Source organism: Helianthus annuus, chromosome 9 (assembly GCF_002127325.2).
Source record: "Helianthus annuus cultivar XRQ/B chromosome 9, HanXRQr2.0-SUNRISE, whole genome shotgun sequence".
Taxonomy (NCBI): domain Eukaryota; kingdom Viridiplantae; phylum Streptophyta; class Magnoliopsida; order Asterales; family Asteraceae; genus Helianthus; species Helianthus annuus.
The window spans coordinates 14,763,171-15,051,528 of NC_035441.2; the positions used below are offsets into that span (position 1 = coordinate 14,763,171).

General features: G+C 38.4%; 6 protein-coding genes and 6 long non-coding RNA genes across 13 annotated transcripts; all 12 read left to right on the forward strand.

Moving 5' to 3' along the window:
* Positions 1 to 18,257: 18,257 nt before the first annotated feature.
* On the forward strand, positions 18,258 to 23,131 carry LOC110877214 (troponin T, fast skeletal muscle isoforms). Its single transcript, XM_022125379.2, has 3 exons — positions 18,258 to 19,614; positions 21,329 to 21,575; positions 22,466 to 23,131. Exons 1-3 carry the CDS (start codon positions 19,303 to 19,305, stop codon positions 22,846 to 22,848), a joined length of 942 nt encoding a protein of 313 aa, XP_021981071.1. The 5' UTR covers positions 18,258 to 19,302; the 3' UTR covers positions 22,849 to 23,131.
* A 1,342-nt stretch (positions 23,132 to 24,473) lies between these two features.
* On the forward strand, positions 24,474 to 213,152 carry LOC110877199 (disease resistance protein RPV1-like). Its single transcript, XM_035977340.1, has 5 exons — positions 24,474 to 24,925; positions 115,321 to 115,409; positions 186,743 to 187,844; positions 212,240 to 212,530; positions 212,626 to 213,152. The coding sequence occupies exons 1-5, from the start codon at positions 24,497 to 24,499 to the stop codon at positions 213,118 to 213,120; spliced, it is 2,406 nt and encodes an 801-aa protein (XP_035833233.1). The 5' UTR covers positions 24,474 to 24,496; the 3' UTR covers positions 213,121 to 213,152.
* On the forward strand, positions 27,875 to 32,518 carry LOC110877215 (putative adenylate cyclase regulatory protein). The gene is made up of 4 exons (XM_022125380.2): positions 27,875 to 30,112; positions 31,797 to 32,092; positions 32,183 to 32,285; positions 32,402 to 32,518. The coding sequence occupies exon 1, from the start codon at positions 27,934 to 27,936 to the stop codon at positions 29,848 to 29,850; it is 1,917 nt and encodes a 638-aa protein (XP_021981072.1). The 5' UTR covers positions 27,875 to 27,933; the 3' UTR covers positions 29,851 to 30,112; positions 31,797 to 32,092; positions 32,183 to 32,285; positions 32,402 to 32,518.
* Positions 64,654 to 65,142, forward strand: LOC110875293. Its single transcript, XR_004866514.1, has 2 exons — positions 64,654 to 64,732; positions 64,774 to 65,142. It is a non-coding gene; the product is annotated as an uncharacterized LOC110875293 (long non-coding RNA).
* Positions 209,109 to 211,430, forward strand: LOC110877200 (disease resistance protein RPV1-like). The gene is made up of 3 exons (XM_022125362.2): positions 209,109 to 209,626; positions 209,708 to 209,796; positions 211,044 to 211,430. The coding sequence occupies exons 1-3, from the start codon at positions 209,198 to 209,200 to the stop codon at positions 211,252 to 211,254; spliced, it is 729 nt and encodes a 242-aa protein (XP_021981054.1). The 5' UTR covers positions 209,109 to 209,197; the 3' UTR covers positions 211,255 to 211,430.
* Positions 213,153 to 214,804: 1,652 nt separating the features above from the next.
* Positions 214,805 to 215,562, forward strand: LOC110874123. The gene is made up of 2 exons (XR_002555663.2): positions 214,805 to 215,245; positions 215,318 to 215,562. It is a non-coding gene; the product is annotated as an uncharacterized LOC110874123 (long non-coding RNA).
* An 8,239-nt stretch (positions 215,563 to 223,801) lies between these two features.
* Positions 223,802 to 229,508, forward strand: LOC110874121. 2 transcript variants are annotated; one of them, XR_002555660.2, is made up of 5 exons: positions 223,802 to 224,001; positions 227,533 to 227,656; positions 228,622 to 228,723; positions 229,142 to 229,228; positions 229,393 to 229,508. It is a non-coding gene; the product is annotated as an uncharacterized LOC110874121 (long non-coding RNA). The 2 variants fall into 2 exon arrangements; XR_002555662.2 differs by having other exon boundaries at positions 227,551 to 227,656.
* Positions 229,509 to 229,743: 235 nt separating this feature from the next.
* Positions 229,744 to 231,170, forward strand: LOC118481976. The gene is made up of 3 exons (XR_004866515.1): positions 229,744 to 230,085; positions 230,184 to 230,243; positions 231,121 to 231,170. It is a non-coding gene; the product is annotated as an uncharacterized LOC118481976 (long non-coding RNA).
* A 23,183-nt stretch (positions 231,171 to 254,353) lies between these two features.
* LOC118481977 lies at positions 254,354 to 256,251 on the forward strand. The gene is made up of 3 exons (XR_004866516.1): positions 254,354 to 254,681; positions 255,832 to 255,910; positions 256,008 to 256,251. It is a non-coding gene; the product is annotated as an uncharacterized LOC118481977 (long non-coding RNA).
* Positions 256,252 to 257,601: 1,350 nt separating this feature from the next.
* Positions 257,602 to 259,225, forward strand: LOC110874120. The gene is made up of 4 exons (XR_004866518.1): positions 257,602 to 257,715; positions 257,880 to 258,219; positions 258,322 to 258,541; positions 258,938 to 259,225. It is a non-coding gene; the product is annotated as an uncharacterized LOC110874120 (long non-coding RNA).
* Positions 259,226 to 271,933: 12,708 nt separating this feature from the next.
* On the forward strand, positions 271,934 to 276,849 carry LOC110877198 (TMV resistance protein N). The gene is made up of 5 exons (XM_022125360.2): positions 271,934 to 272,395; positions 272,478 to 272,566; positions 272,678 to 273,779; positions 273,864 to 274,154; positions 274,253 to 276,849. Exons 1-5 carry the CDS (start codon positions 271,967 to 271,969, stop codon positions 276,173 to 276,175), a joined length of 3,834 nt encoding a protein of 1,277 aa, XP_021981052.2. The 5' UTR covers positions 271,934 to 271,966; the 3' UTR covers positions 276,176 to 276,849.
* Positions 276,850 to 279,543: 2,694 nt separating this feature from the next.
* On the forward strand, positions 279,544 to 281,424 carry LOC110877197 (disease resistance protein RPV1). Its single transcript, XM_022125359.2, has 3 exons — positions 279,544 to 280,201; positions 280,284 to 280,372; positions 280,488 to 281,424. The coding sequence occupies exons 1-3, from the start codon at positions 279,773 to 279,775 to the stop codon at positions 280,975 to 280,977; spliced, it is 1,008 nt and encodes a 335-aa protein (XP_021981051.1). The 5' UTR covers positions 279,544 to 279,772; the 3' UTR covers positions 280,978 to 281,424.
* The last annotated feature ends 6,934 nt before the right edge of the window (positions 281,425 to 288,358 follow it).

A 288,358-nucleotide genomic window follows, 5' to 3' on the forward strand; every position in this document is an offset into this window, starting at 1 on the left:
AAGGACACTCGCGTTTGAAGACGACGAGAGTCAAACAAATTGTGGATATGATGATGGAACGGTCCGAAGTATAACAGGAGGAGCATGCTCATCAAGGACTAAATCGCGGAACGACCGCGAACAAGGTTATTGGCAAAGAGAGCCTATTAAAGCAAGCATTATCAGGTGCACACTTTTAAATTTAAATGCACAAGTAGTAATATGCAACAAACACGTAAGTAATGACGGTTGCATATATATACGATAGAACTTGGAAAACCTGATTTCCAAGAGAAATTTAATAGAAAATGTGTTGTTCACGGTGATGAATAACAAATGAGTAACAAGATTTGTTCATATGGAAACTTGGATTGGGGTAATTATCCAAATGGAAAACTCTCAATTCGATGCTATTGAGAAAAGTAGCAATCACGTTAATAAATGTGATTATATATTAGTTTGATAAAAAGGGGAAACATTGTATATGTTTAGGAATGAAACATGTAAATCTACTAATTGTTAAATAGTAACTGAATAAATGGTTGCCAATGAAAGTCAAGAATATAGAAAGATTAGAGGCGTCACTTACATGGGGTGTAGCGCGGAAATTATGAAAAGGTCATGTGTGTCATGTGTTGATCGCTTACTCTGGCCAAGTAAGTAGTGAACACATGATGTTATGAACTTTTTATGATGGACATACTTACATTCGATGTAGTAGGGACGGGGTGAATGGGACTAGCATAAAAAGTACCCAAATGAATCAGATAAGCAAAATATTTGATTATCATGTAAACGCACAGCTGAGTGACAGAAGCGTATTATATTAGAAAGATGAGCCCGAGAGAAGGGGGCAAAGAAACATGTAAAATGATTAAGGTACGCACAGGGAGGGGGTGTACTTACACTCGAACCCAGAGAATGTAAACATGTAAAACGACTAAGATATGCATTGGGAAGGAGTGTACTTACACTCGAACCCGGAAAATGCAAACATGTAGAATGATCAAGATATGCATTGGGAGGGAGTGTACTTACACTCGAACCCGGAAAATGCGAATACGTCTCTAAATGGGTCGTTTTTTTTGTAAAACGGCAAATTCGAGAACAAAGTAGGAATATAAAGGCGAAAGGAAGTCATAATGCATACCGTAAGGGTTGCAATAATAACGACTTCGGTAAAACACCCGGTTGGTGGGTAAGGATTTAAACACATGCGTGAACCGAGAAACGGGAACTCGGATGGAAAGTTAAAAGACTCGGGTTTTGAGTCTTAACTAAAAAATGACAAAATAATGTAAATAGAAATTTTGAATAAATTATGTTCAGCTATTTCAAAGCTGAACGGGTCAAACAAAGACTGAAGTTTGGCATTCGTAAGCGATGAATGTTCACACGAACAAGTCAAACAAATTTAATAAAGATGACACTTGCTAAATTAAGTAAGTGCGAATCGGATAAATAAAAGTGCGAAATATTAATAAACCTATGTAAAGGAGTTAAAGACGTTAAAAACACTGAAATAAAAGGACCCGGGTAATGGGACGTAAGGAAGTACAGGTAAGAACCGGGTAACGGTAAGTGTATGGAAAACCGACGTGTAATTGACGTTAGAAGTCGAGCAGTCGGAAAGATGATTCGAAAGAAAACAATGTAGCCTTAGACTACGGTCAAGGTCAAATGAAATCCAAAAAGTAAAAAGGTGAATAATATTATAAACATAAAAAGGGATGCCTTACCGCCATATACGTATATAAACGTATACACATTTGAACCAAGACTAGAATAAAAGATGATCTACGGGATCATCATAACCTACGGGATGTTAATTAGGGTAAAGGTCTACGGGGCCAAAAATGACCCACGGGACATGAATTCAAGCAAATGGATCATAAAGGCCTCGTCTTAAAAAGGTGAAAAATCTAAAGAAATAAGCCTACGAGGCTGAGTGAAAGAACCTACGGGTCAATAACGTGAAGCGAGGAAAATGGTTAAACTCCCCGCGTATAATAAATAACGGAAGGTAAAGGTAGTATAAAAGCGAGGGGTTTCGCTAACTTAACTGAGTGAGTTAAAAGCTAAGGGATCGAGAAAGGCCTGGTTGACAAAAGTGAGGGGTTTCACTAAAACATCTAAACGGACAGAAATATTACCGAAAAGACAACGGAAAGAAATGAATTTTCAGACGAAAGGTCCTGGAAATGAGTAAAAGATGTGAGACAAGAAGAAAAAGGGAAAGCTAAACTAAAATTTAGTTTTAGTAAGAAACAATATTTTAACAAATATGGATATTACGAGAGAGATTAGAAAATGGTTAACATCAAAGAGCATGGGTCTCGACATCGATAGGTGCGAGACAATACATTCGAAAAGGAGAAGTATGATGAAGAAACGTTGATATAAACTAAACCTGACGTGACACGGTCGCGGTCAAGAAATGTAATGTGAAGTAGAATCACATTATAGCCAAGCAAGCGGTAAAAAGTAACTGGACTAATAAGTCGAGTAAGCGAGACCGGTTAAGGTCATTTAAGTAATTTGGTTGCTTGTAAGCGGTGGATTCGGTATAACTGAACCGAATAAATGAGTTTGAAAATAAAAGAAATTGTTGCTAAAAGTGAAAGATTTCACTAAAGACCTTTAAACGGTTCAAAGTAACGGATTCATAAGGAATTCGATGGTATATGAAAGCGACGGATATCGCTAAGTTAGCTAAACTAGTGTAAATAACGAGATCACGTCAATTCGAAGTCACATTATGTCGTATCAGGTACGTAGAGGTTCTGTAACCAGAAAGACATTACCATAATTTTTCTGGTAATACTAACAATTGGTAAAAGTATGAGAAATGCTTAAGAAATTACTCAAGTCAAAATGCATTGAGTTTAGAACTCAATGAACTATGTAAGAAAAGGTTTCGAGGACGAAACCTCTTTAAGGGGGGTAGACTTGTAACACCCCGAAAACGGGTTTAGTAATTAACCCTCGTTAATACAAAAGAGTGGGTAAAATACTGTTAGTGGTGAAAGTAACCCGGTAAATATTAGGATTTAAGTAAATAAACCTAATATTTAATAAAACGTTAATAAATGTTTTCAAGTAAATAAGGTTTATGAGAAATCCGAATTGACGTGACTTAAATACATAACGGGTTATGACTTCCCGAACCCGCTAAAGTAACAATGAATAATTAACCTAGTTAGTAGCCTGTGATTAAGTGACTAATGGTGAGTTATAGTTCCATTTGATCAAAAGGAAACCTGAGGGACCAATGTTGCCAAGTGGGAAAGTTATTTTATTAAAACAAGGGTTAAAACACCAAAACACACACTTAAAGTGTGTGTTCTGGTCGTGAATCGCAGGAGAGCCAGGGGGTTCCATGCCCAAACCCTAGCCAGCAAAAATCAAGCAATTGAGAAGCCAAATCAAGCCCAAATCGAAATCCAAGCACAAATTAGTGATCACCTTAGTAAAGGGATCATAAGGTATGTAAAATTTTACTATTTGGTTCCATCTCAAATTCTGGATGAACACATAAGATTCGAAATTTGTGCTTGCATGATTGTTGTTTTGATGAAATTGGAATGAAATCATGTCTAGGAGGTAACCCTAGCCATTAGCTTGTTGAATGTTGCCCATCATGATGAAGTTCATAATCACCAATATGGGTGTTTAGTGGGTTTTGCAGAAATATGTTAAACACTAGGATTTCGATTGTCACTCTAGTGTATTTTGATCTCTATGAAGTAAGTCTAGGTATTGTTATGCATGCTAGACATAAGAACTTGTGAATGATGTTAAAACTTGGGTAAATAACTAGTCATGAAAAATGGATTGTTGATTTTATAGAATATGCCCACAAGGTGTTTGTTAAAATGCCTAAGTGAACGTTTATATGTTGAAAGTACGAATCAAGCGCGTAATTGCCTAAATTGACTAATTACGTGAAATATGGGTTAAAACGGGTTTTAATCATAATGTTGATTTGACTTAATTGTGTAAACCAAGTGATAGATAAGTAGTTAACTTTTGATAAGCTAAGTTAACTAATCATGAAGTCGAATAGTAGCTTCGGCATAGTAAATAAGCGAGGTGGAATACTCGTGATTTTTATGACTAATTTGACCGCCTTGTAAATGATTGAAAATAGTTTGACGCCTAACGAGCTAGGTGGAGGCTTGGGAAAGGAAGCGGGTCAAACGAATCAAGAATGAAGGGAAGAGCATAATTCGGATGCAAGGTAAGTATAGCTTACACTAGTCCTATATTTTAGAATATTACCTTATCGTTTTAGTTACGAATAAGATAAATACATAGTTGAGGTATGATGTTCCGGCGAGTAGACGTACGGAACAAGATAGTCGAACATGACAAGAAACCATGTTGATGGTTTAAAAGGAGTTAAATAGGTAATTCGATCATTTTATGACGAATGGAAAACGAACTTTTAAATGGTTACCTTATATGGTAAACCAAAACAAATAATAATGGTAAAACGGTAAATTGGTCACGCATTGACCATAACTATTGGTTTTAAAGGACACTTATGAAGGAAGCCTTAATAGGCCAAAAGGTGTTAAGAAATGAATTTTAGGTAAAATGACCGCACGATGTGAATCGGAGCGAGTCATATAGTCGAGATGAAAATACATGTCGTCTCGCTAATATAATCGGTCATTTAGACCAAACAGGTCAAAAGGTGAAATTATCACCCTTTGACAATATCGACTAACGGGTTGTCGAGTAGTATGATTTCAGGGAATAAATAGCACATGGATGTTTACGGCGCTATCTTTTAGCCGCCACTAAGGCAAGGTATTGAAACGGGTCAATATATTGATCCGAGCCAGGTATGTATAATAACACAACTCATCATGAAGAATTTGGTGTTCTATAAGAGTTAGACAAGGTTAAAATATAGATATTCGGTTATCTTTTAGGTAAACCGAATAAATTGAGTTAAGATTATAGTGTTTTAGAAGCACATGGGTTTACAAACAAGAATTATAGTTAAAAGGTCGGATTTTGAGTCAAACAAGTATTTAAAGGTCCTTGTAGTAAAAGAAGGGTGAAAATTGACCAAATTGCCCTTGTAAGCCAATTCGGACGAACGACCCTTAAAGGTGGTTCGGAAATAAGTTTTATGATTATACAAATACTTGGGATATGTTAGATAGTGAAAAACGTCAATTCTTGGGTCGAAGGGCTTTATATGAGTCTTTGCCGTAAAATGGTAATCCAAGGGGTAAAACTCGGAATATATATATAGGTATCCCCATTAAACCCAATACACATATAGTTGTAGTGGGAGGTTACTAGATAAGAAATGTAGAACTGCAATGCTAGAAGGGTATGAAAGCGATTTCTAGCTTTAAAGTGCTTAAAATACCCTTAACGGGTCAAAATAAGCATACGAGCGAAAACGGGTCTAAATTGTGTAATAAACCTATGATTGGAACCTAATATAGTAGGTAATATTAGTTAGAAGAAGTGTATGAGATATAGGAATCAAACAAATACATTTGTTTGACAAAATGCATAAACGGGTTAAAATTTGGTAAAAAGGTAACGGGTCGAAGGCTTAGAAGTCTCAAAATTTCTTATGTTGGATGTAGGATTTTAACTCCATAAGATGGAGGATTAAATTACGGACACGTAGGAAAAAGAATCGGGTAAAACGGATCAATAACGAAGAAGTTATGGCCGTTTCCGTAAAAACTGGCATAGCTGAATTTTAGCTGCAGACCTGCTGATGCAGGGGCCACCGTAAATTACGGTGTCACCATAATTTACGGTGGAGTTGAAAAATGTTATGGTGGATCCCTCCTGGTTTACGGTGGGACCTGTACTACCAGTGGCCACCGTAAATTACGGTGCCACCATAATTTACGGTGGAGGTCAGGTTGAAAACTTTGTTTTGTTATCAATTGTTTCTCGAACTCGTTTAGACGCGTTTTAAGTCCCGTATGACTAAAGCATTTCATGTTTATGAAATGTAGGTACATTTTGGATGCCGGAAGACGATCAAGCATCATCGAAGAACCGAACACTATAAAGATTCATGCTTCCGCAATTTGCCACGTTGTAAATTTTAAACAACGAATTTAATCACGTGATGTAGAATAACTTATAATTTGTAAAAGTTTTTGAAAACCCGTATTTTTATAATATGTGTAGTCTTAACTACACATCTAAATGTCGGTATTTACAAGTAAAACTGTTAATTAGTAACTAGGGTGTTACAATTGAGCACCCACACGTTACATTGAATTAACAAACAGAAAGGAAACCCTAAATACATAGTGATGAGCTTACGAAAGGGGCAGAAGGATCGTTGGGGCGAAGTTGGCTGAAGTTGTGGGGGTCGAAAGAAGGCCAATTACCAACATCCCACGACCCCATTCAGCCCCGATGATTATAATCGTAGCAGATCGGAAGATAAATCGGAGGAAGAGAAACGACGCGCTGGAGAAGATGGAGGTGGGGTCGACGGAGATGTGGGATGGCGGAGGCGGTGGAGGTGTATTTAGGGTTTTAAACTAAATACTAGTAGTAAGTTAAGATAAAAGACTAGGAAAGATAACCTAGTTAGTAAGAATCTTAACATAATATGACAAAGTATAATTAAATGCCCTTTTTCTATAGCTCATGTATAATTGAGGGACCAAACTTGTCAAATCTGGAACTTCAATTATTACTAGTAAAATAACACACCAAACACACACCTAAGTGTGTGTTTGATCGACCAGAACGCAGGAACAAGGGGATTTCCCCTCAAACCCTAATATTCACAAAATCCATCAATTGAAGGTTTGAATCAAGTTCAAATTGAAATCTGAACATAGATTTGTGATCACCTTGACTAAGAGATTGTAAGGTATGCAAAATTTCATGATTCGGTTCTACCTTAAATTTTAGATAAATTGATGAGATTCAAATCTGAGCATGCATGATGTTTGTTTTGATTGAAATAGTGTATAGGGAGGAACCCTAGTAGATTTCTTGTTGAAATTTTGGTCTAACTCTTGTAAAGTTCATATTCACCATTAGAGGTGATATGAGGGTTTTGTAGAATAGTATGGGAAACTAGGATTATGATGTTATCCTAGTGTAATTCAGGTTCAATGAAATAGGTCCAGAATTATTGATGTGAAAATCTTGTGAAATTGCTTAAATAAAAGTTTATCATGGCTAAATGGTAAATGTTAAACTTAGTTATGAATTGTAAGAAATCATACACATAAGATGCTTGATAAAATGCCTAAAAGACATTGATCGACACAAATGTGGTGTTGGTAAAGTAACAAGCTTAGTCATGAGCCAAATGGTTCTAATGGTAATTGGCTTGTATGTTTTAGGCAACACGAGTGAGGCGTCGGGAAGTCAAGCCGGTGCGGACGCTCGTTTAAAAGGAAAGCTTTGAGGTACGTGGTTAACGTTACTATTATATTAATGATTTAGTTTTCAATTTAATGGTTTACTAGTTTGAACAAATTAGAGTCGTGTTGGTTTGGTTGTCTAAAATGAGGGACTTCATAATGGCAACCCCAAACGAGTTAAAAAAAATGATGGGTACAAACCGGGTAACGGAAGTACCTCATCCGTAGACCATAAACCCGTATGTCGGGTAATGGGAAGAATATTGTTAACGCGCAAACCGGTAATGGGAGCGTGTGTGTTGAAGCAAGGGATCTAAATGGGTCGTGCTTGTTGCAAAGAAATACCCTGTACTGCGCTTTGATGACTTAAAAGTGCAGAGATTGGTATGAACGGGTCAAAACAGCAAACAGGAAAAATATGCAGGAGCCACCGTAAATTACGGTACCACCGTAATTTACGGTGGAGGGTAAATCTTTACGGTGATTCTTTACTGAATTACGGTAGAACCATAAGTGCCCAGTGTCCACCGTAAATTACGGTGACCACCGTAATTTACGGTGGAGCCCAGCCAAAATCGTCAAGCTTTGTATAATTTCATATTTCGAACCCGCTTTAAGCGTACACTTAATTATGTGAAATTTGAGGGTTCTAACATTATTATTTTGTTAAATTTCCAGCTTTCGAGTAAGTCAATCAAGCGGATGATGATCTACACAAGGCTAATGAACCGAACACATTCAAGAAGTAGTTCTTCACTTTTGTCTTAGATGTTCATTAGTGATAATTTTAAAATGAAAGGAATACTATGTATCCTTTAGTGTTGTGGTGGTTTTTGAAACACTTATGTACTAAACCAAGATTAATATTAGTGTTTGCGCTTTTAAATAATTATGATCTTTCTTAGTTAGTCGGTAAAAAAAATATAGTATATACATATATTGTGTATTATAATTAAGGGTGTTATAAGTTGGTATTCAGAGCTAAGGTTAAGGAGAATTGTGTTCGGTTCAAGGCTTGATCAACATCCGGTAAGAATTTATTTAAAGCAAAAGTCAATTTAAAAAGACTAAAAGAGTAACGATTTATTGTGTATGGGAGGAGTATAGTAATATACTCGAACCCGGGAAGTACACTTAGTATAAACGAGTAAGGCAAAGTTATACACTTGGCCGAATAATGAGTATGAAGTCTCATATAAAGGCATGAGAGTGATGGAACAAGATTATTTATCGAATTATTTCAATATTTCAGTAAGAAGATGTCGGGAGGTGCTAGTGATAACGTCCTATCCCTCACTACCTACGAGTTGAAAGAGAAGATTGCCGAGGAAGTCGGAAGGGCAATCGAAGTTAGCCTACCAAGATTTATAGAGAGGATGCAAAACACCCTACTTTCGACTATGGAGGAAAGGATTGGTGAACTAAGAGAAGACCTTACCAATGATAGAGGCAAGGCTAAGGAAAAGAAGGGTTGTTCTTACAATAAGTTTATGGCATGTAAACCTCCGATTTTCAATGGAGAGGTGGACCCAATTGCTTGTCAAAGATGGATAAGCGACATCGAGGGTGTTTTTGAACGAACGCATTGTGAAGAAGGTGATTTTGTGGCTTATGGAACTGGCCAACTTAGAGGCCAAGCCAAGGATTGGTGGGACAACCTCAGAAACGAAAGGGGTGTTGAAGCAATAAGGGCAATGACGTGGGAGGATTTCAAAGCACCATTCCTCAAACATCATAGCCCCAAGGTAGTGGTAAATAAGATAAAGGAGGAGTTCATGCAATTAAGACAAAAAGGTGAAACCGTCGATAAAATTACGGGGATGTTCATGGATAAGCTCAAGTTTTGTGATGACTTGGTCAAAACTGAAGAACAGAAAATTTATTATTATCACACCATGCTTAGGGCTGAATATAGGGAGTTCATGACTCCCTCACATTATGAAAGCCTCACCGATATAATTAATGCGGCGCGGGAACGCGAGATTGAACTAAAAAGGCAAATTGAAAGAGGTGAGAGGAGGGCCTTGGATGAAAACCCGAGTCCCACAAAGAAGCCAAAGGTAGCTGAATCTTCGAAGAAGGGAAGTGCAAAAGGAGGATCTCCGAGTTGCAAAACATGTGGACGCACTCATAAGGGTGAATGCTACTTCAAGAACAAACCTTGTGTGGCATGTGGCAAGATAGGGCATGGGATTGCAAATTGCCCACACAAAGTAACGGTGTGCTATAAATGTTACCAACCGGGTCATAAAAAATCAGAATGTCCGGAATTGGTGGGAAAGAAAGAGAGTGCTGACTCTAGGAATGAAACACCGAAGGCTAAGGCAAGGTCGTTCCAAATCACTGCTGCAGAAGCAAAGATGGAACCCGGCGTGGTTACAGGTATATTTACTGTAAATTCGATCCTTGCACGTGTTTTATTTGATACCGGTGCGAATAAGTCTTTTGTTTCACATAGATTTATTCAAAACCCCATGTTTACATTAACGAAATTACCTATGCCAATGGAAGTAGAAGTAGGTAATAATAAAAGTTTTCTTGTCTGTGATGTATGTTGGGAATGCAAATTGAATATCGATGGAGAGGAATACTCCATTGATTTAATACCCATGTCCATGGGTGAATTTCAAGTGGTCGTCGGAATGGATTGGCTATCCCGCTACCATGCTAAGGTGATATGCTTACGTAAGGAGATACACCTAACGTCTCCGAGCGGAAGGCGTGTCATCATCTATGGGGAGAAGGCTTGTAATCCCATGATATGTTCGATGGTAGAAGCCCGCAAGTTTATACTACACGGGTGTAAGGCATATTTAACTTACGTACGTGACGTCGAAAAAGAAACGCCAAGGATTGAAGACGTACCTGTGGTGCGTGAATATAAAGACGTCTTTCCCGAAGATCTTCCGGGAATGCCACCGGAGCGCGAAATAGAGTTCGGGATTGAACTGACCCCAGGTGCTAAACCGGTTGCTAAGGCACCGTATAGATTGGCACCGTCGGAACTGCAAGAGTTAATGTCTCAGTTACAAGAGTTACTTGAAAAAGGATTTATCCGGCCTAGCGTGTCTCCTTGGGGAGCTCCAGTGCTCTTTGTAAAGAAGAAGGACGGGAGCATGCGGATGTGTATTGATTACCGGGAGTTAAACAAACTCACGGTAAAGAATCGATACCCGCTCCCGAGAATCGATGACTTATTCGATCAATTACAAGGCGCTAGCTGGTTTTCAAAAATCGATTTGAGATCGGGTTACCACCAACTAAGGGTAAAGGAAAGTGATGTACCAAAAACGGCATTCCGAACACGATACGGACATTTTGAATTCCTCGTGATGTCTTTCGGATTAACGAATGCGCCCGCGGCTTTCATGGACCTCATGAACCGGGTTTGCAAACCGATGCTCGATAGATCGGTGATTGTTTTATAGACGATATCCTCGTTTATTCAAGAAACGAGGCGGAGCACACCAACCATTTACGAGAAGTATTGGAAGTGTTAAGGAGAGAGAGATTATATGCTAAATTTTCAAAATGCGCCTTCTGGTTACGAGAGGTGCAATTCCTAGGGCACGTCATAAGTGCCGAAGGAATATTGGTGGATCCGTCGAAAGTGGAAGCGGTGTCAAAGTGGAGCCCTCCAAAGAATCCATCCGAAATTAGGAGTTTCTTGGGGTTGGCGGGTTACTATCGGAGATTCATTCAGGATTTCTCCAAAATCGCAGCACCGTTGACCAAATTGACCCGCAAGAATGAGAAGTTCGTCTGGGGAAGCAATCAAGAAAAGGCATTTCAGACATTAAAGGAAAAGTTAACCTGTGCACCGGTATTGACTTTACCGGATGGTACGGAAAATATGGTGGTGTATTCGGATGCATCACACCTAGGCCTTGGGTGCGCGCTAATGCAAAGGGGAAGGGTGATCGCATATGCCTCTAGGCAACTTAAGCGGCATGAAACCAAGTACCCGATTCATGATCTTGAGTTGGCGGCCGTGGTCTTTGCCTTGAAGATCTGGAGGCATTACTTGTATGGTGTGAAAAGTACTATTTTCACTGACCATAAGAGTTTGAAGTACTTCTTCGATCAGAAGGAGTTAAACATGAGGCAGAGACGTTGGTTAGAAGTGGTGAAAGACTACGACTGCGAGATCCACTATCACCCCGGAAGGGCTAATGTGGTGGCGGATGCCCTTAGCCGAAAGGACGAATGCGCCCCAATTCGAGTACAGTCTATGCAGTTGGTAGTAACTTCAGGTTTGCTTGAGCGAATCCGAGAAGCCCAAACCGAAGCGGTAAAGGAAGAAAATTGGAAGAAAGAACGTATAAAAGGGATGATAAAAGACCTTACGGAAGGGAGTAATGGAATGAAATACCGGAATGATAGGATTTGGGTCCCAAACACATGTGGTGTTAAGAGTCTCTTGCTTGACGAGGCTCATAAGTCTCGCTATTCGATCCATCCTGGAGCGACTAAGATGTATAGAGATTTGAAGCAAAACTACTGGTGGCAGGGGATGAAAAGGGATGTGGCTAAATATGTAGAGAATTGTTTGACTTGTTTACAAGTCAAAGCGGAGCATCAGAAACCATACGGTAAGTTGCAACCATTAGACATTCCAGTTTGGAAGTGGGAACAAATTACAATGGACCTGCTAACTAAACTGCCCAGAACTAGCCGTGGTTTTGATGCCATTTGGGTAATTGTGGATAGACTAACCAAAAGTGCCCATTTCATCCCTATCCGAGAAACTTATACGTCAGAGAAGATGTCAGAAGTGTACACTAATGAGATAATAGCACGCCACGGAGTGCCGGTATCCATCGTGTCCGATAGGGATACCCGGTTCACTTCAAATTTTTGGTGCGATTTCCAAAAGCAAATGGGAACTAAATTGTTCATTAGCACCGCATACCATCCTCAAACGGATGGTCAAAGTGAAAGAACAATACAAACATTGGGAGATATGTTACGGGCGTGCATAATTGACTTCGGGGGTAGTTGGGATGTTCACCTGCCGTTGGTTGAATTTTCATATAATAACAGTTACCACGCAAGCATCGGTATGGCCCCGTATGAAATGCTATACGGTAGGAAGTGTCGAACTCCGGTATGTTGGGGTGAGGTTGGTCTGCGTGAACTTGCACATAAGGATATAGTTGGACTCACGAATCAAAAGATCGACATAGTCCGAGCTCACCTAAGGGCGGCTCAAAGTCGACAGAAGGCGTATGCAGACAAACGAAGCAGACCAGTTGAGTTTCAAGTTGGTGATAAGGTGATGTTGAAGGTATCGCCATGGAAAGGAATAATCCGGTTTAGAAAAAGGGGAAAGTTAAGCCCAAGGTTTATCGGGCCCTTCAGAATTATTGAGCGGGTCGGTAGGGTGGCATACCGTCTCGAACTGCCTGCAGAGTTGAGTGGGATACATAGCACGTTCCATGTACCACATCTCCGAAAATGTCTAGCTGACGAAACCGCGTATATTCACTATGACGACATCGAGGTGGATAATAGTCTCAACTACGCGGTGAGACCAATTGCAATTCTAGACCGTAAGGTGAAGAGCTTAAGGAACAAGATGATCTATCAAGTAAAGGTCAAATGGGAACACCGAAAAGGATCAGACACCACTTGGGAGTCTGAAGAGGAAATGAAACGACTACACCCTACACTTTTCGGTACGTGTATGAAATTTTTGTTTTATATATATACAGGTTTCGGGGACGAAACCCTCTTTAAGGAGGGTGGACTTGTAACACCACGAAAATATTAATGCTACATTTTAAACTAAATACTAGTAGTAAGTTAAGATAAAAGACTAGGAAAGATAACCTAGTTAGTAAGAATCTTAACATAATATGACAAAGTATAATTAAATGCCCTTTTTCTATAGCTCATGTATAATTGAGGGACCAAACTTGTCAAATCTGGAACTTCAATTATTACTAGTAAAATAACACACCAAACACACACCTAAGTGTGTGTTTGATCGACCAGAACGCAGGAACAAGGGGATTTCCCCTCAAACCCTAATATTCACAAAATCCATCAATTGAAGGTTTGAATCAAGTCCAAATTGAAATCTGAACATAGATTTGTGATCACCTTGACTAAGAGATTGTAAGGTATGCAAAATTTCATGATTCGGTTCTACCTTAAATTTTAGATAAATTGATGAGATTCAAATCTGAGCATGCATGATGTTTGTTTTGATTGAAATAGTGTATAGGGAGGAACCCTAGTAGATTTCTTGTTGAAATTTTGGTCTAACTCTTGTAAAGTTCATATTCACCATTAGAGGTGATATGAGGGTTTTGTAGAATAGTATGGGAAACTAGGATTATGATGTTATCCTAGTGTAATTCAGGTTCAATGAAATAGGTCCAGAATTATTGATGTGAAAATCTTGTGAAATTGCTTAAATAAAAGTTTATCATGGCTAAATGGTAAATGTTAAACTTAGTTATGAATTGTAAGAAATCATGCACATAAGATGCTTGATAAAATGCCTAAAAGACATTGATCGACACAAATGTGGTGTTGGTAAAGTAACAAGCTTAGTCATGAGCCAAATGGTTCTAATGGTAATTGGCTTGTATGTTTTAGGCAACACGAGTGAGGCGTCGGGAAGTCAAGCCGGTACGGATGCTCGTTTAAAAGGAAAGCTTTGAGGTACGTGGTTAACGTTACTATTATATTAATGATTTAGTTTTCAATTTAATGGTTTACTAGTTTGAACAAATTAGAGTCGTGTTGGTTTGGTTGTCTAAAATGAGGGACTTCATAATGGCAACCCCAAACGAGTTAAAAAAATGATGGGTACAAACCGGGTAACGGAAGTACCACATCCGTAGACCATAAACCTGTATGTCGGGTAATGGGAAGAATATTGTTAACGCGCAAACCGGTAATGGGAGCGTGTGTGTTGAAGCAAGGGATCTAAATGGGTCGTGCTTGTTGCAAAGAAATACCCCGTACTGCGCTTTGATGACTTAAAAGTGCAGAGATTGGTATGAACGGGTCAAAACAGCAAACAGGAAAAATATGCAGGAGCCACCGTAAATTACGGTACCACCGTAATTTACGGTGGAGGGTAAATCTTTACGGTGGTTCTTCACTGAATTACGGTAGAACCATAAGTGCCCAGTGCCCAGTGCCCACCGTAATTTACGGTGGAGCCCAGCCAAAATCGTCAAGCTTTGTATAATTTCATATTTCAAACCCGCTTTAAGCGTACACTTAATTATGTGAAATTTGAGGGTTCTAACATTATTATTTTGTTAAATTTCCAGCTTTCGAGTAAGTCAATCAAGCGGATGATGATCTACACAAGGCTAATGAACCGAACACATTCAAGAAGTAGTTCTTCACTTTTGTCTTAGATGTTCATTAGTGATAATTTTAAAATGAAAGGAATACTATGTATCCTTTAGTGTTGTGGTGGTTTTTGAAACACTTATGTACTAAACCAAGATTAATATTAGTGTTTGCGCTTTTAAATAATTATGATCTTTCTTAGTTAGTCGGTAAAAAAAAATATATAGTATATACATATATTGTGTATTATAATTAAGGGTGTTACATAAATATAATTTAAGGTTAAAATATTTATTATTTTAACTTGGAATTATAACGAAGACACTTTAAAACGTAACTCAAAGGCACTACGCAATACTAAAACAAGGCACGACCCGTCCGTCTAATAGACATCAGTACATTGTAGGTAGTTGTGATTGCCGAAGGGATTTGAGTTACAATTGTGAAGACGCAATACAGTGAGTTCGTGTCCCCCTTTTCTTTTAATTGTTTTCAGTGTTATACTTCGGGGGTGAAATACATGTTACGATTATTACAAACGTTTTATACATGGTATGGTTAGCTAAGGAGGGTTACTGCTAGATCATGTGAATGGGTATGGCGAATAAGGCCATCAATCCTCGTTGTAGGACCGATGGGCATGAGTGATAGATCTATTTGGGTGTAGCGAGCCCCACCCGTGAGTCCGTCGAGTGGACCATGTGGTGACTATGTCTTACAGCCGGAGGCCCGGTGCAAGTCTGCTAGGTTTGAGTCTTCCTGCATCACTTCACACATACCATTGGCTTTGCAACCCAGTGGTGATCTCTTTTTTCTTATTGCTACATACCAGGGACTTACATACATACTTACAACGTTTTCAATGGTTTATACGTACACACAAACGAACATATGAACTCGCTCAACTTTTGTTGATGTTTTTCACTCTACATGTATTTCAGGGAAATTGTAAAGTGGATCTGGCGGACGTTGGAAGTTTCTATGCTGCACTAAGAATAAAGATGTCATCCATGGTCTTTGAGTTTGGTCAGTGTGTCTCTTTCCTGGACGAGACACGCCTTCCAAACCTTGGTGCTATTTAATATCTTTTGATGAGTCCTTAGTGAACTCATAAACATTTTGTATGATTGTAGAAATTGAATTTGAAGTCTACATTTTTAAAACAATGTTGTTACGTTTTAAACTTATTTTATGGATGACAAATTTATGGTTTTATCATTTAGTTGATGTTATGATTGAATGCAATGATATTAAGAAAGTTACACCAAAATCACACTTCCGCAAAAGCCAGGGTGTGACACAATGGTCCATCGTCTCCGAAACCTCCTCACAGAACAGGCACATCAGAGAGTCCGAGAAGATGTTTCGATGAATGAGAGCATCTTTAGATTTACTTTTGACTATATTTTGTTTGTCATAAGACTTTTGAGCTATGATATATTTTATAAAACTCCGAGTATGTTGTTGCGGCATACATATATTTTTTTTATCATTGTTTGAATATAAACTTTAGTTAAAATGAGTTAATAATACTATAGAAGTGATCGAAGCACAAAAATACATTGACATCTAAGCTACCTCACAATATAATTTTTCTGATATAAAGTGACACCATTTACTTATTTTGTTATTTAAATAATATAATATAATGATTTATAAAAATTCAAATTTACTGTTGTGACCTGCTTATTTTTATCTACGTTTCCATAAAAGTTGATATTCTATGTTTTTTACCATGACAAACCAAATTGATACCGTTCGGTGTCGTGACAAATCTAACAGATTCCGGCTGAATAACATCAGTGCCAGTATCATCCAAACCAATATCAGTATTCATTTTTATGTTTTTCGATCAATGTAAAACACGTATCAATATACTATTACAACTATCTTTTTTGGTTATCATACATAATACTTGTGACATATTGGTACTGTAATAAACTAATACCAACCGAATACCCGTAATAACAGACGAGGAATCCCATTAGTTACATTTGTTCATGATCTAATTACTGTTAATGGCAGTTAAGACTCATCTTTATTTTTTATTATGATTATGATATATTATTTAAGTAATTAATTAACATTTAAAACTTAAGAGTAAATTGTTATTTTAGTGCATGAGGTTTGACAAAAATACCAGTTTAGTTCAAATAGTTTTTTTTCTTGCCATTTTAGTTTCTGATTTTGTCATTTTTTGTCATTTTCATACAACCCACTAACTCCATTCAAAAAATTTAGTTAACTTAGGTGAATTTTTTTTTTGGGTATTGGATTTTAATAATCCCAAGTTTCACCAATTGGCCGGTAATAATCCCAACTTCAAAAATTGCCTACAACAGTCCCAACTTGTAAGATTTTGGCCACCAATGATCCTTGTCTAACTGGGTTATAACCCAGTTAGTTTTTTGAAGTTTTGAGCGGCGGAGAAGGTCACTAGAGGTTGGAGATGACAAGTGGTGGTCTCCTTTGGTGGTTTCAGGGGTAAATAAGGTCGTCGGAATAAGTTGCAGGTCACCGGAGTTGCGTAGATGGTGGAAATTTTAAACTCCGGTGACCTGCAACTTATTCAAACGACCTTCTTTACCCCTGAAACCACCAAAGAAGACCACCACTTGTCATCTCCAACCTCTAGTGACCTTCTCCGCCGCTCAAAACTTCAAAAAACTAACTGGGTTATAACCCAGTTAGACAAGGATCATTGGTGGCCAAAATCTTACAAGTTGGGACTGTTGTAGGCAATTTTTGAAGTTGGGATTATTACCGGCCAATTAGTGAAACTTGGGATTATTAAAATCCAATACCCCCTTTTTTTTGCAGGTGTGATGATATGAGGATGGTGATGTGCCGGTTTACAGTGAAGATGATGACGATGGTCAATGAAAACTGACAAAAAATGACAAAAGTCAGAGACTAAAATAGCGAAAGAAAAATATTTAGACTAAAACAACATAAAAAAAGGCAAATTAGAAAATAATAATTCCACCATTGTGAAATTAGCCAATAATAATCCCAAGTTAGGAATTAGCCACCAATAATCCCACTTCGTTCATTTTTGGAAAATAATACTCCAAATGCTGACGTGGCACTTTTGTCGTTTAGTGACGGTGGATTGTTATTTTCCAAAAATGGACGAGGTGGGATTATTGGTGGCTAATTCCTGATTGGGATTATTATTGGCCAATTTCACAATGGTGGGATTATTATTTTCCAATTTGCCAAAAAAAAAAAAACTATTTGAATTTAAGTGACAATTTTAGTTTAACCTCTCAGACATTTACTTTAAACTCAATAATCTCAAGTCTCAACATCAGCTTGATCTTAGGGTATGTTTGGGTGAGCTTATTGAAATAACTTATTGACTTATTGGCTTCTTGGAAAAGTCAGGATTTTATGACTTATTAACTTATTGGCTTTTCCCCCTCACATACACCCTCTTTACCAAACATCATTTTAGAGCTTATTACTTTTTAAAAAGCCAATAAGTCAACAAGTTGTTTTAAAAAGCTTACACAAACATGTCCTTAATCGTTATCCCAAACCAACGGTCCAGATTCACACACACCAGAAAAACCAAACACACACAACACATGCCACAATAAAACCACCACCGTTTCATCACAGCAGCACCTCATCATCATCATCCAAACCCTAATTTCACCACAAACCATCTTCACAATAACCTCCAAAATCACCAAACTCTCACCAAAATTCACCACCAATTTGCACAATCCACCTATCACAGTACTCACCTGCACTCAATTTGCACAGCTAGAAGCAATCATCGATCTCAATTACCCAAATTACCGTTTTTAGGGTTAACCGAACCCTAATTTAAGTTTTTCCAATCAAAATCGCCAGACGAAACGTCATCGTTTTGTGTTAATCTTATCCGCAATTCGGTACCCTAGGGTTTGTTGTTCGATTTTGATTACATCGATACTTATAGCCAGACGAAACGTCATTGTTTTGTGTTTACTAGTTTCAGATAAATTGCTGAAACTGTAGACTTTCAGGTTCAGTTTTGTGTATGTATAACAGTATAAGTATTAAGTATACATACATAAATCGTTGAAAGTATACTTTCAGGTTCAATTTTGTAGCTGTCTGGTCAAAATCGCCCGATGAAACGTCGTCGTTTTGTGTTTAATTTTATCCACAAATCGGTACCCTAGGGTTTGTTGTTCGATTTCGATTATATCGATATTCAGGTTCAGTTTTGTGTATGTATAACAGTATAACTGTAAAAGTATACGTACATTCATAAATCGGTAAAAGTATACTCTCAGGTTCAATTTTGTTGTCTGGTCAAAATCGCCAGGCGAAACGTCGTCGTTTTGTGTTAATCTTATCCACAGATTGATACGCTAGAAGTTGTTCAGTTTCAATTTTATCGATTCTCGAAGAGTTATTTGTCATTAGAAGTAGATAAACCGTTGAAAGTATACTTTCAGCTTCGGTTTTTGCATATGTACAACAGTATAACTGTATAAGTATACATACATACTGCATACATATCTTAGGGTTTTGTTATTGAACTAGAAACCCTAGGTTTTTTGAAAGTGTGAAATTTTGATTTGTGTTGAGTTTAGAACTAGAAGCGTATTTGAGTGTTTTTGGATAAGAAATGGCTGGACGTGGAGGTAGGAAGGATGATTCGGTAGCAATTAGCAGTACGAATGTTTTTGCGGCTCTTGGGAGTTTGAAGAAGAAGAAGAAATCTGATAAGGGTGGTAGTTCGAGAAAGGGGCGAGATAAGGAGGGTGAAGGGGAGACGGAGCAGGTTTTTTGGGCTCCGGCACCGTTAACGGTGAAGTCGTGGGCGGATGTGGATGATGAAGATGATGATGATTACTTTGCGACTACGGCTCCGCCGCCTGTTTGGGGTGGTGGTGGTGATCAGGAAGATAAGGTGAAAGGAAGTGAGAGTCCTGTTGAGGTGAGGAAACCGTAAACGTGTCATTATTTTCAGTATTACTGCATTTGCATATATACAGGTTTCTATATTTTTAATGTGTTACAGTTTAGGGGGGCTGTTTTCGGATTGCTTGATTAAGCATTGGCAGATAATTAACTTGTTCTTAACTTGTCGGGTAAATTTGTAAATTTGAATACACCAACAAAATTTAGTTTAAGAACGTAATCTCAAACAATTTATCAAGACATTTTATTTCACTCAGAGGTGTCTTTCTTTTAAAAAAATAAGCAGATAAGCTGTTTAAATAAACAGTCCGAACACCCCCTTTTATGATGATTCGCACTAATGTAGTTATGGGATTTCGATTTCATAACTACATTAGATGCTAGTAGTGGGTCATTACTACTGGATATTGTGTGATAACTATATATCTGATTGCAATTAAGGGCGTGTGTGGTACGGCCGAAACACAATAAATCATGCTTTGTGTGTGCGTGTTTATGTGTGAACTAAACGGTATTGGTTGACTTCTATGCAAAGTTACTAGTGGCAATTAATATCTAGTTCAGTCAACATCTTTTCAACTTACTTTATTTGATTATTTTTTAAGTTTAAGACATTTTTGCATGGTAGTTTGTATCGTTTCAGACTTTCAGTTGATATTCGATGTATAAACTCATGTCAACTGTGTGGTACTTGGTAAGTGCATTTTTAAAAGCTAAAACGTTTTTCATAGGGTTTGTCTATTATTTCTTTTGAAACTTCAGGGCATCTCATTGATTTGAAAGTTAAAAATGTTATGGCATTTATTTGCTAATCTAGTATCTTGCATAAAACTAGTAGAATAAACAATTTTCAATTTCTTTTGTGTATTTAGTGGTTTATTATGGCTTAGGTAGGCTTATCATGTTGCATGATTTTAGTTTTAATGGATGTTAGTTGTGATGGCATTTATTTTTTTATGATCCTAACCAGTATAGAAGTTTATTGCATCTGGTGTTACTGTCATTTTTATTGAAATATGTGCTTTATGTACTGCATCTATGATACTAATATTTTTTTTTTGTAAGATTGCATGTGGGTGCACATATTATAATTTAATATGAAAAACTAGCTTTTAAGCAGACTTTCGATCAATATTTTTTAACTAGTTTTTGTGACAAATAATGTGTTGGTGCTTTATGAATTAAAAAAAAATGTTCATAAAAATATTGGATCATTATGTTCTTATTTTAGTGTTTGTAAAATATATTGTATCATTGTTATGTATGGACACGAGAATTTAAAGGGTTGGTGGAAAAAAATGGATACGTCTGTCTAGTGTTGTAAGAAACGGTAGGCGCTAGTCGGTTGGTGAGGTACCGACTAGTGATTAATCAGTATTAATATGGATTAATCGAATTGGGAGTCTTAGATGTAACTTTTGTTTTATATATACACACACATTTCTATATGTAATTTTTTGAGTAGACATGTTTTAACCCCTCGTTGAAATTTGGCCGGAATCTGGCCAAAATTTGGCCGGAATAAGACCACCGTTGACCGCCTGGTGACTAACTGCCCATGGTGATTAATTTGCCATTACTCGGCTCCGATTAGTGATTAATTGGCGATTAATCGGAGCCTAGGCGGGATTTTTACAGCGATGCATGTGTTGATGGTTTATTTCTTATGGTGTAGGTGTGTTTCTTGTAAATGTATTTATTAATCTTTTTTTTAATTAAATGTTTTTTAGGAAAGTGAAAGTGAAGAAGATGACCTTGATGAAGTGGATGATGACAATGATGATGAAAATGATCATGAACCAGAACCACCAGCAGAAAAGGAGCCCGCTGTTGAAAAGCCCTCTGAAGTTTTGCCGCCCAAAGAAGCCGACAGACAACTTTCGAAGAAGGAACTGAAGAAAAAGGAGCTTGCAGAACTTGAAGCTGTTCTTGCTGAATTGGGTTTAAACGGCAATAATACCCAAGAAGACACCCGTGGTAAGCTAGTGTCATTTTTCCAACTATGAATATGCATGATGGAGAAAAGGCTTTTAAATCGTTTGAAAAGACGAACTATTTTCATCTAAAAGTTTTAATGGCGTTCCGTCATCTAGAGGTGCACAAATTTGTTAATTTTCTTAATTGGTTCGGTTATTCACCTTAACCGGTTTGGTTAATAACCGGTTATTTTCATTTTTTGTTTTTTTCATAATTAAACGGTACATCGGTTAATAATTACCGGTTACTATACTAGAGATCTGTGACCGGTTACAAACCGTTGGTTTTTTTAAACTCCTAACCGCCGGTTATTAACCGGTTTTTTGCCCACCTTTTCCGTCTTCCGATATTTTCATTTAAAAACATGTTAATGCCTGTGGAATGTGGATGTTTTCGTTTATACCGATTATGACCAAAAAAATTGTATCCGTTCTTAAAAGACCGTTATGATCTGTCACATGTTGACGCTACATCTAAGTAACGTATATACGTGTTTTCAAGAAAAAAGAAGTTACGGCATTTGTCATTTAACATGTTTTTGGCCTGAATCGGTGTAGATGGAATCAGTTACATACATGAGTGGCATATAAAGTAGGATAATGAATCTGGAAATCACATAAGTGTGTATATGCTTTTACTAGTGTTTCTTGGTCATAACGACCATTTAAAGTTCTTAACCTATTTTGACATGGTGGCACTTCAACAAATGTAACTTTTATGTTTTGAACATTTGAAGTACAATGCCATTGTCAGTCGGATTTTGGCAGAAATTGGTATAAATGCATTATGCAATCATCAGTACGTAAATCACTTCATTGGTCCCCTGAATCAGAATAAAAAAAATGAATTTTTTTAATTTCCTTTTGGTTTCTATATATCTTCTTCTGCAGGTAGTGTTCAAGAGAAAGTCGAGAACCAAAACGGGGAGCAAGAGAAAAAAGACAATAACGTGCAAGGCGGCGAGAGCAAAAGTGCAAAAAAGAAAAAGAAGAAAGATAAATCTTCAAAGGAAACCAAAGAACAACAAGACCTCACAAATGAACCCGACCCCATGAATTCTGAATCTGCTGAATCCGAGAAGGCTGAAAATTTATCTGCAATCGACGTCAAAGAGAAAATGAAAAAGGTGGCTTCCATGAAAAAGAAGAAATCCAGCAAGGAAATGGACACCGCCGCCAAGGCTGCCGCTAGTGAGGCCGCGGCAAGAAATGCACGACTTGCTGCAGCTAAAAAGAAGGAGAAGAGCCACTATAACCAGCAGCCTGTTCGCTAAGTTTTGTCTTTACAGTTTATGATATATATGTCTATGCTGTAGATTGCATGCTTAATAAACCCTATGGTCGTCTTCGGTGACATTTTGAGAAGTGTTCACATAGCGAAATTTTACAGTTTTTTTTTTTTACATTATAGAATTTATAGACCTGTTTGTGCGGTTGGTAGAAAGTGAAAAAGATCCTTTCATGGATGAAACTGTTTTAGAATTCTAGTTTTTGTTTGTCTTTGGATGATGATTTGTTTCCTCCTCCTTCTATTTATGTGAATTGGGAAGTTTGTAATTGGGATGTTGTATGTTGTTTTGCAAATATAGCATTTGTATACAAATTAAAAATAGAAAAACAAAAAGTTACAAGCAATCAAAATGTTTTTTTTTCCTAAAATGATAAAATATGTAACTAGTAGATATCCAAGTATTAATCATAATGCCCCGCTTGCGGTGTGCACATTTAATATATATATGTGTGAGTGTTCGAGGGGCAAAAGTGATATGGTACTAACTTTAACGTTATTTTACTAATTTGGTGAAAATAACGTTAAAAGCGGCAGACGGTTAATCGTGCATCATGTGGTGACGTTGATAGCTTAAAGACACGGGGTACATGCACCAATCAGTCTCTTTCCCGACTGTTATGTTTCTTAGGTCTAAGGCTTGATAAAAAACTACAATCGAGCCGGGGTCTCACTGGAAGCAACCTCTCTATTTCTACGGGGTAGAGGTAAGATTGTCTACATCTACCCTCCTCAGACCCTATCTTAACATTGCTATTGGTGAGATTTACTGAGTATGATAATTAATCATACAATGTTTTGAAACTACTTATGTGAAGTTAAATCTTGATGGATGTAATGAATTTGTACAACTCCACTTGCCTGTTAAATGTCCTAACCTCAAAACCATAGATCTTAGAACTCCACCAGGTTTTAGCACTGTTCTCTTTTTTGAGCCCACTGAAAATCATGTTTAAAGATAATCCGCGAACTTGTAATAGTGTTAAACATGCTAAGACCACCCATAATGGGGTTTTTAGGGGTTTTTTTTCAAAAAAAAAAAAAAAAAAAACGCCCAAACACGCCTCGGAACCGCCCCGAGTGTGTTTTTTTTGAAAAAAAATGGTGGGACGTTTATTTTTAAACGACTTCACTTGTTTCTTTGGCCAATAGCATTTTTATGCCTTTTTATTTTTTATTTAATTCTATTAGAATATCTAATCATTACAAAATTTCAAGATCTGTTACACCCATTTTAACATAATGCTCCACAATACCCACATCCTGGACTGCCACAAAACACAAAATGCTCGAGGGTCTTCCCCTTGCCACTACACATGGTCTAATTGTTGAATATAATAGTTCCACCTTTTACTTTTTTTTATACATATAAACAAACACCTTTAACTGTTGGCACCCATAAAGTCAAAAAGAAAAACAATAAACATGTAAATGGTCATCACGCGTAATTAATCACTTTTATGGAGGGTCATGTATACTTTTATCTTTATGGTCTTTATCTTTTGTATAATGCAAACAAGAATACTTTGTCCCAACCCATCATAAATCATATTGATACCAAATTGTTGTCCTCTTAGTATTGATTATTAATCTCTAACGAGTTCACTTTGTTTGATCCATCAAACACTTGCATAATGGCATCTACTTCAGCTTCATCCATACAAAGGAGCTTCAAGTATGACGTCTTTTTGAGTTTTAGGGGTGAAGACACCCGCAAGAACTTTGTTGATCATCTATATCATGCTCTTGTCAATAAAGGCATTATAACCTACAAGGATGATGAAAAAATCAAGAAAGGGGAAAGAATCGGAGATCAGCTCATCGAGTCCATTGAAGACTCGAGATTTTACATCATTGTTTTCTCAAGGAACTATGCATCTTCATCATGGTGCTTAGACGAGCTCGTCAAGATTATGGAGTGCCAAAAGATGACCGAGCATACTGCTTACCCCATCTTCTATGATGTGGAACCCACTGAAGTCCGCAAACAAAGTGGATCAGTTGGGGAAGCCTTTGAACAGGTCACAAGGAAGAGGAAGAGGACGTTGGAAGATGTAAATCTGGTAACATCTTTATCACTTCATTTGTATTTGCTCACTGAAATAATTTGCTAATGCCTAATACTAAGAAAGTTTTGCACTTTGGCAAATAGGAAAAAGAAAATGATGTTGGAAGATGGAAAAATGCTCTAAAAGAAGCAGCCGACCTCGCTGGGATGGAGTTGAAGAACACTTTAAACGGGTATTCTTCACTCTCGTTTCTTTCTAATTTGTTTTTAACTAGTGGATTACCCGCGCTACGTTGCGGGATTTCGTTCGATATCTATCCTGGTTCAATATAACAACCAAACGAAAGAAATAAAATCAAAAGAATATTGACAAATTTTTTACATCGATCGAAAACCATCAAAATAAATTTAAATTGGACAAGTAGATGGGCTGATTTTTAAATTAATTGTAAATGAAAACTTAAACGTTAGCTTAAATATAACTTTAATAAAAAAGGAACATAAAACTAAAACACTAAACATAAAGAAAAGTATAGAAATAGAAATAATAAAGTCTAGAAAAAAATCAAGAAAGGAAAAAAGTACATAAAAATAAGCATAGAAACGTGTTATATTTGACTTGAGATGTGCACTAAAATAAGCACGTAAGAAAATAGTTACAGCGAGTTGTGGCGATGTCAAAACGCAAAGTGACTCGAATTTATACCGTCTAATGAAAACGTATTATATTTTCCTCTACTCGTTTCCAAACAAAATTTACGTCAAAACGTAGAGAAATTGAAAACTTAAATAAAAATAAGTGCAAAAGTGTATTATATTTGACCCTAAAAATTACGTTAAAATAAAGACTAACTGAAAACGTATATAATTATACGGATGAGAACATATTATACTTGACCCAAGTCATTTCCGCGAAAATTTACGTCTAAACGTAAAATAATGCAAATTAATTTTAATTTATACCAACACGTAAATAGAAATAAACACGTAAAACTTGATTACAAAGTTTTTATAATGTTAAAAGGTTGTAAGTGTTAACGCTAAAAGTTAAGACGTAAAAAATACAAAACTATAAATAAAAAGTAAAAGATAAAAGAAATCACAAAAGTATAAAAAAAATTCAAAACTAAAAAAAAAAACTCGAACACATAAAAAGGAAGGCAAATAAAAAAAGTTGAAGTAGGGAAAAAAATAAAAGCAATCAATAGCCCACATGCCATGCAGGTGACAACCACTATTCATGAAATAAAAATCAAAACTATAAAAATAAAAGAAGGAAAAGACAAAAGGGCAAAATAATCAAAAAGCTAAAAAAATAATAATTATAAAACACTGTTCATCCGTATTGTAAAATGTTACAGGGTTAATTAATAGGGACATCCATGTCATCTAAGGTTTCATGTGGGATTATAAGTAATTTAGTCGAATCTTTTTTAACACACAGGCATGAAGCAAAATTTATCCAACAAATCGTTCAAGACGTTTCACTAAAGCTACATCTCATTGACTTGAGCGTCGATACGAAGTTAGTAGGCATGGAGACTCGGGTAAAGGGCATAATTTCATCTTTGGAGCTTGATTTAAATGATGTTCGGATGATAGGGATCAAGGGGATTGGAGGTGGTGGGAAGACGACTTTGGCGAGAGCTATTTTTGATCATATATCCATCTGGTTTGAAGGTAAGAGCTTTATTGAAAATGTTAGAGAAGTTTCAAAAGGCTCTTTGTCTGGGTTGAAGGATTTGCAAAAGCAGATCCTTTCATCCGTGTTAAATGATCAAACCATTGTTGTAGCTGGTGTGTCTGATGGAAAAAGTATGATGAAAAGGATGATGCCTAATAGAAAGGTTCTTGTAGTTCTAGATGATGTTGATGATATAGACCAGCTTGAAGCATTAGCAGGTGAGCCTACCTGGTTTAAGCCGGGAAGTAGAATCATCATCACCACAAGAGATGAGCAAGTGTTAGTAGCACAGCGAGTGAATGTTATTCATGATGTCAATCTGTTATCAGATGAGGAAGCAATTTGCCTCTTTAGTAGGTATGCATTTGGGAGGGAGATTCCAGATCAAGGGTATGAAGTGCTATTAAGAAAAGTTGTACATTATGCTGCCGGTCTTCCCTTAACAATCAAAGTTTTGGGTTCACATCTTTGTGGTAGAACTGAGCATGAATGGGTGGACACCATAGAAAGACTAAAAACCATTCCCTTGGAGAAAACTTTGAAAAGATTGGAACTAAGCTATAATGGCCTGGAGAATGATGAGAAAGAAATATTCTTAGATGTTGTATGCATACTGAAAGGTGAAATGAAAGATGACTTAATAAGAATACTTGAAAGTTGTGGGTTTAATGCTCATATTGGTTTAAGAGTTCTTGAGCAGAAATCTTTGATAACTATTTCTGATTATCACGGTTTGCGTTTCCATGACCATATAGAAGAAATGGGCTGGAATATTGTCCGTGGTTTGCACCCTCTTGAGCCTAGCAAGCATAGCCGATTATGGATTAAAGAGGAAATTGAAGATATATTGGTTAATGAATTGGTAAAGTTCAAGTTTATATGAATGGAAACTAGAACATTTTTATTTGTTTTGACTAAAATTTCATGTTTTTTTACAGGGTACTGAAGCAACAAGAAGTATTATACTTAAATTCACAACTCTCCAACCAACAACTATTATGAGAGGTCTTAGGAAAATGAGGGAACTTAGATTTCTTGCCGTGCAATCTCTATATTCGAATAAAGGAGATAGCCAATACTTACGAGATGCTTTACAATCTCTATGTTGGCCTCGATACCCTTTTCGGTCTTTACCTCAAACGTTTCAAGCAAATAAGCTCATTAACCTTGAAATGTTTGACAGCAATATATCTGAACTTTGGGAAGGAGGAGAAAAAAAGGTAGAATAATGGTTGATCTGTTGTTTTGCATCTTGCATTATGATATTATATTTTATTTTGTCATTACACTAATATTTTTTTCTTTACTGATGATAGGTTCTAAATAAGATAAGATTCATTAACCTCAGCTATTCAAAGTTAGAAACCTTTGACCTTAGTATGACTCCAAATCTCGAAAGGTTAAATCTGGAAGGATGTTATCACTTTTTCAAACTACACATCCCCGTTGAATGTCCAAAGCTCAAATTCCTCGATCTCACTAGTTCTAAGGTGAGTAATCTTAACCTTAGGTTGATTCCACACCTTGAGGTATTATATATCGATGGATGTGAAAGAATAGTTGAACTCCACTTGCCCGTTGAGTGTTCGAGCCTCAAATTCCTCTACCTCAGGGATTCCAAGGTGAGTAAACTTAACCTTGGGATGACTCCACATCTCGAGAAGTTAAATCTTGAAGGATGTAATGATTTTGTAGAACTCCACATGCCTGTTGAATGTCCAAAGCTCAAATCTCTCAACCTTAAAGGTTCTAAGGTGAGCGACCTTAACCTTATGGCTCCAAATCTCGAGAAGTTAAATCTAGGACAATGTAATGAATTTGTAGAGCTGCACTCGCATGTTGAATGTCTAAACATCAAATCCCTCAATCTTAGTGGTTCTAAGGTGAGTAAACTTAACCTTGGGATGACTCCACATCTCGAGAAGTTAAATCTTGAAGGATGTAATGATTTTGTAGAACTCCACATGCCTGTTGAATGTCCAAAGCTCAAATCTCTCAACCTTAAAGGTTCTAAGGTGAGCGACCTTAACCTTATGGCTCCAAATCTCGAGAAGTTAAATCTTGAACAATGTAATGAATTTGTAGAGCTGCACTCGCATGTTGAATGTCTAAACATCAAATCCCTCAATCTTAGTGGTTCTAAGGTGAGTAAACTTAACCTTGGGATGACTCCACATCTCGAGAAGTTAAATCTTGAAGGATGTAATGATTTTGTAGAACTCCACATGCCTGTTGAATGTCCAAAGCTCAAATCTCTCAACCTTAAAGGTTCTAAGGTGAGCGACCTTAACCTTATGGCTCCAAATCTCGAGAAGTTAAATCTTGAACAATGTAATGAATTTGAAGAACTCCACTCGCATGTTAAATGTCTAAACATCAAATCCCTCGATCTTAGTGGTTCTAAGGTGCGTAACCTTAACCTCGGGATTACTCCAAATCTTGAAAGCTTAAATCTCAAAGGATGTTATGACTTTGTAGAACTCCACATGCCCGTTGAATGTCCAGAGCTCCAATCCCTCTGCCTTAGTGGTTCTAAGGTGAGTAACCTCAATCTCGAGATGACTCCACATCTCAAGGAGTTAGATCTTGAAGGATGTTATTACCTTCAAGAAATTCACGCTCCCGTAGGTTGTCTACAAAATCTTGTCTACTTTAACTTCAACGGTTGCTCAAGGTTTACAAATTTTGTTGTTAACTACTGGAATAAAGTACATGATCCTTATGATGTAGTTAGACTGAACCTAATTGCGGAGTCCCTAGACAGATGCCCACTGCATCCAGAAAGTAATTTGCCTAAGTTTCAGTTTAATTGTATATATTGGGAACCTCTACCCTCATCGAGTGGAAATATTGAGAAGCTTATCTCTTTTGGTCTATGTGCTTGCACAAACCTTGAGTCGTTTTCAACAAGCATTTGTGGTTTACAACATTTAAGAGAGCTCACTCTTATAGGCAGTATTCCGGAGGTGCCCAATGATCTGTACCAGTTACAAAGTCTAGAGAAGCTACGTTTGTCGATGAAAGAGATTAAGCATCTTCCGGAGAGCATTTGTATGTTGAAACGTTTGAAATCACTCGACTTATATGATTGTAGATCCTTACAAGATATCCCAGACAGTATCTGTAAGATGAAACGCTTGAATAGGTTAGATATAGAAGGTACGGGCATAATCCGTCTTCCTTACAGCATTTTTCAATTGAAACGTCTGTATATTATTGGGTCTAGGGGCCAGCTTGAGTCGTCTGGTTTTACTAATATAATCTCAGGATCCAGAGAGTGCTATGTACAGCTGTGAATAACAGGGACATTCTGCTGGTAAGTTGAGATTCAAGAAGAAGTATTCAAAGTCCAGTCTTTGAATATTTATGTTTCTGATTTATAGAATGCAACAGGGACATTCTCTTTTTTGCTTAACATGTTGTAAACCGATTACCGAACAAAAAATGATTACTTGTGGTTAACTGACTGACTGAACCAACCGGTTGAACAACCCGCAGCACATAACCTACACCTTTGATCGTGGTTCTGTTGGAGGATAAAATCAGCACTACACACTTGTAAGTCCCATAGCATGTTAATTATTGGTTGATGCTGTTACTTCCGAATAGGGTTGTTCGTGAGCCGAGCCGAATCAGTGCAAGCTCGGGCTCGGAGCCGAACTGGCTCGGCTTGGATTTGAAACTGGGCTGAAAATCTAAGCTCGGATTCAGCTTGGTTTTAAACCGAGTTGGCTCGGCCCGGCTTGGTTTAGCTCGATTTTATAAAGAAAAATTAATGCATAACTCTTAAAATTCAGTAGACTAAAATATTATTCAATAGCACAAAAGAACATTTCCAAATAAGTTCAATTAATACATTACAAGTCAAAATCAAGTTTAACAACACAAATAAGGTTGAAATTTCAATGGAATACAATATTAGTTTATTAGCATGATAATTAACCTTCAAATATGTCATAGATATCAAATTAAACTCCTAAATATATATAAATAATAATCAGTTTTTTTATAATATATTATAATGTTTATAATATTAAAATATATTACAAGTAAAATAAGCCGAGCGACCAACCGAGCCAATTCGGCTCGTTACGAGCCGAGCCGAGCTAGGCTTACTTTCTAACCGAGCCGAGCTGGCTTGGCTCCTTTTAAAACAGAGCCATATTGAGCGAGCTTTATCCGAGCTAAATCCAAGCGAGCTCTAAGCCGCAAGCTTTTTGGACTGCCCTACATCTGAATGTTACTTTATGAGATCAAAACAACATATAAGTGAGTGTGTCAAGCACCTTCTTTATGATTGATTTATTGTATATACCAATTTAGTTTCTTCCATGAATGTTAATATTCTTCCCCTTTTTAACTATTTATACCCTCCGCTAAAAATTCAGTTTAAAAGTTCTCGTCATTTTAAAATTCTTAATTTTATTTTAAAAACCAGTTTATTTGAAAATCCTCTAAATTCATTTACGTAACTATATTTTTACAATAAATATATATTAGAGTAAACCGTCAAAATGATCCCTGAGATTTGATCACTTTTGTCACTTTAGTCCAAAACTCTTTTGAATCTGGTTTCAATATTTTTTTTAACATTCTCATCCAAAAACAAAATCAGGGCACATTTTTCAGTTAAAATCAAGTTTTTTTTTTGTTTTTGTTTTTTTCTCCATTAATGAAGGGTAAAATGGTCAGATTTTTTAATTTATTATAATAAAACGTTAAAAGACTATTTTGCCCTTCCATATAAAGGAGGAAGAAGATTAAAAAAAAACTAGATGTTAACTGGAAAATCTGATCAGATTTTGATTTTGGATGAAAATGATAACAAAATTTAAAACCACGGGGACCTAGATTTAAAAGGTTTGCGTTTTAGACTAAAGTGACAAAAAATGACCAAATATTAGAGACCATTTTGGCAGTTTACTCTATATATTAATACTCAATTTACTTGTGTATTATGATTTCATCGTTGACAATTCTAAATAAAATAGATGCAAATTGACGTAAATTTATTTTTAAATAAATGAAATTAGTTGATCCATCTCTTATATTTCACACGTCAAAAAACAATTAATTATTAATTTCATCTGATATTGATGTACATGCCATAAATCTTGCTATGATATGATATGATATTCATGGATGAAAGTGTAAGTTTACCTCATTTTCTTCATAACCAAGTAGCTTACTACCTCATAATGCTTTACTTGATCTTTTTTAAGTTTTTTATTTTTTTTGTCAGGGCACTAAGATGCAAGCCTTTGTTACGGCAAAGACATGTTCAGTGTATGAAACTTTGTTGAAGGAAAACCAATGTTTGACAATTCGTAATCCATCATTGGATGAGAATCTTCATATGTTGAAAGTGTGTTGAAAATCAATCTGAACGGCAACACAATTGTCACTGCCTACAATGAATCTGTTGGATTTGAATGGAGCTTCTCTTTTTCCCCTTTGAGTATATAGAGCAGGACCCTAATTTTGAGTTTATAGAGCAGGACCCTAATGACGACGGAAAGGGTTTAAAAAGTCCTATCGGTATTTTTTTGTATAATCAGAATTCTAATTCTATTTGTCTTTAAATTAACATATATGTATTCAATTTTTTTGATATAAATCTTTTTTCAGACGTTATTGGTTTTGTCGTTAAGAGTTTCCCTTTTGAACCAAAAGAGGAAAGTAAACATGGGAAGGATGAGAAGAAAATCACATTCATGCTTCAGGATTTGCAGTAAATTAATAATCATCGTTTTTTATTAAATTTTTTTAATTTTTAATATATAACACTCTCATTATAATACATAAATTAAATTTATTTTATTAACCAAAACAATTTGTTTTCATCAGACATGCCCAAATTTTTGTGACCCTGTGGGATGGTTATGTTGATCAAATATTAGAGTTTCAGAGGATCAATCAAGAAGAAAAAAATGTGGTCGTTGTTGTCCAGTTTGGAAAATATAGGTTTTGGGGAGGTATATTATAAGTTTATTATCTATAACTTTGTAGTTAGTTATTTATAGTGTATTATAAAGTAACTATTCGTTTTAGCTTTATGTGATTTTCTTAATTCCACAGGATCTGCTGAAAGATCCTCTAGCTTATCTGGGCTGAGTTCGTCTGTTATAAAGTCTCCTTCAAAAGAATATCTGACTGACTTTGAATTCAGTACTATTGGTGGTTTAAATGGAATATCCGAGGTATTGCTAATATTATCGTTTGTTTTTGTAGAACGTTATTCATTATAAATGATATTTTTTGTAGGTAGACAAAGTCTGTTATCATTCTTGGTACGATAAAGAGTTTTGCTTCAAAGGAATCTTGGTTATATAATGCGTGCAAAAATTGCAATCATAAGGTTTCGACAAAGACCATTTTGAATGATAAACAAAATGGAAGTGAGGGGTTCGATGAGGTTGTAGTTTTGGAGTGTAATACTGATGCATGTAATACGAAAGCTGTTTCTTCATATCCAACGTTTTGATAACATATAACATAATTTACTTACCTCATTATCTTTTCCAGGATCAGGGTTCCTATCCGTGTTCAGGACTGTATGGTTATTGTCACACTTACCCGTTTGAGCGTGAGGTCGTTAAGTTGCTTAAGGTGTCCGCCAATCAGTTGCTCGACAAGAACATTGAGGTATTCTTCTGCGTTTGTAACTGTTGTAGGTCCCTCTCGGAGGATGACGAACCTAAACCTTGTTATACTAACCCACTAGCGAGTGCGGAATCCAAGCTAGCAAGCAAACCGGGATGAAGCAAGTATAAACACAAACACACAAGGATTCACCGATTAACACCACTTGTATTAATGCGTATGAAAGGTTCCGGTTACAAGCACAATGTTCACAAATCAGTTTTGCAAACTCTCTAGTGTGTGTGTGTGTTTCGGACAGAATGCTCTCAACTCTCTATCTCTCTATGTGCCTCTATATGTCTGTCTAACACACACTGCATGGGTATATATATACCCAGCCCAGGTTGTCTTGTCCGAAGGATTCGATAGATGGTCTCTATCGATCACAAAGCCATCGAAGGATTTGCAAGGACCTCGAAGGATGATCTTTCGAGGTCCATCAATCGAAGTATATCTTTCGTGGAGATCGAAGGAACCACATCATCCTTCGATCTCTTATCCTTCGAGACAGACAACCATATACAAAACATTTTCTAACTGTTTGGCCAAGTCAAACCAGAGGATGGTTGACTTGGTCAAACTTACAAGACTAAGGAACATCGTTTACATCGAGACCGAATACAGACAAAGTACAGACACAAGTGCACCAACAAACTCCCCCTTGGCTGTAGCTTTGTCTCGAACATCGATGGTCTTTGATCTTCGAGTCTTCAAAACTCTGATGTCCTTTCAAGTGTTCATTGTCGGAGGATCTTCAAAGTCTTCACGTCCTCAAAGCAGAAAGTGTATCAACAAACTACCCGTATCATGTAGGAAGTGTGTTGACAAACTCCCCCTTAACATAAGCTCCCCCTTGAGTTATGCTCGTGAGAAACTTGATCTTTATGAAGTGAGATCCTTGTGGTGTTGATGATGGCCAGCGGCAACTCGATCATCTTCATCACTTGAGTGCCTTCACGTCGTGTCTTCATTCCAAAGCTTTGTCACGACCATGTTCTCCTTGCCTTTAGAATCTGCACATGCAAGAAATCTAAACCCGTAATGAGAACAACTGCTTGGAATATAGTTAGAATAAACAAATGACACACAAATGACCATGTCACAATCAAACACCGTCCGACAGTTTGAAAGTTTAATAAGTTTGTCAATTTTAGTCTTTAACTTTCAAAACATGCAAATTTCGACCGTTTATGAAGATTTAGTCAATTCGGTTTTCGTTCAGGTTTCAGGCAACGAAGACTCGAGTTCCAACATCGTACGATTGAAAATAAAGTAGAAATAAAATCTTTTTGGAATTTTTGAGTTTTTCAAATGTAAAGACTGAAAGCAGTAAATAAATATATACAGACATTCTTTTTGCGAGTTTCGAGGGTAAGAGAATCATATCAATGTACGGTCATGCCAAAACGCTCTTGTTGTTTAGTTAGTTAACATTAAGATAAGCATCCTATAACAATTATCGGTATTGTTGTCCACTTAAGCTCAACTTATCAGATGTAATCATGTTTAGGAGATACGTTAAGGGATGATTTATACTTACCGACCGGTGTTCATCCACATCACGACACATTCCCGTATCAAGGTATGCACGAGGGTTCATCTTACCGGTGAGTATACCGATTATCATCTGTTTGACCGTATATGATGTGAGATTCTCACTTATTTTGATTTGAAAACAAGCCCTATGTGATATAATCACTTATTGATGAGGAACTTGATTTTCATATGCATGAGGGCACAGGAGCAAGTCCGTGAACAGGCCAGTACTTCCGTACAGCAGAGAGACGAACTTGACACCCGGATAAATGTGATATTTTATCACTTATATGATATGGACATGTGATTGTTTATCACTTATTGAGGTCGAATGCAATATGTATTATGTACACGTATGTATAGTATCATGGAAGATCTAGACTTGCGTCCCCGTTGTTTTTCGGTAAAAGATACAACCATGATACCCAGATGATAAGCAGCATAAAGACCGAATATCTCAGAACCTCGGCAATCTATCAAACGAAATTTCGGTACTAAGACCATATGCCAATGAATGGTTCCCACCTGGTCTTCAGTCGATTAAGATTTATATCCCCTGCACACTTTAAAATGATTGTGAGCCTACCAATACATCTTATATAGAGCTGCTTATCGTTTTGCATTTAAGGTTTAAAGAGGTTTGGATAGACCACTGATGTACTATCACTTTCTCTTTTGCTCGCCAGGAAACTCATTTTTGATTTTCTATTGTTTTTGTGTTTTTGAAATTTTTCGATGTTTTTGGATTTTTCAAATTTTGGATTTACTCCCCCTAAAATCAATAAACCAAGACAAATTTAAAACACAAAGATATTTACAAAAATGATTTTCCGATGTTGGTTTTACTCAGGCTTGACCTTAATGTCGTTTACCAATAATAAAAAGTCAAATCTTGATTTGTCAAATGCTTTGGTAAAAAGGTCGGCACGTTGGTCATGAGTGTGGACCTTAACAACATCGATTAATCTTTTCTCAAAGCAATCACGTATGAAGTGATATTTGATTTCGATGTGTTTGGTCTTTGAATGCTGCACAGGATTTCTAGTGATCTGTAATGCAGCAGAATTATCAACGTAAATAGGAGTAGTTAGGAATTCAAAACCGTAGTCCCGCAATTGTTGTTGGATCCACAGAACTTGAGAGCAACAACTTGAGGCAGCAATGTATTCAGCTTCACATGTTGATGTAGCAACACACGTCTGCTTCTTGCACTGCCATGTGACTAGGCGATTACCTAAAAACTGGCATCCAGCCGTTGTGGATTTACCGTCGATTTTGCATCCGCCAAAATCAGAATCACTGAATGCTACCAATTCAAAGTTATTATCCCTAGGGTACCATAGACCGGTGTCAGGGCAACCCTTCAAATAACGAAAAATCCTTTTGACAGCTGCAAGATGTGAGGCCTTCGGGTTCACTTGGTATCTGGCAAGCAGGCACGTTGGGTACATTATATCTGGTCTTGATGCTGTGAGGTACATAAGAGATCCGATCATAGCGCGATAGTATGAAGGACTGACAGCTTCACCCTTCAAGTCTGGAGTAATTCCGTGATTTGTCGGCAATGGGGTACCATTGGGCATTGCATCTGACATCTGAAACCGATTCAAGATGTCACCAACATATTTAGTCTGATGGATGAAAATCCCAGACTCCGTTTGTTGCACTTGTAGGCCCAAGAAGAAATTCATTTCCCCCATAGCACTCATCTCGAATTTATCCTGCATAATACGCTCGAAATTCCTACACAAGACATCATTAGTAGAACCAAAAATAATATCATCAACGTATACCTGTACCAGAAGAAGATCTCCATCTTGTTCTTTGATGAAGAGAGTACAATCGATAAGACCCCTTCGAAAACCATTCTCCAACAGATAGTTAGATAAGGTTGCATACCAAGCTCGCGGTGCTTGATGAAGACCATAGAGAGCTTTGTTAAGCAACCAAACCCGATCGGGATGGATAGGATCTTCAAAACCTGGAGGCTGTTCGACGTACACCTCTTCTTCTACCACACCATGTAAGAATGCACTTTTCACGTCCATCTGGTAAACCTTGAATCCTTTGAAGGACGCATAGGCTAGAAAGATTCGAATTGCTTCGAGACGTGCCACTGGTGCATATACTTCGTTGTAGTCGATCCCTTCAATCTGACGAAAACCTTGAACGACTAAACGCGCTTTGTTCCGGATAACAACTCCGCGGTCATCCTTTTTGCATTTGAAAACCCAACGGGTACCAATCTTCTTGTATCCAGCAGGTTTCTCTACAAGTTTCCAGACACCCAGCTTCTGGAATTGTTGCAATTCTTCCTGCATTGCTTCCACCCAAGAGTTATCTTTTAAGGCTTCTTTCCAAGTTCTTGGCTCTTCCTGTGAGACATAACACGCGAAAGACCAATCGTTTTGTTGCCCGGATTCTCTAATAGCCGCATACAGGCCTGCATTGTTGTTGTTCCGCAATATATTTCTTGTTTGAATGCCACTTCGCACATTTCCTATGATGTTTTCTTGAGGATGGGTATTATGAATCCTTGTCTCAGGATTATCTCTGACAGGAATATTTATACCCAGGTTGTTGAGATTAAGATCAACAATCAAATCAAGGCCCGGAATTGACGAAGAGGATGATGCAGTAGCTTCAGCTGTTCTGTGGGCATCCACTGGAGGAGTACCTTCTGAAGTACCATGAACTGCTGTTGTAGGAACTTCTTGATCTGCATCTAGAAATTCATCATCCTCTGAAGATTCGTTCAATTCGTTTGCATCATGAAAATCCTCATTGTTGAGAGTATTATTGTTCACCGAAGAAGATGGTTCTTGATTAACCAGAATTGGACGAACCACCGGTGAAACTATTGCATTATCACTCTCGAAAAACATCCTTGCCGCAGCATTTTCTTCAACAGCTTCAACATTGATCGAATTGAAAAAGTCATCGTACTCAAACATCCAAGGCTGACCAGGACATTTGACTGGCAAAGTGTGCCTTTGTACTCTGACTTCAGACCATTCTTCGACCCTTTTTGTCTCTAGATTCCAGACACGTAGGTTAGGGGTGGCATACCCAAGAAAGTATCCCTCAATTGCTTTTGCCCCAAACTTTCCATTAGGATCGATCATTGTGCATGGAGCTCCAAACGGTTCAAGATAAGACAAATCTGGTTTCCGTTTGTTGATAAGCTCAAAGCAGGTCTTGTTGTGTCTTTTGACTGTAAGGACTCGGTTCAATGTATAACATGCAGAGGCCACAGCTTCAGTCCAGAATGGAATGGGTAGCTGCGACTCTACCAACATTGTCCTAGCAGTCTCGATCAATGTGCGGTTCTTACGTTCAGCGACGCCATTTTGTTGAGGAGTGTAAGCTGCACTAAACTCATGAAGAATACCTTTTTCAGTGCAAAACTCCGCCATGGCATGATTCTTGAATTCAGTACCATTGTCGCTACGTATCCGCCTAACCTTTAACTTATACAAATTCTCAATCTGAACGATCAAGTTTTTGATAATTCCAAAGGTTTCACTCTTGTGTGCCATGAACGCCACCCAAGAAAATCTTGAATAATTATCAGTAATCACGAGACAGTATTGATCACCTCGAATACTTTTGTGCTTGACAGGACCGAACAAATCCATGTGCAAACGCTCAAGAGGAACTGCCACCGTGTTGATCTTCTTTGTAGGGTGCTTTTTCTTCGCTTGTTTACCATTTTGGCACGAAACACAGACGTCTTGAAGATGGAAATTTTTGAGAGGAACACCATTCACCAATTCATTTGAAACCAAATGATTCATTTTGCGTAAGTGAATGTGACCCATACGTCTGTGCCAAGAGATAGTGTCTTTTTCTGTGGCTTTGGAAACGAAACATGTTGCTTGTGCAGACGCAGTAATAGCCTGGCTCATATCAAGGACGTACAAATCATTAATCCTTGGAGCAGACAAGAGAATCCATTCTTTTGGAATTTTGAAGCCGGGTTTCAGCACATAACATCCATTAGCATCAAAGTGCACTGAGAATTGCTTGTCACAAATTTGAGAAACACTAAGAAGATTGTGATCAAGTTGTTGCACGAAATTGATCTTGTCAAAGCTGACAACCCCGTTGGATATCATTCCTTCACCCGTAATATATCCACCTTTATCTCCAGCAAAAGCAACATAACCTCCTCTAATAGATTTGACGTCGTAGAGAAGCTTCATGTCGCCCGTCATGTGCCTGGATGCCCCACTATCAACAATCCAGTGACTACTGATAGTTCCTCCTGGAACACCCTGCACATAAACTCAAGTGATTAGTTGGAGATGGGGACCCAAGCCATTGTGGTCTTGGGTCTTCCATTTTCATCAATAACAATAACCTCTTGTCTTTGATGATTGGTGAATTGTGATGTTTCCCCTGATTTAACAACCGTTTTTGGTTTCCAAGCCTGTTTTGTTTCACCAGTATTATTCTTTAAGATTTTAACTTCTTGATTACTTGAAGTTTTTGAAATGTCTGGTTTTACAGAAACAGATTGTTTTTGAACCACATCGGTTTTAATTGCCTTTTCAATTTTCTTGACCTGCTGGCGTTTCTGTTTCTTTTCCCTTTCTTTTACAAGGCGGGGATCTTGTTTTACAGAAACAGATCGCTTTCGGTCATTGTGGTCACGGGGAACATCAACCTTTTCTTTTTGCTTATGAAGATATGGGCAATTTCGAATTATATGCCCAATGGTTCCACACTCAAAACATGATCTTCGTTCAACAAACCCCGAAGAATCATGTGCTCGTCTAGCCGATGATGATGAACTTTGTGAACCCGAGGTACTAGGTTTTGAACTGCTTGGTTCATTTCTTTTCTGTACAATGGCTTTCTTAACAAAATCTAAGTTAGATTTGTTTTCAAAAGTCTCAATTTTGTCCGTTCCCTTCGATTTCACAAAGTTAACATTTTTCTTATTCTTTTGACTCGGCGTCTTTTGGGCTTGAGCCGTTGATTTTCCTTTGGGCTTGGTGTGATTTTGCTGTTTTGGCACTGTTGGTAATTTCTTGTTGCCAAATTGTTTTCGAATTTCAGCCTTTGGAATAGGAGGACACTGTGTAACTGTAACATGAGGTCCTGCCTTTCCCAAAAACTTACTCGTCGAGTTTTCAAAGACTTTACTGATTAAGGATTGATTAACGTTCTTAATAGGAAAATCTTTGTCTGAATAAATTTTCTCATCACCAACAAGAGTGTACAGCAAGTTCACACTCTCCGACTCCTTCTCAGCAGAGGACTCGACTGCAACAGTCTTAGCGGGCTTTGCAGGAGGATCACATAGAATGTAATTCTCAAGAGGTATGTCCTCATCTTTAACTGCCGCATCAGACTTTGCTGTGATGATATCATCAGATTCATCATCAGAAGAACCAGCATCCTCAATAGTGACATGAGGATCCTGATTCAGTTCAGTAGAAGACACACATGTATCTGCTGAAGTATCTGAATCTGGTGATACTTCTTTCTTGTATCCAAGTCCTGCAGCAAACTCCTTAACGTCTAAAGGAACAGATGGTTCAAAATGAGTTCTGTACTCCTCATCAGGCATAGCATCATAATTGTGTCTCACTGGTGGTGGACATTTCTTGTAGCCTATGCATGTGACATCCCGTTTCGCTTTTTGAACGTCAATGATGTGATCCAGCACATAGCTAGAGCTCAAATAACTGTCTAGCTTAAGTTGGATCGCATCACTTTCGGTTTTCACACAAGCCATCTCTTTTTGCATATCCTCAAGACGAGATATATACAAATTAATATCAGTTTGTTTTCTTGAAACCATTTTTGTCAGTTCAGTTTTATCTTTCTTTAATGTTTCAATTACTGACTTAAATTCTTTTTCATGGTTTTCATAAAACATGTTGGCTTCAGTGCATTTGGAAAGATCCACAGTCAACTTCTGGTTGTGGATGAATGTCACATCATATTTTTCTTGCAAAGCCTCGTATTTGCTTTGCAATTCACACCACTTGGCACTCAAGGAACCATGTTTGTCTTGCAAGTCAAACAAACTAGCTTGTAAAGTGTAGGTCCCTGTTTCGCGGAGGATTACGAACCTAAACCTTGTTATACAAACCTACTAGCGAGTGCGGAATCCAAGCTAGCAAGCAAACCGAGTTAGTAGCAAGTAGAGAAACAAACACACAAAGATTCACCGATTAACACTAGTCGTATTAATGCAAATGAAGGTTCGGTTACAAGCTCAATGTTTACAGAAGTGTTCTATAAACTCTCTAAGTGTGTGTGTGAGTTCTGGGCAGAATGCTCTCTAAGCTTCTATCTCTCGGGTGTGTGAAAATGGCAGAACTCACTAACACTCAACACATGCATGGGTATATATACCCAGCTCAGCAGGTCTGCTCGAAGGATTCGACAGATGGTCCGAAGGATCATCTGTCGACCACATGTTACACGAAAGATCAGCATGGACCTCGAAGGATCATCCTTCGAGGTCTAATGGTCGAACCATGGTCGAACCATATCTTTCGATCACCTCGAAGGATCAGGTGTATCCTTCGAGGCTATCCTTCGATCAGAACATCTTTCAACTGTTGTCCAAGTCAAACCGGAGGATGGTTGACTTGGTCAACTTACAATACAAATCAGGACATCGTTTATATCAGACCGAATACAGACAAAGTACAGACACAAGTGCACCAACAAACTCCCCCTTGGCTGTAGCTTTGTCTTTGATCTCTAATCTTTGTCTTGTTCTTCTAAAAGTGTAGACTCGTCTTGAACTTCGACGGTCTTTGGTCTTCAAGTCTTCAAGACTCTGATGTCCTATCATGTCTTCAATGTCGGAGGATCTTCAAAGTCTTCACGTCTTGAAAGCAGAGAGTGTATCAACAAACTACCCGTATCATGTAGGAAGTGTGTTGACAAACTCCCCCTTAACATAAGCTCCCCCTTGAGTTATGCTCGTGAAATACTTTAACTTTATGAAGTAAGATCCTTGAGGTGATGATGATGGCCAGCGGCAACTCGATCATCTTCATTCATTGAGTGCCTTCGTGTCTTCATTCCAAAGCTCGTCAACGACCATGTTCTCCTAGCCTTTAGAATCTGCACACGCAAGAAATCTAAACGCGTAATGAGAACAACTGCTTGGAATATAGTTAGCATAAACAAATGACACACGAATGACCATGTCACAATCAAACACCGTCCGACTGTTTGAAAGTTTAATAAATTTATCAATTTTAAATTCTAACTTTCAAAACATGCAAATTTCTGACCGTTTATGAAGATTTAGTCAATTCGGTTTTCAGACAGGTTTCAGGTAACGAAGACTTGAGCTCCAACATCGTACGATCGAAAATAAAGCAGAAATAAAATCTTTTTGGCTTTTATAAAGTTTATATTAAAACAAGCCTAAAATCTTTTTGGTATTTTTGAAATTAAAAGACAACAATTTAAGATCCTTTGAGTGTTATCAAACGACATCACCGCTAATGTCGTGCTGATATGCACCAAACGACGAAACTGTTTAAAAGAAATAATAAAAGTTAAACAGTAAATAAATAAATATATACAAACATTCTTTTTGCGAGTTTCGAGGGTAAGAGAATCATATCAGTGTACGGTCATGCCAAAACACTCTTGTTGTTCAGTTAGTTAACATTAAGATAAGCATCCTATAACAATTATCGGTATTGTTGTCCACTTAAGCTCAACTTATCAGATGTAATCATGGCGAGGGGATACGTTAAGGTATGATTTATACTTACCGACCGGTGTTCATCCACATCACGACACATTCCCGTATCAAGGTATGCACGAGTGTTCATCTTACCGGTGAGTATACCGATTATCATCTGTTTGACCGTATAAATTGTGAGATACTCACTTATTTTGATTTGAAAACAAGTCCTATGTGATATAATCACTTATTGATGAGGAACTTGATTTTCGTATGCATGAGGGCACAGGTGCAAGTCCGTGAACAGGTCAGTACTTTCGTACAGCAGAGAGACGAACTTGACACCCGGATAAATGTGATATATTATCACTTATTTGAAATGGACATGTGATTGTTTATCACTTATTGAGGTCGAATGCAGTATGCAATATGTACACGTATGTATAGTATCATGGAAGATCTAGACTTGCGTCCCCGTTATTTTTCGGTAAAAGATACAACCATGATACCCAGATGATAAGAAGCATAAAGACCGAATATCTCAGAACCTCGGCAATCTATCAAACGAAATTTCGGTACTAAGACCATATGCCAATGAATGGTTCCCACCTGATCTTCAGTCGATTAAGATTTATATCACCCTGCACACTTTAAAATGATTGTGAGCCTACCGATACATCTTATATAGAGCTGCTTATCGTTTTGCATTTAAGGTTTAAAGAGGTTTGGATAGACCACTGATGTACTATCATTTTCTCTTTTGCTCGCCAGGAAACTCATTTTTGTTTTTCTATTGTTTTTGTGTTTTTGAATTTTTCGATGTTTTTGGATTTTCCGATTTTTGGATTTACTCCCCCTAAAATCAACAAACTAAGATAAATTTAAAAACACAAAGGTATTTACAAAAATGATTTTCCGATGTTGGTTTTACTCTTGCTTGACCTTAATGCCGTTTACCAATAATAAAAAGTCAAATCTTGATTTGTCAAAAGCTTTGGTAAATAAGTCGGCACGTTGGTCATCGGTGTGGACCTTAACAACATCGATTAGCCTTTTCTCAAAGCAATCACGTATGAAGTGATATTTGATTTCGATGTGTTTGGTCTTTGAATGCTGCACAGGATTTCTAGTGATATCTAAAGCAGCAGAATTATCAACGTAAATAGGAGTAGTTAGGAATTCAAAACCGTAGTCCCGCATTTGTTGTTGAATCCAAAGTACTTGGGAGCAACAACTTGAGGCAGCAATGTATTCAGCTTCGCATGTTGATGTAGCTACACACGTCTGCTTCTTGCACTGCCATGTGACTAGGCGATTTCCTAAAAACTGACATCCAGCCGTTGTGGATTTACCGTCGATTTTGCATCCGCCAAAATCAGAATCACTGAAAGCTACCAATTCAAAGTTATTATCCCTAGGGTACCACAGACCGGTGTCGGGGTACGTCTTCAAATAACGAAAAATCCTTTTGACAGCAGCAAGATGTGAGGCCTTCGGGTTAACTTGATATCTGGCAAGCAGGCACGTCGGGTACATTATGTCTGGCCTTGATGCTGTGAGGTACATGAGAGATCCGATCATGGCGCGATAGATAGAAGGGCTAACAGCTTCTCCCTTCAAGTCTGGAGTAATTCCGTGATTAGTTGGCAATGGGGTACCAATGGGCGTTGCATCAGACATCTGGAACCGGCTCAAGATGTCACCAACATATTTAGTCTGATGGATGAATATCCCAGACTCCGTTTGTTGTACTTGTAGGCCCAAGAAGAAGGTCATTTCCCCCATAGCACTCATCTCGAATTTATCCTGCATAATGCGCTCGAATTCCCTACACAAGACATCATTAGTAGAACCAAAAATAATGTCATCAACGTATACCTGTACCAGAAGAAGATCTCCATCTTGTTCTTTGATGAAGAGAGTACAGTCGATAAGACCTCTACGAAAACCGTTCTCCAGCAGATAGTGAGATAAGGTTGCATACCAAGCTCGTGGTGCTTGATGAAGACCATAAAGAGCTTTGTTGAGCAACCAAACCCGATCGGGATGGATAGGATCTTCAAAACCTGGAGGCTGTTCGACGTACACCTCTTCTTCAACCACACCATGTAAAAATGCACTTTTCACGTCCATCTGATAAACCTTGAATCCTTTGAAGGACGCATAGGCTAGAAAGATTCGAATTGCTTCGAGACGTGCCACTGGTGCATAGACTTCGTTGTAGTCGATCCCTTCAATCTGACGAAAACCTTGAACGACTAAACGAGCTTTGTTTCGGATAACAACTCCGCGGTCATCCTTTTTGCATTTGAAAACCCAACGGGTACCAATCTTCTTGTATCCAGCAGGTTTCTCTACTAGTTTCCAGACACCCAGCTTCTGGAATTGTTGCAGTTCTTCCTGCATTGCTTCAACCCAAGCATTATCTTTCAAGGCTTCTTTCCACGTTCTTGGTTCTTCTTGTGAGACATAACACGCGAAGGACCAGTCGTTTTGTTGCCCGGATTCTCGAATAGCTGCATACAAGCCTGCATTGTTGTTGTTTCGCAACATGTTTCTTGTTTGTACGCCACTTTGCACATTTCCAATGATGTTTTGTTGAGGATGGGTATTATGAATCCTTGTTTCTGGATTGTCTGGAACTGGAACATTTATACCCAGGTTGTTAAGATTAAGATCAACAACCAATTCAAGACCCGGAATTGACGAAGAGGATGATGCAGTAGTCTCAGCTGTTCTATGTGTTTCCACTGGAGGAGTACCCTCTGAAGTACCATGAACTGCTGTTGTAGGAGCTTCTTGATCTGCATCTAGAAATTCATCATCCTCTGAAGATTCGTTCAATTCGTTTGCATCATGAAAATCCTCATTGTTGAGAGTATTGTTGTTCACCGAAGACGATGGTTCTTGATTCACAAGAATTGGACGAACCACCGGTGAAACTGTTGCATTGTCACTCTCGAAAAACATCCTAGCCGCAGCATTTTCTTCAGCGGCTTCAACATTGATCGAATTGAAGAAGTCATCGTACTCAAACATCCAAGGTTGACCCGGATTTTTGACTGGCAAGGTGTGCCTTTGTACTCTGACCTCAGACCATTCTTCAACCCTTTTAGTCTCTAGATTCCAGACTCGTAAGTTAGGGGTGGCATACCCAAGAAAGTATCCATCAATTGCTCTTGCCCCAAACTTTCCATTAGGATCGATGATTGTGCATGGAGCTCCAAACGGTTCGAGATAAGACAAATCTGGTTTCCGTTTTTGAAGAAGCTCAAAGCAGGTCTTGTTGTGTCTTTTGACTGTAAGGACTCTGTTCAATGTGTAACATGCAGAGGCCACAGCTTCAGTCCAGAATGGAATGGGTAACTGTGACTCTACCAACATTGTCCTAGCAGTCTCGATCAATGTGCGGTTCTTACGTTCAGCGACACCATTCTGTTGAGGAGTATAAGCTGCACTAAACTCATGAAGAATACCTTTTGAAGTGCAGAACTCCATCATGGAATGATTCTTAAATTCAGTACCATTGTCGCTACGTATCCGCCTAACCTTCAACTTATACAAATTCTCAATCTGAATGATCAAGTTTTTGATAATGCCAAAGGTTTCACTCTTGTGTGCCATGAACGCAACCCAAGAAAATCTTGAATAATCATCAGTAACCACGAGGCAGTATTGATCACCCCGAATACTCTTGTGCTTGACAGGACCGAACAAATCCATGTGCAAACGTTCAAGAGGAACTGCCACTGTGTTGATCTTCTTTGTAGGGTGCTTCTTCTTTGTTTGCTTTCCTTTCTGGCACGAAACACAGATGTCTTGAAGATGGAAATTTTTGAGGGGAACACCATTCACCAATTCATTTGAAACCAAATGATTCATTTTGCGTAAGTGAATGTGACCCATTCGTCTGTGCCAAGAGATAGTGTCTTTTTCTGTGGCTTTGGAAACGAAACAAGTTGCTTGTGCAGACGTAGTAATAGCCTGGCTCATGTCAAGGACGTACAAATCATTTATCCTTGGAGCCGACAAGAGAATCCATTCTTTTGGAATTTTGAAGCCGGGTTTCAGCACATAACATCCATTAGCATCAAAGTGGACTGAAAATTTCTTGTCACAAATTTGAGAAACACTAAGAAGATTGTGATCAAGTTGTTGCACAAAATTGATCTTGTCAAAGCTGACAATCCCGTTAGATATCATTCCTTCACCCGTTATGTATCCACCTTTATCTCTAGCAAAAGCAACATAACCTCCTCTAATAGATTTAACGTCGTAGAGAAGCTTCATGTCGCCTGTCATGTGCCTGGATGCCCCACTATCAACAATCCAATGACTACTGATAGTTCCTCCTGAAGCACCCTGCACATGAACTCAAATGAATTAGTTGGAGATGGGGACCCAAGCCATTGTGGTCTTGGGTCTTCCATTTTCATCAATGACAATAACTTCTTGTCTTTGATGGTTGGTGAATTGTGATGGTCCCCCTGATTCAACAACCGTTTTTGGTTTCCAAGTCTGTTTGGTTTCACCAGTGTTTTTCTTTAAAATTTTAACTTCTTGATGATTTGAAGTTTTAGAATTTTCTGGTTTTACAACAACAGATTGTTTATGAACCACATCGGTTTTAATCGCTTTTTCAATTTTCTTGACCTGTTGCCGTTTCTGTTTCTTTTCCCTTTCTTTTACAAGTCGGGGATCTTGTTTTGTGGAAACAGATGGCTTACGGTCAGTCTTACCACGGGGATCATCAACCTTTCCTTTCTGCTTATGAAGATATGGGCAGTTTCTAATAATGTGCCCAATGGTTCCACACTCAAAACATGATCTTCGTTCTACAAACCCCGAAGAATCATGTGATCGTCTAGCCGATGATGTTGAACTTTGTGAACCCGAGGTACTAGGTTTTGAACTACTTGGTTCATTTCTTTTCTCGACAATAGCTTTCTTGACAAAATCTAAGTTAGATTGATTTTCAAACTTTTCAATTTTGTCTGTTCCCGTCGATTTCACAAAGTTAACATTCTTCTTCTTCTTTTGATTCGGCTTCTTTTGCACTGGAGCCGGTACTTTACCTTTGGGTTTGGTGTGATTTTGCTGAGTTGGCACTGTTGGCAATTTCTTGTTGCCAAATTGCTTTCGAACTTCAGCCTTTGGGATTGGAGGACACTGTGTGACTGTAACTTTAGGTCCTGCCTTTCCCAAGAACTTACTTGTCGAATTCTCAAAGACTTTGCAGATTAAGGATTGATTAACATTCTTAATGGGAAAATCTTTGTCTGAGTAAATTTTATCATCACCAACTAGAGTGTACAGCAAATTCACACTCTCCGGCTCTCCTGCAGATGAGGACTCAGTTGCAACAGTCTTAGCGGGTTTGACAGGGGGATCACATAGAATGTGATTCTCAAGAGGTATGTCCTCATTTTTGACTACCGCATCAGACTTTGCTGGGACAGTATCATCAGATTCATCATCAGACGAATCAGCATCCTCAATCACAACTGGAGGATCTTGATTCTGTTCAGCACTCACAAATGTATCTGCTGACACATCTGAATCTGAGGATACTTCCTTTTGGTATCCGAGTCCTGCAGCAAACTCCTTAACATCTAGAGGCACAGTAGGTTCAAAGAAAACCCTGTCCTCTTCATCAGGCATGGCATCATAATTATGTCTCACTGGTGGTGGACACTTCTTGTAGCCAATGCATGTGACATCTCTCTTTTCCTTCTGAACGTCAATGATGTGATCTAACACATAGCTAGAACTCAAATAACTGTCTAGCTTGAGTTGGATCGCATCACTTTCGGTTTTCACACAAGCCATCTCTTTTTGCATACTCTCAAGGCGAGATATATACAAATTAATATCAGTTTGTTTTCTTGAAACCATTTTAGTCAGTTCAGTTTTATCCTTCTTTAATGTTTCAATTACTGACTTAAATTCTTTTTCATGGTTTTCATAAAACATGTTGGCTTCTGTGCATTTAGAGAGATCCACAGTCAACTTCTGATTGTGGAGAAAGGTCACATCATATTTTTCTTGCAAAGCGTCATGCTTACTTTGCAAGTCACTCAAATTCTCATTCACAGTAGTATGTTTGTCTTGCAAGTCAAACAAACTAGCTTGTAAAGCATCATGTTTGCCTTGCAACTCAGACATACTTTTCTCAAGATCAGCACATCTAGCATGCAACCTAGCACATTCATCACAATTAACAGCAGTGGGTTCATCGACACATACCTGACTTGATGAACCGTCGACATTAGCCATAAAGGCTGAATGGAGAGAAGACGAAGAGTAAGCAGCTTGATCCACCAGAATAGATCTTCTTTGAGTTTCTGCTACAGCTTCCCCCAAGAGTTCATCAATGTCAATATCATCCGAAACATTAGATGTCTCACCCACATGATCATCACCAGAGTTGGATGATTCTTCATCAACACTCCTGCTGTATCCAGAGGAGTCTTCATCTTCAGACGATTCATCACCACTGGCAGAAGATTCTCCACCATTGGTGTGAACCAGCTCCTTCACAATCTGAGCAAAACATGCTGTTCCATCAGGAGCATCACCACCCAACTGGATTGACCAGTCACAACCTTCATCCACCTGAACTGCAAGTGCTCGGTTGGTTTGGTTGTTGACAGGCACCAATGTACGATCATTGTTTCTGTTCTGCTGGTTGCCTTGGTTCCTGAAGGGGTTTTGATTCCCGTGCTGGGCTGGCTTTGTACATTCCCGTTTAAAGTGGCCCCGTTCACCACAGTTGAAGCACTTAACAGCTTGCTTATCGAACCCATACTTGGTGTCTCGCTTACTTTCCAAGCTGGTTCTTCCAGTACTTTCCATCCAATCCTTTGCTCTTCTCACAGCACTCGCAAAGGCCCACTTGATGTCCATCAAGTCCATCTCCTCCTTATCAATCTGCCTGTAATCTTCTTGTGTCAGATTAATGTTTCCAATCTGACCTTCTATCAACCCACAGTACGCGCTCACTACAGTGTTAAGCAGCTCCATGTGTTCCTTAGCTACTTCTACACTGATTTTAGAGAAGCTTGACGTGTCGAGCTGTACTGTACTTGACTTTGATTGTTGACCTGCAGCAGATGATGTTCCTCCATAACATGCATATTGAGGTTGTTGAGCAGGAGGAGGATGAGGTGGTTGTATTGGATTTCCATACAGATCTGTGGTTGGAGGCGGCTTTACAGGAACTTGCACTGGATTGCCATACATATCCGTGCTTGTGACAAACGCCGTTTGAAGTGGAGCATGTGATCCAGCTTTTGCAGATGAAGTAGTGGAGGTGCCATAATACATCTCTGGATTCTGTGGCACTGCAACTCTCTTTGCCTTCAACGTTTCTTCCTGATCCTTGTTCTCCAGAAGCTGCACGAAATCGTTGATATTGGTAGTTCTCAACGTTCCGTTGTACTTCAAGATTTCCAGGAAGTTGTTCCATTGAGGAGGCAATGCATCGGCAAACTTCTTTACCACCTCTGTTGGAGTCGTTGTGACTTCAAAGTTGGTCAGCTCAGTAAGTAGGTGATAGAAACGGCTTGTCATATCTCCTAAGGACTCCTTATCCATACATGTGAAGCCATCAAATTCTTTCTTCAGTAGATCTCGTCGTAGTTGACGTGTGGCTTCATTACCTACTCCTCTTGTCTTCAAGGCATCCCACAGCTTCTTCGTAGTCTTGAAACTGACGAACTGATGATAAATATCCTTGCTCAGTGCTTGAGTAAGAATAGCGTATGCTTTCTTTTCTAAGTCATACGTCTTCTTTTGATCATCAGGAAGATCGGCAAATGTAGCTGTCGAAGAAGCAGCAACCTCGATAGTTTGATCGAATTCCGTAATGAACCGTAACCACAACTCTGTATTTTGACCAAGAATGTATGTATGGAAACGATCAACCCATCCTGGATATTCATGAAGATGCATCAACTTTGGAGGCCTGTTCAAACTTCCGGTTTCACTTTCGCTTAGAAGAAGACTTTGAATACTCGGAGTTTGATTTGAAACAAACGCCCATTGACCAGCTGGAGTGGCATTTGTTTGTGAGGATGTAGATACCGGAGATTCGGCCCATGATGGAGATTGACTAGTATTCATGTATTTTCCACTGTCTGGAGCCGGACTTCCCCACCAACTCGGATTCATGATAGATAAGCAAAATAAATGCTAAGTAAGAATGATCCAAAGATACACAGCCGAAGGATCCTGGTCGAAGGATCTGAAATCACAGAAACTCGTTAACAATAAACAAACCTCAATCGAAAGATATAACCTTGTTCGAAGGATCAATAGTACTCGAAAGATTACTGTTGACTCTCGAACAATGATTTCGAAAGATTCAAGAACTCGAAAGATTCCCTTTGAAAGATCCTTATCTTTCGAGCCAAATCCTTATCTTTCGAATAACAGATCTCGAAAGATTCACCAATACGAAGGATCCTAATCTTTCGGACACTAATCTTTCGAAAAGATTCCTTTCTCGAAGGATATGTTTCAGACTTCGAAGGATGGGTCGAAGGATATAAATCTTTCGAGCCCTCCTTGATCGAAAGATATCGAAGGATGATCTTTCGATGTCGAAAGATATCTTTCGAGAGCTCTGACACAATCTGATCTGATGTGAAAGGTTGGTGAAAAGGTGACAGGGGTTGGTGAAGTTGCTTTCGGCAGAAAGGATGTTTCTGCACAACTTTCCACCAAACTTTTTGACTTTCAAAAATTATACCCAAAAAGGCAAAACCTTATCCTCAAGTTCAGTCACCGGAAACACACCGGAATACCACCGGAAAACACAAGGTTTTCTAAAAACCAATTTTTATGTTACCCAACCCAACCTGACCACTCCCGGTTAGTTTAGACACGTTTTTACTCAAAGAAAATGCAAGAAACTTAGTAAAAACAGGTGCAAAACCAAGTGTTTCAACACACCAAAACTTGTAAAAACCCGGTTTTAAACAAGGTTAAGAGCCTTAGCTCTGATACCACTTGTAGGTCCCTGTTTCGCGGAGGATTACGAACCTAAACCTTGTTATACAAACCTACTAGCGAGTGCGGAATCCAAGCTAGCAAGCAAACCGAGTTAGTAGCAAGTAGAGAAACAAACACACAAAGATTCACCGATTAACACTAGTCGTATTAATGCAAATGAAGGTTCGGTTACAAGCTCAATGTTTACAGAAGTGTTCTATAAACTCTCTAAGTGTGTGTGTGAGTTCTGGGCAGAATGCTCTCTAAGCTTCTATCTCTCGGGTGTGTGAAAATGGCAGAACTCACTAACACTCAACACATGCATGGGTATATATACCCAGCTCAGCAGGTCTGCTCGAAGGATTCGACAGATGGTCCGAAGGATCATCTGTCGACCACATGTTACACGAAAGATCAGCATGGACCTCGAAGGATCATCCTTCGAGGTCTAATGGTCGAACCATGGTCGAACCATATCTTTCGATCACCTCGAAGGATCAGGTGTATCCTTCGAGGCTATCCTTCGATCAGAACATCTTTCAACTGTTGTCCAAGTCAAACCGGAGGATGGTTGACTTGGTCAACTTACAATACAAATCAGGACATCGTTTATATCAGACCGAATACAGACAAAGTACAGACACAAGTGCACCAACATAAAGCATCATGTTTGTCTTTCAACTCAGACATGTTTGCCTCTAAATCGGTGCATTTAACCTGCAAACTATCACAGTTAACACAATTAGCAGCAGTGGGTTCATCGACACATACCTGACTTGATGAACTGTCGACATTAGCCATAAAGGCTGAATGGAGAGAAGACAAAGAATAAGCAGCTTGATCCACCAAAATAGATCTTTTATCAGTTCTTGCTGCATCTTCCTCCAAAAGCTCATCAATATCAGCATCAATCGAAGACCTTGATGTCTCACCCACATTTTCATCACCCGATCTTGAGGATTCTTCATCGGAACTCCTGCTATCACCGGAGGAGTCTTCATCCTCAGAAGATTCACCACCATTGGTGGAAGATTCTCCACCACTGGTGTGAACAGTATCCTCCATAACCTTAGCAAAACATGCAGTACCATCTGGAGCATCACTGCTTAACTGAATAGACCAGTCACAACCTTCATCAACTTGAACCACAAGTGCCTGATTGGCATTTGATGGTCCTGCTTGGTTGCTAACCGGTACCAATGTGCGCTCATTGTTCCTTGGTTGGTTCTGGTTTGCCCTGTTCCCTTAACCTCTGAAGGGATTTTGATTCCCATGCTGAGATGGCCTCGTACATTCTCGTTTGAAGTGGCCACGTTCACCGCAGTTAAAGCACTTCACCGCCTGTTTATCGAACCCATACTTGGTGTCTTTCTTGCTCTCCAAGCTGGTTCGGCCGGTTCTCTCCATGAAATCCTTTGCTCTTCTAACAGCACTGGCAAAGGCCCACTTGATATCCATCATCTCCATCTCCTCTTTATCAATCTGCTGATAGTCTTCTTGTGTCAGATTAATGTTACCAATCTGACCTTCAACTAGCCCGCAGTACGCACTCACTAATGTGTTAAGTAGCTCCATGTGTTCCTTAGCTACTTCCACACTGACTTTTGAGAAGCTTGAAGTATTGAGCCGCACTGTATCTGGCTTAGATTGCTGACCAGCAGAAGATGTACCTCCATAACATGCTTGAGCAGGAGGAGGTGGTGAAATTGGATTTCCATACATGTCTGTGGTAGGAGGAGGCTTGACAGGAACTTGCACTGTATTGCCATACATATCAGTGCTTGTGACAAAGGCTGTCTGCAGAGGAGCATGTGAACCATGGTTGCTTGGCACAATGGCTCTTGCAGAAGAAGTACTTGTAGTTCCATAATACATTTCTGGATTCTGTGGCACTGGAACTCTCTTTGCCTTCAAGGTTTCTTCCTGATCCTTGTTCTCCAGGAGCTGCACGAAGTCGTTGATATTAGCAGTAGCCATGACCCCATTATACTTTAAAATTTCCAAGAAACTATTCCATTGGGGTGGCAATGCATCAGCAAACTTCTTCACCACTTCTGTCTGAGTTGTTGCTACACCAAAATTATTCAACTCAGTAAGCAAATGATAAAATCTGCTTGTCATGTCTCCCAAAGACTCCTTATCCAAGCACGCGAAACCGTCAAATTCCTTCTTGAGCAGATCATGACGCAATTGCCGTGTTGCTTCATTTCCTACTCCTCTGGTTTTCAAACCGTCCCACAACTTCTTTGTAGTCTTGAAGCTGACAAACTGATGATAGATGTCTTTGCTTAACGCCTGAGTGAGAATGGCGTAGGCTTTCTTCTCCAGATCATATGTTTTCTTCTGATCCTCTGGAAGATCTGCAAAAGTAGCAGTTGATGAAGCAGCAACCTCGATAGCTTGATCAAAATCTGTGGTGAAACGTATCCACAGCTCTGTATTTTGACCCAGAACATATGTACGAAATCTATCAGCCCAACCTGGATACTCGTTTAAATTCATCAGCTTTGGAGGTCGATTCAAACTTCCTGTTTCGCTTTCGCTTAAAAGAATACTCTGAATACTTGGAGTTTGATTCGATACCAATGCCCATTGATTTCCCTGAGAAGATGTCGACACTGGAGACTCGGCCCATGAAGGAGATAAACTGGTAGACGTGTACTTTCCACTGTCTGGAGCCGGTGTACCCCACCATGAGGGAGTGGAACCTGAACTTGTATATTTTCCACTATCAGGAGCCGGATTCCACCAATTCGGATGCATAATTGTCAAGAAAAATAAACTCTATATGAAGACCCGAAAGATGATACACTGTCGAAAGATCCAAGTTTGAAAGATCTGTAAAACAGAAACTTGTTAACAATAAACAGACCACAATCGAAAGATCAAATCTTGTTCGAAGGATCAACAGTGCTCGAAGGATCACTGTTGAATCTCGAACAATGATTTCGAAAGATTCACAAACTCGAAAGATTCACTATTTGAAAGATCCTTATCTTTCAAGTATATATCCTTATCTTTCGATTAACAGTGTGACAACTCGAGTTTTTGACTTTCACCTTCACATTAAATGCGCATTGACTTTGACTGTTTAGTTGTTTGGATTGTAGACTTAAATTGTACGAATTGTGTGTTACTGAAATGTATTGTCATTTTTGCCTATATGTGATTATTTGCTGTGATAGATAATAATATTAGAATTATTATTATTGTTATTATCATAAATATCATAATAACATTTTGTCCGAAAGATAAAATACAGTCGAAGGACTTGAAGGACCTCGAAGGATAACCTTCGACTCGAAGACTCCGAAACATATCCTTCGACCTTGTTTCGGTCCGAAGGATCACGAAACATATCCTTCGATATGTTTCGGCCCAGTTGTTCTGTTGGGCTTGGCCCATTACTGTGATACGTATATATAAGGATGCATGTAAACTGATAGTTATTATTCTAAGAAAAACCCTAGAACACTTTTGATCTGTGACGGCAACCACAACTCATACGAAGATTTTTGCTGATCGATTCTCTTATTTTCTACCCCGGTTAGTGTCCACAATACATGATTTCTGGAATTATCAAATCGTATGTAAATAGGCTGGTTGTATATTAACTGATTTGTATGATGATTGCGTATGGGTATTAATCGAATTTGTATGCACATTGGATATGTTGTGATTATGGTTAAATGATTTCATGATTTCGAATCGTGTTGTTAATCGGTTTTAATGGATGATTGGTGATACGATTCGATGATAACTTGTGATTTAAGATATTGTAATCGGACACGCTTATGTAATCGGCTTATGTGTGTTAATCGAATAGTTTGAATGACCTTGTTTCAAGATTAGGGTTCTTGATAAACATGAGATGCATGCTTGTTTGATCTTGTTGATGTTAACAGATTTGTGAAAATTGTGTTAATGGTTAATCGGATCAACGTAACTGTTATTTGCCGAAGGATACTTATTGATCGAACCATTGTTGGACCGAAAGATACCTATCCTTCGAACCATAGCGTTAGTGACCGAAGGATAGATTGACCGACAGATGTTTGACCGACAGATAGCATTGACCGAACCATACCCTTGACCGAAAGATGGTTTTGGTCGAAAGATAACAATGGTTCGAAACAAAGCATTTCGGTCCGAAAGTTAAGTGTTGGACTCGATAGATAATTAGGATAATTGTGATCGAAAGATACTAGGGTTTTGCATAATGTCTTGAACAATTGAACATATGTTGAATTAATTGACATGCCATGCTTGGTGATGAACATGTTTGTGTAATACTACGTGTTGTGCTGATATGCAAACTGACTGCTGTGTGAACAATTAATTGCATGCGTAATATTCCGACCATGAACTGATTTGCTATACGTGTATACAATAGGACGTGATTGATTAACTGTGAGCGCGTGTACTTATTTAGCATACCGAGCAAACCAAGGTGAGTTCACACTCTTACCAAGGCATGGGGTTCCCGGGGTGTTGGGAATGGGATTGAAAGGTTGATTAGATACTCTATTGACACTATGACTAGACTACCACATCACTATCCTCGGTTGTGAAGGATACCTATAGTTACGAGTAGTCTAGTGGTTAGGAAAACGTGGAACACCACCACAGGAAAACGTGGAACACCACCACAGGAAAACGTGGAACACCACCACAGGAAAACGTGGAACACCACCACAGGAAAACGTGGAACACCACCACAGGAAAACGTGGAACACCACCACAGGAAAACGTGGAACACCACCACAGGAAAACGTGGAACACCACCACAGGAAAACGTGGAACACCACCACAGGAAAACGTGGAACACCACCACAGTAAAATATACAAACGGCCCAATAGAGCCACCTATTACAAATGAACTTACTATTACGCATTTCCTTTATGTGAACTCGCTCAACTAGTTTGTTGATCATTCTGTTACATGCCTTGCAGATCGCTAGGTACTTGGAGCTTGCACACGGAGGAGCTGGTCGTTGTGGGGCTTGGATCGTGATCACCTTGTTAAACACTTTTGATGTCTGATACTTATTTGCTATGGGTTTTACAATAATACGCTTCCGCTAAACAATGTTAACTTACTTATGTTTTGGAAACACCTTTCATATGGAAATGGTTTGGATTATAATGTGATTACTTTTACTTTATACAATGTTCTGTATGATTGGTGGCTTGATCCTGGTCAGTCACGCTCCCAAGCGGTGATACTCCGCAGGTGGATTTTTGGGGGTGTGACAGATTGGTATCAGAGCCATTGGTTATAGAGAACTTGGTTTTAATAAGGGGAAAACGTTTTTATTAAAACCAGACTATAACCAGAACAGTGCTCTCAACGATCCACAACGACGCTTCGCTCCACGTGCAAGACTCAACTTCTTAGGTAATAAGGTTTATGTTTATTGCCTACATGCTAGAATTTGCTTAGAACTTTGCTCGTAGTATGCTTACATTACCTTGCTCACAACTTGTCATAGCATGAGAATACTTATGTGCTTACACTCTTCTGTCATCGCACTATTCGCGAACCTTTCTCACTTATGTTGCCTTTGATGTGAAGATCAATGGCCGCACGAATTACCATGACTCAAGCCCAGCTAGAGGCTCTCGTTGCTGCGGCAGTTGCAGCCGCCCAAGCAGGTAGTATACCCTGCAGTATAGACACTAGGATCTTTAGATCCTACATTAATTCTCGTACTTAACTTTGCCCTATTCGTACACAATAGGTCAACCCGCTCAGCAACAACCTGGGTGCACATTCAAGAATTTCATGGACTGTCGTCCTAGCTCGTTCAGTGGCACGGAGGGGGCAGTTGGACTCCTCCACTGGTTTGAAAAGCTCGAGTCGGTTTTTGAAATGTGTGAATGCCCTGAGGCTCGCAGGGTGAAGTTCGCCACTGGCACTCTTGAAGGGATTGCGCTCACCTGGTGGAATGCGCAAGTACAGATCTTAGGGTTGGCAGCTGCTAACGCCACACCCTGGAATGAATTCAAAGAACTGATTAAGAGGGAATATTGCACAAGAGAAGACATCCACAAGTTGGAGGATGAGTTGTACAATTTGAAGATGGTGGGTTCAGAAATCGAAGCTTACACCAAGAGGTCGAATGAGTTGGCTGTGCTGTGTCCAACCATGGTAGACCCACCATACAAGCGCATTGAGTTGTATCTCAAGGGTTTGGCGCCAGAAATCCAGAGCCACGTGACGTCGGCTAACCTCAACAACATCCAGGAAATTCAGCGCCTTGCACACCGCATCACAGATCAGGCAGTAGACCAGGGCAAACTGCCAAAGCGTATCAGTGCTACCACTACCGCTACTGCTTCTACTACGCTTGCTACTCCCAGTGAAAGTAAAAGAAAATGGGAGGGGGATTCTAGCAAGGGGTCAGTTTCAGTGCAGGTGCAGTCTCAGCAGCGAAAGACGGACAGCTACCAGAGTCCAAGTCAGCACTCCTCTAGCAGCCATAAACAAGGAGGGTATCGAGGAAACCTTCCAAAGTGTAACACCTGCAACAAACATCACAGTGGCCAGTGTAATAAGGTTCGTTGTCAAAGATGCCTCAAGATGGGTCATGAGGCCAAAGACTGTAGGAGTCCACGGCCTGCAAATCAGAACCAGCAACTCCCACCGCCAGCTCCACAGAACCAGCAGCAGCAACCACAGCGTGGAAACCGGGGATGTTTCCAGTGTGGGGCAGAAGGACACTACAAACGCGATTGTCCTCAGTTGAACCAGAATCAGAACCACAACAATAACCAGGGCAACGGGAACAACGACAACAACGGGGGAAACAACAATAACAATGGCAACGAGGCAAGAGGTCGAGTTTTCATGTTAGGAGGAGGAGACGCAATGAACGCTAATTGAACTTATGACTTCTTTTTGGGGTTTTTCATTATTATGTTTCCGCTATTCGAACACAGTTTGGTTTGAACATCAAATGTTTTGGGTTTTATGAATTATTTCAACTACTATATTTTATGATTGATGTGATAAATGGTTTGATATTATTGAACACACCCGCCGTATTTATGGACATTACGAACAGAGTGTGCAAACCCTACCTAGACAAAATGTTCTTGACTCCATCAACGACATTCTGATCTACTCCAAGAGTCAGGAGGAGCACGAGCAGCATCTTCGTCTTATTTTGGAACTCCTTCGGAAGGAACAGTTGTACGCCAAGCTTTCTAAATGCGACTTCTGGCTTCGTGAAGTTCACTTCTTAGGCCACGTAGTGAACAAGGATGGGATACATGTCGATCCATCCAAGGTAGATTCGATCCGAAACTGGCCTGCACCGCGTACACCGACAGAAATACGCCAATTCTTGGGTTTGGCAGGTTACTACAGGCGATTTATTAAAGACTTCTCCAAGATCGCGCAACCACTCACTATGCTTACACAGAAAGGTGTCGTTTACAGATGGGGTAATACACAGGAGACCGCTTTTCAGTACTTAAAGGATAGGCTTTGCAGCGCGCCTATTCTCTCACTGCCCGAGGGCACGGATGACTTCGTGGTTTATTGTGACGCATCGATACAAGGGCTTGGTTGTGTATTGATGCAACGGGATAAAGTTATTGCATACGCCTCTCGGCAACTCAAGGTTCATGAACGGAACTACACGACGCACGATTTAGAGCTGGGAGCTGTTGTTTTCGCGCTTAAGATATGGCGACACTACCTGTACGGTACCCGGTGCACGATTTACACCGATCACAGGAGTCTCGAGCATATTCTTAAGCAAAAGGATTTGAATATGCGTCAACGAAGATGGGTTGAACTTCTGAACGACTACGAATGCGCCATCAAGTATCATCCAGGCAAGGCCAATGTTGTGGCTGATGCCCTTAGTCGGAAAGACACTCTACCTAAGCGCGTGCGAGCGCTACAGCTTACTATTCAGGCCAGTCTTCCTGCACAGATACGAGCTGCTCAGATGGAAGCTCTGAAACCCGAAAACATTAAAGCTGAAGCCTTACGCGGTTCAAGGCAACGCATGGAACAAAAGGAAGACGGTGCTTACTATGTAACGGGGCGTATTTGGGTCCCACTTTATGGCGGTTTACGCGAACTTGTAATGGATGAAGCTCACAAGTCTCGCTATTCGGTACATCCAGGGTCGGATAAAATGTACCACGACATCAGCACTACTTATTGGTGGCCTAGTATGAAGGCTCACATCGCTACTTACGTTGGAAAATGTTTGACCTGTGCGAGGGTCAAGGTCGAATATCAGAAGCCAGCTGGTCTACTTCAGCAGCCCAAGATACCGCAGTGGAAATGGGAAGAAATTTCCATGGATTTCGTTACGGGCTTACCTAGATCCCAGCGTGGGAATGACACTATTTGGGTAATCGTTGATCGACTCACAAAGTCTGCTCACTTTTTGGCTATCAAAGAAACGGATAAGTTTTCTACTTTAGCAGACATTTACTTGAAGGAAGTCGTTTCGAGGCACGGAGTGCCCACCTCTATTATTTCGGATCGCGATGCACGATTCACGTCAGAGCTTTGGCAAGCGATGCACAAATCCTTCGGCTCACGATTAGACATGAGCACAGCATATCATCCTCAGACGGATGGGCAGTCTGAGCGAACTATTCAAACTCTAGAAGACATGCTTCGAGCGTGTGTTATCGATTTCGGCAACGGCTGGGAAAAGCACCTCCCTTTGGTGGAGTTCTCGTACAATAACAGTTACCATACCAGCATTCAAGCCGCTCCATTCGAGGCATTGTACGGACGTAAATGCCGGTCACCTCTCTGTTGGGCAGAGGTGGGGGATAGTCAGATTACGGGTCCAGATATTGTTGTGGACGCCACAGAAAAGATAGCACAGATACGACAACGCATGGCGGCAGCACGCGACCGTCAGAAAGCCTACGCGGACAAGCGTAGAAAGCCATTGGAATTTGAGGTCGGGGACCGGGTTTTATTGAAAGTTTCACCCTGGAAGGGTGTGGTTCGTTTTGGTAAAAGAGGCAAACTGAATCCGCGGTACGTCGGACCGTTCGAAATCTTAGAAAAGATTGGCAAGGTAGCCTACAGATTAAACCTACCTCCTGAACTCGGTGCAGTTCACAATGTATTTCACGTGTCGAATCTGAAGAAGTGCCTGTCAGATGAGACCCTCATAGTTCCTTTTAAGGAACTCACTATCGACGAGCGGTTGCAGTTCGTCGAGGAACCAGTTGAAATCACGGACCGGGATGTTAAGGTCCTCAAACACAAGAGAATCCCTCTTGTGCGAGTTCGTTGGAACTCCCAGCGTGGCCCAGAGTATACATGGGAACGCGAAGACCAGATGAAAGAAAAGTATCCCCAGTTATTCGAAAACCATGCATCCACTTCTGAGGCTGAAGCTACTACTACTGAATTTCGGGACGAAATTCCAAATCAACGGGGGGATGATGTGACACCCCAGGAAAACCAGTGAACGATACCTAGCTTCCTCAGTAAGTGCGTACCAAATTTCGGGACGAAATTTCTTTTAAGTTGGGGATAATGTGACAACTCGAGTTTTTGACTTTCACCTTCACATTAAATGCGCATTGACTTTGACTGTTTAGTTGTTTGGATTGTAGACTTAAATTGTACGAATTGTGTGTTACTGAAATGTATTGTCATTTTTGCCTATATGTGATTATTTGCTGTGATAGATAATAATATTAGAATTATTATTATTGTTATTATCATAAATATCATAATAACATTTTGTCCGAAAGATAAAATACAGTCGAAGGACTTGAAGGACCTCGAAGGATAACCTTCGACTCGAAGACTCCGAAACATATCCTTCGACCTTGTTTCGGTCCGAAGGATCACGAAACATATCCTTCGATATGTTTCGGCCCAGTTGTTCTGTTGGGCTTGGCCCATTACTGTGATACGTATATATAAGGATGCATGTAAACTGATAGTTATTATTCTAAGAAAAACCCTAGAACACTTTTGATCTGTGACGGCAACCACAACTCATACGAAGATTTTTGCTGATCGATTCTCTTATTTTCTACCCCGGTTAGTGTCCACAATACATGATTTCTGGAATTATCAAATCGTATGTAAATAGGCTGGTTGTATATTAACTGATTTGTATGATGATTGCGTATGGGTATTAATCGAATTTGTATGCACATTGGATATGTTGTGATTATGGTTAAATGATTTCATGATTTCGAATCGTGTTGTTAATCGGTTTTAATGGATGATTGGTGATACGATTCGATGATAACTTGTGATTTAAGATATTGTAATCGGACACGCTTATGTAATCGGCTTATGTGTGTTAATCGAATAGTTTGAATGACCTTGTTTCAAGATTAGGGTTCTTGATAAACATGAGATGCATGCTTGTTTGATCTTGTTGATGTTAACAGATTTGTGAAAATTGTGTTAATGGTTAATCGGATCAACGTAACTGTTATTTGCCGAAGGATACTTATTGATCGAACCATTGTTGGACCGAAAGATACCTATCCTTCGAACCATAGCGTTAGTGACCGAAGGATAGATTGACCGACAGATGTTTGACCGACAGATAGCATTGACCGAACCATACCCTTGACCGAAAGATGGTTTTGGTCGAAAGATAACAATGGTTCGAAACAAAGCATTTCGGTCCGAAAGTTAAGTGTTGGACTCGATAGATAATTAGGATAATTGTGATCGAAAGATACTAGGGTTTTGCATAATGTCTTGAACAATTGAACATATGTTGAATTAATTGACATGCCATGCTTGGTGATGAACATGTTTGTGTAATACTACGTGTTGTGCTGATATGCAAACTGACTGCTGTGTGAACAATTAATTGCATGCGTAATATTCCGACCATGAACTGATTTGCTATACGTGTATACAATAGGACGTGATTGATTAACTGTGAGCGCGTGTACTTATTTAGCATACCGAGCAAACCAAGGTGAGTTCACACTCTTACCAAGGCATGGGGTTCCCGGGGTGTTGGGAATGGGATTGAAAGGTTGATTAGATACTCTATTGACACTATGACTAGACTACCACATCACTATCCTCGGTTGTGAAGGATACCTATAGTTACGAGTAGTCTAGTGGTTAGGAAAACGTGGAACACCACCACAGGAAAACGTGGAACACCACCACAGGAAAACGTGGAACACCACCACAGGAAAACGTGGAACACCACCACAGGAAAACGTGGAACACCACCACAGGAAAACGTGGAACACCACCACAGGAAAACGTGGAACACCACCACAGGAAAACGTGGAACACCACCACAGGAAAACGTGGAACACCACCACAGGAAAACGTGGAACACCACCACAGTAAAATATACAAACGGCCCAATAGAGCCACCTATTACAAATGAACTTACTATTACGCATTTCCTTTATGTGAACTCGCTCAACTAGTTTGTTGATCATTCTGTTACATGCCTTGCAGATCGCTAGGTACTTGGAGCTTGCACACGGAGGAGCTGGTCGTTGTGGGGCTTGGATCGTGATCACCTTGTTAAACACTTTTGATGTCTGATACTTATTTGCTATGGGTTTTACAATAATACGCTTCCGCTAAACAATGTTAACTTACTTATGTTTTGGAAACACCTTTCATATGGAAATGGTTTGGATTATAATGTGATTACTTTTACTTTATACAATGTTCTGTATGATTGGTGGCTTGATCCTGGTCAGTCACGCTCCCAAGCGGTGATACTCCGCAGGTGGATTTTTGGGGGTGTGACAAACAGTCTTTCGAATAGATTCCCAGGTTCGAAGGATAAAACTCTGACTTCGAAGGATGGGTCGAAAGATGTATATCTATCGAAGTTTCCTTGATCGAAAGATGGTCTTTCGATGTCGAAGGATATCCTTCGAAACCCACTGACACAACTGACACTGATGTGACAGGTTGGTGAAAAGGTGATGGGTTGGTGAAGGTCAACTTTCGGCAAGACGGTATGTGCAGGCCTTACTTTCTACCAACTTTTATTTACAAATAAAATATTACCCAAAAAGGAACACCTTATCCAGAAAATCAGTCACCGGAATAATGACCGGAATTTGGCCGGAAAACACCAAAACACTTAAAAACAAGTTTTCAAGTTACCCAACCCAACCTTGAACACTCCCGAAAGGTTTAAAACGCGTTTTTTTCAGTTTAAAGATGCAAGAAAACCACCAAAACGGGTGCTAAACCAAGTGTCCAAACACACCAAGAACTTGAACAAACCCGGTTTTAAACAAGGTAAAGAGCCAAGCTCTGATACCACTTGTAGGTCCCTCTCGGAGGATGACGAACCTAAACCTTGTTATACTAACCCACTAGCGAGTGCGGAATCCAAGCTAGCAAGCAAACCGGGATGAAGCAAGTATAAACACAAACACACAAGGATTCACCGATTAACACCACTTGTATTAATGCGTATGAAAGGTTCCGGTTACAAGCACAATGTTCACAAATCAGTTTTGCAAACTCTCTAGTGTGTGTGTGTGTTTCGGACAGAATGCTCTCAACTCTCTATCTCTCTATGTGCCTCTATATGTCTGTCTAACACACACTGCATGGGTATATATATACCCAGCCCAGGTTGTCTTGTCCGAAGGATTCGATAGATGGTCGAAGGATCATCTATCGATCACAAAGCCATCGAAGGATTTGCAAGGACCTCGAAGGATGATCTTTCGAGGTCCATCAATCGAAGTATATCTTTCGTGGAGATCGAAGGATCCACATCATCCTTCGATCTCTTATCCTTCGAGACAGACAACCATATACAAAACATTTTCTAACTGTTTGGCAAAGTCAAACCAGAGGATGGTTGACTTGGTCAAACTTACAAGACTAAGGAACATCGTTTACATCGAGACCGAATACAGACAAAGTACAGACACAAGTGCACCAACAACTGTTTTTATTATTCATCATTAACTTATTATTTTATTGTATACATGTTTAACAATATAAGTTTTTCCTTAACAAGTTGGCAAATGAAGGTAGCTTTCCAGGTGAACGAAAAGCTTCACTGAACCGGAAGTTTGCTTTCAAAATTGCTGTTGGTTCATTTAACATTAAAAACGAATCTGATGGGTATTCTGTTTCCAAGTTAACCGAGAATCTGTTAGTTATATCCGTCTTAGACAAGAAGTTTGATGATATCCAGGTAGTTGAAATTAAAACACTTTTTATTCATTTATAGGTACCATTGTATTGGCATTTAGCTGAAAACTACTTTGTTTTATGTTATCAGCCTGTTGATGAGGAGCCTGTTGATGTTGATGGTCATGTGGGTTACACAAATGCTTCGGATGTTGTTCCATTGAAGGTTAATCATATAAAAGTTACAATTATGGTTTTCATTTGTAGGATTCGTTTTCCTGTACCGGTGATGAAGAAACTCCAATTTCTTCTTTCAATAAAAGCATGTTTTTAACCCCGTCTGCTGATGCGAATACTTCTTCTACTGTACTTATGGAAAAGAAATTGAAGCATAACTTGGACAGCCTTTATGATGTTGATGCGATATCTTCCCAGTCGTCTTCCAAGCCACGTAAAGTTGTAAATGAGAACGAAGACGGTGTTGGTGTGAGCGTTGGTCTGTTGGTCCCAAAGGTTGAGGAGTAGTTTGTTATGACAACTCTTGATTGAAACAAACTTTTGTTTTTCAAGTTTTATGTTTTCGCTATTGCTTACCGTATATTTCATTCCGTTTATTAAAGATATTTTTGATGGTTATGATATTTCATTTGGTTTGCTAAAGGCATTTTGAAACTTTCTTATCAGATGTGATTGAATAAAAGTTTAGTTGTGTTTGGTTATTGATTTAATGATAGATGTTCTATGTGTTTGCTAGAATTACATTGTATTAGCCAAGTATCGATAAATACATTTTTTTTTGAAGGAGATGTCAAAACACCACATTGTTGAAATTTTCTTGAATTTGATCGAATATGGGGTATGGTATTCTATCATCTTTGTTACTTTTGACTTTGTTTGGCATGATAAAGAAAAAAAACATACTTATAGTTGTTTTTTTATATCAACAAGTAAGTACATACTTATACTGAAATTTAATTTACCAAAAATGTATCTGGATATGTATTAATTTTATTCTATATATGTTACATTTAATTTGTATTCATATTTATATGCTTTTTTAGTGGACATGTCATAGAAATGAAGTTTTATGATATCAAAAACAATGGCTTTGTTAAATACCTTTTTTATGATTGTATTCTTTTTGTTGGAAACATTTTGAGGTCAACAAAGTTTACTAATGTGGTATACGACACTAACGTCCCAGAAGCACGTATTATTGGTTTTAAGATTCGATCATGTATTCAATGTAAGTGTATGCTAAAATGATCCATAACATATGTTATTGAATCTTTTGTCTTTGGTGTGTTATTTCGTAAAATATCTTTATTAACAAGTCCTTTATCGCAATTTGATTTGTTTATTATTATTATTCTATTTTCCTTATGAGAACAAGTATTCTATATTATTTAGGTGCTAACTATAAATATTCAATGTATAAATTCAACATTATTCTAATATTCTAATGTTCAGTAAATAAATATTTAGTATTGTTTGATTGATTTATATTTGTTTCTAGAAATATTCATTGGAAACTTTCCCAAAACATCGAACATAGATTTAGAAAGTTGATATGTTTTTTAAATTTCATTTAAAATAGATTATTTAAATGTTTGACTTTCCAATATTAAGAAATTAATCATTAATATCTAAATATCTATAATTAATGTTTAAATTACAAAAGTATCCTTACAAACAAAATATAACATATAAATCTTTTCATCTTATTTGTAGTTAAACCAATACATCCCTTTCACTACGAAGTTATTGTGAGCCAGTTTTATAAATCGGTTAGTTACTTATTCCCATCACGTCTTCAGCGATGTATAAACGGTCAAAGCATGAATCGGATTCTTTGGAAAATCAATCAAGCAAGAAAAACACTTCAGACGGTAAGTTTTTATTTATCTTTTATTATGTTTATATTTGATTACATTGTAATTCAGCTTATGTATCATAATGACAGTCACTTTAAGAAAATCTAAGCAAATGAATATGTTTTTTTCAAGATGATGTGGTAAATGTTCCGCCTAATGTCCCAGTTGTAGACGCCAAACCTGTCTTGGAACATCAGGTTTTAGATGTTCCACCAGTTGTTGGTCAACCTGATGAGTATGAACTTACATGGCATCTCACTTTTCGTTTTGTAAGTTTCTCATTATATAATTTCCTAAATTTAATATTACGGAATCTTTTAAAGTTTTTATTCTTATTAATTATTTAATTGGCTTCTTTTATGGATTTGTAATGCAGCGGTTCCCGAAGGCCTTTGCCACAAATGTGGATTTATCTGTCCTTGATGAAATGACAATTCAAACTAAAGACGGCTTTTAAATGACTTTGGAGATGCGGGAAGAAACTGCACATGACATGATTAGGTATGCGTTAAGAGGATGGAAAAACTTTATTGTCACACCCCCAAAATCCACATGCGGAGTACCATCGCTTGGAGGCGTAACATGACCAGGATCAAGCCACCAATCATATTGAACACAACGTATAAGTAAATATAAAACCCAACCACAATATAATTGGTGTCCAAATAAAACATAGTTTAAGTAATCAGCGGAAGCATAAAGTTTAAAACCCAAAACATAAGTTAAAAGTTCATAAGTTTAACATGGAACTCAACAGTCCATGTCCCATAACGTCCACGCCTCCTCGTGCAAGCTCCTGAAATACCTAACGACCTGCAAGGCATGTAACAACGAGTCAACAACAAAGTTGAGCGAGTTCACAGTTGGTGTTCATTGTTCATTTGTAAGTTGTAAGTTAATCCGTTTACCCTGTTTCCCAAACATACCATAGTTGGTGGGGGCTTCCCCATGTTAACCGCTAGACCCGTTTACCATATCGACCACTGACTAAAGTAAGTTGGTGCCCTGACGTCAATGTCTATCATCATTGACTAGTGCCCAGATCCATTAGTTCACGCCCGTCCTCTGCGGCACGGTGTGAGGCTTGTCAAACCTAAATAGCGCTATCTAACTAATGACCCGCTCGCCATTGGCCCGGCGATTAAGTCGATATAAAAGGAGGGACTTCATGATAGAGAGTTTTGGTCTAGTATCCGTGTTGTCACCCTTCAATAAAGAGGGTGTGTACGTAATCCCCAAACCAGGAGATTACATAGGTTCCAATTCAATTCTTCATCACATGTTGTCACCCTTCAATGAAGAGGGTGTGTACGTGTTCCAAACTAGGAGATCACGCAGTTTTAGTTTAAATCCTTTACCCATTCCCAACCCTTGGGAATCCCATGCCTTGTGGAAAGTGTGAACTCACCTTTGGTTTGCTCGGCAGATAGTTTACTTGCTAATATAACTTTTGATCAATCGCATCCTATTACAGTTATTACGTCTAATCAGATTCGCATACAAGTACTTCACACAATTGTTCACATATATAATCAAGTAGCACAGAAGGCGTCACGTATTTGTCAAGTAGTGTATAAGTAGTAACATTTATGGCATAACAACTTAATCATAAATAATCCACATGGTTAACACCAGATAATCATAGAAGAGTGATGAGTTTGCTACCATGTATAAATAATAATATTAACTAAATAATTTTGGCTTTTCTAGTGTGCGACCAACCCCTTTACATATTAAACCCAAAACCTTTCCAAATCAAAACGAATAAGACAAAATTCCTTTTTTTTAATGTTCCATCTTTCAAAGAAAACCCACTCCCGTGACACCTTATCATATTCCAAATATTCGAACATGCATCGTCAAGTTGTACATTTGGCATATAGGATGGCAGACACCAAGCTTTTCAAAAGAAACCCAGATTCTTTTTACACTCTATTCATATTTTAGATGATTTAAAAGGAACAGTTGTGACCTGAGACTTGTACCCTTCGCATGCATACTTGTACATTTATGAAAGCACAGAAATCAAGTTATCACATAACAGCCATCAAATTCCATTCATATGGTGATATATATATTCAAACGTTTTTATACCAGATCCTTATCATCATGGCCGCTAATTATAAGGAGTCCACCATCATTCTAACCACTTAAGCATTAATTACTTTATCACTAAATCGAAAGCAGGGGTGTGTATTAATCTATTGTATCATTTAAATCAATAACAAGCACTTATTCATTTAAACTAATCAACGAGCACTTTGAACACAAATCCAAACAGCAATGAACACACAGAAATAACCATGAGTAACACCAACCGAAATCACCAAACAATTTATAATCAGATCAACAAATTTACAAATCACGTTCAGATTATCATATTCATACATGTCATCACATAACTATAGTTTCATACCCTTCATATGTATAATCGAGCATGACTGTTCATATACATGTATCGCACATCATCTTTTTTTTTAATCGGCCATTACCAGAGCTTCTACTATCCATGGTAGACATACATATTCAGATTTTCCTCATCAACTTGTCACACAAAAATATCACTAAAAGCTTCAACCATTTAAACCTACAAGTGCCGTATGCCGGAACAGATTCGTTTAACGTTTAACGGAAGTCGTCATCATCACTTATAATCGAACAACATGAATTATTCTTATCAACTAACAAGCATCAACTATACCACTTAACCATATAGCAAATCGGCCCATATATGAACATTACTCATACAGTAATAATACTACCAATCATACGGTACTACAAGTCAATACTCGATCCAGTTTTATTTAAAGAACACAACCATCAGCGCATATAATTTCATGTATACACAAAAAAACGTAAGCTTAAAACGAAGATAACGTCGGACCGAAACCGAGACGACGCGTTCAAAAACGAAGTAACGGAATACGCGGGGCTTACCGGTGATCGGTGACGGAGGAGTGGTGATGTGCTCCGGTTGCCGAGGGAGAGAGAGAGAGAGACGAGAGGTGGTGTGTTTGACGGTGGAGGAGCTACTTCCGATTGCCGTAGGGTTCGGGTGAGGGTGAGTATTACGTGCATAAGTATATTACGTGACAATATATGGCTGACTTTAAGGGAGGCGGTGGAAATTCAGAGTGTGGGCCGAGATGGGCTGAGGACCATAACACAGTTTCATGATGGGTTGATTCCTTGATATTACAGTCCAGTTGTAGGCTGTGGTGGACCACCCAGAGGTCACGGGTTCGACCCCGGCTGTATGCAAGTTGGCAGGGCGTTATCTGGTTTGGACTTTGGAGCCTGATTCGATGTAAACCCTTCTTTGGGTCGGTGCTGTTTGGGCCACACACCACTTATTTGTTTGTTAATAATAGTATTGTTATATGTGTGTGTATATATATATATATATATATATATATATATATATATATATTTTAGCTTGAATTCATAATTGCTCACAATTATTAGTAATAATAACAATTGTTAATGTATAGTGTTTATGTTATGATTCGAACCTCAAGAGTTTCAGGATATGCGGGTCATGTTATGGCTCAAACGGTTCGGGTCGGTTCATCACCAAATGGACTTGGTTTCAACTCGAAGTTACGGGTTGTCACATCATCCCCAAGTTGAAAGAAATTTCGTCTCGAAATTTAGCACGTAGTCACCGAGGGAGCTAGTTGTGTTGCGTCGTTCCTGGTTTTCCTGGGGTGTCACATCATCCCCCTGTTGATTTGGAATTTCGTCCCGAAATTCCGCAGAACGATAGGAATGAGGTTGATAGAAAAGGTCTGATTAGCAAGAACAAGATTGCAACCCTAAACTATGTGTGGCCTCTAGACCTTTTACCGCTTGCTAGTCCTACTATGTGCTTGGTGTTCAAAAGTGTTGGGGTACGATTAAGCATTTGACTAACTTTTAAAGACACGAAACTAGTATCGGCACCCGAATAAAATAAAACAATAACACAAAAGTCGTCAAGTAGGAACTCACCTTGACCGATCACGAAGGCACGTCCCCTAGCACCATTGTCGTCGTTGTTACCCCCATTGTTGTTCCCATTTCCTTGGTTGTTGTTGTTCTGATTCTGATTCAGTTGGGGGCAGTTTCTTTTGAAATGGTCTTCAGCACCACACTGAAAGCATCCTTTGTTGTTACCCTGCTGCTGCTGGTTCTGTCGTCGCTGATTCGCAGGGTAGAGACTCCTGCAATCCTTGGCCGCATGGCCAGGTTTGTTACACCTCTGACAAGTGCCCTTAGTACACGGTCCGCTATGATGGAAACCACATTGATTGCATTTGGGGTGGTTCCCTTTGTACCCACTCTGCCCTTGACTACCAGAAGACTGCTGACCAGGGCTCTTGTAGTCGTCAGTCTTTCGCTGCTGAGACTGAGACTGGGCTGATGTCGAACCCTTGCTAGAAGTTCCATCCCATTTTCGCTTGTTATCACTGGGAGTAGCGGAAGTAGTAGCACCGGTAGCACTGATACGTTTAGGCAGCCTGTCTTGTTCCACTGCCTGATCTGTGAGACGATGAGCAAGTCGCTGAATATCCTGGATGTTATTAAGATTGGCCGACGTCACGTGGCTTTGAATTTCTGGTGCCAGCCCCTTGAGATACAACTCTATACGCCTGATAGGAGGGTCCACCATAGTTGGACACAGCACGGCCAGCTCGTTTGACCTTTTAGTATAGGCTTCAATTTCCGACCCAGTCATCTTCAAATGAAAGAACTCCACCTCTAACTTGTGGATGTCGTCTCGCATGCAGTATTCCCGTTTGATCAGCTCTTTGAAATCATTCCAAGGAGTGGCGTTAGCAGCTGCCAATCCTAAGAGTTGAACTTGCGCATTCCACCAAGTCAGCGCGATTCCTTCAAGTGTTCCAGTGGCGTACTTCACCCTGCGAGCCTCAGGGCATTCACACATTTCAAACACCGACTCGAGCTTTTCAAACCAGTGGAGGAGTCCTACTGCTCCCTCCGTGCCACTGAAGGTACTTGGACGACAGTCCATGAAATTCTTGAAGGTGCAGACAGGTGGCTGAGCATGTTGACCTATTGTGCATAAGAATAGGACAATATTAAGCACAAGAGTTGGTTTATGAATGTAGGATTTAAAGATCCTAGCGGAAATCACGACTGCAGGGTATGCTACCTGCTTGTGCGGCTGCAAGCGCCGCAGCAACCTGTTCGTTGATGAGAGCCGTCAACTGGGCTTGTGTCAAGTTAATACGTCCAGCCATTGATCTTCATATCAAAGGCAACATAAGTGAGAAAAGTTCGCGAAAGTGTGATGACAGAAGAGAGCAAGCACATAAGTGTTTTCGAGCAATAGCATATAATAGGCAATGTAATCTAAGCATACCACGAGCAAAGTTCTATGTAATTCTAGCATGTAGGCAATAAACATAAACCATATTACCTAGGGTGTTGAGTCTTGCACGTGGAGCGAAGCATCGTTGTGGATCGTAGAGCACTGTTCTGGTTATAGTCTGATTTTGATAAAAACTTTTTCCCTTATTAAAACCAAGTTCACTATAACCAATGGCTCTGATACCAGTCTGTCACACCCCCAAAATCCACATGCGGAGTACCATCGCTTGGAGGCGTAACATGACCAGGATCAAGCCACCAATCATATTGAACACAACGTATAAGTAAATATAAAACCCAACCACAATATAATTGGTGTCCAAATAAAACATAGTTTAAGTAATCAGCGGAAGCATAAAGTTTAAAACCCAAAACATAAGTTAAAAGTTCATAAGTTTAACATGGAACTCAACAGTCCATGTCCCACAACGTCCACGCCTCCTCGTGCAAGCTCCTGAAATACCTAACGACCTGCAAGGCATGTAACAACGAGTCAACAACAAAGTTGAGCGAGTTCACAGTTAGTGTTCATTGTTCATTTGTAAGTTGTAAGTTAATCCGTTTACCCTGTTTCCCAAACATATCCATAGTTGGTGGGGGCTTCCCCATGTTAACTGCTAGACCCGTTTACCATATCGACCACTGACTAAAGTAAGTTGGTGCCTTGACGTCAATGTCTATCATCATTGACTAGTGCCCAGATCCATTAGTTCACGCCCGTCCTCTGCGGCACGGTGTGAGGCTTGTCAAACCTAAATAGCGCTATCTAACTAATGACCCGCTCGCCATTGGCCCGGCGATTAAGTCGATATAAAAGGAGGGACTTCATGATAGAGAGTTTTGGTCTAGTATCCGTGTTGTCACCCTTCAATAAAGAGGGTGTGTACGTAATCCCCAAACCAGGAGATTACATAGGTTCCAATTCAATTCTTCATCACATGTTGTCACCCTTCAATGAAGAGGGTGTGTACGTGTTCCAAACTAGGAGATCACGCGGTTTTAGTTTAAATCCTTTACCCATTCCCAACCCTTGGGAATCCCATGCCTTGTGGAAAGTGTGAACTCACCTTTGGTTTGCTCGGCAGATAGTTTACTTGCTAATATAACTTTTGATCAATCGCATCCTGTTACAGTTATTACGTCTAATCAGATTCGCATACAAGTACTTCACACAATTGTTCACATATATAATCAAGTAGCACAGAAGGCGTCACGTATTTGTCAAGTAGTGTATAAGTAGTAACATTTATGGCATAACAACTTAATCATAAATAATCCACATGGTTAACACCAGATAATCATAGAAGAGTGATGAGTTTGCTACCATGTATAAATAATAATATTAACTAAATAATTTTGGCTTTTCTAGTGTGCGACCAACCCCTTTACATATTAAACCCAAAACCTTTCCAAATCAAAACGAATAAGACAAAATTCCTTTTTTTTTAATGTTCCATCTTTCAAAGAAAACCCACTCCCGTGACACCTTATCATATTCCAAATATTCGAACATGCATCGTCAAGTTGTACATTTGGCATATAGGATGGCAGACACCAAGCTTTTCAAAAGAAACCCAGATTCTTTTTACACTCTATTCATATTTTAGATGATTTAAAAGGAACAGTTGTGACCTGAGACTTGTACCCTTCGCATGCATACTTGTACATTTATGAAAGCACAGAAATCAAGTTATCACATAACAGCCATCAAATTCCATTCATATGGTGATATATATATTCAAACGTTTTTATACCAGATCCTTATCATCATGGCCGCTAATTATAAGGAGTCCACCATCATTCTAACCACTTAAGCATTAATTACTTTATCACTAAACCGAAAGCAGGGGTGTGTATTAATCTATTGTATCATTTAAATCAATAACAAGCACTTATTCATTTAAACTAATCAACGAGCACTTTGAACACAAATCCAAACAACAATGAACACACAGAAATAACCATGAGTAACACCAACCGAAATCACCAAACAATTTATAATCAGATCAACAAATTTACAAATCACGTTCAGATTATCATATTCATACATGTCATCACATAACTATAGTTTCATACCCTTCATATGTATAATCGAGCATGACTGTTCATATACATGTATCGCACATCATCTTTTTTTTTAATTGGCCATTACCAGAGCTTCTACTATCCATGGTAGACATACATATTCAGATTTTCCTCATCAACTTGTCACACAAAAATATCACTAAGAGCTTCAACCATTTAAACCTACAAGTGCCGTATGCCGGAACAGATTCGTTTAACGTTTAACGGAAGTCGTCATCATCACTTATAATCGAACAACATGAATTATTCTTATCAACTAACAAGCATCAACTATACCACTTAACCATATAGCAAATCGGCCCATATATGAACATTACTCATACAGTAATAATACTACCAATCATACGGTACTACAAGTCAATACTCGATCCAGTTTTATTTAAAGAACACAACCATCAGCGCATATAATTTCATGTATACACAAAAAAACGTAGGCTTAAAACGAAGATAACGTCGGACCGAAACCGAGACGACGCGTTCAAAAACGAAGTAACGGAATACGCGGGGCTTACCGGTGATCGGTGACGGAGGAGTGGTGATGTGCTCCGGTTGCCGAGGGAGAGAGAGAGAGAGACGAGAGGTGGTGTGTTTGACGGTGGAGGAGCTACTTCCGATTGCCGTAGGGTTCGGGTGAGGGTGAGTATTACGTGCATAAGTATATTACGTGACAATATATGGCTGACTTTAAGGGAGGCGGTGGAAATTCAGAGTGTGGGCCGAGATGGGCTGAGGACCATAACACAGTTTCATGATGGGTTGATTCCTTGATATTACAGTCCAGTTGTAGGCTGTGGTGGACCACCCAGAGGTCACGGGTTCGACCCCGGCTGTATGCAAGTTGGCAGGGCGTTATCTGGTTTGGACTTTGGAGCCTGATTCGATGTAAACCCTTCTTTGGGTCGGTGCTGTTTGGGCCACACACCACTTATTTGTTTGTTAATAATAGTATTGTTATATGTGTGTATATATATATATATATATATATATATATATATATATATATATATATTTTAGCTTGAATTCATAATTGCTCACAATTATTAGTAATAATAACAATTGTTAATGTATAGTGTTTATGTTATGATTCGAACCTCAAGAGTTTCAGGATATGCGGGTCATGTTATGGCTCAAACGGTTCGGGTCGGTTCATCACCAAATGGACTTGGTTTCAACTCGAAGTTACGGGTTGTCACATCATCCCCAAGTTGAAAGAAATTTCGTCTCGAAATTTAGCACGTAGTCACCGAGGGAGCTAGTTGTGTTGCGTCGTTCCTGGTTTTCCTGGGGTGTCACATCATCCCCCTGTTGATTTGGAATTTCGTCCCGAAATTTCGCAGAACGATAGGAATGAGGTTGATAGAAAAGGTCTGATTAGCAAGAACAAGATTGCAACCCTAAACTATGTGTGGCCTCTAGACCTTTTACCGCTTGCTAGTCCTACTATGTGCTTGGTGTTCAAAAGTGTTGGGGTATGATTAAGCATTTGACTAACTTTTAAAGACACGAAACTAGTATCGGCACCCGAATAAAATAAAACAATAACACAAAAGTCGTCAAGTAGGAACTCACCTTGACCGATCACGAAGGCACGTCCCCTAGCACCATTGTCGTCGTTGTTACCCCCATTGTTGTTCCCATTTCCTTGGTTGTTGTTGTTCTGATTCTGATTCAGTTGGGGGCAGTTTCTTTTGAAATGGTCTTCAGCACCACACTGAAAGCATCCTTTGTTGTTACCCTGCTGCTGCTGGTTCTGTCGTCGCTGATTCGCAGGGTAGAGACTCCTGCAATCCTTGGCCGCATGGCCAGGTTTGTTACACCTCTGACAAGTGCCCTTAGTACACGGTCCGCTATGATGGAAACCACATTGATTGCATTTGGGGTGGTTCCCTTTGTACCCACTCTGCCCTTGACTACCAGAAGACTGCTGACCAGGGCTCTTGTAGTCGTCAGTCTTTCGCTGCTGAGACTGAGACTGGGCTGATGTCGAACCCTTGCTAGAAGTTCCATCCCATTTTCGCTTGTTATCACTGGGAGTAGCGGAAGTAGTAGCACCGGTAGCACTGATACGTTTAGGCAGCCTGTCTTGTTCCACTGCCTGATCTGTGAGACGATGAGCAAGTCGCTGAATATCCTGGATGTTATTAAGATTGGCCGACGTCACGTGGCTTTGAATTTCTGGTGCCAGCCCCTTGAGATACAACTCTATACGCCTGATAGGAGGGTCCACCATAGTTGGACACAGCACGGCCAGCTCGTTTGACCTTTTAGTATAGGCTTCAATTTCCGACCCAGTCATCTTCAAATGAAAGAACTCCACCTCTAACTTGTGGATGTCGTCTCGCATGCAGTATTCCCGTTTGATCAGCTCTTTGAAATCATTCCAAGGAGTGGCGTTAGCAGCTGCCAATCCTAAGAGTTGAACTTGCGCATTCCACCAAGTCAGCGCGATTCCTTCAAGTGTTCCAGTGGCGTACTTCACCCTGCGAGCCTCAGGGCATTCACACATTTCAAACACCGACTCGAGCTTTTCAAACCAGTGGAGGAGTCCTACTGCTCCCTCCGTGCCACTGAAGGTACTTGGACGACAGTCCATGAAATTCTTGAAGGTGCAGACAGGTGGCTGAGCATGTTGACCTATTGTGCATAAGAATAGGACAATATTAAGCACGAGAGTTGGTTTATGAATGTAGGATTTAAAGATCCTAGCGGAAATCACGACTGCAGGGTATGCTACCTGCTTGTGCGGCTGCAAGCGCCGCAGCAACCTGTTCGTTGATGAGAGCCGTCAACTGGGCTTGTGTCAAGTTAATACGTCCAGCCATTGATCTTCATATCAAAGGCAACATAAGTGAGAAAAGTTCGCGAAAGTGTGATGACAGAAGAGAGCAAGCACATAAGTGTTTTCGAGCAATAGCATATAATAGGCAATGTAATCTAAGCATACCACGAGCAAAGTTCTATGTAATTCTAGCATGTAGGCAATAAACATAAACCATATTACCTAGGGTGTTGAGTCTTGCACGTGGAGCGAAGCATCGTTGTGGATCGTAGAGCACTGTTCTGGTTATAGTCTGATTTTAATAAAAACTTTTTCCCTTATTAAAACCAAGTTCACTATAACCAATGGCTCTGATACCAGTCTGTCACACCCCCAAAATCCACATGCGGAGTACCATCGCTTGGAGGCGTAACATGACCAGGATCAAGCCACCAATCATATTGAACACAACGTATAAGTAAATATAATACCCAACCACAATATAATTGGTGTCCAAATAAAACATAGTTTAAGTAATCAGCGGAAGCATAAAGTTTAAAACCCAAAACATAAGTTAAAAGTTCATAAGTTTAACATGGAACTCAACAGTCCATGTCCCACAACGTCCACGCCTCCTCGTGCAAGCTCCTGAAATACCTAACGACCTGCAAGGCATGTAACAACGAGTCAACAACAAAGTTGAGCGAGTTCACAGTTGGTGTTCATTGTTCATTTGTAAGTTGTAAGTTAATCCGTTTACCCTGTTTCCCAAACATATCCATAGTTGGTGGGGGCTTCCCCATGTTAACCGTTAGACCCGTTTACCATATCGACCACTGACTAAAGTAAGTTGGTGCCCTGACGTCAATGTCTATCATCATTGACTAGTGCCCAGATCCATTAGTTCACGCCCGTCCTCTGCGGCACGGTGTGAGGCTTGTCAAACCTAAATAGCGCTATCTAACTAATGACCCGCTCGCCATTGGCCCGACGATTAAGTCGATATAAAAGGAGGGACTTCATGATAGAGAGTTTTGGTCTAGTATCCGTGTTGTCACCCTTCAATAAAGAGGGTGTGTACGTAATCCCCAAACCAGGAGATTACATAGGTTCCAATTCAATTCTTCATCACATGTTGTCACCCTTCAATGAAGAGGGTGTGTACGTGTTCCAAACTAGGAGATCACGCGGTTTTAGTTTAAATCCTTTACCCATTCCCAACCCTTGGGAATCCCATGCCTTGTGGAAAGTGTGAACTCACCTTTGGTTTGCTCGGCAGATAGTTTACTTGCTAATATAACTTTTGATCAATCGCATCCTATTACAGTTATTACGTCTAATCAGATTCGCATACAAGTACTTCACACAATTGTTCACATATATAATCAAGTAGCACAGAAGGCGTCACGTATTTGTCAAGTAGTGTATAAGTAGTAACATTTATGGCATAACAACTTAATCATAAATAATCCACATGGTTAACACCAGATAATCATAGAAGAGTGATGAGTTTGCTACCATGTATAAATAATAATATTAACTAAATAATTTTGGCTTTTCTAGTGTGCGACCAACCCCTTTACATATTAAACCCAAAACCTTTCCAAATCAAAACGAATAAGACAAAATTCCTTTTTTTTTAATGTTCCATCTTTCAAAGAAAACCCACTCCCGTGACACCTTATCATATTCCAAATATTCGAACATGCATCGTCAAGTTGTACATTTGGCATATAGGATGGCAGACACCAAGCTTTTCAAAAGAAACCCAGATTCTTTTTACACTCTATTCATATTTTAGATGATTTAAAAGGAACAGTTGTGACCTGAGACTTGTACCCTTCGCATGCATACTTGTACATTTATGAAAGCACAGAAATCAAGTTATCACATAACAGCCATCAAATTCCATTCATATGGTGATATATATATTCAAACGTTTTTATACCAGATCCTTATCATCATGGCCGCTAATTATAAGGAGTCCACCATCATTCTAACCACTTAAGCATTAATTACTTTATCACTAAATCGAAAGCAGGGGTGTGTATTAATCTATTGTATCATTTAAATCAATAACAAGCACTTATTCATTTAAACTAATCAACGAGCACTTTGAACACAAATCCAAACAGCAATGAACACACAGAAATAACCATGAGTAACACCAACCGAAATCACCAAACAATTTATAATCAGATCAACAAATTTACAAATCACGTTCAGATTATCATATTCATACATGTCATCACATAACTATAGTTTCATACCCTTCATATGTATAATCGAGCATGACTGTTCATATACATGTATCGCACATCATCTTTTTTTTTTAATCGGCCATTACCAGAGCTTCTACTATCCATGGTAGACATACATATTCAGATTTTCCTCATCAACTTGTCACACAAAAATATCACTAAGAGCTTCAACCATTTAAACCTACAAGTGCCGTATGCCGGAACAGATTCGTTTAACGTTTAACGGAAGTCGTCATCATCACTTATAATCGAACAACATGAATTATTCTTATCAACTAACAAGCATCAACTATACCACTTAACCATATAGCAAATCGGCCCATATATGAACATTACTCATACAGTAATAATACTACCAATCATACGGTACTACAAGTCAATACTCGATCCAGTTTTATTTAAAGAACACAACCATCAGCGCATATAATTTCATGTATACACAAAAAAACGTAGGCTTAAAACGAAGATAACGTCGGACCGAAACCGAGACGACGCGTTCAAAAACGAAGTAACGGAATACGCGGGGCTTACCGGTGAACGGTGACGGAGGAGTGGTGATGTGCTCCGGTTGCCGAGGGAGAGAGAGAGAGACGAGAGGTGGTGTGTTTGACGGTGGAGGAGCTACTTCCGATTGCCGTAGGGTTCGGGTGAGGGTGAGTATTACGTGCATAAGTATATTACGTGACAATATATGGCTGACTTTAAGGGAGGCGGTGGAAATTCAGAGTGTGGGCCGAGATGGGCTGAGGACCATAACACAGTTTCATGATGGGTTGATTCCTTGATATTACAGTCCAGTTGTAGGCTGTGGTGGACCACCCAGAGGTCACGGGTTCGACCCCGGCTGTATGCAAGTTGGCAGGGCGTTATCTGGTTTGGACTTTGGAGCCTGATTCGATGTAAACCCTTCTTTGGGTCGGTGCTGTTTGGGCCACACACCACTTATTTGTTTGTTAATAATAGTATTGTTATATGTGTATATATATATATATATATATATATATATTAGCTTGAATTCATAATTGCTCACAATTATTAGTAATAATAAGAATTGTTAATGTATAGTGTTTATGTTATGATTCGAACCTCAAGAGTTTCGGGATATGCGGGTCATGTTATGGCTCAAACGGTTCGGGTCGGTTCATCACCAAATGGACTTGGTTTCAACTCGAAGTTACGGGTTGTCACATCATCCCCAAGTTGAAAGAAATTTCGTCTCGAAATTTAGCAAGTAGTCACCGAGGGAGCTAGTTGTGTTGCGTCGTTCCTGGTTTTCCTGGGGTGTCACATTTATGCTGCAAGCTGGTTTGGAGGATGGAGGTCAGTTCGTGCTTCGTTATGATAGGAATCTCAACAGGTTGCTCATTGCTAACCCCAACGTTTAGAGAATGTATGTTTTGTCCATAATATATGTGGTAAACAATTATGCCAGTAGTAATCATGCCTAAGGTTTTTTATCATCGTACAATGTTTGGGCAAAATTGGCGATTATTATGCTTCTACCATGTATTTTGTGTGGTACCATTTTCAAACGGTTATAAGTATATACTAATGGTTTATATGGTATGCTTAGAATGTTTTATGTGTTTAGTTGGCGTTAAGACACCCGCGAAACTCGCGGGTTCTTAGACTATTTGTTTTTAAAACACTTTCTCTAACTAGTATTTTATTATGTTTCTATAACCATCTTTACAAATTAATAATGAAGATTTTTTAAAACAATAAAAAAAGTTTTTGAACTCTTATTTTTGAAAAACTATGGATTTTAGGTTTTATCTTTAATTCGTACCTTGGTAGTCTTATCTTTTTAATTTATTAGTATTATAATTATTATATTAAAATAATTTTGTAATATAATAAACAACTTTTTTTAGTAAAAATAAAAAATATAAAAGAAAAAATTTTCGTAGCACATAGACAGTAAAATGATTTGATCAGTTGTCATTTAATAATTGATAGGAGACCCAGGGAAATCTAGTTTGATCCTTGAGACAAAACGGGTTTTACTGGCAATTTCACTATCGTGCCTACGAAAGTGTGGGTTACGGGGGTTTTCCCTAGAATTGGTGGTGGACTCAGGTTACTCTCGGAGTACTTCGTTCGGTCCAGTGGGTGACCCGAGAGTGCTCAGGATTAATTCTGTTGGCCGTTCAAAAAATATAAAAAATAAAAGGAAAATTGGTTTTTAATAAACCAACCTTTGCCCCATTGGTAAATAATAATCTTACCTACGTAATTGGTATACGATAATCCTACCTATCAACATGTTGGTACTTAATGAACTTCCGTTAATTTTCTTTAACTGAAGTTAGTTTTTAAGTTTTATTTATTACACAAACAATCCCTGTAGTTGTAATTTACCAGTTTTAACTATTTTAAAACTAGTAAATTACAGTCCCTTGAGGTTTTTTTTTGTTTTATAAAATAGTTAAAACTAGTAAATTACAACTACAGGGACTTTTGTGTAATAAATAAAACTTAAAAATTAACTTCAGTTAAAAAAATTAACGGAAGTTCATTGAGTACCAACATGTTGATAGGTAGGATTATTGTATACCAATTACGTTGGTAAGATTATTATTTACCAACGGGACAAAGGTTGGTTTATTAAAATCCAATTTTCCAAAATAAAAAAAATAATAGATATAATTTCAAATTTAATTAGTGTGAGTGTATATTAGTGACTAATCAAAACTATTTTCTTAGACTACAAATTATGAGTGGTGATTTTTAAATATAATTATCGACTCCAAAAACTATATTGAATTGAGCAACTTCAAAGCTTCATTCAAAGTTTTGGTGTATTATTGTTTTTTTTTTTTTTTTGAATGGCTAAACTTACACATCATGGGGATTGAACCCATGACCTCCTACTATTCTACAACTTATCTAACTCACCAACACCATTGGGCTATTCTCAATGGATGTGTATTATTGTTTACAAATAGTGAATTCGGATACTCACTTCAAGCTATTATGAAAAAAAAACTCACTTAAAAAAAAAAAAGAGTTAATTGCTCGGATGGTCCCTGTGATTTCACGTTTAGTCCCCACCTTTTGGAAATAGCAGGTATGCTCCCTATGGTTTGTCATTTTTTTACTCGGATAGTCCCCTGACATTTACTCAGGGGACTATCCGAGTAACAAAATAACAAACCATAGGGAACATACCTGCTATTTTCAAAAGCTGGGGACTAAACGTGAAACCACAGGGACCATCCGGGCAATTAACTCAAAATAAAATGACTCACTTCAGTTTAAAACGTAAAAAACCGTTTTTAAATAACGAAGAACGTTTTCTTTTTAAAGAGTAAATTACAAAAAAATGTTCTTTATGTTGACACCAGATTGCAAACTATGTCGTTTATCTTCAAAAACTACAAAAAAAACCTACTCGATGTTTGCAAACCCTTATGCGTTATGTTGTTTAGCCCTAACTTGGTTAATTTTTATTGTTAAATTTGGTAACAGAAGGGCATTTTAGTCTTTTTACCAATTTATTTAAACATTTTAATAAACAAAACAAAATATAAAATTAAAAAACTATTATAACACACATATATGATATATACACCTCTTTCTCTCTCTCTTTCTCTAGCCCCTTTCTCTCTACCCATCTGTCTCCCTCACATCATCTATCATCTGCAACAACAACATCCATCTCAACGGCTCAATCATTGCCACCCTTAGCCACCACCTACCACAACCACTCCCACCTCAACCATCAGTAACTCCGGCCACTCATTCTCTCTCCCTGCACACACACGCACATTCGTTCTCTCTCTCCCATTCTCTTTATTGATCAAGTCCACCATCACATACCTACAGATCAGTGATGGTTGAGATAGATCTCGTAGTTGTGTTCTTTAGAAAACAGATCGGTGGTAGGGGTTTTAATCGATGGTGGCCGTGGCGGTTGTGGGTGGCTGGGGCAAACCCAATGGTTATGGCCTCAAGACAGCAGATCGGTGGTGAGGTGTTTGATCGGTGGTGGTTCTGGTCTTTATGTTTTCTCGACAATCGAGGGTTTTTTTTTATTGTGGGCTTGATTGAATCAGGTATAAGTTATAACTCAGGTTTTTATTATTATATGTTATAAAGATTGTAAATGGAATTGGGTTTTGATATTTTTGGATTTTGATTTGAGTTTAGCGGGGAGTGTGACCATGATGGCAGGTGTTTCTGATTTGCGATTTGCTATTGGGTGTATCCGGCATTTGGTGGTGGTGGCAGGTGGGTGGTGGTGGCGGTGGCGGCAAGTGGTGGTGAGTGATGGTGGCTGGTGGGGGTAGGTGGTGATGGATGGATGATTATAGTTTTTGTTTTTTAAGGTAAATGGCCAAAATACCCTAATGTGGGGTCCTTTTGGTTAGATTTAACCAGATAAACTAACTGGATTACGGTTAAAGGATATAACAAGCAAATGTTTGCAAATTTCGAGTACGTTTTTTTTTGTACTTTTTGAAGATAAAAGACATAATTTGCAATCTGGTGTCAACATAAATGACGATTTTTGTAATTTACTCATTTTTAAATAAGATAACTTTTCAAAATCAAAATCTGGTCAGATTTTTCAGTTAACATCCAGCTTTTTTTTTTGTCTTTTTCCTCCCTTTTATGGAAGGGCAAAATGATCTTTTAACGTTGTATTATATGAAATTAAAAAATCTGACCAGTTTGCCCTTCATTAAAAGGGGAAAAAAGACAAAAAAGTTGGATGTTAACTGAAAAATATGATATAATTTTCCTTTTGGATGAAAATGGCAACAAAATTGAAACCAAAGAGACCTAGATTCGAGTAAACTGCCATTGTGGTCCCTGAGGTTTGGTCACTTTTGCCACTTTAGTCCAAAACTCAAACCGTTTGAATTTAGGTCCATGTGGTTTCAGTTTTATTGTCATTTTCATCCAAATGTAAAATAAGCTCAGATTTGTCAAATAAAATCCTGGTTTTTGTCCTTTTACTTAGGGGCAAAATGGTTATTATAAGTTTTATTATAACAAATTATTAATTAAAATCCCTTCCAACCTTTATAGACCCACCCACCACCATCTTCAACCCCACCCCCAATCTCACCCCACCATCAAACACCCATCCTCATCTAACAATATCAACGACCAACCTCCACGACCTTTAACGACCAACAACCACCATCTTTCATAACCACTGACAACAATCTCCGACACCATTGGGTCTAATTCACCCCTCTCAACACAACCACCATAACCATAACAACCTGCACCACTGAACCACCTTCACTACCATCAACATCTTCATTATCCATTTTGATCATAATTAATATTTTGCTTTCTGGTTCTAGTTATAAGGCTTGAAAAGAAAATTTTAATTAAAAAGACACCTCATAATTAACAAGACTTCACATCTTTATCATAGACTCACAGTACGTATGTTGTATACATATAGACAGACATGCATTAGATTAGACATAAACTTATTGAAATTTAATAGCTCTTTCAAGCTCTACATTAGCAATGAAATACATATAAATTTCAGATTGCATACATTTCTGTTGGTTCTGCGACTCCGTTGTACACTCCACCAATGCGCTCTCTCTCTCTCTCTCAAACATTTCCGATCTCAGATTGTGACAATTGTCAAAATTCCAGGTATCCATACAACTATTAAACCATGATTAATGCTTAATGACTATGCTGGATTACAATTAGTGACTTGCATTGCGTTCTGATTATTGCTATAATACATACATGTGCATCACATATTGCTTAATGTCATATCATTATTGCATGAGAACTTTATTGACTCAAATGATGCACGAAACACAGTTAGCACAGTTTTCAGACAAATCAGGAAAATGCTGACGGAGTTCAGTACATAGACAGACAATGTGTTGAGACACAGAATGGGCCAGAAACCAAGTATTACACTAGTATAGTGTGTAGGAAAGAAAGGATCACAAAACTGCTTTCCTAGAGATAGTTTAAGTGCCGGAAAGTGCCTAAAACCCACATAAACTGAAGAATTCTGCAGAAATCAACATAAATGAGCATTTAAACAATCAAATATCATGCAGAAATATGGTTAAATGGTCCCGAATGCTTTCCTAAGTGTCGGGAATCGAAACTGTCACAAAAGGTGATATAAAGCACACTAAACTGCATAGTTTAGCACCTTAACGAACCGGTAACCAACCGAACAACCGGACACTACCCGTAACACCAAATTTTCACTAGAAGCATTGTTTTAACATTACCAAGCTAGTTATGGTTCCCGAACATCATAACACATCACATAACAACTAGTACCTAAATCCCTAACTAGAATACTTGAATTTTTACTATTAACTAACTTTCTAGTTTAAACCTAGCCTATACCCCCCACCTAATAATCGGCCAACATGAGGCCCCACATTGAGATTTTATTTTGTTATAATATTGGATCTTGTTCCTTCATTTTCAACATATAAACGAAGAGTTAAACTCATGAGATGGATTATAAGAATAACCTTAGAGCTCATAACTCTCATTTCATCAAAAACTCACAACACACTTTCTTCCTTCCCCTTGCTCTCGGTCGTAACCTCATCACCACACACCACCATCATTCAATCTTCATCCATCCAATTCATACACATACAAAGGTGTTAGAAGGTGCACAAAGAAAGTTGTAGCTTTCGAGAGTTGAAGGACGTTCTAGCAAGATGATTGATTGTTTATGTTAATGATGTAGATCATCATATGATCTTGTTAGATGATGATTAAAAACATAATCTAGCAAGATGAGATGATGAAAATATTAGAGATCAATGGATCATCCTCGCATAAGTCATGAACTTGAATGAATAAATTGTTTCCTTGTTATGTGATGATTAAAGTAGGTGTAAAGTCTTGTAGATCTAAGATTTCAAGGATGAATTTTCAAGATATCAAGTTAAAAATACAAAGTTTACTTAATCTTGGTTCTCAAAGAAATCAACCATGTTTTTAGAGGTTAAACAAGTGTAGGATCATGTATTTAACAAGAAAAATCCAAGAAGAAACATTTTTAGAAAATGTGATTATAAGTTGTAAAGAACTAACTTCTTTAAAAATGATGTTTTTAAAGAAACAACCACACTTTAAAGGGTAACTAAGCTTACTAAACACACTAGTAAGTTACTACAAATTTTTGTAAATTTTCAAGTTCATGAAGTAGTAGTTATGCTTGATTTTGGCAAAATTGGTAAATAAAGATTGATTGTTGATTGATTATGTTGATTTACAACAACAACAACAACAACAACAACAACAACAACCATACCCAGTAAATCCTACAAATAGCAAAGCTACTTATAGGGTCTGGGGAGGGTGGGATGTAGACAGACCTTGCCTCTATCCATAGGGATAGAGAGGCCGCTTCCAGAGAGACCCTCAGCTCGAAAAGGAACAACAAACCAACACACCAAGTCAAAGAATATAGAAATATGAAGTCCCCCATACCAAGAAATTGATCCGAGTGACACAATATAATATAAATCATGTATAATAGCATGCATACAACATCATTTGGGCATAAACACAAGAAGGCAATCACTGGAAAAGTCCCTTAAAGAGTAAGAAAAACCTATCTCCTTAAAATACACCTAAGACCTTACTGCAATATCTCCTAGAAGTCCTTAACCCTAATCCTACGCCTCCACGAAGTCCTGTCTTGGACCATGTCCTCAGAAAGATGCAACTCTACTAAATCATGCCTAATCTGCTCATCCCATGTCAGTTTGAGTCTGCCTCTTCCTCTCCTCCCCTCGACAGTAAGAGTTTCCACTACTCTAAATGGTGTCGTCGTTTCCCTCCGCTTCACATGCCCAAACCATCTCAATCTCCCCTCCTTAATAGCCACTCCTAATCTTTCCCTAACAACCTCATTTCTTATCCGATCGAACCTCGTGTGTCCACAAATCCACCTCAGCATCCTCATCTCTTCTACCTCCATCTTGCGCGCTAGTGTCTTCTTGATAGCCCAACAGTCTGTTCCATATGGCATAGCGGGCCTGACTGCTACCCTATAAAATTTCCCCTTTAATTTAGTTGGGAAACTCCTATCGCACAATACCCCACTGGCTGCCCTCCATCTACACCAGCCAGCCTGTATGCGATGGGTTACATCACTATCTATATCACCATCTCTTTGTACAAACGACCCCAGATACTTAAATCTAGTTACCTGCGGGACCAGTTGATCCTCAATGGTGATTTGGGTGTCATCGTCATCGGCTATACCACTGAAATCACAATGTAGATACTCTGTCTTAGATCGACGAATCCTTAGGCCCTTGCCCTCTAAGGCTACTCGCCACTCCTCAACCCTCGCGTTCAGGCATTGTTTAGGCAAAAGAAAATTATATGCCTTGAAGGCATGGAAACCTCCATTTTTAGGGGAAACTGTAGCAAAATTTTTCTAAAAATTAAACACTTAGAAAAATATTTCTAAACAAATATTTACAAGTATAACTCAAACTATGGATTTTCACATAAAGTTTGCCATAAATTTTGTTATAAAAATCATAAATATTGGAGGTTGGTTTTTATAAATAAAAGTGACTAAATATGTATTTAGGAAAAATATATATTTAGATGTCACCATGTGTGTGATTATTTGTATATTAATGTGTATTAGTTATATTATTTTAGGACTTGAAATAATATATCTCATCAAAATACCAAGATATTACAATCCAAAATTTTACCAAAATCCCAAGAATATGAATATACAAATTATGCCCAAAGTATGAGAGGAACCGAACAAAGGAATATAGCTTACAAAATATTCCGGAAATATTATTTATAAGTATATTTTTGGTAAATAATATTTTGGACACCAAGAAAACAAAAATATGATTTTTACAATTATTACAAGATTATATCATATATTTTATAAGAAGAAAATATATTATTTTTGGCAAGTAAAAATATATTTTTTTGGAGTTATTAAAAGAAGTATTATTTTTGGAAGAAAATATATATTTTCTCAAACAAACATGAAATACATTATTTTTGGGAGAAAATGCATTTTCTTAAATTAACTTGAAATATATTATTTTTGGAAGGAAAATGGTTATATACATATTTTCTAAGTTAGACTTGGAAATATATTATTTTGAGACATGTATGAGATTTGTGAATATTTTTGCCAAGAAAAATTATAAGTAATTTTTCTAAGTTAAAGTATATGTTTTGGAAATATATTGATGTATTTCTAATAGAAATATTATTCCAGGAAAATTGATACAAAAATTAAGTATAAGGATACTGAATAAACACAATAAAAATTCGTATTCTTGTACGTATAAAAATAATCCGGAATACGACACCAATACTTGGCAAAAATATACAAGTATAAGAATACGAATACAAATACACCCATCCTTGGGAAGGATGTTCACATATAAATACATAAAGGTGTGAAGTTAAAATATAATATTTTAACTATTATTCCAAAATTTAATAAATATAATTTAAGATAAAATATTTATTATTTTAACAAATAATTATATAACTTGGAATAACATTGAAGACACAAAGAAACGTAATTCAAAGACACTAATTAATACTAAGTCAAGGCACGACCCGCTCGTCTAATAGTCCTTAGTACCTTGTAGGTAGTCGTGTACACCAGAAGAAGCTTTGAGTTACCGTTGGTTACGAAGAACGCAAGACTGTGAGTTCATGTCCCCCTTTTCTTCTAACTATTTTTAGTTTTATAACTTCGGGAGTGAAGTACATGTTACAAACTGTTTACAAACGTTTATATGTGGTATGGTTAGCTAAGGAAAGGTACTGTTAGATCATGTGAATGGTGGGTATAACGCTTAAGACCATTAATCCTCGTTGTAGGACCGAGGGAAATGAGTGATAGATCTATTTGGGTGTAGCGAGCCCCACCCATGTGGACCATGGTTTGGCCCATGAGGTGACTATGTCTTACAGCCGGAAGTCCGGTGCAAAATCTGCTAGGTTTGAGCCTTCCTGCATCACGTCACACATATTAATGGCCTTGCAAACTATTAATCGACCTGTTCTTTATTTCCTTGTTTGCTTTCATACCAGGGTTTACAAACACACATACTTACAATGATTTCAAAGGTTTATTCGTGCACACATACAAACACGTGAACTCGCTCAACTCACGTCACACAATTAAGACCATTAATCCTCGTTGTAGGACCGAGGGATCTGGCGGGCGTTTGGAGGTTTCAAGTGATGTTGAGAGTAAAATATGTCATCCGTAGTCTAAGGGTTTGGATAATGTGTCTTATCCTAGATAAGACACATCTTTCAAAGCCTGGTTTTGTTTAAAGTCTTTTGTCGAGTCCTTATGGAACTCTAAAACTCTTTGCATGGTTTGTAATATGGATTCAAAGTCTGTGTTGGGATTTCAAGACAATGATGTTTGTGATATTTTAAACTTAAGTAATGGATGATCATCTTTAGTTTTATCATATAGTTGTTTGTTATGGTTGAATGCAATGATATTAAGCAAGTCACACATAATCATGCTTCCGCAAAAGTCAGGGTGTGACAGTTTGGTATCAGAGCTTCGATTGTAGCGAACTAGGATTCCTTCTCGAGTCTAGACTACAATCATTAGGGCTCTCACGAAAATATTTTTACAACATGTTTTTCATTGCATACACAAAATGCCCAGATCTATGGAACAAACATTTGTGGTTTAGTCTGGATAGACTAAGGAAGGATAGAAAGGATTGTGAGGAATAATGAGAACATATGATTTCATGATACATTGTCTTTGATTGCATATTAAATGAAAGTGGTTAATATATGTACATATGTTATGATTGTTCTGTTACAGACACTATGTCTTCATCCGAGAGTGGATTGTCAGATAGTGATGACCCTATGGCTATTGTCTCCGATGACGAGATCGCACCGGAGCCAGAGATCTTTACATCCGATACTGAGAACGACCCAGACATGCTATTAGACGACGACAACTTTCAGCCGTTTGCGTACCTGACTTTGGAGATGACTTACCGCTTGCTAATGGTGTTCCAGACGAGGATCCTTTTGTTGTTTCCATTCCAGTCCATGATCATCTCATCATCGGGCATCCCGATGGTGAGCATATTATGGCACCGATCCTCGCTCATGTTCCTTTAGTGGTCATCCCTCCTAAGGATTGGCCATTTGATGATCTGTTTGATGATGACTTTGATCTGTTTGTTGATGGTACTCCTGATGACGCCCATGGTGATAGAGAGCTAGATGAGGACGTTGTTGCTATTCCGGTTCTTGAGATTCCCGTTATTGAGATTTCCTCTGACACTAGTTTACACTCTATCTCAGATTCCTTTGAGTCTGTGACGTCTTCCGCCTTGTAGGCAGTCGGATTACGGCGCTATGCCACTGATTCTGATGATGATACGGCCATGTCAGCTACACTATCTCCTCTACACGACCTCGTGCCTGGTCTTGAGCCAGATTTTGTTCCTATTGATTAGCCCGATGTTGCACCTGCTGATCCTGAGCCCTTACCTGATCATACCCCTATTCCTTTTGGCATACCAGCTATTGCACCCCTCATACCTGATCCAGTTCCTTCACCCGTTGACCCTCCTGTAATTGAGCCACTTATTCCTCCACCGGCACCCGCACCCGCTGATGTTGCTCCTTTTCATCCTGTAGAGTCAGTTGTTCATCATGCTGATTTACCTATCGTTTTCTTGCTGGACATACCCGCACCCCATCCAGGGGAAGGTACTTCAGGCCCCTCCGTCTGCACCTTTTGCTCCTTTCACTTCTTTGCTACTTGATGAGCCATTGCGATGTTCCCACCGTACACCATGCCGATTTCAGATCCCTACCATGTCACAACCCCCGATCCCTAGTTCCTGGGAACGGGCGGCCGTGAGCCAGTTGTGGTGGTATCACGTTATTAATTTATTTGGCAGCGGAAATTTTCATCAGGACCGTAGTTAGGAAATATTAAATCAGAGTAAACCACCATATTTTGAAATATTAAACACATGGGTAAAAACCAAGTTTTTATTACAACTGAATTACAGGGATAAATTCCACTTTATTGAAATAAACGCTTTCTTTTATTTAGGTAACTTTTATAGCCACTTTTCCAAGCCTTCAGTGCTGTCCAGCTGGCTTCTAATTGGCTTTCACATTGTGTTACCTGAAACGCGTTTTAAAAAGGTTTTGTCAGTGGAAAATACTGGTGAATGAATCTCAGTTTAATCAAGACCTATTAATTTAATTTAAACAGTATTGAGGGCGATTACAGTGTTTATATCTACCCAATTACTCATTCAGTAGTGTCACGTCTGACTGAGGGTCATATTACACATTGGCTAACTCTTCGTCCAATGGTAACGTTACTCAAATTTTGTATACAAAACCCCAACATACCGGCAGTAATTGTAGAATTACAAAGACTCAATCACTGCTAAATTGCATTTGTAAAAAGATTAAGGTTTTGTAAAAACTGTTAACAAAAAGTAGATTACTCACATTGCTGTTTTAGGTTTTTCGTAAGGATTTCCTGGAGATAATCTATAAATTATACAAATGCACGTGTGTTAGTATAATAACCCATTTTAACATTAGTAATACCCTCCCCGAGACGGCATTCCAACGACTACGTCGGGCAGAACCACGACAGCCGTTACGGAACCCTAGATCGATCGGGCAGCGTATCTAATACGTCTCCAGGGGTTACAATACTTACATCGTAGCAGAACCTCGCTATTTTAGGGGGTATAATGCCCGGCTATAGTGTACACTACTTCAGATTTTTAGAAAGAAAGAAACGAAATGAACGACGGAAACTGAAAGCCCGTTGCTCTCTTATATAGGGCTGTAATTGAGTCCCCTCGCGGCCCGCGTGGAGTTTGGCCAGGCCTTACGCGGCCCGCGTTGACCTCCGGTCAAGCCACGTGGCCGCACCGGGTCAAGCCACAATTCTGGGCACTCGCGGCCTGCATTAACTAAACCAAACATGTACGCGGCCCGCTTGGGCTTATGTTTTTTGGCGATGTCTGGTTATCCACTCGCGCGGCCCGCATGAACTTGAGGTGAGGCCCTATGCGGCCCGCCTCAGCTTAACAATTATTGTTTTTTTATTTATTTTATAAAGTATAATCTATTTTGGGGCTCGGTTTTCACATACGGGGCATATATAAAGACAAATTAGGACATTTAAAATATATTAGGGTGTCAGAATTTTTATGAGAGGTGTCGGTTTTACCGAGGGTTGTTATATACCATCCCTCTCATTTTGTTGGTTATACACGGGATGAGTTACTTCTTTCACTTCAGCTCCAGTTTGAGGTTATGAGTCACATGATTTTGGGGCTTGAGATGACCCCACGTCCCTTACCATGTCCTTGTCAGCCTTCTTTTGTTCCCCCTCGTTCATCACCGTCTCCATTTTCTCATCCACCTGCTCCTCTTACTCCATTTCCAGAGTTTGATGCTCGATTTCTCACTGTCGAGCAGCATATCAGTTATCTGCTGTGTCATGTCTATGAGCTTGAGCATGTGCGCAGTTTGCTTTTCTTTCCTCCACCACCACCACCATCAGCATAGTTGGTTTTTGGTTTTATGTAGGTTGCATTACTTTTGATGAGAGCACCACTATTGAGCTGAGCTTGTGAAGCCTTTTGGAGACCACCTTTTGATTGTATGACTTTTGTAGATTGGTAGACTTGTTGGACAAGGGTAGTGTGACCCTGTGATCCTTTTGATATGATACACTTTGTAAAACATGTAACAATACTTGTGGTCGATGATTATTGAAAGCTCAATCGTCATGTTCTCATTAAACACGTTGTTAATTTACATGTTTGTGCTATGATTGTGATATTACATGCTTACTTGCTATGATAAACACTATTATGTATACGTACTATTTATTATACGATTAAGACCTGACCTATACAATCTTCTTCTTAGAAGATGCCTCCACGAAGGAACACTCAGTTGCCCACAACCGAGGCAGAATTGCAAAAACGAATTTCACAGGCAATCGTACAACATGAGGCCCTACGCTCCAAACACAGCGGAGGTACCTCAGGGAATAACCCACCTCACGGTAATGTTTAAGTCACTTAAGACACATTACAATATGTTTGGACATTTCCATGTGCGTTTGCTAATGCTTTATGTGAATGATGTTGCTTGCACAGGCTGTACTTACAAGCAGTTCCTGGACTGCAAGCCTCTGAACTTTGACGGTACTGGAGGTGCCGTAGCGTTTGTAAGATGGGCTGATGAGACGGATTCTGTGCTGCAAGTGAGTAAGTGTGCGCCGGAGCATCAAGTCACTTACATTTCTGGACTATTCCTAGATGGAGCCCTGTTGTGGTGGAACCTTCAGGTTCATACTCATGGTGAAGCAGCAGCTTATGCTATGACTTGGGATGAAATGAAAGAGCTGATGCGTAAGAAGTATTGTTAAAGGGCAGAAATTCAGAAGTTGGAAATCGAATTTTGGAATCTGAAAATGGATGGTCCTAAGATAGCTGAGTGTGTGTAGAGATTCCATGATTTGTCTCGTGTTGTCCCCTACATGGTAGAACCAGAGTTCAAGCGAGTCGAACGTTTCATTTGGGGATTGGCACCCTAAATACTGAGCATGTTGACTACTTCCAAGCCTCCAACGATCACTGAAGCCATTGATTTGAGTGTGGCTTTGACTGAGGAAGCGATCAGATTGGGCAAGTTTTCAAACTCCGAACAGAAGAAGAAAGAGACTCATGTGGAGTCGTCTGGAGAGAACAAAAGGAAATTCTCAAATTTCAAGAAGGGTACCCGAGGAAACAACAACGGTACTAACAAGCGTAGAGATGCTAACCCACCAGCCGAGGTCAGGACTGGTGCTGCTACTGCTGAGAACAAAGGAAAAGGATACATGGGCACCCTGCCCAAATGTGAGGTATGCCAGTTTCATCATGCCGACCAGTGTAGGTTTAGGAAATGTGGAACCTGTGGAAAGAATGGTCATTCGAATGAAACGTGTTGGGTTGGTAATGGTCGTGGGAATGGTGGTCAGAGAGGAAATGGAAATGGCAATGGCAATGGTTATGGTAACCATGGTGGAAACGGTTATGGGAATATAAATAACCAGGGAGGTAATGGAAACCGAAGTGGAAATGGGAATCAGGCGGGAAATGGAAACCGCGGAGGAAATAATAACAACAATCAAGAAAGACGCAGCCAAAACAACAATCAGGGTGGTACTGGGAACGGTCAAGGTTGCTTTAGCTGTGGTGATGTAGGGCACTTCAAGCGGGATTGCCCAAAGAATAATCAAGCCCAGGGAAGAGTCTTCAACATTGAAGCTAGGGAAGCTCGTCAGGATCCGAACGTAGTCACTGGTACGTTCCCTATTAGTCAACATTTTGCATCTGTGCTATTTGATACTGGTGCCGACTATAGCTTCGTATCTCTAGAGTTTAAGAATATACTTGGGTTAGTTGCAACTAAGTTAGATATTCCGTATTCGATAGAACTAGCTAATGGGAAGCTAGTAGAAGCCAAAGAAGTAATTAGAGGCTGTGTGATAGAGCTTGGAGAGCGGGAGTTTGTGATAGATCTTCTGCCAGTTGAGTTGGGAAGCTTCGACGTAGTATTTGGAATGGATTGGTTGTCAAGTAATCGAGCTGAGATCGTATGCCATGAGAAGATTATCCGCATCCCGCTGGCGAATGAAGAGACGATCGTGATTCATGGGGAGAAGTAGGATACGCCTCTATGGATTATCAGTTGCTTGAAGGCACGAAAGTTTTTGCGTAAACTATGTGTTGCCTTCTTGGCTCACGTTATCGATAAAGAAGCCGAAGAACCAAAGCTCGAAGATATCCCCGTGGTAAGGGAATATCCTGAAGTCTTCCCCGAAGATTTGCCAGGATTACCGCCCCAACTACAAGTCAAATTCCATATTGTCTTGGTTCCAGGCGCCGCGCCTGTAGCCAAGGCACCGTATCGACTTGCGCCTTCAGAGATGCAAGAGTTATTGACACAGCTTCAGGAGCTTCTGGACAAGGGATTCGTTAGGCCAAGCTTCTCGCCTTGGGTAGCTCCAGTACTATTTGTCAAGAAGAACGATGGTAGTTTTTGCATGTGCATTGACTACCGGGAGCTGAACAAGTTAACCATCAAGAATCGGTATCCTTTGCCGAGGATTGATGATTTATTCAATCAACTTCAGGGTTTGAGTTACTACTCCAAGATCGATCTTCGATCAGGTTATCACCAGCTGCGGATTCAAGAAGAGAGTATACCGAAGACTGCCTTCGGAACTCGTTATGGACATTACGAGTTTCTAGTGATGTCGTTTGGTTTGACGAATGCACTGGTAGTATTTATGGACTTGATGAACCGAGTTTGCAAGCCATATCTCGATAAATTCGTGATTGTGTTTATCGATGATATTTTGATCTATTCGCGGACAAAGGAAGAACATGAACAACACCTTAGAGCCATCTTAGAGCTGCTAAAGAAGGAGAAACTGTATGCTAAGTTCTCGAAGTGCGAGTTTTGGTTACGTGAAGTGCAGTTCCTCGGTTACGTGGTAAATGAGAATGGAATTCATGTGGATCCCACCAAGATTGAGGCGATTAAGAATTGGGAAACTCCGAAGGCGCCAACCGAGATCCGTCAGTTTCTGGGTTTAGTACGGTACTATCGCAGATTCATTAAGGATTTCTCCAATATCGCTCAACCGCTGACCTCCCTTACTCAAAAGGATAAGAAGTATGAATGGGGAGATAAACAAGAAGAAGCTTTTCAGCTGCTCAAGAATAAGCTTTGCGATGCACCTATTTTATCCCTACCTGAAGGCATCGACGACTTCGTGGTATACTGTGACGCCTCGCTTCAGGGATTGGACTGTGTGCTAATGCAGCGACAAAAGGTTATCATTTATGCTTCGCGCTAATTAAAATTTCATGAGAAGGATTACACCACACATGATTTGGAATTAGGCGCAGTGGTGTTTGCTTTGAAGATATGGCGACATTATCTTTATGGTACTCGGTGTACAATATTTACGGATCACAAGAGCCCTCAACACATATTCGATCAGAAAGAGCTTATCATTAGACAGCGACGTTGGCTTGAGTTGTTAAATGATTATAAATGCGAAAACAAATATCATCTAGGAAAGGCGAATGTGGTGGCAGACGCCTTAAGTCGAAAAGAGAGGATTAAGCCCATAAGGATTCGGGCTTTAGAGATGATTGTTCAGACAGATCTCTCGCTGCGTATTCGTGCTACACAAAGAGAAGCTCTTAAGAAAGAGAACGTAAAGGAGGAATATCTCCATGGGATGGAGAACAAGCTGATACCCAACAAGGAAGGAACCTTGTGTTTTATGGGACGAATTTGGGTTCCACTTTTTGGTGGTCTTAGAGATGTTATTTTCGATGAAGCTCATAAATCAAGGTACTCGATCCATCCAGGATCGGATAAGATGTACCAAGATTTGAAGGATTATTACTGGTGGCCAAGACTTAAGGGCGATGTGGCTACTTATGTTGGGAAGTGTTTGACCTGCGCCAAAGTGAAGGCCGAGTATCAGAAGCCTTCAGGTCTTCTACAGCAACCAGAGATACCCATGTGGAAATGGGAGCAGATCTCAATGGATTTCATAATGAAGTTACCCAAGACGCCTAGAGGTCATGATATGATTTGGGAAATCGTGGACCGTTTGACAAAGTCTGCGCACTTTTTGCCGACTAGAGAAAATGATAACATAGGTGAGCTAGCTGAGCTGTACCTAAAAGAGATAGTCGCACGTCATGGAGTGCCTATCTTGATTATATCTGATAGAGATGGAAGATTTGTGTCAAGGATTTGGCAATCGTTTCAAGAAGCGTTTGGTTCTCCGTTGAATCTCAGTACATCTTTTCATCCACAGACGGACGATCAAAGTGAGAGAACGATTCAGACGCTTGAAGATATGCTACGTGCTTGCGTAATGGACTTGGGTGGCAGTTGGGACACTCACCTACCTTTGGTTAAGTTTTCCTACAACAACAGCTACCATACAAGCACCCAAGCTGCACCATTCGAGGCTCTCTACGGACGCAAGTGTCGATCGCCGTTACGCTGGGCAGATGCAGGTGATAGACAGCTGGTTAGTCCCGAACTGGTCCAAGAGACAACTGATAAGATCATGCAGATTCGAGAGCGCATCAAGGTGGCTCGTGATCGACAAAAGAGCTATGCGGACCAACGACGAAAACCTTTGGAATTTGAAGTGGGTGATATGGTTCTGTTAAAAGTCTCACCTTGGAAAGGTGTGGCACGCTTTGGGAAGCGTGGAAAGTTAAACCCACGATTTATCGGACTGTTCAGAACTTTGGAAAGGGTTGGTTCTGTAGCATACAAGCTGGAGTTACCAACAGAACTTAATGGTATTCATGATACATTTCATGTATCTAATCTGAAGAAAAGTCCAACTCAAGAGATAGTGGTCATCCCTGCTGATGAAGTTCACATTGAAGACACACTCCACTTTACTGAAGAACCCGTTGAGGTTACAGATTGGAAGGTTAACCAGACTCGAAGGAGTAGTGTTAAGCTTGTCAAGGTTAGATGGAATGCGCGTCACGGCCCAGAGTTCACTTGGGAGCGTGAAGACCGCATGAAAGCTAAATACCCGCATTTGTTCCCCAACTCCCCTACAGCTAGTAGTAAAGCTTAAAATTTCGGGACGAAATTTTCTTAACAGGGGGGAATGTAACAATTGTCAAAATTCCAGGTATCTGTACAACTATTAAACCATGATTCATGCTTAATGACTGTGCTGGATTACAATTAATGACTTGCATTACCTTCTGATTATTGCTATAATACATACATGTGCATCACATATTGCTTAATGTCGTATCATTATTGCATGAGTACTTTATTGACTCAAATGATGCTCAAAACACAGTTAGCACAGTTATCAGACAAATCAGGAAAATGTTGACGGAGTTCAGTACATAAAAAGACAATGTGTTGAGACACAGAATGGGCCAGAAACCAAGTATTATACTAGTATAGTGTGTAGGAAAGTAAGGATCACAAAATTGTTTTCCTAGAGATAGTTTAAGTGCCGGAAAGTGCCTAAAACCCACATAAGTTGCAGATTCTGCAGAAATCAGCATTTAAACAATCTAATATCATGCAGAAATATGGTTAAATGGTCCTTAATGATTTCCTAAGTGTCGGGAATCGAAACTGTCACAAAAGGTGACATAAAACACACTAAACTGCATAGTTTAGCACCTTAACGAACCGGTAACCAACCGAACAACCAGACACTACCCGAAACACCAAATTTTCACTAGAAGCATTGTTTTAACATTACCAAGCTAGTTATGGTTCCCGAAGATCATAACACATCACATAACAACTAGTAACTAAATCCCTAACTAGAATACTTGAATTTTTACTATGAACTAACTTTCTAGTTTAAACCTAGCCTATACCCCCCCCCAACCTAGTAAGCGGCCAACGTGAGGCCCCACCTTGACATTTTATTTTGTTATAATATTGGATCTTGTTCCTTCATTTTCAACATATAAACCAAGAGTTAAACTCATGAGATGGATTATAAGAATAACCTTAGAGCTCATAACTCTCATTTCATCAAAAACTCACAACACACTTTCTTCTCTTCCCCTTCCCCTTGCTATCGGCCGTAACCCCATGACCACACACCACCATCATTCAATCTTCATCCATCCAATCCATACACATACAAAGGTGTTAGAAGGTGCACAAAGAAGCTTGGAGCTTTCGGGAGTTGAAGGACCTTCTCCATTTGCTTTTATCCACTTCATTTCTTCTATTGATCATCCCTAGCCTTGAGCTAGTGGTAAGAGCATCATACTCTTCATTTTACATCTTGTTTAAGTGGTTAAAAGATGATACATGTTGTTAATCATAATGAACACTAAGAATCAAGAACATGAAACACGAACATAAGCTTAAAATCTTAAAGAAATCATGTTTAGTGTTGTTGTGATACTTGATGATTGATTGTTTATGTTAATGATGTAGATCATCATATGATCTTGCTAGATGATGATAAAAAATATAATCTTGCAAGATAAGAGGATGAAAATGTTACAGATCAATGGATCATCCTCACATAAGTCATGAACTTGAAAGAATAAGTTGTTTCTTGTTAAGTGATGATTAAAGTAGGTGTAAAGTCTTGTAGATCTAAGATTTCAAGGATGATTTTTCAAGAAATCAAGTTAAAAATACAAAGTTTACTTAATCTTGGTTCTCAAAGAAATCAGCCATGTTTTAGAGGTTAAACAAGTGTAGGATCATGTATTTAACAAGAAAAATCCAAGAAGAAACTTTTGACGTCCATCTGGTAGACTTTGAATCCTTTAAAAGAAGCATAAGCAAGAAAGATCCGAATAGCTTCCAGACGTGCAACTGGTGCATAGATTTCATTATAGTCAATCCCCTCAATCTGGCGAAAACCTTGAACCGCCAGTCTCGCCTTGTTACGAATAACTACTCCACGATCGTCCTTCTTGCATTTAAAAACCCATCGAGTGCCAATTTTCTTGTAATTTTCCGGTCTTTCAACAAGATTCCAAACACCAAGCTTTTGAAATTGCTGCAGTTCATCCTGCATGGCTTCAACCCAGGCATTATCCTTTAACGCTTCCTTCCAAGATTTCGGTTCTTCTTGTGAAACATAACACGCGAAGGACCAATCATTTTGAAGACTAGATTCTCTAATGGCTGAATATAAACCAGCATTCTGGTTATTTCTCAGCTGATTACGCGTCTGCACGCTGCGTTGGACATCTCCTATAATGTTCTGCCATGGATGGATATCATGAATCCTCAATTCAGGATTTTCAGAAACACGAGCATTGATACCCAAATTGTTAAGATTAAGATCAACAACCAACTCCACACTGGGAATATGTGTAGAAGTGGATGCATTCCCTTCAGCAGTATCTACATTCTGCACAAGAGGCGTCTCAACAGAAGCACCTTGAACAGGAGCAACTGGAGCTGAAGATCCTTCTGCCGCATCATGATATTCATTATCTTTCGAAGACTCATTGTAATCAGCAGCATCTTCAAATACCTCATTTTGTACCGTATTGTTAACTGATGAAGAACCTTGGGGGTCAACAATAACAGGTCTAACCAGTGGCGAGTCAGCAGCGTTGTCACTTTCGAATAACATTCTAGCAGCTGCAGATTCTTCGTCAAAGGTTGGCAGGTTAAAGGAGTCAAATAGTCCATCGTAATCGAACATCCAAGGATCACCCGGAGCCCTAACAGGACTTGTGTACCTTTGAACCTTTACTTCACTCCATAGTTCAATCTTTTTGGTTGCTAGATTCCAGACGCGAAAATTTGGAGTTGCATATCCAAGAATGAAACCATCGATAGCTTTAGCGCCAAACTTTCCATCTTGCTCAATCATAGTACATGGAGCGCCAAAAGGTTCTAAGTAAGAAAGATCCAGTTTCCTTTTTTTGTAGAAGTTCGAAACAAGTTTTGCCATGCCTCTTAACTGTAAGAACTCGGTTTAATGTGTAGCAAGCAGTCGACACAGCCTCCCCCCAGAATTGAACAGGGAGTTCCGACTCTACCAACATTGTTCTTGCAGTTTCAATTATCGTCCGATTCTTCCTTTCCGTGACACCATTTTGTTGTGGAGTATAGCGAGAACTGTATTCATGAAGAATGCCCTTAGAAGTACAGAACTCATCCATCACTTGATTCTTGAACTCCGTTCGATTGTCGCTTCGGATCCTCTTAACTTTCAACGAGTAGAGATTTTCCAACATAGTAAGAAGATCCTTGAGGATGCCAGGAGTATCACTCTTGTGTGCCATGAAGGATACCCAAGAAAATCTAGAATAATCATCGGTGACAACCAGACAATAAGCATCCTCGAATGTTGTCTTGTGTTTCATAGGTCCAAAAAGGGCCATATGAAGATGTTCGAGATACAAGCTAACAGTGTTGATTTTCTTCAAAGGGTGAGACTTCTTTGTTTGCTTCCCTTTCTTGCACGAAACACAGATATCTTGTAAATGAAAACTTCTCACAGGCACACCATTCACAAGATTGTTTTTCACCAAATGGTTCATCTTCCTCAAGTGAATGTGCCCCATTCTTCTGTGCCAAGATATAGACTCCTTTTCTGTGGCTTTAGAGACAAAACAAGTGACTTGTGCAGATGTCGTAATCGCTTGGCTCATATCAAGAATATAAAGATCATTAACTCTTGGAGCCGATAAGAGAATCCATTCTTTTGGAATTTTGAACCCAGGTTTAAGCACATAACAACCGGCATCATCGAAATGCACGGTGAACTTTTTATCGCAGATTTGCGACACACTGAGAAGATTATGATCAATTTGACGAACATAATTGATCTTATCGAAACACACATTACCATTGGAGATACTTCCCTCTCCAGTTATGTATCCGCCTTTGTCTCCCGCAAATGCGACATAGCCTCCTCTAATATTTCTCACATCGTACGGAAGCCGTAAGTCGCCTGTCATGTGCCTGGATGCTCCACTATCAACAATCCAATGACTATTAATAGTTCCTCCTGGAACATCCTGCACATATCATTGAAAGATCAGTTGAGGATGGGGACCCAAGCCTCAGTGGTCTTGGGTCGTCCCTGAGCATCACGAAAAGTGATCTCAATTTCTTGATGATTCTCAAAAACAGCAGCTCCCCCTGAACTATCACCCGTCTTAGGTTTCCAAGTTTGTTTTTTGTTTACCAGATTGAGTGTTGTAAACAGATTTTGAAGCTTCTGGTTTTACTGGTTGTGAAACACTTGGTTCCCTTTTTACTGTTTTGACTTCATATTTTAAAGCCTTTTCAACAGCTTTGATGTTCTTACGCCGTTGTTTCGTTTCTTGGTCTTTAACAGATCGTTTATCATGTTTTGGTGAAACTGGACGACGTTGAGGGTGAACCTTTTCAGGTGGTGCTTTCTCAACAAATTTATCTTTTGGAGTGTTTGTGCAATTTTTAATGATATGCCCAAACTCTCCGCATTTAAAACATGTTCTCCTTTCCACAAACTTAGGAGAATTTGATTGACCAACAGATGTCGAACCCGTGGAACCTGAGGTACTTGCTTTTTCATCACACCCGTTTGTATGTTGAGTGTAATTGTTTTCACTGTTACGTTTTAAAATCGTGACTTGTTGTACAAAATCGGTGTTTGATTTGTTTTCAAAAGTCTCAATCTTATCCGTACCCTTTGATGTCACGAATTTGACATCTTTTGCTTTCTTTTGATAACGAGCTCCTTTTGTTTCAGATTTCGATTGAGAGACGTTAGGCTTTTGAGCTCGCCTTACTGGTTGTTTACCCTTAGAAGCAATAGGTTGTTGCTTTGTTGGCGGTTTTTGATTTCCAAATTATTTTCTAATCTCAGCCTTAGGAACTGGATCACATTGAGTTACAACGATTCCAGGAAGTGTTTTTCCCAAAAACTTGTTTGTGTTATCTTCAAAAACTTTATCAATCAAAGATTGATTGACATTTTTAATTGGAAAATTGTGATCTGAATAGATTTTGTCACCACCAATTTTGACAGGATCTATCACTTGTTTGACGATTGACTGAACAGCAAGAGTATCAGGATCACAAAGAATGTGATTTTCAAGTGGAATTTCTACTCCTTTCATCTTGTCAAGTGATTTATCCTGATCACTAACACCCGATTCTGATTCATCATCTGACGACTCATAGTCCTCAATGATTGGAGGACTTTGTTTCGTAGATGTTGAAGTTTCTTGTGGCTCTGAGGATGTACTTGAAGAACTGTCCGGTTTGAACCCTAGGCCAGTAGAAAATTCCTCATAATCAAGAGGCACATTGGGTTCATACCGAGGCATATCCTCTTCATCAGGCATTTTGGTATAGTTGTGTCTCAAAGGGGGTGGACACTTCTTATATCCTATGCCTTTCTGATTTCCTTTCAGTTGTTGGACGTCAATGATGTGATCGAGCACAAATCGGGAGTTAGAGTAACTTTCCAATTTTTGCTTGATAACATCATGCTCACATTTTGCAATGGCTAGTTCCTTTTGGTTTCCTCAACAATGTTAATATATTCATTAATGCTCACTTGTTTATGATAAACGACTTTGTTTACTTCGGAAACACGTTTCTTTAAAGTTTCAATTACAGATTTAAATTCCTTTTCATTTCGAACTAAAGCCATATTCGCTTCTTTGCACTTAGACAGTTCAATAACCAAACTTTGATTATGACTATGAAGCTTTTCGGATTCAAGCTTCATATCTGCACAAGATTTACAAACACTAGGAGCAGGAGTTTCAGAATTTACCTGACTCGAAGAGGCTGAGACATTTGCCATAAAGGCAGTTTGAAAAGAAAAAGATCCATCTTTAGAGAAGAACTTCTCCATTTCCTTAGATGCTGCAGCAGCCTTCTTGATCAGAACTGATTTCTGACATTTTAACTCCTCAGCTTCATTTAATAAGTCTTCAACATCAGAACTTGCTTCTTCCTTCACATCAGATTCAGAATGTTTATCCCCAGAAATAGAACCTTCTTCATCAGGACTCCCGGAATAACCCGAACTGTCGTCACTTTTAGAAAATTCTTCCTTATGAACATGCTTAATGTGATTGTTGATCTTTGCATAACATGCTGTTCCTCCTCCTTGATCACCTTCCCCAAACTGTACAGACCAGTCACACCCTTCGTCAGCTTAAACGGTCAATGCTCGATTTGGATTTGATGGTCCGGACTGGTTCTGATTGTTATTCACTGCTACAATCCTCCTTTCACGATTCTCTTGCTGGGCATTGACATTTGAAGTACTCGTCTGGTTTCTGAATGGGTTATGATTGCCTTGTTTGGTTGGTCGGGTGCACTCACATTTGAAGTGCCCCTTCTCGCCACAATTGAAACAGGTGACAGCATTTATATCAAACCCGTACTTCGTGTCCTTTTTGCCTTCCAACGAAGTTCTTCCAGTTCGAGCCATGAAGTCTTTTGCCCTTCTAACTGCACTAGCAAAAGCCCATTTGATATCCATTAATTCCATTTCATCCTTGTCGATCGGTTGATAATCTTCATTGGTCATATTGATGTTTCCAATTTGACCTGCGACCAACCCGCAGTAAGCACTGACCATTGTATTAATGAGTTCCATATGCTCCTTTGCCACTTCAATGCTAACTTGTGAGAGGTTTGAAGTATCGACTCTGACCGTGTTAGGGTTTAGAGGTGTAGGATTGTTGGTATAATGAGCTTGTTGTTGTGGCTGTGCTTGAGGTGTGGGTATTGATTGTGAGAGATAGGCACTTTGATCGAACTGTGGTTGAGCAGTGGTAACTTGAGGTGTAGGAATGGATTGTGAAAGATAAGCACTTTGATCCCACTGTGGTTGTGCTTGATTGAACTGTGGAAACGGAGAAGAATTTGTATTGGATACAAACGCCGTTTGAAGCTTCGGTTGCTGAATGGAACTAGAACTAGCTGAAGGACCAAAACCAGGCAAATACATTTCTGTATTTTGAGGAGGTGCAGCCGCAATTATTTTTGCCTTCCGAATTTCTTCTTCATTCTTGTGCTCCAACTTCTGAATAAATTCATAGAGACTGGCATTGGCTGCATCCAGTGCACCTGTATGTTATAGAAGCTCAATGAATGGACTCCACTTAGGAGGTAGAGCATCAGCAAATCGAGCAATGATTTCCTGATGGGTAGCATTAACATTGTAAGAACTCATTTCACTAATCAAATGATAGAAACGAGAAGTCATATCATTTAGGGTTTCATTTTCCAAGAACTGAAATGATTCAAACTCTTTCTTTAACAAATCATGGCGAGTCTTCCTAGAAGCTGCATTCCCTTCTCCTCTCGCTACCAATGCATCCATTAGGATTTTCGTGGTCTTACAATATCCAAATTGATGATAGATTTCTTTGTGAAGCGCTTGTGTAAGAATAGCAAATGCCTTTTTCTCCAAGTCATATGCTTTCTTATCATCTTCAAGCATATTAGCATAACCTGCTGAAGTTGATGCTGCTACTTCGAGGGCAGGGTTGGCTGCATTAATGAACCACGTCCAAAGTTCGGTGCTTTGCCCTTGAACATAGGTATGAAAACGTCCCTTCCATGATGGATAATCATTCATGTGATTTAACTTTGGCGGGCGATTGTTGCTACCCGTCTCACTTTCGCTCAGCAAGAGATTTTGAATGCTTTGGTTTTGATTTGATACCAAGGCCCATTGACTTGCACTTATGGACGGTTGTTGTTGAGGTATCGAGTTTGCTAAGTATGAGGCCATAGATGTCTGATTTGAACTTTGACCTGGTCGTGGGTCCGTACTCCACTCCCACGGACTTGTGCAACTCATCTTCAATGTATACAAGAAGAATACCTGATCAAACACTTGAAAACACAATGTTAAGACAACTTTGCAAACCTTCTGTTTAAAAATGACAATTACACATGACAAAACACTTTTCCCACGAAACAGATTCTGTTTCGTCGAAATCACTTATGACGAAACAGATTGTGTTTCGTCGAAGTATTACGGCGAAACACCTTTTGATTCGTCGAAGGGACCTTTGGCGAAACACTTTTTGATTCGTCGAAGGGACCTTTGGCGAAACACTTTTTGATTCCTCGTAATTTTGTTTCGTCGATTGTTTGTTTCTTCGAGGTCTATTTCGTTGAAAAGGTAATCGGAGGGTTGGTAAAGTAGGTCAGATCTTATACCCGAGCTGTCAACTCACACGACTTTTCTCACTTTAACCCATGCTAAATCTACCAACCAAGGTAAGGTAACAATTTTTTAATCCTTTTTCACTTCTTTTCAGTTTAACTTTTTTATATCAAAATCCAATGGATATTCAAGAACACTTGAATATCACTTGAATATGTGAAGAACAAACCAAGAAGTTTTAAATTTTCCGGTCACCGGTAAATTATCCGAAACACGAAAATGCACAAGATTTTCAATAAAAACCCCGTTTTACACACAAACAAACAATCTAACAGGGTTTTATGATAAAACTCTTTAGCAAACAACCATGTTTTGAACAGATTTTTCAGAAAACTTGAAGGTTTGAAGATGACAATTTCAGAAAGAAACACTTGATAAAAACCGAACTATGTTTGATTTTAAACAAGGATAAGAGCCTTTCGCTCTGATACCACTTGTAGGTCCCGAAATCGGAGGATCGATTTACACAACCAAACCCTTGTTTATAAGAAACAAAGTCACGTGTGCGGAATCCACGTAACTAAGCCAAATCAAACATAGAACACAGAGAGAACAAAGGTTTAACCAAAGAAACACAATCGTTTGATTAAACTAGATAAGAGTACAACTGATACAAACACAGTCTACACAGAGTGACCTTTGGGTATGCTCTTATCTCTGATTGTAAATGAGACTGTCTGTGCCTTTATATAGCAGCTGGGCCATAAGAGTTCGATGAAACACAAATTGGACAGACGAAACGCAACAGGGCCACAACACAAGCCCATCAGACGACGAAACACATATGTTTCGTCGCTGATCTTGACGAAACAGAAACAAACAAACCAAAGTTTGTTTCGTCGACAAGTCTTCGATGAAACACATCTGTTTCGTCGAAGGCTGCAACATGTTGACTGTTTGCTGCAAACAGACAGCAAACAGCAGGCACAGGCAAACATAAACAAAGACAGAAATACCCTTAACATGCATTGTTCAAAGACTATTAATAATAGACGAGACAAATAAGTCAGACACAAGCGGATAGGAGGATATCCGACTTGGTCGACTGCGAATACAGACTCGATAAACGATAAAAGACCATACAACATACATCATAAATTACAAGACTAGTGACAGACACAAAAAAAAAATGCATCAACACAAGTATCGGGTTATTCCCAAAACTAAAAATCAAAGCGTCTTTTCTTGGTTTAGTCAGTGATAAGTGATAAGTTTGTTTTTAGGTTTCTTCGGTCGCCCTGATATGTGTTAGCCGGTCCGATAAATCTAATCAACCCTAGGCGTTTAGTTTGTCGCTTTCTCTTAAACCGTAAGAGTTTGTTCCGTAGTCTTAGCTAAGTGGAACATATATTATAAACATTTATTTTTTATGTACTTTTTTTTTGTAATTTATTATGCTTGTTGGTGCATATTTGTGACAACAGCTTAGATTTGGTCTTTGGATATCTTGTAATTAGTTAAACGATAAACGGTTAGCGGGTTTAGCTTTGTAATAGTTAGTTGTAATGTTTGGGCTAACTAAACCCAAAGAATTGGGTAATGGGGGGCGAATTGGGCCTGTCCAATTCGCAGCCCATGATGTTTGACCTAGCCCAATTGTAAACTTTGTGTTATATAAACAAGGTTAGACATTAGGGTTTTAGGTTAATCAGTTAATCAGCCAAAACAGTTACTAGAGAGAATTCGTGAGAGCTTATACTAGCTTGGACGAAATTGTGAGGGTTAGGTTTTGGATTGATTGTAATTCCTTGTGATTGTATAATCAATAGAAAACCGGTTTGAAAGTGATTGCTGATTTCTGTTCCTACACGTTTTCTGCTAATTCTGATCAAGAGGATTCCGCACTCTTGATTGGAAAGACAATTCTGTGAAGATCCATAAGACTTAAGGGGACCTACAATTGGTATCAGAGCATTAGGCTCTTGAAGGCTCGGTTCAGAATTGTTTGCTGCAGAAACAGGGAGATTTTTTGAAATTTTTGAAACCTGAAAATTAGGGTTTTTAAAATTTTCGAAATTTGTGTGTTTGGTTTGATAAAATTTTCGAATTTTTTGGCTGTTTGATCTTTTGATTTGTTTGTTTGCTGATTTGCAGGTTTTCAGGAAAGTTTCTGATTGACTGTTTGAAGGATTTTGGCTGAAAAGGCTTGAGAATTCGAAGATTGTTCTTCGTGTTCTTCATTAATTTCATCAAAAGTTGACTGATTTGCTTGTTTGGTTTTGCAGAATTGTGTTGGAGAATCATCAAAATTTTTGAAAAGATCAAGTTTCCATACTTGTAGGCCAGCGAAATTAGCAAACCCTGCGTAATTAACCTGTCCAGCATATTTACCGGCGAAGTTAAATCCAAAGGCGACTTTGGTAACTGTGTTATTTTCCACAGCGAAATTATCACGGTTTTCGGCAAATTTACTGGTCGTCGTAATAGCGAAATTGACCAGCGAATTTGGCGAATTTGGAGTGAAGTTGACCAGCGAATTTGTGAACTTAACAGCGAAATAGACCAGCAAAATTAACAGATTTATCAGCGAATTTGACCTGCGAATTAAAACCAGCGAAATTAACCTAGAAAATTTAATCCTAACGAAATTAAAAGGAGGGGCGGAATTTCTGTTGGCAAGCGTAGGAAAATTTTCAGTGTTTTACAAATAGAATTTGATCCGTAGCTCGTTTGACAGAACCGTTTGCACCGTTGAATTCGTGTGATTTTTAGGACAAAAAAACAAAAAATCCCGAATTCGGTTTTTGACATTATATATCATTGGATTCGTCTTTTCGAGACGATTCTAAAGGTGTAATTTGGTAACCACCGTTTTCGGAGATATTTTGTACGGTTTTCTCAGTCTGCAACGTTTAAAATGTCGAACATGACCAACTTGAATGCTCCTAAGATGATGAAGGTGGAGAACTATCTTACTTGGAAAACAGCTTCAAATCCTTCATTATATCTCAGGATGCAAGGATGTGGACTTGTATAATAGATGGATATGTTGCTCCTACACGTCATGTTGAAGGAAGAGTGAAAGTGATCTCTTATGACAAGATGGATGAATCTGAGAAACTTATGGTTAATGCTGAGAAGAAAGCTTTAGCAGTGATCAAGATGTCCTTGCCTGAGGGAATTAAACATACCATCAAGCACTGTGGGACTTCTTATGAGCTGTGGAAAGCTTTAGAAAAACGTTATCAGAGTTCATTAAGACAACGTGTAAGAGGTCATGCTTTAGATGAAGAAGCTGATGCTGTGAAAGAAGAAGGCTCAAATGATAGTAGTGTTCATCTGGAAGATAATAAGAAGGCTACTCAGGCATTCATGGCAGAGATAGTGCATGAGGCTGAAACTATTGTGAGTGATGCTGAATCTCAAGTGGAGAATACTGTAGCAAAAGTTGATGCTGAAGTCGAGAAAGAGAGTGAAGCTGAACAGGTTGTTGCTGGTGAAACTACAGAAGTTCATGAGGAAGAGGTAAAATCTAATTCTGTATGTTTAAGATGTCGTGAACTACAGGGTGAGGTTGACAGGCTGTCAACTCAAAATCAAAGTCTGGTGAGCGAGATGTCTAGCATAAAAGAGTCAAACTTTTTTGCTAAAAGAAATGAATCTCTATACTTGAAGAAGATAAAAGGTTACGAAAGTGAAATCAAAGCTTTAACATGCAAATTAAACGAAAAACTTCAAGTAATAGACTTAGCTCACGAAATGATGGCTGAGAAAACAAAAGAGAATTCTGAAAAATGCAAAGAGTTGTCAGATGCACAACTCAAAATTATTGAACTTGAACAGAAATTAAGTCAATTCAGAGATTCGTCTTTTGTTATGAAACACATGATGGGTGGGTTAAAGAAGAGTAATGACAAGACCACTGTGGGCTTCCAGGGCTTTAGTGAAGTCCCACCTCCTCTTAGTCATGACTATTCTTTCCTCCCTGATGAAGATGAGCTAGCAGCCTATATGTCAACTGCACCAAGTAGTTTCGGATCTACATCAAGTCAAGGTGAAGGGTCTGAGAGTGGTGATGCTAGGAAGAACAATAACAGGGAATCTTTGAAAAAGAAAAATTCACCTCCTAAGAGCAAAAATCAAAGTTTTGTTAAAAAGATTAATTTTGTTCAAGGTAGTGATATGAAAAATGAAACCGCTGTTATTGAAAAAGAATCAAATGTGGAGTTTGCAAAAAATAAGAATAAAGAAAAATCTGAAATTAAGCAAACTGAACAAAATTCTTCCAAGGCATCATCACCATCTGATAAGGGATCTACCTCAGAGACTCCAGCTAAGAAGTCTTTGAAAAGGAGATCGTGCTTCCGGTGTCACATAAAGGGACATGTAGCTAGCTGCTGTCCTAACAAAAATAGTGAAGCACAAATAAGTGACAAACAGAGAGGGAAATTACCAGTGAAGAGTGGTGATAATGAGGAGAAGGGTTCAAATTCTCCAAAGAAATTTGTTCCTAAGCAACCACAGGATGTTGCTGTTGGTGTAGATAAGGCTGGAACAGGAACTCCACAAGTTCCATGTTTTCAAAGAAATCAACAAAGATTTCAGCCTAGATCTCCACCAGGCAGATACCAGAGACCTAGAAGCAGTTCACCTAGAATGAACAATTTTAATTCAAATAATTTCAGAGGTCAAAGTCAATATCAAAATCGATACCAATATAATGGTGGTCGAAATTTTTATAACAATGGCTTTAGAAATTACAATAATAATGCTTCTTGGAATCAAAATTCAAGGTTTCAAAATCAAAACTTCCAAAGGTCAAATTGTCCAAATGTATATAGGAACCCTCAGGACCAAAGACCTAGTGGAAATCAAAATCAAATTCCATCAACAGGTCTGAGATCTAAGACTCCAGTTACGAGTAATGGATATTGGATGGATGTTCCAGTGGTTGGTGAATTTGGACGACCCAAGACCATTAAGGCTTGGGTCCCCCAATCTAACTAATTTTTAAGTTAGTGTGTGCAGGAGCTGCTAAGGAGGATTATCAACTTATGTTGATAGTGGCTGCTCTAGGCACATGACCGGGGATGTGAGATTGTTGATATATGTATATAAAATGATTTAAATTGAAGTTCAAAGTGCTGAGTCGACACACAAGATAACCTGGCAGATCTTTATACTAAAGCATTTGACAGGGCTCGCTTTGAACACTTAGTCGAACTCAACGGGATGAGGAATCCTGAATAACTTGTTTTTCATAAGAATTTTTGTAAATAGTTTACTGTTTTTCTAAAAAATCAAAAATACAAAAAAAAAAATTGAAAAATCAAAAACATAAAAAAAAAATATAGAAAATCAAAAATGAGATTTCGCTGTGTGAAAAAGAAGAAGTGATAGTACATCGGCAAGTTAGACTGTCACACTGAAATTGAATCAAAATTGCTTCAGTGTGATAGCAGCTTCATTATATGATGTACCAGTAGGCGAAAAGCATGAACTAATCAACTTACCAATGTGATATAAACTTAAATGAACTGAATATGAGTGGGGAACACATCAGTGGTGTATGGTTTAATTGCCTTAATTCTTGCGTTGATAGATTGCCAAAATCTGAAGTTTTGGGTCTTTATACTGTTATTTCATCTAGGGATATCTTGGCTGTCTGTCTGTTAGAACTAAAATTGTACATGACCTCAGGAAAGAAAGTCATTTGGAATTAGCTCATTTCTATTTGAATGTCTGTATATTTCCCGATACACACAATTTTGATCTGATTCTGAAATCTTCTCTGAAAAAAGTCGTGTACCTCCTCTGCTGCATCCAGATATATGCTGACCTGGAGGTGCTAGGCAACGACAGCTTCTGCTGCATCCAGATACATGCTGACCTAGCTGTACGTTGTCGCGATATAGATCTAATACACCCGAAAGAGGCCCTCAAGTGCCCAAAAGAAACCCACGAAACCTATATCAAACTGAGAAAATCTCATTTGATCTGTATATTATACCATCTCTACTAAAGATCTATTCTGTTCTCTTCTCAACCTATTCCCAGTTAAGATTTCAGAAATCTGGTTTGGACTTGTGAAATATGTGGTAGGGAAGATACTTGCATGATAGAGTGTGTTGTTCATATTTCCAGGATTTGATTTGTATTTATTTGGGTGTTCATGGTTAAGCAATTAAAACATGATAAAACAGATTATATCCAGACCTAGACACAGTCGGGATATCTTAAAGGATGACATCAGTATACTCACCTACTACGATGAATCTTTGTGCATACCTTGATCGCGGGGGTATATCCTGATGTGGGACACGCTGGTATTTCAATAAATAAAATTACCTTAACGTATCATACGGTAATGGTACTTGAAATGTTCATGCATTTTGTTTAAGTGGACAAACATACTTGTAATCGTCTTGGACTGCTTTTCATGAAAAATTAAATAAAGAATTATATAATTGTGTGAAACAGTTTGATTGTGCTGATATGATCTTCTTACCAGTGATTCTCACAAAAATAGAGTGTTTCTTGTTTTTGTTATTTACTTGCTTTCAGAAAATATAAAATTCTTAACGTACGGAAAACTGTTATTCTTGGAGGAATTGTTACTGATAGGGGGAGACGGTGTTAGAAAGTGAGTTCAAAATTTTTTAATCAGGCAGGTTCTTGTGTGTTGAACAACAGGTTTTGCGTGTTGGTGATAAATTTGGAAAATGCTTAATCTGTGATACAGTTTAACTATCTCCTGAAAAATAATAATTTATTTAACTTATGTTGAAAAATTCTTATGGTTTCTCGAGATGTTTGTTTTATAGTATACAGATTGAAGCGGTTTGTTGCTGAGAAGTTGCGGAGAAGTTGCTGTGCAGTGTGAAGATGAGAGTTTGATTGGATGCATGGTAGAACCTCCTTTCTATATTGCAGACATGATTGAAGAGTTTGAAGATTGTTGTGCAAATGCTGAACTGGAGTTTACTCAAACGCTAACGTGTTGAAGATTTGGTGGTTGGATGCATCAGCTTAGGGGGAGTCTGTTGCTGACAGTCTGTTGCTGACAGAAGCTGTTGAAGCTGAAGCTATCCAAAGACCAAAGACAGTGCAAGGACAGTACTTGAAGATTGCAAGAAGACCGAAGACAAAAGACTGAAGACAAAGTTTTTATAAAGCTATTGTCAAGGGGGAGTTTGTTGGTGCATATTTGTGACAACAGCTTAGATTTGGTCTTTGCATATCTTGTAATTAGTTAAACGATAAACGGTTAGCGGGTTTAGCTTTGTAATAGTTAGTTGTAATGTTTGGGCTAACTAAACCCAAAGAATTGGGTGATGGGGGGCGAATTGGGCCTGTCCAATTCGCAGCCCATGATGTTTGACCTAGCCCAATTGTAAACCTTGTGTTATATAAACAAGGTTAGACATTAGGGTTTTAGGTTAATCAGTTAATCAGCCAAAACAGTTACTAGAGAGAATTCGTGAGAGCTTATACTAGCTTGGACGAAATTGTGAGGGTTAGGTTTTGGATTGATTGTAATTCCTTGTGATTGTATAATCAATAGAAAACCGGTTTGAAAGTGATTGCTGATTTCTGTTCCTACACGTTTTCTGCTAATTCTGATCAAGAGAATTCCGCACTCTTGATTGGAAAGACGATTCTTTGAAGATCCATAAGACTTAAGGGGACCTACAATGCTTCAGGAGTTAGAAAATTTTAACAACTAGAATTACGACCCGCCGCAATGCGGCGGGGATTCTTTAGTTATAACTAAGTCGATTTAGGACGCACACGTTATGTTGAACCTGTCAAACCGGAAAAAAATAGACGATGTAAAAACGTTCACCCACACACGTACGTTGCGCCGTGTTAACTCGCAAAATTTAGACCGAAACGTGAAAACGCTAAACCAATGACGCACGTTGCGATGTTTTAAGTCACAAAATTTAGAACGAAGCATAAAGCGAAAAATCTGCGGAAAATGAAAACTATAAAAGACTAAAGTTGAAAGTAAAAAAATTTGTGAGTATAGATTGCAAAAGATAAAAGGTTTAATGTTAAAACTAAAAAACAAATAGTTTTGGGTTAAAAGTAATTTATGAAATACTTTTGGATGAAAAGTAAAAAAATCATTTTTTTTGAAAAACCTCCAATGCCAAAGTTACAACAACCATATGCATAACTGTTTTTTCTTTGAAAAACCACCAAAGTGAAGATTACAACACATAAGTAAAAAAGAATCAAAGTGATTAAATCGCAAAAGATGAAAACTTTTGAATTAGAAGTAAAAGAATCATATTAATCAAAGGGGTTAAATTACCAAAGATTAAAACTTGAAACTTAAATTGTCAAAGATTAAAACTTTAGGGTTAAAAATGAAAGAAATATTAAAATTTTTTAACTTAAATTTTCAAAGATTAAAATTGTAGGGTAAATTGTTAAAGATTAACACTTTAGGGTTAAAAAGGAAACAAAGTTTAGAACTTTAAACTTAAATTGTCAAACTTTAAAACTTTAAGGTTAAAAAGGAAAATTTCTATTTTTTTTTTGAAAGACTTCCAAAGCCAATTGTACAACTATGATATGCACAAATAAGTTGCTTATTAATAAGGTTATAATGTACAGATTTATTTTAGGGATTATAAGAAGTTGTAAAATCGAAAAGTTTTTGTGTAAGGGTGGACGGGCTCGTCCGTGATAGTATCACAGAATGGAACAACAACGCGTGATAAAACAATTCTCCCACCCCCACTAAAACATATAACGCGTTATATGTTAACGAAAATCCATTTTCGTTATATTTTCAACGCGTGATGGGTTGGTTTTGTGAGTGGAATTGTTGGTTGGGAGAAAATTGTTGGGTGTGGTGATGAGTGATGACCACCCCCACTAATTGTTGGTTGGGGGAAAATTGTTGGTTGGGGGAAAATGGTCGATGACATGGCAGAACTTGATTGGTGCTTGTGAGTGATAGAATTCTATCACTAGTTAACCACCCCCTCCCCTAACTTCCTATTATTTTCGTTGAAATTTCAGATTATGAAAATCTTATCTTTTTTCTTAACCAAATAAGAGGCTGTAGGCTGTCCACGTAATTGCATGTACTTTTTCTGCTTTCCAAACAAAATATCTAACTCCTCCTCCTGATGGTTCTTCATCTATTTTTCCATTCAGCTCACTACACTAAACATTCCACCAATTAATCAATATTTCATTCCATTCCATTCGATCCTTTAATCATACATTTCATTCAATGGCTTCTACTTCATCAGTTCCAAAAAGCTTCAAGTAGGATGTCTTCTTGAGTTTCCGGGGTGAAGACACCCGCAAAACCTTTGTTGATCATCTCTATGTTGCTCTTGTGAATAAAGGCATTATTACTTACAAAGATGATGAAACAATCGACAAAGGTGAAAGGATCAAGGAGCAGCTCATGAGATCCATACAAGACTCCAGATTTTACATAATTGTATTCTCTAAGAACTATGCGTCTTCATCGTGGTGCTTAGACGAGCTTGTGGAGATTATCAAGTGCCAGAAGACAGGCGAGCATACTGCTTACCCCATCTTCTATGATGTGGAACCCACCGACCAACTGATGTGGGTCAGTTGGGGAAGCCTTTGAACAATTCACAAGGAAGAGGAAGAGGACGCTGGAAGATGTAGATCCGGTAACATCTTTATCACTGTGTTTGTATTTGTTCACTGAAATGATTTGTTAATACTAAGAAAGTTTTGCACTTTGGCAAATAGGAAAAGGAAAATGATGTTGGAAGATGGAAAAATGCTCTAAAAGAAGCAGCCGACCTCGCTGGGATGGAGTTGAAAAACACTTTCAACGGGTATTCTTCACTCTCGTTTCTTTCTAATTTGTTTTTAATTGGGACATCCATGTCATCTAAGGTTTCATGTGGGATTATAAGTAATTTAGGCGGATCTTTTGTAACACACAGGCATGAAGCAAAATTGTTCTAGACGTTTCACTAAAGCTACATCTCATTGACTTGAGCGTCGATAGGAAGTTAGTAGGCATGGAGACCCGAATAAGGGACACAATTTCATCTTTGGAACTTGATTTAGATGACGTTCGGATGATAGGGATCAAGGGGATAGGCGGTGGTGGGAAGACCACTTTGGCGAGAGTTATTTTTGATCATATATCCATCTGGTTTGAAGGTAAGAGCTTTGTTGAAGATGTCAGACAAGTTTCAAAAGGCTCTTTTTATGGGTTGAAGGATTTGCAAAAACAGATCCTTTTATCTGTGTTAAATGATCAAACCATTGTTGTAGCTGGTGTTTCTGACGGGAAAAGGATGATGCCTAATAGAAAGTTTCTTGTAGTTCTAGATGATGTGGATGATATAGACCAGCTTGAAGCATTAGCAGGTGAGCCTACCTGGTTTAAGCCGAGAAGTAGAATCATCATCACCACAAGAGATGAGCAAGTGCTAGTAGCACAACAAGTGAATGTTATTCATGATGTCAATCTGTTATTAGATGAGGAAGCAATTTGCCTCTTTAGTAGGTATGCATTTGGGAGTGAAATTCCAGATCAAGGGTATGAAGAGCTATTAAGAAAAGTTGTACGTTATGCTGCCGGTCTTCCCTTAACAATCAAAGTTTTGGGTTCACATCTTTGTGGTAGAACTAAGCATGAATGGGTAGACACCATTGAAAGACTAAAAACAATTCCATCGGAGAAAACTTTGAAAAGATTGGTACTAAGCTATAATGGCCTAAAGAATGATGAGAAAGAAATATTCTTAGATGTTGTATGCATACTGAAAGGTGAATGGAAACACGTGGCAATAAGAATACTTGAAAGTTGTGGGTTTAATGCTCATATTGGTTTAAGAGTTCTTGAGCAGAAATATTTGATAACTGATGATCACCATTTGCGTTTCCATGACCATATAGAAGAAATGGGCTGGAATATTATTCGCAGTTTGCACCCTCTTGAGCCTAGCAAGCATAGCCGATTATGGATCAAAGAGGAAATTGAAGATATGTTGGTTAATGAATTGGTAAAGTTCAAGTTTATATGAATGGAAACTAGAACATTTTTATTTGTTTTGACCAAAATTTCATATATGTTTTTTACAGGGTACTGAAGCAACAAGAAGTATTATACTTAAACACACAAGTCTCCAACCAACAACTATTAACTATTATGAGAGGTCTTAGGAAAATGAGGGAACTTAGATTTCTTTCGGTGCATAAAGGAGATATAGTATGGGCTATTGATGAAGTTAGCCAATACTTACCGGATGCTTTACAATCACTATATTGGCTTCAATACCCTTTTCGGTCTTTACCTCAAACGTTTCAAGCAAACAAGCTCGTTAACCTTGAGATGGCTGAGAGCAATGTATCTGAACTTTGGGAAGGAGGTAGAATAATGGTTGATCTGTTGTTTTGCATCATGCATTATAATATTATAATTTATTTCGTCATTACACTAATATTTTTTTCTTTTCTGATGATAGGTTCTAAATAAGATAAGATTCATTGACCTCAGATATTCAAAGTTAGAAACCTTTGACCTTAGTATGACTCCAAATCTCGAAAGGTTAGATCTGAAAGGATGTTGTGACTTTTTCAAACTACACATCCCCGTTGAATGTCCAAAGCTCAAATTCCTCGATCTTAGTAGTTCTAAGGTGAGTAACCTTAACCTTAGGATGACTCCACACCTTGAGGTATTATATATCGATGGATGTAAAGAATTAGTAGAACTCCACTTGCCCGTTGATCAATCTTTGAATCTCAAATCCATAGATCTCAGTGGTTCCAAGGTGAGTAAACATAACCTTGGGATGACTCCACATCTCGAGGAGTTACATCTTGAAGGATGTAATGATTTTGTAGAACTCTACATGCCTGTTGAATGTCCAAAGCTCAAATTCCTCTACTTCAGTTGTTCCAAGGTGAGTAAACTTAACCTTGGGATGACTCCACATCTCAAGGAGTTACATCTTGAAGGATGTAATGATTTTGTAGAACTCCACATGCCTGTTGAATGTCCAAAGCTCAAATTCATATATCTCAGTGGTTCCAAGGTGAGTAAACATAACCTTGGGATGACTCCACATTTCGAGGAGTTACATCTTGAAGGATGTAATGATTTTGTAGAACTCCACATGCCTGTTGAATGTCCAAAGCTCAAATTCATATATCTCACTGGTTCAGAGATGAGTAAACTTAACCTTGGGATGACTCCACATCTCGAGGAGTTAAATCTTAGCGGATGTAATGAATTTGTAGAACTCCACATGCCTATTGAATGTCCAAAGCTCAAATTCCTCTACCTCAGTGGTTCCAAGGTGAGTAAACATAACCTTGGGATGACTCCACATCTCGAGGAGTTACATCTTGAAGGATGTAATGATTTTGTAGAACTCTACATGCCTGTTGAATGTCCAAAGCTCAAATTCCTCAACTTCAGTGGTTCCAAGGTGAGTAAACTTAACCTTGGGATGACTCCACATCTCGTGGAGTTACATCATGAAGGATGTAATGATTTTGTAGAACTCCACATGCCTGTTGAATGTCCAAAGCCCAAATTCATATATCTCACTGGTTCCAAGGTGAGTAAACTTAACTTTGGGATGACTCCACATCTCGAGGAGTTAAATCTTAGCGGATGTAATAAATTTGTAGAACTCCACATGCCTGTTGAATGTCCAAAGCTCAAATTTCTCAACCTCAAAGGTTCTAAGGTAAGTATTCATAACCTTGGGATGACTCCACATCTCGAGGAGTTAAATCTTAGCGGATGTAATGAATTTGTAGAACTTTACTCACATGTTGACTGTCTAAACATCAAATCCCTCGATCTTAGTGGTTCTAAGGAGTGTAACCTTAACCTCGGGATTACTCCAAATCTCGAAAACTTGAATCTTAAAGGATGCTATAACTTTGTAGAACTCCACATGCCCGTTGGATGTCCAGAACTCCAATTCCTCTGCCTTGGTGGTTCTAAGGTAAGTAAGCTTAATCTCGAGATGACTCCACATCTCAAGGAGTTAGATCTTGAAGGATGTTATTACCTTCAAGAAATTCACGCTCCCGTGGGTTGTTTAAAAAATCTTGTCTACTTTAACTTTAACGGTTGCTCAAGGTTTAAACATTTTGTTGTTAACAAATGGAATAAAGTACATTATCCTTATGATGTAGTTAGACTGAACCTAATTGCGGAGTCCCTAGATAGACGCCCACTGCATCAAGAAAGTAATTTGCCCAAGTTTCAGTTTAATTGTATATATTGGGAACCTCTACCCTCATCGAGTGGAAATATTGAGAAGCTTATATCATTTGGTCGAGTTGTTTTCAACAAGCATTTGTAGTTTACAACATTTAAGAGAGCTCACTCTTATAGGCAGTATTTCGGAGGTGCCCAACGATCTGTACCAATTACAAAGTCTAGAGAAGCTACGTTTGTCGATGAAAGAGATTAAGTATCTTCCGGATAGCATTTGTATGTTGAAACGTTTGAAATCACTCGACTTATTTGATTGTAGATCCTTACAAGATATCCCAGACTGTATCCGTAAGATGAAACGCTTGAATAGGTTAGATATAGAAGGTGCAGGCATAATCGGTCTTCCTTACAGCATTTTTCAATTGAAAGGTCTGCGTATTACAACGTCTAGGGGGCAGCTTGAGTCGTGTGGTTTTACTAATATAATCTCAGGATCCAGAGAGTGCTATGTACAGTTGTGAATAACAGGGACATTCTATTAGTAAGTTGGGATTCAAGAAGAAGTATTCAAAGTGTCTTTGAATATTTATGTTTCTGATTTACAGAATGTAACATGTTAACCGATTACCGAAGAAAAAATGGTTACTTGTAGTTAACTGACTGACTAAACCAATCGCTTGAACAACCCGCAACGCATAACCTACACCTTTTGATCGTGGTTCTGTTGGAGGATAAAATCAACACTGCACAGTAGTAAGTCCCATAGCATGTTAATTATTGGTTGATGCTGTTACATCCAAATAGGGTTGTTCATGAGACAAGCCGAGTCAGTGCAAGCTCGGGCTCGGCTTGGATTTGAAACCGAGCTGAAAATCTAAGCACGGACTTGGCTTGGTTTTAAACCGAGCTGGCACAGCCTTGCTTGGTTTGGCTAGATTTTATAAAGAAAAATTAATACATAACTCTTAGAATTCAGTAGTCTAAAGTATTATTGAATTAACACAAATAAGGTTTAGATTTCAATGGAATAATATATTATAGCATGATAATTAACCTTCAAATATATCATAGATATCAAATTACACTCCTAAATACATGTAAATAATAATCAGTTTTTTTTTTTGTAATATATTATAATGTTTATAATATTAAAATATTTACAAGTAAAATAAGCCGAGCCGAGCGACCAACCGAGCCAATTCGGCTCCTTACGAGCCGAGCCGAGCTAGGCTCACTTTCTAACCGAGCCGGGCCGGCTTGGCTCCTTTTAAAACCAAGCCATATCGAGCAAGCTTTTTCCGAGCTAAATCCAAGTGAGCTCCAAGCCGCAAGCTTTTTGGACTGCCCTACATCCGAATATTACTTTATGAGACCAAAACAACATATAAGTGAGTGTGTCAAGCACCTTCTTTATGATAGATTTATTGTATATACCAACTAGGTTATAACCCAGAAATTTTCCGGGTAGGAAAATTTAGTTTACAACAAATAAAACTATAAAAATAACACTTTTAACATCTAAAGTATCATCTTTCCGTTTTCTCCACCATAAATTTTTAATTCGGTTTCATAAACTTTTTCTTGTTGTAAAGAGCCATAAAAACATACAAAAGCAAGAAAATATATTAATCATGTATATTTTTTTAGTATAACGAATTATTTTTAAAAAATTTGTATATACGTATAGACAATACCTCACTGTCACTTCACACTCTAAATCAAACTGTTTTGACCCAACTCATACCTATTCCCAACCTTGCCCCACCCACATCAGCTACAACAAAAAACATCAACAAAAAAAATACATGTTTGGATTCTTATATTATGATACAATGACACCTACATCAGCTACAACAAAAAACAAAACCATCTAACACTAAATCCAACCCAGATGGCTCAGTTCGTTAAAAAAAAATCCGCGAAACATTAATATATATTACTCAATGGAAAATACATGAGAATCTGTTGGTGGAAGTAAGATAGTTGGTGGCTATACAAGTCAACAATCTAAATTCAATATAATCCCTTCCATCAATAATATGAAGTATATAAATCAAATAATGTATTCAACACGTGAACACCTACGCAACCATCAATTAATTAAATGAGCAGTTGAGCAACTTCGAAGGCCATTAACCAGTAAAAACCCAAAATGACATTAAAGTTATAGTTTTCAATCATTTTTTTTCCTTTGTAGACTTTTGATTTAAGATCTATCTAAGATTGTGATTCGCTCAGTTCTCGATCATAATCTGCATAAGAACAAACAATATCAACATTCAAAAACAAAAAAGATTCAATTAATCCAACAAATTGTTTTGCATTAATCACCTGTAAATAAACAACTATAAATAAAAAAAATAAAAAGTTGAAGGTTGCATGTGCAGAGGATTAGAAGTGGCTCCAACAGTTCAACATCTAATTGCACTATCACCTTGATTACTATTTCAGCAAATAAAATACAACTGAAATTGTATGTAAGTAGGACAACAATGAAAAAAAATGTAATAAAGTCACTAATCATGATGCCACAGTTTTTACTATATACTGAACTTGTATCCGAATTAACTAAGAAAAAAAAGTAAGGTACCTCACAAACGTAAGAGCCCTAAAGCAACCCATAAATTTAATTTTGTAATTAACTAACATCACTTACCCCTAAATTTAATTTTGTTAAAATAAGATAATTAAGGGCACTGTTGATGCAACAAATACAAGACCAAGGCCTGTAGCGACATCTCTGGGTAAAAGGGTTCAGGGGTTCGATTAGCCTAACGCAGGTCGTGGGGTCCCTCCACGTTTGCAAAACGTAGAGAGAGGTTCACTAGTAATGTTATTGTTCTTCGCTAATTCTAAGCTGAAAAGGTTCTAGCCCAGAATGTGATCGCGGAAGTTGTATTTTGTGAGCGAAGAAGAGAACTTGTAATGAACAAGTTCTTGAGGGAGAAGAGAGAGATCAGAAGTTCATGTGAGATTACAACTGATCTGGAGTGTGTTGAATGCTAGACCTGACTTATGTTTTATAGGGAAAGGCATCTCCCAAAGGAGAAGCTCTAGACTAGTGAACCATGCTTGCAGTGGAGGACTTACCCATTTAGGGGTTGAAGGGTTTGGACCTGCGGGTAAAAGAGTGTGCTCTGTGCACATGTTCTCTTTTACAGCTGTGAGAAGGCTGGGCAAGCAACCAGTGAAGTGATGGTTTACTGTTCACGTCCTTTTTGCTGCTTACCCAAGTTCGCGCGTATTGAACCTCTCAACCTTTTAACCTTTTAAGCTGTTATGTATATTAGCCATTTTATTGAGATTTGGGCTACCCCCGTCATCAGCCCCCCAAGTCAGAGGTGTTTGGGATGTAAGCTCAAATGCTTCTGACTTTTACACATTATTTTTTATTGCTTAAAGGCTTCAAGGCTTTAAGGCGTTTGAGTTTTGAGATTTGAATTTCAGAATGATAGTAGATGTGGTAGGCTTCAAGGTTTTAAGGCTTGAAGGTTTTAAGGCTTGAAGGCTTAAACTTGTCTTACTCAAGAGGAAGTTGAGGCTTTTTGTAAAGAATAGGGGGTCGATCTAAAGTTTAATCCGGTGGTTCTGGGTTTTGGCAAATCGATCGATTAGTGTCCCGTTGGTTCCATTGCTCTTTATTGCTGAGTATTCCAACTTGCGTCATCCGTTTTCAGTCTTTGTTCTGAATGTTTTAGAGTATTATCATGTGTCGTTTGGTCAGTTACACCCTTAAGGTCTTGCTAGGGTTTTACACTTTGAGGTCTTGTGATATGGTATGACCCATCGTTGCTGTTTCGGTGTTTCTTACGGTTGACCAAGAACGGCGATTTTTTTACCTTTGAAACATCTCAGGTTGATGTGTGTTTAATTTCGCCTATGGTTACTACCCTTGGTTCTTTGAAGGACCGATTTTTCTGGATATCAGAGTCCATTGTTCCTTTCAGGCTTGTTTGGAGGCATCCTTATGTTGTTTTGAATGAGCTTGAACCTTTCAAACACGAGATAGATGGTTGTTGAAGTTTATTAGGGGGTGTCCTTCCAGGCTTTGTCCCTTTCCCGAACATCTTTTAGTGTTGGTGGATGTTAGCAAGTTGTGGGACAAGCCGGATCGTGACCCTGTGCTCGTGAGAGATGATCAAGGTATGATATTTTGTATTTTCTGCTTATGTTATATTTTATTTGTTGCAGTTATGTTTGCCTTAGACTTTATCAAGAGCGATGACACATCTAATGTTGTGTTTGGAGATGCCGAGGCTACAACCGGCGAAGATGTTGTTGTTAGGGGCACTGAACATAGGTTCGAGGGTTCAGGCTATGTGAACGTTCCCAATGTCAAGGGCTTTACTAGGGTCGGTGCTTCCAAGGCTTCTACCCATTGTTTAACCCGCCATATGTTAAAGAGAGCTGACCAACTATCGGCCTCCGAGCCAGTGCAACCGAGTGATGATATAGAGGCTTCGGACGATTTGGAAGTTGGGGTTGATAGAACATAAAAAAAGATAAGGAGTTGCCATTGGTGATTGGTAAGGAGAGTAAAGCAGCGAGTAAGAAGGTTGTAAGCTTGAAGGGTTTCGGGAAAGGTGGTGAAGGTTCCACCAATGTTAATCCCGAAGAGGTTTATGTGCCGGATTGGAAGGTCACAGTTGGTGACAGCTTCATGTCTTCATCCGTTTGTGAGGATGTTTTTACCCATTTTGTTCCTCCTACTGTTCGAGGTTCTTGCTCGTCTATAGACAATGAACTATTGATTTCGAAAATGATGATGGGTGCTTGCAACCTTGTTGCCTTGCTTCTAGAGGATGTATCCCGATTTCGCAAAAGGATGCAAGAATATGAAGTATTTTCGAAGAAGAGGGATAATATGAAAGCTTCAATGGTTGCTTTGAAAGAAACTGAGGGCTACACTGAGAAGGAGAAAGCATTGATGTTTGAAAATTTGAGGAGTTTTCTTCCCACACAAGACTGATATGGTTGAGATGGAAAAACGCTTGGAGGCTGACGAGGTTCAAGTCTGGGTCGATAAGGCTGCCTTGTAGGTTGAGAAAGAAGGGTTAAAGGCTTCATTTGCCCAGGAAACTAGTGATAATAAATGGCTCATTGAGCATGGATTCCAGCAAGTGGTTAACTATCTTCTCCATTCATCGGAGTTCAAAAAGGTCTTGGGTGATGTGTACACCGAGCTTCTTGCTCATGGGAGACACCAAGGTTTGTTTGCTGGTTACAAAGCTTTGTGAGCCTGGGGAGACTCAGGAAAAGTCTTCTCTTTTTCAACCCAAAGCCTTTGAAGTCTTCAAGGAAACTGTTTTGAAGGTAGGGCGTATTATTTACCCTTAAGTGGGTGAAGTCTCCAAGTGTTTTGGTGAACCTTTGCCTGCCTTATAGGAGCTAAAACCCAAGGGCCTTAATGAGGCTGTTTGTAATAAAGTGTTGAAGTCCCTCTTGAAGAAACGTCCTTGCTTTGGATATAGCGAGGAAACGTGTTCTGAAGGTGGTGAGGGCTTAAAGGGTTCAAGCCTTGAAGCCTCTGAGGTAGCGGGTGCAGCAGGGAGGAAAAAGAGAAAGGCTTAAAAAGACCCAAGATAATGGAGGCTCGAAGAAGGATGATGCAGCAAAGTCTACCATCCCTGACGTTGCTAGGTGAAGAAGAGGCCTTAATTCATAGCTTTCTTAGCATGTCAAACAATGTTATGGGTTGTTTTTTGAACATCTTTTTATTTTAAAGGAACCGTCTAGATCCCTTAGTGGTTAAAGCCTTGAAGGCTTGTGGACAATGTTTTATGTTTGATGGCCAGTATGGCCCTTGCTATCTTTAACTTATCTTGCTATGTTGTTCTATTTATTCCCTTGCGTTTTCATTGATTTTGCATGTTGTCTTTGTTTTGGGTGGTGCATCTTATGTTATTTATACCTTAAAGGGTTCAGTGCTGCAGTCACTTAGCCTTAGGATATTTTTAACAAGAAGATACAACCTCTATCCTATGTATGACATTCACTTAGAGTCTTTTTGGTTCGTAAGCCAATGTTGGGGCTTAAGGAACATTTGGTGTAGGCTGTTCAAACCCGTCTATGAGACATGATTTTTAAGATTTCTATGAGTCTCATGGAGTTGTATTGATTTAGGAACTCACCCCTTATATAGGTCCATTCAACCCTTGAACCTATTGAGCGATGTGGCCTGGGAGCTCATCCCCTTACATGGCCCTTGCCATGGAGTTTCTTGCTAGGTTCTCAACCTGATTATAGGATAGAAAGACAAATTTCAATTCATCGTTCATTTATTTCAAAGTAATTCGATTACTAGGGGAATAGAACAACTTTTTGGAACTATTTGTAACACGTTTTGGTTAAACATGTAACCTTTCAAGGTTTTTGCCATCCCATTGGCGGGGAAGCTTTTTGCCTTGCGGGCCTGCCAGCTTGTATGATCCCCCTTTGTGGGCTTTAAGGATAGTGTATGGCCCTTCCTACCTAGGACCATGCTTTCCTTGGCTTTCTTTCTTGCTGGCCTCATTGTTTCGAAGCACAAGGTCCTCGGGCTTAAAGCGTTCATGCTTCTCCCGTGTATTGTATATGATTCTATGTTTTGCTTGTACCTTGCTTTTTGTATGGCTGCTTAATCACGAGCCTCTTCGAGGAGTTTCAAATTCAACATCGTCTCTTTCTTATTTGGCTTGAGGTCGATGTTAATTGTTCTTTGTGTTATTGCTCCGATTTCAACTAGGATTACAGCCTCTGATCCAAACACTAGGCTGTAGGGTATTTTCTTTGTGGCTCGTTTTCTCGGTTGTTTGAATTTCCAATAGCACATTAGGAAGCTATTCGAGCCCGTTGTTGTCGTATCTTCCTAATCGAGATTTAATCCCTTCAACAATGTTGTGGTTTGTTCTTTTGATCTGGTCGTTTGATTGGGGATAAGCTACCGAGCTGAATGAGTTATTCTGAACTCCTTGCACCAGGAGCTAGAAGGTTTCTCGGCAAACTATTTCCAGTTATCCATGACTAGTACCCCTGGGAGCCCAAAACGATAGATTATGCTTTCGAAATCAATGACATGTTTCCCTGAGATTTTTGCCAATGGTTTTACTTCTGGTCACTTGGTGAAGTAATTCACGGTTACCAATAAGAACTTGACTCCTCATTTGGCTAGTGGGGATGGACCAGCAATGTCTATACCCCACTTGTGAAATGGCCAAGCCAAGGAGATGGGAACGGGGTCATGTTTGGGGCTTTTGGGTACCGGAGCATGTAACTGAGAAGTTTCACATTTTCGCAGTTGTTCGGAGGTATCTCGATGCATGGAAGGCCAAAAGTGTTCGAGATTCATCAATTTTGACACTACCGATTTTGGGCCACAATGAGCTCCACATATCCCTTCGTGAACCTCTTTGATCAGATATTGGCTTTGTTTTGGGCCAACGCATCGAAGTAGTGGTGCAAGGTATCCTTTTTTCTAAAGGATGTATCCTTGTAACACATACTGCCTTGACTTGATACGAACCCTTTCAGCCCTAGTCTGGTCATTAGGTAATTCATCGTTTTTTGGGAACTTTTCAATGGGAGTCATCCAATTTGGCCCTTCTTCGGTGATCACATCTTGAAACTCGTGTTTTTTTGGATGGATGGTATTTTTAATACCTCAACTAGTATCTTCTTGGTGAGATGTGCAAACGTAAGAGATGCAGGCTTGCTTACTGCATCAGCTCTCTTGTTTTGAGATCTTGGAATTTATTTTATGGCACATGTTTGAAATGTGTTAATCGATTCCTTTGATTTATTTTGGTACTTATTCATGTTGGGTTCTTTTTCTATGTAGATGTTATTGTCTAAGCTTGAGAGAGTCTGTGAGGACTTGAAGCCTTTTGACACCCATATTTTTTGCAAGCTTGAGCCTAGCAATCAATGCTTCATACTCAGCTTCGTTGTTTGTAGTCTGAAATTCAAGACGAAAGACATACGTGAATTCCACTTCGTTGGGATCAATTAGAACTAGCCCTGCTCCTGACCCTTCAATGCTGGAAGCTTTGTCGGTAAAGAGCTTCCAGGTATCAGGGTTGGATGGTTCAGCTGCAGTTGTATTAACTTCTGTTATGGCTTCTTTAGGGACTTACAAGATGAAGTCAGCCAAGATTTGAGCTTTGACAACTTTTCTCGGGACATGGGTGATTTTGTGTTCACCTAGTTTCACAACTCATTTGGCTAATCGTCCGGAATTTTCTTGTTTTCAAGCACATTCTTAATTGGTTAGTCAATGATCACTTGTATCGGGTGTGACTGAAAGTACCTTCGAAGCCTTCTAGCCGTTTAGAATAGGGCTAGAGCAAATTTTTTTTAAAAGAAGAATATTTGATTTCTGCTAATTTTGAAGTTTTGAAAGAGTAAACGGGTATCTGAACTTTGTTTCGTTCAAAGATTAGAGCCGTACGTATGGTATTTTCAGCAATCGAAAGGTGGATAGAGGTCGTTCCTCCTGTTTCTGGAGCCGAAATGGCTGGGAGTGAAGCCAAGTGTTGCTTCATTTGATAGAAGGCTTCCTTTTGAGGTAAAACGCTTCAAAGCTGTAAGCTTTCCATTGAAAGACTTTCTTGTTAGCACATCCTTTGAGGGTTGGCTTTTATGCTTTGTTTCCCCATGATGTGCCCTAAAAACGAGCACTTGACTGGATTAAGCTTTCATGTTTATCTTTCTCGAGGTTTGGAAGGTTTCTTGTATGTCATCGAGCATTTGGTATTCCGTTTTGCTCTTGATCACCAGATCGTCAACATAGGCTTCGATGTTCTTGTCGATTTGTCCGGTAAATGTTTTGTCAACCTGACGTTGATAAGTGGCATCTGCATTTCTTAAATCAAAAGGCTTTTTTTTATAGCAAGATATACCTTTATCAGTGTGGAATGTGGTTTTTTCATCTTCTTCTTTCACTAGGATCTGATGGTAACCCTTTTAGCCGTCAAGAAAACACTTGAGCGAGTTACCCTTGAGATCTATCTCGATCAGCGAGTAGCAATGCTTTTTTTTAGTCTTTAAAATCGATATACATTCCCCGAGACTTGTCGGGTTTTCGAACCATTACGGGATTGGCCACCCATGATTGATACTTGACCTCTCGAAGGATTCCGGCTAGAACAAGCTTTTCCATCTTTTGTATAATGGGCTTATTATCAGATGGGATCCATAACTCATATTTCAACAATGCTATGAGGGATGCCGGTTGTATCTTTGGGGCATCAAGCGAATACATAGTGCAATAGCAGCTTTTCAAGGTATGAGAGGGATTCATTGGAAAGGTTAGTGTTTACCCTTATCCCCTGTTGAGGATATTTTGGGTTTATGTCCAACCCTTGTTCATCGTTTTCGTCCTTTCTTGAGCTTTCCCTTTCAACCACAAAAGCTTCTTGGGTAGGTTGAAAGGTTGCTATCCCTTTTTCAGTTGGAAACTTCACAGTACCTTGACCAATTAAAACTGCCATTCCGAACACAATTTGCCCTGGCCTTCCTATGATGATATCATAGTTGGAAGGGATATTGATAACCAGAAAAGTGAGTTGTTCGGTTCGTCCCTTTGTTCTTTCGCTTAACAAACATTAAGGGTTATTTGGCCTAATGGCTTGATAGGTATGTCTGCGATGCCTTCGATGGAGGATTTAGACTGTTGAAGCTTTGAACACTCATTGTCGCTGAGAGGGTTAAAGCGTTTCAAGCTTTTCATCAGCTGAGAGGGTTAAAGCATTTCTCAAGCATGATTTTGGTGGTTGCACCAGTGTCAATGTAAGCCTTTTGTATCTAGATGGTTCCAATGTTGGATTTCATCACGAGAGGGTTTGAAAGCAACTCTCCTTTTAGGGGTGGGAAGCAAACATATTGATATTCCCATGCCTTGAAATGATGGCGTTTGTGGGAAGTTTTGTTTTCAAGGTCGACCATGTTCACTTCCTACTCTTTTTTTTAATCATCTTGTTCTTAACCCCTTTAACCAAGTGAGCCAGTTCGGACTTGACGGCTTATTCGATCCTCTTTTTGGGTTGGAAGCAATCATTGGTATGGTGTGACCTTTCTATTCATGAAACTCACAATACTAGCTTGATTTTTCCAATATTTTGTTTTTTTTGACGAAGGTTGAGGAGGGCGGAAGCTGTGTTTTACTTCTTTGGTTGCCAAGAACTCTTGTGGAGTCTTGGTTAAGGCTGCAAAGTTTATGGTTTTTTCTCGGCTTGGAGGGTTCCGGCCTTCTGGAATCCGAACCTTTGAACCGTTTGCAATAAGAGCCATAATGGAAACTCCATTTAAGAGTTTTTTATATTTTATATATATATTCAGCTTATTCTCCTTGAATGTGGGCTTCAGCCCTTTTGAATGTTTCTTCAAGGGTTTTGGGCAGACATTTATTGAAGTATCTTGTGAAATATTTTGAATTTAGCATTCATGAACCCTGCAACCCTAATCTTTTCATTGGCGTAAGTTAAATCTTTCTTCTTGTAACTTTCGATGAAGTCTCTGAGACGTTCATCATCACGTTGTTTGGTCTGGAAGATTATCGTGGCGTCATTGACATGCCTCTATTGTTATATGGAACTTTTGCTAAGATCGTCAAAGGTCTGAACGCTTCGTCCAGGAAGGTCATTGAACTATATGCGTGAAAACCCTTCATGGGTTTGCATGAACATGAGACAACATTCGGAGTTGAGTCATTTTTCAATTCTTGTAGTTCCGGCGAAGATTTGGAGGTAGTCTTTAGTACCATGATGGCATCTTTATCTGGTTTTGAAACTTGTAATCAACGATTTGTTGGGAGAAGCAAGACAAGTTTGTTGGGCTTGTAGGGTTTTGAGAGGTCTTCTACTACCCTTGAAGCTGGGTAACCGCTTGAGGTACCCTGGTGAGTGGTTGGCACTTGGTTGATGAAATTAAGGTCAAAGCCTTGAAGGCTTTCTGTGTCATCATCCACTTTTCACGTGCTGCAAAGGAAATTTTTTCTATCATCCGTGTCGTCAGCTAGGGCATAAGGTTAAAGCCTTAAAGGCTTTCTGATGGTACTCATAAAAGATGTCATCATCTGTGTCATAAGGTTAAAGCCTTAAAGGCTTACTGTATAAGGCATTCCCATGGACGTGTTCATGACCATACCACGAGCCGAAGGCAGGGTGGCCATGGCTTGCTTTCACGAAGTAGCAATGGGAGGGGGAACACTTGAAGTTGGTGACTTACCATAATTGATCAAGAGTGGTTTTATGCCCCATAGGTGCACCGGTTGTAACGGGTTGGTAGGTAAATAAGGGAAAAGCGGTTGGACTTGGCCTCCCAAAACCTTAAAGGCTTGAGTGGTTGGTCTGCCACACTAGGACCAACTTCAAGGTAAGATGTGGCTGAACGTGAGCTGCTAAAAGGAAGAGATGAAGGGCCATGTGATAATGAGGGTTCAGATTCCTCATAATTTAGTCTTATTCTCACCCTTTTTTTTTTCTTTCTAAGCTCACATGCTAGTTGAGAAGAAATCTCCTTTGTAAGAAATTTCTAGCTACTCACTCGGGTGTTAGATCTATGTGTTCCGGTGTATGCATTACATTGATTTGAGTAGGTGCAACCTCTGACCGAGAAGGGGTTGGTGTTTGAAAAGAAGTGAACTCCGGGAACATATCCCGGTGGAGTACTTCCGGGAGTAGAAAGAAATGTAGATTTGACCGGGGAGATCCGACCGGAACTTGGTGTTAAATCGGTGTTGTTAGGAACCTGATTTACCTGACCGAGAGACTCGCTTTCAGACATGATGTAAAGAGAAAATGGAGCTACACAACTGGTCTTTAAGATAAAGTAAGCGGCGTAGCCCCACGGTGGGCGCCAACTTGTTGATGCAACAAATACAAGACCAAGGCCTGTAGCGACATCTCTGGGTAAAAGGGTTCAGGGGTTCGATTAGCCTAACGCAGGTCGTGGGGTCCCTCCACGTTTGCAAAATGTAGAGAGAGGTTCACTAGTAATGTTATTGTTCTTCGCTAATTCTAAGCTGAAAAGGTTCCAGCCCAGAATGTGATCGCGGAAGTTGTATTTTGTGAGCGAAGAAGAGAACTTGTAATGAACAAGTTCTTGAGGGAGAAGAGAGAGATCAGAAGTTCATGTGAGATTACAACTGATCTGGAGTGTGTTGAATGCTAGACCTGACTTATGTTTTATAGGGAAAGGCATCTCCCAAAGGAGAAGCTCTAGACTAGTGAACCATGCTTGCAGTGGAGGACTTACCCATTTAGGGGTTGAAGGGTTTGGACCTGCGGGTAAAAGAGTGTGCTCTGTGCACATGTTCTCTTTTACAGCTGTGAGAAGGCTGGGCAAGCAACCAGTGAAGTGATGGTTTACTGTTCACGTCCTTTTTGCTGCTTACCCAAGTTCGCGCGTATTGAACCTCTCAACCTTTTAACCTTTTAAGCTGTTATGTATATTAGCCATTTTATTGAGATTTGGGCTACCCCCGTCATCAGGCACTAAAAGCATATGAGTACACATTAAGCAACTGTTGACCCATCATTTCTAGCTAATCTTCTAAATTGGAACATAAAATAAAACATAAATTGACCCGCTAAATGTGTAGAAATTAGCAACTTTTATTTTTTAGCCTAACCATTGATAGAAGATAAGCAAATCTATAATATACTAAATCTATTGAGGAAAAGGAGACTTGCGAATATTATTTTGGCCTGCTACTCATCGATTGGAGCTACCTACATAATTTACACATTCACGCCACATCAAAAATTTAAATATCCAAAGTAACAGAAAAGGTTTAATAGTTCTAAACATACCTTTGCGATTAAGATCAGAATAACCGAGAGAAACGTAGTGTATGAACGTGTGTGACGGATCTGTAACTAACGCCGGAGATGGCAAATCCCACTCATTTGCAAATCCATGACCACGTAAAAATGACTACCTCTTGACGCGGTGGAACGACGGAGTTACAGCCAACCCACGGAACCTTGCCCCACCCACATCAGCTACAACAAAAAACATCAACCCAAAAATACATGTTTTGATTTAGTAGAACCTTATCAATTTGTTTCATGAAGAAGATTAAGATTTTATAAACAAATAAAGAAACCCAGACATAAATCAAGAATGAATACCACTGAAGTAAGTCAAGACAAAAAACTTAATCAAACCCAAATGAAATCGACCAAGTTGCATCCAACCACTATTTGTTGTTTGTAATTATTTTACTCTAAAATATCATACTACATAAAATATCCTTAACAAAGGGACACCATGAAGGTATAAAACGGTAAAATCTTCTTGATAAAAATATTTGTGCACCCAAATCCAAATGCTCAACCAAACATCATAGAACCCTAACAATTTTATCATAAATTTGTCACTAGCATGTACCCATTACAATCGAAATGAACCTCAGAAGAAGCCGCAGTCGAGAGACTCAAACGAGACGAATCTCAGCCCAGACTTATTATTCCAAAATCACACGATCTTCACAACCTTATAAGTAATCTGCAAAAAAAAAAAAAAAACAAAAAAAAAAACAAAAATAAAATCTCCACCTTTACCACGTTTAAACCAACTAATTCCATTTACCACGTTTAAACCAATCGCAGTTCCAATGATAATACCACCAAAGTAAATCATTCATTTTACAATCTCCACCTCCAGTCAACATTTTTAGGAGCTAATTAGTCAGTATGTTGCTTAAAAATAAAATCTTTAGCAAGTAAAAAAATAGATCATCAGTCCTAACAACTAAATCCAATTAATAAAACCATACAGTTGTCAACAACGTGGAAAAGAATAACAACCTGAGCTTCAAGTTTAGCAATATGAGCGATTAATGAACCATTATCCCTTCGTTTAATCGATTCTTAATCAAATCCTGCTTCACAAAGACGAACTCTCAACATGTTATGATCCATTCCCATACCTGAAATAGATCAATGTATGTTGTCAACAGCTATCAAAACACAAAATCCTCAAAACATGAATCAAAGTTGGCAAATAAAGAGCAAAGAAACAATACACATTGAATCGTTAAACATCACCAAATTCCTAAAATTTCAGATCAGATGGAGTTAATGAGCTAAGATGGAAACTACTTACATGGACACTCGATCTGGTCGGTAATTGCACCTCCCATCAGATCAGAAAACTGCATACTGAAATAGGGACCTTGGAACCGAGGCGAGAGACGGAGACCAGAGGTGAACACGCACGCATTACATACGCGAGGAGGTATTTATAATTTTTTTTATCTTTATGGTAGGTTCTATCATCTTTATTTAAACCATATTTCACCAAAAGCTCAAATGTAATCCCCCAGGTAACCAAGCGGACCTAAAAACCCAAAATCTCAAGTCACTGACTCCGAATAAAGCTAACATGGCAGAATCATCCACTTGAGCCACCAAGCGGACCTAAACCCAAAATTTCGCTTTATAACTCGAATCAAACAATATATTAAACTACCTAGAAATCTTGACACGTACCCAGCAAACATGGCAGAATCATCCACTTGAGCCACCACTTGATTAGTAAATCACCCTACCCACACAATTAAGTAAAAAATTAATAATAATAATAATCAGTATTTATGCACCAAATGCTGAAAAAGCACATTGTTTATTAGCGTTATAAATTCTTCAATAATGTTTTTATAATTGAATATTGTTTGAATATATATTGTTTGTCTTTTTTCGAGACGATATCAGAAGTGTCCTAAAACCAAGAGTGATACATATGACCAAGAATCAAACGGCGTTCATAAGCATATCTCAAAGAACGCTTCTCCCTACGTTTCTTCTCTATTGAAAATTTATTAGCTTACTGAAACACTATTAGTTTTCCATGACGAAATTGATTTGAGACGAACGCCCATTGACTTGACGAAATTTGATTCGCTTGAGATGGAACTGACGAAGATGCGGGTGCGGGAGATTCGGCCCTCGATGGCGATAAACCCGTGCTTCTATATTTGATCTCCGTATTAGATGGAATACCCCACTAGTCTGAACTCATTTTAGATGTATGACAATGAATACCTGCTCAAAAATCTTAGAACAAACTGTTAAGACTGATTAAAAATGCTTCTGTAAAAAAATAACAAGTATTGTCGACGAAGAATTGCGCGACGAAGTCTTGATTCTTCGTCAAAAGACAAACTGACGAAGACTGTGATTCTTCGTTAAAAGACCAAACGACGAAGATTGGTAGTTCGTCAAAGACACATATGACGAAGTATAAGATTCTTCGTCGATGACAATTTTGACGAAGAATGGGATAGTTCGTCACTATGAAAGTTCGTTGAGAAAGGTGTACAGACAAGTTGCGATATTTTGAGAAACCCAGTTAGATATTATCTTCTGACACAAACCTTTCAAGTGGCCAATTTGTCAAACTAAGATATTTTTACAACACAAAATCAAATCTTCCTTCTGACAAAAGAAGGTTCTATGGCCAACTTTGTCAAACAACACCTTACTTTTGAACCTCTTTTTCAACGTTTCATCATTTCAATGGTCAAGAAATTCAAACAATTAATATAATAAGTAACTTCAATAATTCATATAAATCAACAATGCAGATTCTAACTAAAAACCTAGAATATATGATGAAGAATGAAGAACAACTTATGAACTCAGAAGAGTTTATGAGTTTATCGGTGAAACTTATGAGTTTTCCGGTCACCGGAAAAATTTCTGATAACAATTTTTGCACAAAAGTTTACTCAAAACCAAATCTTAACATGGATAAATGAAATCTAACAAGGTTTTGTAAAAACTAACAACAAAAATGACAAGGTTTTCAAGAATTTTAAGATGATTTTCTAGAAAATAAGATTTTTCAAACTCAAAATCAACAACAAATCTGGACAAACTTTATAAAAATCTTTCAAAACACAAGAAACACAACTTGGTTTTAACAAGGAATCGAGCCAAGGCTCTCATACCAATTGTAGGTCCACCCGGAGGATCGAGTTAAACCTCTTCCCTGTTTTCCGACGAACCCGAGAGTGCGGAATCCAAACGGGTAAGTTAAACCAAGTTCGAACACGTAAACGACAAACACGAGACTCAACGATTAACACTCAATGTATTAATGCTTGAAACGGTTATAGTACAATGTTTACAAATACTCTCTGTAAACTCTCTCAGTGTGTGTTCTTTCTATCGTGTGCTCTCTAGTGTCATCCTTCTGTTGCTGTATATATACTACAGGTCTGGCGAAGTATTTGCAGCCGACGAAGCTTTGCGACGAACACTCTATGTGACGAAGATTGGAGTCTTCGTCACTATCACATCTCGAAGAAGATTGATCTTCGCCATAAGAATCTTTGCCACAAGTTCCATTGGATCTTCGTCACACTTGGCAATAAATCTTCTTCAGATGAACATGTATGTCCTTCATCACTTCGTCATGTTCTAAATAGAAAACAAACAGTTTATGAATTCATAAAATGAATTTACGTTCAATTCTATGTTGCATGGAATGATTAGATATCACATGACATCATCATGACATCATCATGGTGATGTCATGGTGATGTGGCGTCGGGAAGGTTCGCGGCTATTCGTGCTTCGCGTGTCGATCTCTGGAGCGTACGACGGAAGAATGTCGCAACGTCGGTATTGAGCTGAATCTAACCGAGTCGAACCGAACTGAGTCGCGTCCACATAATATGTATCAACATTTTTTTGATAAGAAATGGCTGGAGGTGGAAGTAGGAAGGATGATTCAGTAGCGATTAGCAGTACGAATGTTTTTGCGGCTCTTGGGAGTTTGAAGAAGAAGAAGAAATTGTTGGAAAATTGTGAAAATAGCATTTTTCACAAATATAGGAAAATGATTTTTTCCTATTTTGTACTAGAAATAAATATAATAAAATGAGCGGGTTTTATATATTTATTTATGGGTTTGTGTTCTATGTTGGAAGAGCTTCGCAACAAACTAAACCACGTCCAAAACGGAGCTAAGATGAATGAGATATCAATGCTTAAAGTTTGGTGTTTGAAACTTGAATGCTGAAAAAAGTGGGAAAGTAGCATCTTGTCCCACATCGGATGAGAGATAGAACTTAAAGGGGTATTTAAGTGGGAACTCTCCATCCTTATTGTTTCATGGAAGTACTCACTAGTGTACTCACGAAGGGTGCGGACCCTAACTCGCACTCGCGCACGCGTGGCGTGGGCGATGAGGCGCAATGTGGCACTTTTGATGGCGCACTTTGCACTTTGCACACTCGCATCACTTAGAGTCGCCTTTGTATTTTTTACGGTGTGCGCGTGGTGGAGCACAAGGGTTGCAAGGACCAAATGGTAGTGGTAGGTGATGTGGCGCATGACGTGGCAGTCATGCGCATGCGCGCGCGAGTACACATGGCATGGAGGCGCGCGGTTGCACATGGTGCATGGGGCCTGATGTGACGTGCGCGGCGCACTAGAGTGAGCCAATACGGCGCGACTGTGTGGCGTGCTAGTATACGTTCACAGGTGACGTGGCGCAGGTGCGCATGGGACTGAGGCTCACGCGCGCATGGCAGTGAGCCAAATGGACGCACCGCGCATGAGGGTGCAGACTTGCGCGCGCGCAGAAGCTTCCAGCAGCAGTTAATGCTATGCAGTTACGTTTCAGCATTCGAAACTGACAAAGTTAATGCGTTTGACTAAGAATTAAGTGACGAATTAAAGTGCATTAAAGACGTCTAATGAAGTTTAATTCTTCCATTTAATTTATTTTTCAGTTTCGAGTTCAGACCTGGTGTATAAATAGGAGGCTCCTTTCACCAGATTGGACACACCGAAAATGACCATCTCTCTCTTTTCTCCACTGCAGAATTCTTCATCTTCTTCAAGCTTTAGGTACACCTTCAGGTTGGAATCAAGACCGGCAGTGCAACTGCTTGCGGCTGTTGTATTCTGGAAACAAACGTATTCTCCTGGGAGACACGAAATTTATTTTAAGGGACCCGTGTCTAACACGATCCTCAGCCAAGAACAATTTCGTCTGTTCGAGTTTTCTGATCTTGTTTTTCTATTTTTCAGTTGTAATAATACTGTATTGTATTTTGTTTCTGACTAGTTCTTGTAATTCAAGTTAATAAAGGAATTTTTATTTATTTTACACGAACGGATTCCTACAATCTTAAAACAAATTTTTTAAAACACCGTTCGTGTAGAAACACAAACATATTCTGCTGTGAATTCGAACCAGTTTTGAATTCATACAGTTGTGTTTTAAAAAACAGATTTTTTTTTTCTCTGTTTTGATTCAAAGTAGCGACCTTGTCAAAACAGAACTATGTTCTTCTACTCCTTCTTCGTCTTTGGGTTCTAAGATCTTCTCTTGTAGTCTTCAAAGTTGGACTTAGAAGCTACGAGGCTGATTTTTTTACTCATCGATTCTGTTAATAAAATAATAAATCAGCACATTTATTATTCTAACATATTTTATTAACTTGGTTTTGTGGAATTTTTCAGAATGTCGACTGAAAATACCAACGTCAACGTCGTTATCGGTACCCCTGCCAACACCGTGGGAGCGTCCACAGTGGCAAATCATGCTGAACGACCGAAGAAGTTCTCGGGTCTCCACTTCAAGAGGTGGCAACATAAGACATTCTTCTACTTGACCACCATGAACCTTGCGAGGTTCTTGATGGAAACCGCTCCCCAACCCGAGGAAGGGGAGACCGACGCTCAGGCTCTGAGCGCGGTAGAGGCTTGGAAGCACTCAGATTTCATTTGTCGAGGCTATATACTCAACGGTCTCTCGGATGCGCTGTATAATGTGTACTATAGTATCAAGACTTCCAAAGAATTATGGGAGTCCTTGGATAAAAAGTACAAAACCGAGGATGCGGGAACAAATAAATTTGTTGTCGCCCGTTTCTTGGACTTCAAAATGGTTGATAACAAGACCGTTATGAACCAAGTCCAAGAGTTGCAAATTATACTACATGACATCTATGCTGAGGGAATGGTACTTAGCGAGACATTTCAAGTGGCAGCCATGATTGAGAAATTACCTCCTGCTTGGTTGGATTTTAAGAATTATCTTAAACACAAGCGGAAGGAAATGACGATTGAGCAACTTGTCGCCCGTCTTCGTATAGAAGAGGACAACAGGGTGGCCCAAAAAGGCACCATTTTGCAAGCTTCGGCTAAAGCAAACATGGTGGAAGTTGGGGAGTCCTCAAAAGGCAAGAAAGGAAAGGGTAAAAAGGACAACAAAGGGAAAGCAAAGGTTAACAACCTTGGACCGAAAAAGGGGGCTGTGAAAAAGAAGCCTGCGCCTTTCCAAGGTACTTGTTACAACTGTAACGAGACGGGGCACCATGCTAACCAATGCAAGAAACCTAAGCGTGAGCGGGCGCATATGGTTGATGAGGATGGTATGCCTCTAATCGCAATGATAACCGAGGAAGCGGCTGAGATCGTATGCCATGAGAAGATTATCCGCATCCCGCTGGGGAATGAAGAGACGATCGTGATTCATGGGGAGAAGTAGGATACGCCTCTATGGATTATCAGTTGCTTGAAGGCACGAAAGTTTTTGCGTAAACTATGTGTTTCCTTCTTGGCTCACGTTATCGATAAAGAAGCCGAAGAACCAAAGCTCGAAGATATCCCTGTGGTAAGGGAATATCCTGAAGTCTTCCCCGAAGATTTGCCAGGATTACCGCCCCAACTACAAGTCAAATTCCATATTGTCTTGGTTCCAGGCGCCGCGCCTGTAGCCAAGGCACCGTATCGACTTGCGCCTTCAGAGATGCAAGAGTTATTGACACAGCTTCAGGAGCTTCTGGACAAGGGATTCGTTAGGCCAAGCTTCTCGCCTTGGGTAGCTCCAGTACTATTTGTCAAGAAGAACGATGGTAGTTTTTGCATGTGCATTGACTACCGAGAGCTGAACAAGTTAACCATCAAGAATCGGTATCCTTTGCCGAGGATTGATGATTTATTCAATCAACTTCAGGGTTTGAGTTACTACTCCAAGATCGATCTTCGATCAGGTTATCACCAGCTGCGGATTCAAGAAGAGAGTATACCGAAGACTGCCTTCAGAACTCGTTATGGACATTACGAGTTTCTAGTGATGTCGTTTGGTTTGACGAATGCACTGGTAGTATTTATGGACTTGATGAACCGAGTTTGCAAGCCATATCTCGATAAATTCGTGATTGTGTTTATCGATGATATTTTGATCTATTCGTGGACAAAGGAAGAACATGAACAACACCTTAGAGCCATCTTAGAGCTGCTAAAGAAGGAGAAACTGTATGCTAAGTTCTCGAAGTGCGAGTTTTGGTTACGTGAAGTGCAGTTCCTCGGTTACGTGGTAAATGAGAATGGAATTCATGTGGATCCCACCAAGATTGAGGCGATTAAGAATTGGGAAACTCCGAAGGCGCCAACCGAGATCCGTCAGTTTCTGGGTTTAGTACGGTACTATCGCAGATTCATTAAGGATTTCTCCAATATCGCTCAACCGCTGACCTCCCTTACTCAAAAGGATAAGAAGTATGAATGGGGAGATAAACAAGAAGAAGCTTTTCAGCTGCTCAAGAATAAGCTTTGCGATGCACCTATTTTATCCCTACCTGAAGGCATCGACGACTTCGTGGTATACTGTGACGCCTCGCTTCAGGGATTGGACTGTGTGCTAATGCAGCGACAAAAGGTTATCATTTATGCTTCGCGCTAATTAAAATTTCATGAGAAGGATTACACCACACATGATTTGGAATTAGGCGCAGTGGTGTTTGCTTTGAAGATATGGCGACATTATCTTTATGGTACTCGGTGTACAATATTTACGGATCACAAGAGCCCTCAACACATATTCGATCAGAAAGAGCTTATCATTAGACAGCGACGTTGGCTTGAGTTGTTAAATGATTATAAATGCGAAAACAAATATCATCTAGGAAAGGCGAATGTGGTGGCAGACGCCTTAAGTCGAAAAGAGAGGATTAAGCCTATAAGGATTCGGGCTTTAGAGATGATTGTTCAGACAGATCTCTCGCTGCGTATTCGTGCTACACAAAGAGAAGCTCTTAAGAAAGAGAACGTAAAGGAGGAATATCTCCATGGGATGGAGAACAAGCTGATACCCAACAAGGAAGGAACCTTGTGTTTTATGGGACGAATTTGGGTTCCACTTTTTGGTGGTCTTAGAGATGTTATTTTCGATGAAGCTCATAAATCAAGGTACTCGATCCATCCAGGATCGGATAAGATGTACCAAGATTTGAAGGATTATTACTGGTGGCCAAGACTTAAGGGCGATGTGGCTACTTATGTTGGGAAGTGTTTGACCTGCGCCAAAGTGAAGGCCGAGTATCAGAAGCCTTCAGGTCTTCTACAGCAACCAGAGATACCCATGTGGAAATGGGAGCAGATCTCAATGGATTTCATAATGAAGTTACCCAAGACGCCTAGAGGTCATGATATGATTTGGGAAATCGTGGACCGTTTGACAAAGTCTGCGCACTTTTTGCCGACTAGAGAAAATGATAACATAGGTGAGCTAGCTGAGCTGTACCTAAAAGAGATAGTCGCACGTCATGGAGTGCCTATCTTGATTATATCTGATAGAGATGGAAGATTTGTGTCAAGGATTTGGCAATCGTTTCAAGAAGCGTTTGGTTCTCCGTTGAATCTCAGTACATCTTTTCATCCACAGACGGACGATCAAAGTGAGAGAACGATTCAGACGCTTGAAGATATGCTACGTGCTTGCGTAATGGACTTGGGTGGCAGTTGGGACACTCACCTACCTTTGGTTAAGTTTTCCTACAACAACAGCTACCATACAAGCACCCAAGCTGCACCATTCGAGGCTCTCTACGGACGCAAGTGTCGATCGCTGTTACGCTGGGCAGATGCAGGTGATAGACAGCTGGTTAGTCCCGAACTGGTCCAAGAGACAACTGATAAGATCATGCAGATTCGAGAGCGCATCAAGGTGGCTCGTGATCGACAAAAGAGCTATGCGGACCAACGACGAAAACCTTTGGAATTTGAAGTGGGTGATATGGTTCTGTTAAAAGTCTCACCTTGGAAAGGTGTGGCACGCTTTGGGAAGCGTGGAAAGTTAAACCCACGATTTATCGGACTGTTCAGAACTTTGGAAAGGGTTGGTTCTGTAGCATACAAGCTGGAGTTACCAACAGAACTTAATGGTATTCATGATACATTTCATGTATCTAATCTGAAGAAAAGTCCAACTCAAGAGATAGTGGTCATCCCTGCTGATGAAGTTCACATTGAAGACACACTCCACTTTACTGAAGAACCCGTTGAGGTTACAGATTGGAAGGTTAACCAGACTCGAAGGAGTAGTGTTAAGCTTGTCAAGGTTAGATGGAATGCGCGTCACGGCCCAGAGTTCACTTGGGAGCGTGAAGACCGCATGAAAGCTAAATACCCGCATTTGTTCCCCAACTCCCCTACAGCTAGTAGTAAAGCTTAAAATTTCGGGACGAAATTTTCTTAACAGGGGGGAATGTAACAATTGTCAAAATTCCAGGTATCTGTACAACTATTAAACCATGATTCATGCTTAATGACTGTGCTGGATTACAATTAATGACTTGCATTACCTTCTGATTATTGCTATAATACATACATGTGCATCACATATTGCTTAATGTCGTATCATTATTGCATGAGTACTTTATTGACTCAAATGATGCTCAAAACACAGTTAGCACAGTTATCAGACAAATCAGGAAAATGTTGACGGAGTTCAGTACATAGAAAGACAATGTGTTGAGACACAGAATGGGCCAGAAACCAAGTATTATACTAGTATAGTGTGTAGGAAAGTAAGGATCACAAAATTGTTTTCCTAGAGATAGTTTAAGTGCCGGAAAGTGCCTAAAACCCACATAAGCTGCAGATTCTGCAGAAATCAGCATTTAAACAATCTAATATCATGCAGAAATATGGTTAAATGGTCCTTAATGATTTCCTAAGTGTCGGGAATCGAAACTGTCACAAAAGGTGACATAAAACACACTAAACTGCATAGTTTAGCACCTTAACGAACCGGTAACCAACCGAACAACCAGACACTACCCGAACCACCAAATTTTCACTAGAAGCATTGTTTTAACATTACCAAGCTAGTTATGGTTCCCGAAGATCATAACACATCACATAACAACTAGTAACTAAATCCCTAACTAGAATACTTGAATTTTTACTATGAACTAACTTTCTAGTTTAAACCTAGCCTATACCCCCCCCCAACCTAGTAAGCGGCCAACGTGAGGCCCCACCTTGACATTTTATTTTGTTATAATATTGGATCTTGTTCCTTCATTTTCAACATATAAACCAAGAGTTAAACTCATGAGATGGATTATAAGAATAACCTTAGAGCTCATAACTCTCATTTCATCAAAAACTCACAACACACTTTCTTCTCTTCCCCTTCCCCTTGCTATCGGCCGTAACCCCATGACCACACACCACCATCATTCAATCTTCATCCATCCAATCCATACACATACAAAGGTGTTAGAAGGTGCACAAAGAAGCTTGGAGCTTTCGGGAGTTGAAGGACCTTCTCCATTTGCTTTTATCCACTTCATTTCTTCTATTGATCATCCCTAGCCTTGAGCTAGTGGTAAGAGCATCATACTCTTCATTTTACATCTTGTTTAAGTGGTTAAAAGATGATACATGTTGTTAATCATAATGAACACTAAGAATCAAGAACATGAAATATGAACATAAGCTTAAAATCTTAAAGAAATCATGTTTAGTGTTGTTGTGATACTTGATGATTGATTGTTTATGTTAATGATGTAGATCATCATATGATCTTGCTAGATGATGATAAAAAATATAATCTTGCAAGAGAAGAGGATGAAAATGTTACAGATCAATGGATCATCCTCACATAAGTCATGAACTTGAAAGAATAAGTTGTTTCTTGTTAAGTGATGATTAAAGTAGGTGTAAAGTCTTGTAGATCTAAGATTTCAAGGATGATTTTTCAAGAAATCAAGTTAAAAATACAAAGTTTACTTAATCTTGGTTCTCAAAGAAATCAGCCATGTTTTAGAGGTTAAACAAGTGTAGGATCATGTATTTAACAAGAAAAATCCAAGAAGAAACTTTTGACGTCCATCTGGTAGACTTTGAATCCTTTAAAAGAAGCATAAGCAAGAAAGATCCGAATAGCTTCCAGACGTGCAACTGGTGCATAGATTTCATTATAGTCAATCCCCTCAATCTGGCGAAAACCTTGAACCGCCAGTCTCGCCTTGTTACGAATAACTACTCCACGATCGTCCTTCTTGCATTTAAAAACCCATCGAGTGCCAATTTTCTTGTAATTTTCCGGTCTTTCAACAAGATTCCAAACACCAAGCTTTTGAAATTGTTGCAGTTCATCCTGCATGGCTTCAACCCAGGCATTATCCTTTAACGCTTCCTTCCAAGATTTCGGTTCTTCTTGTGAAACATAACACGCGAAGGACCAATCATTTTGAAGACCAGATTCTCTAATGGCTGAATATAAACCAGCATTCTGGTTATTTCTCAGCTGATTACGCGTCTGCACGCTGCGTTGGACATCTCCTATAATGTTCTGCCGTGGATGGATATCATGAATCCTCAATTCAGGATTTTCAGAAACACGAGCATTGATACCCAAATTGTTAAGATTAAGATCAACAACCAACTCCACACTGGGAATATGTGTAGAAGTGGATGCATTCCCTTCAGCAGTATCTACATTCTGCACAAGAGGCGTCTCAACAGAAGCACCTTGAACAGGAGCAACTGGAGCTGAAGATCCTTCTGCCGCATCATGATATTCATTATCTTTCGAAGACTCATTGTAATCAGCAGCATCTTCAAATACCTCATTTTGTACCGTATTGTTAACTGATGAAGAACCTTGGGGGTCAACAATAACAGGTGTAACCAGTGGCGAGTCAGCAGCGTTGTCACTTTCCAATAACATTCTAGCAGCTGCAAATTCTTCGTCAAAGGTTGGCAGGTTAAAGGAGTCAAATAGTCCATCGTAATCGAACATCCAAGGATCACCCGGAGCCCTAACTGGACTTGTGTACCTTTGAACCTTTACTTCACTCCATAGTTCAATCTTTTTGGTTGCTAGATTCCAGACGCGAAAATTTGGAGTTGCATATCCAAGAAAGAAACCATCGATAGCTTTAGCGCCAAACTTTCCATCTTGCTCAATCATAGTACATGGAGCGCCAAAAGGTTCTAAGTAAGAAAGATCCAGTTTCCTTTTTTGTAGAAGTTCGAAACAAGTTTTGCCATGCCTCTTAACTGTAAGAACTCGGTTTAATGTGTAGCAAGCAGTCGACACAGCCTCCCCCCAGAATTGAACAGGGAGTTCCGACTCTACCAACATTGTTCTTGCAGTTTCAATTATCGTCCGATTCTTCCTTTCCGCGACACCATTTTGTTGTGGAGTATAGCGAGAACTGTATTCATGAAGAATACCCTTAGAAGTACAGAACTCATCCATCACTTGATTCTTGAACTCCGTTCGATTGTCGCTTCGGATCCTCTTAACTTTCAACGAGTAGAGATTTTCCAACATAGTAAGAAGATCCTTGAGGATGCCAGGAGTATCACTCTTGTGTGCCATGAAGGATACCCAAGAAAATCTAGAATAATCATCGGTGACAACCAGACAATAAGCATCCTCGAATGTTGTCTTGTGTTTCATAGGTCCAAAAAGGGCCATATGAAGATGTTCGAGATACAAGCTAACAGTGTTGATTTTCTTCAAAGGGTGAGACTTCTTTGTTTGCTTCCCTTTCTGGCACGAAACACAGATATCTTGTAAATGAAAACTTCTCACAGGCACACCATTCACAAGATTGTTTTTCACCAAATGGTTCATCTTCCTCAAGTGAATGTGCCCCATTCTTCTGTGCCAAGATATAGACTCCTTTTCTGTGGCTTTAGAGACAAAACAAGTGACTTGTGCAGATGTCGTAATCGCTTGGCTTATATCAAGAATATAAAGATCATTAACTCTTGGAGCCGATAAGAGAATCCATTCTTTTGGAATTTTGAACCCAGGTTTAAGCACATAACAACCGGCATCATCGAAATGCACGGTGAACTTTTTATCGCAGATTTGCGACACACTGAGAAGATTATGATCAATTTGACGAACATAATTGATCTTATCGAAACACACATTACCATTGGAGATACTTCCCTCTCCAGTTATGTATCCGCCTTTGTCTCCCGCAAATGCGACATAGCCTCCTCTAATATTTCTCACATCGTACGGAAGCCGTAAGTCGCCTGTCATGTGCCTGGATGCTCCACTATCAACAATCCAATGACTATTAATAGTTCCTCCTGGAACATCCTGCACATATCATTGAAAGATCAGTTGAGGATGGGGACCCAAGCCTCAGTGGTCTTGGGTCGTCCCTGAGCATCACGAAAAGTGATCTCAATTTCTTGATGATTCTCAAAAACAGCAGCTCCCCCTGAACTATCACCCGTCTTAGGTTTCCAAGTTTGTTTTTTGTTTACCAGATTGAGTGTTGTAAACAGATTTTGAAGCTTCTGGTTTTACTGGTTGTGAAACACTTGGTTCCCTTTTTACTGTTTTGACTTCATATTTTAAAGCCTTTTCAACAGCTTTGATGTTCTTACGCCGTTGTTTCGTTTCTTGGTCTTTAACAGATCGTTTATCATGTTTTGGTGAAACTGGATGACGTTGAGGGTGAACCTTTTCAGGTGGTGCTTTCTCAACAAATTTATCTTTTGGAGTGTTTGTGCAATTTTTAATGATATGCCCAAACTCTCCGCATTTAAAACATGTTCTCCTTTCCACAAACTTAGGAGAATTTGATTGACCAACAGATGTCGAACCCGTGGAACCTGAGGTACTTGCTTTTTCATCACACCCGTTTGTATGTTGAGTGTAATTGTTTTCACTGTTACGTTTTAAAATCGTGACTTGTTGTACAAAATCGGTGTTTGATTTGTTTTCAAAAGTCTCAATCTTATCCGTACCCTTTGATGTCACGAATTTGACATCTTTTGCTTTCTTTTGATAACGAGCTCCTTTTGTTTCAGATTTCGATTGATAGACGTTAGGCTTTTGAGCTCGCCTTACTGGTTATTTACCCTTAGAAGCAATAGGTTGTTGCTTTGTTGGCGGTTTTTGATTTCCAAATTGTTTTCTAATCTCAGCCTTAGGAACTGGATCACATTGAGTTACAACGATTCCAGGAAGTGTTTTTCCCAAAAACTTGTTTGTGTTATCTTCAAAAACTTTATCAATCAAAGATTGATTGACATTTTTAATTGGAAAATTGTGATCTGAATAGATTTTGTCACCACCAATTTTGAAAGGATCTATCACTTGTTTGACGATTGACTGAACAGCAAGAGTATCAGGATCACAAAGAATGTGATTTTCAAGTGGAATTTCTACTCCTTTCATCTTGTCAAGTGATTTATCCTGATCACTAACACCCGATTCTGATTCATCATCTGACGACTCATAGTCCTCAATGATTGGAGGACTTTGTTTCGTAGATGTTGAAGTTTCTTGTGGCTCTGAGGATGTACTTGAAGAACTGTCCGGTTTGAACCCTAGGCCAGTAGAAAATTCCTCATAATCAAGAGGCACATTGGGTTCATACCGAGGCATATCCTCTTCATCAGGCATTTTGGTATAGTTGTGTCTCAAAGGGGGTGGACACTTCTTATATCCTATGCCTTTCTGATTTCCTTTCAGTTGTTGGACGTCAATGATGTGATCGAGCACAAATCGGGAGCTAGAGTAACTTTCCAATTTTTGCTTGATAACATCATGCTCACATTTTGCAATGGCTAGTTCCTTTTGGTTTCCTCAACAATGTTAATATATTCATTAATGCTCACTTGTTTATGATAAACGACTTTGTTTACTTCGGAAACACGTTTCTTTAAAGTTTCAATTACAGATTTAAATTCCTTTTCATTTCGAACTAAAGCCATATTCGCTTCTTTGCACTTAGACAGTTCAATAACCAAACTTTGATTATGACTATGAAGCTTTTCGGATTCAAGCTTCATATCTGCACAAGATTTACAAACACTAGGAGCAGGAGTTTCAGAATTTACCTGACTCGAAGAGGCTGAGACATTTGCCATAAAGGCAGTTTGAAAAGAAAAAGATCCATCTTCAGAGAAGAACTTCTCCATTTCCTTAGATGTTGCAGCAGCCTTCTTGATCAGAACTGATTTCTGACATTTTAACTCCTCAGCTTCATTTAATAAGTCTTCAACATCAGAACTTGCTTCTTCCGTCACATCAGATTCAGAATGTTTATCCCCAGAAATAGAACCTTCTTCATCAGGACTCCCGGAATAACCCGAACTGTCGTCACTTTCAGAAAATTCTTCCTTATGAACATGCTTAATGTGATTGTTGATCTTTGCATAACATGCTGTTCCTCCTCCTTGATCACCTTCCCCAAACTGTACAGACCAGTCACACCCTTCGTCAGCTTAAACGGTCAATGCTCGATTTGGATTTGATGGTCCGGACTGGTTCTGATTGTTATTCACTGCTACAATCCTCCTTTCACGATTCTCTTGCTGGGCATTGACATTTGAAGTACTCGTCTGGTTTCTGAATGGGTTATGATTGCCTTGTTTGGTTGGTCGGGTGCACTCATATTTGAAGTGCCCCTTCTCGCCACAATTGAAACAGGTGACAGCATTTATATCAAACCCGTACTTCGTGTCCTTTTTGCCTTCCAACGAAGTTCTTCCAGTTCGAGCCATGAAGTCTTTTGCCCTTCTAACTGCACTAGCAAAAGCCCATTTGATATCCATTAATTCCATTTCATCCTTGTCGATCGGTTGATAATCTTCATTGGTCATATTGATGTTTCCAATTTGACCTGCGACCAACCCGCAGTAAGCACTGACCATTGTATTAATGAGTTCCATATGCTCCTTTGCCACTTCAATGCTAACTTGTGAGAGGTTTGAAGTATCGACTCTGACCATGTTAGGGTTTAGAGGTGTAGGATTGTTGGTATAATGAGCTTGTTGTTGTGGTTGTGCTTGAGGTGTGGGTATTGATTGTGAGAGATAGGCACTTTGATCGAACTGTGGTTGAGCAGTGGTAACTTGAGGTGTAGGAATGGATTGTGAAAGATAAGCACTTTGATCCCACAGTGGTTGTGCTTGATTGAACTGTGGAAACGGAGAAGAATTTGTATTGGATACAAACGCCGTTTGAAGCTTCGGTTGCTGAATGGAACTAGAACTAGCTGAAGGACCAAAACCAGGCAAATACATTTCTGTATTTTGAGGAGGTGCAGCCGCAATTATTTTTGCCTTCCGAATTTCTTCTTCATTCTTGTGCTCCAACTTCTGAATAAATTCATAGAGACTGGCATTGGCTGCATCCAGTGCACCTGTATGTTATAGAAGCTCAATGAATGGACTCCACTTAGGAGGTAGAGCATCAGCAAATCGAGCAATGATTTCCTGATGGGTAGCATTAACATTGTAAGAACTCATTTCACTAATCAAATGATAGAAACGAGAAGTCATATCATTTAGGGTTTCATTTTCCAAGAACTGAAATGATTCAAACTCTTTCTTTAACAAATCATGGCGAGTCTTCCTAGAAGCTGCATTCCCTTCTCCTCTCGCTACCAATGCATCCATTAGGATTTTCGTGGTCTTACAATATCCAAATTGATGATAGATTTCTTTGTGAAGCGCTTGTGTAAGAATAGCAAATGCCTTTTTCTCCAAGTCATATGCTTTCTTATCATCTTCAAGCATATTAGCATAACCTGCTGAAGTTGATGCTGCTACTTCGAGGGCAGGGTTGGCTGCATTAATGAACCACGTCCAAAGTTCGGTGCTTTGCCCTTGAACATAGGTATGAAAACGTCCCTTCCATGATGGATAATCATTCATGTGATTTAACTTTGGCGGGCGATTGTTGCTACCCGTCTCACTTTCGCTCAGCAAGAGATTTTGAATGCTTTGGTTTTGATTTGATACCAAGGCCCATTGACTTGCACTTATGGACGGTTGTTGTTGAGGTATCGAGTTTGCTAAGTATGAGGCCATAGATGTCTGATTTGAACTTTGACCTGGTCGTGGGTCCGTACTCCACTCCCACGGACTTGTGCAACTCATCTTCAATGTATACAAGAAGAATACCTGATCAAACACTTGAAAACACAATGTTAAGACAACTTTGCAAACCTTCTGTTTAAAAATGACAATTACACATGACAAAACACTTTTCCCACGAAACAGATTCTGTTTCGTCGAAATCACTTATGACGAAACAGATTGTGTTTCGTCGAAGTATTACGGCGAAACACCTTTTGATTCGTCGAAGGGACCTTTGGCGAAACACTTTTTGATTCGTCGAAGGGACCTTTGGCGAAACACTTTTTGATTCCTCGTAATTTTGTTTCGTCGATTGTTTGTTTCTTCGAGGTCTATTTCGTTGAAAAGGTAATCGGAGGGTTGGTAAAGTAGGTCAGATCTTATACCCGAGCTGTCAACTCACACGACTTTTCTCACTTTAACCCATGCTAAATCTACCAACCAAGGTAAGGTAACAATTTTTTTAATCCTTTTTCACTTCTTTTCAGTTTAACTTTTTTATATCAAAATCCAATGGATATTCAAGAACACTTGAATATGTGAAGAACAAACCAAGAAGTTTTAAATTTTCCGGTCACAGGTAAATTATCCGAAACACGAAAATGCACAAGATTTTCAATAAAAACCCCGTTTTACACACAAACAAACAATCTAACAGGGTTTTATGATAAAACTCTTTAGCAAACAACCATGTTTTGAACAGATTTTTCAGAAAACTTGAAGGTTTGAAGATGACAATTTCAGAAAGAAACACTTGATAAAAACCGAACTATGTTTGATTTTAAACAAGGATAAGAGCCTTTCGCTCTGATACCACTTGTAGGTCCCGAAATCGGAGGATCGATTTACACAACCAAACCCTTGTTTATAAGAAACAAAGTCACGTGTGCGGAATCACGTAACTAAGCCAAATCAAACATAGAACACAGAGAGAACAAAGGTTTAACCAAAGAAACACAATCGTTTGATTAAACTAGATAAGAGTACAACTGATACAAACACAGTCTACACAGAGTGACCTTTGGGTATGCTCTTATCTTTGATTGTAAATGAGACTGTCTGTGCCTTTATATAGCAGCTAGGCCATAAGAGTTCGATGAAACACAAATTGGACCGACGAAACGCAACTGGGCCACAACACAAGCCCATCAGACGACGAAACACATATGTTTCGTCGCTGATCTTGACGAAACAGAAACAAACAAACCAAAGTTTGTTTCGTCGACAAGTCTTCGATGAAACACATCTGTTTCGTCGAAGGCTGCAACATGTTGACTGTTTGCTGCAAACAGACAGCAAACAGCAGGCACAGGCAAACATAAACAAAGACAGAAATACCCTTAACATGCATTGTTCAAAGATTATTACATAATAGACGAGACAAATAAGTCAGACACAAGCGGATAGGAGGATATCCGACTTGGTCGACTGCGAATACAGACTCGATAAACGATAAAAGACCATACAACATACATCATAAATTACAAGACTAGTGACAGACACAAAAAAATGCATCAACACAAGTATCGGGTTATTCCCAAAACTAAAAATCAAAGCGTCTTTTCTTGGTTTAGTCAGTGATAAGTGATAAGTTTGTTTTTAGGTTTCTTCGGTCGCCCTGATATGTGTTAGCTGGTCCGATAAATCTAATCAACCCTAGGCGTTTAGTTTGTCGCTTTCTCTTAAACCGTAAGAGTTTGTTCCGTAGTCTTAGCTAAGTGGAACATATATTATAGACATTTATTTTTTATGTACTTTTTTTTGTAATTTATTATGCTTGTTGGTGCATATTTGTGACAACAGCTTAGATTTGGTCTTTGGATATCTTGTAATTAGTTAAACGATAAACGGTTAGCGGGTTTAGCTTTGTAATAGTTAGTTGTAATGTTTGGGCTAACTAATCGATTCTGTTAATAAAATAATAAATCAACACATTTATTATTCTAACATATTTTATTAACTTGGTTTTGTGGAATTTTTCAGAATGTCGACTGAAAATACCAACGTCAACGTCGTTATCGGTACCCCTGCCAACACCGTGGGAGCGTCCGCAGTGGCAAATCATGCTGAACGACCCAAGAAGTTCTCGGGTCTCCACTTCAAGAGGTGGCAACAGAAGACATTCTTTTACTTGACCACCATGAACCTTGCGAGGTTCTTGATAGAAACCGCTCCCCAACCCGAGGAAGGGGAGACCGACGCTCAGGCTCTGAGCGCGGTAGAGGCTTGGAAGCACTCGGATTTCATTTGTCGAGGCTATATACTCAACGGTCTCTCGGATGCGCTGTATAATGAGTACTATAGTATCAAGACTTCCAAAGAATTATGGGAGTCCTTGGATAAAAAGTACAAAACCGAGGATGCGGGAACAAATAAATTTGTTGTCGCCCGTTTCTTGGACTTCAAAATGGTTGATAACAAGACCGTTATGAACCAAGTCCAAGAGTTGCAAATTATACTACATGACATCTATGCTGAGGGAATGGTACTTAGCGAGACATTTCAAGTGGCAGCCATGATTGAGAAATTACCTCCTGCTTGGTTGGATTTTAAGAATTATCTTAAATACAAGCGGAAGGAAATGACGATTGAGGAACTTGTCGCCCGTCTTCGTATAGAAGAGGACAACAGGGTGGCCCAAAAAGGCACCATTTTGCAAGCTTCGGCTAAAGCAAACATGGTGGAAGTTGGGGAGTCCTCAAAAGGCAAGAAAGGAAAGGGTAAAAAGGACAACAAAGGGAAAGCAAAGGTTAACAACCTTGGACCGAAAAAGGGGGCTGTGAAAAAGAAGCCTGCGCCTTTCCAAGGTACTTGTTACAACTGTAACGAGATGGGGCACCATGCTAACCAATGCAAGAAACCTAAGCGTGAGCGGGCGCATATGGTTGATGAGGATGGTATGCCTCTAATCGCAATGATAACCGAGGAAGCGGCTATGATTGAAGAAGTCAACGCGATGGGTGAAAACCCAAAAGGATGGTTCATTGACACGGGTGCAACCCGCCATGTTTGTGGAGACAAGGCTCTTTTCTCTACATTCAAGGAAACTTCGGGTTAAGAAAAGCTTTATATGGGAAATAAAGCTACCGCAAGCATCAAAGGGGAAGGCACTGTCATCCTGAAGATGACTTCTGGCAAGGAGTTGACCTTGACCAAAGTGCTTTATGTTCCAGAGATACGGAAGAATCTCGTATCGGGATGGATGCTCAACAAGTTTGGATTTCGTCTAGTGTTTGAATCGGACAATTTTGTCTTGTCTAGACGTGGTACTTTTATCGGAAAGGGCTATGCCCTTAATGGAATGTTTAAAATGAATGTTTTGGTTGTAAACGAAAACAAGAATATGAATGAAACTTCTTCTTCTACTTACATGATTGAGTCGTCTAATGTTTGGCATGGTAGACTAGGACATGTAAATTTTAATTCATTACGACGTTTAATTAAATTAAACTTGATACCAACATTCCTTATCGAGTCTAATCACAAATGCGAGACATGTATTGAATCCAAACTTACGAGATCATCGTTTAAATCGATTGAACGAATAACCGAACCCCTTGATTTAATTCATACCGATGTGTGTGATTTAAAAGCGGTTCCCACGCATGGAGGAAATAAGTACTTCATCACGTTTATTGATGATTGTACTAAATATTGCTATGTGTATTTACTAAAGAGTAAAGACGAAGCAATAGAGAAGTTTATCTTGTACAAAAACGAAGTTGAGAATAAACTTAAAAAGAAGATAAAAGCTTTGAGAAGCAATCGAGGAGGTGAATATGTTGCACCTTTTGCGGATTTATGCGCAAAAAGTGGCATTGTACATGAGTGTACACCTCCTTATTCTCCACAATCAAATGGCGTTGCAGAAGGAAAGAACTGCACATTGAAAGAAATGATGAACGCCATGTTGATCAGTTTGGGAGTGAACAGAGAAATGTGGGGGGATGCCATTCTCTCAGCAAACTATCTTTTGAACAAGATACCTTTGAAAAATAGGGACGAAACTCCATATGAGTTATGGAGAAAAAGGAAGCCTTTGTGCAAATACTTGAAAGTGTGGGGGTGCCTAGCTAAGGTGATTGTACCACCTCCTAAGGCTCTTAGGATAGGACCCAAAACTGTTGATTATATTTTCATTGGATATGCACATCAAAGTAGTGCGCATCGTTTTCTTGTACATGAGTCCAAGAATCCCGATTTACACAAACACACTATCGTAGAAGCAAATCCTAATGTCGTCTCATATTTTGAGAATGTGTTTCCTATGTTAGGACAAACACAAGCGCCTTCATCGAGAGCGATTGATGAAGCAGGTCCAAGTTCTTCTACATGGTTAGATGAAGCAGGACCAAGTTCATCTACGAGGATAGATGAAAGACATGAACGACCTGAGGTCTAGGAGGGTGAGCTTAGACGAAGCAAACGACAAAGGGTTGAAAAATCCTTTGGTCCAGACTTCATGAGCTATATGGTTGAGGGTGAGCTCAATACCTACCGCGAAGCGGTTACCTCCGCGGAAGGACCTCAATGGCAAGAAGCAATTAAGAATGAAATTGATACTATATTGCAAAATCATACTTGGGAGTTAATAGATCTTCCACCTGGTTGTAAACCACTTGGATATCGTTGGATATTCAAAATGAAGATGAAAGCCGACAGAAGTATTGATAAATACAAGGCAAGGTTAGTGATCAAAGGATTTAGACAAAAGGAGGGTCTAGACTACTTTGATACTTACTCGCCTGTAACGCGAATAACCTCTATACGATTGGTTCTTGCAATTGCGGCTCTAAGAAATTTGGAAGTTCACCAAATGGATGTAAAGACCGCATTTCTAAATGACGATTTAGAAGAAGAAGAAATTTACATGGAACAACCAGAGGGTTTTTCTGCCCCTGGAAACAAGGGTAAAGTATGTAAATTGGTCAAGTCTGTGTATGGCTTGAAGCAAGCTCCAAAGCAATGGCACCAAAAGTTTGATCATGTCATGATTGACAATGGTTTCAAAATAAATGAGTGTGACAAGTGTGTTTATTTTAAAGACACACCAAGAGGATATGTGATTTTATGTCTTTATGTAGATGATATGCTTATCATTAGGAGTGATGATAACATGATCAACTCAACAAAAGACATGTTGAAAGCGAGGTTTGACATGAAAGACATGGGTCTCGCGGATGTGATTCTTGGAGTAAAAATCACTAGAACCCAAAATGGTCTTGTGTTGAGTCAATCTCACTACGTGGATAAGATCCTTGGGAAATTCAATTCGGACGATACGAGTATAGCTCGAACTCCAATTAATAATACCCGACGCCTAAGGAAGAATAGAGGCAAGAGTGTTTCTCAGTTAGAGTACTCAAGGATCATTGGTAGTCTCATGTATCTAATGACATGTACTAGACCCGACTTAGCATATGTTGTGAGCAGGCTAAGTAGATACACCAGTAATCCGAGCGAGGATCATTGGAAAGCTATCACGAGGGTGCTTAGATACATAAGATACACGAGAGACTATGGACAGCATTATACCCGTGATCCAGCAGTGATCGAAGGATACACTTACGCGAATTGGATATCAGATATAAAGGATCATAGATCCACAAGTGGTTACGTGTTTACACTTCGGGGGCAGCTATAGCTTGGAAGTCTTCCAAGCAAACGGTTATAGCGAGATCCACGATGGAATCCAAATTCATCGCTTTAGATAAAAGCGGGGAAGAGGCGGAGTGGCTACATCAATTTGTAGAAGATATTCCAAGATGGCCAAAGCCGTTGACGGCGATTTGCATACATTGTGACAATCAATCCACGCTTGTTAGAGCACAAAGTGCAATGTACAATGGCAGATCAAGGCACATTCGACATAGACACAACACGGTACGACAACTTATCTCAACGGGTGTTATCTCAGTTGACTATGTTAGGTCAAAGGAGAACATTGCGGACCCGCTAACAAAAGGCTTAAGCACAGATAAGGTGTATAGGTTGTCAAGATGAATGGGACTAAAGCCCATAGATGGAGGGAATATGAGCGAAACCTAACCTAGTTGACTGGAGATCCCAAGATCTAGGTTCAATAGGCAAACTTAATCATAAACCCAAAGGGAGTCACTTGGGGGGGGGGTGCCCTAAAATTCATAAAGGGAGTTGTATGCTTCTTAGTCCATTCCAATCAGTGACATGAAGTAAGGTTAAGCATGTTGAGGTTAAGGATTTTGCGTAAATCCAGATTAACCATGATGCTTTTAGTGATTCAGAGGAATCACCTATGTTAGAGAGAAGTGGGGTCGCTTCAAATGGATTTGTGGGGAGGCGCAAATCCTATAGCTCTCGCAGAACCAGGAACGTGTTCCATGGCCATAAACGGACACAACCATGAGGTCTTGACTCGACTAGGGAGAGTATTGTGTGAATGTATATTGTCGCCAACATAAATGGGGGATTGCTCAAAGACACCGCGTCTACAAGACCCTAGGAGGCTAAGTATGCTTCACAAAAGTAGGTTCAAAGGTTACACCTACCTATCTTGCAATACTCAACTGTTGAACGTGTATCGTTGAAACTTGATAGATCAATTTCTATTCATGTGGGGGATTGTTGGAAAATTGTGAAAATAGCATTTTTCATAAATATAGGAAAATGATTTTTTCCTATTTTGGACTAGAAATAAATATAATAAAATGAGCGGGTTTTATATATTTATTTGTGGGTTTGTGTGCTATGTTGGAAGAGCTTCGCAACGAACTAAACCACGTCCAAAACGGAGCTAAGATGAATGAGATATCGATGCTCAAAGTTTGGTGTTTGAAACTTGAATGCTGAAAAAAGTGGGAAAGTAGCATCTTGTCCCACATCAGATGAGAGATAGAACTTAAAGGGGTATTTAAGTGGGAACTCTCCATCCTTATTGTTTCATGGAAGCACTCACTAGTGTACTCGCGAAGGGTGCGGAGCACCCTAACTCGCACTCGCACAAGCGCGCGCGTGTGGCGTGGGCGATGAGGCGCAATGTGGCGCTTTTGATGGCACACTTTGCACTTCGCACGCTCGCATCGCTGAGAGCCGCCTTTGTATTTTTGACCGCGTGCGCGTGGTGGAGCACAAGGGTTGCAAGGACCAAGTGGTAGTGGTAGGTGATGTGGCGCATGACGTGACAGTCATGCGCATGCGCGCGCGAGTACACATGGCATTGAGGCGCGCGGTTGCGAATGGTGCATGGGGCCTGATGTGACGTTCGCGGCGCACCAGGGTGAGCCAATACGGCGCTACTGTGTGGCGTGCTAGTATATGTTCACAGGTGACATGGCACAGGTGCGCATGGAGTAGGGTGCACGCGCGCATGGCAGTGAGCCAAATGGACGCACCGCGCATGAGGGTGCAGACCTGCGCGCGCGCGCAGAAGCTTCCAGCAGCATTTAATGCTGTGCAGTTACATTTCAGCATTTCAAACTGACAAAGTTAATGCGTTTGACTGAGAATTAAGTGACGAATTAAAGTTCATTAAAGACGTATAATGCAGTTTAATTCTTCCATTTAATTTATTTTTCAGTTTCGTGTTCAGACCTGGTGTATAAATAGGAGGCTCCTTTCACCAGATTGGACACACCGAAAATGACCAGCTCTCTCTTTTCTCCACTGCAGAATTCTTAATCTTCTTCAAGCTTTAGGTACACCTTCAGGTTGGAGTCAAGACCGGCAGTGCAACTGCATGCGGCTGTTGTATCCTGGAAACAAACGTGTTCTCCTGGGAGACACAAAATTTGTTTTAAGGGACCCGTGTCTAACACGATCCTCAGCCAAGAACAGTTTCGTCTGTTCGAGTTTTCTGATGTTGTTTTTCCATTTTTCAGTTGTAATAGTACTATAGTGTATTGTATTTTGTTTCTGATTAGTTCTTGTAATTCAAGTTAATAAAGGAATTTTTATTTATTATACACGAACGGATTCCTACAGAAATCTGATAAGGGTGGTAGTTCGAGAAAGGGACGAGATAAGGAGGGTGAAGAGGAGAAGGAGCAGGTTTTTTGGGCTCCGGCACCGTTAACGGTGAAGTCATGGGTGGATGTGGATGATGAAGATGAAGATGATGATGATTACTTTGCGACTACGGCTCCGCCGCCTGTTTGGGGCGGTGGTGGTGATCAGGAAGATAAGGTGAAAGGAAGTGAGACTCCTATTGAGGTGAGGAAACCGTAAACGTGTCATTATTTTCAGTATTACTGCATTTGCATATATACATGTTTCTATATTGTTAATGTGTTACAGTTTAGGGGGGCTGTTTTCGGATTGCTTGATTAAGCATTGGCAGATAATTAACTTGTTCTTAACTGGTCGGGTAAATTTTGTAAATTTGAATACACCAACAAAATTTAGTTTAAGAACGTAATCTCAAACGATTTATCAAGACATTTTATTTCACTCAGAAGTGTCTTTCTTTAAAAAAAATAAGCAGATAAGTTGTTTAAAAAAACAGTCCGAACACCCCCTTTCATGATGATTTGCACTGATGTAGTTATGGGATTTCGATTTCATAATTACATTAGATGCTAGTAGTGGGTCATTACTACTGGATATTGTGTGATAACTATATATCTGATTGCAATTGGCTCTAACTATTTGCACACCTTGGCAGGCTATCTACACACTTAGGGTTTACATACGTTGCATAGAGACCTCTACGCAGCGTATAGGGTTAGCAATATACACAACGTATAGGTCTCTACGCTGCGTATGTAAGGGGCAGGTACACGACCAGACAGTCAAGCCTAGTACCATGTCAAATCAGTCTGGCATACGCTGCATAGAGACCTATACGCTGCGTATATTGCTAACCCTATGCGCTGCGTAGAGGTCTCTATGCAGCGTATGTCAGACTGATTTGACAATGATATGATGTTGTCCAGGCACGTGAATAAAGCAATAAGGGGAGTAGAGATCAATACGCTGCGTTTCAGTAAATTTAAAAGTCTATTTAGCTCTGCTTTCTTTTCATCTTCGCACAAGCAACACTTCTTCTATTCTTCTGTGTTTCATAGTCTTCTTCAGTAGAGAATTTACACCCCAAACCAAAATCATTTGTTCTGTTTTTTGTTCAATCTTGTTAAAATGTCATCATTTTGGAAGGAAAATTATTTTGGTAAACGTTATTCTAACGACACATGGGGAGCAAATGATCCCAATGAGGAGGAGGAGGTTGTGTCTGGAGTCCCTGTTGATCAAAAAACACAGTTGCTAGACTTGAACAAGACTCCCACTCCACCTGTTGATGAACCAAATTACCCGGCGCATCAAGTGTATCCGGATTACGGATACGAGAATGAATCTGCAACAAAGTGGATACGGTGCTGAGAATGCACCTGTTGATGAACCATATTACCCGACGCAACAATCGTATCCGGGTTACGGGGGATAACGGGTGAAGGTGGATACAGTGGATACGATAGATATGGGGGTGAAGGTGGATACAGTGGATACGATAGATACGGGGGTGAAGGTGGATACATTGGATACGATAGATACGGGGGTGAAGGTGGATACAGTGGATATGATAGATACGGGGGTGAAGGTGGATACGGTGGATACGAAGAATATGGTGGATATGGTTATGAGCCCCGTAACACACTACTTTATAAACCATCTACCACGGGCAATCCGTTTCAAATAAATAAGGTATCACATTAAAATAATAATAATTATTATTGTTGTTGTTGTTATTGTTAAAAATATTATAATTATAATTATTTTTATTATTATTATTATTATTATTATTATTGTTGTTGTTGTTGTTGTTGTTGTTATTGTTAAAATAATAATTATTATTATTGTTATTATTATTGTTAAAAATATTATTATTATTATTACGATTATTGTTAAATATATTATAATTATTATTATTATTGTTATTATTGTTAAAAATATTATAATTATAATTGTTGTTGTTGTTGTTATCATTATTATCATCATTATTATTATTTTTATTATTATTGTTAAAAATATTATTATTATTATTATTATTATTATTATTATTATTATTATTATTATTGTTATTATTCTTATTATTATTGTTATTATTATTATTATTGTTATTATTATTATGATCATTGTTAAAAATATTATAATTATAATTATTATTATTATTATTATTATTATTATTATTGTTATTATTGTTAAAAATACTATAATTATAATTGTTGTTGCTGTTATTATTATTATTATTATTATTATTATTATTGTTAAAAATATTATAATTATTATTATTATTATTATTGTTAAAATATTATAATTATTATTATTATTATTGTTAAAAATATTATACTTATTACTATTGTTAAAAATATTATAATTATTATTATTATTATTATTATTGTTAAAAATGTTATAACTATTATTATTACTATTATTATTATTATTGTTATTATTATTATTGTTAACTTTTTTTTAGCGTTTCATGTCTCTAACTGATTTGAAGAATTGGGTACAAGAAACGGGAAAGGAGTATGGTTACGTAATTGTTACCCGCCGATCGAAAAATATTGGCGGTACTACTGGGATGGTATGGCTTGTGTGCGACCGTAGTGGTGAGCACCATAGTAAAGCAACAGTTAGGAAAGCTGGTAGCAAAAAAATCGGTTGTCCATTTTCATTACTCGCCATCAGGGACGTGACGAATGACACGTGGGGGTTAAAAGTGGACAACGCGAACCATAACCACGAACCTACGACGAGTCTGTTGGGCCACGCTTTTGTGCGAAGATTTACTCAAGCCGAGTACAAGCTAGTGGAGCAGCTAACTGCTCAAAACATGGAGCCACGTATCATATTTCAAACCCTAAGAAAGCAGTTCCCCGACAGCCTGCATGTTCAGAAAGACGTCCAAATTGCGGTACAAAAAATTAGAGCGACACTGATGGACGGAAGGACTCCTATGCAGGCATTCCCGCACGTGATGTCGTAACAGAGATTTTCTTTGTTCATCCTTATTCAATCACTATGTGGCGTGCATTCCCGAACGTGATGTTGATCGACGCGACCTATAAAACAAACATGTACAACATGCCATTTGTCCAGGTTGTGGGTTTGACGTCGACCAACAAGTCTTTTCGTATCGCACATGCCATTATTTGTAAAGAACGAAGGGGTAACTACTTGTGGGTGCTTGAGCGGATCAAGTCAATGTTGCATGAATGTATGATGTTGTGTGTGATAGTCACTGATAGAGAGCTTGCCCTAATTAACGTGTGTGCTAAAGTATTCCTGAACGCAACCAGGCTTCTATGCCACTTTCACATCGAACAAAATATAGTTAGACATTGCAAGCAAGGGTTCAATAAAGAAGATTGGGGGAAATTTATGTCGTACTGGCGGAGAGTGTAAAATCTGCTTCAGAGTCCATGTACAAGTACAACTTGGAGAAAATGTATAACTGACTCGTGGTTGCCATCCGAGAAAGTAAGTGTTCCGTCAACAAACGACTCACCCAATCTATTATATTTTACACACGCTTTTACATTTCATTATTTTATTTTTGCAGGTGTCTTTGATTACGTCTACAAAAACTGGCTCAAAGACTATAAAGAAATGTTCGTTTATGCGTGGACCGATAAGTGTCGCAACTTTGGTCAGCGTACCACCAACAGAGTTGAGAGCCAGCACGCAAATTTAAAAAGATACGTTACGCGCGGGAGTTCATTGGAGCGAATAGCAAGATGCGTCATTTATATAATTGAAACTCAGTACGATGAAATACAAAAAAGTTTCACCGAGAGCATCGAAAAAATGATGAACCACCACAGACACCCACTGTTGGACAACCTACGTGGAAAGGTTTCCCATGAAGCACTTGATTTGTTGGCAAAAGAGCAAATGAGGAAGCTGGAGGTGTTGCGGAAACTTAACGCATCATGGGGTTGCCATATGTGGCTTAGCTGTGGATTGCCGTGTGCTTGTAGGCTGGAAAACTACAAACGTACAGGTAAAAATATTAAAACCACAAACCTTTTGTTATTTTGTACGATTTAACTGTTTCTCACACCGTATTAAATAAACTGTGCAGGGCGTATGATACAACTCGACGACATAGATGTATTCTGTCACACCCCCAAAATCCACCACGTGGAGTATCACCGCTTGGAGGCGTGACATGACCAGGATCGAGCCACCAATCATATTGAACAACACAATTAAGTAAAATAAAACCAACCACAATACAACTGGTGACCAAAAGCTAGTTAACCAATTTTAACTTAAACAGCGGAAGCATAATCGTAAGTTCAAAACATAAGTTCGTAGTTCATAAGTTTATAGACCAAAACATAGGTTCCATAAGTTCATAAAGTTTATTTATTAAACACGGGACATAATAGTCCATATCCCACAACGACGTCCTCCTCGTGCAAGCTCCATAGCATCTAGCGACCTGTAAGGCATGTAACAACGAGTCAACAACAAAGTTGAGTGAGTTCACGTTTGGTTGTTTAGTTTTAAGTTGTTTCCGAAAACGAGGTTTGTCTTTCGTTGGCGTAATTGCCATGGGGGTTACCCCGTAGTTGAAAGTAAAATTTACCAGTTCATTCTTTATTACCCAAACCATATCCATGGTCAGTGGGGGCTTCCCCATGTGAACTACTAGACCGATATCGACGACTGACGAACAATAGTTGTGCCCTACGTCAATGTTCTATCATCACTAACAGTTTGCCATAGTCCATTAGTACACGCCCGTTCGGACGACACGGTGTGAGGTTTGTTAAACCTAATAGCGCTATTAACTAATGACCCGCTCGCCATTGGCCTCGGCGATTAAGTCGATATAAAATGAGGGACTTCATGATAGAGTTTTGTCTAGTAAGTTTTAAGGTTATTGTCCTACCCAAGGAGGACGAACGTACGTATTCTACCATAGGAGAATACGCAGGATTAATATTGGCATCCTACCCATGGAGGATGGCCGTACTTATCCTACCCAAGGAGGATATGTAGATTCCATTTTAGTTTCTTAACCCATTCCCAAACCACCGGGAATCCCATGCCTTGTAGAAAGTGTGAACTCATCTCGGTTGCTCGGTTTGACTCTCAAAATAGCTTACTGTAACATCCGTCAAAATCGACCCGTTTAAAAAAAAAATCGAATCCTAACCTTGAACAAACGAAAATTTTCGTGAAATAAACAACCGTTGAACGATTTTTATTCCAAATTCAATTCTTTTATAAATACGATTTCTTATTTAATTATTGGTTTAATTAATTTGTTAATTAGTATTGTTATGGTAATAAAACCATTATGATAATAATATTAATTAGCTATTAAACTTAGTTAGGCTCATCAAAGGTTTTAAAGACGCTTGTAAACGAGGTTATTAAAGTTAGTTTATTTGAGGAAATATAACTTAAACAAAATTACTCTACCTAATCTATTAACCTCTCATAGTTAAGTGACAACTTGTGCATTTATTAGAAAATAAAACAAGATTAATTTTTGTTTTGTTTCAATTCCATCCTCTTTTACCGCCAACCCAACTGTAACCTAACCTCTAAGTTTTAAGTAGGCATTAATTTAATTTCCTTTTGAAAACCAACCATGCCGCCTAACTACTTTTGACAGCAATGCAGACATAAAGTTTCAATAAAATGCCGTTCCCGATTTCTCGATCACGCGTGCTCTCTATTTTAAAAACAATCATGAACTGGAACCTTATTATAACCTTCATACAGTTCACATAACCATATATGTATATACCATCGCACACTCTGTTCGTCATCGGCACATCACTGGAGTTTGGAGCACCCGAAACGACTTGAAAACTTCGTGCGATCACATATAAACAGGCGCGGAGTTTATTCTTCCCGTTACCCCACCCGCGAGGACATCGGAGGGCCGCCGGAACGTGAAGACGACACCGGAGTCAACCGGGTTTCACGTCGAAGTTGAACTCACCATCGCCCCACTGTTCGGTATACTTTCTTGCTCATTTTGTTTTTCGTTTAACCTCCTATTACTTTCACTCGACATCATACACGATTTAAACAACAAAATATTTTGAGTTCATACAGTTTACGTATATTCTTTTCTCCTTTGTATGTATTCCTATCCTCCTTTCATTTTAATGTTCATATTGTTTACATCTAAGTCAATAGAATGAAAACAAAATGTTGTGTTTTTTTTGTTTATGTCGTTGTTCTTGTTCTGTTGTATTATGGAAGAAGATGACAAGGTAGCAAGTATTCAAGTTCAAAGGAAATAAAAAAAAAATCCAATTCCACACTAAATAATATTATAGTTCAGTAGTGGGTTCGAGTCCCGTTTTCGTTTTTGACGCTGCAACTTAAATCCTTTTTATAAAACCTGATTATGTAACATCGTAGGCATCTCAAGTTCGATCCCGGTTCGGCCGGTTTTGATCATTTTTTTATGTATTCAGTTTATAATATCCGTTTTACATATATAGTAAAGCCTTATTCAAAGTGAATAATTATTAATTAATAAGTTCCCTTTCGTTTCCTTTAAAAAACTTAATCAACGCAAGTATTATTTTCATTTCATTCTTTTTATAATAAAAATCTCTAACCTAAATAAATTGTCAATTTTATTTCCTTTTTATAACAATAAAAGTTGATAGTGACATAAGATATAATATACAAAGTTATTAATCCATAAACGATAAATATTAGAATTATTTACTTTAAACCAATAAATAATGGGTTCGTTATGTGATCTTAAATATCTAGGATAATCGCTCTTGTTCGTTCTCTTGGATTTTTCCCTATCTTTACTCGTGCGATAATTCAAGAAATTCTCTTACGCAACCAATGTGAGTACACTTGACCCATTTTCCTTTTAATACACTTTGGGTGCAACATGTTTACTTGTTATAATGCACAATTTACAAACATGCTTTTATTCATTCGATCCGTATACATGCTTTGTTATGCTTAAGTTCATACTAGAATACATACTACTTGTTAACTCGGCTTAAACAATTATAGCGCTATAGGAGTAGCACACCACCCGACGGGGTTTTGTTAAGTTTTATACTATACGGTCTCGGTTACTTCGGTATCGAGGGATGCTATTTATTATACATAACGGTCTCGTCACTCTTGCGGCGAGGGATGCTAAATACTAAATACTAGTGGACACTAGAGTTGACATATTGTGTTGCATGATAGTTTGACTTTGTATACCAAATGCTATGTTGGATTGAAAATGCTTTTATACACACGACACGAGTCTAAAACTTGTGTACTCGCCAATACTTTTGTATTGAACTATGCTTTTTAAAACATGTTGCAGGTTTTGAGATGACGTTGATGATGCATGGAATCTAGTAGGATGCTTAGATACACACTTTAAATTTTGTATTCTTATTGTATGGTAATTCATTATTCATGTTGTACTTTGTTTCAAATTCTTGTAATTGATTCATTAGAAATGAAATGAAATTTACTAATTAAATACTTGTCACAATATTTAGTGTTATGATGTCTCGAGCAATCTTCACACTTCGTCTCATCCCGATGTTTCCGCCATTGGTTGGGGTGTGACAGATTGGTATCAGAGCCATAACTATAGGGAATTAGGAAAAGTAGGAGTGCTTTAACCTAGTCTATAGTTTTAGAGCTTTATTCTCATGTTTTGCTTAAAACTACTTGACATGCTATACTTGTTTTATTATGTAGTAATAATTGTTTTATGTGCTAATACGTGTTTCATTGTTCGATTATTTATGTGCTACTCTTAACTTGTTTTTTTCGATGTGTTAATATTTGTTTTATTGTCCCACTCTTTATGTGCTATTCTTGGTATGCTTTCTGATGTGTTATACTTGTTTGTTCATTCCTTTAACATACGCTCTTCCTTATACATTTTACTCGACTATTCTAAATTCACAAACCCTCGTAATACACAAACGAGACGACTTCACCAAAATAGGCGTGAAACCCATAATTTGGTGAATAACTCTCAATCCATCTACTTTTCTTTTTACATGAAATTCACCATTAAGTTAGGAGTGAAATCCTCACCTTGATGGAGAAATTCAAATTTCAAATTCTAGTGGACCCTCGTCAAAGTGTCGAAATTAACTTTTGACCGGACGAGTACCAACCACACTTGGGATACTAAATCGCCAAGTTAGGGGTGAAACCCGCACCTTGTCGAGTAGTTCCACTCCTTGATTTTTTTTTCATAAATCCCGCCAAGTCTCGAAATTTCAATTGATTTGGGACATGTAGTAACCGGAAGGGTAAATACCGTTAACCGACTTGTCGGCGAGAGTATTTTACCTGTTAGGCCAAAGCATGCTCCTCAAATTCAAAAGACTTTTTGACCACTTTGGTTAGTCAAAGTTCCGGTTTGGAACACTCCAAACTTTGGTCAAACATGTGTTTCCATTGTTCATTTTATACGATGTAATCTTTCAACCTCGAGTCTTACCTTCGATTTCTCTTTTCACGCGCACAACATATCGAACCTTTTCGATACATTTATATATGCATTATTTTCATATAATTTAAATTAATATTCCTTGTAACAACTAGTGGAGACGTATCATCGAGATTGGAGTGATTTCCTTACCTTGACGATTAACTCCACTCCTTAAAAAAAAAAAAAAAAAAAAAAAAAAACGACCTCACCAACGAGCTAGGGGTGATTCCTTTACCTAGGTGATCGTTTCCAAAACGCCTCTTCAAAATATCTTATTATGCAAACTCGATCATACTTTATACCCAAATTGCTTAATGTTATTCAAAATACCCACTCATACCGATTTCAAAACACATTGTTTTATCAAACGTACTTCTTATTCTACAATCTATTTCCACTCAACTCTTATACGCGAAATTCATAATCATGTCTTAAAACGTTTTATTGCTCGAACTTCAAAACCTTACAAAGTGCTACCTATCAATTTAATCGGTTCAATGAAACTCTTGCCCATGAACTTCATATTCGACTTAATCACTAAAACATGCTCACCTTCTACTTTTAATCAAAATCCAACCAACCCTTCTCAAATACTTATGAGATCTTATAGAAGTTATATGATTGTTTTACCAAATACCCTTTTCAACATCAACAAATCATTTGTTACTTTTTTTTATTTACTAAGCCCTTTTTTGCTAAATTTCTCTTCTAAGGATCCTAGTTTTCACAAGAACCTCCTAAATTCATAATTTCTTATTTGATGAAACGAACTTACTTTTTAACGAAAACCTTTTTCCTACACCAATTTACAAAACACGCGGGCAAGAAGTCTTCATGGGAACCGACAATCTGTGACTTACATGAACTTTTTTTTTAAACAAAAGTAGCATTTCAATCATTACAAAAATACATTATGCTTAACCAATTAGCACTTTATATCCTCTCCCATATACAACCATATTCTACCCTTCCAATCAAGGTCAACCTAATTTTGATTCGATAAACTCAATGTTTCATTTAAACAACTATACATGCATATCATCGTACACATTTTGGTCGATACCTCGCGATAACATCATTTATATCATTCGTATTTACATACTCGACCTTTTGAATGTTTTATACACTTAGATCCGTGGTGTCCCAACAAACACTATATACGCAATATTTATTTTTCATACCTACACCTATGTTCATACGTTTTATGCTTGTACTTATACGCATACTACTTATACGTTTTACGTTTCTACTTGTACACATACTACTTACACGTTTTATGTTATGCTCATACATACATGCGTATTCATACTTAAACTTATGCTCATACTTTTATCCTTACTCATGATTCATACATTCGTACCTATACGCGAGCGTAACCCGAGGGATTCGCTTGCGTGGGTCCCACATACACTTAAACATGGACTTGCTTATATACTATATCCTTGTACGTGCACATTCTAAATTTTTTTGTATACCCCGATTCATACGCAACTAGTACAAGCTATGCGGATCATGCGACGATCAAAATAATCACGGGTGCACACGGGATTATAGTGATAGGCGTATGAGAACCATAGAGTGTGCTACTGCGTATGGTAATACACAGAACGTGACATGACACCGAAGACGAAACGGATGTAACATGGTCAAAACATGGTGGATACGCCGCTGGTACTTCCTATATATAAGTGTTTTCACCATGTTACCAAACTTTCGTAAAACGTGCCATGAGAAATTCAGTGTTTTGCAGACCTTTTTGAACCTTTTATATGCTATGTGAAGAAAAAAAAAACTATATGCTTGCATTCATGAAAACAGCTTTCTTTAAGCAAAACATTATGATCAAGTCTCGTCTATTCTTTATCTATTCTTTCTTTTGAATCTTTAGAAGTCTTTCTCTTAGATTTCGAGGACGAAATCTCCAAAAGTAGGGGAGACTGTAACATCCGTCAAAATCGACCCGTTTAAAAAAAAAAATCGAATCCTAACCTTGAACAAACGAAAATTTTCGTGAAATAAACAACCGTTGAACGATTTTTATTCCAAATTCAATTCTTTTATAAATACGATTTCTTATTTAATTATTGGTTTAATTAATTTGTTAATTAGTATTGTTATGGTAATAAAACCATTATGATAATAATATTAATTAGCTATTAAACTTAGTTAGGCTCATCAAAGGTTTTAAAGACGCTTGTAAACGAGGTTATTAAAGTTAGTTTATTTGAGGAAATATAACTTAAACAAAATTACTCTACCTAATCTATTAACCTCTCATAGTTAAGTGACAACTTGTGCATTTATTAGAAAATAAAACAAGATTAATTTTTGTTTTGTTTCAATTCCATCCTCTTTTACCGCCAACCCAACTGTAACCTAACCTCTAAGTTTTAAGTAGGCATTAATTTAATTTCCTTTTGAAAACCAACCATGCCGCCTAACTACTTTTGACAGCAATGCAGACATAAAGTTTCAATAAAATGCCGTTCCCGATTTCTCGATCACGCGTGCTCTCTATTTTAAAAACAATCATGAACTGGAACCTTATTATAACCTTCATACAGTTCACATAACCATATATGTATATACCATCGCACACTCTGTTCGTCATCGGCACATCACTGGAGTTTGGAGCACCCGAAACGACTTGAAAACTTCGTGCGATCACATATAAACAGGCGCGGAGTTTATTCTTCCCGTTACCCCACCCGCGAGGACATCGGAGGGCCGCCGGAACGTGAAGACGACACCGGAGTCAACCGGGTTTCACGTCGAAGTTGAACTCACCATCGCCCCACTGTTCGGTATACTTTCTTGCTCATTTTGTTTTTCGTTTAACCTCCTATTACTTTCACTCGACATCATACACGATTTAAACAACAAAATATTTTGAGTTCATACAGTTTACGTATATTCTTTTCTCCTTTGTATGTATTCCTATCCTCCTTTCATTTTAATGTTCATATTGTTTACATCTAAGTCAATAGAATGAAAACAAAATGTTGTGTTTTTTTTGTTTATGTCGTTGTTCTTGTTCTGTTGTATTATGGAAGAAGATGACAAGGTAGCAAGTATTCAAGTTCAAAGGAAATAAAAAAAAATCCAATTCCACACTAAATAATATTATAGTTCAGTAGTGGGTTCGAGTCCCGTTTTCGTTTTTGACGCTGCAACTTAAATCCTTTTTATAAAACCTGATTATGTAACATCGTAGGCATCTCAAGTTCGATCCCGGTTCGGCCGGTTTTGATCATTTTTTTTATGTATTCAGTTTATAATATCCGTTTTACATATATAGTAAAGCCTTATTCAAAGTGAATAATTATTAATTAATAAGTTCCCTTTCGTTTCCTTTAAAAAACTTAATCAACGCAAGTATTATTTTCATTTCATTCTTTTATAATAAAAATCTCTAACCTAAATAAATTGTCAATTTTATTTCCTTTTTATAACAATAAAAGTTGATAGTGACATAAGATATAATATACAAAGTTATTAATCCATAAACGATAAATATTAGAATTATTTACTTTAAACCAATAAATAATGGGTTCGTTATGTGATCTTAAATATCTAGGATAATCGCTCTTGTTCGTTCTCTTGGATTTTTCCCTATCTTTACTCGTGCGATAATTCAAGAAATTCTCTTACGCAACCAATGTGAGTACACTTGACCCATTTTCCTTTTAATACACTTTGGGTGCAACATGTTTACTTGTTATAATGCACAATTTACAAACATGCTTTTATTCATTCGATCCGTATACATGCTTTGTTATGCTTAAGTTCATACTAGAATACATACTACTTGTTAACTCGGCTTAAACAATTATAGCGCTATAGGAGTAGCACACCACCCGACGGGGTTTTGTTAAGTTTTATACTATACGGTCTCGGTTACTTCGGTATCGAGGGATGCTATTTATTATACATAACGGTCTCGTCACTCTTGCGGCGAGGGATGCTAAATACTAAATACTAGTGGACACTAGAGTTGACATATTGTGTTGCATGATAGTTTGACTTTGTATACCAAATGCTATGTTGGATTGAAAATGCTTTTATACACACGACACGAGTCTAAAACTTGTGTACTCGCCAATACTTTTGTATTGAACTATGCTTTTTAAAACATGTTGCAGGTTTTGAGATGACGTTGATGATGCATGGAATCTAGTAGGATGCTTAGATACACACTTTAAATTTTGTATTCTTATTGTATGGTAATTCATTATTCATGTTGTACTTTGTTTCAAATTCTTGTAATTGATTCATTAGAAATGAAATGAAATTTACTAATTAAATACTTGTCACAATATTTAGTGTTATGATGTCTCGAGCAATCTTCACACTTCGTCTCATCCCGATGTTTCCGCCATTGGTTGGGGTGTGACACTTACAGTCAAGGTCGGTCAATCACGTCCTAGTATAATTACCACTTAGTTTATTACTGACTTCAAATAGAGCACAAAGTTCCTACACGTATCTATCACATAGCATGCATCACTTTAACGGTTCATGCCCATATAAACTTCCCGTCTATTCCCGTTCATAAGCAAACATACGACATTGCACATAACACTTTTATTGACATATAACATGTTAGATTATTCTCAGGTAACCTGCCCGACATTTAGACACGCAAATTACCACTTATGTCGTTTCAGCTTTTATATTCAAAACTGGGTTGTTTTCGTGGATTTTAATAAAATAGTTAACTTCTTCCAAAAATTCCCAACTTTTTACAGAAGGTCTTAAACGATCCAAACATTATTGTCTAGAAATCTCGGAATCCAATTCATCACCAATATTTTATAAAAATTCATTTTCCAGACTGCAATTCTGATTGCAGTCCACCGAATAATTTATTAAAAATTCATCGTAAGTTCGATTTACGAAATTCCAGTGGGATAATTACAAATACATCAGTGGTCATCTACTGTACACATTTCATGAGCTGATTCAACATAGATTTCTAGTTATGACTAAAAACATATCACCCATTTACAGCAGTAAAAACTCAGCTTTAGCTGCTGTTACAAAACGTGTCTTTAAAAATAGTAAACGAAGTCCAAAAATTATGATTCCAGCGCCATTAGAACCGTATTTCATAATACATAAATCTAGACTTCAGAAAATGCATTTTTTGTTTTATTAAGATCCGGTTACAGCCAACTGAAGTTGGCTGAAATCACTAAACAGCCTCCTGTTTTCAGCTTTTTACATTCTAAAGCGTGCTCGATTGATTCCGTTAACATGTTTAGCGATCAATAACGACATTTAACATTAACAATTAATCAGCAAGTAATCAGCAACATATCAAAACAACTTCATACTAACATTATTACATCATGTTTCATCTTTAATAAAGCTTTATGTTCATCTTCTTAGTTCTTGTTATTTAGTGTTTTAAACATAAGTATCATACTACAATATTTTAGCCATAAAACAAGATGAACAAGGGTTTGTCAAGAGCTTACTACTAGCACAAGGCTAGGGTAGAATCTAGTAAAGAATATGATGAAAAATGATGAAGAAGAAGCAAGAAACAAGTTCCTTTGAAGCTCCACAAGTTGCAACTTCCTTGAATCACTTCCTAGGCTTGAATGGAACTCAAAGATGGATGAATGTGGTGGACTTGGGGTGGTGATGGTGGCGGTTTGGGGAGGGCCGAGAGAGGGAGAGAGAGTTGAGAGTGAGAGAGTGTAAGATATGAGAAATGATGGTGATCTTGAAGCCTTACTTATATCATGTCTTCCAATATTATGTTCAACTTCACAAGTATTCAATCCATTATAAAATTAGAACAAATCAAGAAATGAGATTGGAAGTATGGTGTGCAAATATGGTGGGGTCCATGGGGACCGAAATCGGTTGGGGGGAGGGGGTCTTGATGTAAGTTTTTGTAACTAAATTGCAAAGGTTAGTTTATTGTCAAGTATAAACTTACATATACTAGTTACTTGATATTTAACGGGTGTTATGGTAAACGGGGACCATAACTAGCCAAGAAATAATAACACAATGTGTTTGACAAATATTTGGCGTCCCGGGTAATGTCTGGTTGTTCGGTCAGATACTGTTCCGTTAAAGTGTTTAATTATTTCGTAAAGTGTCTTATATATATATATATTTTTGTAACACAATTAATTCCTAACACTTAGGAAAATATTCAGGACCTTTTATTAAATTTTCTGCACATGACTAGTAGGTTAACAAGCACATGTAAGCATGATACAGAAATCAAGAAACAGTTAAGTAATTCAACACAATCACCAAGCACTTTAATTATCATTAAATAATCGAACGGATACATGAAATTACGAGGGTTGTCACATTCTCCCCTTGCTAAGAAAATTACATCCCGAAATTTAGCACGTGGTTACTGAGGAAGCTAGTTAAGTTGCGGTGTTTACTGGTTTTCCTGGGTGTCATATCATCCCCCCGTTGATTTGGAATTTCGTCCCGAAATTCTGCAGTAGCTTCAGCCTCAGTAGTGGTTGCACTTTTCTTAAACAACTAGGGATACTTGAGTTTCATTTGGTCTTCTCGTTCCCAGGTATACTCTGGGCCATGACGGGAATCCCAATGAACTCGAACGAGAGGTATCCTGGTAAGCTTGAGAATCTTAACATCTCGATCAGTAATCTCTACTGGTTCCTCGATGAATCGCAGCTGGTCGTCGATAGTGAGCTCCTTTAAGGGAACTATGAGGGTCTCATCTGACAGACACTTCTTCAGATTTGACACATGGAAAACGTTGTGGACTCCGCTGAGTTCGGCCGGTAGATTCAGCTTGTAGGCGACTTTGCCAATTTTCTCAATGATTTCGAACGGTCCGACATAACACGGATTGAGCTTGCCTCATTTTCCAAAACGAACTACACCTTTCCAAGGTGAGACTTTGAATAGCACCCGATCCCCAACATGGAACTCGAGTGGTTTTCTTCGCTTATCAGGATAGCTTTTCTGACGGTCACGAGCTGCCGCCATTCGCTGCCGTATCTGAGCAATCCTTTCTGTTGTATCTACTATGAGTTCTGGGCTAGTGATTTGACTGTCACCAACTTCTGCCCAACAGAGAGGTGATCTGCATTTACGTCCGTACAATGCCTCAAACGGAGCGGCCTGGATGCTGGTGTGGCAGCTGTTGTTATATGAGAACTCCACTAGCGGGAGGTGTTTTTCCTAGCCATTACCAAAATCGATTACACACGCCCTAAGCATGTCTTCAAGGGTCTGGATGGTGCATTCAGATTGCCCATCCGTCTGTGGGTGATAAGCGGTGCTCATATCTAAACGTGAGCCAAAACACTTGTGCATAGCTTGCCACAGTTCAAAAGTAAAACGCGTGTCACGATCAGAAATGATGGAGGTTGGCACTCCGTGCCTTGATACCACTTCTTTTAGGTAGATGTCTGCTAGAGTAGAAAACTTATCCGTTTCCTTGATAGCTAGAAAATGTGCAGACTTGGTCAGTTGATCCATGATCACCCAAATGGTATCGTTTCCGCGTTGAGATCTGGGCAGGCCAGTAACGAAATCCATGGAAATTTGCTCTCATTTCCACTTAGGTATCTCTGGTTGTTGAAGTGGGCCTGATGGTTTCTGATATTCGACCTTGACCCTAGCACAAGTCAAGCATTTACTGACGTAGGTTGCTATGCTGGCTTTCATACTAGGCCACCAGTATGTAGTCTTTCGGTCGTGGTACATCTTATCTGAACCAGGATGTACTGAATATCGAGACTTATGTGCTTCATCCATCACAAGCTCGCGTAAGCCTCCATAAAATGGAACCCAGATGCGTCCGATAACATAGTAGGCGCCGTTTTCTTTTTGTTCTAGTCGTTGCCTCGATCCTCGTAAGGACTCATCCCTGATGTTCTCTGCCTTCAATGCTTCAACTTGAGCATCGCGAATCTGAGCGGGAAGGTTAGATTGGATGGTAAGCTGTAACGCACGTACACGCTTCGGTAGAGTATCCTTTCTACTGAGAGCATCGGCCACAACGTTGGCTTTGCCCGGGTGATACTTGATCACACATTCGTAATCATTCAAGAGGTCGACCCATCGTCGTTGTCGCATGATTAACTCCTTTTGCTTGAAGATATGCTCGAGACTCCTGTGATCGGTGTAAATGCTGCACTTGGTACCGTATAGGTAATGTCTCCATATCTTATGCGCGAAAACAACTGCTCCCAATTCCAAGTCGTGCGTAGTGTAGTTCCTTTCGTGAACCTTAAGTTGGCGCGATGCGTAGGCAATGACCTTGTCACGTTGCATCGACAGGTAATCAAGTCCTTGGATGGAAGCGTCGCAACAAAAAAACAAAATCATCTGTGCCCTCTGGAAATGAGAGGATAGGTGCGTTACAAAGTCCATCCTTTAAGTGCTGAAAATCGGATTCCTGGGCATCGCCACGATAGGTGACACCTTTCTGAGTCACTGAAGTGAGAGGTTGCACAATCTTAGAGAAATCCTTGATGAATCTTCTGTAGTAGCCCGCCAAACCCAAAAATTGGCGGATTTCTGTTGGTGTACGGGGTGCAGGCCAGTTCTTGATCGAGTCAACCTTGGATGGATCAACATGAATCCCATCCTTGTTTACTACGTGGCCTAGAAAGTGGACTTCGCGAAGCCAGAAGTCACATTTTGAAAACTTGGCATACAACTTCTCTGCTCGAAGAAGTTCCAGCATAAGTCGTAGATGCTGCTCGTGTTCCTCCTGACTCTTAGAATAGATCAGGATATCGTCAATGAAAACAATAACGAACTAATCCAGGTAAGGTTTGCATACTCGGTTCATGAGATCTATGAAGACCGCTGGTGCATTCGTTAATCCGAAAGGCATAACCAGAAACTCGTAATGGCTGTAACGAGTTCTGAATGCTGTTTTGGAGACGTCCTCCTCCCGGACTCTCAGTTGATGGTAGCCTGACCTCAGGTCAATCTTGGAGTAGAAACTCGACCCTTGCAACTGGTTGAATAGGTCATCAATGCGTGGGAGAGGATAATGATTCTTCACGGTCACCTTGTTAAGTTCGCGATAGTCAATACACATTCTAAAAGTACCGTCCTTCTTCTTCACAAACAAGACTTGAGCTCCCCAGGGCAAAGAGCTAGGACGTATAAAACCCTTTTCCAAGAGTTCTTGTAGTTGCGTGGACAGTTCTTCAAGTTCTGACGGAGCAAGTCGATAAGGTGCACGAGCTATTGGTGCTGCTCCAGGAGCTAGCTCGATTTGAAACTCGACTTGTCGATGAGGCGGAAGACCAGGTAATTCCTCAGGAAATACCTCAGGAAAATCACGCACAATAGGAATGTCTTCAATTCTCTTCTCTTCCATTGATGCGTCAGTAACGAGTGCTAGAATGGCAGTGTGGCCCTTTCGTAAACACTCCTGGGCCTTAAGGAAAGAGATAATGCCTACGACAGCACCACTCTTATCGCCATGAATCACAAGAGGTTCTTCACCAGAACGAGGAATGCGGACGATTTTCTCCTTGCAAATAATCTCCGCTTGATGATGAGATAGCCAATCCATCCCAATAACGACGTCGAAACTACCAAGTACGATAGGAATAAGGTCGATAGAGAAGGTCTGACCAGCTAAGACGAGGTTACAACCCTTAACTATGTGCGTGGCCTCGAGACTTTTACCGTTTGCTAGCTCTACCGTGTGTTTGGTGGTCAAAAGTGTTGGAGTGCGTTTAAGCATTTGGCTAACTTTTAAGGACACATAACTAGTATCAGCACCCGAATCGAATAAAACAGTAACACAGAAATCATCCAGAAGAAACTTACCCATCACAACGCTGGGATCGTTCCTTGCATCACCCTGACCTAGCACGAAAACACGTCCCCTGGCTCCATTGCCATTATTGTTACCCCCGTTGTTGCCTCCATTGTTGTTCCCGTTTCCTTGGTTGTTGTTGTTCTGATTCTGGTTCAGCTGAGGGCAGTTCCTCTTAAAGTGGCCTTCAGCGCCACACTGAAAACATCCTTTATTGCCCTGCTGTTGTTGCTGCGGGTGGTTCTGTGGAGCTTGTTGTTGTTGTTGGCGATTCTGATTTGCTGGTCGTGCGCTCCTGCAATCCTTTGCTTCATGACCAAACTTGTTACACCTCAGGCAACGACCCTTGTTGCACTTCCCGCTATGATGTTTGTGGCATCGGTTGCACATGGGGTGGTTCCCTCGATATCCACCATGTCCTTGACTACTGGAAGATTGCTGACCAGGACTCTGGTAGTCATTAGTCTTTCGCTGTTGAGACTGAACTGAAGTAGAACCCTTACTGGAATTCCCATCACATTTTCTCTTGTTGTCGCTAGGTGCATCAGGAGTAGTTGTGGCACTGACACGTTTGGGCAGTCTATTCTGTTCAACTGTTTGATCGGTGAGACGATGGGCCAACTTAATGATTTGCTGAATGGTACCCAGGTTAGCTGAAGTCACATGACTCTGAATCTCTGGTACAAGACCCTTGAGGTACAGCTCAATTCGTTTGATGGGAGGGTCCACCATAGTAGGGCACAAGATGGCCAGCTTGTTTGACCTCTTAGTATACGCCTCAATCTTAGACCCCGTCATCTTCAGATTGAAAAATTCCACCTCTAGCTTGTGGATGTCGTCCCGAGTGCAGTACTATTCTTTGATCAGTTCTTTGAAACCGTTCCATGGGGTGGCATTAGCAACCGCCAGCCCTAGTAGTTGAACATGCGCTTTCCACCAGGTTAACGCAGCACCTTCGAGTGTTCCAGTAGCATATTTCACCCTATGATCTTCGGGGCATTCACACATCTCAAAAACAGACTCAAGCTTCTCGAACCAGTGAAGAAGACCTACAGCTCCTTCTGTGCTGCTGAAAGTACTAGGTCGACAATCCATGTATGTTTTGAACGTGCACACAGGAGGCTGAGAATGCTGACCTCCTACAGGGACAGCTGCGAGTGCCTCAGCAACTCGTTTATTGATTAAAGTCGTCAACTGGGCTTGAGTTAGGTTGATACGTCCTCCGTGTCCATTCATGATCTTCACAATGAAGCAACGTAAGTGAGGAAAGTGTCGCGAAAGTGCGTAAGTGTGGAGTGACAGCAGAGAGTAAACACACAAGGTTCAAATAGCAATTATCACGTTAATTAATGCACAGTGTGAACTATCTAACCGACAATATAACATAAATCATACCACCTATTGTGTCGAGTCTTGCACGTGGAACGAAGCGTCGTTGTGGATCGTTGAGCACTGTACAGGTTATAGTCTGGTTTTGTCAAAAAGCTTTTCCCTTTTTAAAACCAAGTTCACTATAACCAATGGCTCTGATACCAATCTCTCACACCCCCAAAATCCACCATGCGGAGTATCACCGCTTGGAGGCGTGAAATGACCAGGATTGAGCCACCAATCATATTGAACAACACAATCAAGTAAAATAAAACCAACCACAATACAATTGGTGACCAAAAGCTAGTTAACCAATTTTAACTTAAACAGCGGAAGCATAATCGTAAGTTCAAAACATAAGTTCATAGTTCATAAGTTTATAGACCAAAACATAGGTTCCATAAGTTCATAAAGTTTATTTATTAAACACGGGACATAATAGTCCATATCCCACAACGACATCCTCCTCGTGCAAGCTCCATAGCATCTAGCGACCTGTAAGGCATGTAACAACGAGTCAACAACAAAGTTGAGTGAGTTCATGTTTGGTTGTTTAGTTTTAAGTTGTTTCCAAAAACGTGGTTTGTCTTTCGTTGGCGTAATTGTCGTGGGGGTTACCCCGTAGTTGAAAGTAAAATTTACCAATTCATTCTTTATTACCCACACCATATTAGTGGGGGCTTCCCCATGTGAACCACTAGACCGATATCGACAACTGACGAACAATAGTTGTGCCCTACGTCAATGTTCTATCATCATTGACAGTTTTCCATAGTCCATTAGTACACGCCCGTTCGGACGACACAGTGTGAGGTTTGTTAAACCTAATAGCGCTATTAACTAATGACCCGCTCGCCATTGGCCTCGGCGATTAAGTCGATATAAAATGAGGGACTTCATGATAGAGTTTTGTCTAGTAAGGTTTAAGGTTGTTGTCCTACCCAAGGAGGACGAACGTACGTATTCTACCCAAGGAGAGTACGCAGGATTAATATTGGCATCCTACCCATGGAGGATGGCCATACTTATCCTACCCAAGGAGGATATGTAGATTCCATTTTAGTTTCTTAACCCATTCCCAAACCACCGGGAATCCCATGCCTTGTAGAAAGTGTGAACTCACCTCGGTTGCTCGGTTTAACTCTCAAAATAGCTAACAGTCAAGGTCGGTCAATCATGTCCTAATATGATTACCACTTAGTTTATTAGTGACTTCAAATAGAGCACAAAGTTCCTACACGTATCTATCACATAGCACGCATCACTTTAACGGTTCATGCCCATATAAACTTCCCATCTATTCCCGTTCATAAGCAAACATACGACATTGCACATAACACTTTTATTGACATATAACATGTTAGATTATTCTCAGGTAACCTACCAGACATTTAGTTACGCAAATTACCACTTATGTCGTTTAAGCTTTTATATTCAAAACTGGGCTGTTTTCGGGGATTTTAATAAAATAGTTAACTTCTTCGAAAAATTCCCAACTTTTTACGGAAGGTCTTAAATGATCCAAATATAATTGTGTAAAAATCTCGAGATCCAATATCACCAATATTTTATAAAAATTCATTTTCCGGACTGCAATCAGATTCATCTTTTTCTGATTGCAGTCCACAGAATAATTAATTAAAAATTCATCGTAAGTTCGATTTACGAAATTCCAGTGGGATAATTACAAATACATCAGTGGTCATCTACTGCAGCAAAAACTCAGCTTTAGCTGTTGTTACAAAACGTGTCTTTAAAAATAGTAAACGAAGTCCAAAAATTATGATTCCAGCGCCATTAGAACCGTATTTCATAATACATAAATCTAGACTTCAGAAAATGCATTTTTCGTTTTATTAAGGTCCGGTTATAGCCAACTGAAGTTGGCTGAAATCACTAAACTACCTCCTGTTTTCAGCTTTTAACATTCTAAAGCGTGCTCGATTGATTCGGTTAACATGTTTAGCGATCAATAACGACATTTAACATTAACAAGTAATCAGCAAGTAATCAGCAACATATCAAAACAACTTCATACTAACATTATTACACCATGTTTCATCTTTAATAAAGCTTTATGTTCATCTTCTTAGTTCTTGTTATTTAGTGTTTTAAACATAAGTATCATACTACAATATTTTAGCCATAAAACAAGATGAACAAGGGTTTGTCATGAGCTTACTACTAGCACAAGGCTAGGGTAGAATCTATTGAAGAAGATGATGAAAAATGATGAAGAAGAAGCAAGAAACAAGTTCCTTTAAAGCTCCACAAGTTGCAACTTCCTTGAATCACTTCCTAGGCTTGAATGGAACTCAAAGATGGATGAATGTGGTGGACTCGAGGTGGTGATGGTGGCGGTTTGGGTAGGGCCGAGAGAGGGAGAGAGAGTTGAGAGTGAGAGAGTGTAAGATATGAGAAATGATGGTGATCTTGAAGCCTTACTTATATCATGTCTTCCAATATTATGTTCAACTTCACAAGTAATCTATCCATTATAAGATTAGAACAAATCAAGAAATGAGATTGGAAGTATGGTGTGCAAATATGGTGGGGTCCATGGGGACTGAAATCGGTTGGGGGGGGGGGTCTTGATGTAAGTTTTTGTAACTAAATTGCAAAGGTTAGTTTATTGTCAAGTATAAACTTACATATACTAGTTACTTGATATTTAACGGGTGTTATGGTAAACGAGGATCATAACTAGCCATGAAATAATAACACAATGTGTTTGACAAATATTTGGCGTCCCGGGTAATGTCCGGTTGTTCGGTCGGATACTGTTTCGTTAAAGTGTTTAATTATTTCGTAAAGGGTCTTATATATATATATATATATATATATATATATATATATATATATATATATATATATATATATATATATATATATATATATATATATATATATATATTTGTAACACAATTAATTCCTAACACTTAGGAAAATATTCAGGACCTTTAAGTAAATTTTCTGCACATGACTAGTAGGTTAACAAGCACATGTAAGCATGACACAGAAATCAGGAAACAGTTAAGTAATTCAACACAATCACCAAGCACTTTAATTATCATTAAATAATCGTACGGATACATGAAATTACGAGGGTTGTCACATTCTCCCCTTGTTAAGAAAATTTCGTCCCGAAATTTAGCACGTGGTTACTGAGGAAGCTAGTTAAGTTGCAGTGTTTACTGGTTTTCCTGGGGTGTCACATATTCTGGCGTAAGCTTGACTTGCTCCCGTGTAAACTGGTAGACGAGGAAGTCGACATTGTAGCAGAGCTCAATAATGTGCGGCAACATTTAGAGGCGCAGTCCCCCATTCAGCAAAAGAGTATGCTTTCAAAGATAAAAGCGGTCTTCACCCCGAAATCGTCAACCAAGAAACCACCAATCGTCCAGCAAAATACTCGCGGTCGGCCTACATCAAAGAAAGTACAAGAAAGGCTAGATGAAGCTGCGAGGTTAGATGAAGCTGCGAGATACAGCTCCTATGGCGAGGACAGCAACGTATATACCGCTTCCCCCAAATATAGGTTTGATTTACCCCGATGCAGCTCATACGTACCGTCAGAGGGCTCTCGTGGAACTGGTTCGGTTGTAATGTCTAAAAAACCTAAAATGAAACGAAACAGTTCAACGAGTTCTAAAAAGAAGGAGAAGCGGGATGATCAGGGTTTTCCATTAATGAAGGGGGACGAGCACTTGTTAAGCATTCAGAGGTTTAAGAATCAAATTCCATCAGAGTTTCACTCTTACATATCGCGTATACAAGATGCGACCCCAGACGGTCATTGTGGGTACAGGTCTGTGGCTGTCGGGTTAGGTTTTACGGAACACGTATGGCCCCGTATTCGAAGTGATTTACTACTGCAGATTGACCATAACAAGCCGCGTTGGAAGCATGTATTCGAAACATATAACAAAGGAGACTTTAATCGAATACGTAACAAAATCGAATGGCATTCAGTGAAAGGGTGCGATCCAACTCACTGGATGGAAATGCCCTACGTAGGGCTTCTTGTAGCGTAAAGGTATAATATTGTCCTCCACGTGTTAAGAATCGAAGGGAGCTCTACCATCTTCCCATTAACGGATGCCCCACTAGATCCACGACCTCAAGCGATAACGCTCGTACATGTTCACGGGGGACACTTCATACATGCTAAGTTGGAAGGAGACTACCTCATGCCTTTAGCGACCCCATTGTGGTCGACTCATCGATAAATAGCTGTGAAACGGTGGGAAGAAATGTATAGACCGAGGTTACAGCACTACTACGAGTTAATCAATCCCAAATCAGACTCAGACAAAGACAAAGAACCGAGTTTAAATGTTATCGAAGATTAAACGGAAACTTGTATTTTTGTAAATTGTAGAAATTTTTTGATTTATAAAGTTTGTATCATTTTTAATTTTTATAATTCATAATGTATTATTTTTAGCTTTTCTAAATTATATTTGTATTATTTATCAAATAATATTGTTTTCTATAAATTTAAACAAAGGAAAACACACACAAAAAAATGGAACTTTATATACGTTGCGTAGGGATCCCTACGTAGCGTAGGTAGTGCAAAGGACAAAAAAGCCCTGTTTTTGGCTTCGTATTGTCTCAACACAAGGGCAAACTAGTAAAATGAATATGGTTATACGCAGCGTATTGGTCCATACGCACCGTATGCAAAAGGTGGACAATTTCCCCCCAAATCAAAGTTTCAAAACCAATATATGTTAATTACAATTTTGCCCTTGTGTTTGGGGCAATACGAAGCTGATTACAAGGGTCAGAAGGTCATTGACTACCTTTATATACGCTTCGTATGGATCTCTACGAAGCGTATATAAAGGTCAAGAGAATGACCTTTATACGTATTGATACAAGGGTATAAAGGTCATTCTCTTTACCTTTATATACGCTTTGTAGAGATCCATACGAAGCGTATATAAAGGTAGTAAATGACCTTCTGACCCTTGTAATCAGCTCCGTATTGCCCCAAACACAAGGACAAAATGGTAATAGAACTGCTTTTTGACTTTTCTTATATGCTTCGTAAGGATCTCTACGCTGCGTAGAGGTTCTGATTTAAATCAGTTAAACCGCTACGCAGCTCTGTTCTTCCCCAAATCTCAAAAACACACACAACCGAGAGCATACGAAGGCGACTGAAATAATCGACCGTATACGACACAAATTCGAAGTATAAAACAGGTATTTACACAACCTATTTAAGTAATTTTGATTTTTTTTTGTATTTTATCCGTAAATTAGATGTTTTTTTAGGTAAATTAGGGTTTGGTTAGTGATTGAACTTTCGTAAATTAGGGTTTGCTTAAGCATTGATTAGTGTTGATTTGTTTGACTTGTTAGGGTTTAGCCACTGAACTCGATTTGTTTGACTTATTGCCCCAGTCAACTGTTCTTTGTGGTATTGATATGCTGTGATTAGGTTTTTTACATCACTAATAGATTAGTACTCTAGTAGTCGGCTGTTCTATGTCGGATGGTTTTGTAGCGCCTCCTGCGCCTAGGCGAGATTTTTAGGCGAAGCGCATTCAATGCGCTTATGGTACCAAGGCAATTAAAGTGTTCCTATGAGCAGTGTATAATTAACAGTTTACTGATTAAAATCCATTTATATAGTGCAAATGTGTTTCGACGATTTTGTCAAACTTTAACATCAATAACAAATTTAAGAACTCATTGATCTAGTGGTATACATGTTGTTCTCTACAAAAGTAGTTTGAGTTTAAATCCTTGTAAATATAAAGGTTATGTGGTATTTAGTTATAAAAAACATGATGGTTAAAAAATACCGAAACATTATATTCTTATAAAAAAATGATAAGTTATGTTTTTTTGACCCGCTCTAACCCGAACCTAATCTGATCCACCACTCAACCCAACCAGACCCGGCCTGTTTGTTTTGCCAGGAGCCGTGCAGTAATCAAACACTTGGATTGCAGCCGTTTGCGGCTGCGTCTGCGGCGGTAAACGGGCATTTAAACGGCTGCAAACACAGCTGAAAACGGCAGCGATTTCGCGGCCGTTTGCGGCCGCGTTTGCAGCCGTAAACGCGTTTGCAGCCGTAACGTTTTACGACTGCAAACGCGGCCGCAAACGGCTGCGAGCGTTTGCAGCCATAAACGGGCGTTTAAATCATGATTAAAGATAATCTTAGGAACTTGTAATGGTGCTAAACATGCTCAAAAAACACCCAAACACGCCTCGGAACTGCCCGGGGCGGTTTTTTTTTTTGGAAAAAAATGGCGGGGCGTCCTTTTTTAAACGCCTTCACTTGTTTCTTTGGTCAATAACATTTTTTTGATCGTTTTTTTATTTTTTTTATTTAATTCTATTAGAATATCTAATCATTACAAGATTTCAAGCCCCGTTACACTCTTTTTAACATAATGCCCCACAATGCCTAAATGATGAATGGACCGCCACATGACGCAAAATGCTCAAGGGTCTTCCCCTCCCACTACACATGGTCTAATTGTTTCGACTTTTTACCTTTTTATACATATAAATACACACCTTTAGCTGTTGGCACCCATAAAGTCAAAAAGAGAAACAATAAACATGTAAATGGTCATCACGCGTAATTAGTCACTTCTATGGAGGGTCATGTATGCTTTTTTTTTTAATCTTTATGGTCTTTTATCTTTTATATAATGCAAACAAGAATACTTTGTCCCAACCCCATCATAAATTATATTGATACCGAATTGTTTTCTTGGTAAGGATTATTATTCTCTAATAAGTTCTTAAAAATTTCCCTCAATCATTAAAGATTTCAGTTTGTTTGATCCATCAAACACTTGCATAATGGCATCTACTTCAGCTTCATCCATACAAAGGAGCTTCAAGTATGACGTATTTTTGAGTTTTAGGGGTGAAGACACCCGCAAGAACTTTGTTGATCATCTCTATCATGCTCTTCACCAAAAGGGCATTATAACATATAAGGATGATGAAAAGATCGAGAAAGGGGAAAGAATCGGAGATCAGCTCATCGAGTCCATTGAAGACTCGAGATTTTACATCATTGTTTTCTCAAGGAACTATGCATCTTCATCATGGTGCTTAGACGAGCTCGTCAAGATTATGGAGTGCCAAAAGATGACTGAGCATACTGCTTACCCCATCTTCTATGATGTGGAACCCACTGAAGTCCGCAAACAAAGTGGGTCAGTTGGGGAAGCCTTTGAACAGGTCACAAGGAAGAGGACGTTGGAAGATGTAAATCTGGTAACATCTTTATCAATGAATTTGTATTTGTTCACTGAAATGATTTGTTAATACTGAGAAAGTTTTGCGTTTTTCCAAAAAGGAAAAGAAAGATGAGATTGGAGGGTGGAGAAATGCTCTTACAGAAGCAGCAAGCCTAGCTGGGATGGAGTTGAAGAACACTTTCAACGGGTATTCTTCGGTTTCTTTTTTCTTTTTCTTATAAAGTAAGGTTCCGGTACAAATGGGTCTTAACATGAGAAGTAAAGGAGGGAATTGTTTTATATTTTTGGATTTTTTTTCATGATGTCAAGCACGTGTTTTAGTCTCACAATCTAAAAAAGTTTTTTTTTTTTTTTTTTTTTTTTTTTTTTTTTTTTTTTTTTACATTTTGCAACTAAACATTGTGCTTAAATAGATGAGAAAATAATTTCAAAAAAAAAAAAAAGAAAAGAAAAATATTCATTTACATTTTGTATTTGATCTTTACATTTTTTTTCTAGTATCGGTTTAATAGGGTGATCCATATCATCTCTGTTGGCCCCAAAATGGATCTTGATCTCTAGAACGTGATAAACAAACTTGAATAACAATAACCGAATGCAATAACCGAATGTATGTATGTATCGAATATGTGAGTGTATGTTGTAGTACAAATGAAAAACAAATGACCCTTATTTATAGTTTTCAACGGGTGCGAGTGAAGAGTTGTATCTCTTTGTGAATAGACGCATCCCTTGAATGTGTGGAGGAGATTGATCGTGAAGGGGTACGTTGATTTGTAGCCACAAACTTGAACCGGTGCCACCCTTTCTTTTCCTTCTTTGTGGCCGAGATCAAAAGGTGCCTCTCCAAGGGGTTTCGCAACCCTTGGGGTGGTGGTTATCAACTTCTGGTTTGCCACTTTCAGTCCCTGAACTTTATAACCGCCATGTAACCGCCATACTTTACTCTAATTACCGTACAACCCTTGTACTTAAGGATGTGTAGAGACTAAGAGTTTCATTCACCCCCCTAATCTTGAACATCCTTGAGTTGTAGATCTTGAACTTTGATCAATTCCATTTTTCTTAAAACTCCTCGGTATCCGACGTTTCACACGGATCTTCTTATTCACCAACCTTGCTCCTCACGAACCTTGTTTTACTTGAACTCGCTTCAAACGAACTTGCTTCACACAGATATTTTGCTTCACACTTGCCTTGACCGCACTTGATTTGTATCACACGAATCTTTTCTTGTGTAGTTGTCTCAACACGAACTTCACCCGGTCTTGATTGACTTGCCCACTATCATATCACATGACTTGCATCCATCTCGCATAGATTTTGGATAATCTAACTCACTTAGATTTCTCTTGCGGTTGTGTCATACAACAATTCTTTCTTCTTCTTGATCTATCACAGATTTAATCTCGTCATCACGGTTGTTTCTCACAACGGGTTCTTCATCATTGATTGCTTCCCTCACGGATTCTTCGCTTTAATCCGATCCACTCACTGGACTGTTTTGTTATACCTTTCACAGGTTATCTTCCTCCGCATCACACGGTTCTTCTTTCCTTCAACTCCTCACAAATCGACTACACTTTTCCCCAAGGTTTCGAATCACACAAACCTTCTTTTTTTGATGTCTTACAAACAATATTCATTATTTCAATAACTTCAAGTTTTTCTGCATTCACTGCACCTTTTTTTTGTTTCCTGTATTCATTACATCATTTTTCCCTTTGCTGCATTCGCTGCGTCATCGTGTTTCTTTGCATTCACTGCATCTACAATTGTCTATTCCGCATACCACTTTGTTTCTGATTGAAAAAACCTTCAAGCCTTCACTTGGTTATTCTAGATTCTTCGAACACACTTGGAATTACTCAAATGCTTCCGTCTTTACTCGCTTCTTCTTCACCATCGACTCACTCGATTTTCTTTTTTCACAATTGATTCGCTCAATTTTCTTTTCTATACTATGACTTTGGCCTTCAAACCTTCACCCGCGACTAGAACTGATCGCGTATAACCACCGGATTAAATTTTGATTCTTCCTGGCCCTCCAAATGAAACAAAAGAACCATGTCTTGCGCTCTTGTACTTGGTTCGATACACTCACGAACCCTTAGTTTGATTGCTAACTTAGAATTCTCACAACCCTTACTTTCTTGTTTCTAAAATTTCTTGACCACCAATACGAACCACTGTACTGGTAAAATTCAATTCCCTTGAATTCAACAAACTCTCAAATCTTAAACCCGCGAATAACCACAACGCGTATTAATTGAATTCCTGACAATCTAATTCGCACTATAACCCCGAAATCAAAACCCTAAATTTTGAACAGAACCCTGGTTCGACAACCTTGAACCGAAAAAACTAAAACTTGCGAATTGAAAAATTAGAATGATGAAACCTGATCGCGCATGACTTTGTGATTCGATGCCTTGCGATTCCTGTGCCTAGAGCCTGGCGCTCTGATACCAATTGTTGGCCCCAAAATGGATCTTGATCTCTAGAACGTGATAAACAAACTTGAATAACAATAACCGAATGCAATAACCGAATGTATGTATGTATCGAATATGTGAGTGTATGTTGTAGTACAAATGAAAAACAAATGACCCTTATTTATAGTTTTCAACGGGTGCGAGTGAAGAGTTGTATCTCTTTGTGAATAGACGCATCCCTTGAATGTGTGGATGAGATTGATCGTGAAGGGGTACGTTGATTTGTAGCCACAAACTTGAACCGGTTCCACCCTTTCTTTTCCTTCTTTGTGGCCGAGATCAAAAGGTGCCTCTCCAAGGGGTTTCGCAACCCTTGGGGTGGTGGTTATCAACTTCTGGTTTGCCACTTTTAGTCCCTGAACTTTATAACCGCCATGTAACCGCCATACTTTACTCTAATTACCGTACAACCCTTGTACTTAAGGATGTGTAGAGATTAAGAGTTTCAATCTCATGTTTCATGTGGGATTGTAAGTAATTTAATTAAATCTTCTTTAACCCACAGGCATGAAGCAAAATTTATCCAACAAATCGTTCAAGACGTTTCACGAAAGCTACATCTCATTAACTTGAGCATCGATAGGAAGTTAGTAGGCATGGAGACTCGGGTAAGGGACGTAATTTCATCTTTGGAACTTGATTTAGATGATGTTCGGATGATAGGGATCAAAGGGATTGGAGGTGGTGGGAAGACGACTTTGGCGAGAGCTATTTTTGATAATATATCCGTCTGGTTTGAAGGTAAGAGCTTTGTTGAAGATGTCAGAGAAGTTTCAAAAGGCTCTTTGTTTGGGTTGAAGGATTTGCAAAAACAAATCCTTTCATCTGTGTTAAACGATCAAAAAATTGTTGTAGCTGGTGTGTCGGACGGAAAAAGTATGATGCAAAAGATGATGCCTCATAGAAAGGTTCTTGTAGTTCTAGATGATGTGGATGATATAGACCAGCTTGAAGCATTAGCAGGTGAGCCTACCTGGTTTAAGCCGGGAAGTAGAATCATCATCACCACAAGAGATGAGCAAGTGTTAGTAGCTCAACAAGTGAATGTTATTCATGATGTCAATCTGTTATCAGATGAGGAAGCAATTTGCCTCTTTAGTAGGTATGCATTTGGGAGGGAGATTCCAGATCATGGGTATGAAGAGCTATTAAGAAAAGTTGTACGTTATGCTGCCGGTCTTCCCTTAACAATCAAAGTTTTGGGTTCACATCTTTGTGGTAGAACTAAGCATGAATGGGTAGACACCATAGAAAGACTAAAAACAATTCCGTTGGAGAAAACTTTGAAAAGATTGGAACTAAGCTATAATGGCCTAGAGAATGATGAGAAAGAAATATTCTTAGATGTTGTATGCATACTGAAAGGTGAAAAGAAAGACCACTCAATAAGAATACTTGAAAGTTGTGGGTTTAATGCTCATATTGGTTTAAGAGTTCTTGAGCAGAAATCTTTGATAACTATTTCTGATTATCACGGTTTGCGTTTCCATGACCATATAGAAGAAATGGGCTGGAATATTGTCCGTGGTTTGCAGCCTCTTGAGCCTAGCAAGCATAACCGACTATGGATTAAAGAGGAAATAGAAGATATATTGGTTAATGAATTGGTAAAGTTCAAGTTTATATGAATGGTGGAAAACTAGAACCTTTTTATTTGTTTTGACCAAAGTTTCATATATGTTTTTTTTACAGGGTACTGAAGCAACAAGAAGTATTAAACTAAAATACACAAGTCTCCATCCAACAACTATTATGAGAGGTCTTAGGAAAATGAGGGAGCTTAGATTTCTTTCCGTGCATAGAGGACTTGTATTATGGCCTGTTGATGAAGTTAGCCAATACTTACCAGATGCTTTACAATCTCTATGTTGGCCTGAATACCCTTTTCGGTCTTTACCTCAAACGTTTCAAGCAAACAAGCTCGTTAACCTTGAAATGGCTTGGAGCAAAATATCTGAGCTTTGGGAAGGAGGAGAAAAAAAGGTAGAATAATGGTTGATCTGTTTTTTTGCATCATGCATTACAATATAATATTTTATTTTGTCACTACACTAATATTTTTTTCTTTTCTGATGATAGGTTCTAAATAAGATAAGATTCATTGACCTCAGATATTCAAAGTTAGAAACCTTTGACCTTAGTATGACTCCAAATCTCGAAAAGTTACATCTGGAAGGATGTTTTGTCTTTTTCAAACTACACATCCCCGTTGAATATCCAAAGCTCAAATTTCTCAACCTCGAAGGTTCTAAGGTGTGTAACCTTAACCTCGGGATTACTCCAAATCTTGTAAGCTTAAATCTCAAAGGATGTTATGACTTTGTAGAACTCCACATGCCCGTTGAATGTCCCGAGCTCCAATTCCTCTGCCTTGGTGGTTCTAAGGTGAGTAACCTCAATCTTGAGATGACTCCACATCTCAAGGTGTTAGATCTAGAAGGATGTTATTACCTTCAAGAAATTCACGCACCCGTGGGTTGTCTAAAAAATCTTGTCTACTTTAACTTCAACGGTTGCTCAAGGTTTAAACATTTTGTTGTTTACAAAAGGAATAAAGTACATGATGTAGTTAGATTGAACCTAATTGCGGAGTCCCTAGATAGATGCCCACTGCATCCACACAGTAATTTGCCTAAGTTTCAGTTTAATTGTACATATTGGGAACCTCTACCCTCATCGAGTGGAAATATTGAGAAGCTTATATCTTTTGGTCTATGTGCTTGCACAAACCTTGAGTCGTTTTCAACAAGCATTTGTGGTTTACAACATTTAAGAGAGCTCACTCTTATAGGCAGTATTCCGGAGGTGCCCAATGATCTGTACCACTTACAAAGTCTAGAGAAGCTACGTTTGTGGATGAAAGAGATTAAGCATCTTCCGGATAGCATTTGCATGTTGAAACGTTTGAAATCACTTGATTTAAGTGATTGTAGATCCTTACAAGTTATCCCAAACAGTATCTGTAAGATGGAAAGTTTAAGAGATTTGGATCTCCGATTCTGTATACAAGTTGAAAAATTGCCCAAGGAATTTGGAGATATGAAATGCTTGAATACGTTAAACATAGGAGGTGCGGGTATAAGACATCTTCCGTACAACATTTTTCAATTGAAAGATCTGCGTATTACAGGGTCTAGGGGGCAGCTTGAGTCCTGTGGTTTTACTAATATAATCTCAAGATCCGGAGTCTGCTATGTGTAGTTGTGAATAACAGGGACAATCTGTTGGTAAGTTGGGATTCAAGAAGAAGTATTCAAAGTCCAGTTTTCGAATATTTATGTTTCTGATTTATAGAATGCAACAGGGACATTCTCTTTTTGCTTAACATGTTGTAAACCGATTACCGAACAAAAAATGATTACTAGTGGTTAACCGACTGACTGAACCAATCGGTTGAACAACCCGCAGCGCATAACCAACACCTTTTGATCATGGTTCTGTTGGAGGATAAAATCAACACTGCACACTGTTGGATCTGTAGGTCCCTTTTCTCGGAGGATCGAGAACAAACCTAAACCTTGTTATACAAACCTACTAGCGAGTGCGGAATCCAAGCTAGCAAGCAAACCGAGTTAGTAGCAAGTAGAGAAACAAACACACAAGTTCACCGATTAACACTAGTTGTATTAATGCAAATGAAGGTTTCGGTTACAAGCTCAATGTTTACAGAAATGTTCTATAAACTCTCTAAGTGTGTGAGTGTTTCGGACAGGATGCTCTCAACTCTCTATCTCTCAGTGTGACTATCTGTGTGCATCTGTCTTCTGTCCTCAACACTGCATGGGTATATATACCCGAAACATCTGATGTCTGATCGAAGGATCCGATAGATGGTCCGAAGGATCATCTATCGAAGACAAGTCATTCGAAGGATCAGCATTGACCTCGAAGGATCACTTTTCGAGGTCCATGGTTCGAAACATATCCTTCGATGACGTCGAAGGATCAACATCATCCTTCGATGAGGTCGAAGGATCAACATCATCCTTCGACCTCTTATCCTTCGACACATGACATCTTTCAACATGTAATCACTAACTGTTGGCCAAGTCAAACCGGAGGATGGTTGACTTGGTCAACTTACAGGACTGACAAGGACATCGTTTACACACAGACCGAATACAGACAAAGTACAGACACAAGTGCACCAACAAACTCCCCCTTGGCTGTAGCTTTGTCTTTATCTTCTATGGTTGTAGACTCGTTTTGAACTTCGACGGTCTTTGGTCTTCGAGTTATCAAAACTCTGATGTCCTTTCAAGTCTTCAATGTCGGAGGATCTTCAAAGTCTTCACGTCTTGAAAGTAGAAAGTGTATCAACAAACTACCCGTATCATGTAGGAAGTGTGTTGACAAACTCCCCCTTAACATAAGCTCCCCCTTGAGTTATGCTCGTGAAAAGACTTTATCTTTATGAAGTGAGATCCTTGTGGTGTTGATGATGGCCAGCGGCAACTCGATCATCTTAATCTTTTGAGCGCCTTCTCGTCGTGTCTTCATTCCAGAGCTTGTCATCGACCATGTTCTCCTAGCCTTTAGAATCTGCACATGCAAGAAATCTAAACGCGTAATGAGAACAACTGCTTGGAATATAGTATAAACAAATGACACACGAATGACCATGTCATAATCAAACACCGTCCGACAGTTTGAAAGTTTAATAAATTTATCAATTTTAAATTCTAACTTTCAAAATCTGCAAATTTTTGACCGTTTATGAAGATTTAGTCAATTCGGTTTTCAGTCAGGTTTCAGGTAACGAAGACTTGAGCTCCAACATCGTACGATCGAAAATAAAGAAGAAATAAAATCTTTTTGGCTTTTATAAAGTTAAAAGACAACAATTAAAAATCCTTTGAGTGTTATCAAACGACATCACCGCTAATGTCGTGCTGATATGCACCAAACGACGAAACTGTTTAAAAGAAAAACAATAAAAGTTAAGCAGTAAATAAATATATACAGACATTCTTTTTGCGAGTTTCGAGGGTAAGAGAATCATATCAGTGTACGGTCATGCCAAAACACTCTTGTTGTTCAGTTAATTAACATTAAGATAAGCATCCTATAACAATTATCGGTATTGTTGTCCACTTAAGCTCAACTTATCAAATGTAATCATGGCGAGGGGATACGTTAAGGTATGATTTATACTTACCGACCGGTGTTCATCCACATCACGACACATTCCCGTATCAAGGTATGCACGAGAGTTCATCTTACCGGTGAGTATACCGATTATCATCTGTTTGACCGTATAAATTGTGAGATACTCACTTATTTTGATTTGAAAACAAGCCCTATGTGATATAATCACTTATTGATGAGGAACTTGATTTTCGAATGCATGAGGGCACAGGTGCAAGTCCGTGAACAGGTCAGTACTTCCGTACAGCAGAGAGACGAACTTGACACCCGGATAAATGTGATATTTTATCACTTATTTGATATGGACATGTGATTGTTTATCACTTATTGAGGTCGAATGCAGTATGAATTATGTACACGTATGTATAGTATCATGGAAGATCTAGACTTGCGTCCCCGTTTTTTTTTTTTTTTTTTTTTTTTTGGTAAAAGATACAACCATGATACCCAGATGATAAGCAGCATAAAGACCGAATATCTCAGAACCTCGGCAATCTATCAAACGAAATTTCGGTACTAAGACCATATGCCAATGAATGGTTCCCACCTGGTCTTCAGTCGATTAAGATTTATATCACCCTGCACACTTTAAAATGATTGTGAGCCTACCGATACATCTTATATAGAGCTGCTTATCGTTTTTCATTTAAGGTTTAAAGAGGTTTGGATAGACCACTGATATACTATCATTTTCTCTTTTGCTCGCCAGGAAACTCATTTTTGATTTTCTATTGTTTTTGTGTTTTTGAAATTTTTTCGATGTTTTTGGATTTTCAAATTTTTGGATTTACTCCCCCTAAAATCAATAAACTAAGACAAATTTAAAACACAAAGGTATTTACAAAAATGATTTTCCGATGTTGGTTTTACTCTTGCTTGACCTTAATGCCATTTACCAATAATAAGAAGTCAAATCTAGATTTGTCAAATGCTTTGGTAAATAAGTCGGCACGTTGGTCATCGGTGTGGACCTTAACAACATCGATTAGCCTTTTCTCAAAGCAATCACGTATGAAGTGATATTTGATTTCGATGTGTTTGGTCTTTGAATGCTGCACAGGATTTTTAGTGATATCTAAAGCAGCAGAATTATCAACGTAAATAGGAGTAGTTAGGAATTCAAAACCGTAGTCCCGCATTTGTTGTTGAATCCAAAGAACTTGGGAGCAACAACTTGAGGCAGCAATGTATTCAGCTTCGCATGTTGATGTAGCTACACACGTCTGCTTCTTGCACTGCCATGTGACTAGGCGATTTCCTAAGAACTGACATCCAGCCGTTGTGGATTTACCGTCGATTTTGCATCCGCCAAAATCAGAATCACTGAAAGCTACCAATTCAAAGTTATTATCCCTAGGGTACCACAGACCGGTGTCAGGGTACGCCTTCAAATAACGAAAAATCCTTTTAACAGCAGCAAGATGTGAGGCCTTCGGGTTAACTTGATATCTGGCAAGCAGGCATGTTGGGTACATTATGTCTGGCCTTGATGCTGTGAGGTACATAAGAGATCCGATCATAGCGCGATAGTTTGAGGGGCTAACAGCTTCTCCCTTCAAGTCAGGAGTAATTCCGTGATTAGTTGGCAATGGGGTACCAATGGGCGTTGCATCAGACATCTGGAACCGGCTCAAGATGTCACCAACATATTTAGTCTGATGGATGAATATCCCAGACTCTGTTTGTTGAACTTGTAGGCCCAAGAAGAAGGTCATTTCCCCCATAGCACTCATCTCGAATTTATCCTGCATGATGCGCTCGAATTCCCTACACAAGACATCATTAGTAGAACCAAAAATAATATCATCAACGTATACCTGTACCAGAAGAAGATCTCCATCTTGTTCTTTGATGAAGAGAGTACAGTCGATAAGACCTCTACGAAAACCGTTCTCCAGCAGATAGTGAGATAAAGTTGCATACCAAGCTCGCGGTGCTTGATGAAGACCATAAAGAGCTTTGTTGAGCAACCAAACCCGATCGGGATGAATAGGATCTTCAAAACCTGGAGGCTGTTCGACGTACACCTCTTCTTCAACCACACCGTGTAAAAATGCACTTTTCACGTCCATCTGATAGACCTTGAATCCTTTGAAGGACGCATAGGCTAGAAAGATTCGAATTGCTTCGAGACGTGCCACTGGTGCATAGACTTCGTTGTAGTCGATCCCTTCAATCTGACGAAAACCTTGAACGACTAAACGTGCTTTGTTTCGGATAACAACTCCGCGGTCATCCTTTTTGCATTTGAAAACCCAACGGGTACCAATCTTCTTGTATCCAGCAGGTTTCTCTACGAGTTTCCAGACACCCAGCTTCTGGAATTGTTGTAGTTCTTCCTGCATTGCTTCAACCCAAGCGCTATCTTTCAAGGCTTCTTTCCACGTTCTTGGTTCTTCTTGTGAGACATAACACGCGAAGGACCAGTCGTTTTGTTGCCCGGATTCTCGAATAGCTGCATACAAGCCTGCATTGTTGTTGTTTCGCAACATGTTTCTTGTTTGTACGCCACTTTGCACATTTCCAATGATGTTTTGTTGAGGATGGGTATTATGAATCCTTGTTTCTGGATTATCTGGAACTGGAACATTTATACCCAGGTTGTTAAGATTAAGATCAACAACCAATTCAAGACCCGGAATTGACGAAGAGGATGATGCAGTAGTCTCAGCTGTTCTATGTGTATCCACTGGAGGAGTACCCTCTGAAGTACCATGAACTGCTGTTGTAGGAGCTTCTTGATCTGCATCTAGAAATTCATCATCCTCTGAAGATTCGTTCAATTCGTTTGCATCATGAAAATCCTCATTGTTGAGAGTATTGTTGTTCACCGAAGAAGATGGTTCTTGATTAACAAGAATTGGACGAACCACCGGTGAAACTGTTGCATTGTCACTCTCGAAAAACATCCTAGCCGCAGCATTTTCTTCAACGGCTTCAACATTGATCGAATTGAAGAAGTCATCATACTCAAACATCCAAGGTTGACCCGGATTTTTGACTGGTAAGGTGTGCCTTTGTACTCTGACCTCAGACCATTCCTCGACCCTTTTAGTCTCTAGATTCCAGACTCGTAAGTTAGGGGTGGCATACCCAAGAAAGTATCCATCAATTGCTCTTGCCCCAAACTTTCCATTAGGATCGATGATTGTGCATGGAGCTCCAAACGGTTCTAAATAAGACAAATCTGGTTTCCGTTTTTGAAGAAGCTCAAATCAGGTCTTGTTGTGCCTTTTGACTGTAAGGACTCTGTTCAATGTGTAGCAAGCAGAGGCCACAGCTTCAGTCCAGAATGAAATGGGCAACTGCGACTCTACCAACATTGTCCTAGCAGTCTCGATCAATGTGCGGTTCTTACGTTCAGCGACACCATTCTGTTGAGGAGTATAAGCTGCACTAAACTCATGAAGAATACCTTTTGAAGTGCAGAACTCCGTCATGGAATGATTTTTAAATTCAGTACCATTGTCGCTACGTATCCGCCTAACCTTCAACTTATACAAATTCTCAATCTGAATGATTAAGTTTTTGATAATACCAAAGGTTTCACTCTTGTGTGCCATGAACGCAACCCAAGAAAATCTTGAATAATCATCAGTAACCACGAGGCAGTATTGATCACCCCGAATACTCTTGTGCTTGACAGGACCGAACAAATCCATGTGCAAGCGTTCAAGAGGAACTGCCACCGTGTTGATCTTCTTTGTAGGGTGCTTCTTCTTTGTTTGCTTTCCTTTCTGGCACGAAACACAGACGTCTTGAAGATGGAAATTTTTGAGAGGAACACCATTCACCAATTCATTTGAAACCAAATGATTCATTTTGCGTAAGTGAATGTGACCCATTCGTCTGTGCCAAGAGATAGTGTCTTTTTCTGTGGCTTTGGAAACGAAACAAGTTGCTTGTGCAGACGTAGTAATAGCCTGGCTCATGTCAAGGACGTACAAATCATTTATCCTTGGAGCCGACAAGAGAATCCATTCTTTTGGAATTTTGAAGCCGGGTTTCAGCACATAACATCCATTAGCATCAAAGTGTACTGAAAATTTCTTGTCACAAATTTGAGAAACACTAAGAAGATTGTGATCAAGTTGTTGCACAAAATTGATCTTGTCAAAGCTGACAATCCCGTTAGATATCATTCCTTCACCCGTTATATATCCACCTTTATCTCCAGCAAAAGCAACATAACCTCCTCTAATAGATTTAACGTCGTAGAGAAGCTTCATGTCGCCTGTCATGTGCCTGGATGCCCCACTATCAACAATCCAATGACTACTGATAGTTCCTCCTGAAGCACCCTGCACATGAACTCAAATGAATTAGTTGGAGATGGGGACCCAAGCCATTGTGGTCTTGGGTCTTCCATTTTCATCAATGACAATAACTTCTTGTCTTTGATGGTTGGTGAATTGTGATGGTCCCCCTGATTCAGTAACCGATTTAGGTTTCCATGTCTGTTTTGTTTTACCAGTATCTTTCTTTAAAATTTTAACTCCTTGATTGTTTGAAATTGTAGAAGTTTCTGGTTTTACAGCAACAGATTGTTTTTGAACCACATCAGTTTTAATTGCTTTTTCAATTTTCTTGACCTGTTGCCTTTTCTGTTTCTTTTCCCTTTCTTTTACAAGTCGGGGATCTTGTTTTGTTGAAACAGTTGGCTTATGGTCAGTTTTGCCACGGGGATCATCAACCTTTCCTTTTTGTTTATGAAGATATGGACAATTACGAATAATATGTCCAATGGTTCCACATTCAAAACATGATCTTCGTTCTACAAACCCCGAAGAATCATGTGATCGTCTAGCCGATGATGTTGAACTTTGTGAACCCGAGGTACTAGGTTTTGAACTGCTTGGTTCATTTCTTTTCTCGACAATAGCTTTCTTGACAAAATCTAAGTTAGATTGATTTTCAAACTTTTCAATTTTGTCCGTTCCCGTCGATTTCACAAAGTTAACCTTTTTCTTCTTCTTTTGGTTCGGCTTCTTGTTAGCTTGAGCCGGTGCTTTACCTTTGGGTTTGGTGTGATTTTGCTGTGTTGGCAATGTTTGTAATTTCTTGTTACCAAATTGTTTTCGAATTTCAGCCTTTGGAATAGGAGGACACTGTGTAACTGTAACCTTAGGTCCTGCCTTTCCCAAGAACTTACTCGTCGAATTCTCAAAGACTTTGCAGATTAAGGATTGATTAACATTCTTAATGGGAAAATCTTTGTCTGAGTAAATTTTATCATCACCAACTAGAGTGTACAGCAAATTCACACTCTCCGGCTCTTCTGCAGATGAGGACTCAGTTGCAACAGTCTTAGCGGGTTGAACAGGGGGATCACATAGAATGTGATTCTCAAGAGGTATGTCCTCATTTTTGGCTACCGCATCAGACTTTGCTGGGACAGTATCATCAGATTCATCATCAAACGAATCAGCATCCTCAATCACAACTGGAGGATCTTGATTCTGTTCAGCACTCACAAATGTATCTGCTGACACATCTGAATCTGAGGATACTTCCTTTTGGTATCCGAGTCCTGCAGCAAACTCCTTAACATCTAGAGGCACAGAAGGTTCAAAGAATACCCTGTCCTCTTCATCAGGCATGGCGTCATAATTATGTCTCACTGGTGGTGGACACTTCTTGTAGCCTATGCATGTGACATCTCTCTTTTCCTTCTGAACATCAATGATGTGATCTAACACATAGCTAGAACTCAAATAACTGTCTAGCTTGAGTTGGATCGCATCACTTTCGGTTTTCACACAAGCCATCTCTTTTTGCATACTCTCAAGGCGAGATATATACAAATTAATATCAGTTTGTTTTCTTGAAACCATTTTAGTCAGTTCAGTTTTATCCTTCTTTAATGTTTCAATTACTGACTTAAATTCTTTTTCATGGTTTTCATAAAACATGTTGGCTTCTGTGCATTTAGAGAGATCCACAGTCAACTTCTGATTGTGGATGAATGTCACATCATATTTCTCTTGCAAAGCCTCATGCTTGCTTTGCAAGTCACACCAATCAGCACTCAAGGAACTATGTTTGTCTTGCAAGTCAAACAAACTAGCTTGTAAAGCATCATGTTTGGCTTGCAACTCAGACATGTTTCCTTCCAAATCAGCATACCTAGCATGCAATCTATCACATTCATCACAGTTAATAGCGGTGGGTTCATCGACACATACCTGACTTGATGAACCGTCGACATTAGCCATAAAGGCTGAATGGAGAGAAGACGAAGTATAAGCAGCTTGATCCACCAGAATAGATCTTCTTTGAGTTTCTGCTGCAGCTTCCTCCAAAAGTTCATCAATATCTGCATCGATTGCTGCATTTGATGTCTCACCCACATGATCATCACCAGAATTGGATGATTCTTCATCAACACTTCTGCTGTACCCAGAAGAGTCTTCATCTTCAGACAATTCACCACCACTGGCAGAAGATTCTCCACCACTGGTGTGAACTAGCTCCTTCACAATCTGAGCAAAACATGCTGTTTCATCAGGAGCATCACCACCCAACTGGATTGACCAGTCACAACCTTCATCCACCTGAACTGCAAGTGCTCGGTTGGTTTGGTTATTTGCAGGCACCAATGAACGCTCAGTGTTTCTGTTCTGATTCTGCTGGTTGCCTCGGTTTCTGAAGGGATTTTGATTCCCGTGCTGTGCTGGCTTTGTACATTCCCTTTTAAAGTGGCCCCGTTCACCACAGTTGAAGCACTTAACAGCTTGCTTATCGAACCCATACTTGGTGTCTCGCTTACTTTCCAAGCTGGTTCTGTCAGTACTTTCCATCCAATCCTTTGCTCTTCTCACAGCACTCGCAAAGGCCCACTTGATATCCATCAAGTCCATCTCTTCCTTATCAATCTGCCTGTAATCTTCTTGTGTCAGATTAATGTTTCCAATCTGACCTTCTATCAACCCACAGTACGCGCTCACTACAGTGTTAAGTAGCTCCATGTGTTCCTTAGCTACTTCTACACTCACTTTAGAGAAGCTTGAAGTGTCAAGCTGTACTGTATTTGGCTTTGATTGTTGACCTGCAGCAGATGATGTTCCTCCATAACACGCATATTGTGGTTGTTGAGCAGGAGGAGGAGGAGGTGGTTGTATTGGATTTCCATACAGATCTGTGGTTGGAGGCGGCTTTACAGGAACTTGCACTGGATTGCCATACATATCCGTGCTTGTGACAAACGCCGTTTGAAGTGGAGCATGTGAACCGGCTTTTGCTGATGAAGAAGTGGAGGTGCCATAATACATCTCTGGATTCTGTGGCACTGCAACTCTCTTTGCCTTCAACGTTTCTTCCTGATCCTTGTTCTCCAGAAGCTGCACGAAATCGTTGATATTTGTAGTTTTCAACGTTCCGTTGTACTTCAAGATTTCCAGGAAGTTATTCCATTGAGGAGGCAATGCATCGGCAAACTTCTTTACCACCTCTGTTGGAGTCGTTGTGACTTCAAAGTTGGTCAGCTCAGTAAGTAGGTGATAGAAACGGCTTGTCATATCTCCCAAGGACTCCTTATCCATACATGTGAAGCCATCGAATTCTTTCTTCAGTAGATCTCGTCGTAGTTGACGTGTGGCTTCATTACCTACTCCTCTTGTCTTTAATGCATCCCACAGCTTCTTCGTAGTCTTGAAACTGACGAACTGATGATAAATATCCTTGCTCAGTGCTTGAGTGAGAATCGCGTATGCTTTCTTTTCTAAGTCATACGTCTTCTTTTGATCATCAGGAAGATCGGCAAAAGTAGCTGTCGAAGAAGCAGCAACCTCGATAGATTGATCGAATTCCGTAGTGAACCGCAACCACAACTCTGTATTTTGACCAAGAATGTATGTATGGAAACAATCAACCCATCCCGGATATTCATTAAGATGCATCAACTTTGGAGGCCTGTTCAAACTTCCGGTTTCACTTTCGCTTAGTAGAAGACTTTGAATACTCGGAGTTTGATTTGAAACAAACGCCCATTGACCAGCTGGAGTGGCATTTGTTTGTGAGGATGTAGATACCGGAGATTCGGCCCATGATGGAGATTGACTGGTATTCATGTATTTTCCACTGTCTGGAGCCGGATTTCCCCACCAACTCGGATTCATCTTTGACAAGAAAAATAAATTCTATGTCCAAGTCACGAAAGATGATGAGCACCCGAAAGATCACACCCAGTCGAAGGACCCTGGTCGAAGGATCTGAAATCACAGAAACTTGTTAACAACAAACTGACCACAATCGAAAGATCAACTATTGTTCGAAGGATCAACAGTACTCGAAAGATTACTGTTGAGTCTCGAACAATGATTTCGAAAGATTCAAGAGCTCGAAGGATTCTCCTTTGAAAGATCCTTATCTTTCGAGCTAAATCCCTATCTTTCGGACACTGTCTTTCGAATAGATTCCTTTCTCGAAGGATATGATTCAGACTTCGAAGGATGGGTCGAAGGATAACAATCTTTCGAGCCTTCCTTGATCGACAGATGTCAAAGGATAGTCTTTCGATGTCGAAAGATATCTTTCGAGAGGTTCTGACACAAACTGATCTGATGTGAAAGGTTGGTGAAAAGGTGACAGGTTGGTAAGTCAACTTTCGGCAAGATGGTATGTGCAGGCTGTCCTTTCACCACCAACTTTGAAAATTTTGCCAAAAATGATCAACCTTATCTTCAAACCAGTCACCGGAAGTTTAACCGGAGCTTTCGCCGGAAAACACAAAGTTACTCAAAAACAAGTTTTTAAGTTACCCAACCCCACTTTAAACACTCCCGGTTAGTTTAGACACGTTTTTACTCAAAGAAAATGCAAGAAACTAAGTAAAAACAGGTGCAAAACCAAGTGTTTCAACACACCAAAACTTGTAAAAACCCGGTTTTAAACAAGGTAAAGAGCCAAGGCTCTGATACCACTTGTAGGTCCCTTTTCTCGGAGGATCGAGAACAAACCTAAACCTTGTTATACAAACCTACTAGCGAGTGCGGAATCCAAGCTAGCAAGCAAACCGAGTTAGTAGCAAGTAGAGAAACAAACACACAAGTTCACCGATTAACACTAGTTGTATTAATGCAAATGAAGGTTTCGGTTACAAGCTCAATGTTTACAGAAATGTTCTATAAACTCTCTAAGTGTGTGAGTGTTTCGGACAGGATGCTCTCAACTCTCTATCTCTCAGTGTGACTATCTGTGTGCATCTGTCTTCTGTCCTCAACACTGCATGGGTATATATACCCGAAACATCTGATGTCTGATCGAAGGATCCGATAGATGGTCCGAAGGATCATCTATCGAAGACAAGTCATTCGAAGGATCAGCATTGACCTCGAAGGATCACTTTTCGAGGTCCATGGTTCGAAACATATCCTTCGATGACGTCGAAGGATCAACATCATCCTTCGATGAGGTCGAAGGATCAACATCATCCTTCGACCTCTTATCCTTCGACACATGACATCTTTCAACATGTAATCACTAACTGTTGGCCAAGTCAAACCGGAGGATGGTTGACTTGGTCAACTTACAGGACTGACAAGGACATCGTTTACATACAGACCGAATACAGACAAAGTACAGACACAAGTGCACCAACAGGATCAGACCTTGCTACCACAAACACTAAAAACTCTCGTATGAAAGAAAATAATAGAAAACTTTGCTGGTAAAAAGTATATGGTATTTGAGATAGAAGACAAAATACTTTCTTGCTTTATTGAATAACCAAAGAAGCCTTAAATAGGCATACATGCAACAACGTACACAAATACCTATTCAAAAGAGTAAACTAACACGTGCTACTGCTATCACCTATTCAAAAGGAAATTACCTAAGAAACCGTGAAACTCAAAACAACCAACTACCCAGCCCATGCAACGTTCATTTTGACTACCTACACTTATTCAAACTAATTCACTGCTTAATAAATAAACTCCAAATAACCGGCTGACCCAGTTGACCCGTAACCCATGAACCGTACCCGCCGACCCGTCATGTCAAGATTATCCAACAATCACACCCATAATCTTGACATCGATGTGTTTCTTCAAAGTAGAGTGGGTTCATCTTCGTGGATCAAGTTAGCTTCTTCATTCTTGTTTTTCCATTTTGTGCACTCACTTGCAAAGTGTCCAAATGCACCACACTCATAACATCGAAACCCGCTTTTATCTCGATTAGCTTGTCCTCGACCCGTGCCTCTTCCGCGTCCTCTTTCACCTCTACGATAGCCTCTTCCACGACCTCTTCCTCTTCCATCATGTTCACCGTTAGTCAACAAAAGTTGCCCTTGTTCTTCATCTTTTTCATCATGGATTTTAAGCCTTTCTTCATAGGCTTTTAGCCTACCAACGGCTTCATCGAATAGCATTGAGTCCAAGTCAAAGCATTGCTCAATCGAAGCCACAATTTGATGAAACGGCTTCGGCATCGAATCAAGCAACCTTTTCACCAACTCACCTTTTTCAAGTTCATACCCAAGACTCCTTACCTTAGATGCTAAACCGGTTAATTTCGTCACGAATTCATCAACCGTTTCACCATCCTTCATCCGACTCTTTTCAAGCTCCCTTCTTAGCGTTGCAAGTCGAGCCGCTCTCACACGATCCACTCCTAAATACCGTGTCTTCAAACCATCCCACACCTGTTTTGGGTCGGTATAACTTGCCATTTGCAAAACCATCTCCTCGGGTATAGCTTGAAACAAGAACGCGAGCGCTTGTTTCGACTTTTTCTGATCTGGTTCTTCTCCTAAATTCCTTGCTTCGACGGTTTCCCATAAGCCGTGAGCATCCATGATCGCCTTGACTTTTACCGCCCATGTCGGATAGTTCGTAGGGGTCAGAGTCGGGACTTGAAACGACAACGAACCTGCTTCTTTTGCCTGTACAATGGCCATTCTGCTGCGTTTTTTTTTCTGTTGGGACCTGCTGCGACTTGCTCCGATTTCTTACTTTCTTGCAAAACCTTGTTTCTTCTTGCTACTTTCTTGCTATAAATTCTTGCTTCTGGAAACTTGCTACTTTCTTTCTTCCTGGGAAATATTGCTGTCTTGCTTATCTTGCTATCTTTCTTGCTGTCACGTGGCTTAACTTGCGGCCTTCTTGCTTCAATATCTTGCTGAAATAAAACTTGCTTTTCTGACCACTTAATGATCAATCTTGCTGCTGCTTCATCTCTTTCTTGCTACGAATCAGGTATGAGCCTAGGGCTCTGATACCAAATGTTGGATCAGACCTTGCTACCACAAACACTAAAAACTCTCGTATGAAAGAAAATAATAGAAAACTTTGCTGGTAAAAAGTATATGGTATTTGAGATAGAAGACAAAATACTTTCTTGCTTTATTGAATAACCAAAGAAGCCTTAAATAGGCATACATGCAGCAACGTACACAAATACCTATTCAAAAGAGTAAACTAACACGTGCTATCACCTATTCAAAAGGAAATTACCTAAGAAACCGTGAAACTCAAAACAACCAACTACCCAGTCCATGCAACGTTCATTTTGACTACCTACACTTATTCAAACTAATTCATTGCTTAATAAATAAACTCCAAATAACCGGCTGACCCAGTTGACCCGTAACCCATGAACCGTACCCGCCGACCCGTCATGTCAAGATTATCCAACACACACTAGTAAGTCCCATAGTATGTTAATTATTGGTTGAAGCTGTTACATCTCAATAGGGTTGTTCATGAGCCGAGCCGAGTCAGTGCAAGCTCGGGCTGCTCGATTATAAGCCGAGCTGGCTCGGTTTGGATTTGAAACCGGTCTAAAAATCTAAGCTCGGACTTGGCTTGGTTTTAAACTGAGCTGACTCGGCTCGGCTTGGTTTGGCTTGATTTTATAAAGAAAAATTAATACATAACTCTTAAAACTCAGTACTCTAAAATATTATTCAATAGCACAAAAGAACATTTCCAAATAAGTTCAATTAATACATTACAAGCCAAAATCAAGTTTAACAACACAAATAAGTCTAAATTTCATAATATTAGTTTATTAGCATGATAATTAAACTTCGAATATGTCATACATATCAAATTACACTCCTAAATACATGTAAATAATAATCAGTTTTTTTGTAATATATTATAATGTTTATAATATTAAAATATATTACAAGTAAAATAAGCCGAGCTGAGCGACCAACCGGGCCAGTTCGGATCATTACGAGCCGAGCCGAATTACGCTCATTTTCTAACCGAGCCGAGCTGGCTTGGCTCCTTTTAAAACTGAGCCATATAAAGCAAGCTTTTTCGGTGCTAAATCTAAGTGAGCTCCAAACCTCGAGCTTTTTGTTTTCATCTTTTATATTTTAACCCTCTTAATTTGTTTACTTTTAACCCAAAAGTTTTCATCTTTTGTAATTTAACCCAAAACTTTTTTATTTACAACTCTGGTCCCCATACTTTTTATCTTTCGCAAGTTTTTCGTTTGACGTTTCGTTCTAAAATATGTGAGCTAATACGTCACAACGTGCGTGTGTCGTTCAACGTTTTTGGTCTATTTTTTTCACATTTGATAGGTATGTTGCAACGTGTCTATTTTCCCCCTTTGGCAAGTTCACCGCAACGGGCGGATCCTACATCGACTAAGTTAATCTTTTTTACGTTATTTTGCGAGTTAACATGGCGCAACGTGCATGTGTGGTTCAGCATTTTTACGTCTATTTTTTCCATTTAACAAGTTTGTCGCAACGCGTGGGTCCTAAATCGACATAGTTATTTTTTATATGTTATATGTTTCAATCTTATTTCTTCGCATTAACACGCCGCAACTTCAGTGTTGGTGATCTCTACCAAAGATGAGGCATTGATGTTATTTGGCATAGTTTTATGCCCCGCCACAACGCGGAGTGCTTAATTATAGTTATTTTCAATTTTAGTGTTTGTATTATATATTATCTTAGATGTGTATGGAAAAGAGAGATAAAAGTGTTGATGGAAAAAAAAAAGACAAGTGTTTTGATAGGTTACTAATATTTTATTTATCAATTTAAAGAAAGGACAAAAAGTGTGCCGACTTGATCCATTTTGACATGTAATAAAAACTAGTAATAAGACCCGTGCGCGTTGCGCGCGGCTACATCGCAAACGTGGAACGGATTAGTCCAAGCGTTATGTGATGTGTTAATCATATAATAATGTGCGTTTCGACGTATCCGACTGAACTCAATGTAACCTGTAGATGTGTTGCAATTGGATTAAAATGTAAAGCAAATCGAGTTTATACTGTACAATCATAATGTATTATATGCGACTCGACTAACTCGAATTTATACCATCAAGACAAAACGTATTATATGTGACCCGATTCATATGTAGGAAACAAGCCAAATAAAGGCCGAAAGTGTATACCAAATTTACGTAAAAATGTAAAAAAACAAAGTTTAAAAGTTAAGATGTCGTTATAAAGCATATGTGCCAAAAACGTAAAACACCATGAGAGCATTCACATTCAATCCACCATACTTTTATCATTATCTTTTCTCTCTCCTCTACTCACAATCACTTTCAAAATATATTAAAAAATTATAGGAGGTGAACAGTGTCCCCCAAATATACAAATGAACAGTAATATTTTCTCTCTCCTCCACTCACAACCACTTTTTATACTCTTTATATTTTAAAAACACCACACACATAATTTAGTTATTTGGATGTGAATGCTCTGATAGTTTCTTGATATTGGATCAACATTTTAGTGTTTGAATGAAACATTGAATTGTTTGTTTGTTTGTTCCTTTTTAAAACCCGATGCAACTCTATTGAAATGATGATATTGATATTTGTCAGTTACATGGGAAAATGAACTAATGGTATCCTCAAAGGTAAATGAGCAAGGATGGTTTATGGTGTAATTATTTGTACAATTTGTCAAAAAAAATCCATTAATATATTTTAACACCCCAATCCAATAGCAGAAAATTTTTCAAGCCCCCGCTGCATCGCGGCGGAATACCTTTCTAGTTTAAATATAAATTAAAACTAATGGGTGATAGTACATTTATATTATGGAATAATGCCAATTGAATTTCTCTCACGATCTTGTGGCAATTCACGTGTTGAATTACGGATTTAAAATTAAGTACTAAAATACGTTTTAGTTTTATTTATGTTAATGTTTTAAAATCCAGTTTTTATACCATACCGGATTTGACTCAGAAACGGTTTAACCAGGTGGTATCGGGCGGTTTAACCGGCAGGTTTGAACCGGTTTTTAAAACACTGGTTGAATGTTATATATGTAAAAAATACTACTAAAAAATAACACTTTTAGGAAAAACTGGTTTTTCTTTTTGTATCTTCAAGTGTGATATACAAATTTTTTAAGGCTTTTATTTTTGTATATTACAAAAAGGTTATGTCACTTGTTAGCCTTATTTGAGTAATGAAGGGACCATGTCTTTATCTCTTTCAGCTCGTCTAGCACTTTTCTTTTACCAAACCAAGTACCACACCTTCCTTGAGCAACTTCCACCACAGATCAACCATTCGCTACCAACCCGAAATCACAACACCACCAAACCCATTCACGATTTCGACCACCAGAAATCAACAAATATTATAGAGTTTTCCAGAGAGAGAATGCGTGTGCAGCCATGGTACCGTACAAATCTGCATCAAAATCATCAGTGTTGTTACCTTCCTTACGGTGCTCTCTCAGCTCCTCCTTTAGTATCATAGGCTAGTGAGGAACATCAACCAGGACGACAATGGCCGGTGCCAATTTCATCTACATTCAACAAACTGTTACAGATTTAAGAAGCTCCGGTAACGCTCGTTGTTCTGGTCGTCGAGTTCGTTCCAGCCAAATATCAAATTCGTTGCCGTATGCCTTCTTTTTCGCTGGAGAAGTAGCGATGCCGATGGTTTCCTCCAACTCATGTAGAGTGCCATTCGGTTAAGTGTGTGTGAAAGATAAGTGTGAGAGAAATAAAAAAAGGGGGATGTACAGAGGCTAATAATCAAAGGGTTAAAGTGTAAATTGTCGGTGGCAAAGGCCACCGACTTTGTACTTTAAGATAGATAGTAAAATAATTTACCCAGCTGGGAGCGACCTATATTTTTTTGTCATCTTTGGGTAGTAATAGGCTCTTCTTATTCTCCAATTATGATTACAATTATTTAAGATTCTTCATTCTTGTCACCGCTTTCAAGAAGTATACTGGATGAGCTTGGTACCGTCCAGTACCGAAAATTCCTAAAAGTGAGTACCGGTACCGGTACCTAATATACCCGGTTCGGTATTGGTATTTAAGGGTAAAAACCGATAAATACCGGTACCAAACTGGTACCGTACCGGACCGGTACCGAACCAGTACCGAAAATGCTAAAAGTCGGTACTGAATCGGTACCGAAAAGGTATCCGGTTCGATAAATTCGGTACCGATACGAGGAACGATTTAGTGGATTGATAAGAAAAGGTGTTTGATTTACGAGGAAATCTATGTATACTTCTTATTGTGTAGTGATGTCTTCCAAATATCGTTTAATTTACCTTTTTTTATTTATATGCAGTAATATTTACAAAAAGGTGGTATAATGTATGTGGAGCCCACTTATGTAATATTTACTTAAGTAATATGCAGGATGGAGAAAATGCTTTTAAATGGTTTGAAAAGTATCCATGGCATTATAGCCTAGTGGTATCTTAGGGTGTGATAAGGCTTATAACCATCAGGTCATGGGTTCGATTCTCATAAAGGGGGGTTTTTGCCAGATTTATTGGGTTTCCTCCTGAATTGGTGTATATGCATTATTGTCTAGTGGAGATGGATATGATCGGGTGGTTCTGCTGGTGGCACAATGATACTCCAGTGGTCCGTGTGATCCAAATTTGCCGTTCAAAAAAAAAAAATCGTTTGAAAAGTTGACCACACTTTTTTCAGTAATTGACTACTTGAACAGTGCAATCTGTTTTTTTTTTTTTTTTTTTTCTCACTAAAAGTTAGAAAATAAGCAATGTTGGACAAAATGCGGAAATGCAAATGTTTCTACACTCATCCGTATTCGTTTGTTTTCCATTTGCATTTTCACAATAACAAAGCTTGTTTGCTAACCGACTCTTCTGTTTTTTCTACAAAGGTTAACTCAGAAAAATAAAATAAATAGTTTTTTTCTGCAGGTAGTGTTCAAGAGAAAGTTGAGAACCAAAACGGGGAGCAAGAGAGAAAAGACAAAAACGTACAAGGCGGCGAGAGCAAAAGCTCAAAAAAGAAAAAGAAGAAAGATAAATCTTCAAAGGAAACCAAAGAACAAAAAAGAACTCACAAACGAACCTGAGCCCGTGAATTCTGAATCTGCTGAATCAGAAAAGGCTGAAAATTTATCTGCAATCGATGTCAAAGAGAAAATGAAAAAGGTGGCTTCCATGAAAAAGAAGAAATCCAGCAAGGAAATGGACGCCGCCGCCAAGGCTGCTGCTAGTGAGGCCGCGGCAAGAAATGCACGACTTGCTGCAGCTAAAAAGGAGAAGAGCCACTATAACCAGCAGCCTGTTCGCTAAGTTTTTTCTTTACAGTTTATGATATATATATATATGTGTGTGTGTGTGTGTCTATGCTGTAGATTGCATGCTTAATAAAAAACCTGGTCGTCTTCGGTGACATTTTGAGAAGTGTTCACATAGCGAAATTTTACAATATTTTTTTACTTCAAGTAGTTTTCTGGTTTTTACTTTCTAAATTATAGAATTTATAGAGTCCTGTTTGTGCCTTTGGCTGTTTGTGCCTTTGGTAGAAAGTAAAAAAGATCCTTTCATGGATGAAACTGTTTTAGAATTCTAGTTTTTGTCTGTCTTTGGATAATGATTTGTTTCCTCTTTCTTCTATTTATGTGAATTGGGAAGTTTGTAATTGGGATGTTGTATGTTGTTTTGCAAATATAGCATTCAATTTTGTATACAAATTAAAAATAGAAAAACAAAAGGTTGCAAGCAATCAAAATGTTTTTACTTATAATGATAAAAGATATAACTAGTAGATATCCAAGTATTAATCATACAATGTTTTGAAACTACTTGTGTGAAGTTAAATCTTTGATGGATGTAATGAATCTGTAGAACTCCACTTACCTGTTAAATATGCCAACCTCAAAACCATAGATCTTAGAACTCCACCAGGTTTTAGCACTGTTCTCTTTTTTTATTTGCCCACTGAAAATCATGATTAAAGATAATCCGGGAACTTGTAATAGTGTTAAACATGCTCAAAAAAAAAAAAAAAAAAGGGTGGGGCGTACTTTTGTAAACGCGTTCACTTGTGTCTTTAGCCAATAGCATTCTTTTTTGATAGTTTTTATTTTTTATTTAATTCTATTAGAATATCTAATCATTACAAGATTTCAAGCCCCGCTACACCCCTTTTAACATAATGCCCCACAATACCCACATGCTGACTAAATTTCCACATGACACAAAATGCCCGAGGGTCTGCCCCCTCCCACTACACATGGTCTAATTGTTAGAATATAATATTTCCACATTTTACTTTTTTATACATATAAATACACACCTTTAACTGTTGGCACCCATAAAGTCAAAAAGAAAAACACTAAACATGTAAATGGTCATCACGCGTAATTAATCACTTTTATGGAGGGTCATGTATACTTTTATCTTTATGGTCTTTATCTTTTGTATAATGCAAACAAGAATACTTTGTCCCAACCCATCATAAATCATATTGATACCAAATTGTTGTCTTCTTAGTATTGATTATTAATCTCTAACGAGTTCATATAAATTTCCCTCAACCATTAAAGATTTCACTTTGTTTGATCCATCAAACACTTGCATAATGGCATCTACTTCAGCTTCATCCATACAAAGGAGCTTCAAGTATGACGTCTTTTTGAGTTTTAGGGGTGAAGACACCCGCAAGAACTTTGTTGATCATCTCTATCATGCTCTTGTCAATAAAGGCATTATAACTTATAAGGATGATGAAAAAATCAACAAAGGGGAAAGAATCGGAGATCAGCTCATCGAGTCCATTGAAGACTCGAGATTTTACATCATTGTTTTCTCCAGGAACTATGCATCTTCATCATGGTGCTTAGACGAGCTCGTAAAGATTATGGAGTGCCAAAAGATGACCGAGCATACTGCTTACCCCATCTTCTATGATGTGGAACCCACTGAAGTCCGCAAACAAAGTGGGTCAGTTGGGGAAGCCTTTGAACAGGTCACAAAGAAGAGGAAGAGGACGTTGGAAGATGTAATTCTGGTAACATCTTTATCACTTCATTTGTATTTGTTCACTGAAATGATTTGTTAATACTAAGAAAGTTTTGCACTTTGGCAATAGGAAAAGGAAAATGATGTTGGAAGATGGAAAAATGCTCTAAAAGAAGCAGCCGACCTCGCTGGGATGGAGTTGAAGAACACTTTCAACGGGTATTCTTCACTCTCGTTTCTTTCTAATTTGTTTTTAACTAGTGGATTACCCGTGCTACGCTGCGGGATTTCGTTCGATATCTGGTTCAATATAACAACCAAACGAAAGAAATAAAATCAAAAGAATATTGACACATTTTTTACATCGATTGAAAACCATTAAAATAAATTTAAATTGGACAGCGGGATGGACTGATTTTAAATTAATTGTAAATGAAAACTTAGACGTTAGCTTAAATATAACTTTAATAAAAAAAGGAGCATAAAACTAAAACACTAAACATAAAGAAAAGTATAGAAATAGAAATAATAAAGTCTAGAAAAAAATCAAGAAAGGAAAAGAGTCCGTAAAAATAAGCATAGAAACGTGTTATATTTGACTTGAGATGTGCACTAAAATAAGCATGTAAGAAAATAGTTATAGCGAGTTGTGGCGATGTCAAAACGCAAAGTGACTCGGGAAAACGTATTATATTTTACTCTACTCGTTTCCAAACAAAATTTACGTCAAAATGTAGAGAAATTGAAAACTTAAATAAAAATAAGTGCAAAAGTGTATTATATTTGACCCGGCTCATTTTCCAAAAAATTACGTTAAAATATAGACTAACTGAAAACGTATATAATTATACGGATGAGAACATATTATACTTGACCCAAGTCATTTCCCCGAAAATTTACGTCTAAACGTAAAATAATGCAAATTAATTTTAATGTATACCAACACGTAAAACTTGGTTACAAAGTTTTATAAATTTAAAGGGTTGTAAGTGTTAACGCTAAAAGTTAAGAGGTCAAAAAATACAAAACTATAAATAAAAAGTAAAAGATAAAAGAAATCACAAAAGTATAAAAAAAATTCAAAACTAAAAAAAAAAACTCAAAAACATAAAAGGGAAGGTAAATAAAAAAAGTTGAAGTAAGGAAAAAAATAAAAGCAATCTATAGACACATGCCATGCAGGTGACAACCACTGTTTATGGAATAAAATTCAAAACTATAAAAATAAAAGAAGGAAAAGACAAAAGGGCAAAATAGTCAAAAAGCAAAAAAAAATAATAATTATAAAACACTATAAAAGGAAAAGACAAAAGGGCAAAATAGTCAAAAAGCAAAAAAAAAATAATAATTATAAAACACTGTTCATCCGTATTGCAAAATGTTATAGGGTTAATAGGGACATCCATGTCATCTAAGGTTTTATGTGGGATTATAAGTAATTTAGTCCAATCTTTTTTAACCCACAGGAATGAAGCAAAATTTATGCAACAAATCGTTCAAGACGTTTCACTAAAGCTGCATCTCATCAACTTGAGCATCGATAGGAAGTTAGTAGGCATGGAGACTCGGGTAAGGGACATAATTTCATCATTGGAACTTGATATAGATGATGTTCGGATGATAGGGATCAAGGATTGGAGGTGGTGGGAAGACGACTTTGGCGAGAGCTATTTTTGATCATATATCCATCTGGTTTGAAGGTAAGAGCTTTGTTGAAAATGTTAGAGAAGTTTCAAAAGGCTCTTTGTCTGGGTTGAAAGGATCTGCAAGGATTTGCAAAAGCAGATCCTTTCATCCGTGTTAAATGATCAAACCATTGTTGTAGCTGGTGTGTCTGATGGAAAAAGTATGAGGAAAAGGATGATGCCTAATAGAAAGGTTCTTGTAGTTCTAGATGATGTGGATGATATAGACCAGCTTGAAGCATTAGCAGGTGAGCCTACCTGGTTTAAGCCGGGAAGTAGAATCATCATAACCACAAGAGATGAGCAAGTGTTAGTAGCACAACGAGTGAATGTTATTCATGATGTCACTCTGTTATCGGATGAGGAAGCAATTAGCCTCTTTAGTAGGTATGCATTTGGGAGGGAGATTCCAGATCAAGGGTATGAAGAGCTATTAAGAAAAGTTGTACGTTATGCTGCCGGTCTTCCCTTAACAATCAAAGTTTTAGGTTCACATCTTTGTGGTAGAACTGAGCATGAATGGGTAGACACCGTAGAAAGACTAAAAACAATTCCATTGGAGAAAACTTTGAAAAGATTGGAACTAAGCTATAATGGCCTAGAGAATGATGAGAAAGAAATATTTTTAGATGTTGTATGCTTACTGAAAGGTGAAATGAAAGATGACTCGATAAGAATACTTGAAAGTTGTGGGTTTAATGCTCATATTGGTTTAAGAGTTCTTGAGCAGAAATCTTTGATAACTATTTCTGATAATGACGGTTTGCGTTTCCATGACCATATAGAAGAAATGGGCTGGAATATTGTTCGTGGTATGCACCCTCTTGAGCCTAGCAAGCATACCCGATTATGGATTAAAGAGGAAATTGAAGATATTTTGGTTAATGAATTGGTAAGTTCAAGTTTATATGAATGGGGGAAAACTACAACATTTTTATTTGTTTTGACCAAAGTTTCATATATGCTTATTTTTATAGGGTACCGAAGTAACAAGAAGTATTAAACTAAAATACACAAGTCTCTATCCAACAACTATTATGAGAGGTCTTAGGAAAATGAGGGAACTTAGATTTCTTTCGGTGCATAAAGGAGATATAGTATGGGCTGTTGATGAAGTTACTCAACACTTACGAGATGCTTTACAATCTCTATATTGGCCTCAATACCCTTTTCCGTCTTTACCTCAAACGTTTCAAGCAAATAAGCTCGTTAACCTTGAAATGGTTGGGAGCAATATATTTGAACTTTGGGAAGGAGGAGAAAGAAAGGTAGAATAATGGTTGATTTGTTGTTTTGCATCATGCATTATAATATTATATTATATTTTGTCATTTCACTAATATTTTTTCTGTTCTAATGTTAGGTTCTAAATAAGATAAGATTCATTGATCTCAGATATTCAGAGTTAGAAACCTTTGACCTTAGTATGACTCCAAATCTCGAAAAGTTAAATCTGGAAGGATGTTTTAACTTTTTCAAACTCCACATCCCTGTTGAATGTCCAAAGCTCAAATTCCTCAATCTCATTGGTTCTAAGGTGAGTAACCTTAACCTTGGGATGATTCCACATCTCGTGAAGTTACATCTTGATGGATGTAGTGAATTTGTAGAGCTCCACTTGCCTGTTAAATGTCCAAACCTCAAATCCATAGATCTTAGTGGTTCTAAGGTGAGTAACCTTAACCTTAGGATGATTCCAAACCTCGAGGTATTACATATCGAAGGATGTAAAGAATTTCCAGAGCTTTACTTGCCTGTTGAGTGTTCGAGCCTCAAATTCCTCTACCTCAGTGGTTCTAAGGTGGGTAAGCTTAACCTTGGGAACACTCAACATCTCGAAAAGTTGAATTGTGAATGATGTAATGAATTTGTTGAACTCCACTTGCCCGTTGAATGTCCAAAGCTCAAATTTCTCAACCTCAAAGGTTCTATGGTGAGTAACCTTAACCTTGGGATGACTCCACATCTCGAGGAGTTAAATCTTAGCAGATGTTATGATTTTGTAGAACTCCACATGCCCATTGAATGTCCAAAGCTCAAATTTCTCAACCTCAAAGGTTCTATGGTGAGTATTCTTAACCTTGGGATAACTCCACATCTTGAGGAGTAAAATCTTAGCGGATGTGGTGAATTTGTAGAACTCCACATGCCCGTTGAATGTCCAAAGCTCAAATTTCTCAACCTTAAAGGTTCTAAGGTGAGTGACCTTAACCTTATGGCTCCAAATCTCGAGAAGTTAAATCTTGAACAATGTCATGAATTTTTCGAACTCCACTCGTGTGTTGAATGTCTAAACATCAAATCCCTCAATCTTAGTGGCTCTAAGGTGCGTAACCTTAACCTCGGGATTACTCCAAATCTTGAAAGCTTAAATCTCAAAGGATGTTATGACTTTGTAGAACTCCACATGCCCGTTGAATGTCCAAAGCTCCAATTCCTCTGCCTTGGTGGTTCTAAGGTGAGTAACCTCAATCTCGAGATGACTCCACATCTCAAGGAGTTAGATCTTGAAGGATGTTATTACCTTCAAGAAATTCACGCTCCCGTGGGTTTTCTAAAAAATCTTGTCTACTTTAACTTCAACGGTTGCCCAAGGTTTGAACATTTTGTTGTTAACAAATGGATGCCCCCTGCATCCAGACAGTAATTTGCCTAAGTTTCAGTTTAGTTGTATATATCGGGAACCTCTACCCTCATCGAGTGGAAATATTGAGAAGCTTATATCTTTTGGTCTATGTGCTTGCACAAACCTTGAGTCGTTTTCAACAAGCACTTGTGGTTTACAACATTTAAGAGAGCTCACCCTTAAAGGCAGTATTCCTGATCAGTACCAGTTACAAATTCTAGAGAAGCTACGTTTTTCGATGAAAGAGATTAAGCATCTTCCGGATAGCATTTGTATGCTGACACGTTTGAAATCACTTGACTTAAAGTCATTGTAGATCCTTACATGATATCCCAAACAATATCTGGAAGATGGAAAGTTTAAGAGATTTAAATCTCCTATATTGTATAGAAGTTGAAAAATTGCCCAAGGAATTTGGAGATATGAAACGCTTGAATATGTTAAACATAGTAGGTGTGGGTATAAGACATCTTCCATACAGCATTTTTCAACTGAAAGGTCTGTGTATTACTGGGTCTAGGGGGCAACTGCAGTCCTATGGTTTTACTAATATAATCTCAATTGAAAGTTTTTAGCGTTTAGCTTGTGTGGGGGGGGGGGGGGGGAGGTTAGGTTTTTTTTTCTTTTTTTTTTTTTTGGGGGGGGGGGGGTGGGTTAGGTTTTTGGGGGGTGGGGGTTAGGTTTTTTTAGGTATTTTAGGTTGTGTTCACATTGGTTCTCGCGGTTCTCGCATGAACCTTACCCTATATATGTGTGTATATATATATATATATATATATATATAGAGAGAGAGAGAGAGAAAGTATTATGTACAAAAGGCCTTATCGTACTTCACGTACGCGACGAGTTCTAACCGTCAGATATATGTGATTTATCACGCTTGGAACTGATTAATCACGCATGAGACTGATTTATCACGCAGGGAACTGATAATCACGCATGAGACTGATGTTTCAGACGCATGGGACTATGCTACTGAAGATAATCACGCATGTTTTAAATAATCACGCATCCAAATAATCACGCTTTCAACCCTGATCTGACTGTTACTAGTGTCGCGTACGTGAAGTATGATAAGGCCTAATGTATGTTAACCGCTCCCTATATATATATATATTAAACCCATTAAGTGTAATTGTTTTTCAAATCACTCACCCCGATCCATTTAGGCTAAACAGTAAACACTATCCCATCGTATCGTCTCGGGTAAGAGTCTCTCACCCCTATGAAAAAAAATACGGTTGCAAACATGAAATGTGAAGTCAATTTTTTTATGAATATCGAACATGAACGAATGTTGAAGAAAGGACTTGTATGGCACTATGGAGCTAATGACAAACGACCGGAGCTAGAAAAGGTAATATAACCTCTTTGTTTTCTGTTATTTGATCGAGCAATATAAAAACGGCTAACCTGTTTGTAACAACAGTGGGAAAAAGATGCTAGAGATAAGAGAATTGGGTTGTGGGCTTCAGCAAATCCTGAAAAACCATGGGAATGGAGGAAGAATCGTCGTGAACAAAAGATAATTTATAAGTCAACCATAAAACTCTCAGTTGAAAATAAGTGTAACCATTTTTATGAGAAAACAAAGAGGTGTAAAAATGTATCCATATTTTTATTACATTCTAAATTGTTTTATAAAAAAATAGTTAAATATTGTACTTTTTGTAACTGAATTATTAGTAGTTGGGTATGAAGAGATGGATCGTTAATGTAGGTATCAGGTATGTAACTACTAACATAGCAACTCCTGAAAATCAAAACGCAACATTTTTTGTCAAGTAATGAAGTATCAAAGCTATTATATTCACTATTATACAATATTGTGTTGTATTATTTTTATAAAATTCTAAATGGGATGAAAAAAATGGAATGAGTACTAATGTGAAAATAGCTTAAAACTTGTACTGAAGTTGAAAATAGATATTTAACGGATGTAAGTGTTAAAAAGTGGCTTATAAACCATTGAAACCAATCAAACCAACCTAAGCCATTGAGTTAATACTTATAAACCAATGGAACTGCCCAAGCCAAAGGAAGTAGGCCGATTTGAGATCAAACGGTACAGTTTTGATTGTTTAATGGTATGGCACTCTCCGGTTTGGAACTTGGAATAGAATGCGTAGCCAGAAGCAGTAGGTTAACCTTTATTATTTTAATGCAAACAAATTACTTTTAATAATATGTAGTTTTGACTTATGTATATGTATTATAATCATAAACCGGAACTAGAACATTAACTCATGGGTATCCTAAATGTTTTTTTCAACGTGCAATCGTACAATATTAAAAAAAACGACAATAAATAAATAAATAAAGTTAAACAAATACCTAATAGATTTGTCCTCTTCTTTTTTTCATAGCTTAGCTTGAAATCGTTCTATCACATGGTCGTCTTTTACTTCATTTAAAAAATCCTTTTCGACCGCACAAACCGTAGCATTGTTAAAAAATTCTGGGCCCATTCGATTGCGTAAATCCGTCTTGACAAGCTTCAATTTCGAAAAACATCTTGCAACGGTTGCGGTTGCAACCGGTAAAAGCAAAGCTAACTTCACTACCCGATAAACTGAATGAAAAGAACTATGCATTCCCGTTTCAACCATAACACGCGCAAGATCACTTATTCCATTCAAGTTTGCAAATTTATCACCATCGCTTATAGTGTGCTTTTAGTCTGATGAAATGGGCAATTGGGATTTGGGCTTATTATTTTCAATTGATTGGTATCCTCGTAGTTGTGCCGTGCCGTGCGTTAAAACTTCAAGGCAATTGGGCATTATTTACAATCTTTTATTATTTTGGGCTAACATATTGGGCAATTCGGCTTATTATTTACAATCTTCAAATGATTTGGGCTAACATATTGGGCAATTGGGATTTGGGCTTATCATTTTCAATTGATTTGGACTTACAGACTCTTTTTTAGGGGTGTCCTCGTAGTTGTTCACGGGTATCCTTGGTTTAAAAACCGAAAAAAATTACACTACCGATAAAAAGTTGAGCCGTAGCCCGTGCTACGACTCGGACAACATAAGGTCCGCCCCTGATCATAAAACAACTTTATCATTTTAAAAGAAATAATATAAAATAATTAATGCAATATATTCTATGGCGAAAGCTCATGCTCACGATTAGTATAATCATTACTCTTTTTACTGTGATATAACACCACAATTTACTTTTGTTATATAATATTTATATGTTTTGAACTTGCAACTCATTTTCTTATGTTATATGTAACCAGCCTCACCTACAATTTTGGGGAAAGAAATGGTAATATTTAAGGTTTAAAAGAACATAATCAGGCCTCGAGGCATTTTCCTTCGCCTCATTTGATGAGTTATAATGAGTTTTTGTGGTTTGAAAAGAAGAAAAGGAAAAGTTAGATGGTTGTAACTTTTAAAAATGGAGATGGAAAAGAAGAAAAGGAGAAGCAATCCCAAACACCCTCAATATACATTATCTTTGTTTGTTATGTTGTTAGCGTAACTCGTCCACCGGATGGGTATTAAACTAGTTATTACTTGTAGTTAACTGACTGACTGAACCGATTGCCGGTTGGAGCATAAAATCAGCACTACACACTTGCAAGTCCCATAGCATGTTAATTATTGGTTGAAGCTGTTATATCCTAATAGGGTTGTTCAAGAGCCGAGCCGAGTCAATGCAAGCTCGGGCTCGGCTTGATTATAAGCCGAGCTAGGTCGGTTTGGATTTGGAACCGACCTGAAAATCTAAGTTCGGACTCGGCTTGGTTTTAAACCGAGCTGGCTCGGCCCGGCTTGGTTTGGCTCGATTTTATAAAGAAAAATTAATATATAACTCTTGAATTTTGTAACATGTACATGAAGTCTTCCCCTTTTTAACTATTTATACTGAGTAAATTACAAAAATCATCCTTTATGTATGTTACTTATTGCAAACTGTGTCCTTTGTCTTTGATAAGTACACTAAACCTACCTAATGTTTACAAACCATTGGACGTTATATCCTTTGACCCTAACTTAGTTAATTTTTATAGTTAAGTCTGACCAATTGGACCCCACATGAGGGTACTTTAGTCATTTTACCTTAAATATTAAAACAAATAATCATAAATAATAATAAATACATTAATTATTTTTAGAGTAAATTGCCAAAATCATCCCTGAACTTTAGGCCTATTTGCCAGTTTCGTCTAAAATGACTTTTTTTTTTTGTGCCAAACAGCCCTTCACCTTTGGTATTTTTTTGCCAATTTCATCCAAACCACTAACTTAGTTTAGTTTTTATGTTAAGCTGAAGGATATTTGGATGAAACTGGCAAATCTAAAACCACAGGGACGATTTTGGAAATTTACTCAAACTCTTATTAATTTCTTTTATTTAATTAATTTTGTCATAATATATATAAAACAGAATATATATTCAGTTTTTATAAAAAAAAATTAATAGTTCTGTCACATGTTTTTTATAAATTTTCATTCGAGTTAAATGCCCGGATAGTCCCTGTGGTTTACCCTTTTTTCACCTTTAGTCCCTAACTTTTTAAAATTACAGCTATAGTCCCTAACTTTTCAAATTTTGTTCCCGGATAGTCCCTGGCGAGAATGAGGGTTAGTTTTCTCAGTTAAGTTGGTGTGAAATGACTATAATGCCCTTGCTATTAAAAACCTAATAAATAAAAGAATATAATTAAATAAAGCCTTATGGCCCCACCGCACCTCTTCTTCAATAAAACCTGCAACATCCATGATCCAACCTCCTTCCACACCCTGCCTCATATCACCCCCACCCCTTTCTTCCCCGGCCAGCGACCAAAAACCAATCGTGCTTTTGTAAAAAATAAATGGAAAAAAAGTCGTGCTTTTGTAAGTTGTACTCTGTGCAACCGAAATTGTTCTAATATGATCCACTAAAATATGTCCAAATTGCAAGGAATCTATGATAAAATTAATAAATCAGTTGATATCAATAAATGTAGTATGACTCAATTTAGCAAAAGTGACAGAATCCAAGCTGTTCTAGCAATTATAAAGAAAAAAATATGATCTATGAACACAATAATAACAATTTTAATGGTGAATTAGTGGATTACTACACCTGTACGAATATAACCGCCACTAGCAGCACTGAACACGTGATCGTAACCGTTGTGATTCGTTGCGTGAACGATAAGTTTCTCTTCATTGAATCATTAACGACCAACGTTAAAGCCATCAGAACCTAAAGTTTCGCCGGAAAATGTAGATCTAGCATGTACGGATCAGATCTATTGTGAATAGGTGCTAAATTCCGACGATGAATGTGTATTTTGTTCCGAGCTACTACATCATCATCAATGTCATCAGCCACCACCAAAACCCTTCACCATCCTTCGGTAGTGGTTCGTTTTTCCGACATAGAAGAACGAAAATGAAAGAGAGAAAGAAAAGGGGTTGGGTGTTTTGGTGGTGTGAAGGTGGTGGCGGTTGGGATTTGGTGGTGGTGGTGGTGTGGAGGTGTGAAGGTGGTAATGATGGTTTGGTTATGTAGAGCAGACGAGAAAGAGAGAAGAAAAAGGGAGAGAGTAGGTATTAAGGGTATTTTAGTCATTTCACTCTCCATTTAACTGAGAAAACTAACCCCATCTAAGCTAGGGACTATCCGAGAACGAATTTACAAAACTTAGGGACTATAGCAGTAATTTTAAAAATGTAGGACTATAGGTGAAATCTGAGCAAAACACAGGGACTATCCGGGCACTTTTCTCTTTTCATTCAAACCACTGACTCTGTTTATTTTTTCTGTTACGGTGAAGGATGTTTTAAATTTTGTAAATTAAAACAGAAATTAGTATCCGGTTTTTTTATATAGATCAGTTTTATAAAGAGAAAACGATATATAAAATAAATATCAATGGTGTGCATCACATAGCAATCGAGTGTACAGATAGAAAAAAATTGTAAATAATAGCAAGGGACTATCCGGGCACTTTTCTCTTTTCATTACAACTTTTAGTATTTAATCCAGAGTACAGATAGAAAAAAAAAATTGTAAAACATTACATATTTTTAAAGGAAAATTGGTTTTTAATAAACCAACATTTGTCCCGTTGGTAAATAATAATCTTACCTACGTAATTGGTATACAATAATCCTACCTATCAACATGTTGGTACTCAATGAACTTTCGTTAATTTTTTTTTTTTTAACTGAAGTTAGTTTTTAAGTTTTATTTATTACACAAACAGTCCATGTAGTTGTAAACCTAGCTATTTAAATGGCACAAACCCTAATTCCCTTCATTTTTGAATCAGACAAACAAAACACTGGCCTCTCTCATCTTCTCTACTTCCTCGATCCTCTGTCTGACAAGCATATCAGCCAGCCGGTTGCTAGCTGTAATACCGGCGGTGGAGTTGTCGGCTCACCCCACACACACACCCACCTGCAAATCACCCCACCCCCTTCCTTTTCGATCTGTATGACGGCCGACCACCACCACCACCATCTGGTAGTGGCACGATGACACAGCAAGAGAGAGAGAGAGAGAGAGAGAGACGAGACGGAGGAGGTCCGGAGAGGACTTTTGACGGCGACAGCGCCGTGAGCGATGGCCGGCGGCAACGCCGCAGCGGCGGTGGCTGAGTTCTTTTGTCCGAAATTCCAATTTTGGTGGTCGTTTACTTGATCCGTCAGAGAACTCCCATGGCGGTGGCGGTGGTGATGGTAGTTGTTTACATCGGAAATCAAAATCGAGGAAAAGGAGGATTTTCGAGTGGTGTTTGTGATAAATCTGGAACTAGTACACATATGTACATATAAAATTTAATTACATGGCCCTTGACGTTTTTTGGTTTTACAAAATAGTTAAAACTAGTAAATTAGAACTACAGGGTTGTTTGTGTAATAAATAAATTTAAAAACTAACTTCAGTTAAAAATAATTAACGGGAGTTCATTAAGAACCAACATGTTCATAGGTAAGATTATTGTATACGAATTACGTAGGTAGGATTATTATTTACCAATGAAGCAAAGGTTGGTTTATTAAAAACCAATTCTCCTATTTTTAGATGTGTTGAGCACCTAAGAAATTCTTTGGCAGAAATAAAATATTTATCTAATTAGGGTAACTAACTAATATTTATTTAGAGTGTGTTTTGAGTAAAAAAACTTTTGGTTCATGGCATTATACTTACTATTTGGTGGGTAATTTTAAAGCTTCGTAACGATATGTTGTTTGACTGGGGGGGGGCAGTGGCTACTGCTTTTTATTAGGAGCGAATTTAAAAGAGTAGAAGATAAATTACAAACTTGGTACATATGATGATTAGATTTGTTTATTTGACATTTTTCTATAAGGTAACTAGCATTTTAGTTTTATATAATTTAGAGGTTGAAATAGGTTTTATTTTTATAAAACTGATGTATAAAAAAATTGGAAATTAATTTTTGTTTTACTTTATAAAATTTAAAAGATTCTTCACCTTAAAAGAAATAAATAACTAAGTTAGTGGTTGGATGAAAATTTATAAAAATTATTTGACAAAACTATTAATTTTTTTTATAAGAAACGCATATATATTCAGTTTTATATATATGTGACTAAATAATTAGTTAAATTAAAGGAATTAAAAAGAATTTAATTAAATTGCCAAAATCGTCACTGTGGTTTTATATTTGTCAGTTTCATTCCAAATATCCTTCCACTTAATATAAAAAGTAAACTAAGTTAGTGGTTTGGATGAAAATGGCAAAAAATGCCAAAGGTGAAGGGCTATTTGGCACAAAAAAAGTCATTTTGGATGAAACTGGCAAACGGACCTAAACCTCAGGGACAATGGGACAATGGTGGCAATTTAATCTTATTTTTAAATATATATATATATATATATATATTAAAAAGATTGTACATTCGTACATATATACATACATAATTCTCACTCTGTATCTCAACTGAATTTAAACTGAAATTCATGTTATCTTTATAAACAAAATCTCATGGATATTTAAACTGAACCAACAAGTCGCTAAGGCAATTGTCCAATACGAAGCAAGCAACACAACAAACAGCGGCGGACTAAGAGGAGCCATAATGGGAATCGCTCAGGCGATAACTCTTGCCCTAGGTCCTACCGAGGGCGGAGTAACGGTGGACAAATCAAATGTAAGCCCATTGAAAGGGAAAAGGCATGTGGAGTCTTCGTGCGACAACAAAAGAACGTTTTCAAGCTTGAAGAAAGGAACCCAAGCAAGTCATGACAACTCAAACGCAAATAAAAGAAGGGAAGCAAACCCGCCTCGTGGCACGAAAACTTTTGGAGCCACCAATGAGGCCAGAGGAAGGGTTTATTTGGGAAATAAGCCGAGATGCGACGGATGCAAGTTTCACCATGAAGGTCGATGCCCGAGACCTAGGTGTGATGGATGTGGGAAAAAGGGACACAACAAGGATACCTGTTGGGCAAGATACCCCAACCAAGGAGGAAATAGTAATTACAACCAAGGAAATAACACTACAAAAAAAAAAGTCCATTTAGTGGCACACACTTATAGTGGCATTTAGCTTTTGTGCCACTTATTTAGGTTTTAGTGGTACTTTACGTGTGCCACACTTGTTTAGCGCACGTTTTTAGTGGCATTTAGTCCTTATGCCACTAATTTAGATTTTTAGTGATACTTTCCATATGCCACTAAAATATTTGATAACTTTTAATGGTACTTTACGTATGCCACTATTTCCTAAGTGCTTCTAAATTCTAAAATCTTATCTTAACCCTTCTTAGAGCACTTCAATAAAATGTGTCTTGAAATATTTTCCCTCCTAATATTAGTTTTTCCTCTTTACATCTCTCTCCAATATTAATTTTTCAATCACGTTTCACCAAAATTTATATTTATATTCTTCTATATAAACAATTTCCGTAGCTTCTCGTGAACAGTCACTACTAGAATATCTATTTTCTAGACGCTTGGAAAATTTATTTTGGGCATCTAGGACCCCAAATCGCCAAAATATACTTGTGTAATTATAGGTAATCAAGAACCGCCCAATTTTATAAGAATAACGCCCAAAAAAGCGTATATTTCTAGGCGTTTTAGATGAGGGCCCAAAAAGACATCTTTCTGGGCATATTAGGTGTCCTGCCTGGAACTCTTTGTTTTTTCTCCACTAAGCTACCAAATTTTTCAGCTAACATTTTCAAATCTAGGGATGGCAAAAATACCCGAGCCTGACGAATATACCCGAAACCCGGTACAAATAGGACGGGTATACCCGATACCTGAAGGGTATTGAGCCGAGTATGTGATTAGATTTAAAATTTTTCGTGGGTATGGGTCGTGTATGGGATTAGGTGATACCCGACCCGATTACCTGAAACCAAATACCTATTTACCCGAACTATATACCTAATCATATACCAGGATTTTTTAATTTATATTTTTATTTTCCATTAACCGTTGTCTATTAGTATTTTTATTTTTTTTATGTTCATAATGTGAAAAAATAATTTTTCTTTTAGTATATGAATTTGATAATATTATTTATATTTTGTATGTTGTAAAGTATATATATATATAAGTGTATAAGTACTATAAAGTTATTATTAATTTATGATAAAACTTATATTATGTAATGTATTTTTTTAATTTATAATTGTAGTTGTATAAATAAAATACAAAATAATTGTAATAGAAAAAGAAATGTATTTGGAAACCCCAACATATATCTTTTAACAAATTAATAGGTATACCCGATACCCGACGGTAATTACCCGACAAATACCCAACGGATATTGGGTCGGGTATGAGACACAATTTTATAAGTGGGCATGGATTTAGGATTACTAAATACCCGACCCATTGCCATCCCTATTCAAATCCCTCTCAAATTTTCCCCCAACAATTAATTCCCTCCCAAAATTTTGAACTCCCTCTCAAAATTTGCCCTAACTATCTCAGATCTCCGCCATAGGTTCCCACAAACCCAAATTTTCCCAATTCCCTCTCAAAGCTTTGAAGTTGTCAGGAATTTCTCCATAGTTCATTTCCATCTGAGCATTCATTTCCAAATCTTGATTCGTGGTTCTGAAACACTAGGGTTTTGACAAGTGGTCCGATTACATTCCATTTCTATATTCAAGGTAACAAAAATTGTAGCCATTTGCCATGATTAGACATTGTAGTTCTAGTTTTTTTTTTTTTACCTTATTGCTTTGGTTGATTTGAGATATTTAGTTACCTGTTAGGATTTGCTGTAAGGATTAGGTTCAAACGTGAACAAAATCCCAAGAGTGAACTGCGTGAACTGATCTAGGCCCTTGATTTTTATGATCTTGAAATTTTAAGTGAATGGCATGATGGTAATTAGTTGGTTATTTGTTACTATTTAATTAAGTGAATAAGGGTATTTGTGTAATTTTTGATATTAAATTGATTGCATAAATCCCGTTTATATCTACATTTAGGTTTTATTCACCTCCTATTCAATCACAAATATCTTTCTCTCTCACATATCATCGCCGCCGACGTCAACCTGCATGCCGTCGGAAGTAGAGGAGACTATGCCGACAATCATTATCATTGCGGTTGAAAAAAAAATTAATATCATCAACACCCACTTATTCTAAAACGTTTTCAAATTCAATTTGCAGCATCCCCGCTCATGTTTTATCGGAACCCTAGCGCCGCCGGCCACTTCGATCTTCATCATCGCCGGCCACCTCCATCTTCACAGACGGATACCCGAACGAATTTGAAATTTTGAAGAATCTGACGACGAACGACCTTCTTTCGGTTCCAATTTTCTGTTCAAATTTTCAAAAACAATGAATGAACAAGAGAAGATCACAGTCGTTGGTTCTTCTGGAGATCAACAGCCGCATCCTACCACAGGTATGTTCAATGATTTGTTTGTCATAATTGTATATTGGGTTTCACTGTTTTTGATGATCTTTGTGATAGAATTAGGTTACGGCCTGAAATAAATGACCTTTGTGATATAAGATGCTTTAGAGAAGATGATTGAAAATAATTAATGATTAATTTTATATGGTGTTTAGTTTTCTTATACACTCCTGGGGTTTTTTCTTGTCTGTAAGTTTGTACGCCAAGTGTTCGATGAAATGCCGCATTCTTTTGTATAAGAAATGTAAGTTTCTTAATGAAATAGAAAATGAGATACGGACCCACCAAACAAAATCTTCTACTTTTTTTCAAGTCAAATGCTTGATTTGTTATTCTCATAATGGTTCGGCCTTTGTTTATATCATCCAAAGAACTGTTAACAATTTAATTCCAACTGGATTTAGAAACTTTTTTCAGATAATTAAGCCGCGTAATACATTTGTAGTCGAGTACTCGAGTTAGTTGTGTGTTACGTGCTATGCTTTTCTAGTTTAAACTTATACACACAAAGCAGACTATCTAGTCAAACCATAAGATGACATATAATATATTATCCAGGAAAAGACTCTACAATCTGTTTTTATTGACCCTCTGTTATCAACATTAAAAATTAACAACCTCTCATGAAAGTTTGAATTTGTAATTTGACTTTTTCGCTTTTGAGATTTAAAAGTGGATGTAATGTATTATTATCAGGATGTCACATGGAGTCTGCTGGACCATAATTGGCTCCGAGCCCTGCGAATGGCTTCTTATGGGTTCCTTCTGTATGGGCCTGGTTCTTACATCTGGTACCAGTATCTTAATCTATGCAGTGCACAAATATTACAGGGATAAGAAAATCTGAAGATGCAATGGCGGTCATTTTTGGTCTTTCTTTTACAAAATATTAAATAGAATACAATTTTAGAAAGGCTAAAATAACTTTAGTTATTTAAGTGCTATGACTGCAAAGAAAAAAAAAGACTTCGGAGCATATCGTATGTGGTTATAGTTTAGATTAGTATAAAAAGGGTTGAGCAGGCCGGGTGGGTTGAGTAATGGGTCAGAACGGGTAATGTTTTGTGAGTTGAGTAAAGGGTCAAAATGTTTTCTTTCTAAAAAAATTAAAATAAAACATATAGTATACTGTGTCAAATATGATTACCAAAATTGTTTTAGTTCAGTAATAATCTTTTTTATAAGATGATTTAAGATGTGTTGTTTATCAAAGATAAAGTTTAGGTGACTTTCAACTTGTCGACGCCTTTTCTTTTAAGCTATTTTTTCTTTTATTTTACCCTTTTGACCCTCTAGCGGAACGACGGTATTTAGGTGTGTAAAATGGTGCCCGTCTCCAAGAGGTACACATGTGTATAGTGTCTGTTTTTTGTGATATCTCAGTTTTTTTTTGTGTATTGAATGTGTAAAGTAGTTGATGTACACTTGTGAATTATGCAAAGTATTAGTTGCTGAGTTTTTTTGTTCAATTCTTTGATTTTGCTCTATTTTTAACGCGATGTACACATGTGTATTCTGATTTTGCTCTGTTTTAATGCGATGTACACATGTGTATTCTGATTTTGCTCTAATTTTAACCTAATGTACACATGTGTATAGCGTCTGCTTTTGTGATATTTCATTTTTTTGTGTATTGAATGTGTGAAGTTGTTGATGTACACATGTGAATTATGCAAAGTATTAGTTGCTGAGTTTTTTTGTGCTATTATAGGAGATGTCGTTAACAAGAAAAGTGAAGATTGAAGGTCGATAAGGATGATTCACGTATGAGGTTGATAAGGATGCTTCAGCATACAACGTGACGAATAGTTGTAAAAGATTATGTCTTTTGTTTTTTCGATTATGTTGGGTTTATTGTTTTTACGAAACGGGAACTTGTAATTATTTGTTTTTTTGTTTGGTTTGGAAAACATTATGGAACTTGTAATTTGTTAAATATAAAATAGTTTTACAGGTATTGTTTCTATGTATGTATTATGTAGCTAATTACACATATGTACGATGCTGAGTACACATGTGTACTGTTCTATTTATATCCAAGTACACATGCGTATATCGTTGAAATATGAAGGTTACGTGGATCTTAAAAATCAAAATTTGAATTCTGATGATGAAATTTGAAATAACAATTAAAATTGAAATATGGTGATTTATTGTTTGTTTTGATAATTATCTTATTAATAAATAAAACATAATGTAGATAATGAATTTAAATTAGGAAAGAGGTAACTTAATTCAATTATTAAAATAATGATTTAAATCTAATTTTTTATATAATTACAATCCTACCCTTAACAACTAAAAAGGAAATGAAGGGTCCAGATTTGTTCACGCAGTTCACTCTTGGGAGGTTGTTCACGCTGGAACCCTACCCTTTGCTGTAATTGTGATATATGCAATGAAATTTTAAAGACAATTGCGTTGCAAGATACATGTTTCTAGGCAAACAGTGTTTGTATCAATGGAAGAAAGGTAAATTGTTTCAGTAATATTAAACTAGGTCCTCTTAGTTTAAATTTAAGTTGCTGTAGAGTGTTATGGTAACACATCATTTGTTATGATTAGACATTGTATTTCTAATTTGTCAATTTGAACTTACTGAAGTTGACTTCTGATTGAAGACTAATCCATTTGTAACACCCTTGATTCAATTTCATCATTTTATTTCAGTCATCCCTGTTAAATGATATACTCCTGCATGCCAGTTTCATCATTGAGGGTTTTTTTTTTTTTTTTTTTTTTTTTTTTTTTTTTGTAAATTCTAGCAGTGAAATGTGAATGTACAGGGGAGATGACTTTTTGGAGTTTTGACGCCGTTATTCAGCAAGCTGACGATGCTGTGTGCCTTTTCTCCGTTGATAACCCCGCCGCCGTCAATACCCTTATTGATTTGTATGTTGTTTGCTTCTTTTGTTTTCATATTTTATTATTATGTTTTCTGCTAAAGATGTTGTCATGGTCTATGATAATCATTTTTTAAGTTGGTTGTGCTAAAATTAGGTCTTGTGGGTATGAACTTATGGCCAACTGATGATATGATTAGTTGATTAGGAAGGAGATACATGCAAGATGTGCTGATAGTTGTATGTATGTAACAAGGGTTTTGTATATTATGATCCTTGTGTTTTTGTGAAAAAGAATTAGGCCTTGTGATTCATGTAATCGGACCATTTCCAAGTAGAGGTAAATCCAAACTGATTTGGGATGAGCGGAATAGGCAGGATTTGCTAGACTCTACAAATAGCCTTGCTCTTTGTGGGATTTACTGGGCATGGCTGTTGTTGTTGATGTTTCCTGTGCAAGAGTGGTGTTTTTATATAAAGAAGATGATGACGGTGGAGTTCAGTTGTTTCTTTATGTTTATATGGTTGGTTGGTTTGTTATTTTGTTGTACGGTTCCTATTTATGAACATTAAAATCATAGTAGTAAAAGTGTGTGCACCTAGGCGCTCGGGAGAGGGGAGAAGGAACCATGCGACGGCCAGATATATATTTTTTATTTTTTTCATTGTTAGACATATTTTGCTTCTTGCGCTTAGGCGACACGTGAGGTCTTGTGCCTTGAGTGGACCTAGCTCTTTTAACTACCTAGATTAAAATTAGTTTTGTAAAATTAGGAGCTGGAAAGAACATTAATCTTGTAAATCTACTCTCGGTTTAGTGGGCAGAGAGAAAAAGTGAATGGTCAAATATAACATACTCTTACAAATTTATACATCCATAAGGATATGAAAACTCATTATTAGTGGCATAAAATGAAACATAGGATGTTGATATACTGTATACGACATATTTGTTATCTTGTTTTTCTTATCTATGTTGTGGATGGTCAACTTATGTATTCTTTAACCGCATAGAGAGTAAGGTTCTAGCACCAGTGAGCTGACTCCTCATGAAAGAAGAGAAAACCAAAAGAAAGAGGAAGCTTTGCATGCTAGCAGTCTTAGTGTTCCTAGAAGGTATGCATCTTTTGACACTATCATTTTTAGGGGGGCTAAATGGGTCGTGTTCGCGGGTTGACAGGTTCAACCCGAACCCGAAAATCGTATCATACATATGAACCCGAACACGACCCGAAGTTTTGTGGGTTGACCCGAACACGACCCGAAGTTTTGTGGGTTGACCCGAACACGACCCGTTCAACCCGAATTTTTTATTTTTTTTTCTGAAATTAATATATTAAAATTAAAATTTACTTAAAAAACACAAATGTATATAACACAACTATATTAAATTATAAATCTTATGCTATTTTCTCTTTTTAAGTTATAATTATGGCATAAAGTACACAACCCATTTAATTTGCGGTCGTGTCTTATTTTGCATATTTAATGGTTCTAAATTTATTCCTAATTTTTCTACGTTTTGTTTTTTCAGACCAGCATGGAATGCCAACATGACTGTTGAAGAACTTGATGCTAATGAAAGGCGTGCCTTTTTAGTTTGGCGCCGTAGTCTTGCAAGGTTGTATTTTATTTGGATTAACATTCATTTTAATTATGTTGCTTACTTTTAAATTGTATGATAATCATTGTCACTCTGTTTTGCGCATGAACTCATTCTAGTTGTATCATAGGAAAAAAATGTTACCGTTACGCTCTTGTCATTCTGAAACTTTTGTTTTGCAGGCTTGAGGAGAATGATAGTCTTGTTCTTACTCCATTTGAGAAGAATCTGGATATATGGAGACAACTTTGGAGTGTTCTTGAACGTAGCGATTTGGTGAGTGTTTAATTGCATACAAGTATATTATTTGTTTTATTTCAAGCTACTAACTTGTGTGACTCTACAAGTTGTCATGGTGGTTGATGCACCACAGCACGAGATCCACTGTTTTATCGCTGTCCTGACCTGGAGGTAATTTTGTATTTTAAGACCTTACGTGTTTCTAGCATATATAGAGAGATATCTTAACATGTTATATATTTACTTGCATTCTTTCAAGAACTTTGTGTAGAACACATCAACAACCTATTAATACATAATATGGACAAGGGAACTGATGTGGTTGATGTAAGCTTCTAGATTCTGATTTTAAATTGTGTCTTCAGTTCTGATGCTTATCATATGACAATGCCTCACCCTGAAGGTAGATCAAACAACCCTCTTATATATGAGGCATGAGCTTGTGTATTTAACCACCAGGTTGTATGTATGGTTATTAGGTAGCATGTCATATTATGCATTGAGAAGGCGTTATCTCAGTCTGATGTGGCGAGGGAAGACGTGAACTATATCGCACATGCTACATCAACACAAGCATGCAACAGTAAAGAATACCAAGAGCCGCTGGTGATGTGGCAGGTATTTCAACAATACAGGTAATGCAATGAGGTAAATAGGTGAACCATTTTTTTTTTTTTTTTTTATAATGTTTTATTAATTTGAATCTTAATTTTAGTTTTTGTATGTTAAATAGGTGATACGGACAAGATGGGTACATCCAAATCTTAACCTTTACCATCCGGACAATGATGTGGTATGTATGACATCCTATCGATTTCTTGTAGGGATGAGCTCGGTACCGAACCGGTACCGGAACCGAAAGTACCGGTACCGAAAATCCCCAAAAGTAAGTACCGGTACCGAAAATGTACCCGGTTCGGTAAATTCGGTACGGTACCGGTACCGGGTACCATTTGCTCATCCCTAATTTCTTGCATTTATAAATAAGTCAATCCAGGTTGACTCTTGTCTTAAATTGCTTAAATATAAGACTCTTATTTTAAATTGGTTAAATCTTATAAACAAACTATAAAAGAAGCCAGTTAAACCACTAAAACGTGTCCAAAGTATATTTATTATGTTGTTTTATTCAACCATGGCCCCCGTTACCAATTAATCCAAGAACGAGAATTACTTCCTCCCAAATTCTTGGTACTGATAATTTAGTGAATTTTAAGGTGCATTGATTTATACATATACTCCCTGTATGCTAGGTTTTGGACTACCTTAATAAGAATAATATTATTATATGTTTATAACTATTAGTTTAGTATTGTATTTGAACAAATTTTGTAAACACGTTTTATGAATCTGTTTGGGTTTGATTGTATATGGCTGAATGTATGGTGTATGTGTCTTTTTTATTTGTAAAAATTTTGTTTGGGTTTGATTGCTTATGGCTTCATGCATTGTGTAATCTTTATAATTTATTTTTTAAATTCCTTTGTTCTAGATGATTTTAGAAACATGCATAGCTGAATGATATGTTTATTTTTTGTCTAATTGTTAGATGTTCAGGTCATTTTTATACATGTTTTTCTTTTGAATCAAGAACATTGAGTTTAAAGAACTTTTAGAATTTTTTGAATCAATACTAATACTTGTTTATATGGTTGATGATCGCAGGGTAGATATCATGAGAAGCTTTGGAGCTAAGTTTTATGATACTGGAATTTTCACCCAAAAAATCATTTAGACTCCTTGTTTAAATATTTAGTATTTGGAATATGTTAATTGTTCACGGTGTTTTCGTAACATTTGAAATATGTTTTGGATCGAACTTATTATTGAAGTTATGATATAATGAATTTTACATTTACAACTTTATCTTTTATTTTATATTTTATATTGTAAATAATGTAATTTTTATGGCAAAATTATGTGCCACTAAAAATAGTACATATATTTAACTCGAAACAGTTTTTACCAATACAATATTTGTGCCATAAAAGGTTTTTTATATCGTGGCAAAAAAAAGTGCCACTAAAACTAGTATAGCTATGTGATTATGATTACTTTTTAAAGGCATAAAAATTGTGCCACAAAAGTTTCTTTTTTATTTTATGGCAAAAATTTAAATGCCACTAAAAGCCCAAAAACTTTGTGCGGCAGATCCAAAAAGTGTCACTAAAAGGCTTTAGCGTCAGCGCTTCTAGCGTCACTTTTTTGTGTGATGCCCATTCCTACAAGGGTCTTTAATGGCACATTTTTGGTTTTTTATGGCACTTTTTGTATGTCACTAAATGGATTTTTTTTTGTAGTGTAACAACAACAACCAAGGCGGAAACGCTAATGATAGAGCTCCTAATTGTTTCAAATGTGGTGACACGAGGCACTTTAGGAAAGATTGCCCTAAGAAGCACCAAGCACGAGGAAGAGTTTCACGAACGGAGCTCGTGAAGCACGCCAGGACCTAAATATTGCGACGGGTATGTTCCCTATTAACCAACACTATGCATCCATTTTGATTGATAATGGCTCCGACTTTAGCCTTGTATCTATAGAATTTAAGAACCTACTTGGTCTAGAAACGAGTAAGCTAGACACCCCCTATTCAATAGAATTAGCAAATGGGAAATTAGTCGAAGAGGATGAAGTTATTAAGGGTTGTACACTTGAACTTGGGGAACGAAATTTTCTATTGACCTGCTACCAATTGGTTTAGGATGTTTCGATGTTGTAGTCGGCATGGATTGGATATCCAAGGTTAGAGCTGAAATTGTTTGTCATGAGAAAATCATTCACATCCCTCTTGAGAATGATGAAACCCTTATAGTACATGGCCTTCACGCAGTTGATGCGAGAACGCTGGGCCTCATAAGGCGGCGGATTGTGACATCCCACATCGGTTATGAAGACGTAGAAGTGTCTCCTAAAAGGCTGCATAGCCTTCCTCGCTCATGTCGTCGACAAGGAGACCAAGGAGCCAAAGCTAGGAGACATTTCTGTCGTGAAGGAATTCCCAGAAGTCTTTCCCAAAGACTTGCTTGGGTTACTTCCATAGCGAAAAGTGGAGTTTCGAATAGATCTAGTGCCAGGAACGACACCAGTGGCAAAGGCGCCTTACCGACTAGCTCCGTCCGAGATACAGGAGCCTTCGACGCAACTGCAAGAGCTGCTAGGCAAGGGAATTTATCAGGCCGAGCTTCTCACCTTGGGAAGCTCCAATGTTATTCGTTAGGAAGAAGGACGATAGTTTTCGTATGTGTATACAGCCCGACCTGAGAGGAACTCAAAAGAACTAATGAGGAAAAAGTATTGTGCATAGACTACCGGGAGTTAAACAAGCTAACCATCAGGAATCGGTACCCCTTACCGAGAATTGATGACTTATATGATCAACTACAAGTTTCCAGCTACTACTTCCAGATCAACTTGAGATCGGGATATCATCAGTTGAGGATATTAGGAGAAAGCATCCTTGAAACGACCTTTAGGACTCGTACAGGCATTACGAGTTCCTTGTCGAGCCGTTTGGCTTAACGAACGCACCGGCATTATTCATGGATCCCATGAACCGAGTGTGAAAGTCGTTTAGCTTGTCGAGCCGTTTGGCTTAACGAACGCACCGGCATTATTCGTGATTATGTTTATTAATGACATCCTCATCTACTCGGAAACCAAGGAGGAGCACGAGCAACACCTACGAGCTATCTTGGTGTAACACCCCGTGTTTTCAAAAGTCAAAGTCAAAGTCAAGATTGAAGTCAAAGGAAGAAAAGATCGCTAATTGCGATCTGCCACTCCTTGCTCAATCCCTATTTCGACTTCTTTGACCGTAGTTAATCTATTTTATGTTTTGTTTTAGTTGTATTATTTGGAGTAAGTGTTAATAATCAAAGAAATCGAAGTAATCGAATATTTATCGACGCGAAACGCTTTACGACTGTGAATAATAGGAAGTAACAATGCGATAAAGTCAATTAGTCAATTAATCCAGCTAATCAAATCATCATCGAACTCGAAGATCGAACTATGCAAACTTTGGTGTTGCTATACGTGTGTGTGTGCCTTATGTGTTACTTGTGCGTGTTTACTTTATGTTATGTGTGTGGTGATCAATCGAATCGAAACTCGAAACTCAATCGAAATCGAATCATGATGATTGGTAAGAAAAGGGACAGTGCGAGATACAGATGCTTGTATGTTAGATATAGTGGTTGGGATTAAAAGTAAATTGAAAAGGAAACTCTATCGTATTCGTATCTTCTTCAATCGAAATCGAAATATCAGAAATCGTCGCGCCAAACGCTCGAAACAGGCAGCTGAACGATCAGGCTCTTAGCCGATCGAACAACCGAGCCGATCGGACTGACTGTCCGATCCGGCAGGCTGTCCGATCGGGGTGCCTGGCCGATCGGCCAGCTCTTTCCTCTTTTGGAAGCCTATAAATACCCCTGTCATTGTCATCTTTACCACTTTTTGAAAGCTCTGACCGACTAGCTCGTGCTCTCACCTTTTTTCTTAGATTTCTCCCGATTCCGGTAAGATTTCATCCTAAATCTTGTACTTTCTTGATCTATGCACACTCCTACACCTTTCTATCTTTCGAATCTTGACTTTTAACCGTGAAATCATCAAGTTTCAAGTGTTCTAGGAAGATGTCATCATGGTGTTCTTGAAGAACTTCATGTTTTGGCCTCAATCCACCAAAAATAACTTGGATCTAACGGATTTCCACATAAACAAACAAAGATCTATCATAGATCTAAACATTTACATGGTGTAAAGGATTGAAAGATGGATTTTCCAACTTTATTTCAACTCTTTTACACTCAATGCCTCCAAACCGATAGAAACGAGGCTTGAGCCGACTTACTAATCATTCTAGTAGTTGTGCGGTTCAAGATTCAGTTTCTATCCACGAGGTTCACCGATTTCGGGTTACACGTTAAACTCCGTTCCGAACCGTTCACCGGCCGCACTTGGGTGATTCCTGTCCGAGCAGGAGAAACAAGTAAGGACGAGGGTTCTATGGTTCAACTCGTTGTCAAAATACCTCGATATAATGACAAACAGAATCAGAACAACCAAGTGTTAGATTATCAGGCCGACCAGGTCAGGATGCTGACCGATCGGACAGGCTGTCCGAACGGACAGACCAGCCGATCGGATAAGTCAGCCGATCGACCAGGCCAGCCGATCGGCTAGCACATGGCCCACACTTTAACAACTTTATGAAGTCTAGTATTGAACGAATGCTAATCGATCGGACTACTGTCTGATTGAATTACTCTTCGGATCATGAGATACTATGCTTCAACACTTAATCGATTTTCAACTTGTTCGACGCATTGGAGTGCCACCCGATCGAACATGCCGTCCGATCAAGTGACACCCTGCCGAGGACTTGTTACTGAAGTACCTGACCGATCGGTTAAGCCGGCCGATCGAACGGTCTGTTCGATCGATCGTCCTGAAAGGTAAGGACACTTCAAGTTTTCAAATACTACAACGAAAACTTCAAAAAGTCATACCATCATACACAAACACATCCTACTCAAAGGAAGAAACAATCCACTCGAACAGTCCATCTGATCAGACTTACCGAGCGACCGGACAGGTTGTCCGAACGGACTATTAATCGAACGGTTAAGCCGACCGACCGGACCTACCGTCCGATCGACTAAGCCGACCGACTCTCCAACACTTGTTTCCATTTTTCGCGTTACTCATCGTTATACTATCGAACTATTCAGGCTAACCCTACTCTCAAGCGCTCCCTTCAATCCATCAACCGTTGTGAGTATACTCGAACCCTTTTTGCTTTAGCACTTTTGGGTGTTACATACGTTACATATTCTAAATCACAATCGAACACACAACTCAATTACTTTAACGCTAACCGTTACCGCATGTATTACGTGACTAAATGAATGCTTGTTGTTATGTTTACACGTGGAATGCTGTCTACCTGCCTTAACGACGATAGTACTATAGTTTGGACTCAGCACCCGTTCACACGGGGGTTGTCAAGGACCATTACTTGCATGGATTATGGTGGTAATCATGTATTGCGAACTGCCTCGGGCAGTCAACCCGCAGTCACTGGTATCGATAGATCCATGTCGATAACTAACAAGCTACGTTTTCCTCTGTGTATGTGCTGGTTATGCGTAAACTATTTCGAACTCTGTATGCTATTATCAAACTTGTATGCTCACCTTTACATTTTATGTATTGACTTTATTTTAACGTATGTGGCAGGTGTTTAGGATGCCTAGCTGCTAGGAAGGTGAAGCTAGAATAGGAGTCTAGAGCATAGTTATCTGTAGATCTTGCAGGACGAGTCTCTAGACGTAGATAAACAATATTTATATTTATATTTGAATCTGAGTTGTCGGAACAGGATATTTGACTAGTTGTTATTTGTAATAATTTGTTTACTATTTGAGGTACGGTATGGGACGTATTACATAAATTGAATAGTGATAATAGTTGTTGTGGAAACGTCTGGACAATCTGTTTCGCTTAGTGCCATGCCCCGATGATTCCGCCATCGGTTGGGGTGTGACAGATTGGTATCAGAGCCATAACTATAGGGAATTAGGCTAGACTCGACCTAGTCCGGGTCGACGTCTTAGAGACCTAGACTATAGTTAGGAACCAACAGACCAAGTTTATGTGTTACGTCTCGCTTATTCTACACTGTCACTTCACTCGAATTTTCAACCAGAGACAAGCGACTAAGTCGGGATTAGGTGTGATAACCGCAAACTCTCGACTAAGTTGCTTGGTCAATATTGTTTTGACAAACTTATCAATGATTTCTTCATTACTTTTCAATAACGAACGCTTGTTTAACAAGGAGAATTATACCAAATCAGGAGTGAAATCCATATTTTGATGTATAATCTCCTTTATTTTACTAAAAACAAGGAAGAAGTTGCTAAGCTAGGGGTGAAACCCTAACCTTGACAACTTGTTTCGAGTTTTATTTATCTCACCAAAGCCTCGACAGACTCCAACGACCTGAACTCACGAGTAGGACCTAGGGAATGCGTGCCGAATGCCCAAGAATCAAGGCAGAAACACGATCCCGAAAGTCGAAATGTGACGACAAGTCTAACGTGAATAGTCGAATCGCTTTGGGTAGTCAATGTCTAATAGCCACAGACAATCTCTTTCTCGATTCTATGTGTTTCGATTCTGAGCCCGCAACTGCTGACTCTGATGATTTGCCGATTTTATGTGCTTTGTGTGTATTTACCTGTTTACGTGTTTAAATTTTTAGAGAATTATTCGATTTTTGCTATCACTTCGATCGACACACACGACTCGCATTGCTGCTCTATCTCAAGACGATAACAAGTCGCTGCAAATCTAGACGATACTAAGATACATGCCTATACTATGCTCGACATGCTATACGATTATACTATACTATTCCAAGTACTATACGCGATCGCTATAATCGAACGATACGCGAGCTTTGAATGATAGGTTTCTGTATTCTGACTGCCTCTGTGATTAAATACCTACATGCTTACGTGCTTCTGTGATTATGTGATTTTCATGCCTATGTGTTTATGTGATACATGCTTTATCGTGTTCCTGAGCTTTAGTTAGAACTAGACGTGTGAGGTGAGATTCGATTTAATGTGTCTAAGACCTACGACGATGTCTGTTGCAGACCATGTCGTCATCTGGACACCGAACCCCTCTTACTCGCCAAGAAAAGAGAGACCGACGTCTTGCTGCTATCATCGCCAAACAAGTAGCAAAAGCTGTGAGCGATGTCTATGAAAACGTCAGTAAATCATCTGAGTAGTCGAGAACCGAAGCTACTAAAGATGCCACCAAGACTGTTTTCAGGTTCAAACAGTTCAAGGCATGCAGACCAAAGGAATTCACCGGAGAAGATGGCCCTACTGCTATGTTTCAACGATTTGATTCTGTCGAAGTCACTCTGCGCCAAAGCGGCTATCGGAAAATCTCCGTACCCTAAATGCGACCGGCATCTTCCAGTCCCGAGCTGTAGACTGGTGGACGGCCGAACGAAACAAACGCAGGAATGATGTAGCTTATGAGCTGACTTGGGAAGAGCTGAAAGCCATCATGATTGACGAATTCTGCCCTCCCCATGAACGCCAAAAGCTGGAGGACGAGTTTTGGAACATCAAGCAGAAGGATGGAGACAACGCTGCCTTGACTGCTCACTTTAAGTAGCTTAGCATTATCTGTCCCGATCAAGTCAAGACGCCAGACATGGCCATCAAGAAGTACATTCGAGTTCTACCCGATTGTGTTGCCGATTTCGTTCACGCCGCCAAGTCATCATCGATTGAGGAGACTTACTTGCTTGCGGCCAAGATCAACGACAAGCGGGTAAAATCTGGTTTCTGGGATAAGCCTTCCAAGTCTCTGCATCAAGCTACTACTGCACCGACCGCCGACACCACCACTGCTTAACCATCCAAGTCATCACGCCGCAAGAAGAAGCACCACAACAGCAGCTCCAGCAACAAGAACTGTGCTGTCACAACCACTGCTGCTCCTCTGCACGCCGTACCGGCTCAGTAGCAGTCTCACCATCGACCAGCACTGGTTACGCAAGCGCCGCCAGCAAAGCGTGCTTACACAGGTCCCCACCCACTCTGCCCGACATGCTCATATCATCATCCGGTGGGACTCGCCTGTCGTTTCTGCGCTCATTGCAATCTTTACGGTCATTTCACTGCGAATTGTCGCTATGGTCCCCGTAACCCCGCAACTCCTGCCACTGCTCATCAAGCTCTACTCCCAGCCCCTCAAGGCCAACACACAGCTTAAGCGCCCGCGATCAATGCTCGAGTCTGCTTTGCATGTGGAGATCCTACCCACTTTGCAAACATGTGCCCGAACAGGGTTGTGAAGCAAGAGCCCCAGCAACAGCAGCAACAGCCTCAGCAACAAGCAGCACGCGCCAGAACCTTTAACATCAATGCTCGCCAAGCCTAGGGTGACAACAACGTGGTTAATGCTACGTTCCTTGTGAATGGTATTTAAGCATCGTGTTTGTTTGATACTGGAGCCGATAACTGCTTTGTGTCGTTTGAATTCGAGACGCTCCTTAGTCGTAAGCGCTCTTATCTCCCCTCGTCATTCGAAGTCGAAGTCGCTACTGGAAGAACTGTCGCCGTTAACTCTGTTCTTCGTGATTGTACTCTCGAGCTCAACAATCACATCTTCCCAATCGACCTTATTCCGATGTAGCTCGGAAGTTTCGACGTCATAGTAGGCATGGACTTTCTTCGCGAGAATCATGCTGAAGTTGTGTGCTTTGATAAAATGATTCGATTCTCGCTCACGAATGGTGATATATTGTGTGTAAACGATGAAATTGCTATGAAAGGTCTCAAGCTCATGTCATGTGTCCAAGCTAGCAAGTACCTCCGCAAGGAATACAGAGCTTTCTTGGCCAACATTGTAGTAGTGGAGAATGAAAAGAAAAAGAAGGCCGAAGTTAAAGACGTTCCAGTGGTTCGTGAATTTCCTCAGGTGTTCCCTGATGATCTTCCTGGACTACCGCCAAGTCGTGATATCGACTTGCGTATCGACCTCATTCTTGGAGCTAACCCTGTTGCCAAAGCCCCTTATCGACTCGCGCCATCCGAAATGCGGGAACTCTCGAACCAACTCCAGGAGTTACTTGAAAAAGGCTTTATTCGCCCGAGCACCTCTCCTTGGGACACACCAGTCCTTTTCGTTAAAAAGAAGGATGGATCGTTCAAGATGTGCATCGATTATCGGGAGTTGAATAAGCTAACCATCAAGAACCGTTACCCTCTGCCTCGAATCGATGATTTATTTGATCAGTTACAAGGTGCTACGTGTTTCTCGAAGATCGATCTATGCTCAGGCTATCATCAACTGCGCATTCAGGAAGAAGATATACCTAAAACCGCTTTTCGCACTCGATACGGCCACTACGAGTTCGTTGTTATGCCTTTTGGTTTAACTAACGCACCCACAGTTTTCATGGATCTGATGAATCGCGTGTGTAAGCCATTTCTAGACCATTTCGTTATCGTGTTCATCGACGATGTCTTGATCTATTCCAAGTCGAAAGCCGAACACGCGCAACATCTACGTTTGGTTCACGAGTTACTTCAGGGGAATCAACTCTATGCCAAGTTCTCCAAGTGCGAATTCTGGTTGGAGGAGGTTTAGTTTCTGGGTCACATCGTTAATAGTCAGGGCATACATGTCGATCCCGCGAAGATTGAAGCAGTTAAGAGTTGGATTACACCTAAGAACCCGTCTGAAGTTCGTTCTTTTCTCGGACTAGCGGGCTATTATCGGTGATTTATCAAAGGATCTCTAAGATCGCTGTGCCGCTTACCGCTCTTACCCATAAAGACAAGCCTTTTGTTTAGGGAACCGAACAAGAGTCTGCTTTTCGAACCCTCAAGCACATGCTATGCAATGCTCCCGTTCTCACATTGCCCGACGGAAACAACGACTTCATTGTCTATTGTGATGCTTCCAACCTTGGTCTTGGTTGTGTTCTTATGCAGCGGGACAAGGTTATAGCTTACGCATCTCGCCAGCTCAAAATACACGAGAAGAACTATACAACCCATGATCTCGAGCTAGGCGCGGTTGTCTTTGCATTGAAGATTTGGCGACACTACCTGTATGGTACCAAGTGTACGATCTTCACCGATCACAGGAGTTTACAACACATCTTTAATCAGAGAGAACTTAATATGCGTCAACGCCGATGGGTAGAACTTCTTAACGATTACGACTGTGAGATTCGTTATCACCCAGGCAAAGCAAATGTTGTTGCTGACGCGCTCAGCAGACGGAGTTATTTGCTTAGTATTCACAATACCCAAGCTCAGCACGACCTCGAAACCCTCATCCGCGAAGCCCAACATGCTTGTTTTAATGAACACACCTGAAGAAGGAAAGAATCTATCACGATGGATCCCAGCTTGTAAGCAAATCGAATAGGATTTTCTATTATCTGGACCGAATTTGGATCCCTAAGCGGACTGATTTGCGAAAGATTCTAATGGATGAAGCCCACAAATCCCGATATTCTATTCATCCCGGTGCAGATAAAATGTACCAGGACCTCCGTTACAAGTACTGGTGGCCGGGCATGAAAAGGGATATCGCCCTTTATGTCGGAAGTTGCCTAACGTGTGCAAGAGTCAAGGTTGAACATCAAAGACCCTCTGGCTTACTCGAACAACTGCCAATTCTGATATGGAAATGGGAGAGTATAGCTATGGATTTCATAACAAAGCTTCCACCCACGTCATCAGGTCACGACAGCATTTGGGTTATAGTTGATCGTCTGACCAAATCAGCCCACTTTTTGCCAATACGAGAAGACTACAAGGTAGAACGATTAGCCCGAATCTACACCGACGAGATCATTTGTAATCATGGTACGCATCGCGACATCATCTCTGACCGTGATGCTCGGTTTACCTCGCGATTGTGGGAAACGTTTCAAGCAGCTCTTGGTACGTCGCTTAACTTAAGTACCGCATTCCATCCTCAAACCGACGGACAGACTGAAAGAACGATCCGTACTCTCGAAGACATGCTCCGTGCGTGTGTCATAGACTTCGGTGGTAATTGGAATAAATACCTGCCGTTAGTCGAATTCTCGTACAACAACAGTTATCATACCAGCATCCAAATGGCACCATTCGAGGCTCTATATGGAAGAAGATGTCGATCACCTATTGTATGGCACGAGATCGGTCATTCGCAACTAACCGGTCCCGAGTTACTGCATGAAACGACTGACAAAGCCCTCCAGATCCGAGACAACTTGTTGAAAGCTCGATGTAGACAGAAAAGTTACGCCGATAGTAGACGCAAGCCCCTTGAATTTGACGTTAGCGACTATGTACTCCTAAAGGTATCACCTTGGAAGGGTGTGGTCAGATTCGGCAAGAAAGGGAAACTAGCGCTTCGATATGTTGGACCTTTTAAGATTCTGGAGAGGATCGGAAAAGTCGCCTACAGACTCGAACTACCGGAGGAACTTAGTAACGTCCACCCGACTTTCCACGTGTCGAACCTCCGAAAGTGTCTAGCTGACCATGATCTGATTGTACCTCTCGATGACCTTCAAATCAACGAAACACTGCACTTCGTGGAGAAGCCTGTCGAAATCATGGATCGCCAAACCAAACAACTCAGGCGCTCACGCATTCCTATCGTGAAAGTCCGATGGGAAGGCAAACGAGGCGCAGAGTTCACTTGGGAATTTGAAAGTGACATGAAGGCGAAGTACCCGCAGTTGTTCAAGTGAAAGTCTAGAGAGAGAAGGTGGCAAGGTGATTCACGGTGCTGTACAGCTTTCAGCCTAATTTCGGGATGAAATTCCCTAAACAAGGGGAGGCTGTAACACCCCGTGTTTTCAAAAGTCAAAGTCAAAGTCAAAGTTAAGATTGAAGTCAAAGGAAGAAAAGATCGCTAATTGCGATCTGCCACTCCTTGCTCAATCCCTATTTCGACTTCTTTGACTGTAGTTAATCTATTTTATGTTCTGTTTTAGTTGTATTATGTGGAGTAAGTGTTAATAATCAAAGAAATCGAAGTAATCGAATATTTATCGACACGAAACGCTTTACGACTGTGAATAATAGGAAGTAACAATGCGATAAAGTCAATTAGTCAATTAATCCAGCTAATCAAATCATCATCGAACTCGAAGCTCGAACTATGCAAACTTTGGTGTTGCTATACGTGTGTGTGTGCCTTATGTGTTACTTGTGCGTGTTTACTTTATGTTATGTGTGTGGTGATCAATCGAATCGAAACTCGAAACTCAATCGAACTCAATCGAAATCGAATCATGATGACTGGTAAGAAAAGGGATAGTGCGAGATACAGATGCTTGTATGTTAGATATAGTGGTTGGGATTAAAAGTAAATTGAAAAGGAAACTCTATCGTATTCGTATCGTCTTCAATCGAAATGGAAATAACAGAAATCGTCGCGCCAAACGCTCGAAACAGGCAGCTGAACGATCAGGCTCTTAGCCGATCGAACAGCCCACTGTCCGATCGGGCAGGCTGTCCGATCGGGGTGCCTGGCCGATCGGCCAGCCCTTTCCTCTTTTGGAAGCCTATAAATACCCCTGTTGTTGTCATCTTTACCACTTTTGGAAAGCTATGACCGACCAGCTCGTGCTCTCACCCTTTTTCTCAGATTTCTCCTGATTCCGGTAAGATTTCATCCTAAATCTTGTACTTTCTTGATCTATGCACACTCCTACACCTTTCTATCTTTCGAATCTTGACTTTTAACCGTGAAATCATCAAGATTCAAGTGTTCTAGGATGAAGTCATCATGGTGTTCTTGAAGAACTTCATGTTTTGGCCCCAATCCACCAAAAATAACTTGGATCTAACCGATTTCCACATAGACAAACAAAGATCTATCATAGATCTAAACATTTACACGGTGTAAAGGATTGAAAGATGGATTTTCCAACTTTCTTTCAACTCTTTTACACTCAATGCCTCCAAACCGTTAGAAACGAGGCTTGAGCCGACTTACTAATCATTCTAGTAGTTGTGCGGTTCAAGATTCAGTTTCTATCCACGAGGTTCACCGATTTCAGGTTACACGTTAAACTTCGTTCCGAACCGTTCACCGGCCGGACATGGGTGATTCCTGTCTGAGCAGGAGAAACAAGTAAGGACGACGGTTCTATGGTTCAACTCGTTGTCAAAATACCTCGATATAACGACAAACAGAATCCGAACAACCAAGTGTTAGACTATCAGGCCGACCAGGTCAGGATGCTGACCGATCGGACAGGCTGTCTGAACGGACAGACCAGCCGATCGGATAAGTCAGCCGATCGACTAGGCTAGCCGATCGACTAGGCTAGCCGATCGGCTAGCACATGGCCCACACTTTAACAACTTTATGAAGTCTAGTATTGAACGGATGCTAATCGATCGGACTACTGTCTGATTGAATTACTCTTCGGATCATGAGATATTATGCTTCAACACTTAATCGATTTTCAACTTGTTCGACGCATTGGAGTGCCACCCGATCGAACATGCTGTCCGATCAAGTGACACCTTGCCGAGGACTTGTTACTGAAGTACCTGACCGATCGGTTAAGCCGGCCAATCGAATGGTCTGTTCGATCGATCGTCCTGAAAGGTAAGGACACTTCAATGTTTTCAAATACTACTAGGAAAACTTCAAAAGGTCAAACCATCATACACAAACACATCCTACTCAAAGGAAGAAACAATCCACTCGAACAGCCCATCCAATCAGACTTACCGACCGACCAGACAGGCTGTCCGAACGGACTATTAATCGAACGGTCAAGCCGACCGACCGGACCTACCGTCCGATTGGCTAAGCCGACCGACTCTCCAACACTTGTTTCCATTTTTCGCGTTACTCATCGTTATGCTATCGAACTATTCAGGCTAACCCTACTCTCAAGCGCTCCCTTCAATCCATCAACCGCTGTGAGTATACTCGAACCCTTTTTGCTTTAACACTTTTGGGTGTTACATACGTTACATATTCTAGATCACAATCGAACACACTACTCAATTACTTTAATGCTAACCGTTACCGCATGTATTACGTGACTAAATGAATGCTTGTTGTTGTGTTTACACGTGGGATGCTGTCTACCTGCCTTAACGACGATTGTACTATAGTTTGGACTCAGCACTCGTTCAGACGGGGGTTGTTAAGGACCATTACTTGCATGGATTATGCTGGTAATCATGTATTGCAAACTGCCTCGGGCAGTCAACCCGCAGTCACTGGTATCGATAGATCCATGTCGATAATTAACATGGTTTGTTTTCCTCTGTGCACGTGCTGGTTATGTGTAAACTATTTCGAACTCTATATGCTATTATCAAACTTGTATGCTCACCTTTACATTTTATGTATTGACTTTATTTTAACGTATGTGACAGGTGTTTAGGATGCCTAGCTGCTAGGAAGGTGAAGCTAGAATAAGAGTCTAGAGCATAGTTGTCTGTAGATCTTGCAGGACGAGTCTCTAGACGTAGATAAACAATATTTATATTTATATTTGAATTTGAGTTGTCGGAACAGGATATTTGACTAGTTGTTATCTGTAATAATTTGTTTACTATTTGAGGTACGATATGGGACGTATTACATAAATTGAATAGTGATAATAGTTGTTGTGGAAACTTCTGGACAATCTGTTTCGCTCAGTGCCATGCCCCGATGATTCCGCCATCGGTTGGGGTGTGACACTTGGAACCTTAAAGGATGTACAGTTGCATGCAAAACCGTCGAGGCAAGAATTTTGGATTCGCGAGGTGCAATTCCTAGGTCACGTGGTGAATGAGAATGGAATTCCTGTAGACCCTGCCAAGATTGAGACAATCAAGAATTGGGAAACCCCTAAGACGCCAACTAAGATACGAAAAATTCTGGGGATTAGCGGGCTATCACAGACGATTCATTAAGAATTTTTCCAGTATTACTCATCCGCTAACGTCCCTAACCTAAAAAGGATAAGAAGTTTGATTGGGGAAAGAAACAAGAAACAGCTTTGTAGACATTGAAAGATAAGCTTAGTGACGCACCGATTCTATCCTTACCTGACGGTACCGAAGGATTTGAAGGGTATTGTGACGCTTCTCGATAAGGTCTTGGTTGCGTGTTAACGCAACAAGACAAGGTCATCGCTTACGCGTCACTTCAGTTAAAGGTGCGAGAGAAGTACTATACGATGCACGACCTTGGGTTAGGAGTTGTGATATTTGCGTTAAAGATTTGGCGTCATTACTTGTATGGTACTCGTTGCACGATCTTTACTGACCATAAGAGTTGCAACACATTTTGTGATCAGAAGGATTTGAATATGAGACAGCGTAGATGGGATGAGCCGTTGAATGATTACGATGATGAGATCAAGTATCACCTAGGCAAGGAAAATGTTGTAGCCGACATCTTGAGTCGCAAGGAACGCACAAAGCCTCTAAGGGTGCAAGCCTTAGGGATGACGATACAAACTGATCTCACAGTTCGGATTCGTGAAGCCCAGTAGGAAGCACTTAAACCAAAGAACCTACGAGTTGAATCACTGCGTGGTATGGAAGTGCAATTGTTGCCCAAGGAAGATGGAACATTGTACTTCATGGAACGAAATTGGGCACCATTCTTCGGCAATCTATGAGCACTTATTCTGAATGAAGCTCATAAGTCGAGGTACTCGATCCATCCTGGATCCAACAAGATGTACCCAGACTTAAAAGATTGGCATTGGTGGCCCAAGATGAAAGCCGACATCGCTATATATGTGGGTAACTGCCTTACTTACGCCAAAGTTAAGGCAGAATACCAGAACCCGTCAAGGTTACTGCAACAACCGGAGATTCCCGTCTGGAAGTGGGAACAGATCTTCATGGACTTCATTACAAGGCTACCAAGAACACAAAGAGGACACGATATGATTTAGGTGATTATCGATCGACTCACGAAGTCTGCGCACTTTGTACCTATCAGTAAGAAAGACAGCACAAAGAAGCTAGCAGAAATATCTCTCAGAGAGACTGTGGCCCGTCATGGAGTGCCTGTATCTATCATATCCAACCGGGGTGGTCGCGTTGCGTCAAGGATTTGACAGACGTTTCAACAAGCGTTTGGTTCACAGTTGAATCGTAGCACAGCCCTTCACCCTTAAACAGACGGCCAGAGTGAACGGACGATTCAGACTTTGGAAGACATGCTACGTGCTTGTGTGATGGACTTTGGTGGAAGTTGGGATACTCACCTACCCTCGGTGGAGTTTTCCTATAACAATAGCTATCACACCAGCATACAGGCCGCCCTGTTTGAAGCTCTGTATGGACGTAAGTGTCAATACCCGCTGTGTTGGGCGGAGACCGGAGATACACATGTTATTGATCCTGAGCTAGTTCAGGAAACGACAGAAAAGATTTCACAGATACGTGATTGTATCAAGTTAGCTCGCGATAGACAGAATAGTTACGCCAACAAGCGGCAGAAACCGTTGGAAGTTGAGGTTGATAATATGGTTATACTGAAGGTCTCGCCTTGGAAAGGCGTGGTACGATTTGGTAAACGTGGAAAATTGAACCCACGGTACATTGGACCCTTCGAGATCCTGGAAAGGATCGAAATCGTTGCATACAAACTAAAGCTTTTAGAAGAGCTTAGTAGTGTTCATGACACGTTCCACGTGTCTAATCTCAAGAAGAGACCTACACAAGAAGCAGTCGTCATTTCCCGCAGACGAGATTCTCGTTAACGAGAAACTCCAATTTACTGGATAACTTGTCAAGGTTACGGGCACGAAGAAGTCGTATTAAATTTGTCAAAATTCGTTTGAATTCATGTCATGGCCCAGAGTTCACTTGGGAGCGTGGGGACCAAATCAAATCAAAATACCCGCATTCGTTTCACAACTCCCTGCAACCGATAACACAGCCTGATTTTCGGGGATGAAATTCTTTTAACGGGGGGAGAATGTGACAACTGGCAATTTTCCATGTATCCGTATAATATTAAACAGTAATTTGTGCTTTAATGACTGTGCCTGATTTGGATTAATGACATGAATGATTTACTGAACAAGTGCATTACATGTTGCAAGATTATTTATCATTATTGCATGCAACATAGTGTGATACAATTAGTACACAAAACCAAGTAAGCACAGTTATCAGACAAACTAGAAGTACTGACGGGAGTCCAGTACTAAGACAGACACAATATTCAGACACAGAATGAGCCCGAAACTAAGAGTTACACTAGTATAGTGTGTAGGAAAGTACAGATCATAAAACTGCCTTCCTAGTGATGGTTTAAGTGCCGGAAAGTGCCCAAAACTCATAAAAACTGCAGAATTCTGCACATTTCAGCAAAAATCAGCTTTTTAACATCAAAATATAATGCAGAATTATGGTTTAGTGGTCTAGAATACCTTCCTAAGTGTCGGAAATCAAAACTGTCCTAAAAGCCTACATAAAGCACACTAAACTGCGCAATTTAGCACTTTAACGAACCGGTAACCAACCGAACAACCAGACACTACCCGAAACACCAAATTTTCACTAGAAGCACTGTTTTAGTGTTACGAAGCTAGTTATGGTCACCGAACATCATAACACATCCTATAAACACTAAACACCTAAAACCCTATACATCACACTTGAAATCTAACTAGATTGCTTAACTTAAAGTTGAAACACAACTAATACCCCCCCCCTAAATGACGGTTCCAACATGGGGCCCCACATGGGGATTTCTTTTATTTAATTTTTTTGAACTTGTTGGAAAGATATGGAACATTATAACTTAAAGATAATAAAATGTTGGAGGATTTCTTTATAAACCACAAGGCTTTATCATAACCATTATTCATCACCATCAACACACCAAAACTCCTCCTTCCTTCCTTCCTTCCTCCATAGCTACGGCCAACACCCCTTTCACATACACCTCCATTTTTCAATCATTATCATACATTCTAAGGAGGTCCTAAGGTGCAAGGAGCATATCTAAGAAGCTTGGAAGCCTTGGAAGTTGAAGGACCATCTCCTAGAGCTTTTATCCACCTCCTACATCATCATCTTCATCTTTGTTTCTTCCCTAGCCATAGAGCTAGTAGTAAGCTCCTCACAACTTGTTGTTACTTCTAATTTTAGTGGTTAAAATGTTATGTAACTTGTTAATCTTAAGAATCTCAAAGAAACATGAAGATGATCTTGAACATAAAGCTTAATAACATGAAAATCTAAGTTGTTTTAGTGTATGCATGAAACTTGTTTGTTGATTTCTTGTGATTATGATGTTGATCATCATAAGAAGCTTGCTAGATGATGATTAAACGCATGATCTAGCAAGTATAAGGATGGATCTTGTGAAATTTGTAAGGATCATCCTTTTAATGAAATTGTTTTAGGGAATGATGATCATTGATACATGTTGAAAGTCTTGAAAATGAAAGATTTCAAAGATAATATTTTCAAGAAAACAAAGTTTATTACAAGATTAACATGAACTTGGTTTTTAAAGAAAGTAAATATATTTTAGGTGTTAAATCAAAGCTAGAAAGGTGTTGGTAACAAGAAAAACACAAGAAGAATTATTTTTAGAATATCTTCACACAAGTTGTAAAGAACTAAAATTTACAAGAATGAGTTTTATAAACTATAAACCATGTTTTTAGAGGTAACTAAACTTACTAAACAACATGTGAAATTACTACAAATTTTTACAAACTTTCAAGTTCATGTCATAGTGTAAAATGCACATTTAAAGCATATGGTAAGTTATGTGTAAATTGTTGATGATTGGTGATGAATTTTAAAAAGAAAATGATATGCTTATGAGCATGGAAACCTTCATTTTTAAGGGGAAACTATGGCAAAATTTTTTTAGGAATTAAACACTTAGAAAAATATATTTAAACAAGTGTTTAAAAGTAAATTTTGATCATGGTTTTCATATAAAAATTTGCCATAATTATTATTACAAAAATTACAAATATTGGAGGTTGATTTTTGATAAATAAAAATAACTAAGTATATATTTAGGAAAATATATATTTAGATGTCACAAATTGTGTGTTACTTGTATATTAGGTGTATTAGTTATATTATTTTAGGAACTTGAAAATAATATAACACATCAATATACCAAAATTGTAATACAAAATATTACCAAAATTCCAAGAAAATAAATATATAATTTATACCCAAATATTGGACAATCGGACAAACGGACATAAGGACTATAAGTATATATATTCCGGAAATAAATTCGTAACTCGACAAGTATGACAAACAGTATTTTGGAAACCAAAGAAATGGAAAATATGAATTTCCACAAGTGTTACAAAATATATCCTATTTTGTCAAATAGAAAATATATTATTTTTGAGTGGAGAAAAATATATACTTTCTTAAAACAAGTTAAGATTATATTATTTTGGGTAAAAATTTGAAATATATATTTTCTAAAGTTAATCTTAAAAATATATATTATTTTTGAGATATATATGAAGGTATAATTATTTTTGGCAAGAAAGATTTATAGATATTTTTCTATAAAAGTTTAAAATATGAATATTTTAAGAATACAAAGTTTGTAATTTTTAGTTTTCTAAAAATATATTCCGGGAAATTAAATACAAGATTAAGTGAGAAATACTTAATAAATACAAGAAAATACGTCTTCTCATACGTATAAAATACACACCGGAATACACCACCAATACTTGGCAAAATACACAAGTATAAAATACTAGAGTACAAGCATACCCTTACTTGGGGAAATACATAATAAAACAAGTTAAAGATATATTGTTTTAACAATATTCAAAATAAGTGGATAAATATAATTTGAGTTAAAATATAGTTATTTTAACTAATGATTACATACTTTGGAATTATATTATGAACATCAAAGATGTAACTCAAAGTACACCAAGAATGCCAAAAATAAGTCTTAATAAACAACTAAGACTAAGAGTCGTTACACGACCTAAACGTCTAATAAAACTCAGCACGTAAGGATACATACTTTGGGTATACAGGAGTCAGGACGCAAACCAGTGAGTTCATGCTCCCTTTTTCTGTTAACTGTTTTCAGTTTTATATCTTCAGGGATGAAATACATCTTACAAATGTTTCAAACATTTACAAATGGTATGGATAGCTAAGAAATGAACTGTTAGATCATGTGAATGGGTAGACGCACACTTAAGACCATTAATCCTTGTATAAGGACCGCAGGGCATGAGTGGTAGATCTATCTGGGTGTTGCGAGCCCCACCCCTAGGCCGGGAGTGGCCGAAGGTGGTGACTATGTCATTCCAGCCGGGTGGACTGGTACAAAATCCGCTAGGTTTGAGCCTTCATGCACCATTGCACACATATTAATGACCTTGCAAATCATTAACTGATATGTTCATGGACGCTTTGATACCGGTTTACAAAAGGCATACTTACAGATGTTTACAAGATTATTCGAACTCATACAGAAACACATGAACTCGCTCAACTTTTGTTGATGTTTTCAAAATTACATGTATTTCAGGAAACAGGAAACAAGATGGATCTTGGGCGCTGATGTTGTTTTCAAGACGTAAATTTCAAGTTTAGATGTCATCCATTTTTGCTAGTCTGTACTTAACCAGAGGTCATGTTGGTTGGAACATAAATGACTTGTGTTTGTAACGTTTTAAACTTATGAATGGATGAACATCATTTTAAATCATATACTTGTTTATTATAATTGAATGCAATGATATTGAGAAAGTCACACATCATACGCTTCCGCAAAAGTCAGGGTGTGACAGAAAGTGGCCGGAGTGAATCAAAGACCCAATCCAACCGAAACTTCCTATCCAGGTTACACTACATCAAAACTAGGCTTTAGCCATACTTTTTCCAAAACAGGCTTGCCACAATTTTGATTAAATGTGTGGCCAAAGGTCATATATAATATTTTAGTACACTTTTAGCCACACATTTTATTATTAACATGGCCATTGTATAACAACTCAAAACCTTTAACCACACATTTTATTATTAATGTGACCATTGTATAACAATTGAAAACCTTTAGCCACACTTTTAGAAAAAACTGTGACATCTACTAGCCACAACTAGAAAAGTGTAGCCAAATGTAACCTATTGCCACTTTATTTATTTCGTTTGTTGATTTATGTGACGAAAACATATCTCTTCGAACCTTTAGTCACACGTTTAATAAAAAAATGTGACAGCTACTAGTCACAGTAGAAAAGTGTGAGCATCTGTAACTATCTGCCACATCTGATTTTTAATGTTGAAAATAAAAGTTAATACATATAGTAAATCATTCTTGTCGTTTAATGGACAATATTGGGCCTTATTGGATCACAATGGTCAATAGTCGATCATATTTTTCGTGTAAAATGTCATATTGGGCCTTAATGAATCACAATGGACAATCAAAATATCATATATATCTTAATTAACCACATTGGGCCTTAATGGATCACGATGGAGAATAATAGATCATATATGGCTTAATGGACCATGTTGGGCCCTAATTAATCACAATGGATAATAGTAGATAATATACATCTTAATGGACCATATTGGGCTTTAATGGATGACAATGAGGCATAGTAAATGGACTGTAGATCTTATATGTCTTAATGGACTGTAGATCTTATATGTATTAATGGACCATGTCGGGCCTTAATGGATAATGACGGGCATATAGTTGGTCATATACATCTTAATGGACCTTGTTGGACCTTAATGGGTCATGATGAACAATTGTAGATCATATGTTTATTGATGGACTATATTGGGTCTTAATAGATCACTATGGACAACAATAGATCATATATGTCTTAATGAACCATATTAGGCCTTAATGGATCACACTGGACAATAATAGATCATATATGTCTTAATGCGCCATACTGGTCCTTAATGGACCACGGTGGGAAATTATAGATCATATTAGGCCTTAATAGATCACAGTGAACAATTATAGATCATACTAGGTCTTAATGGATCATAATTGACAACAATATATTAGACCATATTGGGCCTTTATGGACCACGATGGACAACTGTATATCATACTAGGCCTTAATGAAATCACAACGAACAATAGTAGACCATAATTGTCGTTTAATGGACCATGTTGGTCCTTATTGGATCATAATTGACAATAATAGATTGTATATGTTTTAATGGGTCATATTGGGCCTTATTGGATCACAATGGACAAGAGCATACCATATATGCCTTAATAAGCCATATTGTGCCTTATTGGATCACAATGGAAAATAATAGATTATACATGTCTTACTGGGTTATATTGGGCCTTATTGGAATACAATGGACAATAGGAGATTATATATCTTTTCATGGACCATATCGGCAGAACAAAAAATGTATGACTACTAGTAGGGGCATAAACAAGCCGAGCCGAGCTCGACTAGGCTCGAGCTCAAGCGTGTTTAACTTATGAAGGCTCGATTCGAGTTTTGTTTTTAAAGCTCGAGTTCGACTCGTAGATAGTTTTTCAAGCTCGATCTCAACTTGTTTAATAGTTATTAATTAGTTTATATTAATTATAACTAATATTTTATATATGACTTAGTTATTTTTTCATAATTTATTAAATGTTATTTATTATTATTATTTAAATATATATTTAATATATTAGTTGAAATTTATACAAATAATGAGCTCGAGCACATTTCCTAAATGTGCTTATTTTTAGGCTCGATTCATTATGCTCGACTTGTTTTGAGTTTTTTCGATGAAAACTCAAGTAGCTCGGCTTATTTACATGTGCTCACAACTTAACTATTTGTTGCATGTGCTCACATCCTATTCATTTACGGAAAAATTCATTTCCCTCCAAACTAAAGTAATCCAAAATTTGATTTCCCTCCTCTTAACAAAATTCATTTCCCCCAAATTTTCATTATTTTCTTAGTCCCCTCCAATCTTAAATCAAACACTAATCAATTCAAATGAGAAACCCTAGCTTCATTTTACATATAACATATTCAGCCGTCAACAATACTCCCACTCTATTTTCTCTAAATTGGAACCTTAATACCTTACAATTGAGGAAAGACAGTGGATATGACAATGAAAGTCGAATGTGATGGTGTCGTGAAGGTCAGTGTGCATGGAAGGTGGCTGTTGATGGTGGGTAAGAGCTGCGGGAAAGATGGAGGAAGCACCGGAGTTTTGAGGAGGCGATTCTGATTCCAGGCGTTCCATGTAACGTTGTGGGTTTTAACTTGTGGTCGGCAAGGCCGGATGGTGGTCAATGAGGTATCAGTTAATAATCTATCTCAGTCTTAAATCACAAATTATGTTATCAAGATTGTTATAAGCACTGCTATGAAATTTATGTATGTTTAGTTTACTGTAAAGTTGTTTAGTTATGTAGGAAGTAGGTTCTCACAAAAATATTTCAATTTCTGTATAATTTTCATCATATCTTTAAGTTGTGATAGAAGTATTGTGAATTTGTGATATTATTGGTTTAGTTTTATGTGTGTTGTTTATTGTTTGCTAGCAATATTGTTGTGAATTTGTGCACATGAGCAGTTTTAATTAATAAGGCTCTAACGTAGCTCAGTATTGTAACCACAAGCGCGGCAGTGTTTTCTAGATTGGTTTAGATGATACTGATTCAGGATAAGAGTATTTATATGTTTTGTGTTTGGTATAACTGCAGTTTATTAATTGTGAAAGTCTGCCTGGAGCTTCTTCTCTTGTACAATAGATGGCTTTTTGAATAACATGGTTTTGGTGTTTGAACTTTACTAGCTGCAGATTACTTGTGTATCTTTATTAAAGAAAAGGGTCCTAAAATTAGTGTATCTTTTTTAACCTTGGAATCAATTAACTGGTATCTTGCATTTCAAGTCTTATTACATCACAATTTCCCAATGTTTATCAAAATGAGTGTACAAAAAGAGCACAAATGTTAGTTTACGGTTATTGATAGAGTTCATTGGGTATATTGATTAGTGTATCTTCATTGCATTCCTTGTTGTTGCTGAATACTTTGTAAATAGTAACTAGTTTTGTACTTATTAAAAACTATAATTAAGCAACAAGTTTAGGCAATGATTGGTTATACCCTAGCCATTGGGGGGTTTTCAAAATAAAAAGGATTGTGTGATTCTACTCCACACACCTGTCCACACATCTATCAATATATATAGGATCTAATTTGTAACATAACTAGGCATCAGTGGTTATACATTTAGCTATTTAGGTTTTTTGTGCAAATGTTAGCTGTACCTTGTGGAGTTTGAGTTGTAAGCTTCCAAAGGAAGCTTTATATTCCAGAAGAGGGTTTAATAATCTCACTTCACCCACACTCACGCACATGAGAGAAAGCCATCCCTCTGCATCACACCTCTATCGGCGTCACCGCCGCCGCCGCCGCCGCCGCCACCGCCACCGCTGCCATATCTCCTGCATCAACGATACTTAGTAGGTGATGAAGGTTCCATAGATGATTAACGACAGTCATGATAGAGGGTTTTAAGGGAGAGTGGGTCGATGCCTTAGGATGGTTGAATTGTCACAAATCTGAAAACACGTGTGTGGTTAAATGACTGATGGTTGTGGATATGGTTCAACAGATCGGCGTTGCTAGGGTTCCGACGAGATTTTAGCAAGATTCTGGTGACCCGGTTCAGGTATACGTGCTTTATTTTCAGTTAGATCTGCAAGATTCTGGTGACCCGGTTCAGGTATGCGTGATTTGGTTGTATGTCAAATTTTTTGATAAAAGTTTGGAAGCATCTGAAAATGAAACAGGCTTGGAAATGATCTTTGGGAGTCTTTTCTTGATTCACAGTTTCACAGTACTGTTTTATGTTGCCCAAAGTTGTTTTAATGTTTCTACAGGAGAACAAGTCTGTATGGAGCCAATGGTAAATATGTGTATACACCATATGTGGTCATTGTATCATTAGTAGATTATGAATCATACTTGATACTTGATGGAGTATATTTTATTTAGGTTGTTTTTTTTTTTATAAAAGCGAGGTCTTTTGATGATGATTCTGCTAAAGTTTGATTCTTTTTAGGTCTCCTTTGTTAGGGTTTTTGTTATAAAATCCTAGGTCGATTTATGTTGTTTTCGGTGCCTCAGGTTTCTAAGGCTTCGATTCGCTTCCATTTTCGGCGGTTAAGGTTTATGATACAGAACCACAAACCGACCTTTTCTATTTGCTTTTTTTCGTTGTTGGGTTTCTGATATAATGGTTGTGGTAAACGGTGTTGCCTGGAGTGTCATAAACGAGGACGACAAGTGTCATATATTTCACTTGCAACCCGTGTTACAGCCAAGATGGTCCAATAATCAAATCCGAGCCGAATCGTTTTCCTTTTGAGGTTGTTAGTAAATCATATTGTGTTTGTATATAATGCTACTGCTCTATTCATTCTGATACTTGTGTGTGTGCTGTGTTGCTGGCTGGTACGATTTGAGCTGACGAAGAATCTTGCTTTATTTTGTTTTGTTGAAATGTTTAGCGATTTCAGTGATAGCAAGTTGCTTGGCAATTGGAAATTCATTATTTAAATACCAATTATAAGTGTCCCTAATTATAAACAAGATTAGAATGACCAAAGCGATGATCAAAACATTATCCTAAGCTTAAAACAAAGCACATACATTATCTTCAAAATGATAACACTACCAGACCTCAAGTTAGTTGACTTTTCAAAGTCAATCAGTCCATTGATTTTGTGAAACTTTTTTTGTGCTTTGTAAGTGTACTTTGTTGTATATTACTTCTTATTTAAATCAAATGAAAGACTGGTTTGTTTGCTCGGCTGAAGGACTTAAAAGCTGGACTCGCACCTCTTCGTCTCGCCAAAGTCGCAGGCAATGCTCCCAGCAAGTCAAAATGATGACTTGGTAGTTATCTTATTATTATAGATATTGGGATTAATATGTTGATGTTTGAATAATGACTTTTTTTGTGATAACTGTTGCATATACTTGATGTTTGTAGGTTGGGAGCAGCATCAAACAAAACTAACAATAGAAGGAACAATGATCTTATAACAATAAAAATCAACACTCATGAAAAAGGAAATGACCAAGGAGATGCTGCTTTGGTTTATGTGGAAGTTCAAACGGATCACAAAAAGGTAGGAAAAACCCAAGTTTCGCTTCAAATTATGTGTGGGGTTGGTTAACTTTTGTCATTAAGTATATTGGTTATCTAAAGAATTGTACAATAATAGACTTATTGGATAGACATGTATATATTTTGGTTATCTAAAGAATTGTAAAGTAATAGGATTTATAATGTCCGTTTGGTTCGTTTGATGTCAAATGCTACCCCCTTATTTTATGTTTCGAGTTTCGACATTCGTTGCCCGTGCCGCAACGCGCGCGGGTCGAATATCTAGTTTAAAAAAATGTATTTGACAAACCTAAATGTGTACATTTATCAGTAATTGATGTTGAATAGATGTGTAAATGAGTAGGGCCGAGCCTAACTAGGCTCAAGCTTGGCTTGTCATGTTTTATGAATCTCGAGCTCGAGCGCGGCTCAGTTCGAATCTACCTATTTGAGCTCAAGCTTGACTCGCGAGTAAAACCCAAAGCTCGAGCTCGACTCAGCTCGGCTCGTTCGAGCTTTTGAGAACAATCTCAAATGAGCTAAATGCTCGGCTTGAGCTCGCTTCAATATCGCTTAAATGACCCAAAGCTCGTCTCTACCAATGTTGTTGTTGTTGTTGTTATTATTATTATTATTATATATAAAAATAAAATTTTGTTTGGGCTCATTTAGGATCGCGAGGCTAAATGAACTTAGTATTTCAGGCTCGGGCTCATGCTTGATAACTAAACGAGCTCTATTTCAGGCTCGAGCTCGGGCTTGTTAAGGCTCGGCTTGTTCGAGCTTTTAACCAAGCTGATCACGAGTAGCTCTCGAGCCCCTGAGCTTGTTTACACCCCTAATGTTGAACCATTTGACATCATTGTGTAATTGTTTGATAATTTTACCAGTTGTTTAGTAAAGCATAGATTGGGACAACTACAAAATATTAGTGATAGAGAGAGTTAACCGAGTGGCATATACCATTTGTATGATGCCAGAGCTTTACTTTTTATAAGCGCACTAGAGTGGAAATTTCTATCCATTTATATGGAAATTGGAAACGAGTCACGTTTGGTCGAATTTGATGGATAACGGGTCAAATAAGACAGAATGTAAAAGATTAACCAAAGGAAATAGGTTAAACGTCAAAACATGTATTCCAATGTTAATGGCATCCTAAGTCGTTTTATATAGAAGGAACTATTATATTTTTTTAATCATATAGTTTTGTAATCGCTTTCAATATATTAGTTATTTAGAAATTAAAAAAGGCCAAAAAGTGCTTTTCGGTGAGGCCAACCCACTGACTTTTCTTGACCCATTTTCCCAACTTACTTGTTTGCCACCTTTAGTCTACTTGATTTCTTTTCTTTTTTGGCTTACTAGTTAGTTTGAGATGTTGGCATGTGATTTTAATTGTTGTATTATTTAGTTTTCAGCTATGTTATTTGGTAATAATATAGTACCAACATGTATTATTTTCTCCGGTAGGCCACAACATCTTAATCAGCAAGTTCGTGCGCTGGAGATAGCAATAGAAGTAGCAACACCTGCCATTATTAATCTTAAAGATACTTCAAATGAGCCAGACAACAAAGTCGGATCAACAGTAAGTCCTACGAAAAAAGTAGCCGTGGATTAACAGTAGGTCGTAAGAAAAAAGTAGTAATCCTTAGAACATGAACTTGTATTAAAGTTTTTATGTCCGGTCACAAATGCCTCTTTGGGTGGAACTTTAATAGTCAATGTTTTGACATTTTTTATACCATTCAGGTGCGCCTTGCTGCCGCTGCTCAAGTAACATTTGCAAACCCACCCAGTATAACCTGTTGATCCGAACGTAACATCGAGGTCGTGCCTTGTTGCTGCTGATTATGCTTTGATGTGGATAGCATTGTATGTGTGGATGACCGCATTGCTAGAAAAGTTGTTGAGTGGACTGCACAGTATTAAGATGATTTTCTGCTTTTAGTTTATTTTTTTATTAAATTAATTATTCATGTGTAGAGCAATGGCTGGTGCAGTCCCTTTTGAGGAAGCTTTAGCTGGCAGACTTGATCTTTTCAGACCTTCATCATCAGCAGTCACAACTTTCTAGAGAAGCGACCCCAAGGTATGCTGTTGTTTCTAAAACCTTCGTAACTACCGAGTTTTCTTTCTTTGTTTATTATTGTTATTATTTTTATTATTTGTTTTTCTCATTTTGAATTGGTAGGCTTTCTTCTAGCATAAGGGAATTGGTTCAGAAGCTCAAGGAAAGTGGTAAGACTGGTTATTTGATATCTAGAGGTTTTTGTCAAAGGATCAATGCAAGATTATAGAGAGTCAATAATTGATCATTGTCATTTTAAGTATAAATAAAACTATATTTCCAATTACATGCAGTAAATGCTGCCGGAGCTCTTTTACATGGGCTGGAGGATGAATATTATAAGGTATTACTGATGCACTGCATTTCCTATATTGATTATTATCCATATACTTAGGAACGGGTCTATTTGGGTTATATTTAATCTAAAATGGGAAAATTTAAACACATTATTCATAAATGAATCAATTTAAATGGGCCTAACAACTAGATATTAATTTTCATTTCTTTTACTGATATTTAAGTGATGTGAGTCCTCTATAATTAACTTATTTGAATCGCCATGCATATTTGTTTTGTTGAGGCGCTGTTTATATGATAATGATGACGAGGTCAGTGGTACACTTAGTTTTTTCATTTCTCAAAATAAAGGAAGTAACTAACAAACCGACCCAAGCCGCACTAGAAACTAACTAGTTGACATTATGTCACATGGCTACAATATATATAAATTTAATTGTAGGTGATGGTCCGTTGATGGGCTAAAAGGCATTAGAACTGGCCACCAGTTACAAGTTTACTCACTACCACAACACTAGCAAGGTGGCCACCAGTCCACAAATGCAAATTTGCAGCACTTTGAACTCCAAAAGCAGTGAGTATATATGGACTTGAAGAAGACAGTCTAGAAACAACTCTTAGTTTTTGTGTACATTTATTTTCCTTTGCAACTTTTGTAGATAGGTTTTGATTAGAAGTTATGTCTTTCATTGGTATTTAAATTGAAAAGTTATGTATGGATTTTTGGTTATTATTGTTAATATCATTTGTTTTATAAATTATTTTATGTTTACTACTTTTTTTATTTTACAAAAAAAAATGGAAATAAAATGGGTAATTACACGAAAATGGCCACATAGAACCGTAATAAATACGTGTGACCAAATGTTAGACAATAGTCACTATTAAAATTACAAAATTTCGTGTGGTTATAAATAACCATTAGCCACATCATGGTTACTTTGTTTTTTTATTGTGTGAGAAATTGATACCAAACGCCATGGGAAAAGAAAATTACATGTGACTAAAGGTTAGACAATAGTCACACTTAAAATTACGTGTGACTATAAATAACCATTAGCCATGCTATAGTTACTTTGTTATTTGTTGTGTGACGGAATGATACCAACAATACTACAAAATGGAGCATTAGAGGGTGTTGAAGTTTTATTTTAGACGGGGTTAAAGCAATAACACCGTCTTAAAATCAATATCCATATGACCATCGTGCTGTTTTGATTAAAATATTCAAGAAAATTCAAAAAAACCCCGTCTAATGCTTAAACACCGTCTTATACTATTTTATGCAACCTTTAGACGGTGTTGTCTTGAACACCGTCTTATAAATATCATACACTTTAATTAAAATATTCAAGAAAACATAAAAAAAGAAACTTAAGAATTTTCACAAATCTAGACTCAACAATTTTCACAAAATCAAACCCTCAAACAAGATCTTATCCTCTACCCTCCTTCACTCTCATTACTACGCTCCGGCGGCCGCTTACCGGCGGAGCCATGCTCCGGTCATCTTGTTCTGCTGGGTTCATCTCCGACCAGTCAAATGATATGCGCAAAATGTAACATATAAATTATATCAATTGTGGCATAAAACTAACCCTTTTTTAGTACTAATGTTGGAAAAAATGTGTTTTTGTCTTCCTTTTGTATTTTCAGGATTAAATGAGCTCAAATAGGAGTGCTTGGAGACATTTCAACTCATCCCTTGGCACACCACCTCTCTCACACTTCACCCACCACCCACCACCACCATAACACCATCATCCACCACCATCATCCATTGTCCATCATAGAGTGTGTGAGTCGTCTTGGGATCCAAGATTGATCGTAAGAGTTCTTGACAATCAAAGGCCATGTTTGCCTAAGTCTCTTACATCACTTGGTGAAGACAAGTGTCTAGTGTAATACTTTTTATTTTTAATCTTTTGCACTTTTTATTTGGTTTTCTATTAATGACTTTAATAACTAGTTTCTTATGTTGAAGGTGATTCTTCCTTATCGTTTGTCCGTGGTGTCTTGACATTAATTTACTGTCTATATAAAATAAAAGATTTGCACCATTCATATCTCCACGGTCTATATGGAGGTATGTTGGCTACCTGGTCGGGGGTTAAGGGAACGGTTTGGTAAGGGTCTTGCCCTTGTTCAGCTTTTAGAGGTCCTGCAAGGGACCTGGGTCAAATTTAGTAGGATCTCCTTCAATACCCAAAGGTATTGGATGGCGGGGATCCAAACTCTTTGACCCCCTCATAAGTAAACTACTATTAATACTATAACCCGGCTATTTAGGACTGTATCCCTGCTGACTCAAACTACTTAGTCGAGGGTAACGTCACCTTCAAAAGAGGGGCCTACCATAATTTGCATTAATAACTTAATTCATTATCTTTCAATAATCCGATCCTTTAGGACTGTATCCCTGCTGACTCAGACTACTGGGTTGAGGGTAGCGTCACCTTCAAAAGAGGGGCCTACCACAATAACTAAGATAATCTTTTAAACAAGTGCAAAAGTGCGAAAATAATCAAAGGTTACACTATACACGAGTCGGATCCAAGTGATTCATCTTGTCTATCTGTTTTTATTTTTATTTTTATTTTTCAGCATTTAGTTAGTTTTATTTTTTCTTAGTTTTAAAATGTTTTCTAACATTTTGATTTGATTAGACGTTGAGGATAAACCGGTACTAAAAGCTCTTGTGTCCTTGGACGACCTCGGTATCTTACCAACACTATATTACGTCCACGATGGGTGCACTTGCCCATATGTGTGTTTGGTGTTAGTAAATATCGTGTTTTATAAATTTAAAACTTGGCTAAAAGAGTGTAAAAGGGGCTTAAAATATATACCTAAAACATATTACACCTCACGCGCATCAAGTTTTTGGCGCCGTTGCCGGGGACACAAGGATTTTAAGAAAGTTAGGAATCAACGGCCTAATCATTTTTTTTATTTTCTTTTTAATTTTTTAGGATTTTCTTAGTTTTTCAGCTTCTGCAGAGCTCAGCACGGGCCGTGCCTGCTGAACACGCCCCCGTGCCCAATCATTGGAACTTGCAATCCTGTTTTAAGTCAGACAGTAAGCTGAACACGGGGACGTGTCCATTCAACACGCCCCCATGCCCAAGATTCAGTTGCTGAAAACAGAACCGTAAGATCACGACGGTTGGTAATTTCTGACACAAACATGAGTGATGACGATTTTTTTTACTTTCGGCACTCTTATGGTACATGGTGTCAATTATGTGGAGGCGGACATAAAGAGTTAGAATGTTATTTTCTAAACTATAAGCCCCACTATATAGACCCATCGCTTCCCTGTATCCTTAAGAGGGGCGAAAGTAAAAATAATCCTTATCTCTCCCTCGAAGGCGCCCAACCAGATATTTTAGGAGAAATGCTTCTTGATGAACTATTTCAACTAGAAGATCTGATTCTTAATTGGTTAAAAGAACTTAGGATGGATTTTCTAAATTCATCTCAAGACGATAACCAAGAAGAAGTGTTGGGACCGCATTCAAACAACCTCGTTGTTCCCAATAATACCTTCGACTCTAGTAAATACGTGGACGATAGTTGTCCCTGTGTCGATTGTGCCGTGAAGGACTCTCCATCGACCTCGTTCGGTGCATACATAGACCTGAGCGATTCGGCATATACCTTCTTTAACGAGAGCCCGGAAAAGGGTTGGACTTGTCCACCTACATATAGCATAGGAATCACCCTCACTGACAACCTCTTGCGTTCTCGTCTTAACCAAAGTCAATTTAGGTATCTTAGGTACTTTGGGGTTGTTCCATCTTGTAAGGAACCACCCGATTCGGATAAGTTCCTTAGAAGTAGACAAACTCCATAAGACAGCTTCTAGAGACACGGGGTCGTGTTCAGGTCAGCACGCACCCGTGTCCACCTAAAAGATTCTCTTCTGATTTTTGTCAGAATACGGACAAAATGTGTCAGGATTTCCACTGCACACGGGGCTGTGTGCAACCAACACGGGGCCGTGTCCAATGCGCTGTCGTTTTCTTTAAATGCAGCTTGATTCTTGCTCATTTTTTACCACTTCAAAAGATAGAGATTCCTGGGATCTTCACTCATACTATCCTAGGTAAGTGCTAAAAGAAGGTTACAAAGAACCCTCTTGTCTTTTCCACTTTTATTCATTGCCTTCTCTTTCAAATTTTTTTTCAACCATTCCCTCCATTAAAGCTTGGAAACTCCATGATTCCAAATTTTAGTATGTAGTTTGTAAGGTTATTAGTCAAGGAATCTTGCTCAAACTAAGTTGTATAACTTTGTTTTAAATTATCTATGCTTAAAACTCGACTAAAAACCATAAGAATAATTTAAAACTCCAAGAGTCCTTGATCTAAAAACCTGCAGACAACTGGACACGGGGCCGTGCTCAGTCAGCACGGGGCCGTGTCCGAGGTACTGTTTCGTAAAAATTGAGCCCTTTCGGTCTATTTCCCCAGAAATGGCAAGCAGGACAAGCGGAACGTCTTCAGCAAGAAATAACCGACAGGGGAGGAGATCATCAACAGCAGAAGACTCTCTTGTAAACTATGTTTAATCCCTAAGAGAGGCTATTGACGAAATGACGGGGGTGGAAGAAGCATTGGTCAATCGTATCAACCATCTGACGGTGGGACTGGACGGGTGTCTCCGAGAGGTAAACCTCTTGCACCAGAGGTTAAACCTTCTCGCCTCTCCTCTTTTGGTACCTATAATAACCCAAAGGGCATGGAACGTGGTTCCCGAAGTCATCATACCCGCCGAGTGGTACGCCATACACCCGGAGCCTCCGCAAGGGATAGTGCAAGGAGTCCCGGTAGGTGTTCCCGCCCCTCCGCGAGATGTTGAGGAAAATGAAGCCGCCTACTTCCTCCCAAGGGAGATAGAAGAATGGCTTTAGCAACATCTAGGAAGAAAAACATCGGCCAAGAGTCCTACTACATCGGGAGATTACTCCCGAAATTTTCTCAACAAAGAAGTAGAACTCTTTATGATAACTTTGTGTACCTCCTGACCTATTTAGTTAAGATTTTTTCGCTTTTATTTCTTTTTACTTTTCTAGGAACATTGTGTAAGTCCTCTCTATGAATGAAAAGATGGTTATAAGGATTAAACGGTGTTATAATAAATAAAACACACTCGGGATGGTCAAGGATAACAAGGGAAACGAGAAAAATGGCCCCATGCACAAAAACAGAGCCATCCGACAACAATTTCTTCATTACAGTAAGCTCAGCATGGGCCGTGTCCAGCCAACACGACCCCGTGCTGAGCATCCTGCAGAAAATTGCCCAGTTCAGGTAACTGGACACGGGTCGTGTTCACTGAACACGCCCCCGTGTCCAGGCTTCTGTTTCTTTTCTTCAATTTTCGTTACTGGCACCTGAACACGGGGTCGTGCCCGGTCACCACGGGGCCGTGTCCAGACTGCCAGTAACATAAAATTTTGCTTTTAAACACCATTTTACACATCTAATCAACCTAAAAACTTATTTTTGGGACACATTGAGGACAATGTGTAATTTAAGTGTGAGGGGAAGCTAAAACCTTGAATCTTGCAAATCCTAATAACAAGCCTTACATAAAACTCTATTGGAATTGCTAATCACCCCAATTTTTTTTTTCAAAAATTTTCATTTTTTTTACTTGTCTAAGTTTAAGTTGGGAATTCTAATTTTAACAAGGTTATATTTTTACGAATTTACAACCGATAGCGCCGTGATAAAAAGAACCAACATAAGAAAATTATGAAACGACAAGACAAGCTTAGTTAAAATTTGATTATATATACTTGATCACATAAAAACCCATTCCCACAAAAGTGAGTTTTGAGCCTTTATAGAGCATACAAATACACATCTTTACAACTAAATGCTCATTTTTCGTTTATTGTGTGAATAGCCGCTTGGTTCTTACGACTCTAGAACTTGCCACGATAATTCATTCCCGGTCCTTACCAACTTAAACCCAAGTAAGTAAATGATGGAGGCATTAGGACTAACCCTTTTTCTTTCAACACCACTATTTTTATTTTTCTTTTCGCCTACCCAAAAATTCCCCCTAGTTAACCCCTTTGAGCCTAAACCTTTTCATTTCTTAACCCAAAACCCTTTTTACCCCCCAAAACCCTTTTTTCATTTTTAAACCTTTATTTTAGTAACAAAGCTTGGTTTTCGTGTGACTTTCAAAATATATATATATATGATGAAGTTGAAAAAAAACAAACAAAGCTCCTCAAACAAAAGCTTGTTCGAATAAATACTTCATTAAAAATAAAAAGTCATAAAAACAAAATGTTTTACGAAAACCAACGCTTTTTACGCCTTTCGCCCTTTTCAACAAACCACTAACCCAACCACCTACCTTTAGCCCAAGCCTAACCCTTCACCCAAAAAGCCCTCTTGATATTTACAAAGGTATAAAGTTAAAAAGGAGGAGGATTGATTGCTTGGCAAGCTTATGGTAGAAATAAGTTCCATGCGGCTCTCGAGTGATTCACTAAAAATACACCTTCGGCCGAGTGTGAGTGATTTCCCCCGTGAGGTATGTGAACTTGTATATAAATGGAATTTTAAAAAGGTATGTTATGTCTTAATAAATAATTTATCTTATGAAACGTTTTTAAAAAATCATGACGAATAGGATTGTTAATAAATAAAGATAAAACCTAAACGATCTTGTAAAATCCCGACACTCTATGACAAGCCCAAAAACCTTCTCTTCTACCCATTCCATTTGGGAGTGAATAAAGCCACGTTATAAAGAGTTTTGCTTGAGGACAAGCAAAGATTCAAGTGTGGGGGTATTTGATATGCGCAAAATGCAACATATAAATTATTTCAATTGTGGCATAAAACTAACCCTTTTTTAGTACTAATGTTGGAAAAAGTGTGTTTTCGTTTTCCTTTAGTATTTTCAAGATTAAATGAGCTCAAATTAACAAAAGAAGCAAAAAGACAGCAAAATCTAACATAAATACAAGAAAAAGGACAAAAGTGGATTGCCCGACCCCTCGACAGCATCCTCCCAAGCAAAACAAGGAAGACAGAAGGCTGACACGCCCCGTGCTCAGCGAGCACGGGGTCGTGCCCAAGAAGCAGCAGAAAAGACAAACCAGTAGAAGCTTCTATTGCCCACCATGGGGCCGTGTCCAGTGGACACGGGGGCATGGTCAAAGTACAGCAAGCGCATTAATTGTAATTGCGAATTACAATTAATGAAGAGAGAGAGTGTCAGACGGACACGGGGCCATGCCCAGGCTTCTGTTCAGCCTATAAATAGGAGTGCTTGGAGACATTTCAACTCATCCCTTGGCACACCACCTCTCTCACACTTCACCCACCACCACCACCACCATAACACCATCATCCACCACCATCATCCATTGTCCATCATAGAGTGTGTGAGTCGTCTCGGGATCCAAAATTGATCGTAAGAGTTCTTGACAATCAAAGGCCATGTTTGCCTAAGTCTCTTACATCACTTGGTGAAGACAAGTGTCTAGTGTAATACTTTTTATTTTTAATCTTTTGCACTTTTTATTTGGTTTTGTATTAATGACTTTAATAACTAGTTTCTTATGTTGAAGGTGATTCTTCCTTATCATTTGTCCGTGGTGTCTTGACATTATTTTACTGTCTATATAAAATAAAAGATTTTCACCATTCATATCTCCACGGTCTATATGGAGGTATGTTGGCTACCTGGTCAGGGGTTAAGGGAACGGTTTGGTAAGGGTCTTGCCCTTGTTCAGCGTTTAGAGGTCCTGCAAGGGACCTGGGTCAAATTTAGTAGGATCTCCTTCAATACCCAAAGGTATTGGATGGCGGGAATCCAAACTCTTTGACCCTCTCATAAGTAAACTACTATTAATACTATAACCCGGCTATTTAGGACTGTATCCCTGCCGACTCAGACTACTTAGTTGAGGGTAACGTCACCTTCAAAAGAGGGGCCTACCATAATTTGCATTAATAACTTAATTCATTATCTTTCAATAATCCGATCCTTTAGGACTGTATCCCTGCTGACTCAGACTACTGGGTTGAGGGTAACGTCACCTTCAAAAGAGAGGTCTACCACAATAACTAAGATAATCTTTTAAACAAGTGCAAAAGTGCGAAAATAATCAAAGGTTACACTATACACGAGTCGGATCCAAGTGATTCATCTTGTCTATCTGTTTTTATTTTTATTATTTAGTTAGTTTTATTTTTTCTTAGTTTTAAAATCTTTTCTAACATTTTGATTTGATTAGACGTTGAGGATAAACCGGTACTAAAAGCTCTTGTGTCCTTGGACGACCTCGGTATCTTACCAACACTATATTACGTCCACGATGGGTGCACTTGCCCATATGTGTGTTTGGTGTTAGTAAATATCGTGTTTTATAAATTTAAAACTTGGCTAAAAGAGTGTAAAAAGGGCTTAAAATATATACCTAAAACATATTACACCTCACGCGCATCATCAAACACCCCTCACCTCACACTTGCCGGCGAACATCTGACGGCGGCGGCGGAACTACGTTGGACGCGTCGCCTCACCCCCGATCTTCCCCAAATCGAAGTCAGCGAGATTAAGGCTCCATAACCCAAGCGACAGTTTCCGTCTGAGATTAGGGCTCCAAAAGGTACGAACTAGGTTTCTAATTTCAGTTATCTTTAGGTTATTATTCTCAGCTTTGAGTGTTCGTCTTCGACTCCTGCTTGGGTGGAGATAAATTTCAACTTTAATGTGTTCATTAATTACTTTTCGGAAGTTGTTACGAATGTGCAAAGTTTGTAAAACTGATCTACAATGTGGATTAATATATTCAAACTACGTGTCTATAAGAAAATTTATAATATTTTGCTGAGGAACTCCAAGAATTAATTGGAGTTTGTTCCACATTGATCAAAAAGAACGATCCAACTGCTACTTCATTATTTGTAAACTTTGGTAAATGACAATGGATATGCAATATTCAAAGATCCTAATTCTTAAAAGCGTAACTTTTTTAATTTAAATCTCTTTTGTTAGAGTATATATTTTATGATAAGATCTAAGCAGTCAATAGCGGTGCTATAACGGTTAGCAGACCTCGGGGTGTGTAGCGATCCAAATAGCAGTGGTGTATAGCGGTTCCGCAAGATTAATGAGTTTTACCGAACAATATTACATGTCACAAACGATGATATTACGTGTCACAAACGATGCTGTAAGTTTATGGTGTACTTTCAGATTCGCCAAGATAACCTACCAGCATCAATCTTATAATTTTAACTGCTTTGACCAATATATGTCAGACACACATCAGCAACACTCGAGCTCGAAGATGGAGGGCAAATATTCTAAGCTTTTTCGCATCCACGTAGTAGAGCTCGGACTTTGTTGGCAAGGGGAAAATCTGTAATAACCTCTTCTTTATCTATTAAAACCACATGAAAATCATTTAGGTTTTTTAAGTGCATGCCCATAGATTCAAGAGATGAATTTGTGATACTTGATGTGTATACAACATTGTATTGCAAGTCTAGACAAACCTGTGATATCGTGCTTACACCTATTTGAGAAACAATGCACCTTTTTCTTTAACATCATTTATAGTAGTGATTGATGATTATGATGATTATGCTGATATGAATTTGAGGATGATGTACTGCAGCCCTTTGTGTTTCCTTGTGACTCGTTGTGATGTGATGAGATATCATCATTTCTTACTCTATAAACGCTGCCATAACCAACCAACATTTTTTGACCAAGCATAACACTTTTAAGAATGACAATTAACATGCACTTTTCCTCAACTTTGTACCAAATTTTGCAAATTATTTATGCTTTCTGTGATCTTTCAGATTATTGTGGAAAGGTTGAATTATATCTATACCAATTCAACTTACTGATTTTGGCAAGCTTATGGTTAACTTAATAAATGCTCTCACTTTACCTTACACATTCTTAATGCCATATGTTAAATGATTTGTTTGTAGTTTGTCATATGCAAATTTTAACCTTCCACATTGTTAATCACCTTTATTAAATGGTTCTTTATTCTTATGCGTTAAGGGATGATCATTTTTGTGCCTATTCTTTGTTGCAGGTTTTTGCCAAAGTGATTGTGCTAATGGATTTATTTTCAATCCGGTAGAACTTATTTTTTTAGTGTACTATTTTTGTTACACTATTTCTTCTTAATTTGCTCTTGTGTATTAACATTTTGTGTGCTTAAAATATGTTGCCAAGGGCCACTCCCTTTCATACATTATCTGGATCAGTATAGAGGCCACTCCCTTTCATACTTGATCACTCAGTCAAGTTTTTCGTACTTGTACTTGGCCATGCTAAAATCTGCGACCGATACAATGAAGACAGCGAGCATCCCGTTGAGCGCTTGAGATTAGTTTAAGGAAATCCACGAGGTAATACATTGATTGGCCAATATCAGAAATCAATTGCATATATATTGTCTATAGTCAAATTCGCCACATGAGCTTACATATAGGTAACAACTTTCCTGAAACAGGTGAACCAAATTATAAAACCAAAAGACAAAGCGCACTCACTACAAGGATTGAACAATGAGCACAAGACGCATCTATCGTTCAAAAGGCTCAAAAGAATAGTTCATATTGTTGCATATATTACAACTGTTCCTGTTGTAACTAACATTATCAACCTAATAGAGATAAAATACCCTGCCGCACTGCGGCGGGTCATCTTCTAGTTGGTTTATGTTTATGTTTATTTAGTTTTTATGTGTCGTGAACCGGAAATTGGCAGGTTTGTATTGAAAAAACAAGAAAAAAAAGTTTTTTAAGCATCAGCGACGACAGGGAAATAGTGACGATTGCGATGACAGGATAACAACGACGATTTATACATAATATCAAAAGACGGTGTTCATCAAGTTTAATTTGGGGATCAAATTGAACACCAAAAGACGGTGTTCATCAAGTTTAAGCCGGTGTTCAAATTGAACACCGTCTAATAAGACTTGATTTTAAACCGGTGTGCTTTAAGACGGTGTTGAAAACACCGTCTTAAAACCCATATCACCCCGTCTAAAGCTCTGTTTTTGTAGTAGTGCAAATGTCATGGGAAAAGAAAATTATATGTGACCAAAGGTTAGACAACAGCCACACTTAAAATTACAAAGTTTAATGTGACCATACATAACCATTAGCCACACCTTCGTCACTTTGTTTTTTGTTTGTGTGACGGAATGATAGCAAATGTCATGGGAAAAACAAATATGTGTGACCAAATGTTAGACAATAGCTACACCATCATAACTTTGTTTTTATTGTGTGACGAGATGATTACAAATGTCATAGGAAAAACAAATAATTGTGACCAAAGGTTAGAAAATAGTCACACTTAAACTTACAAAACTATATGTGACTTTACATAACCATTAGCCACACTAGGTCACTTTGTTTTTTATTTTTTTATTTTTGTGTGACAAAATAATAGGAAATGTCATTAGGAAAAAAAATATGTGTGACAAAAGGTTAGATAATAGTCACATTTAAAATTACAAAATTGTTTTGTGTGTCTAGAAATAGTTTTTAGCAACACTCTTAGTAAACTCATGCGGCTAAATCATAAAACAGCCACACTTACAGTGAATTCATAACTTTGTTTTTATTGTGTGACGAGATGATTACAAATGTTATAGGAAAAACAAATAATTGTGACCAAAGGTTAGACAATAGTCACACTTAAACTTACAAAACTATATGTGACTTTACATAACCATTAGCCACACTAGGTCACTTTGTTTTTATTTTATTTTTGTGTGACAGAATAATAGGAAATGTCATTAGGAAAAAAAAATATGTGTGCCAAAAGGTTAGACAATAGTCACATTTAAAATTACAAAATTGTTTTGTGTGTCTAGAAATAGTTTTTAGCAACACTCAGTAAACTCATGCGGCTAAATCATAAAACAGCCACACTTACAGTGAATTCATGTGGTCTTTGCTACCCTTTAGTAACACATAATGGATTAAATGCTTGATTCCAACAACCCTTTTTGCCACGTTTTGTTTTAATTGATGTGACTAAAACAAACTTTTAAGTGACTATATAATATAAACAACCACACTTATGGTAAATTCATGTAGCCGTTGCTATCATTTAACTACACTTAATGTAAATGATGAATTCAGCAAGAAATAATGGTACCCTTTAACCACACTTTTAAGTTTCTACGGCCACTAAATGTGAATGTGGCCGTATGATACCTACGATGACTCGACCTTTGGTCACACTTGAGCCGGAAAAAAAAGTGTGGCGAAAGACGTATGGCCACACTTTTCTCGTGTGGCTGTAGGCCTTTTTTGACGTAGTGTTATTTATTTTCCTATTTTTATTTTGTCGTTGTGGTTTCCTTTTAGTGTAGGATTTTGTTTCTATCTTATCATTTGGTTTTTCTATTTAAAGGGTTGTAATTCCTGGTTGGATTGTTATAGTTTGAACAAAGATTATCATTGAACGTTAGTTCTTGTGTTTATCGGTTGGCTGACAAAACATATTACCGTCGCCGGTTTCCTTGGTTGGCCAAGATTCGTCGCCGCTAGGCTTAGCCTAGGTTACACCTATACCAATCCGTATCATAATCATACAATGTTTTGAAACTATTTGTGATATTGAACAATTATAATTATACAATTAGGTCTAATAAAATATACGGCAGCCTGCGGGACAGTTTGGATGTGCTTTTATTAATCATACGTTGTAATCTTTGGATGATTCACATGTCCGTTGAATGTCCAAAGCTCAAATTCCTCACTCTAAGTGGTTCTAAGGTGGTGAGTAACCTTAACCCGACCCATATGGACTCGACTTGTTTTGACCCGCCTTGTCTTAATACTATCAATTTGAGCCCTCCATCAAAAAAAAAAAAAAAAAAAAAAAAAATTATGATACACCATTGCGTGAAGTTAAATCTTGATGGAACTCCACTTGCCTGTTGAATGTCCAAACCTCAAAACCATAGATCTTAGTGGTTCTGATATAATATTTCATCTTTTTACTTTTTATATTTATATAGATCTTAGAACTCCACCAGGTTTTAACACTGTTCTCTTTTTAAGCCCACCGAAAATCATGATTAAAGATAATTGTTAAACATGCATGTCGAATATAATATTTCATCTTTTTACTTTTTATATTTATATAAATACACACCTTTAACAGTTAGCACCCAAAAAGTCAAAAAGAACAACAAACATGTAAATGGTCATCACGCGTAATCAATCACTTTTATGGAGGGTGATGTATACTTTTGTCTTTATGGTCTTTCATCCTTTCTATAATGCAAACAAGAATAATTTATCTCAACCCATCATAAATTACATTGATACCAAATTGTTGTCATCTTAGTATGCATTATTAATCTCTAATAAGTTCTTATAACTTTCCCTCAATCATTAAAGATATCACTTTGTTTGATCCATCAAACACTTCCATAATGGCATCTACTTCAGCTTCATCCATACAAAAGAGCTTCAAGTATGATGTCTTTTTGAGTTTTAGGGGTGAAGACACCCGCAAGAACTTTGTTGATCATCTCTATCATGCTCTTCACCAAAAGGGCATTATAACTTATAAGGATGATGAAACAATCAAGAAAGGGGAAAGAATCAGAGATCAGCTCATCGAGTCCATTGAGGACTCGAGATTTTACATCATTGTTTTCTCCAGGAACTATGCATCTTCATCATGGTGCTTAGACGAGCTCGTCAAGGTTATGGAGTGCCAAAAGATGACCGAGCATACTGCTTACCCCATCTTCTATGATGTGGAACCCTCTGAAGTCCGAAAACAAAGTGGGTCAGTTGGGGAAGCCTTTGAACAGTTCACAAGGAAGAGGAAGAGGGCGTTGGAAGATGTAAATCTGGTAACATCTTTATCACTTCATTTGTATTTGTTCACTAAAATGATTTGTTAATACTAAGAAAGTTTTGCACTTTGGCAAATAGGAAAAGGAAAATGATGTTGGAAGATGGAAAAATGCTCTAAAAGAAGCAGCCAACCTCGCTGGGATGGAGTTGAAGAACACTTTCAACGGGTATTCTTCACTCTCGTTTCTTTCTAATTTGTTTTTAATAGGGACATCCATGTCATCTAAGGTTTCATGTGGGAATATAAGTAATTTAGTTGAATCTTTTTTAACACACAGACATGAAGCAAAATTTATCCAACAAATCGTTCAAGACGTTTCACTAAAGCTACATCTCATTAACTTGAGCGTTGACAGGAAGTTAGTAGGCATGGAGACTCGGGTAAGGGACATAATTTCATCTTTGGAACTTGATATAGATGATGTTCGGATGATAGGGATCAAGGGGATAGGCGGTGGTGGGAAGACCACTTTGGCGAGAGCTATTTTTGATCATATATCCATCTGGTTTGAAGGTAAGAGCTTTGTTGAAGATGTTAGAGAAGTTTCCAAAGGCTCTTTGTCTGGGTTGAAGGATTTGCAAAAGCAGATCCTTTCATCCGTGTTAAATGATCAAACCATTGTTGTAGCTGGTGTTTCTGACGGAAAAAGTCTGATGAAAAAGATGATGCCTCATAGAAAGGTTCTTGTAGTTCTAGATGATGTGGATGATATAGACCAGCTTGAAGCATTAGCAGGTGAGCCTACCTGGTTTAAGCCGGGAAGTAGAATCATCATCACCACAAGAGATGAGCAAGTGTTAGTAGCACAACGAGTGGATGTTATTCATGATGTCAATCTGTTATCAGATGAGGAAGCAATTTGCCTCTTTAGTAGGTATGCATTTGGGAGGGAGATTCCAGATCAAGGGTATGAAGAGCTATTAGGAAAAGTTGTACATTATGCTGCCGGTCTTCCCTTAACAATCAAAGTTTTGGGTTCACATCTTTGTGGTAGAACTGAGCATGAATGGGTAGACACCATAGAAAGACTAAAAACCATTCCATTAGAGAAAACTTTGAAAAGATTGGAAATAAGCTATAATGGCCTGGAGAATGATGAGAAAGAAATATTCTTAGATGTCGTATGCATACTGAAAGGTGAAATGAAAGATGACTCAATAAGAATACTTGAAAGTTGTGGGTTTAATGCTCATATTGGTTTAAGAGTTCTTGAGCAGAAATCTTTGATAACTATTTCTGATTATGACGGTTTGCGTTTCCATGACCATATAGAAGAAATGGGCTGGAATATTGTTCGTGGTTTGCACCCTCTTGAGCCTAGCAAGCATAGCCGATTATGGATTAAAGAAGAAATTGAAGATATATTGGTTAATGAATTGGTATGTTCAAGCTTATACGAATGGTGGAAAACTACAACATTTTTATTTGTTTTGACCAAAGTTTCATATATGCTTTTTTTACAGGGTGCCGAAGTAACAAGAAGTATTAAACTAAAATACACAAGTCTCCATCCAACAACTATTATGAGAGGTCTTAGGAAAATGAGGGAACTTAGATTTCTTTCCGTGCGTAGAGGAGCTAAAGTATGGGCTATTGATGAAGTTAGCCAATACTTGCCAGATGCTTTACAATCTCTATATTGGCTTCAATACCCTTTTCGGTCTTTACCTCAAACGTTTCAAGCAAATAAGCTCGTTAACCTTGAAATGGTTGCCAGCAATATATCTGAACTTTGGGAAGGAGGAGAAAAAAAGGTAGAATGATGGTTGATTTGTTGTTTTGCATCATGCATTATAATATTATATATTATATTTTGTCATTACACTAATATTTTTTTCTTTTCTATTGATAGGTTCTAAATAAGATAAGATTCATTGACCTCAGATATTCAAAGTTAGAAACCTTTGACCTTAGTATTACTCCAAATCTCGAAAAGTTAAATCTGGAAGGATGTTTTAACCTTTTCAAACTCCACATCCCTGTTGAATGTCCAAAGCTCAAATTCCTCAATCTCACTTTTTCTAAGGTGAGTAACCTTAACCTTAGGATGACTCCACACCTTGAGGTATTATATATCGATGGATGTGAAGAATTAGTAGAACTCCACTTGCCTGTTGAGTGTTCGAGTCTCAAATTCCTCTACCTCGGTGGTTCTAAGGTGAGTAAGCTTAACCTTGGGAACACTCAACATCTCAAAGAGTTGGATTGTAAAGGATGTTATGACTTTGTAGAACTCCACATGCCCGTTGAATTTTTGAATCTCAAATCCATAGATCTTAGTGGTTCCAAGGTGAGTAAACTTAACCTTGGGATGACTCCACATCTTGAGGATTTAAATCTTGAACGATGTAAAGATTTTGTAGAACTCCACATGCCTGTTGAATGTCCAAAGCTCAAATTTCTCAACCTTAAAGGTTCTAAGGTGAGTGACCTTAACCTTATGGCTCCAAATCTCGAGAAGTTAAATGTTGAACAATGTAATGAATTTGTAGAACTCCACTCGCATGTTGAATGTCTAAACATCAAATCTCTCGATCTTAGTGGTTCTAAGGTGCGTAACCTTAACCTCGGGATTACTCCAAATCTTGAAAGCTTAAATCTTGAAGGATGTAATGATATTGTAGAACTCCACATGCCTGTTGAATGTCCAAAGCTCAAATTTCTAAACCTTAAAGGTTCTAAGGTGAGTGACCTTAACCTTATGGCTCCAAATCTCGAGAAGTTAAATCTTGAACAATGTAATGAATTTGTAGAACTCCACTCGCATGTTGAATGTCGAAACATCAAATCCCTCAATCTTAGTGGTTCTAAGTTGCGTAACCTTAACCTCGGGATTACTCCAAATCTTGAAAGCTTAAATCTCAAAGGATGTTATGACTTTGTAGAACTCCACATGCCCGTTGAATGTCCAAAGCTCCAATTCCTCTGCCTTGGTGGTTCTAAGGTGAGTAACCTCAATCTCGAGATGACTCCACATCTCAAGAAGTTAGATCTTAAAGGATGTTATTACCTTCAAGAAATTCACGCTCCCGTGGGTTGTCTAAAAAATCTTGTCTACTGTAACTTCAACGGTTGCTCAAGGTTTAAATATTTTGCTGTTAATAAACGGAATGAAGTACATGGTCCTTCAGATGTAGCTAGACTGAACCTAATTGCGGAGTCCCTAGATATATGCCCACTGCATCCAGACAGTAATTTGCCTAAGTTTCAGTTTAGTTGTATATATCGGGAACCTCTATTCTCATCGAGTGGAAATATTGAGAAGCTTATATCTTTTGGTCTATGTGCTTGCACAAACCTTGAGTCGTTTTCAACAAGCATTTGTGGTTTACAACATTTAAGTGAGCTCACTCTTATAGGCAGTATTCCGGAGGTGCCCAATGATCTGTATCAGTTACAAAGTCTAGAGAACCTACGTTTGTCGATGAAAGAGATTAAGCATCTTCCGGATAGCATTTGTATGTTGAAACGTTTGAAATCACTCAACTTATATGATTGTAGATCCTTACAAGATATCCCAGACAGTATCTGTAAGATGGAAAGTTTAAGTGATTTGAATCTCCAACTTTGTCTACTAGTTAAAAAATTGCCCAAGGAATTTGGAGATATGAAACGCTTGAATACGTTAGATATAGAAGGTGCGGGCATAATCCATCTTCCTTCCAGCATTTTTCGATTGAAAGGTCTGCGTATTACAGGGTCTAGGGGGCAGCTTGAGTCGTGTGGTTTTACTAATATAATCTTTGGATTCGTAGGCTGGTATGTACGGTTGTGAATAACAGGGACATTCTGTTAGTAAGTTGGGATTCAAGAAGAAGTATTCAAAGTGTCTTTGAATATTTATGTTTCTGATTTATAGAATGTAATAGGGACATTCTCTTTTTGCTTAACATGTTGTAAACTGATTACCGAACAAAAAATGGTTACTTGTAGTTAACTGGCTGACTGAACCAATCAGTTGAACAACCCGCGCATAACCTACACCTCTTGATCGTGGTTCTGTTGGAGGATAAAATCAACACTGCACACTAGTAAGTCCCATAGCATGTTAATTATTGGTTGAAGCTGTTACATTTGAGTAGGGTTGTTCATGAGCCGAGCCGAGTCAGTGCAAGCTCGGGCTCGGCTTGATTACAAGCCGAGCTGGCTGTGTTTGGATTTGAAACCGAGCTGAAAATCTAAGCTCGGACTCGGCTTGGTTTTAAACCGAGCTGGCTCGGCCCGGTTTGATTTGGCTCGATTTTATAAAGAAAAATTAACATATAGCTCTTAAAATTAAATAGTCTAAAATATTATTCAATAGCACAAAAGAATATTTCCAAATAAGTTCAATTAATACATTACAAGCCAAAATCAAGTTTAACAACACAAATAAGTTTTAAATTTTAATGGAATACAATATTAGTTTATTAGCATGATAATTAACCTTTAAATATGTCATAGTTATCAAATTACACTCATAAACATGTAAATAATAATTAGTTTTTTTGTAATATGTTATAATGTTTATAATATTAAAATATATTACAAGTAAAATAAGCTGAGCCGAGCTAGGCTCACTTTCTAACCGAGCCGAGCCGGCTTGGCTCCTTTTAAAACCGAGCCATATCGAGCGAGCATTTTCCGAACAAAATCTAAGCGAGCTCCAAACCTCGAGCTTTTTGGACTGCCCTATATCCGAATATTAGTTTATGAGATCAAAACAACATATAAGTGAGTGTGTCAAGCACCTTCTTTATGATAGATTTATTGTATATACCAATTTAGCAGAGGTGGTAAATGGTTGCGGGTAAACTAACGAGCAAAATAGTTTCTTCCATGAATGTTAATATTCTTCCCATTTTTAACTATTTATACCCTCCTCTAAAAATTCAGTTTAAAAGTTCTCGTCTCTTTAAAATTCTTATTTTTATTTGAAAATCCTCTAAATTCATTTACGTAGCTATATTTTTGCAGTAAATATATATCAGAGTAACTGTCAAAATGGTCTCTGTGGGTCACTTTTGCCACTTTAGTCCAAAACTCATAGACTCTGGGCCCTTATGGTTTTAATTTTGTTGCATTTTCATCCAAAAACAAAATCAGGTCATATTTTTTAGTTAACATCCGGTTTTTTTGTCTTTTTCCTCTCTTTTAATAAATGGCACAATGGTCAAATTTTTTAATTTATTATAATAAAATGTTAAAAGACCATTTTGCCCTTCCATAAAACGGAGGAAAAAGACAAAAAAAAAAAAACTGGATGTTTACTGAAAAATCAAACCAGATTTTGATTTTGGATGAAAATGACAACAAAATTGGAACCACAGGAACCCAGATTCAAAAGATTTGAGTATTGGACTAAAGTGGCAAAAGTGACCAAACTTCAGGAACCATTTTGGCAGTTTACTCATTGAATATTAATATATCTGGTCAGATTTTTCAGTTAACATTCAGATTTCTTTGTCTTTTTCCTCCCTTTTATGGAAGGGCAAAATAGTCTTTTAACATTTTATTATAATAAATTAAAAAATCTGACCATTTTACCCTTAATTAAAAGGGAGGAAAAAGACAAAAAAGTTAGATGTTAACCGAAAAATATGACCTGATTTTGCTTTTGGATGAAAATGACAACAAAATTGAAACCAGATGGACCTAGATTCAAAAGGTTTAAGTTTTGGACTAAAGTAGCAAAAGTGACCAAACCCCAGGGACCATTTTAGCAGTATTTTCAACCAAAATCAAAATCTGGTCAGATTTTTTACTTAAGATCCAGCTTTTTTTTCTTTTTCCTCCTTTTTATGGAATGGCAAAATGGTCTTTTTAACATTTTATTATATTAAATTAAAAAATCTGACCATTCTGATAAGGGTGGTAGTTCAAGAAAGGGGCGAGATAAGGAGGGTGAAGGGGAGAAGGAGCAGGTTTTTTTGGGCTCCGACACCGTTAACGGTGAAGTCGTGGGCGGACCTGGATGATGAAGATGATGATGATTACTTTGCGACTACGGCTCCGCCGCCTGTTTGGGGCGGTGGTGGTGATCAGGAAGATAAGGTGAAAGGAAGTGAGAGTCCTGTTGAGGTGAGCAAAACCGTAAACGTGTCATTATTTTTAGTATTACTGCATTTGCATATATACAGGTTTCTATATTGTTAATGTGTTACAGTTAAAGGGGGCTGTTTTCGGATTGGTTGAGTAAGCATATGCAGATAACTAACTTGTTCTTAACCGGTCATTTTGAATCCCACAAGAAAATTTAGTTTAAGAATGTAGGGTAAAGGTCTTGTACAAATAATCTTAACATACTAAACATACAAATTGAAGGAAAACTCAAAAAGACAAGGTGGTATTTTTGTAATTATCAATAACTATCAAAGTTACTCTACAAATATACCTAAAAAAACCTAACCACTCCCCCCACCCCCAAAAAAACCTAAACCCCCCCCCCCACCCCCCAAAAACCTAACCCCCCCCCCCACCACCCAAGCTAAAATGCTAAAAACTAAACCCCCTCAAAAAACCTAAAAAAATAAAAAAAAAAAACACACAAATTATTTTATTTTATGTTTTTAACATTTTTTATTAAAAAATCGCTACTTTTAGTAGCAGCCAAATTTTTTTTTTTTTTTTTTTTTTTTTTTGCTAACGAAATGTAGCGATTTTTTAATAAAAAATGTTAAAAAAAAATTTGTGTTTTTTTAGGTATTTTTGGTTGTAACTTTGATAGTTGGTGGTAATTACAAAAATGCCACCTTGTCTTTTTAGGTTTTCCTTCAATTTGTATGTTTAGTATGTTAAGATTATTTGTATTTGATCTTTTGCCTAAGAATGTAATCTCAAATGATTTATCAAGACATTTTATTTCACTGTAAATTAAGCAAAGGCAGCTTTTGTTTACGCGCTCAGAATGTCTTTATTTTAAAAAAATAAGCAGATACGCTGTTTAAATAAACAGTCCGAACACCCCCTTTTATGATGATTCGAACTAATTTAGTTATGGGATTTCGATTTCATAACTACATTAGATGCTAGTAGTGGGTCATTACTACTGGAAATTGTGTGATAACTATATATCTGATTGCAATTAAGGGCGTGTGTGGTACGGCCGAAAAACAATAAACATGTAAATGGTCGTCACACGTAATCAATCACTTTTATTGAGGGTCATGTATGCTTTTTTTTTTTTTTTTTTTTTTTTTTTTTTTTTTTTTATCTTTATGGTCTTTATCTTTTCTATAATGCAAACAAGAATACTTTGTCCCAACCCATCATAAATTATATTGATACCAAATTGTTGTCTTCTTAGTATTGATTATTAATCTCTAATAAGTTCTGATAAATTCCCTCAGTCATTAAAGATTTCACTTTGTTTGATCCATCAAACACTTGCATAATGGCATCTACTTCAGCTTCATCCATACAAAAGAGCTTCAAGTATGATGTCTTTTTGAGTTTTAGGGGTGAAGACACCCGCAAAAACTTTGTTGATCATCTTTATCATGCTCTTCACCAAAAGGGCATTATAACTTATAAGGATGGTGAAAAGATCGAGAAAGGGGAAAGAATCGGAGATCAGCTCATCGAGTCCATTGAAGACTCCAGATTTTACATCATTGTTTTCTCCAGGAACTATGCATCTTCATCATGGTGCTTAGACGAGCTCGTCAAGATTATGGAGTGCCAAAAGATGACCGAGCATACTGCTTACCCCATCTTCTATGATGTGGAACCCACAGAAGTCCACAAACAAAGTGGGTTAGTTGGCGAAGCCTTTGAACAGGTCACAAGGAAGAGGAAGAGGACGTTGGAAGATGTAAATCTGGTAACATCTTTATCACTTCATTTGTATTTGTTCACTGAAATAATTTGCTAATACTAAGAAAGTTTTGCACTTTGGCAAATAGGAAAAGGAAAATGATGTTGGAAGATGGAAAAATGCTCTAAAAGAAGCAGCCGACCTCGCTGGGATGGAGTTGAAGAACACTTTCAACGGGTATATATTCTTCACTCTCGTTTCTTTCTAATTTGTTTTTCATAGGGACATCCATGTCATCTAAGGTTTCATGTGGGATTATAAGTAATTTAGTCGAATCTTTTTTAACACACAGGCATGAAGCAAAATTTATCCAACAAATCGTTCAAGATATTTCACTAAAGCTACATCTCATTGACTTGAGCGTCGATAGGAAGTTAGTAGGCATGGAGACTCTGGTAAGGGGCATCATTTCATCTTTGGAGCTTGATTTAAATGATGTTCGGATGATAGGGATCAAGGGGATTGGAGGTGGTGGGAAGACGACTTTGGCGAGAGCTGTTTTTGATCATATATCCATCTGGTTTGAAGGTAAGAGCTTTGTTGAAGATGTGAGAGAAGTTTCAAAAGGCTCTTTGTATGGGTTGAAGGATTTGCAAAAGCAGATCCTTTCATCTGTGTTAAATGATCAAAACATTGTTGTAGCTGGTGTTTCTGACGGAAAAAGTATGATGAAAAGGATGATGCCTAATAGAAAGTTTCTTGTAGTTCTAGATGATGTGGATGATATAGACCAGCTTGAAGCATTAGCAGGTGAGCCTTGTAACGCCCAGCTTTTTTCGTAACCCTTGAAATTTCATATTTGCAAGCACTTGATTTGGTCAAATATAAGACTAACATAAATATATTATATGCTTGATCGATACCAAAACTTATGTTACACAAAATTTGTAGGCAACATACTTACTCTTTACATATCCCTTTTATTCCTTTCTTAGAACATGTGTAAAATACATTTATGGTCTTGTTTCATGATAATTATACACTAAACATTACTGTAACACTTTAGATACTTAACAAATACATCTTTTATTATAAATATTTTAAAAATTGCTAGTTTTGGCCGCAAGTTTGGGGATGATGTGTAGGTGTTTTGCTTTCAAAATTAACCTCCAATTTCTAGCATGTTGGACTTTGTTTATTGTTGAATAAATATTTCCCATCATGAACATTTAATAAATAGTACAAGCATGTATCTTATTATTTTTATCCATGTTAAAAGAAAAAAAAAAGGAATGTAATCTGCCAAAAGGCAGGTCCGATCGCAGCCTGCTTATGGTGGGTTTAATTGTTTTTTTTTAAATATCTAAACTCTCAACTAACTACATTTAAGACTCACCCACCTTAACCCTAAACCTATCATTTTGATAACAGCTGCTACTTGTTTTTATTCCTTTCCCTCTCAATTCCTAGCCTACACTCTCTAAATCTCACACAACCACTCCTCCACAACCCTCTCCCCTAATGAACGAACAGCCGGCCACCGCTAGTGGTGGCGGCGCACGGCAAGTGAGAGAGAGAAAGAGAGCCGCAAGTGAGAGAGAGACGCGGAGAGAGAGTCGGGGAGAAAGATTGGAAGGCGACGGTGGCTCCGGCAACGACGGTTTTTAGTGCGGTCTCGGGCCTCGAGTCTGGATTTCCGGTGTTGGTTTCAGTTCGGGTTCGGGTCACGTTCAATTCAGTATTGCTTGGCGTCGTTCATGGTTCCGGTTTTCCGATTCAAGATTTGATTTGGGTTCGGGTGCTACGGGTCAGACTCGAGCTTCGGTTCAGCAGGTTCGGGTCCGGTTCAGTCTACGTCGAGTCAACGGGACAGTCGGTTCGGATTAGAGTCGGTTAACTAGTCGGGCCAACCCGGTCAGATGTCACCGGAGCCGTACGGAGATCACCACGGGAACCCTCTCATCATCATTCGGTATACCTTTTCTTTACCCGTTTGTTTTCCGTTAATCACCTGTGAAAATACACTCTTTTCTACGTTTATAATCATCCTTTTTTTTTTCTTTTTAAACCGAATGGATGATGGACATCAGAGTTTATGGATGTGCTTTAAATTTGTGGAAGATGATACTGTACATCATGGTTAAACAAAAAAAATAATAATAAAAAAAAATACAAACCATTCAAGTCTGAAGTTGACTTTGGTAGTGAAATATTTAATCATACAAGAGGTTACGGGATCGAATCCCTAACCCCTCGTTTTTCTTTTTACTGAACATATGTTCTTGTTTAAAACCAACTATTTCTTTGTTTTACTTGCTTTTGAAAATTTAGGCATTCATATTATTTACTATTTAATTTATTCAGTTTAGTAACAGACTATATAAACTTTTTAAACATGTTTATTTGATTGACTAATTAATAAATAATTATTATTTTTTATTCTTTTAATTCTTTTCTCTAAATATACTAAATAAATTCCTATAATACCTTTATAACATTAAATGCTAATAATTAGATAAATTATAAATATCAAATTAATTAAATTGTAAATCATACGTATTAGGCATAAATACTAAGTAGATCGATACGTGACATTTTAACATCTAGGATAAACCGTTCGTTTGCTCTTTTGGATTTTTCTCCATCTTTACTCGTGCGATAATTCAAGAAATCTTCGTACGCAACCAATATAAGTATACTCGAACCCATTTTTACTTTTATACACTTTGGGTGCAACATGTATTCTATATTAAACGCACGAAACCTTGAAACTTATTTGAAACATGCTCTATCCATTTAAACATGAAACATGAAACTTGTGATACTTAAGACTTTTTGTGCTATGTGAACGTTTAATCCCTGTGTGTAGTTCCGCCTTAACGATAGTAGCGCTATAGGGGTAATGCACCTCCCCGTTAGTCTTTGGGGTATTGTTAGGATGAGACATATAACCTCCCGTTAGACTTTGGGAAAGGCACTTAACGCATTGGAAACTTGGGCTATCACTTGGACTGCGTGAACTAGCATGGCTGAAACTATTTTATTATGAATCATGTTGGATTTGAGCCTTTTTATTCTATTATACTATGTAAACAAACTTGTATACTCGCTCATTGCCTTTGCATTGAAACTCTATTTTAATACATGTTGCAGGTTGACTAATGAAGTATGGATGATTGATGAAACAAGTTTAGGGTGGACTAGATACACACCTTTAATCTATTTATCTTTTAATGTTATGTTATTCGTTGAAACAATGTTGTATTTTGTTTTGAATATTGTATGACAATTTAGCACTTGCAATGAAATTTGAATTTAATTAAATATTGTCACATAGTGTTATGAAGTCTCTAGCAATCTATACACACTTCGTCTCATCCCGATGTTTCCGCCATCGGTTGGGGTGTGACAGATTGGTATCAGAGCCATAACTATAGGGAATTAGGAAGAGTAGGAATGCTTTAACCTAGTCTATAGTTTTAGAGCTTTATTCTTATGTTTTACTTGAAACTACTTGCATGCTACCATATTTGCTCTTATTTATTCTCTTTTGATCTTTTAAGCATATATGTCGCTTATGTGTTAACACTTGACATGTTATACTTGCTTTATTATGTGCTAATACATGTTTTATTGTCCCACTCATTATGTGCTATTCTTGATATACTTCATTGTGCGTTTATATTTGTTTGTTTATTCCTTTAACATACTCTTTCCCTCATGCATTTTATGCATTTTACTCGATTATTCTGAATCTGACAACACTCATATTACACAAACGGGACGAGTTTACCAAAATAGGCGTGAAATCCACAATTTGGTAAACAACTCTCATCCCGCTTGATTTCATTTTGTTGCACGAAATTACACCATTAAGTTAGGAGTGAAATCCACATCTTAATGGAAATTTCAAATTTCAAATTCAATTTCTAGTGGACCCTCGTTAACGTGTCGAAATTAAATTTTGACCCAACGAGTACCAACCACACTTAGGGTACGAACTCGTCAAGCTAGGGGTGAAACCCGCATCTAGTCGACTAGTCCCACTCCTTGATTTTACATAAATCTCGCCAAGTCTCGAATTTTCGATTGGATTGGGGCATGTAGTAACCGGAAGGGTGAATACCGTTAACCGACTTGTCGGCGAGAGTATACCACCTATTAGGCCAAAGCATGCTCTCAGATTCAAAAGACCTTTCGACCACTTTGGTTAGTCAACGTTCCGTTTTGGAACCATCCAAGTTTCTTTTTATTAGATGTACGCTTTATTATCTTCGATCTTTTATGATGAAACTCTTTCTTGACAATTTTGAACCGTTTTGAGATTTCACTTTTACGCATACATCATACTATTACTTTTCATATGGTTATACATCACTAGCATGCATAATTTCTCGTAATTTTATCTACATTTTTCTTTTGTAACAACAAGTGGAGACATATCGTCGAGATAGGAGTGATTTCTTTACCTTGACGATTAACTCCGCTTCTTTTTCTCATCTTATAACGACCTCACCAATGGGTTAGGGGTGATTCCCTTACCTAGGTGATCGTTACCGATACCTTCTTTTAATAGACTATGTTATGTAAACACGATCATTTATACATCTAAATCGTTTATCATTAGTCAAATCTCTAATTATTTCAAAATGAATTGTTTATATGAATGAACTTCTTATCCTACAATCTATATTTTCATATAGCTTACACACGTGAAATTTTAACTTTTCCGTAGACACTTGTTTCTCAATATTCAAAATTTCACGAAATACTACTCGTCAACTTAGTCGGTCTAATAAATCCATTGCCCACGAATTTTGTATTCAACATAACTAATAAAACAAGCTCATCACATATCATTAAACTAGAGATTTTCTATTTTTAATTGAGAATCAAATCAACTTCTTCGCACACACCTATAAAATATTACCAGTATTATTTAAGCATTTACTAAAACTCCTTTTCAAAACCAATAAAACATTTTTCAACAATCACTAAGCTCGTATACCAAACTCCCCTTTCTAAGGATCAACTTTTCCTCAAGAATCTATAAACTTCAAAACTTTCTAATATAAAAGTTACTTAAAACGATGCAAGCTTGTTAATCCCAAGAACTTTTCAAAACCTCGCTCGATACGCCAATTAAATTCAAAACACGTGGGCAAGGAAACTTCATAAGAACCGACAAGTTCTCAACTATGTAAATTCTTTTAAAACCATAATAGCATTTCCATTCTTTTACAAAGTATCCTTTCGCATAATCAAAAGATGTTTTCTTTTATATTCTCCTTACATTCACAAACTAGATTTTACATTCCATGACAACTCAATCTATTTTAATTTCACGTTTTGCTCAAACAACTATATATGCATATCACTTTACACGTTTTAGTCAATACCTCTCAACAATCTCACGCGCGTCACTCGTCCCCTTTTCCTTTCATACTCAAAACTTTTAATCTTTTACGCGCATAGACTCGTGCATTTCGATTTGTACTGTAAGTAAAATCATTATTTCCTACATCCATACTTATACATTCTATGCCTTTACTTATGTTCTCACTTACACATTTATGTTATACTCATGATTCAAAATTCATACGTTTTACGTTTATACACATACTCACAATTATACATTTGCATTGTCCTTACATTCATGTCTATACTACATTCGTATCCATATTCATACGAGTTATGTTTTCATTTGCACTTTTACAACTTTGTTACACTTATACTCATACACATGTATTTTATTCATACTTAAACATTCATGTTTTACACTTAATTTTCACATTTACATCCATACTCATGCATCTTGTGTTTATACTCATATCTATACTCGTATTCTCACTCGTACTCGTGTTTATACTCTCATTATACGATTATTGTTACTCGTACTCGCACTTATACTCTCATTTATACGGTTTATGTTATACTCGTACTCGTATTTATACTCCCGTTTATACGATTTACGTTATATTCGTACTCGCATTTATACTCACGTTTATAAGATTTCTGTTATACTCGTACTTTTGTTTGTACTCTCATTTATACGAATTGCGTCTATACTCACGTCATTCGTTTGTGCTCAAATTGTGCTCACATTTATGCTCATTTTTAATACACGTTATGCTTATACTTTTACCCATACTCCTGACATGCGTTTTGTGTTTATGCTCACGTGCGCGTTCAAATTTAAACTTATACTATACTCATGCTTTTTACTCAAAAAAAAAATTTATACATTCGCACATGTACACGGGCAAAACCCGAAGGATTCGCTTACGTTGGACTTATACTATTTGGAACGTAAACATGCTTATATGCTACATTTCTATACTCACGCATTTTTGTTTTAAAAATTTGTGTATACCTTGAGTCATACGTAAATAGTACAAGCTATGCGGATCATGCGACGGTCAATATAATCGCGGGTGCACACGGGATTATAGTGATAGGCGTATGAGAACCATAGAGTGTACTACTGTGAATGGTAAGACACGGAACGTAACATGACACCGAATACGAAACGGACGTAACGTGGTCAAAACATGGTGGATACGCCGCTGGTACTTCCTATATATAAGTGTTTTATATATAAGTGTTTTCACCATGTTATCAGACTTTCGTAAAACGCGCTATGAGAAATTCAGTGTTTTGCAGACCTTTTGGACCTAATACAAACTTTAAACAACTCACAAACACATTATATCCCATTATCCACGATGAGACTTCATTCTTAAGAAACTACTTTCGTCTATCCAATACTTACACTATTTTTTTATACTCGCATTCGTGTATTTAACATCAATCGCTCATTTTTATACTCTCATTGTTCTCCTTTATTCTTTTCCTTCATACGAACCTCGTTCACAATCAAGTCTGTTTAGAAGTTCGAATCCTAATCTACCTCCTTAGTTTTGAAGCTATCTTTCTATTTCTTCATCCTTGTGCGAACACTCGTAGTTGGTCATCACCTCCAAAAACTATTCTATGTTAAACGTCAAATCTTCTCGTTCCACTTAATAAAATAATTTTCTACAATAAGCGATTTAGTGATATCTTTGGATTTTCCATGCAAACTACCTCATTTTTCATCAAAATACATACCGTTTTCTACGAGAACTTTTCTTAAGATATTGTATTTTAAACTACCTCTCCGTTTGAGTTATCCAAACTTGTTTAAAGCTCACCTTACATATACACGCACATGCATGTTTTACTTATGCTCAATGCCTCAAATCATTTTTGGTCAAACAAACTCTTTGTACAACCCTATTCTATTGTTCCTCAATGATTTCATACATCTCCAACATGTCTCAAACTCCCAAATCTCGATTTTAATCAGTCTTTTTAGCCAAAATGCCTTTTTCAAAGTCCTACTCTTGAATAAATTTCTGGACGAAATTTTCTAAAGGGGGGAAGACTGTAACGCCCAGCTTTTTTCGTAACCCTTGAAATTTCATATTTGCAAGCACTTGATTTGGTCAAATATAAGACTAACATAAATATATTATATGCTTGATCGATACCAAAACTTATGTTACACAAAATTTGTAGGCAACATACTTACTCTTTACATATCCCTTTTATTCCTTCTTAGAACATGTGTAAAATACATTTATGGTCTTGTTTCATGATAATTATACACTAAACATTACTGTAACACTTTAGATACTTAATAAATACATCTTTTATTATAAATATTTTAAAAATTGCTAGTTTTGGCCGCAAGTTTGGGGATGATGTGTAGGTGTTTTGCTTTCAAAATTAACCTCCAATTTCTAGCATGTTGGACTTTGTTTATTGTTGAATAAATATTTCCCATCATGAACATTTAATAAATAGTACAAGCATGTATCTTATTATTCTTATCCATGTTAAAAGAAAAAAAAAGGAATGTAATCTGCCAAAAGGCAGGTCCGATCGCAGCCTGCTTATGGTGGGTTTAATTGTTTTTTTTTTAAATATCTAAACTCTCAACTAACTACATTTAAGACTCACCCACCTTAACCCTAAACCTATCATTTTGATAACAGCTGCTACTTGTTTTTATTCATTTCCCTCTCAATTCCTGGCCTACACTCTCTAAATCTCACACAACCACTCCTCCACAACCCTCTCCCCTAATGAACGAACAGTCGGCCACCGCTAGTGGTGGCGGCGCACGGCAAGTGAGAGAGAGAAAGAGAGCCGCAAGTGAGAGAGAGACGCGGAGAGAGA

What these genes read in the sequence shown, in the direction of transcription:
- LOC110877199 (XM_035977340.1), top strand. Translation starts at nt 24,497, where the DNA reads ATGGCATCTACTTCAGCTTCATCCATACAAAGGAGCTTCAAGTATGAC. An exon ending in CGTTGGAAGATGTAAATCTG is followed by an intron (nt 24,926 to 115,320) that starts GTAACATCTTTA and finishes TTTGGCAAATAG; the next exon opens with GAAAAGGAAAATGATGTTGG. An exon ending in GGGAAGGAGGAGAAAGAAAG is followed by an intron (nt 212,531 to 212,625) that starts GTAGAATAATGG and finishes TTCTAATGTTAG; the next exon opens with GTTCTAAATAAGATAAGATT.
- LOC110877200 (XM_022125362.2), top strand. Translation starts at nt 209,198, where the DNA reads ATGGCATCTACTTCAGCTTCATCCATACAAAGGAGCTTCAAGTATGAC. An exon ending in CGTTGGAAGATGTAATTCTG is followed by an intron (nt 209,627 to 209,707) that starts GTAACATCTTTA and finishes CTTTGGCAATAG; the next exon opens with GAAAAGGAAAATGATGTTGG. An exon ending in TTGAAGAACACTTTCAACGG is followed by an intron (nt 209,797 to 211,043) that starts GTATTCTTCACT and finishes TTTAACCCACAG; the next exon opens with GAATGAAGCAAAATTTATGC.
- LOC110877215 (XM_022125380.2), top strand. Translation starts at nt 27,934, where the DNA reads ATGACTCCAAATCTCGAAAGGTTAAATCTGGAAGGATGTTATCACTTT.
- LOC110877214 (XM_022125379.2), top strand. Translation starts at nt 19,303, where the DNA reads ATGGCTGGACGTGGAGGTAGGAAGGATGATTCGGTAGCAATTAGCAGT. An exon ending in GAAGTGAGAGTCCTGTTGAG is followed by an intron (nt 19,615 to 21,328) that starts GTGAGGAAACCG and finishes AATGTTTTTTAG; the next exon opens with GAAAGTGAAAGTGAAGAAGA. An exon ending in TACCCAAGAAGACACCCGTG is followed by an intron (nt 21,576 to 22,465) that starts GTAAGCTAGTGT and finishes CTTCTTCTGCAG; the next exon opens with GTAGTGTTCAAGAGAAAGTC.
- LOC110877198 (XM_022125360.2), top strand. Translation starts at nt 271,967, where the DNA reads ATGGCATCTACTTCAGCTTCATCCATACAAAAGAGCTTCAAGTATGAT. An exon ending in ATATATTGGTTAATGAATTG is followed by an intron (nt 273,780 to 273,863) that starts GTATGTTCAAGC and finishes CTTTTTTTACAG; the next exon opens with GGTGCCGAAGTAACAAGAAG. An exon ending in GGGAAGGAGGAGAAAAAAAG is followed by an intron (nt 274,155 to 274,252) that starts GTAGAATGATGG and finishes TTCTATTGATAG; the next exon opens with GTTCTAAATAAGATAAGATT.
- LOC110877197 (XM_022125359.2), top strand. Translation starts at nt 279,773, where the DNA reads ATGGCATCTACTTCAGCTTCATCCATACAAAAGAGCTTCAAGTATGAT. An exon ending in CGTTGGAAGATGTAAATCTG is followed by an intron (nt 280,202 to 280,283) that starts GTAACATCTTTA and finishes TTTGGCAAATAG; the next exon opens with GAAAAGGAAAATGATGTTGG. An exon ending in TTGAAGAACACTTTCAACGG is followed by an intron (nt 280,373 to 280,487) that starts GTATATATTCTT and finishes TTTAACACACAG; the next exon opens with GCATGAAGCAAAATTTATCC.